At 42.0% G+C, this 243,551-nt stretch overlaps 3 protein-coding genes and 1 long non-coding RNA gene across 6 annotated transcripts; 2 read left to right on the top strand and 2 right to left on the bottom strand.

Moving 5' to 3' along the window:
• Positions 1-18,313: 18,313 nt before the first annotated feature.
• On the top strand, positions 18,314-81,998 carry NUP153 (nucleoporin 153). 3 transcript variants are annotated; one of them, XM_079147056.1, is made up of 22 exons: positions 18,315-18,809; positions 30,994-31,219; positions 33,509-33,757; positions 35,293-35,432; positions 35,513-35,641; positions 40,958-41,074; positions 41,174-41,218; positions 41,308-41,361; positions 43,380-43,526; positions 46,603-46,652; positions 46,946-47,048; positions 55,122-55,259; positions 55,871-55,969; positions 59,846-59,930; positions 61,968-62,090; positions 64,461-65,078; positions 68,082-68,276; positions 69,959-70,837; positions 72,968-73,324; positions 73,843-74,115; positions 76,666-76,834; positions 77,171-81,998. In XM_079147056.1, the coding sequence occupies exons 1-22, from the start codon at positions 18,699-18,701 to the stop codon at positions 77,253-77,255; spliced, it is 4,392 nt and encodes a 1,463-aa protein (XP_079003182.1). In that variant the 5' UTR covers positions 18,315-18,698; the 3' UTR covers positions 77,256-81,998. The 3 variants fall into 3 exon arrangements, with proteins under 3 accessions (XP_079003183.1, XP_079003182.1, XP_079003181.1); XM_079147055.1 differs by having other exon boundaries at positions 18,316-18,809; positions 46,922-47,048; XM_079147057.1 differs by lacking the exon at positions 61,968-62,090 and having other exon boundaries at positions 18,314-18,809; positions 46,922-47,048.
• Positions 81,011-90,756, bottom strand: FAM8A1 (family with sequence similarity 8 member A1). The gene is made up of 5 exons (XM_079147080.1): positions 89,966-90,756; positions 88,860-88,980; positions 86,843-86,966; positions 86,099-86,238; positions 81,011-84,364 (listed from the first exon to the last, which is right to left on the bottom strand). Exons 1-5 carry the CDS (start codon positions 90,669-90,671, stop codon positions 84,220-84,222), a joined length of 1,236 nt encoding a protein of 411 aa, XP_079003206.1. The 5' UTR covers positions 90,672-90,756; the 3' UTR covers positions 81,011-84,219.
• Positions 90,757-96,383: 5,627 nt separating this feature from the next.
• On the top strand, positions 96,384-104,652 carry LOC306665669. The gene is made up of 3 exons (XR_013765106.1): positions 96,384-97,908; positions 98,462-98,625; positions 103,295-104,652. It is a non-coding gene; the product is annotated as an uncharacterized lncRNA (long non-coding RNA).
• A 1,943-nt stretch (positions 104,653-106,595) lies between these two features.
• Positions 106,596-241,224, bottom strand: CAP2 (cyclase associated actin cytoskeleton regulatory protein 2). The gene is made up of 13 exons (XM_079147073.1): positions 241,121-241,224; positions 210,889-211,010; positions 207,102-207,202; positions 183,311-183,388; positions 146,427-146,570; positions 146,021-146,106; positions 140,899-141,004; positions 121,164-121,353; positions 118,834-119,006; positions 117,502-117,625; positions 117,331-117,413; positions 111,007-111,147; positions 106,596-107,974 (listed from the first exon to the last, which is right to left on the bottom strand). The coding sequence occupies exons 2-13, from the start codon at positions 211,007-211,009 to the stop codon at positions 107,891-107,893; spliced, it is 1,431 nt and encodes a 476-aa protein (XP_079003199.1). The 5' UTR covers position 211,010; positions 241,121-241,224; the 3' UTR covers positions 106,596-107,890.
• Positions 241,225-243,551: the final 2,327 nt, after the last annotated feature.

Here is a 243,551-nt window from a genome sequence, read left to right as displayed (position 1 = left end):
CCATGTAGGTTTTAAAACTGGAAAGTGGTGTTTAAAACAGCTGCAAGGGCTGGGGAGATAGCTCAGTTGGTCAAGTGCTTGCTTTGCAAGCACAAGGCCCTGGGTTCGATCCCCAGCACCGCAAAAAAAAAAAAAAAAAAAAAAAAAAAAAACTGTCAGCAGTTATTTGGGGCCTTCAACTGTAACTATCAGCATGAGTCAAATCACAGAGCTGTTCTTAAGTTTCTTTATTATTGTTTGTCTTTTCTTAGTCCAGCAGGAAGTTTGGGGGCTATCACAGCATAGTAGATCAATTTTCCTCAGAGTTTTAGTCAAAGAAAGACACTTTTGAGCAAAAAGCCACAACTTCTTTTGATTGATTAATCACCCTTGTTGAATCAGCATAATCTACCTAGCGTGTGGTTAACCGCAAATAAAACAAGCCTACTTCAAACACCAGAGTTAAAATACTTAGCTGCAGCCACTGCCAAGAAGAGAGCCATGTACTGAGGATGCAGACATGAGGTCTTGCTGGGTACCACGTGCACTCAGGGTGATTTTGGTGGTGGTGGAAGGATGCCAGCATACCTACGTTTTTCATGGTAGGCCTAACATACCAGGGCATATATTTGTAATAAGGGCACATAATAGATTACACTTACACTTGGCAGCTTAAAGCAATAAATATTTATCATCTCACACAATTTCTATGGGTCTAAAATTCAGGCTCGGGCAGGTCTGAGTAATCCTGGCCCTCATCTCTCAGGAGTTTGCAGTCACATGTCAGACAGGGCTGTAGGTGCCTAAGGCTTGATGGACCGGGGAATCCACTCCCAGGAAGCGTGCAGTGTAGACCGCTCTATGCTGCCTGAATGTCCTCACAGCATAGCTGTTGTCTTCCCTGAAGTCAGTGGTTCAAGAGAGAGGACAGAAGCCACTGTGCCTGCCATGACCTGGGCTCAAGCCAACTTCACTTCCACCACACCATATTCATTTAAAGTGGGATACTAAAGCCTGGCCTCCAATGAAGGATGATCAGGTTTTCTGTTTTTTTTTTGTTGTTGTTTTGGTTTGGTTTTTTTTTTTTTTGTTACTGGGGATTGAACCCAGGGGTGCTTTACCACTGAGACACATCCCCAGTCCTTTTATTCTTTATTTTGAGACATGGTCTTGCTGAGTTACGTAGGGCCTCACTAAGTTGCTGAGGCTGGCCTCAAACTTGTTGATCCTCCTACCTAAGCCTCCTGAGCTGCTGGCATTACAGGCATGCACCACCATGCCCAACTAAGCTCTTCTTTTTGAGAAGAGAACTGTAAGCAGATTTTAGACATGCTTCAAAACCACCATAACTAGTTAAATGTTATACAGCTGAAGCCAGGGCTCAAAGCAAAGCTAACTGTAAGTGAATACAGGAATCTAATTCCTGATTTAATGCTCTCATTCATAAAGAGCAGTATGACAAGGAAAGCTGCATCTCATGGGACACAAAGGAGATTGCAATAAAAGGAAAAACTGGGAGGATTACTTGAATATATGAGTTTTAGTCAATAATCGAACTACGAGTATCCCTGGTGGAAGAAAATGATCAGATGCTATTAATTTTGCTTTTACTTTACGATTCTTTTCAGATCTGCTTCATTAGAGGCACAAGTACATAAATATATTTGATGGCTTGTTCAACACAGGAAATCAAAGCACATCTTTACTTATTAAGGCAAGCAATATTAATGGCGACTTTAGGAATAAAACTGCCACCAAAGAGTTTATGAATATAGGATTTTCCCCCCGATGATATGGACAAAGATGGGCTTATTTTATGAATAAAATATGACACTCATCCTTTTGGTCTTAGCTCAAACAAATGCCTTAGAGAAGCCTTTTCTGAATCCCTCAGACTAGGCCGGCTTCCTCCTCTTGCTTGTGGTCACAGTGTGCTGTGGCTTTGGTTCACACCCTTGTACATGGTGTAATCACACAAGTGCATGATTATTTTTTTCTGGTCTCCTCCCTCACTAAAGCATTCTGAAAGCAGGGCTGTGGTATTTTTCAGCCCTGAATTCCAGCTGCATGGTGCAGTGCTGGTACCTACTGGGCTTCCAGCAGCCTACCAAGGGGGAGAGCTACTACATGGTATCAGACCCAGAACGTGCCCTGGAAGAGCCAAGGCTTCATTCCTAACAGGGACCCAGGAGTACGGGCCAGCATTATAGTGTATTGATACGTACAGGATACTCTCCAAGTGATCCACTTCTTTCCATTAAAAACATCATTTAGCGACGCACAGTGACACGTGGCTATAATCCGAGGGACTTGGGAGGCTGAGGCAGGAGCATCACCAAGTTAGAGGCCAGCCTCAGTAACTTAGCCAGGCCCAAAGCAACTCAGCAAGACCTGTCTCAAGATAAAAAGTAAAAAGAGTTGGCTCAGTCGTTCAGCACTGCTGGTTTCAATCCCTGGTACCAAAAAAAATAAACAAACAAACAAAAAAAAGATAGATGTGCATACATACACACATATATGATTGAATTTAATAGTTAGTTTGGATTTCTTCGGTTTCCCTAATTCCCTTTTCTGTTTCAGGATCCCATGCAGGATATTATATTACATTTCGTTGTATTATTTTCTTACTTTTTCTTTTGTACCAAGGATGGAACCCAGGGGTGCTTAACCCCTGAACCGCATCCCCTTTTTATTTTTTTATATTGAGACAGGGTTCTACCAAGTTGCTGGGGCTGGCCTTGAACTTTCAATCCTCCTGCCTCAACCTCCCGAGTAGCCTGGATCACAGGCATGGGCCACTGTCCCTCACTTTGCTGTATCTTCTTTTCTCCTGGGCAGTGCCAGCATCTCAGACTTCTCTTGTTCTTGATGTCTTGGGCAGTTTTGAGTATGTAACGTAGGAGCCCCTACTGGATTTGCTTTTGTTTTTCTCATGTTTAGACTGGAGGTAGTAGGTTTTGGGGAGAAGATCACAGAGATGACATGCCAGTCATCATGTCATGATACATGCTACCAACATGAGCTCACTGTTGGTCTCCATCACCTGAACGAAGGGATAGTTCAGGTTTCTCCACCAGCAAACTGCATTTTCCCCTTTCTCTATTCTTAGGAAGGAAGTCACTATGACGTCCGCACATTCTATTCTCTCAGTCCATCTTGCCTATGCACTGAATCTGTATGAGGGATGCCCAACCCTCAGTCAACACCTGCGGCTCATCTCCTTCGGGCCGGAGATCACTGGATGGAGGAAATATAGAAGGTGATGGATCTGTGTGGACGAAGAGAAAGGCATTTCCCTGCCCACCATTTTCTGTTTTCTGCTGAAAATTCAATGCTGAGAGTCAAGTATAATTGTGGCAGCCAACTATGAGGTTCTCTGACAAGATTTGAGACTAACAGATTCTGAAGATAGTCTCCCTGGGTTTAAGCCCAGACCTTCTGGCCCTTGTGATCTTGACAAATCCTTAGCCTAAGGCTCAGCTTCCCCATCCACAAAATGGGGCTGGCAGCACTATCTACCTCACAGGTTGCTGAAATTGTCTTGGGTCAATGCATGTGAAATCCCTTATACTGAATTAATAACCAGGCAATGGGAGATGTGTTTGTATGAAACAGATAACCTCTTTCCTGCCTGCCAATCATGCTGCTATGTTTCTCCACTCAGTGTGACTGACATACCTTCCTTCATAGGGTTGCTTAGCTTTCAGATATCACCAAAGCAATAAGAACAGGCATGTTGGAAAAAGATCTAAGAATTTGTGGAAATCAAAATCAAATTCATTCAAATTAAAAACTCAGTGAATGTGTTAGCAATAGAAAATATTCTGAGGAAGAAAGTAAGCATGGAAGAGATTTAAAGAAAGTACTCAAAACATTGTACTGTGAGACAGAGATGGAAAGTAAGGAAAAGAGGATAACCAACATGAAGGATAGCAGGATAAGACCAGATACACAGCTAATATGCGCACCAGAGGAAAAGAAACATGAAGAGGGCAGAGGGGTCATTGCTGAAGTTTCCAGAACTGGGTGAAAAGCATGAGTTCTCAGATTCAGGAAGTCCAGTAAGTCCCTCAAGAGAGAAACTAAAAAGTCAACAATTAAACATCTGACATGAAATTGCCAAACATTAAAGATGAAAACATTTTAAAAGTGTTCAGAGAAAACAATTATAAGCTGTAAGTTAATGACAATCTGATTGACAGCAGCCTTCTCAAACGCACCAATAAATAGAAGTCATAAGACAATGGGATAGTTTCAGAATTCTGAAAGTGTCAGCCTATTTGCCATTTACTTTGAAATTCAAGAATGAGGACACTTGCAAGCACAAGGCCCTGGGTTCTAATCCCCAGCACAGAAAAAAAAAAAAAAAAAGAATGAGGACAAATTTTAGTCCAAGGCTGAAAGAATTTAATGCCTATAAACAATTCCACTAAAAGAACTATTTAAGGTATCCTTTGTGGTGCTGGGGATTGAACCCAGGGCCTTGTGCTTGCAAGGCAAGCATTCTAACAACTGAGCTATCTCCCCAGCCCTTAAGGTAGTATTTTAAGAAGGAAACTTGGGCTGGGGTTGTGGCTCAGTGGTAGAGTGCTTGCCCAGCCCTTGTGAGGCACTGGGTTTGATCCTCAGCACTGCATAAATAAATAAATTAAAAGGTATTGTGTCCACCTACATCTAAAAAGAATTTTAAAAAAAGGAAATGAAGGGGTTGAGTTTGTAGCTCAGTGGTAGAGGGCTTGCCTAGCACACGTGAGGCACTGGGTTCGATCCTTGGCACCACATATAAATAAATAAAGGTATTGTGATCATCTACAACTAAAAACATATTTTTTTTAAAAAAGAAGGAAATAAAAAGCTGAGCACACCTGTTATCCTAACCAAGCAGGAGGCTGAGGCTGGAGGATCATAAGTTCCAGGCCAGCCTGGACAACTTAGTGAGACTCTGTTTCAAAATAAAATTTTTCCAATTCCACATACTATATTGATTTATTAAAAATTAAGTTATGTAAATGTAATATTTTAACTGTTAAATTAAATTCCACAAGATGATTATTTTTGAGCCAGTTCTTCTGATTAAATCTCAGTTCTCTTTTGGAAACTCCAACATAGATTTGTTAGTTTTAGTAAAAAATATTTTTTAACATGTGTGAACCTAATAATTTTTTTTTTTTTTTTTTTTTTTTTTTTTTTCAAAAGACAGTTTTAGGGCTGGGGATGTAGCTCAGTTGGTAGAGTGCTTGCCTAGTATTCACAAGACCCGAGGTTCAACCACCAGCACCACCAAAAAAATAAATGAATATCCATTCATCTGTTGAAGGGCATCTAGGTTGTTTCCACGATCTACCTATTGTGAATTGAGCTGCTATAAACATTGATGTGGCTGCATCACTGTAGTTTGCTAATTTTAAGTCTTTTGGGTATAAATCAAGGAGTGGGATAACTGGGTCCAAAGGTGGGTCCATTCCAAGTTTTCTGAGGAATCTCCACACTGCTTTCCAGAGTGGCTGCACCAATTGTAACTCCACCAGCAATGTATGAGTGTGCCTTTTCCCCACATCCACACCAACATCTATTTTTGTTTGTGATGAATGGACAAAGAAACCGTGGCATATATACACAATGGAACACCACTCAGCCCCAAAGAAGAACAACATTATGGCAATAAAATTTTAAAGGGGAGGCAGGTAGAACACAGTGGTACAGCACTTCCCTAGTGTGCATGAGGCTCTGCGTTCAGTCCCCAGTGGTGGGGAAAAATAATTAAATCCAGAAGGAAGATGAAGGCATGAATGGTAAGGGAAAAAATCAGACAACATGTGGATAATCTAAGTGAGCATCAACAAAATAAAACCTGTATGGGAGCAATAAAAATGAAGTGGGACTCAAATCCGGTCAACCGTAAGAGCGGTCAGGGCTGGAGGAAAGCCCTCCAGGATGTCCGGATTGCTTTGGGGGAGATGGAGATGCTGATGCATTTTAGACAATTCATGTCAAAGTGACAAAGTCATCACTAAAAAAGAAAAAAAAAAAAAAAAAAAGTAACTTCCAAACCGACGGAATGGGATGACAAAACAGCCATCTATTAAAAGGCAAGGATGGAGTGAGGAAAGCAGATGGAAAATTTTTCAAGAGAAGACAAAACAAGATGAAAAGGTAAAAAAAAATCCAAATACATCCATATTCACAATACATCTGAACAGTCTGAAGTCATCACTTTTTTTTCCCTTAAGAGTCTCTGCTCCAGGAAGACTCTCCGGGCAGCAGGAGGGTAGGGAAGCACGTCCACGCAGGACTTTGTGATGTTCTAGGCATGGGTAGGGGAGGGGCTGCCCCCCCACAGTCAGTTTGAGGGTGTTCTCACCTCCGTGCCCGCCCACCCTGTCCCAGGTGAATACATCCAACCAGGCCTCCTCTGGGAGTCTCAGTCCCTGGAGAGTGCACCCCTCGACTCTTACGGGGGTGGGAGACAGACTCCCCTTCCTGGCTGCTGTGGTGGGAAAAAGAGCCAGAATCAGTGAACTGATTCTGAACCCAGACCCTGAACCCGCCTTGTGTTCAGCCACGGGCCCTCTGGCTTCCCACCTGCTAGGGGCCTCCTTGAGGGTCTCTCTACATTTTGTCAGAAGTGCCCACTCCAGGTCCTTCGGTTGTCATTTCTCCTGCTCTGCTAAGTGAGTTTCTCTCCCCAAGTTGGAATAAGCTCTTTGTTCCACTGTGGCCATCTGTTTCTTCCTTTTTCCCCGGTAGCTTGACACTTTTTATTAATTAATTTATTGTCCTATATGATGAGTTTAGGGAAGGAGAAGTTACAAAACCATGTGACTAATCTGCCAGCTTTAACCAGAAGTCACAGACCCAACTCTTGCTATGACAAGAAAGATTGACAGCCAGCTGCAAACAAAGCACTGTCATTGGGAAGAGAACGTCAAGTGGTATGTGACCCTCTGTCGAGATCCATGAACGGAAGCTCACAGGGAAAAAAATTAAAATTAGCTTTCATAGCATAGAGTTTGAAACAGATGTACCAGCGGGTCAGAGATCACAGATCACCGAGTAATCTCTCCTCTCCCACTTTTTGTTTTTCTTCAATTATCTTGGGGCTAGGTAATAATACAGGTTACTTGGACAGGAGTATTATTATTATTTTTTTACACAGACTGTTAGCATCTTGGGATCAATGAACAACAGAAAGGCCATTCCTTGAAGTACATGAAAATCAGAGCAGAGATCATTGGAATTAAATGGCATTTATAAATGGCAGTTACTTCTGCTTGGGAAATGGGAAGCAGTATAGTTTATTGGCTTTTGAGTCAGAACAAACTGGGTTCAAAACCCCCTCTTTATCAATTCCCAGCATCCAAACAAAACAAAAAAGAACCAAAAAACCCCACCTCCACTCTAATATTTGACAGCTAGGTGAACTTGGGCAAGTTATTTATCTCTCTGAGCCTCAATTTCCTCATCCATAAAATGGGAACCATGCTACATACTTTGCAGAAGGGTTATAAGAATTAAATGAGATGCTGCATGGAGAGGGTCTGGTACTGATCCTGGTATATGACGCAACTTCAGTGCACGTCCACTCTGTGTCCTCCCCACACCTCTGACATCCTCGTGCTATCAATTTTTTGTTGCCACTAGTGAGAGAGAAATGGGATGTATATTAATAAAAAGGAAGATTGGATTGGGGTTGTAGCTCCGTGGTGGAGTGCTTGCCTCACATGTGTGAGGCACTGGGTTTGATCCTCAGCACCACATAAAAATAAAATAATAAAATCAAGGTATTGTGTCCATCTCCAACTAAAAAAATTTTTTTTCTAAAAAAAAAAAAAAGAGGAAGATTTGTTTTAAATTACTCATTGAAAACCAAATAACACCACACCCCACATGGTGTATAAACACACTGGAATTTTGAGTCAGGAGATGTCCATTCATCACTAAGTCACTACATGTGACGGAGTATACAGCCTGAGCTCTCTGGGCCTCAATTTCCTACAATGAAAGCCCATAATGGCTCAATATCATTATTAAATGAATGAATGAACAAACAACAAAATGGAAATAAAATCCCAACCGGATGAACAACTCCAGCGAACAAGGTCTGTTGTCTAAAGTAGAAATACCTAAAACAAAACAAGGTCTGAGGGAAACTCAGCTTTTCCGCCAAAGGTGCTCCTGGTGAGAGACCTGCGCAGGCAGCCTCCCTGAGGCTCAGGTGCATGGAGGCTGAGACACCAGCGCTCCAGAGCTCACCAAGGAGCAGCCAGAAGCAAACTGTTCCCCGGGTGGCCCTCCCCATCCTGACTCCCACCCAGAAAAACAGCTGTCCCCAGCAGGGACCACTGTGTCTCCCTGAGGGAGCACAGATCTCCATTTCCAGATAGAACAAAGCCCCAGCAGCAAGGGCACTTGTAGGTGAAGTTGGAGAAATAACTCACCAATTAGTGGTGGCAACAGCCTAAGAGAACTTGATAGTTCCTTTTAACACGTGAAGTCTGTGATTTCTTTGGTCCTCTGCATCAAATGTTTAGGGGGGATAAAAAGGACATTCTGCTCAAGAGAATGATTTTCTTTATTTATGACATTTGGCAGAGAGCTCTGCAGGCTGCCTGATCAATCAGGTACTGCTGCTAAGTCTACTTTAAGGGAAAAGATATTACTAACTTAAGCCTGGCGTGAGAGCGTTTTGGAATAAGGAAAGTAATTCTTGGAAGCTGTTCAGTGCCAAGAAGTTCCCTTCTCTACCTCCTGCCAGGCCTGCCCATCCCCCTCATGATTTGCGCCCTGGGCATTGTTATTGAACGTGGAGTAGGATTCTGATGTCATAATAACAATATGTGACTTTTTGTTGAGTCAAGTCAATAAACACAGATGACTTTGATCAATATCAACAACCATTCCAGGGGGTGAGTCTTCCCAATCATTGCTCGTGAATGATTTTCAGTCAGTGTGTCTATCATCGTTCTCTAGGACTTAATCCTTTTTTAGGAGTTCCAATTTAACTCAGCACTCCTAACCTCATTCTGGAATCAAATAGGTCGATATTGCCAGCCTAACATGTCCTACCTAGCCAGATTCACAAAAAAAAAAAAAAAAAAAAGGGGGGGGGGTGAGCTGTTCTCTCCAAATAAATTGAGAGGGGTTAACAAGAAAACAAATCAATGCAAGCCATCTAAAGAAATTTTGTTTTGTAACTTGTTTACTTTGGGAATATGTATTGGTTACATAGGCTCTTTCTTCTAGAAGTATCTCCAAACCTTGGGAAACTGGGAGGCTTCTGTATGCTAAAGATCTTTCCTAAGAATCAAGCAGCATTTAGGTCTCTGGAAAATACTTTTGCACTTAACACAAGTTGGAGACCTGCTGCTGGGATGTTCTTATGGGGTCCATCAGACTCAGATATTCTTCTTGGAACATGGAGAGGAGGTTAAAGATGAGAAAAATGGGATTAAAAACCAGTAAGAGTAGGCAAGACCCGTTTGGCCTCTGCCATTACCTTTGGCCTCTGCCATTACCCTCCCTCTCAAAGATGGATACAGAACTCCACTCCAGATTTTCATTCCATGTAAGGGATCTTTAACCAGATATGAGCCATCCAGGGGTAAGAAAGAAAGATAAAGAAGACAGGATGTGGGAAAGAAAATATCCTGCAGAGAGTTGCACCCGAAAGGAGGTTGGAGGACCAGTGCAACTGAGACTTCTAGGGACTGGGAGTGAAGCTCATGGTAGAGAATATGCTTTACACGCATAAGGCCCTGGGTTCAATCCCCAGTACACACACACACAGAGACAAATTTCCAGGCTTAACCCAGAGATTCTGTAGGTCTGGGACAAGCACTGTTTGAATGCATCTCATGCCGATTTCAAATGTGTGGACCATTGTGAAAAGGATTAAACAATTCAGGACCTAATTTTTGGCTCTAGACTTGATGTTTAAAGTTAGTTGCTAGGATACTTTCCTCTCCATTCTCTTCTCTCCCCACTTTCAAAAAGCTCCACCACTTGTGTTCACCAGGGTGAAAAGGAAATCACCCTTCAGGGTGGTCCACAAATCTGAGATCCGTGGAGGAATGTAAGAGCAGCATCTGAGAGCTGGAGGGTGGGGTGCTGAGGAGGGTGGGGCTTCCCTCCAGTCATTGCTAGAAAAAGATGCTCTAGGCAGAGAAGAATTAGAGAGTGGGACCCCAGAGGACCCAGGTGCCCTTGCACCCTCCCTGGGGTGAAGACATGTTTGTGGGAGTCATTGGCAGAGCAGATCCTGTTTGGGGGCCCCTGCAGACTCCCAGCCAGGTGATAAGAACCTAGCCAGAGTGTGGCTACACAATTGGAGCCTTGGCTTGATACAAGGCTGTGGGCTGCTGCTGCCTCCAAGTAGAAGAGGGAGAGAACGGAAGTCACCAAGACTGAAGGGGCCAGATGGACAAATCATAGTCCTTGGCCTCCTTCTCACTTCTGGGGGATCTCACAATTATTTGCAATTATTTGGGGACAAACTGTGTTCCTTTGCAAACTTGGGTCTATGTATCTCTGTGTCAAGTACATTCTGTAACCTGGTCTTTGGTCCCAAAGAATTTAAATCTAAAGGACTGAATGGCGCCCTCTGCTGAAAAGTTACTGAACTGTCGTCCTCAGGGACAGTCCTGAGCACAGTCCCTGAGCTTGGCAGTGGGAACCAAGATGGTTTATATGAAGTTTTTGTTTGGAAAAAAAAAAAAAGTCAAAGCCATTTGTGCAATATATATTTTCAAAAGGAAATCTATGTGAAAAAGTATTTAATTAAAATACCAGTTCTACGGTCCCTAAATGGTAGGACCTATGCTGTGATCACATTTCTATTTTCAGAATACAAATACATTTATAATATAGTCCACATTTATATTTATAATATATTCCATGGCTGGAATATAGTAAATATTTGTTGAATGTCTCCTTTCCTTCCTTCCCTTCCTTCCTTCCTTCCTTCCTTCCTTCCTTCCTTCCTTCCTTCCTTCCTTCCTTCCTTCCTTCCTTCCTTCTTTCTTTTCTTTCTTTCTTTCTTTCTTTCTTTCTTTCTTTCTTTCTTTCTTTCTTTCTTTCTTTCTTTCTTTCTTTCTTTCTTTCTTTCTTTCTTTCTTTCTTTCTTTCTTTCTTTCTTTCTTTCTTTCTTTCTTTCTTTCTTTCTTTCTTTCTTTCTTTCTTTCTTTCTTTCTTTCTTTCTTTTTTCCATACTGGGGATTGAACCTAGGGACACTCTACCACCGAGCTACATCCCCAGCCCTTTTTAAAGTGTTTAATATTGAGACAGCGTCTCCCTAAGTTGCTGAGGCTGGACTCAAACTTAACGATCCTCTGCCTCAGGCTTCCAGGTCACTGGGACTTTAGGCGGTGTCAGCACACCTAGCAGGATGTCTATTTTTAAAGTACTGTATGCATCTTACTTTCTTTAGTTCACAGTTCCTATTTTGGTACAGTCTCTCAGGGAAAGTGCTGTGTTGATCTGATTACATACAAGTGATGTGACTGGGCTGGGGTTGTAGTTCAGTGGTAGAGTGCACCCCATAATGATAAATAAATAAAATGCAGGTATCGTGTCTGCCTAAAACTTTAAAAATATTTTTTAAAGGTGATATTACTGTTTACCTCTGACACGGCAATTAGTACATGGTCTGAGAAAAATTGTGAGTAAAAGGAAAGGGGAACACTTGCTTTGCATGTGTGAGGCACTGGGTTCGAACCTCAGCACGACATAAAAATAAATACATAAAAAAAGATTTTAAAAAGGAGAAGGGGAAACTAAAAGTGCCTTAACAATGAAAGATAACCTTAATGAATTTTATCTTGAAGTATTTTTCCAAATACACAAAAAAATTGCACAACATAAAAGTTGAAGGAAATAAGGAATTGCAAAACCTTGCCTGAACAAGGGTTCGTCCTTTCAGTAAATAGTTATTCCAGTTGTGCTTGGCACTATGGATACAAAATGTCAGGAAAACATGAAGTGACAATAAGGAGAGGCTTTTCTTTCCCATGTATTATTTATTAGTCCTTCATTATTTACGACACTAGTAAGTGACACTCTGGGCTTCTGTGACACCATTTCTGCAAGGTATCACTCATCTTTCCGTCATTCATTTTACAGCTTTTGAATTTGGGTCAACAAGGAGCCAATCTGGACCCAGAAGAGTGACTCACAGAGGGGAAATACACCGAAGGTGAGTTCAGGCTGGTGGTGATCTGGCAGGGATGCGAGAGTTTTCAGAAGTGGCTGGTGGAGACGCTCTCTCAGAACTTCCAGTCTGCCACCCCTTTCCCCGCTCTGCCTTCCTCTCTTTCCTCTGACACCACTCCTTAAACCTGTCCCCTTGCCTTTCTACGTTGCTGGCGTATACAGGAAGTTCTCAACAGAAAGTTGCCAGAGAAATTTAAACTGATGATCTGACTTGTCTAGCGTAGATCTGATGTAGAACAGGCCGCTGTATTTGTCCATAGCTTGAAACGAAGAAGTTGCTAAGAAGTGTTGCATTTCCCCCTCCATCAGCTGTTAATATTACTCAAAGGACCCTGTGCTAAAGCTAGTGCTGGAGAAAAATGAATTGAAGGTCAAAATCGAACCTTGAGAGAAGGACCATGACCAGTGTCTGAGAAGCTGCAAGGCAGACCCCAGTGCTGAGTTAGGGGAGAGGCATGTTCACTAGCGCTGACGTGGGCAGGGAAGAGTGGGGTTTTCTTCCCATTTGTGTGTTCCCAAGACCCCTCTGTAGACCTGCCTACTCAGTCCCCAAAGCAGACCATTACTGCCTTGCACAGTGACTGCATTCTGCGTGAACTTTAGGATGAGCGGGGCAAGCGACTGTACTGAAGCGTTAGTTAGTAAGGATGTTGCTCCATCCATCATTGGTCTCAGGCCTTCCGTTGAAGGGATGGGCCCACAGGTGCTTCTGATAAGTGCTTCTGAGTTGCTGCTGACTCACTGAAGGGGCAAGATTTTACACCCCAGCAAGTGAAAGAGAGATTTGACTGTTACTAATTTAAAGCAGTTCAAGTGTGGCTTGGGCTTAATTGCGGCTGGTAGAAGCTATTTGTCATTGGCTTTGGGCCTCTGTGGAGATCTTTGACGGGATGGATCACGTGTGTACGCAGTAAACGTAAGCCTTTGTGTGCAGAGATCTTTTCCTTCCTGGCCGGGGTGCGGTATTACCATACCAGATTTTGTTCAGTGCATGCATTGCCTTTGGTTTATCTGGCTGTGTGGCCTGCTTAATACTGAATGTGGAACGACATCTACTTTGGAGAGAATGTTTGAAGAGGTCTTTTTGTTGTTTGCTTTCTGGTTTTGAAGACCCATATTTTTGGTAGCTCATAATATCTTATAATGGACCCAAACAAGGTGAGCCATGTTGTGGCCTCAGGCCAAAACACGAGTTAGAGGTGTTGGCTTCAAATCATTTTTAACTAATCATTATGTGTGGCTAATTGTTCTGTTCAATTAACTGCCACCCATGATAATGAAAATAAGGATATACTAAATCCAGATTTTCGTTTCAGGTAATAGGGTAGCTTCCTTTGGAAAAAGGATCTAATGAAAATAATAATTTAAAATGTTTAATTTCTGCTCACTTCTGCAGTGAAGGTGGTACTCACCAACTGGTAAATATGATGGGAAAAAAATGTACACGTTCCACAAGTTGCCAGTCCATCAACTCTTAATTCTTGGTTGTTGTGGATTCTTGAGGATCAGAAATTCCTAGGTCTGCTCCTTTTGGAGAGTTTGGCTGTGTCATTATCCTGCCTTGATGTATAAGTAGTCATAGGAGCAACCATGGTTCTATTTGGCCTGTATGAGGGGAGATGCATGTGAGCCCTTAAATCATAATTTCCCTTTTTTTTTTTTTTTTTTGTATTGCACAACTTTTCAGGCCTTCTGGTTGTAGGAGTCAAGAACTCTAGATATGTTGTGGGAAGACTACTTTGGATGACCAACTTCAAGGGAATTTTTAGACCCCAGGATCCATTATGTCTTTGTGATTACTTCAAAAAAATCACAGAAATTCTAACCAAGTAGTTTTCTGATATTTCTCTTCAGTTTCTCTCTGCTCATTGTCCCCTGCTCCACTGGGAATTGAACCCAGGGGTGTTTCACCAATTAGCTGTATCCCCAGTTCTTTTCATTTTGAGACAGGATCTTAGGGCCTCGCTCATTTGTGTGGTTGATCATGAACTCGAAATCTTCCTGCCTCAGCCTCCTGAATCACTGGGATTACAGGCATGCACTACAACACCCAGTTGGTCATAGTTTCTTGATTTATGGTTTACTGTACATCTATGTCTTCTTTTTGTTTCTCATGAATTCTAAAAGAAAAGTTGTATAAGAAGGCTATTTGGGAATCAGCAAAGTGTTTTAAAAATATCTCCATTCAAGAATATTTCATAACTAATCTTTGGTTTCAGATTCTTAACACTTCAGATGTGCCTAATAAATTCTGGTGACACAGTTGATTTTTAAAACAGTGCTTTTCAAGTTTAATGTGCATACAAGTCACCTGGTGATCTTGTTAATCTGGAGGTTCTGATTGAGTAGGCCTGGAATGGACAGAGATATTCTAGTCTAACAAGATCCCAGGGGATTCTGCTGCTGCAGTTAGTGAGCAGCAAGGGGCCAAAAGCCACTGTTAGCTTAAACTAGGTAGTTTGGGCTTTTCTGGTACAGGTGGTGGGGTGATGTGTACATTAGAGTTGTTTCCATGCTAATTAGTAGAATGCACTTTAAAAGAATAGCCTTCACAAGTTAGGGTCTGATAAAGTGGAGTATTTTCTACAAATGCTTTTAAAAAATAAAGAAGCTTGGTACTTAGTGTTAGCAATTTGAATTTTGGAACTGTTCATTGTTTTATACTTGCAACCATAACGATGAGTCTAGTTTTCTAGAGTAACTGATGAGTTGTATTTTTTTAAAAACTCTAAAATTGAACAAGGCAATAGATTGCATGTGTTTAGAATTTCTACTGTAGAATTCTGTAGATGAACTATTAGTGTCAAGTGCTAGTGGTCAGTAGAGCATAATGCATTAAACTTTAAGAGAATTCAGTTAAAGGGTACAGTGTGCTCTGTGGATGCAGTTTTATTCAATGACATACCAAGTACTAAGGCAAGAACTCAACATGTATTAGGCTCTCAATAAATACTTGTTTTTTTATTTTTAACTCTTTATATTTTTGGTACTGAGGATTGAACCTGAGGTGCTCTACCACTGAGTATACCACCAGCTCTTTTTATTTTTTGAGACAGGATCTTGCTAGTTGCTGAGGGTCTTGCAGAGGCTGGCCTCGAACTTGTGATGCATTTGCCTCAGCCTCCTCAGTTGCTGGGATTACTGGCATGCACTACTGTGCCTGGCAATATTTTTTGTTAATGATTCATTAGCTGTCTTTAATGTTAGAATGGGAACTGGTCTTCCTGAACTTGGTTATTATTTCATCCGATAAAACTGAATTTCATTCAAGAATGATGAATTTCAAATGTGCTTTGAGTTACATGTATTTATGTTCATTCATTATATACCAAAGCAAATATACATTAATACATGTAGTCAGGAAGAGGAAAAATCTCACGCATGTTGGAATCATGTGATGGATGTAATTAATCAAAACTTGGTTACATTAGTTAATTCATTTAGTCTTAAATATTACTTCATTCCCTAAAGACAGAAAATATGATGAGAGTATAATGATTTACCTCTTTAAAAAAAAAATCTTTCCATTGCCATGGCCCTTCTTCTTAAATACAAATAAGCAAAAACCTCTAATAACTTTCTAGAATCTGAACTCTGCATTGCTATTTTGAGTCTTCCACCTGTGATTATACGTAATAGAATGAAAACCTCACTACTTGCACATTATTTTTCTATCTAATGAAATGCTTGGAAATAATCATCACCTATGTAGAAGATCATGGAGATCTATCTAAAACTACTCTCAACAAAATAGATATTATAGCACATATCTCATTTTTCGTCTACAAAGTAAACCCATAAAACTACCTAACTTCCTTTCATTGCATCTTATTCTGCTTGACAAGTACCTAGCTAAGAATTATGAAAGAAGAGGATTTCTTCTAGGTGTGGTGACATAGGCCAGTAATCCCAGTGACTTGGGAGGTTGAGGCAGGATTGCAAGTTTGAGGTCAGCCTCTGAAACCTAGTGCTACTGTGTCTCAAAATAAATAATAAAAAGGGCTGGGGACAGAGCTCAGTGGTAGAGTTTCCCTGGGTTCAGTATTGGTGATGTGTGTGGGTGGGGGCAGGCGGGGAAGATGCAGTGATTCAGAGGGAAGAAAATACCTGGAGTATATGGGGTAATAGAAAGAACTGGGGAGAAGAGGAAGTAGACTAATTTTGTTTATCATTTTTGGCAACTTGTATTGGTGGGTATAGTCAGAGGTGCCACTGAGAGTCGTTTGCTCTGCAGTCTATGCCTGGTAGCATGATTCCTTTAAGTGTTAAAGGGTATTACAAGTTCAAACAATTAAATTTAGCTTTACAATTTCACTTATATAATTTAAATAGTGACTTGAATTATACAGATTGGAGGTGAGAGGGTATAGAATTCTTGGAGCTTGTTTTCTGTAGCTGATGCCTAGTCAGTATTAGATGCTTTCTGTCTGAAGTTATTATGAGCTAGGTATAAACCCTTTCAGCAGGGCCATCACCCTGTTGAGGTAAATATTCATTCTATTTGCAGATGAGGAAACTGAAGCTTAGAAAGAGGATCAGTAACTTCCCCAAGGCTACACAGCTAGTAAGTGATAGATTTGTCTATTTGACTTCAAAGTTATTATAGATTCAAAAATAATTCTCTCAAATGAAACATTAAGACTATGGGGTTTTTCACAATAGATTTTTCTCCCTAACCATTTGGCTGTCTAAACTTTTTTTTTTTTTTTTTTTTTGGTACCAGGGATTGAACCCAGGGCTGCTTAACCACTGAGACACATCCCCCAGCCATTTTTTAATATTTTATTTTAATTAATTAATTAATTTATTTATTTATTTTTGGGTGCTGGGGATGGACCCCAGGGCCTTGTGCTTGCAAGGCAAGCACTCTACTGACTGAGCTATCTCCCCAGCCCCTTTATATTTTATTTAGAGACAGGGTCTCACTAAGTTGCTTGGGGCCTCCCTAAATTGCTGAAGTTGTCTTTGATCTCTGGATCCTCCTACTTCAGCCTATTGAGCCACTGGGATTACAGGTGTGCACCACTGCATTGGGCTAGCTGTGTCAACTCTTATAGATGGCTTATAATCTTGGTTTTGACTGCCTGGCTCAGTGTCCTTGATGGTGCCAGCTACAATCTTTGGACCTCTATTGTGAAGAATGACAGGGTTGGACCAGTTGACAGTTGATCACCAAATCGTTCTGCCATTTCCTAGAATCTTTACAGGTAGTGAATTCAGTTTTTGAATCTGGCCTATTCACTTTCCTAAATATAATGTTATTTGGAAGAAAATATATGTTTACTTTTATTACTAGGAATATTATTACTTACCGGTAATGTTGGCTGACTACATAGGTTATACTGCAAACATCTGCTGTGCTTCTTGCGTACCAGCAAATACACCCAGTGCTGTACATCGATGATCACAGTTACTCCTCATTAATAGCTTTACAAAGTGGATTTTTAAATTCCCCTTTTATAGAAGAGAAAGCGAAGGTCCACCGCTCTACCTAGCGGTGAAGCCAGAATGCCAGCCCTGCTGTGTTTGACAGCAAAGCCCTGTGTGTCTAAGGAAACACTGGTAAGCTGCATCTGTTTTCTAGTTCTGCTTTAGGCCTCAGGTTCATGGACAGAGTTTTTTCAACCCCAGGTTTGTTTTTTCTTTTTCCGTCTTAATAAAGCATCATCAGCTCATCTGTCTTTGATTTCACGTGCACTTTCTGCCAGCTTAACCATCTGATGGGGAGACGCAGAGTGTGAGGAGGTTACTGTGCTCATCCGGACGCCTCTTCAGAACCTCATTTACAGCCCGCAGCCGCCACAGTACCCGGGCTTTGTGCCTCTACCGGCCCGGCGCCGCTCCTTCCGCGCGCCCGCGGGCTGGCGTTGAACTACATTTCCCAGCGGGCGGCGCGGCGAGAGCGCGGGCTCGACGGCCCTTCCTTCCTCCTCGCCTATCACCCGGTCGCAGCGTGATGATGCAAACGCGTTGGGCGCTGACCAGTGACGGCAACCTGGCTCGCGACCGCGGCGGCGGCCTAAACAGCGGCAATAGGCGCAACAGCGGCGGCGACTGCAGGGACGACGACGACGACGACGGCGGGGCGGGCGCTGCGCGCAGAGGGGAGGGGTCGGCGGGCGGCGCCGGCGGCTTCAACTGCGGCAGCGACAGCCAGGGCGACGGAAGAAGCTGCTCCGCCGGCCGGCGGTCGGGTTAGGCCTCCGCGGCGCCGGGAGCGGCTCGCGCTGTCCTCTGCGGGAGATCTCCATAGAGACCGTGACAAACAGACGCGGGGTCCGCGCGAGCTGCCGTTCTGGAGCCGGGTCCGCGGCCTCACCCTCCGCCCCCCCCGCCGCCGGCGCGCGCGCACCCTCGGTTTCTGCTCGCGACCTCGCGGTTCTCCGTGAGTCTGTGCCTTACTGTGTGGGCAGCGCGGGCCGACTTTTGGGCCGGGGCCGGGCGGGGGAGGCCCTAAGGCCGCCGCCTCTGCCTCTCCCGCCCGGGAGCGGGAAGCCGCCGAGGCTCCACCATGGCCTCGGGAGCCGGAGGAATCGGAGGGGGCGGTGGCGGCAAGATCCGGACGCGGCGCTGCCACCAGGGGCCAATTAAGCCTTACCAGCAGGGGCGACCGCAGCACCAGGTACGGGACCGGCGCTGCGGGGCCGGCGGGCGGCGGGCGGGGCCGCGGCGGGAGGCCCGGGCGCCCCACGTGGAGCGGCCGGGAGGCCCGGGCAGAGGCCCGGGAGGCGGCGACGGGAAGTGGGCTGCGCCAGGCCGGGCCTGGCGGCGCACACGTGGGGTCAGGCCGCCTCTCGCCGTCCCGGGGCCAGGGGCTTTCCCGGGCGGGCGCAGGGCGGGAAAGGAAATTCTGGGCTGGAGGGACGTGGGTTTCTTTTTTGGCGGGTTTCGGGGCCTTGACGGCATTACTCACGTCCTTTCGAGGGGAAAGGAAAGAAGTGGCCGGAGGCCCCGAGGCCCCGAGGCCGGCTGTCTGTATGGAGGCCCTGGGTGCGGGCCGTGGGGAGGGGGCTGCCCCGGAATGGGCCTCCGGGCGCCCCGCGAAGCGGGGGCGCTGTTAGGCGGAAAGTGGAATAACTTGGCCTCCGCCTGCTCAGTGGCTCTGGTCCCCCTGCCCGAGGCCCTCTGCGGTGCCAGAACAGTGGCTTAGATTTTTCCCTTCACCGGGTTATGGTTACCGTGGCACTGGGGCATTTTGAAAGTCCCTCTCCACCCGTACGTCTTTGCTGTACTGCGCGACTCTTCCCTCCCCTCTTCTCTCCTCCCCCTCTTTATTTTGGAGCCTGGGATCGGCCGTTCTCCACAGTTGACCAGGTCTCCAGCTCTGATCTCACGCACCAAGTATTTTAATAATAAGGGGCGTATTCTAGAAGTTTAGGTACTTAGGACCTCCGGGAGTGTTGGTGGTCCTATAACGTAGCCACCGTGTGCGCTCGTGAATGTTTAAAGTTATAAAAAGAAGTTTATCTTGATCGTAAATGGGACGTTAGGTTCTGAGAAAATTTCATTTAACTTCGCTCTTTAGAAGGATTGAGCGGAGAAATGTAACCTTGTTTTGGCAAAGCCACCAAAAAAAACTTCTCAATGGTACTAAGGTAGGAAATGTGTCTTGAATTTGCTAAAAAAAGTATAGCGAAAGGGTCTGAGAACTTGTGTACTATTAAAAAGGTGCACTTCTTCGGTTGCTTGAACGTTGAACACGTCAACGTTTTGTTTGATGATATTGTTAAATTGTATCATTATCAACAGATTTTTTTAAAAGTAAAGATTTGAAGGAGATTTTATGATAGAAAAAGTCGTGGTTTATGTAGTAGTTTTTTTACCAGTGGTTGGAAGTCTTGACATTCTTAATACTCCAAACAACCGCCCGCCCCCCCCCCCCCCGCGCCCCCCGTACATGCAAAAAAGCTTAGTTTTCAGAGTTCTTTGTGAGGAACAGGGGTGTAGTAGACAGATTTAAGATTAGAATTCAGGTCACAAGCCTGACCATTAACCTTACTTAATCCTTTGTAGAATGGAAGTTAGACATACATGCTTTCTGTTTCTCTTAAGAATAAACTCTTTGAGTGTTTTTCCTAGCTCTCTTATGGTGTGTATAGAAAAGTGAATTTAAAAAAAAATTTTTTTTTCAGTTGTAGATGGACACAATACCTTTATTTTATTTATTTATTTTTATGCGGTGCTGGGAGCGAACCCAGTACCTTACCGGTGCTAGGTGAGTGCTCTACCACTGAGCCACAACCCCAGCCCTGAATTTTTTGAATAAAGACTAACGAATGGGTTGGACTGAGTTTAGAAGAGAAATGGTATATTCTCAGTGGCAAAAGTGATAATCACAGCTTATTTTAAAAAGTACTTAGATAAAAATCTAATTTGGGAGGGATGCCTTAATAGCATAACACCAAGTTGTTTTTAGAGCTGCTGTGATTTCAGGCTGTGTGGTTTTGTTTTAAATCTTGATAATTTATCATCACCTCTTATCTAAAATACGTTTGGCTGCTTGTACTAGCCATTTAATTAAAAAAGAAAATATATTTTAGCTTTTGAATTGGGCTCAAAGGTGTTTAGGGGTTTCTTGAAACTACCGAAGTATTTGGCAATATATTAAAGAATATTCTTCTATTATTTATTTTTTTATTTTCATCTTAAAATAAGGAGCTTTATTAGTCCTTACTGGAACTTTGGTGGACCTGCTTGCTCTCAACTGTACTAGACAATCAAGTGGATGTTTTGCAGCAGCTGCTGAGTCATCATGAATAGCAAGGAGCTTCATGACATGGCATGTTTCATACTAATGTTAACTGATGAAGTGTTCAAGGTTTTCTGGGTGAAAATGAAGCCTTCAGTTGTGTAGTAGAAGGTTGGAATAAGAATGAAAGATCTGGCACTGTTAGTTAATGGATGTTTGCCAAAGCCTGCCAGGCCAGCTGACTAGTTGCAGTACCTTTGACTTCTGCATATGTTCAGTTGACTTGTAATCTCCTATTTTGAGTTCTGGTTTAGCTCTGCTGGGAAATGTCTAAAGTTTAACATTTTCTCCTTGTAACTTATGATCTTTAAGATGTCATTGTGCGTGAAGTTGTGGAGACAAATCCATTGTTTTGCTCAACTCACTGAAGGATAGTAACTTTTTTTAAAGAGTTGTAGAAGCAAAAATGAGAATAGCTTTGAACAGTGCAAGTTGATAGTCTTCACTTGCACTCGCCCCCGCCTGTTTACCTTTTAGCTGAGACACTTTTAGGAAAGGAATGGTATCATTTTTCTACTTGGGAGTGAACAGGTCACTAAAGAGAATGTGGTTGGTTCTTGTCACCTGTGTAGTATCCTTTCCCATTTAATTTTTGTGTAGTTCTGTGGAGAGGTCAAACCTCTTCTCTTAATAGTCCCCACAGTTTTGAGCATGAGCCATCCAGAACTGGAAGAAAGGACTTCCTTTAGAAGAAACTACTGCCACCTCCTGGTGAGAGGGAGCCATTTGTTTTTTTTTTTTTTTTTTTTGCCCTAGGATTTTGGGTGTGTGGTTTGTCTTCTGGTTTGAAGCTAAGGGAATCTTCCTTTAATTGTTCTAGATATAGAATTCCTTTTAGATAGAGTTTGTATCTTACAAGTCAACTTCCACATGTAACTTTTAAAAGGGGGGTGGAATCAGTTCACATCAAGCTGGGCATACAGTGGCTCAGGATGCCGAGGCAGGAAGATCACATGTTCAAATTAGCAATTTAGCGAGACTGTAAGCAACCTAGTGAGACCCTGTCTCAAAATAAAAGAATAAAAAGGGCTGGGGATATTACTCAGTGGTTTAATGCCCCTGGGTTCAATCCCTGGTACAAAAAAGAAGTAGTTTACATCAGGGGTTGGTAAACTTTTTCTGTAAAGGAATAGATGGTAAATTTTTAGATTCTTCTATTGCCACTTCTCTATTTTCTTTTTACAACCCTTTTGCAAATATCAGAACCATTCCTATCCTGTGTAAGAACAGGCCAAGGCCTGGATTTAGCCTATAGACCGTAATTTGCTGAGCTGGTTTATATGATAGAGTGGTTTTTGTTTGTTTTGGTATTTTCTTTATGATACTTTGCCCCGGTTAAGTATGTCCTGTGTGATATCTGATGGCTGAAGTGTTCTCAGTTTTGGAAAGGAGGGATATTTAAAGGTTGAATGTTTAACTCATTCTAGAAGTCTCTAAGTAGTTCTGACTTTTGTCTTTATTTGGCTTATCCTAGATGCTTAATACTATCAGTGGATAGAAAAATGGAAATAATGGATTGGAAAAACATCCCCAATGGGATCAACTGAGTTCGAATCCCATTAGATTGCCCTGACTCGGGCAATTTAAATTCTGCTTAATTTCCTCATCCGTAAAGTAAAACTTGTTGTGAGGGTTAAATGAGATAATGTAAGTATAACTTTAGTACAGTACAGGATCTGGCATGTAAGACTCATTTGAAATTGTTATGATGAACTAGACCCTTTGAATTTAAATGTCTTCAAATTGTGTATGATTTTGGGAGCGTTGAATGAGAGGTGCTTTACCACTGAGCCACATTGCCAGCCTTATTTGCTTATTTTATTTTGAGACAGGGTCTGGCTTAGGGCTTGCTAAGTTGTTGAGGCAGGCATGGAACTTGTGATCTTCCTGCCTCAGCCTCCCAAGTCACTGGGATTTCAGATGTGCTCCTGGTGCTTGGCATGAATTGTGTCTAAATTTTGCTACCTATTAGAGGTTCACCCCTTTCCCAAGTTCAATCCTTAATAGGTTTATATTTTGAGATCTTTGTTTACTGAGTGATGAGGTGGTGAGGCCAAATTCTAAACAACTACTACCCTTTTAAGTACTGAGTATTTTCCTCATAGACGTGCCAGTCATTTTAAGTATATGGGGAAAAAAGTCCCAAGTATTATTTAATGAAAGCTAGGGGTTTTTTTGGTTGGTTTGTTTTGTTTTTTTGTTTTGGTACTAGTGATTTAGCCCAGGGATGCTTTACCACTGAGCCACATCCCCAGCCCTTTTTTATTTTTCATTTTGAGATAGGGTCTCCCTAAGTTGATTAGGGCCTTGCTTGCTAAGTTGCAGAGTCTGACCTCAAAACTTGTGATTCTCTAGCCTCCTGGGTTGCTGAGATTACAGGTGTGGGCCACTAGCCTGGCTAGTTACTAATTTTTTTTTATTAAGATGACAAAGCCCAGATGATGTTTTTATTTCCTGAAAAGTTCTCTGATAAGGCAGGTAGCAACTTGATTGAAATAAAATGAAAACTTCGGTCTTTAATGAAACTTGTTTTCTTTAGGTTAAGAGTATTATTAGAAAGATTGATTCCATATTTTAAAACATTTATTTGTAGCTACTTTGTTTATGGTCATGATTGAAATATATTTTTACAAGTTTCTTATTGGGAAGCCTGTTTTCACATCTTGCTGCCAGCTACAGTTTATTGTCAGAAATAGAATAAGATGCTGTTCCTGTCTGTATATATGAGTTTGTCAGTTTGTTTGCTTTTGCTTATCTTTTTCATAGTGTGATTTAAGAAATAAACTTTTACCCCCGTTTTCAAACATCGCAGGTGAGAAAAGTGTGGGTGTATCTTATAGGTAAATTTTAGTGGCTTTAACTGTTGTGGTTTTTTTTTTTTTTAAGCATTTTTATTAGTTGTTGGAGAATCTTTATTTATTTATTTGTATGTGGTTCTGAGAATCGAACCCAGTGCCTCACACGTTAGGCAAGCGCTCTACCACTGAGCCACAATCCCAGCCCCACTACTGTGGGTTTTTAATGGGTCTTATTTCTCCTTAACTGCATTTATGGAAGAAAGTTTTTAAAAAGGTTGAAATCTGTAGCCAATTGTAGGTTTTTTGTTCTTTGATCAGAAAAGTATTTTAAATGGCTAGAGAACTTGGACTGCTTGGATAGAATAAGTCTGGCCACTGAGTGACTTAATCGCTTATAAAATACGGCAGTACCTTAGATTTGGAAGTCAAATTAGGATTATCAAAACTTAATTTGGTATATAACTTCATTAGAATTTAAATACTAATTACTTTTCTCCCTCATGGAAATAATTGTTAACCTAACAAAGAAACTTTATTAAAAAATACCGTAAATTCTGAAAGATTACATTGACTAATGTTTTTACTATTTTGTGTTTGTTTTTGTAATTATTTATTTTTTTTAAGTCAGGCATATTCTCAGGTTGTTCTTCACTTGGGGTTTGAGGGAGCAAAGGGGAAAACCGACTTGGGAAATTATATGAAATAAGACTGAAAAGAGTTTGGGAAGGTGAGTCTAGTGACATGGGTGATAAATGGATCAGGAAGGTGTCTACTGGAAGAAAACTTTCTAAGGGTTGGTGACAGGTCTCTGCAATGCACACATCTAAAATAACAAATCACTACAGCCAAACTTAACACTGGTGATTGTTTTTGATTTTGTCATTACAGATCCAGTGAAATGATTTCAGAAAGGAGATTTTATTTTATTTTATTTATTTATTTATTTTTTTGTGGTGCTGGGGATCGAACCCAGGGCCTTGTGCTTGCAAGGCAAGCACTCTACCAACTGAGCTACCTCCCCAGCCCCAGAAAGGAGATTTAGAATCTGAATACTACTATTTAGTAAAGGTTAATGTGAAGAAAAGGGAGTGGACTCAGGAGGCAGAGGCAGGAGGATCATAAGTTCAAAGCCAGCCTCAGCAACTTGGCAAGACCCTGTCTCTAAATAAAAAATAAAAAAAGGGATAGGGATGTGTTTCAGTGATTAAGCAAATCCCTAGTACAAAACAATAACAACAAACAAACAAACAATCCCCCCCCAAAGGAAACAGAACAAAACAAAACAAACCTCAGAGAAGGAAGGATGTGTAGGAATGATAAGGAACTGTCCATGTTGGAAGATGCTAGTGGTGAAAGATTTTTACAAAAAGAATGGCTTTTTAATTGTAAATGAATTCTGAGTTGGTGTTGTATATAATAACCATTCCCCTTCCCTCACTCTAGTCTTTCTTCTTTAATCCTTGAACTCTGGTTAAATATAATTTGAAAACCTAATATGTCCCACAATGCTTTCTTTACACAGTGAATGTTCTTGATGTATATGTAGTATTGAATTGAATTTCTCTGTGGCCTGCAAATTGGACATTTATTTATTTTAAATCCCAGTTATCCCCATCTTCCACCCCTGGAATTGAACCCAGGGGGGCTTTTCCGCTAAGTAACAGTTACATTCCCAATCCTTTTAAAAATTTCTTTTCCAAATTTATTTTTATATAATAAGCCATACACAGGAATTTTTTAAAATTTTTTCTTTTATTTCGGGACAGGGTCTGGCTAAGTTGCCACGGCTGGCCTTGAATTTGGCAATTCTCCTGCGTCAGCCTCCCTAGTTGTTGGGATTATAGGTTGAGCCACCATGCTCAATCTGGTGATTTATTTGATGTGTTTTGCCAAACGAAGAACTCTCAGTTCATGGGGAGAGAACCCACTAGATGTAAGAAATCCAAGTTTAAAAATTCACTCCTCTCATCCTTGAAATTAACTCATGTTTTTTCTTACTATCTAGTGTAGACTTTGCTTCAGTGCCACAGGGAGTGTTTTTAAGATTTTAATGCCTTTTTTTGTTCTGGTTTTTCCTGAACACATCATTAATTTTGCTTTTTTGAGCTGCCTTTCTGCTCTCATTTAGTTGGCTTTGTTATTTATCATTCCAGAGGATGGTTCAGTTTTTTGTTGCTCTGGGACAGCTTCAGTTGGTTTTTGTGGGCAAGGGATGTTAGCCTGGCAACAAAAATGATAATTGCTGAAAATGAAACATCAAGTAAATGTATTACTTGTTTTTGAGTTTTAGAATTATTGATGTTTTTAGAAACTTGCCCGAGAATATTCTTATGTGGCAATAAGCTGTTATTTGAGCTGTGCCACTGTAGCTTAATTAAACCCGTGCACCAATGAGTCAATGGTCGGTAAGCCCTGATGGCAACTCGCACAGAACTAGTGCTCTAGTGAAGTCCATGGACAGACTAATTACCATGCTGTTTGGCAAATTGCCATCCTGTGGTGGTTAGAGGGCACTATTGGTATTCACATAAGGGAATGACTGTCCAGACCTAGAGGGTCAGAGGTGGTTTTCTTCAGGAAATCTTCCATGGAGTTACAATGGGGGCTGCTAGACTTATTCCTGAAACTGATTTGGTAAAGTAGGATGTAAGTATTCGCTGTACCTTTCAGCGTATTTCTGTTTCTTTCTTGGGTTTTTCCTTTTGTTTGTGGGTGTGTGGGTCTCTCCCCACCCTTGCCCATGTCCTTCAAGGTAGGGGATTGAACCCGAAAGCATTACAAGAGAGTTGCATTTCCAGCCCATTGTATTTTATTTTACTTTATTTTATTTATAATTTATTTATTTTTGGTACCAGGGATTGAACCCAGGGATTTGCCACTGAACTATATCCCCATCCCTTTATATGTGCATTTTGAGATAGGGTCTTGCTAAGTTGCTGAGGCTGGCCTCAAATTGGCAATCCTCCTGCCTCAGACTTGAGTCCCTGAGATTACAGGTGTGTGCTGCCATTACTAGCTATGTTTATTCACTTATGTTTTTTAAATCATAAAGCATTCTTTTTTCATACTGACCAACCCCATTCCTGTAAAGACCTATAGAACTCCTGAAAAGGTAGTTGGGTTATACTGGGCCTTCTTTGGTTGTAAGATCAAAGGAAACCTAACTCCAAAAAGAAACCATTTTCCTCTTTTCCAGTTCCTTTCACTTTCTCAGTTTTCTCTTAATGACTGAAGTATGATTTTGGTTCTTTAAGACTCTTAAAAGTTGCCAGACAAGAAAGTACTTCTTCAGCTCTGTTCGTTAGGTAGAGGTCCCATCTGTACCATTACCCAGTTCTGTGTATAAAGAGGTGTTTTCTCTTCTTGAGGAGTTTTAAATAATCCTGATGTCTTGTATTTGGTTATCTACTATAAGCAAATACATAATCTTTGCAAGTCTAGCAAGTGGAAGTAAAATTAACTCCAGGGTCCATATTTACTTCTGATTGATTTTCAGAGTTGATATTATGATGTAGATGTTTATAAAAATAGGTATAATGGTAGGATGAACTTGTTAATTTTGAAAGTAGGGTGATCTTTTAAGTAAAGTTTTACTTTATATTAGAGTGAAGTTTATACTCAGGGTTATGTTTATCAAGGTCTTATATGGATAATAGGTCACTAAGTTTTTAAATAATTTTAGTAGCATTCTCAGAATTTAATTTGCATAATGATCATTCCAAGAGCTTGTTAAAAATAAATTTGTCTTTCTAACGATCTGGGTGACACTGCTCATCTGAAGACTTTTTGAGGCAGGACCAGGGATTTAACCCATGGGCTTTCAGTCCCTGAGCACATCCCCAACCCTTTTTATTTTTGAGAGTTTTGCTAAATTGCTTTGGGCCTCACTAAATAACAGGCTGGCTCTGAACTTGTGATTCTTCTGCCTCAGCCTTTCGAGTGGATGGGATTACAGGCCTGTGCCACTGCCACCAAGCCCAGCTGAGGACTACACTTTTTGAGAACCACTGTGTTAGTCCTTTTATAATGATTAGATGTGTGACCTACACAATAAAAGATGAGGTGGCTTCTTGACACACGCACAGGCATGTTTCAAGGGGATTTTTGAGGAATTTAAAGTTTATTTTAAGATATACTATAGTTTTGTATTTATTGATAAGATAACCCTAAGTTTGGATAGCCTATGTGAAGGATACTCCTTTATTTGGGTCTTCTCAACCTTTTGTTCCCTCAGTCTCTGAAACTTACACAGTGGCAGTTTGCATGGCTTATTCCTTGATTTTTCTATACTTACATAATGGGACACCCATCCCATTTTTCTTGCTCCTGATTTTTATTCATGACACTCACTCACCATATTATATGGGTATGTGTGATACACTATGTTTTTTTCCCTAATTTTTAAACTCCAAGAGGGCAGAAACTTGTTCACTACTGTATCCCCAGTGTTTAATTCTTGATGCGCAGTGTGCAGTTAGTCAGTATTGATTGAATGAAGAAAAGTGGTGTTTGAATAGCATTGTATTCAGTACAGTCCAAAATGGTTACTTCAGACTTTGTTGTTCTGACTCATTTTAGGATATTTTCATTATATTTTAATTATTGTCTGACTAGTGCTCCACGTGTGTGTTTTACTAGACAACTGAAGTTTGAGTCTTTTAAGTATGCTTGAATTTATTAACCTATTGTAGAGGAGCTTTCCCCCCACAATGTTATAATTTCCGCAATGTTTCTGATTTCCTGATCTCTTTAACTATGATGTTGGTTCTCATACTTTAACGTAACTTTAGAATCACTTGGGAGGACTTGATTAAGAGAGCCCTCTTTAGGAGTGCATTCAGTTCGGTGATTGATGAAGGACCTGAGATAATGCCACAGTAGCTGAAGGAACCACACTTTGAGAACCACTAGTATTATAGTATGTTAAGCTTAATTTAACTTTTTCTTGATGATGTGTGTCATTTAACAAAGGTGTATTTGATTATTGAAGTGCAGGAATGTTCGTTTTGTCATAATGGTTACAGGTCAATTTTATAATATACTTTTTAAAAAGTCCTTTTGCTGTCATTTACTGCGCCACTAGTAACTCCTCTGCCCCACTGAACTTCTCCTGTGCTAAGCTGTTCTCAGCTGAGACTAGTTAAATTGGTTAAATTTTAGTTTATAAAAGAGACAGTCAGGTCAGGCGCTATGGCTCTTGTAATCCCAGGAACTGGGGAGGCTGAGGCAGGGGGATCTCAAGTTCAAAGCCAGCCTCAGCAATAATGAGGCACTGAGCAACTCAATGAGACCGTCTCTAAATAAAAAAAATACAAAATAGGGCTGGGAGTATAGCTCAGTGGTTGAGTGCCTGTGAGTTCAATCCCCACCAAAAAAAAGAAAAAAAGAGAGAGAGAGAGAGAAAGTCTATAAATACAGTTCATGTACTTCAGGGAATAAGTTTTTTTTTATCCATTTGATTATTCAGATTTGTTTTTTGTTGTTCTCCAAGATATTTCATGCTGTCACACAAGTGACTTGATTAAATATGGTGTCATTTTTAAGTTGTTCTGTTTCCTTTAGATGGATAAGGAAAGGGTCATGAGGATCTTTGATGTTTTTATAGCTGAACACTCAGAAGTCCATAACTGACTTTTTCCACCCTAAGTTCTTTTTGTACTGGTTTAAGCTAACCTGTAACCTCATATCATATGTCTTATTTTTTGAAAGGCTGTCTTAAACTGTATTTTAAGCACTTCCATGTCTTTTGAAATATTGGGGAGGGGTAAAGAACTAGTACTGTATGAATGTTATTAAAAATAATAAATCTAGATGGTAGGTATAATATTTTTTTTTCTTAAAGTAACTAATATTATGTATCATAGCATAGAAAAAGAAAACTGGATTTGTGTTTTTCAGTAGTGAATATTCTGAAACCGTTAGCTTCATGAATTTGTCTTGTAGATCTGTTGAAAATCTGTTCATAGAACACATGGGAAAATAATTACATACTTCCAGTTTGTTACTTGTACCTTTTCAAACAGTGAGGAAATGGCTGCTTAGGTGCCTATATCAGACATGTGTTCCATATTTTTCTGTTATCAGGATTTTTAAGACCTCTGTCTTGAGTTTGCTTTCAAAGTAGATTTGTATATTCTGTCTTGACTTTTTTCTTTTTATCTGCTAAAGCTTTTCCCCTCTGTCATTCTGAAACCCAATTAATGCTGCTTAATGAAGGAAATTGTTGCCTACAATTGTTTACTTTACCACAGTTTTTTCTATTAGCTTTTTTCCTAGCTAGTAATAAAATTACCAATGTTTGTTATACCCTATAACTTGAAAGGTACTTTCACATTATTTCATTTGATTTTCATTATAATTCTTTTAGTTAGTAGGAAGGGCTGTTCTTATTTAAGCTAGAATAAATCAAAGGACAGGGAGATATTTAAATTTTATTCTAGGTCATGGTAATCACAAGGCCCATGCTTTTATTCTGTCCTAGATATACTGTAGTAGTTGTGTTTGTGCCTGGGGTATATTACTTTACTTATTGTCTCCATCCCTAAAGTGGGAGTATTAGTTCCAACTTCATAAAGTTATGGTGAGATTAAATGGAATGATATAAATTGATTACAACAGTGCCTGGCTCAATACTAACGTTACAGGAAATGTTAATAATTCTTGTAGTTATTATACCACATTATATTTCTTCCTTTAAAATTTATCAAATTAATTGCTCATATTTTTAGGCAACATTTAATAAGTAAAATTTAACTATCAGAAAAGATATTAGAATATTTCTTGAATTTATGGTGGATTAGTTGTCTTTCTGTTTTAAACACTTCTGTTAGTCTGATTTTTTTTGTTTTGTTAAAAAATGTGCATTAAAATACTTGTTATTGAAGGTATGGTTTGAATTGTTTCTTTTAATACACTGAGATAGAAAAGGATGCCTTTTCTTGGATTAAAACATTTAGTGCATACTTTTGCTGAATCTAAACTAGATTTTGCTTATTTGATGGCTCATTGGGTATTTTAAAGGATTAGAATAATTAGCCACTTGGGACAAATGTTGGTTCATGTATGTTTATAGAACAAACAAAAAGTAAGAATTTCATATATATAAAATATGAAATATTATATCATAACACTTTAGTAACTGAACTAGGTAAAGTTTGTTGGAAATAATTGTGGTTTGCTTGGCATGACTCTCTTTTCTGTAAGTGATTATGTATTTAAAAGATTAATTTCTAAAATTGTCTTGTGTTCTCTCCCAACAGGGCATTCTTAGCAGGGTTACAGAATCTGTTAAGAATATTGTGCCAGGGTGGCTACAAAGATATTTCAACAAGAATGAAGATGCATGTAGCTGCTCAACAGACACGAGTGAGGTTCCACACTGGCCAGAAAATAGAGATGATGATCATGTGATATATGGCCATGAGGAGAGCTCTAATATTAATGATGGGAGAATCACCCCTGAGCCAGCTGTCAGTAATACAGAAGGTAAATAACCTATGGATATATTTTTTATGAATGATAGATTTCCATGCCCTATTTTAAATATCTTAATGTTATGTGGCTGTAGTGAATCTCATTGAGTAGAACATAAACCATGTGTGGGGAGGGTGATGATGAGGTTTAAATTGAATGTCTTTGTTATTTATCAGTTTTTTGTTCATTAAGGAAGTCTGATAAATCAGTCAAAAGTACAAATTCAGACTTTGGGTTTGAATTTCGATATCACCAATATTAGCTATGTAGTGTTTGACAGGGTGGTGTTTCCTCCTCTCTGCCTTCATAAGTTGTTTCAGCAAGAGTAATTGTAAGCTGGGCATGGTGGCGCACTTCTGTAGTCCCAGCTACTGGGGAGGCAGAGGTGGGAAGACCATTTGAGCCCACTTTAGATATTCTTTTTTTTTTTTTTTTTGCGGTACTGGGGATCGAACTCAGGGCCTTGTGCTTGGGAGGCAAGCACTCTACCAGCTGAGCTATCTCCCCAGCCCTGAGCCCACTTTAAAAAAAGAAGAAAAAAGTAATCATGAAGCCCTTAGAATAAACCCTAGCACTAAGGGGTCACTGCACAAACGTTAACTGTTAGAATAAAACTGATGGTGTCTCTCAGAACACTAGTATAACTAGTGGGGTCCTGTTCTCTCTAGAACTCAGTCATTTGGGTCATTCCACTAGTCACAGTTCAGTTACTATGCGTTTTAAAGGCTTGGACTTATTTGAATCAACTTTACAAAATTTTGTCATGTTTACAAGTTTTGACTACATTTAGTATAACCCATAAATAGGCTTTATTTGGAGATACTATTCTTGTCATTTCACTTGATATGCTTTTTTTATAGCTTTATTAAGACATCTCATTGATATATGTTGCATCTCATTACAGCTTCAGTGAGATAGACACCATAAAATTCATCTATTTAAAACGCAGTTTAGTGGTTTTTAGTACATTCACTGGAGTTTGCACCCATCACCACCATTGGTTTTAGAACCTTTGTTGTCACTCAATGGAAACCACATACCTTTTACCAGTCACTCTTCAATCCTTTCTTCCTCACCTCCTGACAACCACTGATCTGCTTTCTATCCCTGTAAATTTGTCTATTCTAGGCATTTCATATGAACGTAATCATAAAATAGGTATTCTTTGTCTCTGATTTTCTTTTGCTTCCCACAGTGTTTTCAGAATTCATTCAGATTATCATGTGTCAGAATGTCATTTGTTTTTATTGAACAATATTCCATTGTATGGATATACTTACTCTTCATTTATTAGCTAATGGGCATTTGAGCTTTCACTTTTTGGATATATGAGTATTGCTGTGAATGTTTGTGTACAAATTTTTGTGTGGAGTAAAATTGCTGGGGCATATAATAAACTATGTTAAGCATTTTGATGAACTGTTAAAGGGTTTTCTAAAGTGGCTATATCATCTTACCTTTCTGCAGTATATGAAAGTTTCATTTTCTTTATGTATCATCACCAAAACAAATTGAATTTATTTTGATTATGGTTATCTTAATAGGTGTAATGATACGTGGTTTGAGTCAAGTTGGTTGTCTTCCCCCCTGTCCCCCGTATCTGGGATTGAACCCAGGACCTCCTCATGCATGCTGCTCACTAGGCAGCCACTCTATTAGTGAACTGTACCCCCCGTCCTTATTTTGGCTTTGATTTGCATTTCCTTGATGACTCATAGTGTTGAGCATCTTTGAAAGTGTTTATTGGCCATTTGTAGATGGTGAAACGATGATTCAGAGCTCTTCATTTTTGGGGGGTGAGTATTGTGTATTTAACTCAGGGGCACTCAACCACTGAGCCACATCCCTAGCCCTATTTTGTATTTTATTTAAAAACAGGATGATAATATGATTATGTTAGGGGACAGCGTGTCTGTATTCATAGAAAATGTCTGAGAGATACATGAAGTTAATAGTGGCTATTTCTGGAGAGACATTTAATTTAACACTTATTGTTTTATGATTTTACGAGCAGATCTTACAGAAACACCTGTTCAAGAAGAATCTGGGACATGCACTTTATGATCACTGAACTATATTTTGATACTAGGTTTGGTAACTTCAAGTTCAGTTAATTACAACCTTGTTTGGTTAAGGAGTGTCTTAAATTCGTCTTATCCCGATTCATCATTCGGGAATCCTCAGTGATTTGTAATTGAAACTATTAATATAGTGTGTTTTCTTAAAGACTATTTGATTATGATATTGTATTAATTTTTTCTAAGTTGCATATTTATAGTATTTATTGCTCTTTTTTTGAAGAACCTTCAACAACTAGTACTGCTTCCAGTTACCCAGATGTATTAACAAGGCCTTCTCTTCATCGGAGTCACCTGAACTTCTCCATGCTGGAATCCCCAGCGTTGCACTGTCAGCCGTCCACGTCCTCGGCATTCCCAATTGGCAGTTCTGGATTTTCCCTTGTAAAGGAAATAAAAGATTCTACCTCTCAGCATGATGATGACAACATCTCAACTACCAGTGGTTTTTCTTCAAGAGCCTCTGATAAAGGTATTTTTTTCATTTGACAATAAGTAATTTTGGTGGTAAAATTAGATTTCATGGGATGAATTTTTTTCTGCACATTTTTTTTTATTGGTGCATTGAGTTGTACATATTGTGGAATTTGTCATTACATATTCATATATGCACACAATATGACAATATAATTTGACCAGTATCATTCCTGAACTCTTTACCTCCCTTCCTCTCCACCTCTTACCCCTTGGTCCCTTTCCTCTACTGATCTTTCTTTGATTTTAGGACATTCACCCTCACCTTTGATTTCCTTTTACCTCTCTGGCTTCCGCATATGAGAGACAACATATGATCTTTGACCTTATGTGTTTGACTTACCTACCATGATGATCACTAGTTTCATCTATTTTCCTGCAAATGACATGATTTCATTTTTCTTTATGGCTCAGTAAAACTCCTTTATGTATATATACCACAGTTTCTTTGTTCATTTGTTGATAGACACCTAGGCTAGTTCCATAGTTTGGCTATTGTGAATTGTGCTGTTATAAACATGGATATGCATGTATCACTGTATAATATGTTGACTTTACTTATTCAGTATGAATACTGAGAAGTGATAAAGCTGAGTCACATGGTGGTTCCTTGCCTTGTCTTTTGAGGAGCTTCCTTCCTGATTTCCATAGTGGTTAGTACTAATTTACAGTCCCACCAAGATCGTAAAAATGTTCCTTTTTTTTTCATCCTCTCCAGCATTTATTATTATTTATGTTCTTGATAACTTCCATTCTGACTGGTATGAGGTGAAATCTCAGTGTAGTTTTGATTTGCATTTCTTAATTGCTAATGATGTTGAAAATTTTTTTATATATTTGTTGGCCATTTGTATTTCTTCTTTTGAGAAGTGTCTTTAATTCATTCACCCATTTATTAATTGTATTATTTGATTTTTGATTTGAAGTTTTTTGAGCTCCTCACATATTTTAGATACTAACCCTCTGTCAGAAGAGTAGGTAGTGAAGATATTCTCCCATTCTGTGAGTTCTTTCTTCATATTCCTAATTATTTCCTTTTTTGTGCAGAAGCTTTTAAATTTGATGGTTTTCCATTTATTAACTCTTGGACTTATCCTGAGCTTTGGGGGTCCTATTGAGAAAGTTGTTGCCTGTGCCTAAAAGCTAGAGTATTGACCCTACATTTTATCCTAGGAGTTGCATATTTTCTGGTCTAATTCTGAGTTCTTAGATCAATTTTGAGTTGGTTTTTGTGCAGGGTGTGAGATAAGGGTCTAGTTTCATTCTACATATGGATCTCCAGTTTTCCCAGCACCATTTGTTAAAAAAGCTGTCTTTTCTCCAGTTTATGATTTTAGCACCTCTGTCAAGGATCAGATGACTTATATTTTTATCTGTGTGGGTTTGTCTTAGTGTCTTCTATTCTGTATAATTGGTCTATGGTTTAGGCCAATTAGTGGCTGTTTGACTTAGCTTTAATTTTTATTTTTCTTTATGAAAATCTAGAGTCTTGTAATTGGTGCTATTAATATAAATTACATATTTTCATTTCAGATATAGCTGTTTCAAAGAACACTTCATTGCCACCTCTGTGGTCTCCAGAGGCTGAACGTTCTCATTCACTCTCACAACATACTGCCACCAGCTCAAAAAAACCAGCATTCAACTTATCTGCCTTTGGAACACTTTCCCCTGTGAGTACTAACTGGATTGGATTTAATCACACTAGTTTTGAGTATTTTTGCTGAAAATTTGTCATTGTGCTTCTGTGCAGTCACTTGGGAATTCTTCAAACCTTAAAACAAGTCAGCTTGGAGATTCTCCTTTTTATCCTGGAAAAACAACATATGGTGGGGCAGCAGCTGCTGCAAGACAGTCTAAGCTACGAAATCCACCTTATCAGGTTGGTTTTGAATTGGAAATGGCTGGTGATTTTTCTTTTCTTTTTGCTTTTAATTAGTCATTTACTCTCTTGACACTCAAAAATGAAAAAATAGACTTTTAGTTATTCTTTGGTAAAATTATAGAACTGTGGAGATGACCCCCCCACCACCACCACTCTTTTTAGGATATGTGATTATTATCTTAGGTCTAAGTGAACATTTTGTGTATTAGATTTGTGTGTGTGTTCTAGGAAGTCTGATTAATATATTTTGTAAATGAGGGATAAATTACACATAGTAAAAATTTGCTCTTATGTATTAGAATTGTAATAAAACATGCAGTTGTGTAACCATTTCTGCAGTTTTGAGCAAACATTCCCATCACCCCAAAACATTACCTTGTGCATCTCCGTAGTCAATCTGTCCTTCCACTACCATCCTCTGGCAACCATTGATATTTTTCTTTCCCTGTAGTTTGCCATTTTCCAGAATGTTGTATAAATTTAGTCATTTTATATGGTTTTTTGAATCACTTATACCATGTTCCATAATGCATTTGAGATCAGTCTGTTTTTGCATTTATTAGTAGTTCCTTTTTATTGCTGAGTTGTAGAATTATAGTTTTTTTGCCAGTAAAAGGGTACTGGATTGCTTCCAGTTTTTGCCTGTTTTGAAAAAAGCTGCTGTGAACCTTTTGTGTGAACATTAATTCATCTCTTGGGTAAATGCCTGGGAGTTGGATTACTGGCTCACATGGTCAGTATATAATAAACTGCCAAACTGTTGCAGAGTGATTAGTACCAGTTTGTATTCTTACCAGTAGTATGAGAGTTCTAGTTGCTCCGTATCCTTCCTAGCACTTGACGTTGCCAACTTTTTGTTTTAGCCATTCAAATAGGCACGCAATGGTAATTTCAATATGTGGTTTTAGTTTACACTTCCCTACTGGCTATTGATTATTAGAAATATTGGGGTACTTGAAGAAATCAGACATGTACTCAAAAGTTACTCAGCCAGGGAAACTACCAGAAAAAATCTGACAAGGAAGCATACTGGATGGGAAGTTTGCCCAGGTTTTTATCCCTTTGCTCTGATAGAAGGAGTTCAAGATTACACTATATGGGATTGACTAATTTAAAAATTGTGGAGGGCAAAAGGAAGGACTATAGTTAGGATTGAATCACCTAGGACACTATAGGCATTATGTTTGGAAGACTGAGAACAAATGAAAATATGTTGGGGGATTCAAAATGGCTACATTTTAACTATTTGGTTAGTAACATAGAAGTAGCTCCACCTAACTACACACTGTGAAATTCAGGTTTTATATTACAGCAAACACATTTTTGTTACATAGTAGGAAGCTCAAACTGCAAGTTTAACTTCGACAGAAAAGACATTAATCTTACGTGATGTTGAACATCTTTTCATATGCTTATTTGCAGTTAGTGTGTCTTTGGTGAAGTGTGTTAATTTTTTCAAGTCCTTTATCAAACGTGTGTTGCAGATATTACATTCTGTGACAAGTCTTAACAGTGTCTTTTGAAGAGAAGTTTTTACTTTTGATGACATCTAGTATATTGTTTTATTTTGCTTTTATGTTTTCATGTTTTTGCTGTTTTATCTAAGACATTTTTGTCTAGCCCAATATCACAGATTTTCTTGTTTTTTTCTCAGAAGCTTAATAGTTTTAGGTTTTAATTTAGACCTGCGATTCATTTTGAGTTAATTTTTTGTATGTGGTATTAGGTATGGGTCAACACTCATTTGTCTTATATGGATGAACCTTTGTTCTAGTACCATATGTTGAAAAGACTGTCCTTTCTGCATTGAATTACTTTTGTACCTTTGTTGAAAATTAGTTCACTACATATTGGCTCTGTTTCTGGACTTCTATTCTTTTCCATTGATCTGCATTTATCCTTGACAGTATTGCCTTGTCTTGATAGCTCTTTTATAGTAAGTCTTAAAATCAGGTAATGTGAGCTCTCAAACTGTTCTGTTCTTTTACAAGCTTGTTTTGGCTTTCCTGGGTTCTTTGCTTTTCCATAAAATTTTAGATTCAGCTTGTTGGTTCCTACAAAGGCTGCTGGGATTTTGATTGGGATTGCATTGAGTCTAAAGATCAATTTGAGAAGAATGGACATCTTAACAAAATTGAGTCTTCCAATCCATGAATACGGTATATTTCTCTCTTTATTTAGGGGTTTTTAAGATTTCTTTCATGAGTGTTTTATAGTATGCAGAATAGAGACCTTGAACACATTTTGTTAGATTCTTAAAAATTTGTTCTAATTAGTTATACATGATGATAGAATGCATTTTGACACATCATAAATAAATGGTTTATTAGATCTGTGCCTAAGTATATCATGTTATTTGGCATAGCATGAGTAAATAGTGTGAATAGTCTATCTGTTCAGTAAGTTGAATTCATAGTTGATGTCTTTCCAGCAAAGAAACCCTTAGGGTCAGTTAGCTTTCCTGATGCATTCTAACATATTTAAGAAAGAAATAATATCAGTTCTACACAGACTCTACCATGTGTTAGAAGAGAACATTATCCAGCCCTTTTTGGGGGATTGGGGGTGTATTGGGTATTTAACCCAAGGGCTTTTTACCACTGAACTACATCCCCAGCCCTATTTTTTATTTGTTTTTGAGATAGGGTCTCACTAAGTTGCTGATTATGGCCTTAAACTTATGATCCTCCTGCCTCAGCCTCCTAAGTTGCTGTGATTATAAGCATATACCATCATGCCTGGTTCTACAACACATTTTTAAAATCAAACAGAGACAATACAAGAAAACCGTGGACCAACATTTCTTGTTAATTACAGATACATGGTTTTTCAACAAAATATTTTGTAAATTGAATTCAACATTTATAAAAAGAAAACCATATCATGATCAGGTGGGGTTTGTCCTGGGAATGCAACGTTCGATCAACATTTGAAAATGCATGTGACCTAAACCTAGGAATAGATAACTGATTCATCCTGATAAAGTATATTTACAGAAAATCATCAGGTAGTACACTTAATGTGAAAGACTGAATACTGTTCTTCTGAAATGGGGAAAAGAGTAGGAATGTCTCTTTATCACTGATACTATTCAGCATCATATTGCAGATGCAGAACAAGTTATTCAGATTGGAAAAGAAGAAGTTAATGTCTGTTCAAAAACTAGGTATTTATTTATTGCTATTACCAAAGGACTACAAAATGCTCTAGAACTAATAGAGTTTGTCAGGGTCACAGGATACAAGGTCAAAATACAGTCATTTGTATTTATGTATGTATATGTTAGTAGCCAAGAATTAGAAATGAGTAACTTTTTAAGAACTACTGATTCAAGATAAATTGCATCCTGTTCTCTGTCCTACTGTTTTCTTGAAGACTGTACAAATTCTGGTTTGTGTTGCTATAGTATTTTTATTTTACATTATAGATTTTGACCTTTTTAAAGATGGAAGAGAATGTAAACATTCAGACTTTTGGAGCAAATCTTATTGAAATGACAATCCATGGTAAACAGGAATCAATAACACTCGAAATTAGTGTATTTGATTTTAATTTTGTCATTAAGTGTAGTCACTTGCTTTCCTGATTTAGAAAATTCTTTCTTGTCTAATTAACAGTAGTAATTATGAGACTTCTTTCTTTTTTCTGTGCTATTGTGAATTGAACCCAGGTGTGCTTTACCATTGAGCTACATCCACAATCCATTTTAATTTTTATTTTGAGATAAGGAATTGCTAAGTTCTTAGGCTGGCCTTGAACTTGTGATCCTTCTCCCTCAGCCTCCCAAGTTACTGGGATAATAGATGTGCAACACCCTACCTGCTGTGAGCCTTATTTCTGAGTGTTTTTATGAGGGACATTTGTTGTAAGAGAAAGCCTTAGTTGGATGTCAGATTTACATAGGAAGCTTTTCTAAAGCTTAAGCTTGATCATACCATTTTAAAACTTTTGTAGTTAAGATAGTTGGCATATTGGAAGATGATGCAGGCCTACGGAGTCATAGAATAGTCTTGAGTGTGTTCCTGTTTCCTTCTCCTTTATTGCTAATATTAAGTTGCGCTGAGGGCTAATGTACCCTTAGAATTTTTAGCAATACAGGCTTCCAAATATTTACAATTGACATTAGATGTTTTTTGTTTTTGCCATACTGGGGATCAAACCTAGGACCTTAAGCTTGTCAGGCAAGTGTTCTGCCACTGAGCTACACCCCCAGCCTTATAATTGACATTTGGAATAGCTAACATCTATTAGGTATTTCATTCCCAGAGTGATGGAGCTAGAAGACATTGTGAAGATCCAATTCAGTTCTGTTTTATTGGTTAGATTGATTAGTGAACTGAGGCCCTGAGAAGCCAGTAGACTTACATGATATCCCGGTGGATATTTTAATGTTCCTCATGTTTGCTAAAGCCTCTTGTCTCTCAACAGCAATCCATAATGGATGTTTTTAATAATACTAATGTAGAATAATGCAGCTACTTTGAAAATAGAATGAATGTATATGATGTATAAGAAAAATTCGTTGAAGTAGTAATTACGGTTCAATTTCTTAGGTAAGGTTGTAAAAGCTAGGTTATGTTTTGGTTGTAATATTATCTTTTCCTTATATTAGTCACTTGGTTTTGTGGTATCTATGTGGTTATTAAAATAGAATGCATTCTTAAGGAAATATTTTTATTGAATTTATAAATATTGCTTTTGTATTAAAGGATACTTACCTAGTCTTTAAGGTATTTTCCTAATTCCAGTTTTAAGAAAGTAAAAAGTCATTTATTAAGAAACAGCTTGAGTATTTAAAAATGTTCTTTTGGTCATATTGACTTTTAAGAAACAAGTTATTAGTATTAAAATGTTAAATTTCCATTTCAGTAGAATCTATAGTATTTTCTTTTTCTCTTGGAATTTAATTAAATGTTAATTAATACTCAGAATAACAGCTGTCTTCATTTGCTTCTCATTAATTTAATATTCTTTGATTTAAATATCAAGAGTAAGAGGAAAGTTGGTAGAACTTTTTACCAATTATCCCATTTCCACCATGTAACATAACTACAGATCATTCTTTAGAGTGGTGCGTACTGTCTTATCCCTTCTGATTATGAAAATACTGTCCCCGGCAGAGAATTGGATTTTCATTAAAGGTATGAAGAAGAAAAAAATTGAACTCTTAATGATACCTCCCAGAGATAAGGTGCTATTAATATTTATTGTGTTTTACTTTGGACATCATTTTATTTTGTAGATATTTCTATTGTATGAAGTGTGTGCCTTAGATTTTATGTTGCAACAAATAATACAGAGTTTACTTTATAGGCACCAGTGAGAAGACAGATGAAAGCTAAGCAACTTAATTCACAATCTTATGGTGTGACCAGTTCAACAGCTCGGCGAATATTGCAGTCTTTAGAGAAGATGTCAAGTCCTCTAGCGGTACATTTTTAAAATCACTATTAAACAAAATTTGAGTTTAGTGAAAAATCTTAATTTTATTATTTCATAAAAAATACATTGTTGTTATAACATTAACAGGATGCGAAAAGAATTCCATCAGTTGTTTCTTCACCTCTAAACTCTGTAAGTTAACTTTTAATGCTGTTGTATTCTTGAGAGTCGTAGTTTTCACAGTTTCTGATGTATTCTAACACTGTTTTATTTTTCTTCAGCCTCTTGATAGAAGTGGGATCGATATCACAGATTTTCAAGCCAAAAGAGAAAAGGTAAGGTAATTATTTGTCAGCAATTTTGTAGCATTTAAAATTGACAGGTACACAAATTAGATTTAGTTAATAGTTGTTAGGGAACATGTTTGGAAAATGAGATTTTTTTTCACTTGGACATTGTAGCCTCTTCTGATAGCATGAAGATGATGCTGCATATGTAGCAGATGCGGATGCAGTAATTTTTGGTGATCTGCCATTTCTATTTTCCAGTTCTGTAGTCTTTATATGACTTGTTCTTATCTTTTGATAAACGAAAGTAGGGATGAACAAAGCTTAAAATGTTTAGTAATTAGAAGGTCAGAAAACTAAAACCTTCATTGAACATATTATGTTGGAAACTTTCCTCATTATCCAACATTATGTCAGATCTATTGTGTATAAATAGAATTTCATTTTGGTACATATTTTGTCAGCCAGCCAAAATACTATTTTAGGACACCAGAGCTATAAAAAATGTAATGTAGATGTTCTTGATACCCTTCCAGTGTGTTTTATGTGGTTCAAATTAGCTTTTGAGCTTACTGTTTGAAAAATAAAATGCTTAATAATTTGAGGCTTTGGGTTAGTTTATTTATGACTGGTTAAATATCCTTCCAGAAATGCAGATTCCCAAATCCACACAGTTGAAAGCATTTATTACACACTGAATTTCCTAAAAGTAACTATTAAATTTATTATAATTGTCTGAATTCATTTTGGGAACTGCATTCAATATTGGTAAATTATAATTATGAAATCAAGGGAGAAAAGAAAGCTAAAATTGAACTTTTCTTGGAAAAGTGTTCTCGTTTTTTACGATTACCTGCTTGTGTGTAATTGGGCAAGAGGAAATCTATTATTAGCTGTCATCATGGTATTAAATTGTTAACTAGATTAATTAAATTTAAATTGTTAACTTTTCTTAGACCCCCATTTATAGAATATTATTTAAAAACAAGTAGAGTTTTAAGCTTATCCCATGTTATTGTTAATAAAGTCTTATTATGTCTTATTATTAATGATTATTATTTAAATAAAAGGTTTTTAATGAATGTTAGGAAATAAAAAGCTGGAAATCAACATGATCATGTTTCACTGATAAGACAGAACAGTCTATAAAGTAAACTGTCTTACTGAGTTATGGGATCACACTTATGAAAAGGATTTAGGGAAAAGTTAGTAACCGTACAGAAACTTTGCCCAGAAAAACCAAGGTTGTTCACAGCTGCTACTGAGTGAAAGGACTCTATTCATAGTATTACAATCTCTGAACAGAGTCAAAACTCTTGGTTTTATAGTGATGTTACACCAACAAGATTTTTACTGTGCTTTGAGAAGCAAAGGACTGTTAATGAAACACTTGTGTACTTAGATGATAAAACCAGTTCATTTCAGAATCTGAAAGCTTTAACAGTGTTGTATCAGTTAGACTTACATTGTAAGGTTTTCAGTTAAGTTTGTTTTTTAATTAACAGTGGAGGAAACAACTTGGGACCTTGCTCATATTTTTAGGAATTAAAATATTTTCATGGCCCGCAAAAAATATACACATACCTTTTTTGAAGTGCTAGGGATCAAAACCACATGCTTAGATAAGACTTTATTACCAAGTTATGTCCCCAGCCCTTATAAAGTATCTTGTTTGCAGATGAAGTAATTTTGGGGGGAAATGTGAGAAAAACCAATTTAGTGATATTTAAAATTCACCCTTTAAGAGCTAGATTTGTTGAACTGTTTTAAATTAAATGGTTCCATTTTATGTATTTGCACATGTGTGCATGTATGTGAAAAAATTATTGAGTTTGGAATAAAATAGTTAATCATCCTTTTTATGAAACTAGAATTTGTGTGTGTGTTATTCATATAAATAGATAATGTACCAATTAACATTCAATTTTATCAGTTTTTCCTACTCGTATTTATTAGTATTTGCTGAGTTTCTTTAGTAGTATTTATGGTTTCTAGGTCAAGTAATTTTTAAATATGTCATTGATACATATGAAAATATTCGTTTTTGATTTCTTTTTACTTATAAGGTGGACGCTCAGTATCCCCCTGTTCAGAGACTTATGACTCCAAAGCCAGTTTCCATTGCAGCAAATCGAACTGTTTATTTTAAACCATCTCTGACCCCATCTGGTGAATTAAGGAAGATTAATCAAAGAATAGATAAAAAGGACAATGTGAGTATTTACTTATTTTCACCCGTCTTTGAATATTGGTTATGAGTAAGGATAAATTATGTTAAAAGCAGGTACAGTCCCATTATAATCCAGCAATTATATAATGAACAAAGTTTGTGTATTAGTGATGATTATGAATATGCCTTTAAGTAGTTTTCACCTTGAGCAAATCCTAAATTAGTGTTTACTGGTAAACATTTAGTATTATACTTATTATCTAAATTAATTGAGCCAGATTTGCCTTTTTGTGTTCTTTTTTTTTTTTTTTTAAGTATTTTTAGTTGTGGATGGACACAATACCTTTGTTTTATTTATTTGTTTTTATGTGGAGCTGTGGATTGAGCCCAGTGCTAGGCTAGTGCTCTACCACTGAGCTATAACCCCAGCCCCCCGATTTGCTTTAATCTATGTATCTTATTTGTATTCTTGGTTAACTATCTGAAAGTGGGTTAAGTACTTTCTCCTATACCTCTCACCTAGGAAAATTAAATGTTAATTCTGTAATACTGTCCAGTACCTATTCCAGTTTTAAATGTTTCTTGTAGTTTTTTGAACCAGGATCCAAGAAGATTCAGACATTTCTTTTGTTTTTGTTTTTCTAGACCTCAAACCCTCACCTTGGCCACATTGAGTTTTTTGTTGTTTGTTTTTTTTGTCAGCACTGATGATTAAACCCAGGGACTCTACCACCCAGCTACATCCCCAGCCGTTCTTATTTTTTTGAGACAAGGTCTTAAAAAGTTGCTGAGGCCAACCTCCAACTTGGATCCTCCTGCCTCAGCCTCCTGAGTTGCTGGGATTACAGTTGGCCACATTGTTTTTTACTTTTTAAGTTAATTCACATAAAGTAAAATTTACCTATTTGAAGTTTACAGTTCAGTTGTTTTAGTGTTTTCACAGTTGTTTAGCTGCCACCACCACAATTTTAGAACATTTTGATCACCACCTACCCCACTCTCTCCAAAATTTAAAATTCTTTTAACTTGTAATATTTGTATAATGTTTTAAGGCTCATCCATATTGTAGCATTATCAGTATTTCACTTCCTTTTTTAAAATTAAGATGGAATAATAATATTTAATAATGTCGTATATCTAACTCTTATATTTTGTTGATCCGTGTAGTTTGGGTGGTTTTCATGTTTTGGTAATAATGAATAATGCTGCTATGAACATTTGTGTAGAAGTGTGTTGGGGTGAGGGGATTTGTAGATTTTTTTCTCCTGGGTCCATGCCTAGGAGTAGAATTGCTGAGCATGATTATTTTGGAAAAGAAAAGATCGGTTGTCTTAAAATGTTCCACATTCTAGATTTTCCTCTTTTCTGGTGTCATTTAACTGAATTGTTTGCTGAGTTTATATATTATCATACTGTTTGTGCTTTTACTCATACTTGATCTTCTAAACCAAATTTCTTGAAAAACTTCAAACTTGTAGTTGGAAGAACAGTACAATGATTACTCATGTAATCTTTGATCTTGATTGACTAGTTAGAATATTTGGTAATAAATGCTTTATTTCTCACACACTTTTTAATTAACATTAAAAAGTTTTAAAAAAGCATTTTGAGTATAATTTTGAACCTATAGATTTGCAAGAGAAAATTGAAGCACTTCACATTTTACTGCATTTTCTTTGTCTGTTTCTCCATGTATTTTACATAGAATTCCCTTACATAATGCATAATGGCAGTCAAGTCCAGAAACTTAATATTGATACATTGTGTTTTTTGGGGAATTGAACCCAGGGGCGCCTCAGCTCTTTTTTATATTCTTTTTACAGTCAGGGTCTCACTGAGTTGCTTAGGGCCTTGCTAAGTTGCTGAGGCTGACTTTGTACTTGTGATGATCCTGCCTCACCGTCCCAAGCCATTGGGATTACAGGCATACACCACTGTGTCCAGCATTGTTTTCTAATCTGCAGATTTATTTAGGTATTGCCAGTTGTCCCAAAAGGACAAAAGCCCAAGATCCATGTGTTCCATTTAGTTGTTATGACTCTGTCTCCTTTGTCTAAAGCGGTTCCTTAATTGTTTGGTTGTGTTTCACAACGCTGACATTTTTGAAGAGTACAACCCAGTTTTGTGTAGAATTACGCATCATGTAGTTTTGAGATTGTCCTTTTAATTAGGTTCCAGTTATGTGCTTTGGGCAGTAATACCACTTTAGGATGCTCAGCTCTTCTCGGTGTTTAGGATACACATACTATCAATTTGTCCCATTCCTGGCAGTGTAATTATTAGTTAAGGTGGTATCTTTGGGGATTCTCTACTGTAATGTTATCATTTTGCCTTTTTAATTAATAATAATCTTGTGAGGAGATAAGTGAAACTATGACTGTCCTTTTTACCCACTAATATTAAGTAGTATTTATTTTGATGCTCATCATCCCATATTTGCCTTTGGGCTTATGTACTTTTAATATGTCCCTATCATTTTTTGAGCATTTTGTTTCTTCTTGATGTTACAAAACAATCCAGGTTCATCGTGTATGTTTCCTCCATTTTTGTAATCAACCATTTCTCCATGTTTCCTTGATTCCTTTTAGTGGAAAAACTTTATGTTGCATTTAAAAAGAAGTATCCTTGAAATTTGCCTTGACATTTAATAGACCCAAAAGAAATAAAAATATTTTAAGTAAATGTATTTTTTATGTCACTAAGTTTATTAACTTTGTCTATGAGTTTGTTAAAAGATAACTTTGTGATCAGTGGTATTTTGTATGTAATAATCATACCAGTTCTTGGTTACCTTTCAGAAGCAAGGTCTAAATTGCAAATTTCAGGATTCATTACTAAAAAAAAAAAAAAATCATCTAATTCTTGACAACAAATATTATGATTTGCCTATAATCCCAGTGACTTGGGAGGCTGAGGCAGGATGATTAAGTTCAAAGCCAACCTCAGCAACTTAGTGAGACCCTGTCTCAAAAAAAAAAAAAAAAAAAAAAATGTCTGAGGATGTGGCTCAGTGAGTAAGCGCCCCTGGATTCAATTCCCTATACAAAAAACAAATACTGTGATTTATAGAAAGAAAAATGGTATTAAGGAAGTAAGCATGTAATTTTTTTTTTTTCTAGACTGGATATGAAAAAAATATGACATCAAGACAAAATAGAGAACAAGAAAGGTAATGTCATTTCACATCAACTAAATTTCTTTATATTTAATTTGTAAGGTCCATATTTGATTTCAGATACCTTTTTGAAGATTAAGAAATTTAATGTAGAAACTTGATGCAAAAAAAAAAAAACAAAAAAACCTGTCAGTTTTAAAAATTACTTTGAGCTTCGCATTTATTTTCTTCCTTGTTTGCAGTTCTGGATTTTAGGTATTTAGTTAACAGGTTATGGACCAGAATAATACATAAATTGTTTTGATTTTCTTTTTATTTGCTAGTGGCTTTTCATATCCAAATTTCAGTATTCCTGCAGCCAATGGTTTATCTTCTGGAGTAGGTGGTGGAGGTGGCAAGATGAGACGAGAGAGAACACGCTTTGTTGCTTCTAAACCTTCAGAGGAGGAGGTAGGGTTATATACTTAAATATTCCTGAGCTTTATTGGAAGCTTTGATGTGATAGTGGTAAGGGAAGACCTGAAGGGGTGGGGTTTGGGGAGACCCAGAGCAGGAATTATCTGCCATTGAAACATTTTCTTCAAACTGTGTGTGTAGTAACCTAACCTTAGTACCTTTAATTTCATGAGAAATAAAGGAACACTAAAAACAAAAACAATCATCTTTCAAATATGGGAATTGCCATCAAAATTTCTTGATCTTGGGGTGTTACCTGTGTAGTTTTTGCCTCTTCTTAGACCATATAAATGGTTAATGCTGTATATATTTTTCTCACTTGTCCTTTTCTTCATTTTTTTCACTTTCGTTGTCACTGACATTGTGAAAAGTAATTTGTTTCATTTCACTGCTATATATTTATCCAATGTGAAACTCTGCCACAATTATTTCATTCTATCAGGATATATTTGGGTTCATTCCCAGTGCATGCTAAGGTGAATAGTCATAACTCTTTTCCCTCTTTATGTGCAATATTTTCTCTAGGATGTTTACCTAGAAATGGAATTGTTGGATTATAGGGGAATGACATAGAAGTTCAAATGTATTAGATATTGCCATATTGCTCTTCCAGGTAGTTTTACAGTTTAACACTTTCACATGGCAGTAGGTAGATATACTTTTTCTTTATCCTTACCAGACCTTGATTTTGTTGGCCTTTGAATTTTTGCCACCATGATGGTTGTGAAATCGTTTATTTGTAGTGTAAGTTGAATACAGGTCTCATTTCAGACTCTTTAAAAATGGTTTCATCCAAGTTAACATCATTTAAAATTTTTTGTTGTTGTAAAGAAGAGGTTTATTTAGCTCATTAGATCATTTAACCTTTGGTACATAGTACTTTTATTTGCCATGTGTTTCTAATTAAAATTTCATACATATCCTCATTGACCCACAAATGTTTTAGGATTCTTTAGTAAATTTAACACTTTAGTTCTGTGAATTAATATTTTTATTGAAGTTGTTAAATATCTTACTGTTAATTTTCTTAATGTCGATTGGTATTTTGATTAGCAGGCTTGTTTGGGGAAGTTGGTTTCTTTTTCACTTTTTCTCTCTCCTTTTCCTAGTTAGCATTTCTGTACTTGTGCGTCTGGCTCATTGGAATCATGATTTCTTTTCTGTTGGACTTTCTGCATGTATCTGTGCCCTGATGTTTGGGTTTATGCTAAGGGCCTTAATTTAGTCACTAGTCTGGACTCCCTCTTTCCCTTGGGTTCTGTCTGTCACTTTGCTGCTGAAGAGATGTGAAGGATAGAGTATATTAGTGTATTTCACTATCTCAAAAGAAAACTTCAGTCTTTAATGCTGTCATACAGTATGTACAATTTTAGCGAATCTTTTGTTATTAAAGCTTTTATGTAGAACTATTAATTATGTTTAAGAAATAGGTTGTTTGGATGGAAAATGTAGCTTAGTGATAGAGCCTGGCCTAGCATGCTTGAGACTTGGGGTTTATTCTTAGTTTGCCCCTGTCTGAACAATAAGTTGTCTTTGTATAAAGAAATTTTGTTAGCATCTGATTAATGTAAGATAACTTGTTTTTCTAGACAAATTTTATATTTTTCATTAATATTGTGACTCTACCTTTTTAAAAGTTTACTTATACCTATATGCGGAAAATATTGGGTTGGTTTGATGTTTGCCAGATGACATACCGTGTACTGTGTAGATTTTGTTCATTTCACTTCGCTTTCAGTCTGTTAAGCCGAAGCTCACGTTGCTATCTGTAGCTTAATTTTAACTGTCTTACAGATATGTGTTAGGTGTGATTTTGTTGTGTAGTAATCGTTTTTTGTCTTTTTTATTTATTTACTTTTATTCTTATTGTCTGGTATGACAGCTGTGAGGAGCTGTAGGAAAACCCCTATCCCATGTCTTTATCACCTTCTCGCAGCTCCTGGGGGCCCCCCCTTCCACTCTGGCCAACTGCCAACTGCCAATTTTACATCCCAGGATGCCTCACCCAACCCTTATCCATCCCTGGTTCTTTTCCACATTGGAGTTGTTCTCTCCACATTTCTGAGGAAAGAGGTACTAATGGGAAAACTGCCCCCTTTTTTCTGCCCATTGTTTTTTATCTGGATAAATAGGTTTAGCTGCACACTTTTATAATTATTTTGAATGCATTGCTTTTTTCAATTGTTGTTCACATGTCAACAATGTTCAGACCAGTAAGGTCTAGTTTCAGTTATAGTTGGAATTTTTGGCTAATACTCAAGATTCATTTTTTTCGGCAGGTATTTTAATTGCCTTTAGGGAAAGGCCAAGTAGGAGAAAATTTTAATGGGACGGATAATGCTGATTCCAGATACCGTTATGACTTAAGCAGAAATTGATATTTTTTGATTCACGAAACATTTAGGTTAATATAAATATATATCTAAAATAACTTAGTTTGCAACATGAGATAGAGTATGTTTTAACTTTTTTTTTTTTTCGGTACTGGGGATTGAATTCAATGATACTTGACCACTGCACCACATCCCCAGCCCTGTTTCATATTTTAATTAGAGACAGAGTCTCACTGAGTTGCTTAACGCCTTGCTTTTGCTGAGGCTGATTTTGAACTTTTGATCCTCCTGCCTCAGCCTCCCAAGCTGCTGCAATTGCAGGCATGCACCACCGTGCCCAGTGTGTTTTAACTTTTACCTTATCTCAGATTCTAAAATTTGTAAGGATTATAGTCACTACACTTACTGACATTTTTGCCTTTATTGTGAATACCAATCTCTGAGTGCTTTTTTAATTAAAAATCTCATTGTTACAAAGTATATAATAAGCAATATCTAATACTGAGTTTGGAGAGATTTAATTGCTTGCTGTTGTCTGGCCACTTACTAGCCAAATACTTTAGGCAGTTTAATCTCTTTGTACCACCTAATTTCACTTTGTTTGCTTCTTTTTTTGGTACTGGGGATTGAACCCAGGGGCTCTTTACCACTTGAGCTACATCCCCAGCCCTTGTTAAGCCTCCCAAGCCCCTGGGATTACAGGTGTCTGCTACCATACCTACTGTATCTCTTTAGTTTCTTATCTGTAAAATGGGAATGAGAATCAATATATTGCTGGGTGCTGTGGCCTGTACCTGTAATCCTAGTGGCTCAGCCTCCTAAGCCAGGAGGATCGAAAGTTCAAGGCCAGCCTTGGCAACTTAGCCAAGATCCTGTCTAAAAAAAAACAACACACACACACACACACACACACACACACACACACACACACACACACACACAGCTAGGGATGTGGCTCGTGTCTTAAGTGCCCCTGGGTTCAATCCCCGGTACATCCTTCCCCCCAAAAAAATCAGTATATTGAATTTAATGTCTGTGATGTATCTGTCAATATTACAGTAGGGCAAGTATTTCCCTGCCCCAGTTTCTTCCTGTATAATATCTGCCTTATGAAAAATAATTCCAGTACATGTACAGATGTTTAAAAGATACTAAATCATCAAACATTTGATGACTGACCCGTTCAGATTGATTAGCATGTTCAACTTGAAGTGAGTGTAACCATCCAGCTAGAAAATTCTTGGCATTTTTTTTCTCCTAGTGAGACCCGCTTATCTTCAAGTCCTTAATTGGGAGAGTAGAAATCAAATTACAGAATTGTTTAAGGTCAATAATATAAAGAATCAATGTGGCCAAGTTTGTGGCTTAATGAATTGGCATAAGATAGTAGATCATACAGTATGTTAATGTATAAAGGCAAGAAAATAGAGGCAGGAGAACAAACTTCCCTTCAAAAATAGCCAGGTGCATCTTTTGTTTGCTCCCCATTTCCCCAAATTTATTATCAAGTTCCAAACATATAAAACATCGAAATAATTTTGCATCAAATACTCATGTAGCACTTAGCTTTTAACATTTTATGTTTGTTGTATCCAATAGCTATCTATTTCCTTCCCCTTTTTTGGGGTGGGGTATATTTCAAATAAGTTGAAGATACCGTATACTTCACCTCCAAATACTTCAAGGTTATATTGTGTTAGAATTAAATATTTGTTGTTTTTTTAACTTAGCAAAAATGTGCATGTAGTGGAATGTAAAATTCTTAGGCATAATGTTTATTGAATTTGACTGATGCTTAACCCAAACCTCTATTGAGGTAGTGAACATTTCCACTATCCTAGAAAGTTTACTTACATTCTTTCCTCAGTCCATTTCTATTACCTCCTACCCTAAAGATAATTACTGTGTTCTTTTTTTTTCCCCCAAATGTTTGGTTTTGCTTTTCCTGGAATTTCATACAAATACAATTATTCAGTAACTATTCTTTGGTTCTGGCTATTGTTACTGAAGCTGCCAATGAATATTCTTGTATAAATCTTTTTGAAATCACATTTATTTCTCTTATAGTAAATACCTAAAAATGGGAGATTGTATACTAAGTGTTTTAACTTTTTAAGAAACTGCCAAATTGTTCCCTAAAGTGGTTTTGGCATGTTACACTCCTACCTAAAAGCTTCTCAGCATTTTACTTACTTCATATCCTTACCATTAGTTGTCATCTTTTTTAGTCCTTCTAGCTTGTGTATGGTGGTATTGTGTTATAATTTTAATTATCCTTTGTCTGACGACTACCAACATTATATTTTTTATGTGCTTTTTGGGGGTGTGTGAGAGAGAGAGAGTTGTTTGCTTAGATCTTTTGCCCTTTTTAAAAATTTGGCTGTTTTATTGTTGAGTACTTTGTCATATACATCTCTAATAATTTTTCCCCCATCTAAGTTACCTTTTATTTATTTTATTTTATTTTTTAATTTTTTTTTTTTTCGTGGTGCTGGGGATCGAACTCAGGGCCTTGTGCTTGTGAGGCAAGCACTCTTACCAGCTGAGCTATCTCCCCAGCCCCTAAGTTACCTTTTTATTTTCTTAAGTGTCTTTTGATCAGCAGTTGCCAAATTTTATAAAAATCTGATGTTTTCCCATTTTACATTTCTTTATATGCTGAGAAACCATTGCCTATCCCCAGGCTGCAAAAAGATACTTTGTTTTCTTCTAGAAGATTTGTGATTGTGCTTTATGGTTTTGGGTTTTGCTTTTGTTTTTTTCCCCTAATTTCTCATTGATTTTTGTATTTAACCCATGAATTACTTAGCAGTGTGTTTAATTTTCAGATATTTGGGTGGGGTGTTGTGGATTTCTAATTAAACTTGTATTGAGATTTGTTTAATATAGTGCAGCAAATGTTTTGTTTGAAGAATATACTGTAATCTGGGGTGTAGTGTTCTTTAAATGTCAACAAGGTGATTGCTACTTCTTAGATCTTCATTCTTATTTTTTTTTTTTTTAATTTAGATTGTCTTTTCCCCTTCATTTTATCAGTTATTATGTGATGTACTTTGAGGCCTTCATTAAGAGCATACACATTAGACTTGTATGATTCCATAATAATTTGATCTTTTAATATCTGTTTTAGTCAGCTCTATCACTGCTGTGACTAAATGATCCAGCCAGCACAATTTTAGAGGAGGAAAGGCTTATTTGAGGGCTCATGGTTTCAGAGGTCTTAGTCCATAGAAGGCCGGCACCATTCTTTGGGGCTTGAGGTGAGGCAGAACATCATGTCAGAAGAGCATGGCAGAGGGAAGCAGCGGGCATCTTGAGGAAGCAGAGAGACTCCACTTCCCAGATATAAATATATACCCAAAAGCCATGCCCAATTCTTGCTACCTTTAGCCATACCCTACTACTTCAGTTACCACTCAATTAATCCCTACCAGAGGATTAAATCACTGATGTAGGTTACAACTTACAACCCAATCATTTCTCCTTTAAACCTTCTTGCATTGTCCCACATTTGAGCTTTTGGGGGACACTTCATATCTCAGCCATAACAATATCAAATGGCCTTTTTAAGAAAGCTCTATAGGAATATTCTTAAAATTTTCTCTAGTATTTATATAGCCACTGACTTCTTACTGGAATACATTTTATGCATAGTACTTACAATTTATATTTTTTCCCATCCATCCATTTACTCTTAAGTTTTTAAGTAGACGCATGTATATACTTAAGTCTTGCTGTTTAATCAGGATGCTTAATTCATTTATAGTTAATGTAATTATTGATATGGTTAGATTCAGGTCTACCATTTTCCCATTTGTTTTTGTTTCTCTTTTAAAAACTGCCTCTTTTGGTGTGAATCAAATGTTTAATAGAAATTCATTTTATTTGTTGTCTTTTTAGCTTTACCTGCTCATCAGTTGGTGGTCCTTTTTGATTATGATATGTGTCGTTTTCCAGGCAATTGTGTTACTATTGTTCCACTTTCTGTAAAATCTTAAGAATCTTGAACTGGGGTCATAGCTCAGTGGTAGAGCGTTTTCCTAACGTGAGGCACTGGGTTCAATTCTCAGCATCACATATAAATGAATGAATGAATATATGTATATATGATGCCTGTCCACTAACAACTAAATAAAAATTAAAAAGAAAAAAAAATCTTAAGAATCTTATGATCAGATAGTTTACATTTGCTACTCCCTTTCATTTTATGCTGCATGTATCGTTTATTTTACATCTAGGCAGACTGTAAACCTAAACTACGTCCTGCTTGTTTTTTATAATTATGTGTGTTTTAAAGAAACTAAAAGAGCTTTATTTTTGCCTGCATATTCTCCGTATCTTTTCCAGTCTTGAGTTTCCATTTCGTATCATTTAACTTCAGCCTAAAGAAATTATGGGAGCAGGTCTTATGGCAATGGATTTGTAAATTCTTAGTTTTATCTGGGGGGAAAAAAAAAAAAAGAAAAAATAGAAGTGTCTATTTTTGCTTTGATTTTTGGATCATTTTTGTTGAGTTGTGATTTATGTGCTATGAACCCCTTCCATTTGAAATATTCAGATCGTTTTAGCTGGCACTGAATTTACCTGAACTAAAACTCTTTCTCTTCTGGTGGGCAGACACAGTTCATTGGTGTCTGCTTTACAACAGCGGAGTTTACAGGTTCAGCAGATTTGAGTGGTTTGTATTCAGACTTTGGGACTCCTTTCTGTGGCTCTTCATTTTGCATCTGCCCTCATTTCTAGCTGTTGCGGTCTTGCCACACTGTCCTCTGATTCATCAAGTAACAGGTTTGCAGTATTCTATCAGTTTTCAATCGCCCAGAGCCACTAACTGAAAGAGAACAGCTTACTCAGTGGCCTTTCCTTCTTCTAAGTGCCCTTTCCTATCTGGTTTTTTCCTTGCTTTTCAGCATTTCCAAATGGTTGGTATTGGGTTTTTTTTTTTTTTTTTTTTTTAAACTTTTTCTCTTATATTATTTATAATTCAGGGCATTGGACACATATAAGGTGCTCCAACATAGTACTAATTAATCTGTTTGTGTGTGTGTTCTTAATCTAAGTCATTGGAGACTTGGGTGCTCTTTGCTCTGTTGATTAGAAACCAAAGCAATTTACTAGACTTCATGGGTTCTGATGAGTTATTAAGTGTTTTTTTTTTTGTTTTTTTTTTTTTAATGCAGAGATCATATATAACTGTGTTTTGCATTATTACCACAATTACGTTTTCAGTAAGAATTCTTTTCCTCTAATTTTTGCCAATTAGAAAAATTGGTGCTCAGGGAAGTTAGGTTCTCAAAGTTATGTGGCAGTTGGTGACATAGCTCAGATTCAAATCTTGTTTTTTAATTCAGGAGCCTACGGGGCTAATGTTATATGGTGCTACCTTCTTTCTGTTCTGAATTTGCCTTTATCAGTTCAACCCGAAATTAAGAGTAGAGGTAAGCCAGACATAGTGATGCATGCCTATAATCCCAGCAGCTTGGTAGGCTGAGACAGGAGGATCTCAAGTTCAAAGCCAGCCTCAGCAAGAGCAAAGCACTAAGAAACTCAGTGTTACCCTGTCTCTGAATATAAAATACAAAATAGGACTGGAGATGTGGCTCAGTGGCTGAGTGCCCCTGAGTTCAGTCCCCAGTAACCCAACCCTTCCCGCCCCCGCCCCCACCCCCCAAAAAGAGGTAAAAGAATGATGTGGAAGATGAAGTTTGTCATTATGAAACATGCTGTGTTTTAGGAAATGGAAGTACCAGTATTACCGAAAATCTCCCTACCAATCACCGGTTCTTCACTGCCTACCTTCAATTTTAGTTCTCCAGCAATTGCAACTTCCTCTCCATCACCCACTGGTCCATCTCAGTCATTAACAAACAAGGTACAGAGCCATTGTATAAATGCGGTGATTTTTTTTTTTTTTTTTTTTTAATCTCTACTTCTGAAAATCTTAGAGCAGTGATTAATTTTCATTATGGAAATAATACTTCAGAGTATGTAGAGAGAAATAAAAATGGTGTTTTACTCTTAAAAATTTAAATATATCTATTATATATTGTAATGGGATTCTTTAACTCTTATGCAAGGCATTGGAGAAAGATGACTTGTTTGTTTCCAAGCAATATTTCCAGTGAGATTTGGGACTGGAGGGTAGGAGTAGATGTATGTCTTTACTTTGCGGTTAGGATTAACATCTTTTAATTTGCTTCTGCTTTTTTTTAAATCTTGTTGTTCCTGACTTTTCACCTTTTCTCAACATATAGTTTATTTTTCTCCTGTAAGCAACTATCCACCTCTAAGATTGTATATGTTCCTCTTTTAAGAAACAGCCAGATTTTATAGAAGAAACTCTACAGTGTTTTTCAGAAGTTGTGATTTTTTAAATCTATAAGGAAAAATAAAAAGCCTTTCAGTTTCTTTGAAATAATTTTCTTAAGGTATGTTTTATTGACGATTTCTTTTTTTGTGTCATTTCTTAATTTGGAAAACCAGGTACAAATGACATCTCCGAGCAGCCCTGGCAGTCCCATGTTTAGATTTTCATCTCCGATTGTAAAATCTACTGAGGCAGATGTACTACCTCCATCCTCTGTAAGTAGCAAGCAAGAAATATTTGATACTTAATAAATATATATTAATTTAATAATTATAACTTAATAAACACATTTTGTATTGTATGAATACTTTTAACCCTGCTATGTTTTATCACATCTGTGATGCCATTTGTAGTAAGAAACATTATTTTTCTTCTAACTTAAAAAAATATTCACAGTTCAGATAAGATAAATGAACAATTGCATATACCATTTAACAGTTAAAATGCAGACATCTTGATTCTTTTCCTTCTCTATCCTCTAAGACAAGGGACATTCCTTTGTATCCTTTCAATACAGTTATCATACCAAGAAATTTTATCATGATGGTATAATACAGTTCATAATCAGACTTCCCATCATCCCTAGACTGTTAGTTGATGTTTTATGTCTCTTGGCCCTAAATCCAGTTAAAGACTAGGACCTAATCAACTAAATCATGCTGCATTTAGTTAATAGGTCTGTTGAGTCACCTTTTTTAAAATTTATTTTATTTTTTTAATTTTAATTTATTTTTATTGTAAACAAATGGGATACATGTTGTTTGTACATGGAGTAACAGCATACCATTTGCATAATCATACATTTACATAGGGTAATGATGTTTGATTCATTCTGTTATTTTTTCCTTCCACCCCACCCCTCCTACTCTATACAGTCCCTCCTTCTTCCATTCTTGCCCACCTCCCATTATGTGTCATCATCTGCTTATCAGTGGGATCATTCGTCCTTTGGTTTTTTGACATTGGCTTATCTCACTTAGCATGATATTCTCTAGTTTCATCCATTTGCCTGCAAATGCCATAATTTCATTATTCTTTATAGCTGAGTAATATTCCATTGTATATGTATACCACAGTTTCTTTATCCATTCATCAATTGAAGGACATCTAGGTTGGTTCCACAATCTGGCTATTGTGAATTGAGCACCTGTGAACATTGATGTGGCTGTATCTCTGTAGTATGCTGATTTTAAGTCCTTTGGGTATAGGCCGAGGAGTGGGATAGCTGGGTCAAATGGTGGTTTCATTCCAAGTTTTCTAAGGAATCTCCACACTGCTTTCCAGAGTTGGCTGCACTAATTTGCAGCCCCACCAGCAATGTATGATGTACCTTTTTCCCCACATCCTCTCCAACACATATTGTTGCTTGTATTCTTGATAATCACCATTCTAATTGGGGTGAGATGGAATCTTAGTGTAGTTTTGATTTGCATTTCTTGTATTACTAAAGATGGTGAACATTTTTTCACATGTTTGTTGATTGCTTGTAGATCTTCTGTGAAGTGTCTGTTCATATCCGTAGCCCATTTGTTGATTGGGTTATTTGTATTCTTTATGTAGAGTTTTTTGAGTTCTTTATATATTCTGGAAATTAGTGCTCTATCTGAAGTATGAGTGGCAAAGATATTCTCCCACTCTGTAAGCACTCTCTTCGCATTGCTGATAGTTTCCTTTGCTGAGAGAAAGCTATTTAGTTTGAATCTATCCCAGTTATTGATTCTTGCTTTTATTTCTTGTGCTATGGGAGTCCTGTTAAGGAAGTCTGATCCTAAGCCAACAAGTTGAACATTTGGACCTACTTTTTTTTCTATAAGATGCAGGGTCTCTGGTCTGATTTCAAGGTTCTTGATTCATTGTGAGTTGATTTTTGTGCAGGGTGAGAGATAGGGGTTTAGTTTCATTCTGTTGCATATAGATTTCCAGTTTTCCCAGCACCATTTGTTTAAGAGGCTATCTTTTCTCCATTGCATATTTTTGGCACCTTTGTCTAGTATGAGAAAATTGTATGTATTTGGGTTTGTGTCCGCTTCCTCTATTCTGTACCATTGATCTACCTGTCTATTTTGATGCCAATATCATTCTGTTTTTGTTATTACTGCTTTGTAGTATAGTTGAAGTTCGGGTATTGTGATACCCGCTGTTTCATTCTTCCTGCTAAGGATTGCTTTAGCTATTCTGGGTTTCTTATTCTTCCAGATGAATTTCATGATTGCTTGCTCTTATTTCTGTAAGGTACATCATTGGAATTTTAATTGGAATTGCATTAAGTCTGTATAGCACTTTTGTTAGTATGACCATTTTGACAATATTAATTCTGCCATCCAAGAACATGGGAGATCTTTCCATCTTCTAAGGTCTTCCTCAGTTTCTTTCTTCAATGTTTTGTAGTTTTCATTGTAGAGATCTTTTACCTCTTTGGTTAAATTGATTCCCAAATATTTAATTTTTTTGAGGCTATTGCAAATGGAGTTGTTTTCCTCATTTCCCTTTCAGATGTTTCATCGCTTGCATATAAAAATGCTTTAGATTTATGCGTGTTGATTTTATAGCCTGCTATTTTGCTGAATTCATTGATGAGGTCTAGAAGTTTTCTGGAGGAGTTTTTTGGATCCTCTAAATATATAGTCATGTCAACAGCAAATAGTGACAGCTTAAATTCCTCTTTTCCTATTTGTATCCCTTTAATTTTTTTAGTCTGTCTAATTGCTCTGGCTAGAGTTTCGAGGACAGTGTTGAATAGAAGTGGTGAAAGAGGACATCCCTGTCGTGTTCCCATTTTTAAAGGGAATGGTTTCAGTTTTTCTCCATTAAATGATGTTGAGGGGGCTGGTGAGATAGCTCAGTTGGAGGCCCTGGGTTGGATCCCTGGTACCGAGAAAAAAAAAAAAAAAAAAAAAAAAAAAAAAAGAATGATGTTGGCCATGGGCTTAGCATAAATAGCCTTTACAATGTTCGGGTATGTTCCTCCTATCCCTATTTTTTTCTAGTGTTTTGAGCATGAAGGGGTGTCGTATTTTGTCGAACGCTTTTTCTGCGTCAATGGAAATAACCATATGATTCTTATCCTTAAGTCTATTGACATGATAGATTACGTTTATTGATTTAGGATGTTAAACCACCCTTGCATTCCAGGGATGAACCCCACTTGATTGAGGTACACGATTTTCTTAATATGTTTTTGGATACCGTTGCCAGTATTTTATTAAGGATCTTTGCATCTGTATTCATCAAGGATATTGTTCTAAAATTTTCTTTCCTTGATGTGTCTTTTCCTGGTTTGGGTATGAGGGTGATATTAGCTTCATAGAATGAGTTTGGTAGGGTACCCTCCTTTTCTATTTCCTGTAATACTTTGAGAAGTATTGGAATGAGTTCTTTGAAGGTCTTGTAGAACTTTGAGTCACCTTTTGATCTAGAAAAGATCTGGGCTTTTTTGGTCATGCAACATATTTGTTCATTATGAAGTAGCATTTTGCATAAGAATAATGCATAAATTTAATTTTTGTTCCAAGTTTGGCATATGTGTATCATTTTTAAAATGTTACAGATCAAGTATAATTTCCTTACTGCATGCCTGAAACCCGTCAGTTATCTCAAAACTCTCATACTTTTTATTAGAAAATGAAGTTCAGAAACTGGGCATTAGGAATGCAGCATTCTTTTTTGGACTGTTTTGAAAGTGGGAAAATAAGGCCTAAGAAATTTAAAATGCTGTCGTACTAGGACATGCTGCTCAATACAAGAATCCTAATATTATTTATTTGCTCATTTTCTTACTTATGTAGCAGTGCTGGTGGTTGAACCCAAGTCTTCCGAGTCTGCGTTACATGCTAGGCAAGTGCGCAATCATTAAGCACACTTTTTTTGGATACAAAGTCTTGCTGTGTTACCCAGACTGGTTTCATGTTCCTAGACTCACATGCTCCTCCTGCCTCAGCTTCCAGTGCTGGTACTTTAGGTATACACCACAGTGCCTGCTTTATGAATCCCAGATTGAGAGATTGTGGAAATTATGTTACATAGATAGAAAAGGTGAAATTTAGTTTATTTGTTTAGAAATAGGTTGACACTTGAGTCCTTTTGCTTTTCAGATTGGATTTACATTTAGTGTGCCTGTTGCAAAAACAGAATTTTCTGGCTCTAGTAGTACTTCAGAACCAAGCATAAGTACTTCAGGTAAGTAAAAATTTTTCACACATTTTTGCAAAAACAATTGTATACATTAGCATAGTATTTCATATTCTTTCACCTTTGGTTATTCTTCTAAATGTTTTCACTTGAATGACGTTAACTCTGAAAAGCAAGAAGTTATTACTTTCTAATAATACTTTCTATTAATTTTTTTGAGAGATATTTAGCTATTTGTTTTTGAGCAGGACAGTCACAATAACAAATTTATTCTCCATCTGTGTTTAGTCAAGATAAGGTAATAGGTTTCTTATAAATTAAGTGTTATTTTAAATTTAAGGGTTGTCTACATTAAAATTATGGTGGATTTCATCTCTGGGTTTACTGGGCAGTTCACAGCATTTTTATTTATAGGGGTTGTGCTGACCTGTGCAGGTGATGTTATGTAGTCTCTGAACTGAAAATTGACATATTTGAGAAAAAGAAATTAGATAACTAAAACAGGATCTTGTTGTAGTAGTGGTTTTCTTTTCATTGTTTGGGAAATGCAGAAACATATGGTCTGTACTATTCAGGGCAAGAATTTGGAATGAGGGCATTTTATCCAAGAAATGAATTCAAGTGGAGGGGTATAAAAGAAAAATCATTACATTCTTTGTAAATATCAAAACATTAGTTGTTGGGTTGGAGAGGTGGCTTTGCCTGATATGTTTATGATTCTGATTGTGGGGGGGCATCGAATAGCCCTGTGTAATAAATAGAAAGTGGCAGGCAATTTCAGTTGTTCTTCTTACCATGAAATTTATGGATTAAACTTTGCATTATGGAGTAAACCTCTCATGACTTGTTATGAGGAAAGGTCGTTTCCAGTTTTTACTAATGCTTTAGTAGTGGTAACTGAATTGGTAACAATTTATTAAAACAGCTTTTCATTTCACTATATTGTGAGAAATCACCCAGATTTTTTTTAGGAGTGATTATGAGTACATTTATGAGTGGCATCAACAAACTTGTGTATTATCACTTTAACACCTTTGGTTCTCACCATTTTTTTTCCTCTTTTTTTTTTTTTTTTTTTGATACTGGGGATTGAACCCAGGGGTGCTCTACCACTGAGCTATATCCCCAGCGCTTTTTATTTTTTATTTTGAGACAGGGTCTCGCTAAATTGCTGAGGCTGGCCTCGAACTTGCGATCTTCCTGCCTCGGCCTCCCGAGTCGCTGGGATTACAGGCGTGTGCCACTGCGCCCGGCTGGTTCTCATCACTTCTATCAGTTAGCAAAGCTGATTGAAAATGTGGAAGTCATGATTAATTATTTTGTGACAGGAGCTAGTTTTCCCATTATCTCCTTTTTGTCTCTTTGAGTGCACTTCAGGTAATCCTAAAATTTTACCTTAAATTTACTAAAAACAATTTAATTTTGATCATAAAAAGTAAAAACAATGAGTATACATTCATTTTACCACTAGCAGCCACCATTAATTTTTAAATAGAAACATTCTAAATTTTCTAGACTTTCTAACCTGCTTTTGCCCACAGCTATGCTTTTTAGCCTTATGCATTTTATCATGCATTATCATTCAGCAAATAGGCATTTTATGTAACCAGATTGAGCATTGTATCATACAGATTTTTAATATAACTGAAGGACATTTTTAATCATAGAAAACTGTCTCTGTTGAGAATTTCTTTTAGTTTTTTTTTTTTTTAATCAGTATTTTAAATTGCTGAGCAGTCAAATATGTTATTTCAAGCAGTGAAGGAGCCTTGCCCCAGTGGCCATATCTTCCCTAGTGTTTCAGTTTAATTTTCTTCTAATGAATTCATTTGCTGACATTTGTAGTTTATACTTCTGTGTCTTTTTGTGGCATGTGGGGTGGTGATGGAATGTGCAAAAATGGAAGGAGTATTTTTATCTCCTTGTAATGACAAATTAATATACTTTGTTCATTATTTTTGAGTTATAGTGACTATTAAAGTTTTAGAAATTAGTCTGAAAAGCTTAGATTTTTAAAATGCATTGAATTCAAGAATCTACTGCTTTCCTTAGTATAATATTTTTTACAATTTAAAAAAATTACAGCTCAAGATATCACTGCGGTGAACAGCACAAGCTGTAAGAAGCGAGATGAAGATTGTGAGGGCCTTTTTAGACCTGTAAAAATCCTGAAAGAAGGAAGCGTTTTAGATGTGCTGAAAAGCCCTGGTAAGATGATCGCAGCCCTTGAGATAATAAAAAATCTTAATTTCACACTCCCTTGATTTAATTTTAATGTTGTGTTATAATGTAGACTCTTTAAAAAAAAAAAAAAAAAACTACCCATAATTTGATAAAATGTTGAATTTTGAATGTAAATGTAGTGAGATCCAATTTTTTATGGGAAATATCTTAGAAATATTACTTCTTTGGAATTCAGGATCTCTGTATTACTAAAGAAATCTCTTTAAGAGACAAGTATAGAAAGAGAATATGAGTTTTCAATTGAGATTGGACAACACTGAGTAAGAGCAAACATCATGATAGCATCTGGTCATGTCTTGAGAGCATTAAACTGCCTTCTCACGTTATTCCCCAGATGAGTGCATATAGAACAAGACCACGTTTGCTGAGTTTTTTATTTATTTGTGGGGTACAGTAGTATAATTCAATACATGTAATAATTTAGTTTTAATTAAAAATGCTTGCTTGTACTAAAATTATTAGCTAATGATAATAAATGACTATATTATGGTCTAAAAAGTAGAATTATCAGTGAACTAGTAGGCAAGCATCAAATATATAGTTTTTTGGGCCTGGGATGTGGCTCAACAATAGAATGCATGTATGAAGCCCTGGGTTCCATCCCTGGCAGGGGTGGGAGGTGTTGTTTTGCCCTATACTTGTACTTAGTATTACACTCTGGTCCTGTGTAACTTTTTAAATAGGAACATTTTTAAAAGTATTTATTTTATTTTGTACTGAAGATTGAACCCAGGGATACTTTACCATTGAACTGCATCCCCAGTCCTTTTGATTGTTTATTTTGAGGTATGGTCTCACTTAAGTTGCCCAGGCTGTCTGTGAAATTGTGATCTTCCTGCCTCAGCCTCCTGAGTCACTGGGATTATAGATGTGTGCCACCAGGTCCACCTTAAATAGGAAAAATTTGATACGAGTATTTGAGTGAAATTAGGAAAATTTGACAAAGGAAAAGAAATTTAATTCTTGAGATGATACTGTCAGTTTTCCTAATCTAGTGTTTCAAGTTAACCATTACAAAATAGTACATTGTTGACGGCTGAGAGTAGCTGAAGGATGGTGATATCATTTTGCCATTATGCTAAAGTAGCTGTAGGCTGATTATTTCTTTTTTTTTTTTTTTTTTTTTTGTGGTGCTGGGGATTGAACCCAGGACCTTGTGCTTGCAAGGCAGGCACTCTACCAACTGAGCCATATCCCCAGCCCTGATTATTTCTTAATACCACTAGAAAACCTGTAAGGACCTTCTATATTGTCTTCCCTTCTAATTCTTTCTTTGGTGCTAAAGGCTAGAGAAATAGATCATTGGTGTTGCTGTGTATAAAATAAAATGAAAGTTTGTTGTCCCCAAGGAAAGGATTGGAAAGTCATTCTCATGAATAAAGTATATCTTGAGTGAATCAGTCCAGTGACTGCTTTGAATATCTTAACTATCTACATATACCTTCCATTTTTACACACACAAAAAGAGATACTTGACAATTATGAAAGACTTCTGGGATTATCTTGGAGATATATTTGAGTTGTGTTTGAGTTACTATATGGGAACTGTGTGTGAGCCTATTTGAGTAGCATGAACTTCTGTTCAATGTGGATTTAAAAACTGGGTCTTAATCATTTTTATATTTCTAGACCTTACCAAAATGTAAGGTACCATCTTTGTTGGGATTTATTATCATATTAGTTATGGGGTTGGGGATATAGCTCAGTTGGTAGAGTGCTTGCCTCGCAAGCACAAGGCCCTGGGTTCAATCCCCAGCACTGCAAAAAAAAAAAAAAAAAAAAAAGACATATTAGTTATCAAGCCACACAGTATTCAGACTTGTGAGTTTAATTAAAAATGTTCCTTAGCACCCTGTTGTACTTTGAAGGGGTATCTATCAAATAATCATGCCTGCTCAGCTTAACTGGTCTTATTGATACTTGAGTTTACTACAAGAATAGATTATGACTGGATAGCATTCAAAGATTGTAGCTATTGAAGTTGCTTGGCATAGCCAAGAAAACATTCAAAAGAAAAGATAGACATGAGGGGACATTAGGACTGTGTTGTAGTTTAATATTTTGGAAAGGCAGACGGCTGCAAACTGTGGATGACAGTAGGTAATGAACATCACTGTACTAGAAATTCCTAGAAGTAGAATTCTGTCTGAATGTTGCTTATTAGTTATGCTTTTCATAAATATGCTTGGGTGAAAAGAACTCTTAGGCAGTCCATCTAGGATTGTAGTACCCTATAAGAAGGTAAGTGTTTTTTTCCCTGTAATAATGTTGCAGTTAATGTTTTGATTATAAAAAGCTTCTTTTTTAAAATACTCTGCTCTTCTTCGATTGTAGGTTTCACATCACCAAAGGTAGATCCCCTTGCTGCTCAGCCTACCACGACAAGCCCAGAAGTTTATACAAGACCAGCAATAAGTACATTTTCTTCTAGTGGAATCGGGTTTGGGGAAAATTTAAAGGGTGGATCATCATGGCAGTGTGATACCTGTCTACTCCAGAACAAAGTTACAGACAACAAGTGCATAGCCTGTCAAGCAGCAAAATTACCATCAAGAGAAACTGCCAAACAGACTGGAATTGGGACACCAACCAAAAGTAGCAAAACAACTCTTTCTGCGTCGGGTACAGGCTTTGGAGACAAATTTAAACCAGCAATAGGAACTTGGGATTGTGACACCTGTTTAGTGCAAAATAAACCAGAAGCAATGAAATGTGTAGCCTGTGAAACACCAAAACCTGGCACTGGTGTGAAGCGAGTGCTCACGTTGTCAGTGGTTTCAGAAAGTGCTGTGACCATGGCTGCAACATCTTCCACCTGCACTGTGGCATCCGGTTCTTTAGGATTTGGAGATAAATTCAGAAGGCCTGTGGGATCTTGGGAGTGTCCAGTTTGCTGTGTTTCTAATAATGCAGAAGACAACAAGTGTGTGTCCTGCATGTCTGAGAAGCCAGGTATGTTTATGGCTATATGGAATAATTTTTACTCATTACATTGAATAGGGTGTTTTCATTTATTCTGCAAAACAGTCTCAGTATTTTAAATGTTTCAAGATGAGCATTTCTTCATACATCTTAAGTTTTTTTAAACCATTTTTGATGTTAAAATGACTGGCTGGGGCTAGATTTTCATGTTTTTTTGGATAGGTTGTGTCCAGTATATACTCTTGACCTCCTTTTTCTGTGTGCTTTTATTAGAAATTTCTTGCTCTTCCTGATAATTTTCAGGGTTGCCTAATGTAGATGTCAAAAACGCTCAGTCTTTCTCAAATCTTTTCACAGAATAAAATGTTATTTTTGTCTTTTTTCCTCTAAGTAGAAATAAGGATAATTTGGTCATCTATAGGACACGTTTCTTTAAGGGGTAAACATAATGTTTTATGAAAAGACTGTAGCTGAACAATGATACCTGTAGTCACATGCTGTCTGCCAAAATGTTGCAGTGACAGTAGACTTTTGAATCATTAATGAAAAAAATTTTAACTTAGCAAAATGGAGTTAGATTTGAGTTTTTTCTGTTTCTCTGTTCAAAATTGAGTTACTGAACATTCACATCCTCATTTGGAAGTGACTCTTTACTGATTTTGTAATACCGTTATATAATTATGATACAGATATAGTGATATGGATACAAATAAACATGAATATCCTGAGAATTATACTTCCCATTTTTATTACATTACTTACAGATATGTCATGTTGTGTTTGTAATGTGAAACTGTTATTAGCCACACTCTTTGCCTGAGCACTTGAGCTATATTTCTAATTTGTGTTGGACATCTCCACAACAATAAGATTTCAGAGTCTTCATTCTAAAATATCTTTTTCTTCCCATCTGACACCATCTCCTCACTAAAGTCTTTGATGTATTCAGGAAACTAGAATTGAGTTGACAAAAGAGCAATGAAACTTTGAGCCAGTAAGTAAACTTTTAACTGTGAACAAAGGAGTGTCATATAAGTACAAAAGAACTTGGACTTTATCCAGAAAATGATGAATCATCATTTTCACCAAAGGAATGACTCAGTCAATTTGTATTTTTTTGATAACTCACTCTGGGTTTTTGGATAATGGATTTGAAGGCAACAATTTTGAGGATTACTTAGTCCTGTGAATAACATAGGGAGTAGATAATGGTGGTGTGTGCTACTGGAATCAAATTAAGGAGGGACATAGAATAATGTACATTGGGAGACATGTTAATCCCAAGTTGCTGAAGTTGATATCAAATACACGTGAGCCCTCTGGATATGCCGATATGGATCATGGACCCTCAGAGCTGGAGATAAGGTCAGGGAGTATTTTGTTATTGGAAGTTATTGAAGTCAGGAATAGAAGTGAGAGAAGACAGTCTACACTAACTGCTAATTTTAGGGAGTGGTAGGAATAAAACTTCTGCACAGTTCATCTTTTAAAGGAGCAGCCAAGAGAGGAAAAGCAAAACTGCATGGTACTAACGGCCTCTGAGGAGAATGGATTTCCGAGATGTCAGTAAGAAGGCTCCTGTGACCCTGCAGAAGAGAGGGACTGAACAGAACAGCAGAAGGGTCAGGGAAAGGTTGAGATAAATGTGAGAAGTGTTGAAGGGAAGAGCCATTTAGACATACCAGCCAAGTGGGCAGTGGAACCACCAGCTAAGGCACTGCAGTGGCAAAGCTCAGAAGAGAAGTGTGGGTAGCAGGCACAGACTAAGAAACTGTCATGTTGGCTTTTAAAACCACTAGATCAGATGACAGACTGTGAGAACAGTGTACCAGAACTGGAACCCAGGGAGCAATCGTATTGGCAAGACAGCAGAACATGCCTGTAAATACGGAAATTGTTAAGTTAACTGGGAGAAACGACAGCAGAGACCATTTGGAGAAGTGGGAATGACAGGAGGAGTGTCCCCGCTCTAGTGCTACGCCTCCATACCGTGTGCCTTGCTGAGCCATCCTTAGCAGGCCCCTCACCCCATAAACACGCTGGTTCTGCTTAAAGATGTAATTATCCGGCTGGGGAGATAGCTCAGTTGGTAGAGTGCTTGTCTAGCATGTACAAGGCCCTGGGTTCAATCCCCAGCACCACGGAAAAAAAAAAAAAAGATGTAATTATCACCTCTGGGAACTCTTCGTGGTGCTTAGTCATTTCTTCCTCCTTTGCACACTAGTTTTAGACCATTTATCACTTGATGATGATGCTACCATGCATTTAATTTTCCCCCTTTTGAACCATGATCTCCTTAGGAATTAAGCATTGTTTTACTCATCTTGATATTCCCAGAACCTAACTATATTCTGCTGTTTAATGAATATCTGTTAAATGGTTAGCATGTAATGGAGTGTAGGGTTGAATTGTAAAGCAGATGATTATTTTCTTTGTAAAAACAATCATTTCAAAGGCAGAGACCTGTGCCTTGAGATCTTGCAGTGAATATGGTGTCTGGCCATGTATTTTTTGTGTTAGCATATTGCCTACAGTTTACATCTTATATCTTAAAAACACTGTGCTCTTGGAAGAAATTTGACCTTTTTTGGTTGACAGTACTAGAGTTTGAACCCAGTAATTGCTGAACTACATCCCTGGTTGTTTTTTAGTTTTTGCTTGTTTTTTAATTTTTAATTTTGTATTTTGGTTTAGGATCGAAATTGCTGAGACTGGCCTTGAACTTGGGATCCTCCTGCCTCAGGCTCCCAAATAGCTGTGATGGCCCAGCTTGACAAACATTCATAAGAACAGTCTAGTCTTTTAGCCTCTAATTCTTGAGATTGATTTTTTTTTTTTTTTTTTTTTTTAACCACAGTAGTTCAGATTTGAGGTTAAGAAGGAATTCACTAAGCAAGGTTAGAGCAAGCTGATTATTTATAGAGTTCACTTTTCTGGCATATTCTGTTTTTACTTAATATGAAAAGTTAATAAAAATTAAGATGTTGACACAACGTAAGTTAAATTTTCATGAGTCACCTCATTACTTTTTAGGAAGTTCAGTACCTGCTTCAGGTAGCAACACTGTACCTGTCTCTCTGTCTTCTGGAGGCTGCCTAGGATTGGACAAGTTCAAAAAACCTGAGGGAAGCTGGGACTGTGAAGTGTGCTTCGTACAGAATAAAGCCGACTCTAGCAAATGTGTTGCATGTGAAAGTGCAAAGCCAGGCACGAAAACTGAGTTTAAAGGTAAGGTGAATGGTAATGCCTCTTTACAAGGCTGTTTGAAGTGCAATATTTGCAAACAGCTAAATCTTTTGAGTTATCCCTTTTCTATTGAATTCATATAAAATGGAATACTGTCCTTAGATCTTTTTAATTCACATATATCTGAATTATTAAGTCAAATTTGGTGTTCAGTAGTGAGGTATCTTCTGCAACTGGGTAGTGACCTGTCTTGTGTTCTTGAGAGTTTGTTGTGTTGCTGTTTTTTTTGTTTTGTTTTGTTTTGTTTTCATTTTTTAAAGTTGGTATATTACAGATGTCCACAATGGTGGGGTTCATTGTTATGTATTCAAACATGCACATGGTTGTTGGTTTTAAATGTTAATCCCCGTAGATGAATTGCCTGGGGATATACAGCCCTAGGACTTTGTTATAGGTAATACAGTCTTGGGCTTTGGTTCCCCAGTATATGACCCAGAAAATGAACTCTTGAATATTTTGTTAATCATATACATGTTTCAGTCAAAATTTTGATAATCCTGGGGTAGAGATTTTTATATTGGAAGGACCAGTCAGGGGAGTCAGAAGGATTTTAATCTATAGGAGAGTAAGTCTACAGGGTGGGAATGTGGAGGAATTAAAGAATACCAAAGTTGGGCATGGTGGTGCATGTCTATAATCCCAGCCATTAGGGAGGCTGAGGCAGGAGGATCACAAGTTCGAGTAATTTAGGAAGGTCTTATCTCAAAATAGAAAATAAAAGGGCTGACAATGTAACTCGATGGTAAAAACACCCCTGGGTTCAATCCCAGTACCCACAAAAACAAAACCAAGCTTTATCTATTTTCTAATTTGCCTTGACTGGTGGCTTTCAAACTCTTCTGACTGAAAATCAAAGTTACACATGAACTTTTATATTTTGACCCATTATACCCACACTATATTTGTCTATATGATTGAAATGATGGTTTTACAAAATGATACTTCCCTCTGCTATGTATGAAGTACCCTGGTATTTTCTGTTCTCTTTAATTTTAAAAGATGAATGCTGATTGTGGCCCACTAAATTAATTGGATTGACTAATGGGATACTCCTGGCAGTTTGAAAACCATTGCATCTGGTTGATTTGGAAGTTCACTGTTTTCCAGGCTGTTTAAGCTCTTTCTTTAGCTTCACACTTCCTTTCCCATATTCTCTACCTGTGGTTCAGGGACCACCATATTTTAAATCTGTCCATAGAGATAAGTACTTAGTTTTTCTTTGGCCCCTTTACTTTTAGCATTCTGTCTAGTATCATTTAATAGTTTAGAGAATAGGTATGTATGGCCACTTGCTCTGAGATTCTCATGTAGTTTTCCATTTAAGTTTCTCCTAGTGAAAGGTGAGGTTGATGGGTAATAATTAAAGGGAGAGATCTGAGGAGGAGGGCTTATAAAAAGTGTGGCTGTGATTTTTCTTTATGATTCATGGGTAAGTAGAGTAATGTATGCATATCTTAGCACATTTTAATGGTTCTTGCTTTGAACCTTGAACTTCATTTTTAGATTCTGCAGCTACAGAAAAGCACCAAGTATTGCCATTGGTAATACTCTTTAAAGTAGACCTTTTCAAAGCTGATTTTATGTCATTTTGGCTTTAAATGTTTACATTTTTAGAGGACGAGTGCATTGATTCAATGTCTTTGTGGTGTTTTATATTTTTGAAGGCTTTGGCACATCTTCCTCATCTTTGAATCCAGCAACTACATCCTTCAAATTTGGTATCCCATCATCATCTGGGCCTTGTCAGACCTTAACAAACACTGGGAATTTTAAGTTTGGTGATCAGGGAGGATTCAAAATAGGTGTATCATCTGACTCCGGATCTCTAAACCCCATCAGTGAAGGCTTTAAATTTTCTAAACCTACTGGAGATTTTAAATTTGGAGTTTCATCAGATTCTAAACTTGAAGAAGTTAAAAAAGACAGTAAAAATGATAATTTTAAGTTTGGACTTTCTTCTAGTTCAAGCAACCCAGCTTCTTCAGCTTCATTTCAGTTTGGAGTATCTAATCTGGGGCAGCAAGAAAAGAAGGAGGAACTGCCAAAATCTTCATCTACAAGCTTCAGCTTTGGTACGGGCATTATTAACCCTACCCCTGCTGCTACTGAAACTGTGGTGACCTCTGAGAGCAAGAGCAGCTTCAGTTTTGGAACCATAGAAACCAAGAGTGTCTCAGTGACTCCTTTCACATGTAAGACAACAGAAGCTAAAAAGGAAGAAATGCCTACGACCAAGGGCGGGTTCACTTTTGGCAATATGGAACCTGCCTCTCTGCCTTCTGCCTCCATGTTTGTTTTGGGAAGGACAGAAGAGAAGCAACAAGAGCCTGTCACTTCTACTTCTCTGGTTTTTGGGAAGAAAGCTGACAATGAAGAGCCGAAGTGTCAACCAGTATTTTCCTTTGGGAATTCAGAGCAAACCAAAGATGAGAGTTCTTCAAAGTCAACATTTAGTTTCAGTATGACAAAACCATCTGAGAAGGAATCTGATCAACCAGCAAAGGCTACATTTGCTTTTGGAGCTCAAACCAATACTACAGCTGGTAATTATTAGAAAATTTTTTCAAGGTGTCTTTGTCTCCATAAATGCAGCAGGTCAAGGAGTGGTTTACACAGCATGGGTGTGATTTTCAATTTTAACTTTTCCAGACCCTCATTATTCTAATGAAGTTAACTACAGGTCTGAGTTTGAGAAATGACAACTGTAATGGAAAGCTCACAATATTGTGTATATCTTTGTCTTTCTCCCTCATATTTGGACCTTCTACTTGGACTTTTGTAATCAGAATTGGTATATACTATCTAGGAAAATAAGTATTCTTAAGCTCATGATATATTGTATAATTTTTATTAAAGGCCTTCATTTACAAATGGTTAACAGATAACCAGTCATCATCAGACATTTAAGGACCACAGACAAGATATATAATTAAATCCTGAGAAAACAGAGACAATTCTTAAATAGCCCTGAAGAAAAAATGAAAGTAGCATTTTTAAAAGTAAAGCATGACTGGCTGTTAAAATAAAACCATTAAATGGATTTAGTGGCAGAAAGAACATAGCTGATAATCAGATTAGTGAAATGGAATTTCCAAGAATACATTGCAAAAATAGAAAGATATTGATATAAGCTAGATCCTGCAGGTAAATTCCATACCAGGGATGTATCAAGTAAGTGACAGAAGATTCTAGATATAAAGAAATACGTCTTAAAAATGGAAAGGCCCACATATTTGACAAAGATGAGTCAATTAGTGTGGGCCTTTCAAAGCCAAAACTTACTGCTTCCAAAGAGTAAAGCTGTTTGCCATAAACAGACAGGTATCAGAGTAGCATTAGAGTTCTGCTTTGCCAGCATCAAACACTGAAATCAAAGGAGCTGTGCTTTCAAAGTGAAAATGTTAATAAACCAAATTTGTCCAAAGTACAAAGTACACCTGTTTTAGACATGCAAGGTATAAGTTACACCTGTTAGTAACACTTTTGAATAATAAATTGGAAATACTCAAAATGAAAAGCTAAATAGCGTGGAATTCATCAAGTAGTTGCAAGCAGTTTTTTCCTATTAAATATTTTCTTTGAAATTTAAAAGCAGCCTACAAAGAAAATTATAACTAAAATTACTTATTTGAAAAGGAACAAAACAGATCTATTGAAATTTGATCATGAAATCACTAGACTGTGGTAAATGCTCTTAACCACACTCCCATTAGCCAGTATTCAAGTGAGCCAATAGGCTCCATTTTGTATAAATCATACTAATGTACCACAGCACATTGTGGCCTGCCTTGTCTAGGGTGTGGTATTGGAACTCAAACATTGGAATAGTAAAACGTCCTCAATTAGGTATTAAAGACCACCATCAGCTTTCCTTTAAATTGGCAATAATAGTTGTATAGCATGTCTCATTTGTATTTTCTAACATTTCTACTTTTGTGTTTTATAGCAGCAGCAGAATTTGTATCATGCAGAATAATTGAAAAATCGTTAAAGTTGTACTTGTTCCTGAGCTGAGTGAGAGTAGCTCCCCCACATCCCTTAACATGAGTTCTTAGAGGAACTTTTATGGAGCTTGACAAGCTATGCTAGTTCTGAAATTTACATGGAAGGGAAAATAAGTAAGAAATTTTGAAGAGAAAGGGCAGGCACACACAGTTGTCCTATTATGAAATCATATGTGACATTAAAATAATGAAAACAGTCATAATGACAATAGCAGAGGAAACAATATACATGAATTAGGAATTTAGTGTGCCATAAAGGTGGCACTGCAATTAGTAAGGAAAGGATAATTAGTGCCAGGAGGATAAATTGAAGTTATCCTGCTACATACTTCCACATAAATTGTAATATCAAATACACAAAAGTACAGCTAATCTGGATTTACTCTCCAAACACAGTATCAATTTATATACGGATTTGAGGGATTTTTTTTTTTTTTAAGTCTGAATGCCAAAAGCCTTCCTATGGGGAAAAAAAATCCATAAACTGAAGAGGAAAAGATGGATATTTTTGACTGTCAAAAGTTAGAATTAATAGATGGTCATTCTCTGAAAAAAATATATAAAAACAGGCTCTTTTCTCCTATTGAATTCTAAGATTGTAGTGCAAGAAATGCTTTTCTGAGATGATTTGTTCTTAAGGGTTAATGTTTCTAAATTTCTGTCTTACAGATCAAGGTGCAGCAAAGCCGATTTTTAGTTTCTTGAACAACAATTCCTCTGGTTCAAGTACCCCAGCCACTTCAGCTGGTGGTGGCATATTTGGTAGTTCCACTTCTTCCTCCAACCCGCCTGTGGCTGCCTTTGTGTTTGGGCAGGTCAGCAATCCTGTGAGCAGCTCCTCCTTTGGTAATTGTGCTGAATCCAGTACGTCGCAGTCTTTGCTGTTTTCTCAGGACAGCAAACCAGCAACCACATCCAGCACAGCTACAGCAGTCACCCCGTTCGTCTTTGGGCCAGGAGCCAGCAGTAATAATACTGCGACCTCTGGTTTCAGCTTTGGAGCTACAACCACGACTAGTGCTGCAGGTATATTTACAGTGGAAATAAATACATGGTGTAGGTAGATTGGCTGGAATATAAAAATATCAGTTCTTAGCAGATAGTGAAGCAGGCTGTCAACATGCTACAGTGGCATGTGTGCCTTTAGTCATCTATGTCTGAGATGCTGTAATTATTCACTGTATGGACTGATAAACAGTTTTTTAGAATCCAGTCCTCTTAAAGGCTGTATACACATGTAAACAAGTAATTGTTTCTGCACATATTGAATTTCTGGTAGGAGATTATCTTTTTAGAATATCCCTTTGCCAAAAACTTGTCTATGAAGGTGGATGAGTTTCATTCATGTTAATTGGAATCTTTGTTTATATGGATTGTTTTACTACATAAGAGTAGAGTTGCAGTCTCAGTCATTATTTATAGCTTGTTTTGATCAAGGTAAGCATCTGAAAAGAAGCTTGAAATTTGCTTGTGGGTTTACAGAAATCTTTTGAGGACTGTCATTGTAACCATCATGGTAAATTACGTATTTACATGGCTTCTAGGATCCTCCTTTGTATTTGGCACTGGACCTTCAGCACCATCTGCCAGTCCAGCATTTGGTTCTAACCAGACCCCAACATTTGGACAGAGTCAAGGTGCCAGCCAGCCTAATCCCCCGAGCTTTGGGTCGATATCATCTTCAACAGCATTATTTTCTGCTGGGTCTCAGCCTGCACCTCCTACTTTTGGAACAGTGTCAAGTAGTAGTCAGCCTCCTGTGTTTGGACAACAGCCTAGTCAGTCTGCATTTGGCTCTGGAGCGGCTCCTAATTCCAGTAAGTTTGTACAGTGATGTGGTTTGTATAACATATTTAAGAGTCTGTATGTCTTTAAAATAATACTTTTTAAACCTTGAATCCACACTTAGGTCTGTTTCTTTGTGTCTCCTGTACTTGGCAGAATATTGTTTAGATTTACCAGTAAACAGCATTCCCAAGTTTCAGTAACAGCACCTTTAAATGTTAAAGTGTGATGTATGGGATTCATTCTGTCTCATTTACCCCGTTTTTTGGGGTTCTCTAGTCTGAATTTGAGCTGTGTGTTCTGATTCTCTTTATGATTGAATTTACTTCAGGAAATCATACCTAAGTTCCAGTCCTCCTTAGATAGGCCTACTGTGTTGTTCATGACACTTTGATAATATTAACCTTTCCATGTGATTTGCATAAACAGAAGTTTCTGTGACTTTTTAAATATGACTGATCACGCTTTTAATGATGTATTTCCTCAGAATTGCACTAAATATTTTTCTTATGAAATATGATCTCATTCAGAAGGGCGTAAAAGAAATAAACAGTAACATTGAGGCAAACACTTGTGTAGCTACCACCTGGAAGCCCTTTAGAGATCCCATTTTGATCATATTCCTTTCCTTTTTGTTCTTGATGTATGCTGTGTGTGTGTGTGTGTGTGAGTGTGAGAGAGAGCAAAAGAGTGAGAGAGTGAATATTGTAATCATTGTTCTTTGGGCTTTTAAAAAAAGTTTATAGATATGATCTTTAGGAAGTATAGTTTTGTCTGATATTTTAGTCTATGTAAATAGATTCTTACCAGGTTTGTAAGGTTCATTCATGTGATTGCGTTTAGTTGGTTCATTATCACTGCTATAGAGTAAATCATTGAATGTATATACCACAGTGTGTGGATGTTTAAGTTGTTTCCAGCTGTTAGGAAGCTGCTCTGCGTGTCCTTAGGTATTGGTGCATTCTTCTCTGGAGCACATAACCGTGGGTGGGATCGCTGAATTAACAGGTCTGTGAATCCTGTACATAAATGATAATAGAAACTTTGTTGGTGGTTTCCACCAGTTCACATTCTGTCACCATTGTATTAGAAAATCGTCAGTTGGATTCTATTTGATGTCATTTTTGAATTCTTCTTGAAGTGATTTTGGATGTTTTTCTGATTGTTTGGCTTTTGCTTATTGGTTTGTAATGGTTCTTTATGTATTCTGGTATTAGTACTTTATCAGTTAAATGTAGTAAATGCCTTCTCAGTATTTTTAAAGCCATCAGTTGTTTATTAAGATATGGAAAAACTTTCTTTTAAAACTGTTCCTTCCACTAGGCTTCCTCACCCAGTTGTTTAAAAGTGATGACTTTGTGATCTCTTCTCCATCATCTTGGGAGTTCTTTTTAGTGTGACTTTTGTCTTTTGGTTGTATTTTCTGAAGAGATTTCTTCACCTTTTTCTGTCCCTTCTTTTGAGATTTTACTGTTAGTGTTACCACTTTTTTACTTTTCGAATTCTTTTTTAATTTGTTTTCTGTTTGTTTCTTTTATTTCTTTGGTTTGCTTCATGGATATAGTGTTTTCTGTTATCCCTTGAGATGTTAACGATGAGTTACTGGTTTTTCTGAAGGTTTCACTTTCCTGTTTATTTCCCCATATTGCTTTTTTCTGTTATTGTTTTGATGTTAATATTTAAAATGCTGTCACCAAATGTCTGGTGCTCCTTAATCTAATAGTTATAAGAGTGTAGTACACCTAAATACCACTCAGGTCCTTTACATGCTGCTGAGGTGTATGACTCTTCAAGTGCATTGTAAGCTCATCTCATTATCTAGCTTTTTCTTTTTTTTTTAAACACCTGGCTGTTAGTATCTACAGGTTTTTCCTCTTCGTCTGTTAAATTTCCCAGAGAAGATCTTTACAGTCGCCTGCTTAGAGGGTAACAGAGATTTCCTGCTTGCCAGTGCTCTGGGAGCTGGGTTAGGGAGGATGGGTGAGAGGTCTCCATATGCATTATAGCAACCTATTCTTAACCCACCCCTATGATGTTCTTGCCATTAGCTTTGTGTCCTGTCCGCTCTTTGAGACCTCTCCAAAGACTAAACCTTGGTTTGGCATTAGACAGGGATTGACCTGGGTATCTGTTTCTAAAAACCATCCATATCCTTTCTGGTGTTTTTCTTTGTTGCTGTCATTGTCCTCATTTGTTTGCTGTCCTTGAACTTGGCAATCCTCCTGCCTCAGCCTCCTAAGTAGCTGAAATTACTGGGCATGCATCACTGTACCTGGTCATTCCCCTTTCCTGTTATTTTAATGTACTTTTCAAAGAAGATAGACCTGTCAAATTCACTGTCTTTAACTTGTTGTGTACTCTGCCCTTTTCTCCTTGGTCAAGGATAAGTTGTTTAACTTGTTAGGGATACCAAGTATGTACTAGGTGTCATCAGAGATAATATTTTAATTTTCTGTAGATTAAATGGTAACCATAAGAGACCTTAACCTTTTACATGTTTTCCTATGGAGAGGATAGAGTCATTACTAAAGAAGAACTATTATTTTTCCCTTAATGAAATATTTCTGCTTCTACTATTATAGGTTCAGTTTTCCAATTTGGCAGCAGCACTACAAATTTCAACTTCACAAACAACAACCCATCAGGAGTGTTCACATTTGGTGCAAATCCTAGTGCACCTGCAGCCTCAGCCCAGCCCTCTGGCTCTGGGGGCTTTGCCTTCAACCAGCCTCCAGCAGCATTCACAGTGGGGTAAGAGGATTTGCTGTTCAAGTGAAGCTCAAGAGTGTATGCATGTGTTTTGCTTCCTGAAGGTCATTAAGATGCAGTATATTTGGGGTGAAATTAATATATTCTCCAACACCAATTTACCTTATTCCAATTTTGGAGAATTACTGCCTGAGGAAAATAGTAGTAGTAATAGGAGTAGTAGTAGTGTGTGAGATAAAGTGAAAATGTGTTTGCTTCACAGTCTTTCCTGGGCTCCTTTCCCTTGTTGCTGGTCATGTGAAAAGTTATTATTTTTCTAACTTTTTTTTTTTTTTTTTTTGAGCATTATGTCACATTATGAAGTGTTATTTTTCACAGGTCAAATGGGAAGAATATGTTCTCCTCTTCTGGAACTTCAGTTTCTGGTCGAAAGATAAAGACTGCTGTTAGACGCAGGAAATAAAGGTCACAATGGTGTTACAACAGTTTTAACGACAGCTGGTGCCCTTCTTTCAGATACTGGATTGTACTCCAGACCAGGCTCGTCTGAAGTCAGATCTGCCTAAGAACTTCTTTAATTTGGGAATTTTCCTCCTCTTTCTTTACGGAAGCTCCGTTCCCATCTCTCCTACCCACCCCCCTTTTTTAAAAAATAATAGCTAGACTGGTGACTGATTCTAAAGCAAAAATATTTTATGATCCAGCACATTATTCACTGATTTGGCATAGTCTGGCTGCCCCAGGAATAGAGCCTGCACGGTGAATGGCTTTGTATAGACCCTCTTCGTCTGCACACAGCGTGCGCTGATAGCGTTTGTGGAACGCGCTGAACTTGTAATTATACCTGAGGAATCCTGTATAGATTAGAGGACGTTGAAATGAATGATCTCTATGCCGAGTTTGTGCTGGTGTACGTGTGAAGTGAGTGAGTTGGGTGTGTTGTGCACTAAGATTTTCCGATAGAGAAAACCTGATTAAAGAATGGTCCATGCCAAGGACTTGTTAGATCTAGTTCATCGTCCATTTAATAATTATATGCTATTTCTACATTTTCATTCTTCTATCACCTGTCTTGCCTTTTCATTATTTTATTATGAAACTTCTGTAAATACAATTTTGTTTCTGTACTTTTTTGGCATAACATAAATCTGTGAACTTGAAATTTTAATTTTGTGTTAGACATTTTTTTGTTGTTTGTTTAGTCTTGTCTCAGATTTTATTATGTAAATCCCATTATTCAAAGTTGCCTAAATCCATTTAGAAATCTTAAAAAAAAAAAAAAAATTGGGGATACTTAAAGTTGAATTTATTGGCTTTTCTGATCCAGTTTTGTTTGGACCAAAAACCAGTATTGTACAAAGTATTAAGCATATATTTTTATATTTACTGAAATGGACTGTGGTGACTTTGGATAATAAGGAAAAGTTTAATATTAAAGCCATGTTTATTACAGTATAATTAACATGTTAAACCATGGGATAAATGCCATCAATAAAAATTTATGAAGCACTTTTTGTTATAGTTTTAACTCATGACGAAGGTACACAGTAGTCATGGAATGGGACTTTTTAAAGAAAAATTTAGCAGTGGTCAGTTGGAATCCCAGAGTGTATTTGAGTAATGTGGCCTGCTCCTAACGAGGGAAGGGTCTGAGGCTGCAGTGTGAAGTCAGCCTGCCTGCCTGTGCTGGGAATCTTGCCCATTTGCACACAGATTCACGTACCTTTTTAAAGTTGAAAATACACAGAGCTGTTTCTGTTTGTACTTGTATCTTCCTTGATTAGGTGATGGGACAGTGTTTATCCATAGAGTTTTGGGGGATACATATCTAAAACAGTTTACAAAAACTCTACTGGTCCTTTTGCATACTTTTTTGTTACTATTATTTTATTGTTACCAGATTTTTTTCCTGTGATCCAAAGAGCTCTTAGAATAGCACTTAGTATTTTTAGCTGCAGTTTGAATGCAGTTATTTTGTATATGCTTTTAATTTGCCAAACTTCTAGTGATTGGAGTTTAAATTCTGAAATTTTGTTAGAAGCATCTTTGTTTCCTGTAAAGGATGTTTTTCTTATCTAAGGTATCTTAACCATCATCCACTGTTGGCTTGGGGGTGGAAATTTTTATTTATAATATCCTCTATTAATAATACGTATTTGATACTTGATCTCTTTAGTGGTCAAATGGTGGTAGTTAATACTACAAGAAGTAGCTGGAAATCTGTGACTACTGGGGAAATAACACCTAATGCTTTCATAGGTTGGGTCTTTGCAATTACTCAGTCCTTATAATTGGGCATGTCAGGCTTTCTACTTCTAAAAATATGTTTAGTATTCCTTTTTTAAGCAAGTTACTGAAAAACCATACTTAAGCTGGTTTACAACAAAAATGGGATCTTTCGGCTTCCCAACCAAGCATCTATAGAACTGTATTTGAACTTGGGACTATTTCAGTCTTTATTTCTTAATACTAGGGATGGAACCCAGGAGTGCTTTGCCACTGAGCTCCAGCTAAAGCCCTCTTTGAGACAGGTCTTGGTAAGTTGCCCAGGTTGGCCTCAAACTTGTGACCCTTCTGCCTCAGCCTCCCAACTTGCTTGGGATTATGGGTATGTGCCACCACACCAGGCTGTTGCCAGTTTTGACTTACGTAATTCTTGGCTGTATCTATCGGCTTCAGCAAAGACTCTGTCCGTCCTCCATCCCAGCAGTGGTATTTCTCTGTTGTACTGCTTAGGCTATAGATCCACTGCTGTCTGTTCCCTGTGAATATAATGGCTATCTTGGGTTGTATATTCCATATACAAGTGAAAATTGAGGGCTGTTTTGTGGAAGAAGGGCAAACTGATGAAGGAAAAATTAGCTCATTTCTCATGCCAGGCCTGTGAGGTTTTTGTTTTTTGCAGTACTGGATATTGCATCTGTACCACTGAGCTACATCTCCAGCCCTTTTCACTGATCTTGGTAAGCTGCCCAGGCTGGCCTCAAACTTGTGATCTTCTTGCCTCAGCCTCCCATGTAGCTAGGATTACAGGTGTGCACCACTGCCCAGCTAGGAATTGTCTTTAATGGAAAAGAATCTCTGGAGGGGAATTGTGTAGGAAGTTTAGAGTGATCAGCTGTTTGGTTGGTCCATGATTTTAAGTGTGCATCAGTATTATTACTTAGTGGAATGTGTCAAAGGTACATTCTAGGGCCTTACCACCAGAGGTTGACCAACTGGGTCTAGACTGGGTCCCAAAATCATTCTGATGCACTGAGGTCTGAGGATGTAATTTCAGGCAGAGTGCTAAGTTTTGAGTCATTACAACCATAGGAATTAAAAGTACAATTCAGACCATTGTAGAGTGTCTTTAAGATGCAAATTACCTCCAGACATTGCTTATGTAATTTACATTTTATTGAAATAAAGTGTTAATTTTAACAATTTGTAACCAGGCTGTTAAAGTTCTAATTTAGCCTGGGAAGAATGTTTCCTTCCATTCTGATGGCACATCCTTTTTTGGGCCTGTTTAAAATTTGAAATTCAATGAAAATTTTATAAAGGTTAGTTTGTGTTTAATGAAAACTGATTGATTCAATGTAGTAACACTGAGGAAAAGGGGGTGTTATGTCCATACACTCAGCAGATGAAGTCAGAGACTTCATCTTATAATATGGAGGCAGCTTTTAACAAAACTTTTCTCAAAAGCCACTGTAGTTCTAAAATGTGCAAATAGTAGCTTCATTGTTGTAGATGGACACAATACCTGTATGTTGTTCATTTTTATATGGTGCTGAGGATTGAACCCAGTGCCTCCCACATGCTAGGCGTGTGCTCTACCACTGAACCACAACCCCAGCCCCTAATGGCTGTTTTTAACAGCACATTGTCTACAGGATCAAACCAGGCTATATTTTTACTATGCACTCATTTGCCTTTCCTGAGGAAACTTTTTTTTCTATCTTGCCTTATCCCCTAAGACTGATTGGGAAGGGTTTTTAAGGCCAGACCTAAGTTGCCCAGCTGTCTCGTAGTCTTGTATGGTGGCCAAGATGGCTAATGTCTCTTAAGAACTGGGTTTAACATTAGGCTTAGTTCATGTACAGGTTAACAGGTATCCCTGGAGGTGGATATTTTCACAGACCTGAAAATGATCCAGTTCACTGGGGTAGCCACTGGAAAGGCTGTTCAGAGGCAAGGTCTCCCTAGCAAACTTTAAATAAAATTACACAAATGCATTGGTGACATAAGTATTTATTGAGAAAAATACAAACTGGTGGCATACAAATTATTAAAAATAGAATGATGGGTTCATTTATTGGTGAGACATCATAAACTGTTTGCAGGTCAAGCCTTACTGTAATATGCACATACTATTTGAAATAAGGAACTTCACTCATGCACACATTGTAATGACTTTGGTACTAGGGATGGGGAATGGCAAGAATTTAAATATGGTACTTGTCATATTTTAGGAATACTGTTATCTAGGTATATTCAAAGAAACAATAGCCTGTTTTAATAGGGTTAAATGTAGAATGAAAACATCCAATACTCATCCCCCTCAAAAAGTCCCTTATATACCAAGTATAAATTTTCGCCCCTTTCTGCCTTCCCACTGATGGAAATAAGTTTATGCATAAGTAAAACACTCAATTCACTGAAGGGAACAAATCTTTTTAATGTATGAATTAAACTTTGCTATCATTTAAGATATTACAACATTAGACAGGTGGCCCTCAGAATGTCTTTTTCCCTCCAATCCTAAACACTTGAGAAAGTGGAAGGTGAACATTTAGGTAGAACTACTGAGCCAGTGCTAGAGGAGTTGGGCCATACTTTTTCATAATACTAGCAAGTGAAGGCTTATCATCCAGACGTGTGGGCTTTATTTCTGAGGACAGAGTGGTCTAAGTCAAGGCCTTGACTCAGCACTTGAGTACCCAGGGCCCAGCTTCTGCTCCAACTGGTCAGCCTGCCGGTGGGATAGCCACTCCAGGATTTTATTTATTTTTTTTTATTTTTTGGGTGGCACTGGGGATTAAACCCAGGGCCTTGTGCATGCAAGGCAAGCACTCTATCAGCTGAGGTATATCCCCAGCCCTGCAGGGTTCTTTTAAAGTGATGAATAATGTTTGTACTAAGAACCCTTTTTTTTTTTCTTTCGCCTTTTGAGGCTAGAGCTTCAACTTGAGAATTACATTTTGACACAGGAAAACCAGTATTTTTATAAGTGAAATATACCAAATATAAAAGTATCTTGAAAAAGAGATCCCCTATAACCCCACGAGAAAAGGGGCACTGGGTCACGTTCCCTTTCCCCATTGTTTTGTCACATTTTTCGACTCTCGTAATCAAAAGTGTTTTCCCTAACCACTGAATTCCTAAATAGAAACAGACTTGGGTTTTGTTGTAAAGGCAAAGTAATACTCATATGTATCTTATGGGAATATGTAGTACAACTTGAGTCCATAGTGGATCTAGACACTACTGATTCATGTATAGCAAATTGTAGTTATCTAACCATAGCTAATTAAACTGGACTACTTGGGTTTTTTGTATAAATAAAAAGCCTTGATGACAACTATTATTTGAGTAGACATTATGTCAAAGATATATTCCACAGTTATGTGATTGAAGGCATTCTGACTTGAATTCCCCAGTGACAAAAGTAGCATTTATCCTGGTAAGTTTGTATAACATTTCCTAATTTTTAATACAATTAAAAGATTTTTTTTTTTTTCTTTTTCCAGTGAAGAGCCATAAAACAATCTTTGCAGAGGCTACAAGTGAACCATCTAGTTAGTACTTGGACACACTTAACTAATACTCTTTCTGTAAAGTTTAATATAAAATTATTTTGAAAAACAAGAATTGTGAAGATTTACAATAAACTCGTATTAATAAGGACATTGCTAAAGTTTCTATACAAATGTTATTTTCACAGTTTTAAGTAGCAAAGAAAAATCCACTTTAAAAACTGGTACAGTGATAACAGACATGTCTTGAGTTTACTATAAATTTAAGACCAAGAACAAAGCCTAGACTGATCCCTTAAGCAGTCTAATTTTAATCTGCAGTACAGTTTAGTGTTTTTTGGAAAATAGTGTCAGAGTTGGATAAAATGAGAAACAAACTATAAATAATTCAGGTTTATCTCAACACAGCTAACTGGGACATACAACAAAAGCACACAAATACATGAACAAAACCCCATGACTTTGCAAGTATTACTTTGCTTAACATTTCCCCCACAACTCCATCCCTAGCAGGCCCAAAATGAGCTTAAAGCAGCTGTAAATATGTCTGGAGATGATGGTCTTCCTTGGTTCAGAGAGAACAGTTCACAATAGGAAAGTTGCTAGCATTTCACAGGCTACTAGCATTTAGAATTATCCATGAGATACTAAGATGATGTATTTAAGTGGACGTTTCGGCAGTCATGGAACATATAAGAGGAAAGGAACTACTATGTGAGTATGCTGTGTATAAATATAAGTTACACTCACATTCACAACACTGAAAAGCATTAACACTTTGTTCATGCTGCACACCCACTGGGTATATTGTTTTATAGTAAATAAGCAACATTTTGATGGAAGTTAAGTTTTCCCCACTTAGTCATAGTTTGATTTTTAGAGCACTGAAAATACTTGCACATGAACTGTATGTTTTAAATTTACAGTGGAAATTTACACCCCCTGCCATTATAAGCAATCACTAACTTAACTTACCTTTTCTCATAAAAAGAAAATCAGTGATAATATAAGACTTAATACTTTTTCATCATTACGAAAAACTTGTCCCCAAATACATGTTTAAGCATTAAGAATAGTGGCAAAGTTACACCTCCACTGCAGAGAACTGCGGCACAGGCGAAACTGGAGGCAAGGAGCTTCTAGGCCTGCCCCGCTTGCCCCTTCCAGGAAGCTTGCCGCTGACTCAATGCCTGCTGGCATGGGAGGTGAGTGAAATGGCCAGTTTGTGCTCTTACTCCCTCCCCACACAAAAACAGAACCATTTCCCCAAGAAGTGTTAACTAAAGATAAACTGTAGGTGTTTACAAAACACAACTGGACATCTTCCATCATTTTGGGATAAACCAAAATAAAATTTTAAAGTTTCATTTGGAGATTTCAAAGCTGAAAATGCTTTCAACAAATCCTAATGCCTTAGATCTTAATATACTGTCCATTGTTGATTATGAAACCATTTGCCTTCTTTTTGATCTACAATTTTTTAACACTTGAATTTAATAGGTTTTTCTTCTGGAAAAGTTCTTTGGCATTCAAGTAAAATCAACACTTTCAGAACAGTCACTTGCATCACACTGAAGTGACTGCTTTAATTTCTACACCAATTTTACCCAGGGATACTGATGGCCTTGACACATAATTTAGTCTTGTCATTATTCCAGAGAGTGGAATTCAGGGCTTTTTGGGACATCATCTGACCCCATTTCTTTTTACCACAATGGTTCCTGCTACAATGTCATAGGCTGTTCGATTATGCTGAAAAAACAGCAGTGTGATGAATGCAGGGAAAAAAGAAGCAATAGAAAAATTCTTGATCAGAGCTCGTATGGTGGACCTAAAAAATTAAAGCAAAAGCATCAAGGTATAGGTGACTACATATAGATGAATGGTATCCTACCCAAGTTCAAATGTGTATGTGAAACAGTATGTAATTAAGAGAATTTTTACCTTTGATAATGTGTTATTTTCAAGTAAATATACCATGATCAAACCACCTGGGCTCTTTCCAAAGACACATTAAAGTCTTCAGAACTTTCATAAGAAAAATATCTCAGAATATGAACTAAGGGTTTACAGTATTTTCTAGTATTTATCTTGAAAAATATTATTCCTGGCTTACCTTTTCCACAGTCATTTTTTTATTTTTGGTAACAGGGATTGAACCAACGGGTACTTAAACAATGAGTTGCATCCCGAGCCCTTTTAATTTTTATTTTTATTATTTATTTTTTGGGGGGTGCTGGGGATCGAACCCAGGGCCTTATGCTTACAAGGCAAGCACTCTACCGACTGAGCTATCTCCTCAGCCCCCCTTTTTTATTTTTTGAGACAAGGTCTCACCCAAGTTGCTGAGGCTGACTTTGAATTTGGATCCTCCTGTTTCAGCCTCCCAAGCCACTGGGATTAAGGTGTGTGCCACCACACTGGGCCCATAGTCCCTTCTTATTAACGTGTTTCCAGTGTCTTCTAAACTGAATGCTGTCACATTCTTTACCTTATATCGTCTTTTTTCATCAGCTCTCCTTGTGGGATTCACTAATTGAGGGGGAAAAGACTTAAAAAGTTTTTAGCAATAGCTCAGAATGGAGAATTATCCAACTAATATTAGATTTCTGCTTTTTGTGCACTGAACTGCTACCAAAAGAAAAAGCAATGGCTAAAAGAGTAGACAATAAATGAAGACTAGTTGTTTCCAAATCCACCTTTTAATTTCTGCTTGTGTTGCACATCTGCAAAAAGTATCTAATAAGGTTCTAAGGATTAGTTAATGCACATGTCATTTAACGGTGCCTGGTATAAAATAACTGTTAAATAAACATTAGCCATTTTTTACTCTCATCCACTCCCTTATATAACAATCCAGCTGTCACTCATTCTGGCAGTAATTACAGCTAGATCCTAATTGGTTCAACTGATTACCACCCACTTACCTTTAACCACTCTACCATTTGAGAGCAACAGGATGTGTGCATGTATGCATAGTTGTCAAACTCAGCCTATTCAAGAGGAAATATAATGTGGGTATCGCCCAGTGGTGACTCAAGACAGAGACAGTAACTGACCCAATATCCCAGACCTAGGGAATAATAAAGCTGGGCCCCGAGCACTGGTACAGCACCAACACCTAACTCATCCTTCTCATTATTGTGACTTATAAAATGAACTTCTTGAATACGGATACCAAAGAGGACTAAAATCATTAACAATCAAAATATGTTCATAAACTATCTGATAATTGCTGTATATGCCATGAAGAAAAGAATATTCTAAATTCAGTATTCTAAAAGTATTATAGTAAGCATTATACCTTAGGACATTATTGAATACAGTCCTGTGTCACATAAGGGACACATTGAGAAATTTATTATGTGTCATTAGGTGATTTTATTACTGTATACAAATCTTAAATGTACCAAAGATTGCCACAAAGTCTTAAGTAATATAATTTTATGAGACCACTATGGTGTATGTAGTCTATTGTTGACCAAAACATTATGCAGTGCAAAAACATACTTAAAATATACATTTCCCCAAGTATAAAGAAGATGAAGCTGAGAAAAGGACTTACGTTGTAATGCTAACATTTGAGGAAGGAATCACTAAAACTCGACTTGGTGCAATAAGCACTGACGTATCACATGTCACAACTCGAAGCCCTAGCAGGAACTTCCCTGGGGTAGCTCCACCTGCTCCCCAAATGCAAATTATCTAAGGAAAGAAGGAAAATTTAAAAATAATTTACTGGCTCAACTATACCAATTTTAAAGATAGATTTCCTGTCATGTTTTAAAATTTTCAACTTGAAAGACAGAATATTCAAAGGTTAGCCATTTATTTCTATGGTCTCTTAATATGTGCAACACTACAAGATGTTTAATATTTCTCTATGACCCATTATATTTTTTAGCAAGTCGTTCCCCAGGAAAAATACCTGGGCAGGGGATATAGCTCAGTTGGTAGAGTGCTTGTCTTAGAAGCACAAGGTCCTGGGGTTTAATCCCAAACATCCTCCCCCCCGGAAAAAACAAAAACAAAAACTCAATATCCTCAAACAACCTACGAGTATATTTTTGGACCACAGTCTGTTTATGAGTGAAATTTTATTTCTTAGACTGAAAAACACTACAAAGAAATTGTAAAATGTCTCCCTCCCAAAAGTCATCTTTTTTTTTTAACCTCGAAAAAAAATTAAAGAGAATTTGGAAAAACCAAAAAAGTAGAAAATACTTGAAAAATATTAGTTATAAATTTTCATTAAGGTTGAGCATCTAAAATTCGATTCTTAAAAAAATTACTTGTTAGAGTAACTTACCTCATAGAAACAAACTAATAATCTATATATAAGTGCGACGACCATCATTTTCTGCAAATCTTCCATTGATGTGTCTTCATCTATTTCTTCTATTATATAATGCATTGCAAACTTAGAGATATCCCTACACAAAATAATAATGTGGGGTTATTCAGAATTAGTTACCAGAACAGTTGCATAGATTTTTTTTTTCTCATTAGTATAAGCTTTTCATTAATGTAAGGTTTGATGTTTTGTTTTGTTCTGTTTTGTTTTGTTTGTGGTACTGGGTATTGAACCCAAGGGTACTTTACCACTGAGCTAGAGCCCCAGTTCTTTTTTTTTTTTTTTTTTAATGTTTGAGATAGGGCATATGTTGCTGAGGCTGGTCTCAAACTTGTAATCCTCCTGCCTCAGTTCCCAAGTCTCTGGGATTATAGGTATAATCATGAATTTTAAATGAAATTCTAAGCTAAACTTTAGGGTCCCAACCATGTAGTTGCACAAAACACTTACCAGCTTATTCAACAAATAGGCAGGGCTGGGTGTAGGCATGTGCTCATCCTGCCATGTGTGCTATCCACTGGGCTGAAGATGGCTCAGTAGTAAAGCACTTGCCTAGTAGGTGCAAGGGCCTGGGTTTAATCACCAGTACCACAAAAAAAAACAAAACAAAAACTGTACCATCATAAGCAGATATTGTGCTAGCCCTGGGGATACAATGGTGAGTGAATTTGAAATGTGTCTGTTTTCATGGAGATTCTAACCCAAAAAGGGAACAATAAGTAACGACAAAGAAGGCGGCCATCTGTAATAGGTAACCACAAATATCAGGGAAACATTCCTTATAAATGACATTTAAGCTAGGGTCTGAAGGATGAAAAGAAGTTAGCCAGACTAAGGGGAAAGAGAGTAAACAGTAGGAGAGAAAGCCTTGGAGCAAGAGTGTGTGTGGTGGAAGTTATAAGCAGTTTGGTTATGGTTCAGATATTCAGTGAGAGGTGACAGTAATTAAGAAATAAGGGCATGTGTTAAATCACATGAAGACATTCAGACTTTATCTTGGTGATGAGAAATAACTAAAGGGTTTTAAGGCAGGAGAGGACAGAATCAGAATTTATGATCACTTTGGTTTTATATAGGAGGTTGAGTTGAGATAAAAAAGGAGACTGAGTTACCACTCAGAAGACTGGCTATGATCCAAGCGAGAGATGACAGTGACTGGACTAGGAAGAAACAACCATGAGGGAAAGCAGCTGGCAGTGAAAAGGCAATGGTCTAGGCTTAAGCTAGTTAGGAGACGGGACATGGAGGAGTTGTCCCTGGGGTGGCTGTGCGAGGAGGAAGCAAAAAGGAGAAAACGCAGTAACACTCAGGTTCACCGCCAGAGCCCCTGAAATATGACAAGTTTGCATCTTGGTGTCACTACCTTCTCAACTAAGTTCTAGGCTTAACTTCTCATCAGCCCAAATTTCAATCTCTATAATCAGTAGATATAAGCCCAGTGCCTCAGCTCTTAGAAAGTGATAACTGCTATTATGATTATTATGAGTAAATGTCTCACTTGGCAGTTCACTTGGGATTTGTCTGACAGTATTAGCAATCCCATCTGGAAATGTCACTAGTTCAATATTAATAGTCACCCTCCAGATGCTCTTTACCCTTTTGTCCTTGGAGACTCCACAGGATAGTAAGAGGAAAATAAGTTCCTGGCATAAGAGAATAGTTGAATAAATGAGATTTGGAAGGGTTTTCTTTTTTTTTTCCGTTTCTTTGTTTTTTAACCTACTTTTGATAAGTGAAATTACCATAAATCTTAAAAAGAATTTATTAAAATATTTTTCTCCTTCATAGCCATTTCTTTAAAACCACCACCATCAACAACAAAAAACAGTCACTCTAACAAAGCTCTTATAAAGAAATCATGACCATGGCATACCTATTACCCACACGGCCAAATGCAGGCTTGAACAGAACAGGATTTAACACAGGAACTTTAAACAGAATTAAAAGCCTTCTACAAATGTCCTTCACTTACTTTATTCCACTGAGGTGCATAATGGTTAAGACAATGGTTGCTTTTATAAAGAAGAGAATAAAGAAATCCACCATCTCTGCCATAAATCTGTGGGCCAAGGATGGAATAACATACTCTCTGCCTGCAAATTAAAAAAAAAAAAAAAAAGTTAGGAAAACTAATCACTTCGTATTGACCTGGGAACACAAGTTAGATAATGAAGGGGGAAAGCACCGTCAGTGTACAACTTAATAATTTCTAAAAAATGTAAAACCTGAAACAATTACCACGTATAGATTCCATAAGAGTACATTATTAAAATATAACTATTTACAGACTATTTATGTAAGACTAGTTAGCTTAAAATTTGCTTTCACCTCCTTAAAATTTGATTTCTCAGATAAATTTGAATACAGTGACCAATACATTTCGCTAGGGACTTATATGAGTAGAATCTAGATGAGCACATCCAGGAAACACAAAATTTAAAACTTACAGTAAAAATCAACGTTAAGAATGGACAATTAGTAATAAATAAAGTCAATCCCTGTATCCCGCATGATTCCTTCATTTAGTTTTGTTTTCTATTAGACAGACACCCAATGATAATCAACCTCTCAACCTAAATTCTGACTGGGATCATATTCTGGCATCAACTAGTATTTGTCCCGTATCGAACTAATTCAGAATACTCCAGTTCCCACAGCGAAGTGCACAACGGCACCGCATATGAGATCAGTAAGGCAGGTCACGGTCCCTGCTCCATTTCTGCCCTGCAGACCTACATCCGCCCAGGTCCACCGTCCGCGGGCCCCGGTCGGCGGTCCTGCACTAGCAGTCAAGCCCCTCCGAACGCGGCTGTGCGGCCGCAGCCGAGCTCCGGGTCTCTCCCCCAGGGCAGGGGCTGGGCCTGGGGAGGGGCGGCCTCCGAGCATAGGTCTCGCCGCACGTGGGGGCCACTCGTCCCGCGGTCAGGGCGCCAGGCATAAAGGCAGCCGGAACGGCCCCGCCGGGCTGCACACTCCAGGCAGCAGCCGGCGACGGCACGCGGCCCATCGCCATCCCAGCGCCGCCGCGGCCCCGCCGCACCACGACCCCGCGCCCCGCCGCCGCCCCGCGCCTCTCACCGGCCTGCCGCGCGGCCTCGCTCGCCGTCCGCGCAGCCACCGCGGGTCCTACTCTCGTCACCGGCGTCGTCCGCACCACCCCGGGCCCTGGAGCAGCCCGCGGCCCCAGGCCCGCAACCGGAGCCGGGGTGGCGATGCCCGCCGCCGCCGCCGCCGCCGCCGCCGCATCGGGCCCGGCGGCCCCGGCGCCCAGAAAGTAGAAGGGGCTGTAGTAGCCGAGCTGCGGCGCGGCGGCCTGGGGGGCGGCGCCGGCCGCGGGGAAGCTGGGCGGCGGCTGCGGGCTGCAGTAGGCGGGGAAGGCGGCCAGGCCGCTGTGCCAGGTCAGGTAGCCGCAGTACGACTGCCACAGCCACTCGTGCACCTGCCGCGAGTACTCGCGGGCGCTCAGCCGCGCCGACCTCTCCCGGGGCGCCGCGGCCTCGGGCGCCTCGCAGCCCGCCGACTCTGGCGGCCCCGCGACCGCCTCCCTGCGCTTCCGGGGCTCCCGCGACGGCTCCAGCTCCTCGGCGGCGGCGGGCGCGGGGTCCGGGATTGGGGGCCGGCCCGGGGCCTGAGGCTCGGCCTGCGGCCCATCCCGGGGGCGGGGGGCGGCGGTTGCAGCAGCGGCGGCGGAGGCGCCACTCGCGGCGGCGACCAGCTCGTGGTCTCCTCCGCCTTCGTCCTGCCCGGGAGGGCGGCCTCGGGCTTCCTCGGGCCCCTCTGCCATCGTCGCCTCAGCAGCACCCTCCGCGGTACCTGTCACTGCGCCTCTCCCTCCCCCACTGGCCCCTCCCCAACGGCGCCGTCGCCACCGCAGCGCCGCAGGCGTCAACAATCCGCCGCCGGAAGCGGAAACCCCGCCCCTCGGAGGCGCGGGGCGGGGAGGCGTGGGGCGGGGTCTTCCCCGTAACTGCGGCGTGGTGGTCGTCCAGGCGTTCGCCCGCTCCGCTTTATCATGTTAACGGCAACAAAGGCGAGGCCTCTCCAGATATTTCTGCGGGGGTGGGCCCAGATCGCCCCGGGGAAACTGCAGGGCGCGGGGAGGGTTTCCCGAGAGGTCCGGGTCGGCGCCGCCTTTCTTCTGCCCGACGTGCGGTCCCCACGCCAGTTAACCATTTAGTGCCTGAGAAGAGACAGGACGTGTTGATGTCTTTAGAAGATGAATCAAAAAGCCAGACCCAACCGGGACGTGTGCAAGATGGAATGTCTCGATGCAGACATGTTCAGCTGAAATAAGGGAAGAAGGGTGTGCTCTTCCCGGAGCCAGCCTGTGTCTGGAGCCGCCGGCCTTGTTTCAGCAGGAACGTGCCTTTCCTCAAACCCGTCATCTCAGCCTTGGGTACCTTTCCCTTGATTGTGCTGGAGAAGGACCCTGGCCCAGAACTTTGGTGCCCTCTCTTAGTACCTTAGCCCATGCACGATTACTCTTATCCACAAAAAGGGGGGTATTTTTCTAGAAGTGCTAGACTTGACATTTTACACGTGTGTGTGTTGCTGTTTGCGGGTGGGGGTTGTTAGGGTAACTGACCCAAGTATCCACAAGAGAAAGCTCTGAGTTAAAGAAAAGGTTTATTGACAGTGTGCCAGGCTGCCCTTCTGCAAGGTGCAGCGGCCTGCAGGAAAAGACTTCTTAACTATATAGTCATGTACAATGGAGTGGTTAAAAATAACCTGTCTGGCCTGTGATTGTTTTTTGGCGTCTTTGCTGTGGTTTGGGTAGTTAGGGATGCTTTGTGGGTGGGCCTAAGGACCTAACTGGAGGGTACTGGTGATTGAACGCATAGGTGCTTTACCACTGAGCTGCAGGTACAGTTCTTTTTATTTTTTGAGACAGGGTCTTAATTTTCAACCTGCAATTCTCGTGCCCCAGCGTCCAGAGTCACTGAGAATACAGGTATGCCCCACTGTGCCTGGCTACATATTTATATTTTAATATACTTTCCTAAGTTCTTAACTTTATAAGCCTCTCAGTGGCAGTAATTCCTAATATGTATCCCTAATACCGTATAGAGGTTTTGTAGGGTCCAGTCATTCTAAACTGAGGAAGGGGAAGCAGGAAGGAAGGAAGATAGATTGTAATGGTGAAATATTGTGATGAATGAAGATTTTATATTGAATACATAGCATCTGGCCCAGGGCTACTGTAAAGATATTAAGAAAATTAAAATGTGGAAAGATAATAAGAAAAACTCGAAGTAATATAATTCAAGAAAGAATTAGAAGTAAAAGAATAGATGATTTTGGAAAATAGGAAAGACCACAAGAGTAAGCAGATATAACACTGCCTGAAGAGAACTACAAGTTGAATGAATTTTTTAAGTAAAAAAGAAAAAGACAAAAAAATCCAACACAGATTGAATCTTTGATTCATAAAACCAGACAGGTAACAATAAATATGATGCAGTATAATTCAAGAAAACTTTTCCTGAGAGGATTTATGTACATACATATATGTAGAGAGAGAAAGAATAAAGGTTTATGGATTTTATATACTATCGTATATTATTATATACAAAGTGTATGCTGTGTACCTGAGAACTTTGAGAATGAACAATATGTATTCTAGTAGAAGTACTAGACTTTATATTTTTTAAAAAGTCATTTTGGGCCAAAAAAAAAAAATCATGGGACTTCCACTTTAACACTTCACTTGAGAAGAAAATGGTGAAATATATTTCAAATATTCAAAGAAAATGTGAATCAAGGTCATTATATCCAGAAAAACTGACGAAAGTATAAAAGCATAGGCTAATTTGTTTTCAGAATGCAAGAACTGGGAGAAGTTTATTTCTGAGCTCTACTAGAGAATGAGTAATGCCTAACAGACAAGGACAGAAGGATGGTTGGTGAACATTAAATATTTAATTTATTGTAAAACTTGGGCTAAATGTAAACTTGCATTAGTCAGGGTCCAATCAAGACATAGAGAGCACATAGTAATTTGAACAGGCAACATTTACTGTAAGAACTAATAAGAGTCTCGGAGTAAATGGGGATTGGATAATAAGAGGCAAAGAGAAGTGTAAACCATATAGGAAAAGCAGATACAGGGAGTAGCCACTGCTTGCAGGACTCAAATGGAGCCACCACGGAAGAGACCTTCAACACCCCCCGGGTCTAAGAGCCAGACCCTGTCCAAGGCAGCATGATAATGGCTCCCTGGTAGGCAAGGAAGGTCACCAAAGGGTGACTTCAGCAGGACTTGTTCAGAAACCCTGAAGGAGCTATCCATTGTGAAATGTCTCATCTCAGAAATCACTGCAAAGTGTCAGGGGAAGCCACTGGCAGGAAGGAGCTTCACCACTAATATACCATGAAGAAACCATCTCAAGGACAGTGTGCCAGGGGAAGCTCTCCCTCCATGAGAAGGTGCTGATCACTGCTAGCCACGGGGCACTACTGAAAGTTCAGAATTAGAAGTCAGGAGTGCTAGAAAGAGAAGCGGCTTTCTTCTCCAGTGACCTCCACTGACAAAGTGTACCCTCAAACCAGCTAGCATGGAGGATGCTTTCACAGTTCAGCTCCATTATTGCAGAGAAAGCAAGGATTGGAGCAAAAAGTCAATAAATTTGACAAAGGATTAAGTGACAAAAGAGTATGAGACGGATTTATGTTCTGAAATACTTATAAAATAACTATAAAAATGGGAAAAGCATTTGTACTCCTTGGGCAATTCTGTGTAGCTGGAGTTCGATGCCAAAGCACACATTGCATTTCTCTAGCTAAGCTCAGCTGGTTCCAACCAGAAAGTGTTGGTGAGTCTGCTCCCACTGAGTTCTTTGTGGCCCTCTGTAGGCCTTCTCCAGCTCCTCTAGCCACAAATTCACTTCTGTACTCTTCCTGAGTGTTTTCAGTGCTGGCTGTGTGCCGGGCATTAGAATACAAAGGGGAACCACCTTTATGGTTTGAGGGGCTGGCAGAACCTAGGGGAGAGATTGGTGAGTCAGTTGGTACAGGGTTCAAGTGTCAATTCAAAGTAGGGAGTGGTCAGTTTGTCTGCAAGGAGACAGAGGGGAGAACGGGGAAGAGCTTTGTAGGAGCCACTCTGAGTTGGGTCCTTATTGCGAGGACCTGGCAGGGCAGGTGATTCCAGGGAGAGGGTGCAACAGGAGCAAAGTTCATGCAGAGAGCCAGCCAACACAGCCTGGGGCAAACCCAAGTAGAGAAGAATCTGGAAGAGGAGGGAGGGATTGAACTTTTTTTTCCATGCGAGGGAGTTTGAACTTTGTCTTACAGACAGCAGAGCTATGGAACAACTGCAATCAGGGAAATAAAGGTAGTCTTTTTTTTTTCTTTTTTTTTTTTTTTTTTAAGAAATATCTGTTGGGCTGGGGTTGTAGCTCAGTGGTAAAGTGCTTGCCTAGCACACGAGAGGCACTGGGTTTGATACTCATCACCACATAAAAATAAATAAAGGTATTGTGTCCATCTGACCAAAAAAAAAAAAAGAAGAAAGAAAAAAGAAATCTCTTTCGCCAGGTGCACACGCCTGTAATCCCACTTGGGGTGCTGAGGCAGGAGGATTGTGAGTTCAAAGCCAGCTCAGCAGGAGTGAGGCACTACAGAATGGGAGAAAATCTTTACCACACGCACCTCGGATAGAGCATAATGTCCAAGCTATAGAAAGAACTAAAACAACAAATTATCCAATCAATAAAAGGGCTAAGGAACTGAACAGACACTTCACAGAAGAAGAAATAACTATTCATCAACAGACATGAAAAAATGTTCATTATCTCTAGCAATTAGAGAAATGCAAATCAAAACTAAGATTTCATCTCTAGTCAGAATGGCAATTATCAAGAATAAAAGCAATAGTGGGTTGGGGTTGTGGCTCAGTGGTAGAGCTTGCCCAGTATGTATGGGGCACTGGGTTCAGTTCTCAGCACCACATATAAATAAATGATTAAAATAAAGGTCCATCAAAAACTAAAAAATTTATTAAAAAAAGAATACAAGCAATAATAAGTGTTGACAAGGATATGGGGGAAACGGTACACTCCTACATTGCTGGTAGGAATGAAGATTGGTGTAACCACTCTGGAAAGCAGTATGGAGATTCCCTCAGAACACATGGAATGGAACCACCATTTGACCCAGCTATCCCACTCCTGGGTTTATACCCAAAGGACTTAAAATCAGCATACTACAGTGACACAGCCACATCAGTGTTGAAAACGACTCAATTCACAATAGCTCAACTACGGAACCAACCTAGATGCCCTTCAACAGAGGAATGAATAAAGAAAATGTGGTAATATACACAATGGAATATTACTTTGCCTTAAAGAAGAATGAAATGATGGCATTTGCAGGTAAATGGATGGAACTAGAGAATATCATGCTAAGTGAAATAAGCCAATCCCAAAAAACCAAAAGCCTAATGTTTTCTCTGATAAGCAGGTACTGATCCATGGTGGGGGTGGGGGGGTTAGGGAAGAATGAAGGACTGTTGGGTTGTGCAGAGGGGAGTGAGGGGGAGGGTGGGGTGGTAGAGATGGGAAGGACAGTAGAATGAAACAGACATTATTACCCTACGTATATGCATGATTACTACTGGTGTGACTCAGCACCATGTACAGCCAGAGGAATGAGTACAATTTGTCAAATTTGTCTCCATTTGTGTACAATGTGTCAAAATTCATTCTATCATGTGTAACCAATTAGAACAAAATGTTTAAGATTAATTTTTAAAAAACAGCAAGGTGCTAAACAACTCAGTGAGAGCCTGTCTCTAAAATAAAATACAAATATAGGGCTGGGGATGTGGCTCCGTGGTTGAATGCCCCTAAATCCAATCCCTGATACCAAAAAAATTCCTGCAGAACTTAGTGACTGAATGGATCTGAGTGAGAGAGAAGCAGGACCCCATAGTGGCTCGGATGACTGAGGGAGTAGATTGTGCTGCTATTCATGGAGACAGAGAAGGAAGGAGGACAAGCAAGATGGTGGAAGGGGCTGCACTGGGATGTCCAAGCCCCCGCCCGGCTGTAAGCACAGCTTATCTGTAAAGTTAAGGCTGAGAGTCACAAGCTGCAGGTGGTCCTGGAAGTGAGGCGTAGGGGGAAATGTTGTGAAACGAGAAGAAAGAGGAGCCGAGAACGGAGACCAAGGGGATAGGGGTGCGGGGAGGAGGAGAAGAGGGATGTGGCTGAGCTGGGAAGGCAAGTCGGTCGGCGTGGGAAGAGGTGGTGTGAACAGAGTTCTCCGGGAAACAGGAGCACGAGGGGCGGACAGGAGGACGTTCATTACAAGAGGCTGGCCCAGGACTGGAGGCCCGGGAGAGCCCGTGACTCCTGCCCGGGTCCAAAGGCCTGAGACCCAGGGAGCCCGCGGTGCGACTCCAGTCCCAGGTGGGGTGCAGTCTGAGGTCCCCACCCAGGCAGGAAACCAAGAGGAGAGCGGGGATTCCTCCTTCCCACCTTGCCACCTTCCGTTCTGTTCAGCCCCAGGCCGCTGGCCCTAGGAGGAGCCTCCGCAGGGGCCACACCTGCAGTCAGACCTGAAGGAAGCCAAGGCTTGGGCGTGAGGCCTGTGGCGGGCGTTTCCTTTTTTGACCGCCTTTCATGTTGCTCCCTCTTTTTCTGGCAGCTCCCCGATGTCTTCCTACCGTCGGGGGTGCGGTGGCAGGACTGCCCGGGAACTCTGCACTGCCACTCCAAGCCACCACCAGGTGGCACGTGACCAGGCTCACCGAGCGACCTCGCCGGGACTCGGAAACTGGAGCCCAGGGATTGATCCTGGGAGGGAGTAACTTGGTCGCCAGCTGCGTCCTTACCTGATGAGACTGCTGATGGACTCTTGCGACTTAGATTTCTTCCTTTAATTTCAGGGGCTGTGATATCCCTTCAGTAACTTCCTCTTAAGCTTAAATTAGTAAGGGCGGGTTTATGATCCTTCCAGCTAATAATGTGGCTGGGAGGTGGTCACAGATGGCATTTGGATAGTTTCATGGGATGAGGGGAGGGAAAAAGAAAGTAGAGAGAATGACTGCATTCTGATCTTAAGGAGTTTGTTTTGGAGGAGAAGCTGCTAGCAGAGTGGCTAAGTATTATTATTATTTTTTAGGGATTTATTGTTATTGTTTTTGTTGTGGGCAGAGAAAGTGGTTGTTTTCAGAGAAGTGATACGTTTGTTTTCAAAATGGCTGATTATTCTTAACTCTGTTTGAATCCATCTTTTGATAGCATTGAAAAGATCTATCTTTCTTTCACTTAATTTTTTTTCCAGTACTGGGGATTGAATCCAGGGGCGCTTTACCACTGAGCCATTTGCCACTATGCACAGCTTGAAAAAAGAGAAGGCTTAACACGTGGGCAGCCAGGAATCTGCCGTTTTATTATGGATTTCTCTGATTTTTAATGAGATAAACAGTTTTAATTTATCATCCTATTTCAACTATTCTAACCAGTAATATGTGGCCAACAGTCCCCACAGCGTCAAACTGGTCTGTAGAATGTTTAGTGGGGATTAGAAGGTTTGCCTGATTTGATACATTACTAGAAAGCAATTTGCAAAAAAGAGTACTACCACCAGAGGCTTATTTGTGAATAAGATGCCCACATGCACTAAATAAAAGGCTAAATTTAAAAATAACTTGATTTCTGTGCTGACTTTTTAGAAATCCACATCGATGAAGGCATTTTCTTCCTTCTCCAACCACTTGGAGTGAATTACTATATAATGCTTTTCTGCCCCCCAGTGGTTGTTAAAAAGCATTAAGAAATTCGTCATCTGCTTTTAAAGATTTTATAATATGACTCTCTTTTTGGGATTCCGCCTTTGGGTCCCCTTCTTCCACCCGGGAGAAGTCTGCGCTTACTTTTCTTTAATGAAGCTCACTCTCTACTCTGCGCTTGCCTCGAGTGCTTCTCTGGCGTTACACTTCAACACCTGAGGAAGCAGGACTCGCCACCAGTAAACGGCGGTGTCAGATTTGGAGGTCCCACCGAGATCTACCCGAGGTAAATAGGCTTCTCTCTCCACGCATCCCACATCTGTTGGAGGTGCATCTTTCTGTCCCTTTCTTTCTGGAGGGCAAAATGGGCACCGGTTGGCTACGTAAATGCAGCTAGCGCAGCCGCCATCCTTCAAGACTCGGGTGAGAGGTTCACCTGCTCTGTGCAGACCAGGCATGTTGGACTCTGCCTAAGCCGTTCCCTACTTTTCTGTCCAGGCCCGGAGCACAATTGCCAACAGTACACAGTGTCCCTAGTCCTGACCTACCCAGGATGTGTGGAGGCGGAGGAAGGGTTGGAACAACTGCAGGGTTCGCTGGCCTGGGTTACTCTCGAGTGGACCCCAAAGGTTCCTTCTCCGGACTCCCCCTCCCGATCACCCTAAGGGGTATCCAGGGTGATCGGTTGACGAATGGCACTGAGGGAAATCGCCAGTTACCTTTGCCTCCCTATGGGCCGTACACACTCCCCCACATCCACTCCCTGCTGGCCTATGCTGTGGCATTTACTGTTGCATTGATCTTATCCCGGTACTCATAACTTCTTGTTTCTCTTATAGACTGCCCATCTCTCAGATGACCCTTCAGCCTATTGCTTCTCAACCAGACTTTTACTGTGGGCTGCTCAATCGACCCGATTTCTACAAGGGAACTCCAAACTGCTTGCCCCACGCTGCCCCCTTCCAGCCCGAAGCAGCTCTAAGCAGCCCCCTTTCTTACAGCAGTAAGGAGTTCCTAAAACTAGTGGGGGGAATGAAGCCAGAGTTGGGGACAGGCAGTTAGCGTAGAAATAGGGAAGCGGGTCAGATGGAGGTAATGGGGGCTATGAAAACCATCTGCCCCTGGAAGTTGGAGACCGCCCTGGGAGAATGGAATGTCAAGGACCTGCAGAGCCCACTGATAACCAAATTTACCTGCCCTTTTCAGGGACTACAGGCAAGGAGATGCTAATTAATGCCCCCTGGGCCCTTACCTGCCTGAATCACCTAGGCCCTCCCTCTGCCCATCGATTCTCACTTTATGCAAAACCGGGCCTAATCACGTAGGCAAGAAAAGAGATAAGGGGGAAAGAACTACAGACTAAAACCTATGAAAAGGACAAGATTTGCTCTGTCGGATGGATTCCGCCTTTGGGTCCCCTTTTTCCACCCGGGAGAAGTCTGCTTTTACTTTTCTTTAATAAGTCTTCTTACTTTCTACTCTTAAAAAGAAAAAAAAAAAAAAAAAAAAAAGACTATATATTCTTTATTCTTGATTTTAGGAATTTGAAGTGATTTATAAATGAATCATCAATCACAAGAGGCACATGTTATTTTAAAAACGGGCTCGACTCAGTCTCAAATAGCCGGGAGCCTCCTTATGTAACGTAAACAGGACTTAGGGCAACCAGTAGGTGGGGGAGTTTCCAAAGCTAAGAGCCCCACACATCCTCCAGGCCCCACAGAACCCCAGGACCTCAAAGATCATCCATTTAGTCTTTATACTAACAAAACGCAAGGACTGTCCATTAGCTCCAAGTTATTTATCTTGTATGTATCTTGCCCATGAGGTTCTGGTAAAAGGAAAGATTATCTCAGGTGAGGACTAGATTTTTACCTTTGAAATATGAGATTGGGGTGAGAGGAGAGCATCGTTTTAGGTATGAACACCACGAGATAAAAAGCTGAAAATAAGTAGGAGGTATTAAGAAAACGACTGTGACCTAAAGGAGGAAAGGGGTCAAAGAGAGGACTGGGTCACATGTTAGAGAGTGTCACATCATGCACCAAGGTCAAGGGAGGGAGCCGAGTTTGGCTTTGATTCAGTTAACAACAAATTATTATTATTTAATAATAATAATTAAATATTATTTAATTATAATTATGATTATATTATCATAATTATTATCATCACTCAGTGATGGAGCATTTGCCTGGCATGTACAAGGCTCTAGGTTCAATTAAAAGAAATTAAGGAAAACTCTTATGAAAGACAAAGGGCAAATATTTATATAACATCCAAAGCATTGGCTTAAAGGGTGTGGGAAACATTGCTTTGCCTCTGCTGCTGCCTGATTGGCACTGAAGCCACCAGGGCGAGGAAACACAGAAGCTCTTGAGCACCCGTCAGCTTAGCCCTTCTGGGTCTGACTCAGATCCTTCTCTTGGAATTCTGCCCTTGCTGGTGGGTGGCCCTGCTCCTGCTCCTGCCAGCGTCTCCCTGACCTCTCTCCAGAGTGGATGTCCCCAGTCCGAATGCTGCTCTTTCCCTCCCCATTATGATTTACTTTTCACATGATCCTATCAGTATGATAAATTGGACCCACTGCCTGGCCAACCTGGCGTTGCACACCAGCAGGGCACGCACCGAAACCTCAGCTTAACTCCATCAGCGTGTTCTTGGCTCTTCTTGCTTTGGCCATCAAATGAACAACAAGTTTGCACAACTTCTTTGAAGACTCATTTGGCAGCATCCACTGAAATTCAAAATTTGTGAGGCCTGCCACTCACGAATCCCCCTTTTAGGAATGTGCATTACGGAAATAAGAGCACTAGGGTACAAAGATGCACGTCAAGCATATTACATTTATAAAAGCAAAACAGTAAAAATACATGGGGTAGGTCACTGAAAATTCAATGATTAGAAAACATAGAAAACGTCTTTAAAGTAATGTCTTTGGACTGGGGATGTAGCTCAGCTGGTGGAGTGCTTTGCAAGCACCAGGCCCTGCGTTCAATCCCCAGCACCGCAAAAATAAATAAATAATATAATATAAATCTTTGACTTTTATTAAATTGAAATCACTAGGTTCTTAGCAATTAAATTGGTAATTGGCTTTTACTATCTTTTGTGTTCAAATAAGCATTTAAAAACAGTACTTGATTTTTCCTTTGGTTTATGTATTTTTCATGTTGATTGTTATTTAAAATTTTTTTTTAGTTGTAGGTGGACACAATACCTTTATTTTATTTATGTGGTGCTGAGGATCAAACCCAGGATCACACACATGAGAGGCGAACACTCCACCACTGAGCAACCCTCGCCCTCATGTTGATTAACTAAATACTTTCTTCATGGTATTGTTTTGAAACAGGACTTGTAGTCTGAAATGGACAAAAAAAATTGATGTACTAGAAGATAGTTATCTACTGAATGCATTTTTAAATTATTGTATGTTTGAAAATCACAAAAATTATTATGGAAATTTTCATAATAAAATGCATGTTCAGACAATATTCAAATAAATGAAGAGAGTAGACAGCAAAAAGTTACTTCCCTCTAAACTGTATTCCAAAGAGAGTCATTATTACCATTTTAGTGTGTGTGTATTTCCATATTTTCCGTATGCTCTAATGATAATGTTAGTTAATGCTGTATAACATTTATTGTGCGCTTCACATGTATGAATTAATTTAGACTTCACAACAACTCAATGGGATAGATCTATTATTATCCTCTCTAGAATAAACTAAAATACAGAGAAGTTAAATACTTTTTTCAAAAGTTGTACAGCTTGTAAGTGATAAAACTAGGATTCTTGCTCTCAAGCCCTGTACTACATTGTCATCAAATATGCATCTTTAGATACAAATGTGGTATTGTTCTTTTAATTAACTCGCATTATAGTAAAAATGTTCTTACACTGTTTTTCTGATACACGCTCATTTTGTTTACGAGCCTATCCGTACTCCTCTTTGCTTACGAGCCTATCCGTACACCTCTTTCCAAGTCCTTCGAATATAACTCTTCCGACTGAGCCAGCAGACCAAAGCTCCTTAGGTGGCACATTTGTTTGCTGTTGTCTTGGTCTACCTCTGCTACTCTAACAGAATACTAAGCAGCCTACTCCTCCTCACTCACTCCTGTGACAGTGGCATTAATCCATTTATGAAGGCAGAACCCTCATGATCTCATTGCCTCTCAGTGGTGTCTCAATGTTGGGAATTTAGTTTTCAACCGTGCACTTTGGGGGATACATCCCATCCACTGGACGCTATGCAAGTTTATTTCTCATGTAACTAAGGCAGGTTCAGGTCTGTGAGTGTCTATCTTCCGTCTTGTGACTCAGGCAGGAGTCACAGGCTCTTTGTGTCATCTGCATGATTGAGTCTGGTTGCCATGCCCAGGATCTGGTTGATGGAAGGAAAGGGAATATGGAGAAACATGCTGTCTTTTAAAGGTGCTTCTACAGTGAGACTTCCCACATAATTACCCAGCACTCACATCTGGTCCGGTGTTCAGGGAACTGCTAGGGAAGCCAGGAGCAGAGTCTATTAAGGAGAGGATAGATTGTGGTGGACAGCAAAAAACGGCCTTTTGTTATAGGCCGTTTTATCGTGTATTTGTTAATTTTATATTTGAAAATAACTTTAACACGTTGATCTCTTTTTAAATGATTATATCTTAAAAGGTATTACAGACATCTTTATTTAAAGGCATTACAGGCACACCTTTAGTGGCTCCAGAATGGAAACCATATCTCCTGACTCCATGCCAAGCTCCTTCCAATGAATGCAAGAGCTACTTTACTTTTTTGAAGCCTTAATGAAGTACGCCTTTTTCCCCCATTGACAATAAACCCTATTGGAATTATCTTTATCTGGTGAGACGTTGAAGCCTTTTTGAGCCAGAGACTTATTTCTGTAAACTATAGAGTAGGAGGTTAATTTAATTAGAGAAAATGGCTGTCTAGCCAGTTGGTAAAAGCAGTCTGCAGAATGTAGACCATATTGCTGGCGTGATTATTTTAGATGCTAACAAATGAGAGAACATTTTGATAACTCTATGAACCAGATTTCGGTTGTTAACAATGGAGCATCGTTCCCTGAATTCCACATTCCCTGAATGGGCTTCCATTAAAATGTTCCGTCTGTATTCTTCAGAGGCTTGTACATTAGCTGCGACTGAGCGTATAGGGAAAATGCCCACCAACTTATTCAGTGGATCTAGACAGGCAATTTGGATAACTTAGTTTTTCAAGTACAATTTTTTTCAGTAGACCGATGCAGTTAGCTTCTTTCTGCTTAATGAGCCAAACAAATGCCAAAATGTATGTTTCAGTTTACCATGGTCAGAGGTAAAGAAATGCAATTCGTAATAGTAAACTACTGATTATTTCATCCAACTTTTATCTCTCTCTCAGAACATAAAGACCAGGACTACTAACTACTTCTTTACTGACTACTTCTTTAAAAACATATGGCCATGAATCTTACCCTTTTTCTGAAGATGCATATTTTACAGAGTTCTTAAAAACTCTTTCTTCAGCTCTGCATGTCTCTCAGTAATACTGCAGGACAGTGTCTTTAAATGTCTATAAGGATCATAGATTTTACGAAGCTTGGTTGCAGGAGGCAATCACTCTCCTGGAACTGACAGACTGCACCCGCCTAACTCAGATATTCTCTCTACAGTTTTTAAACTGAAGAGAAATGCCTGAAGCAAGGGCTGTCATAATATCAGCTGAATGCGGGACAGGCGGCCAGAGGACATGTGTCATTAGCATCAGCCTTCTGGGGGATGCCTGCTGTTCATTATGTGTGGACACGATTAGGCTCCACAGGGACCATGCGCAGGAAAGAGCAATCACAGGCTTCCCAAGCGAATCTGTCTTCCCAAACAAATCTACAGAATTGCTCTGTTCACAGGAAGACTTCCATTATAGGTTTATTGACTTTTGGGTGGAAGCAATGAGTTCGAGGAATGATTACTAAAAATTTACCCCAAAAATTTTAAGATGCAGTTTCTGATTAGCTGCCAGGATGAATTATTGATTAGAGGAAAGTATTAACTGATTTTAAAAAGAACAAACCTTTGTGATGTTGGAGAATGGAATTTACGAATTGGTTTTGCCGTTTATTAAGTCATGTATTCCTTTCATCCGGATCTTCACGTTATTATGGGATATCGTTTTTTTTGACAGTGAAAGGTCCCAAAAAGTAATGTGTTGAAATAAAGTGGACTTAGAACGCACATGTGCAAAATCATAGTTTTAGGCAAAAATTACCTTCAAATGTAAAATGATTCTTTGTATTGGAGGGAAACCTGAACAAAAATTCTCCCATAGGCAAACATTACCCTTTGTTAGTTGCATATTCATGCCAACTTACTAAGCAAACAATAGAGGAAACAAACCATTTGGAGAAATCAATGGATTATCACTGGGTAACTTGAGGTGGTTTCCTTTTCCCTTGTAACACAGAATCTTCCTCATGTATAGCAACAACGGAATGGTTAAAAGCACACAAGAAATCTGTGATACCATAAAATCGGCTTGTCTCTTGTGAAGCAATTAAAGCCCTGGAGATTACTTCTGTATCTGAACTGGTCCAGAAAGTGCCAATGGTTTAAAATAAATTCTTTTGAAATGAGTATGCTTAATGAAATTCATTTCTGGAATATTAAACTCATGAAATAATTCCTAGTATTTGGTTTCAGAGACAAGGACTCTAGATTCATAGATCTAACTGTTCACTCTCCCTTTCCAGTTAAACATCAGGCATATTCAAGATGGAACCCTGGTTTCCCCCATCCCTGGTCTCAATGTTTCCCACAGGAAGTGGATGATTTTAAATCTACCATGGAAAGTCTAAGGGACCTTGACTGAAATTGGAGAGGCAGATGAGGACAGGGACGTGTGGAAAATGCACACTGACTTTAGCCATGTTGAATGAAGCTGGGGCAGGCAGGCAGACACACTCCGCAGACGCAAGGAATTGGGAATCCCAGAGATGAATTTGGGAGTCATCTGCATATAGGTGATGAAATTAAGGCAGACAAATGAGCTTTTTTTTTTTTTTTTTTTTTTTTTTTTTTTTTTTTTTTTTGTGGTGCTGGGGATCAAACCCAGGGCCTTGTGCTTTTTGCAAGCACTCTACTGAATGAGCTATCTCCCCAGCCCACAAATGAGCTTTTGAGAGGGGAAACAAAAGGGTAGAAGGGGAAGGAGGCAGAGAGGCCTGCGGCCCATCACAAAACCAAGGGAGTTCAGTAAGAAAAGGGCAGTGTCAAGAATTGCAATGGATGAGGACTGAGATGAACACACTGGCTTGGATCAACATTCAGTTTCAGAAATAGCAGACCATAGCCCACATGCTTCATGCTCAGGTTCACCTGCTGCTTCTACTAATGTAAGACGTGAATGTCACTGGATCTCAGTCGTCTAGTCTTTGAAATGAGAGGATCCCGACATGCACTCACCTGGATTCTAAGAAGTCAAAGTAGACCTTTTCAAGGAGTGAAAGAATAAATGAATAAAACTATACATATTTCCTGTGGGCTCCATGGATAAGTGGTTAGAATCAACTATCCACATCAAAACATTTTGCTGTGTAAGGAAAACTGTCAGCAATGCATTATCTAAGAGAACAATATTATCAAGGACAGAATTTGGAAGACAAGACCTCATTTTTTTTTTTTTTTTTGGTAGCAGGAATTGAACCCAGAGGCACTTAACCATTGAGCCACATCCCCAGTCCTTTTAAAATTTTTCACTGGGACACAGGGTCTCACTAAGTTACTCAGGGCCTCGCTAAGTTGCTGATGCTGGCTTCAAATTTGCAATACTTCTGTCTCAGCCTCCCAAGCTGCTGGAACTCCTAAGTCACTGGGGTCACAGGCATGCACCACCTTGCCAGTTTTGTTTTTTCATTTTATCCTATAATTCCACAAAGTAAAGGGGTATAGGAGACCCTTGGCACTTACTTTTGATACAGATTCTTATTCTGACTTCTTGTGATACTGGGTATCAAACTCAGGGCCTTGTGCATGCAAGGCAAGCACTCTACCAGCTGAGCTATCTCCCCAGCTCTTGTTTTGACTTCTTATGAATGGATGTGTTATGTGATTCTGCTAAGTATGGATTTCTGATTCAGTAGGTATAACATTGGAAATCAACAAGGTACAAGAAACAAATCATATTGGAAATACAGCATTTTCTTTTTGAATTTTAATGCACCATCAAAAAATTTTTAACAAATTTAACCTTCTGGGTAACAAGTCTGGCAGGTGGAAGGTGACTTAAGGCATATAGAACTGGTAAATAATTATTTGAATCCTAACTCCAGATTTGAATTTCATTGGTGAAGCATTTTGAAAGACTGATGTTAAGTTCAAGGTTGACTGACAAACCTAAGAATTTTAAGTGGACTTGTTTCTCTATAGAAAGCTATTACTATATAATGGGTGTGTAATATGTCCTTGTAAGAGTCATTTCTTCTCATTTAATTATTTTCCTCTAGAAGTTTATTTGAAAATTTATCATAAGTCATTCATGTTATAGTTTATAACATATAGTATGTAGTATATATTTATAAAATCACTTATTTTGGCATCTATACATCAACAAAGGCCTGAAGTAGGTGTTTTCTCTGTGAAGAGGACTTGATTTATAAAACTGAATTCTAGAATTTTCTGACAGTCATTCCAACTACATTGGCTTCATCTGCTCTCCATCTTGAAGAACCATGGTTGAGGAAAGCTGATCCCATGCTGAATATACTCTCTAATTTCAACCAGAAGGACTCAGCTGTCTTTTTTTTTTTTTTTTTTTTTTTTGGGGTGCTGGGGATCGAACCCAAGGCCTTGTGCTTACAAGGCAAGCACTCTACCGACTGAGCTATCTCCCTAGCCCCTCAGCTGCTTTTCTAAGTTTGATATACGAGCAAGGAGAAAAATCAAAGTGAAAAAAAAAAAAAAAAATCTGAACACCCAGAATTCATCACAGTATTTAAACAATTAGAATTTTACTCTTTTGGAATAAGTTTACAGTTCAAAAATGATATTTACTAAAGCCACAACAATATTCATACAGACAAAACTTTTTTTGTAGCAAAACCTTGGTACATGAGCATTAGTAATTTGAATACTATATGGATATAGAAGATATTTAAAAATCGGAAATGATATGTTCCAAAGGCTATCGTAGGCACAAGATATATGCTCGTGTTGCTTCTGCAAGCACAGAATGACACTTTATCACACGTGATCCAAGAAGTTGCGGTTCAGCACTATGTACCAAAAAGATACAAAGGAATATCATAGTTACTCGTTTTTAAAAAGCAGGTACTATCAAGACTACAAAATAGGAGCAGCAAGTCAAACCAACAAATAATTTCTTAGGTTTTAGAATAAGTAACACACCTATGGCTTTTTTCATGGTCAGTTTTGAGACTGGTTAGCGTCTGGCAAGTGGGAAAGAAGAAATGATTCTACAATAAAACACTAAAGACACCGTTTACAGGCATCTGATATTTAACAGGTTCAAAACTGGAAAACAAAAATTGAGCTGTTCTCAGAGCAAAATTGTGAGATACCACGTAGCAGAAACATTGCTTCCTCTTATGCCAAATTGGCATAAGAGTATGCGGAAAAGTGAGTTTTCACGTGACATGAATAAAAAATACTTAAGATGAATAATTAGAATTTACTTTTGTTTTTTACTAACTATTCAGGATATAGGCCCTCTGGGGACCAAGAAACCAAATTTGGTCCTTACATGGAGATTTCTTACTTTTTTTTTAAACATGGACTGAAATATGTATTCATGCTGACAGTGTATCCACACTGAGAAAGATGAACATGTAGTAAGAATCAGAAAAAAATCGTGTATTTTTCTGGGCACACTACTACTACTACATCATATTGAAATAGTCTAAAAGGTAAAAAGTACGTTGATTCTCAAAGGTTTTCTTTCTACTAGCAATTAAACCTAAGTGTAAAAGTGAATCATGCAGTATTTTTACCTATCCGTGATTGTGTTAATGATACAAGGGGAAGAGAATTCTTTCTTCTTTTCCTTTCAATCAGCAGTGCTCATAAGTTATCATATGGAACTAAAATCACACACAAAGGTAAGTCATAAAGAAATGTTAAATATCTCAAAATGCCCACAAAGGCTCAGATCTGTTGGAGGCTTAACCTAAAGCAGTAGGTGCCAGAGCTCTTGAATGCTGCTTGCTTTTGCTTGTTTGATAGGGGGGCCAAGGTCAGGGGCCCAGGCTCTCTGGAGATTAGGCCATAATTTCTGCAGGTTCAGTGACCAACTTGGATCCATCCCATACTGTCTTGAACTGTTCAGGAACAGGAAATTCTCTCTGGAAAAAGGCAAGAAGAACAGAGCTTTTATTTTTTATTTGTTATTTTTGGACCAGGGTTTGTACCCGGGGGCACTTGAGCACTGAGCCACATCCCCAGCCTGATTTTGTATTTGGTTTAGAGATAGGGTCTCACTGAGTTGCTTAGCTCCTTGCTGTTGCTGAGGCTGGCTTTGAACTCCTGATCCTCCTGCCTCAGCCTCCTGAGCCGCTGGGATAATAGGCGTGTGCCCCTGCGCCCAGCTAGAACACAGCTTTTTACATTCAGGCCTCCTTAGGACTGGTGAATGTCATGCCATGGACAAAGCAGTTCCACTGAACCCGAATCTGCATCATGGAGAGGTCTTTGTCACAGAGACTCCCACGGGTGTCTGTTTGTGCCTGCAAGTCATAGAACTAGCATTCACAGAGGACCAGGCATCAGACATAGGTGATCTCAGCTGCTCTCCAATGATCCCATGAGCTGGGTGTTTTGTGATGCCATCTATAGGAAGCAGATGCCTGAGGGGGGAAGCAACTGGCCCAAGGTGAGGGCTAGAAAGCAGACACCAGAATCCACACCAAGGCATCCTTCTTTTTGGTTTTTTAATTTTATTAAAAAAAAAAAAAAAATATATATATATATATATATGTTGTAGGTGGACACAATACCTTTATTTATTATTTATTATTTTTTTAAGATGCAAAGGATCGAATCCAGGGCCTCACCCGTGCCAGGCAGGTGCTCTACCCCTGACCCTCAGCCCCAGCCTGAGGTCTCTCTTATCCACTCCTTTCCCCACCACCTACGTGAATAAATGGGTGGTGGTAGTGTTTTATTAAGATGGAGACTGATTCAGTAGATCTGGAGAGGGCAATGAGAATCAAATTTCCAGAAAGCCCTCAAGGCTGCTGGCCCCCCGTCACGTGGAGCGGAAGTTTTTTCAAAGTTACCTGTCTGCTCTTGGAGAAACGGCAAAACTGTGTGCAGGGTTGAGTGTACTTTTGCTATTCTGCCAGTGTACTCTTTCCAGTGGAAAGCACGCACTCCACACGTGCCTGTCCCCCTCCCCCACGCACACAAACACAAAGAAACACAGACTGGTTCAAAGAGGAGGCTCCTCCTTCCCTCATGATTCTCCAGACATTTAAGAAGAGGATGGAAGGGGAGGCCGAGGAGCGGTCCCCCCTTGGCCCTGCCTTCTGGAGCCTTCCTGGACTTCCTGTGCGCCAGGTGCTCTGAAACCCCATGTGCGGGATAAGCTGATGTCTCTGCTCACGAGATGTGACAGTTCGCTGGAACACACATGACCCCTATCTTCCTACACGGAGAGGCCAACTGTTTCTTTCGAAAGAAGTGAATTATTTATTTATTTGCTGTAAAAAGCAATGAATTCTCCTTGAGTGAAATCTGAAATGGAAAGACCCTGAAGTCTTGATAATCCAGTGTGTCCCAGTGTGTGTGTGTGTGTGTGTGTGTGTGTGTGTGTGTCTGGAGCCCTTCTTGATACATAAATGAAACTTTGCCCGATAGCTGTTCCAAACTCTTTGTTGGCAGAGAGAAGATCGTAATGTGACGAGGGGCCTGCTCTGGGAGATTGATTTCCTTCTGGACGAATCATCCCACCATCCACCTCTACATGGTAATGTCCATGGCGGGCCCTCGGTGTGGCTCCCTCCGGCTCCATCTTAACAATGTGTGAAGAGGGCCAAGGGCTGCAGGCACAGGGTGATTCACCTGCACAGGCAAGACTACACTTTGAGCACAGAAGCTCAGGCGCTGCTCACAGTCATTCTTTTGGCCAGCAGATCTCAATCTTAGCCCCACACTGGAACCACCTGGAAAGCTTTAACCACCACAGCTGCCCGGGTGGCGTGCCCAGAGAGTCCAGCTGACTTAGTCTGCAGCGCTCAGCCAACCCTGCTGCTTTCCTTAGCAGATCCAGTTCCCATGCAGCTGAGCCTTCTGCTTAAACAGCTGCGAAGGCCAGGGATCATATGATTTATGGCTTTCCAGTTCTGGAGAATTCTTCGACTCTGAAGCTCTTCGGAATTGGCTTGCGCTCTTCCATAGTCTTTTAGGGTGAGAGCCCAAGAGGGAGTCTTGCTCAGGGTTGGGTGTCCACCTATGCAGTGGTGAAGCACCGTCTGACGCCTGCAGAGTTTTGTGTTGTCAACTGACAGGATGGATTCTAGGCTGCTCTACGTGGCACGAGCCTGTGGAGTTGAAGAACTTCCTGGAGCATGTGGCCGCAGCCACGTCTGCCCAAGGAGCTCAACCTGCCTGTTGACTGCCATGGGGACAGCTGGAGACTGACCTGTCAGGCTGACATGGCCCCTCTTCTGAAGGTGTGCCTGCTAAGTTACCTTTTCTCCTGTCCCGTCCTGGTTTACTAGTCCCCTCTGCTTAGACCCAGAGAGAATGATCTCTGTATTTATTCTCCTACTTCTAAGTAATGACAACTAGCAGATCCAAGACACTCCATAATCCAGAAATGTTATTTATTCACTTAAATGCTCTTTTCTGTGTATAGAGTACCTGCATGCTTCTTTTAGAAGTGCTGTGCTGGAGAGAAGGAGCCAAGGAAAGAAATGCTGGCAAAATCACTTAAGCTCGAGTTTCTCAGAAGGGCCACTGGGTGGCCTGATGGCCTTAGAATCTCCTGGGGTGAGATTAGGAATTCAGATGCCCAGGCCCCACCACATGCCTCCGAATCCACCTCTGGGTGCAGGGTTGACACCAATGGGTCTACTTAACTGTATCCTCTCCTCCCTCCCATTCCCCATAAAGCTCTTCTCCTTTCCTGTTCCCCTCCGTTAGAGCACAGGAAAAATATTGAGTCCTACACAATATGAACTCGGATGCATGCTGTGCAATTGAATGACAGCTGGCCCATTAAATGGAGTGGGCAGTGGGCAGAGTCGAGGGGCTGAGTGAGGGTGCTGGAAGGTAGCTCCCTGAACTCATTCCCGCCTGCGATCCAGCCTTGAGGCTGGTGGTTTGTCGTTTAATCAATCATTACTAAAATGATAGCCTTCTGGAAAGTACTTACATAATCACCATCCTGAGGGACGAGGACATTCATTTCCGATGACTTGGCGCTTACCAGCTCACAGTCCAAGGCATCTTCACTGAGGTACACGTGGCAACCTTCTGTCTTGTTAATGGAAATTGTTGGCACTCTTCCCATTACCTGAAATGAGGGGGTGTGGAAATCTGGGGTCAAAGCAAGCAAATGGAAATGACAAAGTTCCCCAATAAATCCATCTAGAATCTTCTTGATCTTAGCTTTGGCTTAGCCAAGCATTAGGAAGTGCTGGGTTGAAGCTGGGAAGACTGGTTAATGGGTTCCAGGCTGAAGAAGGGAGGTGTCATTTGGGGACACAATGAAAGGACCACACAAGGGGATTCTCAAACCTCAGCACCTCTTTCCCAAGACAAAATTAAGGGATTAATTTAGAAACAGCAGCTAAATGTTTAGAAAAAGACTTGCAACACCTGTAAGTGGATCTGAACCATGTATTTGATTTCATGATAAAAGAAACGAGATGCATTTGCTTTCATTTGCTAAAAATTTTAGTTTTGACAAATATCTACGAAACTGGAATTTAAACAAGTACCAATGCTGACACTTAAGAATAGGATTATTCTTGAGCAGAATCTGAGTAGATTGTTCCTGAATTTAAGAATAAGTAAGAAACACTACAAGTCTTTTCACGTAAGTCCTTTGCTGGATAAAAATCTCAGTGGATGAATGCAAAGTTTAAATGAGATGAGTGTCCAGGTACTTAGGAGTGTATTCATTTTAGGAGCCAAAAGTGGGGGCTTAGCTCGGGACACTCCTTATATAGATAAACAGGACTGTACACAAGAGGAGGCAATTCCTGGTATTGTTTACAAGTAGTAAATGCTGTAAAAATTCTAATCGGTTTTAAATTTCTCTTCGAACAATCAATTTTCAGAAATGACCCCAAATCACACACAAAGACTACATTACAACTCTATAATTTTCCTCCTTGTAATGGTAATTACAGCGATAAAGGCATCTCCTCTTTCACCTCGAAGAAAAGGCTGGATTGCACACCAAAGGAGCAAGTCCTGCTCATGGTGCAGGTGATGTAAAGAATTCCTTGGGGTGCGTCTGGTCAGATTGCCGAACTTCTCTGTTTTCTCCCCTCTCCATAGAAACTGGACACTGAGTTGGAACTGAACCTCAGTGATAAAATAAAGGCAGAGGTAGTTCAAGGTCAGGTAAGCACAGGACTCAGCCACAAATAAAAGAATAATAATACATATGTGTGAATTTCAACAATGTGTCAGCAACAATGTTTTCATAATATTGAGATTTGCTTATTTTATAATGATGTAGAGCATTTACATTCTGACCAGAGCTTGTGAATACCAGGCCGGCAGAGGAAAGCGATAACTTGTCACTGTCTCTTAGAGGGTTTGCTTATGGTTGGGGGACACAGGAAGTGCATCATGCAGATACATTGTATTTATATTTATATGTGCTAGAGTATGCCAAAATCCTAAAAACGTCCTGGGTATGGGAAAAAGCAATAGGAAAAATTTAAAAATAGCCCTGGTATGTTAAGAACTGTAATGTCCACAGCATTTTGGTTAATGACGTATTTGAACGCATTGTATACATGTCTTTCCCTGGTAGTCTGTGAATACCTTAAGAACAGAGAGTGTTTCTTATCAGGAGAGCGGGGCCAAGGAGCTCCTCTGCTGAGTGACAGGTGACATGTGAGCTTGCCCAGGCAACTACTCTGGCTCTACCACTGAGTTACTCTTCTAGTCTAAGGTAGTTTTTCACAAACCCATTTCTCCATAATATTTTTAAAAATTTCCCCTGACTTACTTGGGTCTCTTTTCTTTCCCATAATTTGTATATTTTCCTATGATGGTTTGCCAAAAATAGGATTTTTGGGTCAAATCATGTGAACTTTAGTCCAGGCCTAGTTATTCCTTTCAATCTTTTAATAGCATTATTGAGGTTAAACCTGCAAACATAAAATTCACCCATTCTGAGTGCACAGCTCCGTGATATTTAATAAATTCACGGAGTTGCGCAATCACCACTTCCGTCCAGTCTTAGAACATTTCCGTCATCCGCAAAATATCTCTAATGGCCACTCACAGGCAACCCCATACCACCCCCAGGCAACCACTAATTTGCTCTGTTTCTATTGTGTGCAGGTCCTTTTAAAACAATTCATTAAGTGCTTTAAATAGGTAATGACTTCCCTGGGTTGGAACATCCAAAAGTTCAAAAACGTATTTAGCAACATGTATTTCTCTCATTTCTGAATTGCACTGCTGAATTTCTATCATTCCTATATAGGGAAACATGGCTTATTCTTAATAATATTATAATATATTTCAAACATAGAAATGTATAAAGAATAATGTAATAAATATAACAGTATATAAATGCCCACCAATGGCTTCATCCAAGTGATACATTTTGGCTTACTTCCTATTTTTTTTTTTTAAGAGACTAAAATCTTCTAACATCTTTGAAGCCCCTTCATAATATAAACCACCTCGATCGTCTCTCCTTCCTTCTGTAACTACTCTTCTGGATTTTGTGTTTATGATTCACTAGGTCTGTCTGTTGGCTAAGGCGACTGACATGGCTTCCTTGGGCTCTCAAAGTGTATCTGATATGTGCTATTGTTTTGCACGTCTTCGATCTTTTTATAAACCGGTACAGTGCACAACGCCTGCCTATCTGTAACTTGCTTTATTGCTCAATGCCATTTCTGAGATTGACCTGTTTTTATACATGTGGCTGGAGTTCATTTGGTTTCACTACTGTGCTGTGTTCTGCTGGGACCATGTATTCATTTGCCAGTTGGTGGACTTTTAAGCTGAATCTGTTTTTATTGGCATTCTGAATGATACTTCAGAGAACACGTTTCAAGTCTCCCTGGCATATGAACTAGTGCTCTTTTAGTGTGTATTCCTAAGAGCAAATTAGTCACAGGCTATGGGTGGGACTTTATTCGATGTACCAATTTGCCCAGTAGAGAGTGTAACAGATCACTTGCCCAACACTGATGAGCCAGGGTCCTCGTGTTCTTTTAACACAGAGGCAAGTCCTTAACTTATATGTATGAGATTCAGTTCAAGGCACCCTGCAGAGGGCATTCTGAATCCAAACCTGGTAAGCGTGAAGATATATTTCTAATTGTGGTAGACCTATACACGTATGTATATATAGAGACCTATGTACATACGTACATATGTATATACATGTTTATATACCTATACATACGTATACATGGAGATATCTATACATACAGATATACATATATAGATATACATATATCTCTCTCTATATATGCATTTATCTATACGTATGCATACAATCACTTCAGTTTTCCTTCTCTGAATTGCTGTAATAATCTTTGCCCATTTTTCCATTAGATTGTTAGTTTTTTTCTTATTGATTCATGGTCCATTCTTTATATATTCTGGATATAAATCCTTCTTGGAAAAAAAAAAAAAAAAAGGCAATGTTTGAGAGGTTTCAGATGAAGGAAAATCAACAATTACTCCTCTGACCTACATTTAAATCATTAGCCCATGCTTTATTTAAAAACATTGAAATGACAGATTTAATTTTGAAAAATGATGAAATACTTTATTTCCCCAAATACAAGGTTAAGTCAGTCAAAATAAACTCTTTATTCGGACTATAACTAACGTTGCTAGAACTCTTTACTCCTAAGAGAAAACAAGCATTATTTTATGAATTCAATGTATTTTCAAGTTGGACTTTAGCCATAGGCCAACAAAATAAGTGAATGGACTCTCAAAAAAAAATTCTTTTCGATTATCTGCATTGCAAGTGTTTTCCCCAATTCATGGCTATCTTTCAGCTTTGTATATCATGTTTTCTGTTGACCATATCGTTTTATTTTTATTTTTTATTTCCTCTTTTTAGTTATACAAGACAGTAGAATGTATTTCAACATATCATACACACATGGAGTATAACTTCCCATTCTTGTGGTTGAACATGATGTGGAGTTTCACTGGTCGTGTAGTCATATACAAGCACAGGAAAGTTTCTACTGTCTTTCTTATCCCTATCCCCTCTCCTTCCTTTTGTCTAATCCACTGAACTTCTATTCTTGTCTTTGCCCCTTTTTAATTGGAATGATATTCAGCAATTTTAGATTAACTGGTTCTTCTCTTTATAGAGTGTGTGTGTGTGTGTGTGTATGTGTGTGCGTGTGCGTGCGTGTTTCAGGTGGGTACCAGGGTTGAATTATTTAGGGCCTTGCTAAATTGCTAAGGCTGGCTTTGAACTCACAATCCTCCTGCCTCAGCCTTCTGAGCCACTGGGATTGCAGGTGTGTGCTACCACGCCCAGCTGGCTTGTGCTTTTTGATCCAATTAATTTCTTTCTTACTCTGAGGTCACAATGATGTTCTGCGTGTTATTCTCAAAGTTCAAAAGTATTTCTTTGCATAATCAGAGCTTTACTTTCATGTTTGGTGGGAATTTAGTACATATTTTTCCTGAATAGATAATCAATTGTCCTAAAACACATTTTATGAATGTATCTATTCCAGGGCTTGCTAGTCTGTTTTATTAGTCTATTTTCCTATAATTCCAACAATATAACATTTTCAGTGACTCAGTATCAGGTATGCAAATCCATTCACCTTGCTCATCATACTTCAAATTGTCTCAGTTATTCTTGTCCACTAGTTTCCCAAATGAATTTTAAAACCATTTGTCATCAAAAAACCTGTTGAGATGTTTGAGCTGAGTTTCACTGAACTTATGGGTTAAATAAATGGAGACCACTGATATTTATTTATATCTCTTTTTTGTTCCTTACCAGTACCTTCCATTTTGGTTGTTATTTTTTTCCCTAAGTACCCTACAGTTCAGTTGTGATTTTAAATATTATTTTGTATTACATTTTCTAATACTTATCTGTATTGTAAAGATAGGCTGCTGAATTTTGCATGCTGATATTGTGTCCAACCATCTTGCTGAACGTTTCTTTAGTTTTATAGTGTGTTAAATCTCTTGGATTTTATGTAAAGGCAATCATTTTGTTGGTAAATAAGGACATCTTTGTTCTTCCTTTTCCAGCTTTATATCCCTAAATTATTTTTCTCATCTTATTGCACAGATTAGACTTATAACAAATCACTAAATACAAGTGATGATAGAAGGAATTATCTTCTTTTTTCTGACTTTTATGACAATTCTAAAATTTCAAATAAAGTACTATTTTTGCTGTAGCATTTTGCAAGATATCCTGAATTTGCTGACAGAATGTAGTATAGCTTTTCTGACTTTTTCCTAGTACTATCAGCTACAGATACAGAGCTGGCATTAGTGCCCAGGTGTTCTGATGCCCAGTCAGGAATATTTTCATTTGACAGACACATGCAGAACTAACTTCTAAAATGACCATCAGTGAAGTGTAAATGTGCACACAGTAGACTCTCACTAAAGGTTTCAGTGGTGACCAGCAACTTGGGGGGGCTGAGGCAAGGAGGATTATAATTTTGAGGTGAGACCCTGCCTCAAAATAAAACAAAAAGGGCTGGGGATGTGGCTCAATGGTAGAGCATCCCTGGCTTAATCCTCAGTACTATTAAAAAGAAAAGAAAAGAAAAAAGTGTCAGTCAGCAAAAAGAAAAAGATTTGTGCAACCAAAACTAATTTGAACATTCTTGGGAGGCATCAGATGGTGAAGGATAATTAACAATAGGGAAAAGTGTAGCCAAAGACAGAAGTCATAGCTGGCCAAAGGTGAGATGTCCTCTAGATTTTGGTACACTGTAAAATCCCACTTGGATAAACCAAAATCACTAAAGGAGTACAGGTTTTCTTCTGTTTTTGAAAATTCAATTTCAATTTGATTTCCCAGGGTGTTTTTCTGATTACCTCACTGGGTCTTAAGAGGAAATTTTTCTTTTAAGACCAATTTTCCCAGCAGGGGTTGGGAAGAGCGTCATAATTTTCCCTGGGATGATGCTGAGAAACTGCTTAGTATTTTTACACATGCAGTAGTTGCTTCATTCCAATCAGCAGTCACCAAACATTTATTCATTAGACATCTACTGTGTGCAGGTCCTGTGCAAGTCTCCAGAGCTGTAAAGATTAGTTAGCTGTCCTTGAAATAAGATAGTAAACCAGTAGTGGGATGTGTTCAGAGGCTGAAGAGGAGGAACGAATGCTAAGAAGAAAGGATGCCCCAGGAGAGACGATGACAGAGCTATGTTTGGAAAGCACAGGAACAGGAGTTTTCTGGGTGGACATGGAGAAGCAGGCAGAGTGGGCAGTGTATGCAAGGCCATGGCTAGGGTGGAGCAGGGCTGGAAGGGCCGCTTACCTGGATCTGAATGTCCTTGGAGTTGATCACTTCCACAATTCCCACCACGTTGTCAAACACAAGGCCAAACTTCTTACAGTTATCTAGAAGGGGAAAGAAAACCCCACTACTCAAACTGCATGCCTATACACAACCCATTAGAGTAACCACAGGGCCGCCATTTTGCCCTACCAATGGTAATGGAATTTATTTTCCCGTTTATCTGGAGTGTAGATTTGTCACATTTGAAGATGTAAGCCACTTGTTTCAGTTCGGTCTCTGAAATCACGAGGTCATTCCTGTCCTCTTGGTACTCCTAAAATTAAAACAGATACAAATATTAAGTATGAGGATACGTAGGTAAATGGAATCCACTGTATACTGAGATGGCCATGGAGCAAGGATGATGGCTTTTCAATATGTTCCCCGTCCAGACAAGTGCCCAGGCCTTCCCTCGTCATTGTAATGACGAAAATGGATGAAACTGCTTGGAAGGGGGTCAGGGTCAGTTTGCAAACATCGGGTGTTGGCACCCTGGCTAGTGGACGGGGCTGGAGCCAGGGTGTGAGGGCTGTGGAGACACCGATGTCAATGTCTTGATCCTGCAGCAAAATCTGCTGCGCCAGACAGGAGACGGGCAGAGAGGCTGCTGAGGGTCACACAGGGTTCCACGCCCCAGTGTGTTTTCAGGCCGTGACAACCTTGCCAAGGATTTGGTCCTTACATGTTCTCTGGATCGGCAGAGGACACGAGCTTTCCCCACTTTCAACGTGTGTTTGTCCTCTCACAGAGTGAGCCCAGAAGGTGGGGGTGTCGGTGGTAGGGCACGGCTGTCTCAAAGCCTCCATCAGCGGCACCAAGGCAACACTACCACAGACCAGAATGGGCACAGCTCCCCAGGCCACAAGTTAGTGGCTTCTCACTGCCTAGCGAGAAGCTCACGGAAATGAGTAGCCGAATTCACAGAGACAGACAGCGGGGCAGCGAGGCCAGGGGCTGGGGCAGGAGGACAGGGCAGGAGGACGGGACGTCACTGAACACCGGGCACCGCAGGGTTTTAGTTTTGCAAGATGCAAAGAGTTCTCTGGGTGGATGGTGGTAATGGTGGCACAACAGTTTCACTGCCCTTAAGGCCACCAAAATGTGCTCTTAAATTGCTTCACAGTAAATGTTATGCGTATGTTACCAAAATTATAAAAGGCTCTAAGAATGTTGAAGGAAAGAATGCACGAGGGGCTGGGGTCGTGGCTCAGCGCTAGAGCGCTTGCCTGGCACGTGTGAGGCCCTGGGTCCGATCCCCGCACCACATAAAAAGACTAAATAAACATAATAAAGGTATTGTGTCCATCTACAACTAAAAAAAAAAAAAAAAAAAAAAAAACCAAAACCAAAACCAAAACAAAAAACCAGAAAAAGGATTACAGAAGCAATTGGGAATGCCGGAGCCCACGCCGGCCAGTGGCGTTTCACCGAGACCCTGGGAAATGGGTGGGGCCTTCGCACAGGTCAAAGGTCCTCACTCACCACCCTCCACTTCTTTCCTTCCAACTCGAACACGGGAGCGTGCTTCTGGGGGGAAAAGGATTTGGGCGACGTGGGACTCGGAGTGTGGGATTTGGCTGGAGATCGAGCTTGTCCTTGGGCCCGCAGGCTGGGATTCTTGTACGTCTTCTGGTCGTCTGTGACATGCCGGAGCCCTAGGGAGGCGGCACACATGGGCACATTTCTTTATGTCATATGCAAAGGGAAATATCCGTGATGTAAACAACCAGAACTTCTGGCGGTGCTATTTTCGTTCCAGTCTAGTCCTGAGCATGTTAATGGTGTCTCTCGCTGCCTAGTTAAAAGTTTATGGAAATGAGTAGCGGAATTCGTAGACAAAGCGGGAAGGGTGGCTGCCAGGGGCTGGGGGAAGGGGAATCGGGACCCTATGTAAGTTTACACCCATAGAAGCTCTGAGGGTCCTTTTGAACTTGAGGAACTCTGTCTTCATGGAGATAGGATGGTAAAAATTCTGCAATAGACAGACTAAAAAACCAAACCAAACCAGAAAACAACTCCCCATATCATTACCACAAAACAACTCATGGTTTGTTTCTTTTTTCATGGCTAAATCATTCACCAGAACTGGCCTAAAAAGCTAGGGCATTCGGCTGAGTATATATCAGAGTATAGTATCAACTTTAGGTTATAAGCCCATTCCTTCATTTTGCCAATGAGTTTCAGAAGAGAGAGCAGAGCCAGTCTGAACCAGTGCTACACTTAAAATTTCATATTCTTAGCCCATCCCAGCGTAGAGGGGCATTTACACCCTAAGTTCTATTTATTACTTGTGCAAAGTAAAAATAAATTTGCATGCAGGTTTTGGCAACACGACCTTATTGTTTAGAATGCATGTGCTTTTGATCCTGACGTATCTTAACTCCTGTATTGTTCACCGTGAGGACAGAGGTCGTCAGTGACAGCTCTTCTGCAAGCCAGTGCACTGTGCCAGGGCAGAGGTGCTGCCAGCTGCCACTTTCATCTCACCTGACCTTGATGCTTTGGTTTTAGAGGAGGCTGCTGGCAGGGGTGGACTGAGAACCCAGAGTCTGAGTTCTTCTTTCTGCTCTACCTAGATCCTGCCCAGATCTGAACCCTGCAGGCACCTTCCCAGCTGTGGCACCGCCCCCTCTGTGTTGGGATGGGGGTGGCATGACTCATCCATCCCTGGTCTTGGGGGATCCTTACGGTTTGGATCTGGACTGTCCCCACAAAAGCCCATGTGTGGAAATCTCTAGAAGATGAATTTGCTAGAGATGAAAATGTGTGACTGTTTATCAATATAAATAAGCATACACTATACAGGTACATAAATATGACCATGTACACCTTCAGGCACACAGATGCGAATGTGTACGTGTATATGAATGAGCACGTACATGTATGTAAACAGGAACATGAACATGTGCATGCAAATGAATATGTACATGTACAGGAAAATGAATAAGAATATGTGCTGAATATGAATGTGTACACGTACATGTGTATGACTGTGCAAATACACTGGTATGATATAAAATCTACATATATGAATGTGTACATGTGTATGTGCCTAAAGATGCATGTATGCAGAATATGTATATGTACATGGACATGAAAAAGAATGTGTTCATGTACATTAAATTGAATATGTGTATGAATATGCATATGTACATGTACCTTAAAAAGTACATGAATAGGAACGTGAATGTCCACATTCATGTGAATGATTGTGAATATGTGCATGAATGTGTAAGTGAATCTGTGCATGCATACCCTTCGCCTGACGAGATCCCACTGCAAAATGCAGCAAGGTTTGGAGGTGGGACTGCCTCATTCTCCCAAGCCACTAGGATTACAGGTGTGCACCACTGTACCTGACTGTTTTTGAACCAATGACTGGGGCTCTGACCTCATCACCTGATTAATCCATTTGCTGGATTAATCTACTGAGAGTGCTATGGATTACTGGTGGAAACTGTAGACAGATGGGGCACAGCTGGAGAAGGTGGGGCACCCGGGGCCTGGCCTTGGACTATACCTGGCCCTGGTCCCTTCCTTTCTCTCTGACTCTCTGCTTACTGACTGCCTTGAGGCGAGCGGTCTTCCTCTGCCATGCCTTCCGCCATGATGTTCTGCCTCATCTTGGCTCAAGCCACGGAGTTGTCCAACAATGACCTGAACTTCTGAAACTCTGAGTCAGAGTAAACTTTTCCTGTGCTAAGTTGTTCCAGTCAGGTGTTTTGTCACAGTGACAACAAGCTGACTGACACAGGATGGTGTTCCCGGAGGCGGAGGGAAAGGCGCACAGCTTCGTGGTCTCATTGGCTCACCTTTGGTGATGGCTTCTCCCTGGTTAAGCTGGGCAAACAAAGCCGAGCGCGAAGGAGAGGGCTCCTCTTTCCTGCCTTCATTCTCAAAAAGTGGAGGTGGTCCTGGAGGGGGTGGTGGAGGAGGCGGTGGTGGGAGGCCAGGCCCAGAAGAGAGAACAGAAAGTGCCAATGCTGTGGAGGCCACAGGACCCTGTGGAAGGTGGGAGAGGGGAGCTGCGCTGAGATGGGGCCCTGCTGGGTATCGCCAGGACTCCCCAGAACCCACTGCCAGGGAGGGGGTGGGGTTGAGGACTCCCCAGGGGCCCCACACGTGCGGTGGTGCTGCACGGGTCTGTTCAGGAGCCTGGATCACGGCAGAACCCGCCTTGGGGACATGACTGTCAGTAGAATCTTCATGTCCAGGAGCCCCACTGCCAACTCAGGCAAACAAGGCCATATTCACAAGTTCACGTCCAAGGCTCAGGATAGGAAAAGAACTGGGCCTTGGCCAACTCAGAATCCTAAGGGAAAAAGTGGTCCAGCTGATAAAATTAGCTTTACATGGACACTGGAAACTGCAACCCCCAAGGAGAGAGAAGACAAGAGGGAGGGGAGGTGAAAAACAACCAATGGTTCCTGATGTTTTTGAACTTTTTCTTGAGTATTAGAGCTTGAACCCAGAGGTGCTTAACCACTGAGCCACATCCCCAACCCTTTCTATTTTTTGTTTTGAGACAGGGTCTTGCTGAGTTCTTGGGGACTTGCTAAGTTGCTGAGGCTGGCTTTGAACTTGTGATCCTCCTGCCTCAGCCTCCCAAGCCACTAGGATTATAGGTGTGCACCACTGTACCTGACTGATTTTGAACCTATTGGAGCAGCTCAAGAGAGAAATATCAGAATTGTTTCGGAATCCTTTTCCAAATACGCATGCCTCAAACTGACCCCCAAACAAAGACCATATGGGATCTGGGTGACTGTCAGACCTGGAGGTCATCCTTAGGTAATAAACCTAAAGACTAGCAAAGGGCGCATGGAAGGCAGACTGTTAAGACACCAGTGGAAAACCAGATCCTTGTTGAGAAAGGGCTGGACTCATTCTTATCTTTTTTGCTATGTGAAGTGTAACCTTTGTTTCCGATAGGAAGGTTCTTGTTTAGTGTTCACGAAGGATCCTATAAAAAATGTTCTCAAAGTGCTTAAAACTATAGGATAGACAAAGGAGTTAAAATCAGCATACTACAGTGACACAGTCACATCAATGTTCACAGCAGCTCAATTCACAACACCAAGCTGAAGCCAGCCGAGGTGCCTTTCAACAGATGAATGGATAGAGAAAATGTCGTATATATACACAATGGAATATTGCTCAACAATAAAGAAGAAAGACATTATGGCATTTGCTGTTAAATGGATGGAACTGGAGACTATCATGCTAAGTGAAATAAGCCAATCCCAAAAAGTCAAAGGTCCAATGTTTTCTCTGTTATGCAGAAGCTAACCCAAAGCGGGTGGTGATGCCGGGGAGGATTTAAAAAAAAAGGGAAGATCAATGAAGTAGACAAAGGGGAATGATGGGAAGGGAGGAGGGCTGGGATAGGGAACTACAGTGGAATGAATCTGACGTAACATTCCTGTGTACATATGTGAATATACCAGAGTGAGTCTCTCCATCGAGCACATCCACAAAACACTTTGAAAAAAAATATAACTGTAAGCAAATAGCAGAGAGACCAGTAGAATAGAGGAAAGGGAACAGAGAGGAAGAGGAGGGGAAAGAAAGGGGAAATGCTGGGGACTGAATCAGAAATGACTGTATTCCATGTTTTTGTAATTATGTCAAAAGGAATCCTCTTGTCATGCATAAAAAGGACCAATAAAAACTACATATACACAATATACACACATACACATGTATAAACTGTAGACAATAAAAAACATATATAACAAATAATATGTGTGTATATATATATATATATACACACACACAAATACATACACATATATTTTATTATTTTTTAAACCCTAAAGTAGAACTGTATATCTATGATAAGAAATTGTAAGCCAATTCAACTTTATAAAGTCAGGAAACTTGGGCTGGGGTTGTGGCTCAGTGGTAGAGTGCTTGCCCAGCACGTGTGAGGCACTGGGTTTGATCCCCGGCACCCCATACAAATAAATAAATTAATAAAATAAAGTTAAGGGAAAAAGAAAAAGAAATACTTAAGAAAGTCAGAAAACTTAAGAAATTGGGAGTGATGGAAGTGTAGCCTAGATTCATATACTTTCCATACAAAATATAAAAGGTAAAATATTACATAAGGGCTAAACATTCATGAACAAGCACAACCCTACTTGACAAATAACTCGGTATTACCAGGTGCCCAAATCAGGAAGTTTTAGCCTTTAGTAGTTTTCTAAAACAAGCTCTTTTCAAAGTACTTATGAAATCTCTATTCAGTGTAGAATTACTCTGAAAAGATTCATCTCTTATTCAGAAAGGGAATTTTAAAACTCAGCAGGCCGGAAGTCTCATCTCCTGAAGAAGTCATTGGCAGTAGGTTTTTGTTTCTAAGGAAGCAGTCTGTCTCCATCAGGATTCTGGGGTCGAGTAGAAAATGATTTCAAGTTCTTAAGACCAACCAATCTTTTTTCCCCCCTGCATCTAAATGTTTTCTATCATATCAACTGGGGTGCAATTTGAGAATTTGCTTCGAATCATAAAGAGCATATAATTCAAGCTTTATGCATCAAAGGCTATTCGAATCCTCAGTTAGGGACACTGAGAAGCCACTTTTGCTCATAGACCTGTAGTGATTTATATAGCTCGCGAGGGAGCAGACCTCGACGCCACACATCTGTAACTCTGCAGCTTTATTATTCTACTATTTTGTGGACAGGGGAGATGATACTGGCTCCTAAATTTGAGAATGATTTAGATGGTTCCTTCGCTCTCAGAATTGAGCTTCTCTCCCCAGGTCAGTAAAGGACTTGGAAACTGTTAAACCATGGATTCAGCTCTTTGGAATACTATTTGATGCCTTTACACGATGGACCCAGGGCAGCAGACAGATGATTTACTGTGACAAATGTTGAAAATAAAAGCCGAAGAAATCGTGGCCCTCGGCATCTGGTGAGACCGCCTTGGACGTGCCTGTGTTACCCTGCCCACACCCGCCTCGTGGCTGTGTGTGCCGCTGAGTGAGCACAATGCCAGGCTCTGGTTTCCAAGGTAACTTTTCAAATGGCACTCAGGGGCTTTACTGAATGGGGACTGGACATCAAACTGATCAGACACTCCCTTCCTGGGTCTGGGGGCTGCCCCCCGCAGGACCTTATCTTCACTTTTTTCCTTTCTTCTTCACGTAGGATATCACAGCGCATGACACCAGAGCTTTTCTATATGGTCACAGGGGACTGGCCATGAGTGGCGGCCACGCCAACTGGAATCCCAGACTTGACACTAAGTCTCGAGGCGTCCTAATGAGAAGAGGGGGCCATGGTCCCGGAAGGGATGGTCTGAGAATTATGGGAAGTCTAGTATGTGCGAAGCACTGATCCTTTTCCTTTGTTTTGTAAGTATTTAATGCTCAGGGATGACAGTCTTGGTGCCAGGGGTTCCCAAGCTTGTCTGAATATTGCAAGCATCTGGGATGTGCCAACATCTCCCTAGCCCAGACCCCTGTGCAGAGACACTCTCTGGGGGCTGAAGTTGAGGGGCACCTGTACTCTGAAGCTCCCTCGGTGATTCCCAAGTGCAGCTTAGGGACAACCACTCTGTCCTATGCGCTGAGATTAACCTTAACCACAACATTATCACCAGGACTGTATTGAAATCCTTCAAACATAAAATAAAGCAGAACACTGAAAGGCTGTCGAAATTCAATAAGAAACCACCAGCCAATGGCAGAGACATAATTCATGCACCTATCTGCTTGATTCCAAAGCCTTTTGAGAAATCCTTTATGCTGTATTCAGATTTTTAAAAAGTCACTAGTCAAATGAAGACCAGTAGAACGCCGTGCCTTGACATGTATGTAGCGTTGCTCTTGGGCCTCTGGTTAGAGGACTGGGGTACTGGGAGGTACTGGGAACCTCAGCTGGGTTTTCATCTCCACCACCTACTCTGTCGCTCTCATACCTTAGCAGCTGACCAAATCCCTACAACTGATTCTGGAACTGGCCTCCAACATACAACAAGATCCCTTGGGTTGGACACAGACATATCAGCATAAAGTCAGCCTTGATGCTGGTTCTGCTGTGACGTGGTGCCTAGTTCTAGAAACTAGCCTCTTGCCTTAATTCATGTTTCCTGAATACCCACTGGTTCCAGTAGTGGGGTGCCCGTGCCCAAGTCCTGGCTGTCTAACAGGTACTCACATTGCTCTGGATGGGGTCTTGAACCTCTCCTGATTGAAGAGCACTGTCCTTAGCGAGAGGTGACAGACCTGGTTGTCTAGACTGGATGAGACTCAGTGCATCAGGTTAGGGCCTGGAGGATCCATCCCTATTGAGGGATCCACTGCTTCTCATTCTCAGAGGTCACAGAGGGTTTTGAATGAGCAGGAGAATGGAGCTCAAGGAGAGAGGGCAGAGTTTGGATCCTTCAGTTGGAGTTAGGTCCATCCAGAGATGTAGGAGGATAATGCCTGGTGGGCAAATCTAAGGAGTGTCTCCGAGCCAACAGCACCTGAGAGGGTGACTCCTTGACAGGGTCCTTCCCTGCTGTGCACACGGAGGTCCTGAGAAACCACGACATTAGCCTTCATTCATTACTTTAAAAAAAATTTTTTTTTAATATTTAAAAAAATATTTTATTGGATTTTTAGTTATGGATGACAGTAGAATCCATTTTGATATAATTATACAAGCATGGAATATACCTTATTCTAATTAGGACCCTATTCTTGTATGTAATAGTGGGATTCATTGTGGTGTTTTCATTTATGTACAGAAGAAAATTGTCAGAATCATTCCATCGTCTCTTCTTCTCCTCCTTTTCCTTCATTCCCCTTTGTCTAATCAACTGCACTTCTAACCCTCCCTGCCCTTATTGTGGGTTAGCTTCCACACATCAGTGAAAGCATTTGACCCTTGGGATTGGCTTATTTCACTTAGCATGATAGTCTCCAGATCCATCCATTTATTGGCAAATGTCATAAAGTCATTCTTTTTCATAGCAGAGTAATATTCCACTGTGTGTATACACCACATTTTCTTTAACCATATTCATCTCTTGAAGTTCCTAGGTGAACTGAGCTGCTATAAACATTGATGTGGTCCCTCACTGTAGTATGATAATTTTAAATCCTTAGGATATATACCAAGTAGTGGGACAGCTGAGTCATAGGGTGGTTCCATTCCTAGTTTTTTGAGGAATCTCCATATTGCTTTCCAGAGTGGTTGTGCCAATTTGCCCGCATTCATTTCTCTCAATGAAGGCTACAGGTTAGATCTGCACGTGCAGAATAAACAAGAGTTTTTAACTACAGAAGTTGTTTAATTGCAAATTATTTGAATATTCCCAGTTCTTCTCAAAGAAGGCTTTCTTTAATTCTTCTTTTACAATATGTCTTAGTCTTACAATTACTTTCATTTTATGGCTGCAGAGTAGCCATAAAATGGAACCTAGGATAATGATGTCACGTGACTTGCACAAGGTCACAGGGCTGGGAAAGCCAGGCTGAGAGCTGAACGGAGTATCCTGGCATAGGAACTCGAGGGAGAGGACTCAGCTTTAGTTAAGCAGCAAGGACCCCCACACAAACGCTTTTTTAAAAACTTCTTTATAATGTTGATAAAATGAGTCTCTTAAGTATCTTTGGGACATAGACTGGGGACAATTGAAAAAGACATTCTATGAAAGTCTAGTAACAATGGCTTACAAGTTAAAAACAGAAAGAAAAGAAAAGCAGCACACTTAGGGTCTCAATGGCCATATTCACAGTGCAAAAGTTCACTTATGTTGGCAGAACACAGCACAAAACCTAAAAATGCTGCTTTTAAGGCCTATTAAGATTAATCTTGAGAGCAGATGTTTGATTATATACTTTTTTTTTTGGCACAAAGACTTTTTAAAAAGTTAATGTATTGCAAATCCCCTTCTGTAAATTAATTTCATTGTCCCGGGAACAGCTGCTGCTTCTGTTTTTAAATATATGAACTGTAAAATAACGAAGCCATTGTAAGCAGCACACATGGAAAGTTTATAATTTTTGGTGACATGGACTATATATAATACAGTGGTACACAGACGTGCACTGTAATTTGTTTTCATTAAATGCTTCTTCTTGAAATAATTACTAATCATTTTATTACTTTAGAATGTAGATTTTATTATGAAGGAAAAATGGCTTCCAGTTTGTAAATGGAATCTCCATATTGCTTTGCTGGTGGCAACTGCATATATAATTCACAATCCACTTTTATTCCTTCTTCTCTGCAACATAAACACTGTCTTAGTTATCCAGTTAATTCAGGTACGGTCTAAATTTGAATTTAAACAAGCTGTAAAAATTGCTCCGATTACCCCTGCTGTTGAGCTTGTGGGAAGGAGAAGTACAAGGGCACTTCTCAGGGGGTCCGGGGTCAGAGGAGGGCCGCTGGGTGCTTTGAAGAGCTCTTTAGCCTGCAAGAAGGGACGGAGGGGACTTCAGCAGGGGAGAAACAGATATATAAATAGCTTTCATCTCCAACTTTAAGAATAGGCCAGGCCACCCATGTCTCGATTGGTATTTTTATGAATTTTTAAAAAGCAAGACCAAGAAAGTAAAAGCATCATGGAATGATTTCCTGGAACAGGTGGATTATGTTGCTTATGACAGAGCCTTTGTTAGGATCTTTTCTATGAAACTAGCCTAGTGAGGCACTATTTTAAAGGCACCTGTCCTGAAGAATCTGTGAAGGTCGTAGATAAAGCCACAGAAATCAAACAGCTGGGGTGCGGTGGTGTTTGTGGGTCTTCACCCGCCCCTCGCCCTGCCTTCCGGGACACATACTCGGCTCTCTCAGTTTCTGGGTCAGGCTCTCCGTTTGTCCACTGCTGAACCATCCGGACTCACCAGTCACCTCGCTTACCATTAATGACCTCAGAGGTGACAGTGACCACTGATCCGTGCCCAATCACTGAAAGTTTAACAGTCAGAAGGCCCTTTCGATCACAAATTCACTTACATCTTCACACTATGACCGTAGGAACTCACCATGCTTTACAACAGCGTTTTAACAAAATGCCATTAATTCATTTTTCCAAAGGCAAAGAATCCCAAATGACCCAGCACAACATGACACATGAAACATGACGGCGATGACCCTCTCATGTCTAACAGGAGCAATGATGAACAGAAAGGACCATCAGTTTCAGAAACAATGGCCACCACTTCATACACATAAATAAGAAACCTGCAGCAAAATAAATAAATAAAATAAAATTCTCCACGTGGGATTTGGGGCTCATGTTCTGGATGTCAAAACTAATTTCTATTTTCTGCAAGAGGTACTTTGGTCAGTAACTCAGCAAAATGGACACATTTCCAAGTGTGTCAGCTTCTGTAAGAACTCGCAGACTCTCCATTCACATCTATGTTACACTTCCCCTGCGAGACCACTGTAATCAAGAGAGACGGCAAAAACTGGCAGAGGATCCTCCTGAACAACTGTTAGCCCCAGTGAATTTGACTTGAAGTCTCTATTTTTCTTATTTCCATCACTTATTAGAATTTTGAGACTTCTTCTGCCAATGAAAACAAAGTTCCTGGGAACCTTTCCAAGCCAACAGAATTGTTCATCATACCATAATGAAGTACTGGGTTACATTTGAAGAGTATGCTTATTAATAATTTTAAGAATGTCACTTTCAGGACCACTTCCTATTTCATCTATGGAAAGGGAACGCTGTTGAATTGCAGGTTTCCATAGAAGTACCAAGGGTATTTTATATGCATCCAACATAAAAAAAGATGGTCCCACAATTACGGAGGCATGTGGGCCTGTTACCTTTAGTTTGCCTCTGAGGCAAAACTCCAAATACCCTTACCCCAAGGTGGAAAAGTGAAGGTCATTAAAATCCCAAACCCCAAGGTTTCAGTGATGATTTCTGAACGTCTCCCCCCTCCTCCTGCCCTTCTGTGGTCTCTGAAAGCAGTTCCTTTGATAAGTGGGAAGGAGCAGGCTTTGACAGCAGATGAAGGAATGAAACGAAAGAAGAAACAAATTCACCCCAGAGAAGTAACAACAGCTTTCAACTGGAATACAGCCTGGGGGAGACAAAGAGCCCACATGAGTGTGTCTAACCCACTCCCTGGGTGTTTCTGTGCTTGTTGCCCTTAATTGATATATACAGATGTGTCCTTTCCAAAAATGTAGGTGGTGACTTCTGTTTGACATGCCCAAAGTAGAAATTTTCGACACAAGCAGACCAAGCCCTCACAACAGAGGCCAGAAGAATACATGGAACACAGTGTGATTAGCTGGAGTGATCCAGATGTAGCCTTAATGATTAGTTTGGCCTTGCTTTGCTACTGATATCTGGACCAAATCTGGAATTTCCAGATTGTCTTTTTTTCTTGTCTGCCAGCATCGGCAACTTGAAAATACAATTTCTCATAAGGAAAAAAAAAAAGAGATAAAATTAAATTTTCCATGGGAAAACTCTGCAGTTAAAGATAGCAGAGTCCACCCATCAAAGAGACAAACTGTAGAGAGCCAACAGTTATATAAAGACAGAGAGTGACATGTGGCTTGAATTAGCTGGACAACTACTTCATATGGACAGAAGAGCTTAAATCTGAACACCCTGAATTCAAGTTTTTGTTTTTCTTTTGCTTTTAGGGTCATAAAGAAATCGTTGTACTTTCTCGAATTATCCATGGTTGGTAAATAGTCGGGGTGAAGGCAAAGGAAAATAGCTGCTGTTGGAAAGATTATTTTCACTAGGTTCTGTATTACATAATGTACTTTATTTACCCAAGAAAATTTTTTAAAAATGAAAATATCCAGAAGAACCAAGTTCCTGAGCTTCATCACTGTGGCACACTAAGTCATAAAATCTGTTGTCTCAATTTCAGTTCCAAAGTTCACAGGAGAAGGTCAGTTGGTGCTGACCTAGGGAAGGGACTGCAATCAGCTTCGTTTACACCAAAGGAGCAATCCGTGAACTATGGCCAGGGCTCACCTCTGTGTTCTGTTTTATTCCATTTTATTTTGTGGAACCAGGGATTGAACTCAGGGGCACTCAACCACTGAGCCACATCCCCCCCAGCTCTATTTTGTACTTTATTTAGACACAGGGTCTCACTGAGTTGCTTAGCTCCTTGCTTTTGCTGAGGCTGGCTTCGAACTCGAGATCCTCCTGCCTCAGCCTCCAAAGCTCTGGGATTACAGTCGTGGACCACGGCGTCTGGCTATGTGTTCTGTTTTTCTTTTCTTCCTGCCCTTTCTTAAGAAACCCTTTTTGCTTAATCTAATACCTGTTTGTTTTCCCTTTGTTAACAGCATCAAGATGGGAGTCATCTGTGACCAGGGGAAGCAAGAGGGGAGGTGTTCTTGACCTGCAAGAAAAGGCACTGTCCACGCCATTACCATCGCTGGGTAGAAGACGAAAAGGCCTGGTTTTTCCGTGGTTCTCAAATAATGGACATGGAATAACATTCTGCAAGTTTTGTTGTTAAGAAATGTGATCACGGGGCTGGGGCTATAGCTCAGTTTGTAGAGTGCTGGGTTCAATTCCCAGCACCACACACACACACACACACACACACACACACACACACACAAAACAAAACAAAACAAACAAAAAAGACAGAAGAAAGAAGTGTGATCACATTGGCTGGGGTTGTGGCTCAGTGGCAGAGCACTTGCCTGGCATGTGTGAGGCACTGGGTTCGATCCTCGGCACCACACATAAACAAAATAAAGGTATATAAAAAGATGAAGCTTGTCTTTAAAATAAATAAAAAAGAAATGTGACCACAAATGAATGCTTTCGATTCAGCACACGCGTGCGGATGTCATCTATTTCTCGGGGCCCGGGGCAGTCACTGCAGCAGATCCCAGGCTGAGCAACACGGGCCCTGTGCTCCTAGCCTCAGAGGGCAGAGGCGGAAGTTCTGTGGTCCCAGGGCTGCTGGCACCTGGCCCTCTGTCTTCCAGGCTCACCAAGACGGTGGCTTAGTTGGGAGGCTCTTCCCCCGTTCAGTCTGGGAGGCTCTTGGCCCCTTCAAGGTTCAACTCAGATGCGTCTGCGTTTCGTGGGCTTCATAGAGCTCTTCCAGAGGAAGTCCCCTGCTCCTCTGGACCGGGCCATCGGAACCCTCCCAGGACACTCTCCTGTATCACTGGTCTGCCTGCGAATCACAGTTCAGTCATGTCTGGAGCCTGTGCTCTGAAGAGCTTCCTGTCACTCCTTATTTGGTGCCGGGGACAGAACCCAGGGACTGAAGCCCTGGGCCACATCCCCAGCCGTTTTTGCATTTTATTTAGAGACAGGATCTCACAGGTTGCTGAGGCTGGCCTTGAACTGGTGATCCTCCTGCCCGTAATCCGCTGGGATAATCGGCAGGCGCCACCACCCCCGGCTTGGTTACTGATCTTAATGTCGCCAGTGATGGGCACGGCACCTGAAACCCGGCACTGCCTCGTGCCTGATGTGAAGAAGTGACTGCTTTATAAGGGAGAAAGTAATAGGGGGAGTACGAACTTTAAGAAGTGCTAGGAGCTTCCAAGGACAAAAAAGGCCTTCTGTGGCTTGGGGCAGGGCATGATGTGGAGCCCAGCTCAGAGAGCTTGAAGGATGGCAGCGTCTGACACGAGGAGGCTGAGGAAGGGGATGCCAGGAGCAGGGGACGTGAGCGCCGTCATCGCAAGAGATGGACGAAGCAGCTGTTGATCACATCAAGCGGGGCGCCACGCGGCCCGTCTCTCAGAACCCCTCCCGACGCTGCACACATTCATGAAACCACCGCCACCCCCGGAAACGTTTAGAGGGGCCTTCGGACCCGGGCAGAAATGCGTGTGTCCAAGCACGCGGGCGTTCGCACTCTGTCCCTTGGGGCAGCAAAGGGTATCATTTGAATCGGTTCCTCTCCAAAGGGGTCCTGGATGGACCTGGGCCATTTGAAAAGATAAAATTCATTGTTACAGGAGGCTGATCTCCCACCCCTCGGTGTCCTGAAAAGGATGGGCCGCTGGCTTTATCTGCCAGGGCCCTTCCTCACCCAGTGGTGGGAGAGAGAAAGTCATGCGGCCACGGCAGAGTCCCGGGAGGCCAGCCTTCAGCAGTGGGGCTCCTGGGGAGCCAAAGTCAAGGGGATGGACTGGAGGGTGGAGCATCATGATGAGAGACAACCAGGATGCCCAGAGCCACGTGCGCGAGCCTGCCCACCAGCTCCAGCATGGACAGGTTGAGTGTGTCCCCAAGGGCCATGTGCTGGAAGCTGGGTCCCCAGCACGGTGATGTGGAGAGATGGCGGCAGTTTTAAGAGGTGGGGCTTAGTGAGAGGCAATGAGGTCACTGGGGGCACTTGGAGGGGTTAATTAATGTAGTCTTTAGAACTGAGTCAGATTCCACAAGAATGGGGGTTATAAAGAGTGAGCCTGACCCCTGAATCCCTCTGACTTTCTGTTTTACCATGTAATTTCTCCCTCTTGTATGTACTCTCTCCATGATGACATCTGCCACGCTGTGATACAACCAAGGAGGCCCCTTCCAGAGGCCAGACAGAGGGGACTGCTGGATCTTAAGTCTTTTAGCCTTCGAACTGTGAGACCAATAAGCTTCTTTGCTTTATAAAGTACCCAGTCTCAAGTGTTTCATTATAGCAACAGAAACTGGATCAAAACACACCTTTAGCTCTGCTGTGGGGAGCTCCACTGTCTGTCTACTTACCTCTTGATAATCCTAGGTGAAGGAGAGAATGGGCAAGAGGACATCCTCAGTTACACTGTGGACTTCAACATTACGAATTAGAAAATTTTAAGTGAACCCATTTTATATTAAAATATTCTCAGGTAATCGTTTAAATAGATTAGAAATGTGTATTAACTTCCTAGCCCTTAGGTCTAGAGAGTTTGAGTTCATAGTTATTAAAAAAACAACTCACCAATAAAATAACCTTGACTATTAGATTAGGCAGTTTTAAAAACTTCTCTTGTTTTGATTTATGGAGAGAGAGGCTTACATACTCTAAAAATACTCACACATTCTTATCAACAAGCAGTAAAACTCAAAGTTATTTATGTGATAATAGAAACAGTTATAAATACAAAACATTTACTTAGAGTTTATAGTACTGCTAACGCTAAAAAATCATTTATAAAAATCGTAGTTTTTGACTGTTTTTGACCTATACATACAGATTGAAATAGAAATCCACAAATAATTCCAAAACTTTTGAGCAGAAATTGGAGCTATAATCGTCCCTCAAATTAGGTAACTGACCTGTAAATAATCAAGAGATCATTATGTGAAAAGTCGTTACTCCTTCATTTTCTAAAACTGGATCCACCTCTAAGCCTGCAGAAGGCCCTCTCCGAAGGTCACCACTAACAAGGCAGTCGAGGACGATGACGGTCCTTTCAAACCTGTTCTCCGAGGTCACAGAGTTTACAGCAGTGGCCACACCCTCTTTCCTTCTGCTTTGGAACCTACTCCTCTCTTCCCGATCTCTTCCCGTCTCCTTGACAGGGTTGCCCCAACCTCTAAATCACGGGTTCCCAACGTTTTCTTCTTTCCCTTGGCTCTTTCTCTGCCCTCTCCTCTAGTTACCTGCCATCTGGAGGCAGATGATTTCCAGCACGTACATCCGGGCCTCCCCCAGTGGGTTCCAGGCCTGCCCGCTCCACCTCTGCCTCTGGATAGACGTCTCACCTGCCCCCAGACACAGCAGAGCTTGGAGGTTCTTCTCCGTCCTCTACTAGCGGCTCCTCATGACTGTCCCTGTTTCTACCGAGGCTACCATAATTCTTCCAGAACTCCAGGTTGGCAGTGTGTCCAGACCTGATCTCTTCCCCACCCTCCCCAAACGATCCCCACCTGTGTCCTTCTCTGTCACTGCCGTGGTCACACTTTAGGACGTATGCTAATTACCTCTAGCATGTGCAGGGCCTCCAGTCTCTTCCCCTTCCTATTTCACACAGTTGCTAAATCTTTGGAACTTTCTTCTTCAGTGCCTGGGGAGAAGGAAGCGACCTGCCTGCCACACACGTCCAGCTTCTCAGCACTCAAGGATTTCTTCATCAGGCTTCAGCCCACCTCCCTGGCCTCCTCTCTCATCCTGCTCAGCTCTGCGAAGCCTTTCAGCTCCATCTCAGAGTTCTTTGTTCATGCCCCCTGTGTACATGCCAAATGCTCTGCCAGGAACTGCCCTTTCCTGTGCTGTGCCCGGGGCACTCCCATTTATCCAATACCCCAATCAAGGGCCTGTTCCTTTGTGTTGTTGTTATTTATTTATGTACTGCAAGAATTTTCAGAGGTGAAATGATTAGATTATGAGAGGCATAACCTAACTGGTGGATTAATCCACACATGGATTAACTGGGAAGTAACTGTAGACAGGCAGGGTATGGCTGCAGGAGGTGGGTCTCTGGGGGCCTGCCTTTGGGGATATATTTTGTCGCTGGTGAACAGAGCTCTCTCTGCTTCCTGGTGGCCTTGTCCTGAGCTCCTTCCTCCGCCCCACCCTTCTGCCCTCTGCCCTGATGCTCTGCCTCACCTTGGGCCTCAGCAATGGAGTTGGACAACTGTGGGCTTACCCTCTGAAACTGTGGGCCAAAATAAATTTTTCTCATCTTTTAAATTGTTCTTGTCAGGTATTTTGGTCACAGTGACGCAAAGCTGCCAAAAACATGCACTGTAATAGAAAAATGCTGCTGATTAATGGCAGAAATTGCAAAACGAGGCCTGACACGTGCTTCGTACCTGGTAGGTAGCCAATAAATGGTTATGACGTAAACGAATTGCTAAATAAATGAATTAGTAAGAGTGAATGATCTCCCTGTAACAGCTCCTTTGGCGCCACTGAAATACCAGGCAGGACTTTTCAACCTTTCCTCTACGTATAAACCACCTGGGGATCTTGTAAAGTGGCAGGGTCCGATTCAGGAGGGCTGGGTGGGGCTGAGGTATGCTTGCCTAACAAGTGCCCAGCTTGCTGCTGGGCAGCAACCACCCTGCCTAGAGGACAGGCAGACCTAGACCATGCCAGCACCCAGCCTGTGCTGACCCTGTTCTAGCCTGCTGTTTCTGTTCCGCAGCTAGAAGAAAGTGACAGTGGACAAGAACTATGTCCCCAGTGTCACATACCCGTCTTTGTATCCTCAGTGCCCTGTCCCAACTCAGTGCACAGCACTGCTGGCCTAGTTAGGTGGTCCCATTTCCAACCTCATGTTATTGTCTGTGCACTCTGGGGCTCCGTTGTTAGTTGGTGATACCCTGACCCGCCACTGAGCAACATGGCCTCTTCCTGTGGAGAACGCGTGTACAGACGCTGCTTGATCTACCCTGGGCTACGTCCTGGCGAAGCCACTGTGAGTTGAACATGCATTAATATCCCCAGCTTAGCCATGCAGTGCCCTGTAGAGCTCTGGTCCTTTCCCCTTGGGACCAGTGGCTGAGTGGGAGCCACGCGGCTGCTGCTTCCTGGCATCTCAAGAGAGGGCCCTGGAGCTCATTGCTACCCAGGAGAGAATCCACATTCCAGAGGCCAAGTGCGGTCTCTACCGCTGCCTATTGCTTCTGTACCATGAGAGTGTTAGAAAATCACAAGGCAGGGCCTTGTAAGTCGAGGAACTGTTTGTAATTGGTTACCTGAAGCTCCATAAAGGAGGTAGCAGGAACACTTAAGTCAGCTGTGAGCAGGGACGCTGGAGAGAGAGCCGCTCGGGGAAGATCCGAAGAGGATAGCAGTGAGCTTTGTGAACCAGACAAACGACGCACCACTGGGCAGTCTGCTCATTCATGTTGGTTAACAAACCAAGGCACAGGTTTAGCACAGGTGCTAAATGAAAACTTTGATATAAAGGGTTGAGGAAGAGTTTTCTCTTGTAAATAGCAAGGGGGAGCCAGAGAGACCAGACGACGTGAAAATTTACAAGACACACATATTTAATGACATGCTACAGCATCTACATTATTTATAAGAAGTCAGGATACCCTCTGGCTGAGTTTTAATTTGATCAAAAGCAAACTGTTAAACTTTTGCTTTGTTAATGGACATTTAGTTCCTACGTTGAGAAATAAGCTGAAGAACATCTCCCTGGAAGAAAAGAAATGATGGTGTGTCTTGTTTTGGGAAAAATATTATTTTTTCTCTATTATTTGAAGCAGCCCAGTAATTTCCATTTGCCTGGATGTTAAGTTAGGGTAGATTGCAATTAGCATACAGGATAGATTTTTAAAACTCACATTACTAACCCTAAGCACTATATCACCATTATGTAAGACCTTACATACATTCATCCATGGATAGTTTTATTCTACAGATAATAATACCCTAATTGTTCCCAAAGTTAAGTAATTCAGAAATACTTGAAAGGACAGACATATGTCAACAGATTTAACCCCAGAAAGTTAATAAATAATCCTATTATTTATTTATTAATCCTATTAATAATATCCTATTTGTGGAATTCTTTTCTGGTCTGATCCACAAAGAACAGAATAGTTTGAATACCATTCAGACAATTCATCAAAACACAAAAATCAATTCTTTTGGTAACTGTAAGAACTAGGACTTCATCTTTCAGCGTCAGTCAACTGACTTGAAAGAACTGCCAAGGAATATTACAAATCGGACCAAATCTGGGTGATAAATACCAGCATCTCTATGGGGTTGGTGCCAAAAGATCGATTTATTCAATAAAGGGTGTTTGAACCTCAGCACTGAGGAAACGGCACCCACTGGTATGAAAAGGCATCTGCAGGAAAGAAAGTGTGACTGGGGGTCATTTCTGGTGGGGAGTCCTTCCCCATCACAGTTGGCCTCAGGCTGAAAAGAAGCCACAGAAAGGACAGGTTCTGCTTGCCCCAGCAGATGCATCCAGAAATTCCGGAGGGATTACCCCACAGCTGCTGCCGCCCCCCACACCGCCACCCCACCCAGCACACTTGTGCGCCCTCACGGATTCTCCAATCGTGGCCCCCAGATCTCTGGCTTCGAGCTTTGCATTTCACTCTGACAAGTGGTGGGAGCAGCAGTTGCCTGGCGCAGCTGCAGCCTGCAGGCGAAGGTGAGGAGGCGGAAGGGGCAGGCTCCGCTCCAGCTGGCCACCCAGGCCTGCCCAGGGGCATTTCGTAATGCCAGGCACCCTTGGAAGCCCCGGGTCTCAAGCAGCCAATGGCACTGCATGGAGTGCGGATCTCAAACTAGGACTTGGAAACAGAAGAAAGCAATGGCTGCGCATGCTTGCCAAGTTAGGTCACCTCAGCTCCCTGTGGCACGGGCAGGAGCACAGCAAGGGGCTGCGTCCTGAGAGGGGACCTGTTTCTAAGCCCTCCAAGTCCTGAGGTGTCTGTGGACATAACGTCTTCCTGCCTTCTTTCCTAAACCTTATCATCTTCTCAACACATAGTTTTTACATAGTCTTGATCAGTGGATGAATAAATTTTAAAGATCTAGTTTATTTTTTCTTCCCAAGTCCAGTTGATCAGATCGTTCAAATGCCTCTTTTCCTCTTCTTTGCAAGAATGCTGTGACTCTGGCTTTGTATTGTCATTGGCTGTGCTGGTATGTTGACGGAATGTGGCAGGTGAGGAGACATTAGTTTGCTTTATGCAATGGATTATGCTTAGAATCTTTAAATAGTTTTTAGTAGAATAGTTTTAATTTGAAGTAGAAATACATTTTTAAAGTCAAAAGCATATTGTTTAGTAGCTTCTCACCAAATCTTAGAAGACAAAAATATTAGGAAATGCATGTCTTAAAAGCAGGTCAAAAGATTTTGTATACATGGTGTTATTTCTTTTTTTTGGTACCAGGGATTATATATACCCTAGGAATGCTTAACCATGAGCCACATCCCCAGCTGTTTTTATTTTTCATTTTGAGATGGATCTCACTGAGTTGCTGAGGCTGGCCTCAAACCTGGGATCCTCCTGCCTCAGCCTCCTTAGTCGCTGGGATTGCAGGCGTGTACCACCACACCTGGCATGGTGTGAGGTTTTGAACCAACACTATTCATCGTCATCACTTCCGATGTTAAACATTGGACCAACACTTTATCATTCCACTCTTAAAAAAGTGAAGTAGGGCTGGCGGCGGAGCCCAAGGTAGGGTGCACACTCAGCACACACTGAGGCCCTGGGTTCAATCTCCAGCACCCGGGCTTTGGGGAAAGAAGTGGAATAGAAGCTCCACTTCTACCTTTCTGAATAGAATTTTCCCACGGTATATTAAGTGCTCAATAAACAATAGCTGTCATTATTTTAGCGATCTGTGACACCCTGTGGATGTTCTGGGAATCATTTGCATTTTGCATAAGCATGACTCGTATGTTTGGTAACAATTTTTCAAAATGTGGGCTGTGACCCACTGAAAGGTCATGAAACCAATTTAGTGAGTCTCAACCAGAATTTTACTAAAAAAGACATAAAATAAAGAAAATACCTGAATGCACATCGTACGTGTAAAACTCGTTTTAGTATTATGTAGGTAGGGTGTGTGTGTAAAATGTATTTCTTTTTATAATTTGCCTTAAAATGAAATTTACTGCTACCAAGCATGTATTTCTTATGAACATAATAAAATAAGTATTCACTCTAGAACAAACGAAAACAGCTACATTTACTTTTTCCTACAATTAATAATCAATGCTTCTCTTTTATATCCATAAACATAATTACTCAGCTTTGTACATTGCACTAAAGGTATTCAAGTCATTTAAAAATAATTTTCTATTCATTTTCCATGGGCACCATTAGAGAAGTAATAGACTAGCATTTGCTGACATTATTTTCCACAAATGGATTCTCGCTTCTCTTCCATTTATCTACCATCGAATAACAGATCTGAGGTTTTTATTTTTTTATTTTGCAGTGCTGGGGATCGAACCCAGGGCCCTGTACTTGCAAGGCAAGCACTTTACCAACTGAGCTATCTCCCCAGCCCTAGATCCAAGGTCTCTTGATTTTTCAGTTTCTTATTTTCTAATGATGGGCTATCTCCATGGCAGAGTTGAGACAATGTCCCTTTATGACATATTGATCAAACAAACAGTATCTCATTTGAATTGGATGAAAAGTCATCCTGATTAGCCAGCATGAACACCCACCCCCGTCCACACACACCCTTTCTTATTAAAAACCCTCCAAATGTTTATGAGCTCTCTCCTCAAAAGTCATAATGTTGTGGGCAGAAGAAAAATAATTGGTCAAGTTGGTTTATTTTGCGTGGTGCATTTCTACACAATGGAGGATAAAGACAAAGGGGAAAATAAAAAGAGACATCAGTGTAGAGGAGGCCATGTTATCAGTGCCTACCAGCTGGGGGGCAAACGTAGCAATGCCATACTTTCCTAGCCTCAGGGCTCCTGAACTGACATCGGCAGCCAGAACAGAGGGGTAGGTGCTGGGGCACAGCTTCAGGAGAGGGACAGTTCATTTAGAATGGATTCACCAATGCTGCTTCATTTTCTCAATACTTACTGTGGTTAGATCATCCCCTAGAAAGGAGTTCCTGGGAAGCAAGTGTAAAGACGCCAAAGGACAAGGGAGATTCCCCTAACTTGTCATATCACTCAAACCATTAGTTGGGAACTTACTCTATGCCAGGTACTAGGTGAGGGGCTGGGATACAGATGAGTTTCCAGGCAAGTAGGAGAGTCTCCAAAGCACACAAAAAATTACAATTACATATTGTAATTGGGCGGCCACTAAGACATACTCAAGACACCATGGAGGTACAGAAGAGAGCCACCCAACCCAAGGGGAGCTGGTGAAGGTCCATGAACTCTCTTAAAGAGGCGAAGTTTGGGCTATACCATGGAAAAGAGACAAGGGTGCTTCCCCTGAGGAACTCAGGTTATTCAGCAGGACATATGATCAGGACATTGTAAATGCGGTCAAACCATATGAATTTGGCAAATTTGGAAACAACAACTTCATTTGGTCCAACCTAAGCATTGCTCACGCCCGGACACCACAAGTAGCTGGGGGTCGCTGGAACACTCAACGAGGCGAGGATGACATGGGAGGCTAAGCCCCAGGGGAGGCAAAGGCCAGATACAGGTCAGACACTGGCCGGGGGGATTGCATCCTCCTGCTAGGCACCCTCAAAGGACCAGGATCACCCAGCTACTAAAAAATATTGTTCAGTAAACTTTAACACATCGAAAAGGAAATTAAGAACACTGAAAAGATTCTACTCATCAGTTTACCTCTTTAAAATTATAGCCATTCTCAAAGCTTCCTGTTCCCTTTTATTCTCATCAGTTTCTTAACACACGCGCCATCTTGGGTCTCACAAACATTTGCACTCGACCTTACCACTTAACGTCAATGGTGAAGCACCTTCCATGTAATCACCACGTGTTAATTTTAGTGGCTGGAGTTACCATAGATGACATCACATTTTCTTTCTGTAGTCACATGTTCCTAGATTTTCCTATGACCACCCATCCTTCCCCACATGGCTTCTCATGCACATTTTATCCTATCTTTCCTTGGGATAAAGTTGAAGGTCATCTTGGGCTGTGAGGCCATAGGGGATATGTTTCCATAAAGAGTTTCACGCCTTGTTGCTCAGGCGGGAGGGGGCCTGGTACTCACTGTTTTGCTCCAGGTGAGACCCGTGGTGTGGTGCTCCTTGATGTAGGCTTGAAGCTCACTCCAGATGTTCAGATAGGACTTCACCCAGTCCACATGCCGTAAGTCGCTTTGTTACAAAAGAGAGTGGAGGAGAGTGGAGTCAGGATCTCAAATAAATTTAAAATAGAGTTGAGAGTGGGCACCATGGTTATCTAGTAACCAGGAACCACATGACCCTGAAGTAACTGTCCTCCTAGCCAGAAGAGAACCGGAAAGGAAGATGGCCCAGGACTCTCCTGAGGGAGGTGGGATGGCCTGTGTCCTGAGCCCCAGGTGTGGACAGAAAGACCACAGACGGGGGACCTGCCCCAACAGGGCCAACATGGACCACGTGTCCTCCAACGGTCTCTGGCAGTCCTAATTGAGGAGACTGTGGTGGGGAGACCACTTCTTTCAGTATGGCTTCTGATGCAGAATGAAGAACAACATGTTCTCAGAAATGAGAATGGTACTTAAGAGAAAAAAATCCCTTGGCTTGATTTCTAATAATTCAGTTGAATTATTTGGTTAAAAGTCTAACTAGAAAGCTTTACTTATTATGACTGATAAGCAAGTCAGTATCTAAGAAAAATATTTCCTCACAAGTAGGTCACCACCCCATAAGGCTAAGGGGACGGTCACTTAAATGACCTTGATTTGATACTCTTGGTAACTCATATAAGGTGGGGCACAACCAGTATATTTATCTCTATTTTATTGAACCAAGTGCTAGTAAAATGCTTACCTTTTATGACAGGATTAACATACAGGACTGAGAGAGCTGTTAGGAGCATGACCCTTATAGATGGATGAAAATAATCATATTTCCTTCTCATAATTTTCATCATATATGTGTGTGTGTGTGTGTGTGTGTGTGTGTGTGTGTGTGTGTGTGTGTTTCCTTTTTGGTACTGGGGATTGAACCCAGGGGGTACTCTACCACTAAGCTACATCCCTGGCCCTTTTATTTTCATTTTGAGACAGGGTCTGCCTAAGTTGCTTAGCTATTGAGGCTGGCCTTGAACTTGTGATCCTCCTGCATCAGCCTCCCTAATTGCTGGGATTATAGGCAGGCACCACCACATCCTGCCCAATGTTCTTCTTCCCACTTGGGATGAAGTGGTGGTAAACAATAAGACGACGATATTTGAGCTAATGAAAATTTAATTATACACCTGAGTCATTAATCTGCCGAGAATCAACAAAGGAAATGTCTATTATTAAAGCTCCTGCCAATAACAATATGTCTCTAGGCACATTTCATTTGTTTTCCTCGAAACACTCCAAGTCCAACCAGCATGTTTGCTTGAGGCAGGAGCGAGGTGGGGACTCCCACCCTTATCAATTGCTCCTTGGGAGGAGACACATGAGTGGAGTTTTGTTCTACATTCCTCAATTAATTGATTTTGCATATATATTATACATAGTACATATGTATCAATATACACATAACCAAATCTATAAAGAAACTCACTACTGCTTTGTCTCATGAGACACTTTGTCTCATTCCCTGAAGGCTAAGTGCAGCTACATAGGTGCCTCTTACTAGTCTCCTGGTCCCCCAGGTTTGGTGAGGGACTTAGTACAGTGCCTTGCACGGGAAGCAGTCCACACAACAGCTGTGATGAGAGCACAAAAATCACTTTAACACAAGTGCACACCCATGCTTACGTATACGGTCATTTGACACATAGACATGTGTATGAAACACACGTCTGCAGGCATTATGGAGATTCATGGTGCACACTCAACAAACTTTATTAGAACATTTCACAACCAATGGAGTCCAAACCTGTACAGGCAGAGTTACCTTTCCTTTTAATCTGTGTAGTATTATTACTACGGTGCAGTAATATTAATACATTCTAGTATTATTTTGACTAGAAGAAAGTTCCAGAGAAACTTGTAGTAAGGACTAACAGTATGGTGACTTTGACTTGAAGTCCCTAAGAGATAAATGGAGCAGGATTCAAAAGCACAGGGAGAGCTGCACATGCTGCTTGGCTTTCCTTGACCTTGGAGGGAGCCGGGTTAGGGAACAGGAGTGGCGACTGAGGAGACCACACCACGAGGAGGCCAGTCCACCTGCCCTGCTCAGACACTGAATGAAGGGTCCCCACTCCACCTCTCTCCCCTCCACCTCTCTCCCCTCCACCTCTCACCCCTCCACCCGGGGCCTGTCCCTGCGGGCTGGGGTCCACCACAAGCAGTGTCGAGGCTGTGGCATACTCTGCTGTCATCAGGTGACCAGCCGTAGGAGCTCGAGGGTGACAGGGACCAGTGTGACTGCTTCTGGAAGTGGAAGGAATGCACCTGAACCTGTCTGCATCTCCCTGGCTTCCGGAACAGTCCCCGAGGTCCACTGGACTGGACTGTGTCAACCCTGAGGCTGCTGGAAGCACGTTTTCTACTTAGTGGCTGACACGAGGGGCGAAGGCTGGATCCTCTGAGTACATATGCAAAGTGTGGAAACCCCGGCCACCTCGGCCAAGGTGCCACGTGGGGAGAAAGACACTCCCCTGGCCCAACATGGACTCGGTGAGGGGCTGGGAGAAGCACAGGTGTCTCCAACTGAGATGCAAATAAAAACGGTCTCCAAGGGTGATCTTCTCAAAGGCAGAAGCCCAAGTAGAGCTGAAGCTGTCCTGAACTGGCAGGTACAAGCGTCTGTACATCCCGAAAAAAGAGGTCACTTCGGGTGTGTTCATGCCGACACATCAGGACGTCCAGGTCTGGTAACACATTCCGCTGAATGAACTGAAATGGCACTGCACGTGAGAAGAGCAAGCTTCTTGCATGCATGAGGCCTCTTCTTGGGCACCCTGCACGTCCTGTGGCCTCTAACTCCACACAGGAACATTTGGCATCAAATTCTTGGGCACGGTGGCCTCAATACAGGGCTCTGGTCACAGGAAGTCTGCCACTGAGCCCAACTGCTTTAATCAAAGCTCTCTCAGGAACGAGGCCCCTAATGTCCCTGGGACAAGTTAGTAGTTCCATCTGCTAATGGTGCTGTTCCTAAAAGTTACCAGACCTGCTTTGCTAACAAAGAATGAAAAAACTATGGCCGTTTATTTTTTTAAATAACAGTTTTATTAAGACAATTAATAAATTAATTTAAATTGTATTAATACAATTTAAAGTATGCAATTCAATAGTTTTGCTCAACAGAGGTGAGCAGTCAGCCCCACAATTGATTATAGAATGTTTTCTTTGCCCCAGAAATAATCCCTGCATTTGTTTGAAGTTACTCTCTGTCTTCCCCCTAAACTTCTCAGCCCTGGGGAGCGGCTAGTCTACTTTCTGTCTCTATAGACCTGCCTGTTTTGAATGTCACATAACTAGAACCAACCAATGTGTGCTTTTTTGTGTCTGGCTTCACGGTGTTTTCAAGGTCCATCCATGTAGCCATCCGTATCCATTCTTCATTTTTATTTTATTTTATTTTTTAATGGCTAAATGATGTTCCATGGCACGGAGACAGCACATCTTATTCAAATCATTGACTGAAGGGCCTCTGGGTTGTTCCAACCTCTGGCTCCTCACCTGTGCTTCCAACAGCCCTCTGAGTAACTGCTGTTGTCACCGATGTCTCCCGGTCACCCCGTTTGTATTTCATTTGAACTCCATCGGTTTCCCTCTCAGTCTGGTTTACGGCCTCATCTCACCTCTGGTCTTGATTTATACTTTTCTTCTGGATTCTTCCTTTCTCTTTGGATATATACTTAGGAGCAGAATTGTAGGATGTTTCTGTTTCTGATAGTAAAAATTATTCCCAGCTATTTCTTAAAATGAGTAGTGGAAGTATGGGTATTCTTTGCACTGTGATTCCTTACACCTTATGTCTACTTTGAAAGTATTCTTTTGTATCTACACACTGTTTATTAAAACAAAATAACCTCTAGAAGAAAGAGTGGTGCACATCTGGAGTATGGACTAAATTGGCCAAGGACTTAGCATGACAGCAGGTCTTTATTTATGCATTCTATGCATTTTTCTATATTCCATATAATATTTGTTATATTGTAGATTCTTTTCTTCTGGTTCTATTTTCAGGTCTGTGTTAGTAAAATAAAGAGGCCAATTGGGGTGATAATCCAGGCGAGGCAGGTCCTCGAATTTCCTTCCAGCAGGACAGTCTGGACCAATGCTGAGATGTCCCCAGGAGCTCTGCATTAGCTGACTGACACCCAGCTCTGTGGCTGGTACTGAAGGGCTCAGGTGGGGATGCACTGTGGGCCCAGAGCCAAGGCAGATGGCACGGTTGCTCTTAATTTTGCTCCAACTCTTCCCTTAGTTACGAGACATCAGCACAGAACATTCGGCCAGCTGTGTACAGGGCAAAGCATGACCTTATCGCAGGGCGACCCTCAGGATGCTCCCTACGTCCTTGAGGGGCACCTTCCTGGATGCTTCCTCGACTCCGGCATGTCTCCATGTGCTCTCGTTTCCCCCCCAATCCCAGTTCTAGTTTCTGTCGGATCTATTATTTGGGCCATAGAATGCAAGGTCCTTTCACAGGTTCTCTAGACAAAGCCCTTGGTTTGGACTCACCTGTACCTTCTTCTCTTTTAATTATTTTTTTTATTGGTGCTTTATAAGTATACATAATAGTGGGAGTGTCACCGATGTCTCCCCGTCACCCCACTTTAACTCCATCCGTTTTCTGGCTCTCTGTCTAACTGGCCCATCTCACCTGTGTTCTTGACTTACACTGCACTTCTGGATCCCTCCTTTCCTCTATCTGCTCACCCAGCAACTCTAGTTCCATCAATGTAAAAGTTCTGTGACCCTACCGGGCTGTCCTTCACAAAGCTCTCTCAGGACTACAGAAATACATGATGTAGTGACGAGCATTCAAGAGGAGACAACTGATCCATTAAAAGAGAACGGAGGCAGACTTTCTAAAACACACTCCCTAGCTGCATAATCGATTCCACTTTCCACTTGGCTTTACTTGCAAAGTTGGGATTTTTCTTTAGCGTTTGTAGGACATCAGTGCAGTGCACTGGAAAGGGATCCATAATTAGTTACATTAAATTTGAGGAACAAATATCTAACAAGTGACCAACTGAAAACCCGGCTAGTAAGAGAAGGCACATACCTGTGTTTGTAGTCCTTTAAGACCCTGTTAGTGTAAAAGGTGGCAGCATCGTTCATCTCCTTGACATAAGGACCAGGTTTGGGGGACTGAGAAAACAGGACCATCACCCAAGCATAGAAGGGAAAAAAAATAGGATAAAAAGAAAATGCCTTGAGGGAGAAGAACAGCAATGGTTGAAAGCAATGGTTGAATGTTGTGTTCTAGAAAGACTGGTGAAACTCTTTCCATGTCTCGGAATAGAAAGCCTTGAACTTTAAACAGGACAGGGAAGAGCCTAGTCTGAGTCTACACTCAGACTAGAAGGGACCCTCCTTGGGTGCATCAGGCTGTGGAGGAGGGAGAAGGTGGCTACGAGTCTAAATACCACACAAACTCAGCCAGGGGAAGGGGCAGCAGGTGGACTCACCACAGCTATCCACCCCAGGGCAGGGATGCTCTCGCTGACAGCCGAGAGATGGTTGAACATGCTGCTCCCTCGGTTTCTCTCCCTGAACGTCTGGATTTCCTGAATCTTTTCCGATATGGGTTTCAGTAGGGCAGCTACCTCGTTCTGGAAGCAAATGTTGAGAGATGTTATTACGGATCGGATGGAAACTCAGCACCTCCAGCCGTGCTGGCCTAAGCAGGGTACTTGGGACTTTCCATCTGTCCAGGGGTCCAAAAGAAACAGACGACTGTCTCAGAAGAGGATGGACCTTTCCTCTGTGATGATAATACGGTCGGCCCTCGCCCAACATGAGTCCCACATCTGTGCATTGAACCAACTGCAGATCAAATGTTTAAAAAATTGCATCTGCACCTATAACGTACACTTTTTGTCATTATTCCTGGAACAATACAGTATTAACAACGTTTACATTGTATGAAGACTCCTAAGTAATCCAGAGATGATTTATAGCATATGGGAAGATGTGTGTTGGTCATATGCAGACATTATGCCACGGACCCGAGGGACTTGAACATCTGTGGATGTCGAAGTCCACGAGAGGTCCCGGAACCAGCTCTCCTCAGATACCCAGGGACAACTGTTTTGTATTTTCATTCTCTGAAGGATGAAAGTGGCCGATATTTTTGACATTATTAATGCTGTCTCCTGAGACATGGAAAAACCCAGAGGGTGATATGGTCCTGTTTTGAAGACAACTGCACAGAACACAGTGAAAAGGAATGTCATTGGAACCAAAGGGATCCACTGTCACACCCTGCAGTGGCACAGGGGTAAGTCAGGTGTGGGGTGTTTGGTGAGAGGACAGTTCCCTAGAGGCTGTGGGACCGCATCCCGAACTTGGCTGCAGTTCCCACCTTCCACGTGAAAACAGGAGAACGTTCCCTGAGGCTCCTCGAAGAAAACACGATGGCTTATCATGCATGTTATATTCACAGTGACCTTACTGCTTTGGCTTTCTACATTGTCCCCAGTCCCACTAGGCCTCTGACTCCTGGTCAGGCTCCGTTCTGATTAATTCAACACCCGACTTCTCTCAGTTATATTAAACATGACTTTCAAAATTATGTGAGCCGAGTGAAGAGGTATTTATGAGGTTGACACTTCATAACACCACGGCTGCTTTAAATGCCCCCCACCCCAGCCGTCCATGCCTACAGCATCCTTGGCTTCCTTTAGGTGTTGAAGAGCAGACGCAGGGTTGTTCATCTGGGGTGTGTGTGCGTGTGTGTGCGTGTGCGCGTGCAAAGGTCCTAAACTTCCCAGCTTTAAAAGAAAAGTTGAAAAGCCTTGAGCAGTATTTTAATAAATCTGGTTTGCAGGACATAAATGGGAAAGTTCCTTACAGCTCTTTAATTTCTTTAACCAAGATTTCAGAGCAACGGTTTCTAACCTTGGCTACACACTGGAACCACCTGGGGGGCTTTAAAAGGCACTGAAGCCCGGGTCCCACGCCCAGAGACTCCGATTTAACTGGTCTGGAGGTGGCCAGGCCAGGGGCAGGTAGATTGGAAAAGCTCCTTGGGAGATTTTAATCAGTCCTAAGGCGCTGGCTTCACACCCCAAGGGACAGTCGTTTCTGCCAGGGACAGCAGGTCATTAGGGAAGGAATTCTGTTCAGCTGCAGCGGCTTCCAGAGGCCTTGAAACCCCCCGAGATGCCCGCACATAAGGGCTGTGGAATGACCTTAGCTGAAATCTCAGCTCTGCCCCTTACTCCCTCTAAGGCCTGGAGCAAATGATCTGATCCTTGGACTCCTCAAGTATAAATCAGAGATAAAGACCTATAAACCAACAGGCTACAGGAGCTATGTCTGTGGATGGATTGCCATCACTACGAGGAGTTAGCGCATACCAGAGGATGCTGTCCCCAGAAATATTCAAAGTCCATCTGCCTCAAATAAATGTATTTAAGTTAAGAAAGGCTCCACACATCCATCCTTGTGGGTTAACAGGACTTTAGGATCACTGGAGTCTAAACTGGGTCGCAGAGTTCAGCCTCCAGACAGACCCAATTGAGTAGGTCACAGTGAGTATTTTAAAAAGTAAATAGATTGGAACAGAATGGAAAGGATTCACGTGTAGTAAGGGCGGGTATTTTAGGAAACATGTGTTTCAGTCAGGCACCTGTGGGGTGTATGTGGACTGAGCTGCAGGGTAAAATGTATTTCTTAATACGAACCTCGGTTCAAGTTTGAGAAACACGGACATGACCCATTTCACACACGGGCACACGAGCTCACAGAGATCCATTTGCTAAGTTAGGATCAACTGGCAGAGTTGCTCCTAGGTATTCCAGGAGGCGCTGAGCCCACTCTTCATGTAACACTGGGTTCTGAGGAGGATACAGTCGGCTGTGTGCACACAGGCTTCTCTGCCAACAAGACCAAGAAAGGCAGCATGCAGAGAGCTAAGAGCTCAGGTTCTGGACAAGACTGTTGGGTCAAGTGCTTGTTCGAGTGGAGTAGCAATGTAGTGGCAGTGGGGATTTACACAAACGACCCGACTTGTGCAAGAGTTCCTTCCCCCATTTGCAAGATGGGGTTGACAGTGGCACTCACTTCACAGGGGTGTTACGAGGCACAAATGAGGGCTCTCAATGGATTTTTAACTCCTTCCATATTGAAGGATGGAAAAGTCAAACAGACTGCTGCAGAAGCGGGCCGGTTCTTGTGGAAAATTCATGAATACCTTTCTGCCTTCTTTCTTTCTCTTCTGGTCATTATAAAGCAAAGGTCTTACAGATTTGGCGTGAAGATCCTGAATTGCAGCTTTTCTGGGCTGAAGTGTCTCCCTCAGATCCATGTTGAAGCCCTTAACTCCTAGTACCTCAGAATGTTATGCAGCACTGGAGATAGGGGTCCTCAAAGACTAAGTTACGATGAGTCATTAGGGTGGGCTTCAATCCAAGGTAACTGATGTCCTTGAAAGATGAGCCCATTTGGACATGGACACCCCCAGAGGGAAGGTGACGTGGGGGCACAAGGAGAAAGTGGACAGCTACAAGCCAAGGAGGGAGCCCCCAGGAGAGACAGACCCTGTGACGCCCTGCTCTCTGACTTCCAGTCTCCAAAAAACCACAGGGTCTATGATCCTATGTCATGGCAGCCCAAGCGTATAACACAGGGGTCCAACAGTAGTCCAGGAAAAGGAAGCAAGTATCTTCAACTCCTCCCCTCCCCAACTGTCAATAATAAAACAGACAAAAACCCCTCCAGCCACTCCAGCCCCAAACACGACTACTCCACATTGGCCCATTAATGGCGGCCAAAAAAGTCAGTTTTAAATATTGTCCCTGAAATTTCATTCTGTAGAAAGAGAATGTTTCCCTCTTCGAGGGATTCTTTGCGGTCCAAATTCCATGCTGATCAAAAGGGTGGCATTGGTTTCTGCAGAAGGCCACTGATTTTTCAATTCGGTAGAACTGTTAAGAAACATCCTATCTCCAAAAGTTGGCTAAGCCGTAACATTTTTGATACAACGATATCTTTAAGAAAGGCCAGAAGATCTGAATTGTTGGTGATATCTGGCACAGTGTCCCAAGGGGAAAAGAACCAGAAACCGTGTACTCACAAGGTTGATTTATAAAGACCATCTTTTTCTTTTTTATCTCTAACTTCCCAAGAACAAACTCTAAAGTCGGAGGAGACACAGTATTCTGGAAGATATTTTAAACTGGTTATCTGATGAAAGCATGATAAAGATTGAGAAAGTTTCCCTTTGCCTTAGCGTGGCAGTTGTGTGAAGAACTGCCATCGTTAAAAAACAAGAAAGCATGCTGAGAGAGCCAAGTAGGACGCTAGTTGCACCATGCTGATAAACAGGACAGCTTTTATTCTGTGCCAGTAGATTTCGCCTGTACTTTACAGTGAAAAGTAAAGTACAGTTCATCCTGAACTTTCGCAGCTGGAATCGAGAGAGGAGAGGACACTAGGATGAATGGTGTGACCTCCACCCAAGCTTGCTGGGTGGGATGTCAGAGCAGAGGCCAGAGAAAGATGCTAGTCAGGTCCTTCTGCCTGCTCAGCAAGATGCATCTACTCGGAGTCCTCAACACATCCGAGCTGAATTGTGCAGATGTCAATTAAAATTACAAAAGGGCTTTCCACTAAGGAAGAGATGACTTAAGAACTGTCCTGGCTTTCTGTTTTTTTGTTTTTTAGTTTTTCCAATAAGAGTGCATTGGTGGCAGTCTCCAGACATGGCTAACAGTCTTTTGAATGACTTTACATCACTCACTTTTACAAAGGAGTTGCTCAGAGTATATATATATATATACACACATTTTTACATGTTTACATGTATGTGTGTATATATATATATATTTTACACATTTTTAACTTTCCACTCTGGTTTCTTTTAGTAGGAGACATTTCCCTGAAACAAAATCAATTTTCAAGGTTCACGGGAAGAATGACCAAAAGCCTTCCCTGCCTCTTCCCAGGTTTCTGTGGCTGTTACAGAAGGTTCAGATGGTCCAACGGAAGAGACGTGAGCATGCTGCGCATTTTCAGCAAACATTTCCAAGGGCGGACCTCTGAGCTCGAGAGTGTTTTAGGGCTCCATGTCTTTATGATCCTAGCTTCTGCTTTAAACTCGAAGAATCAAGCCCATTATCAGCTACATCTGTTAGCTCCAGAAGTAACTGAATTGTTTTGCAGAAAGTAAAATAAGAGTTTTATCAGCAAGCTTTGTAGAAACTTTACCCAAAAAGGAAAACCGAATTCCCACTCCGTTTTGTAAGACATGGAACAAACACCGGGAGTTTGACCTTAAAGATGTGTCACTGAGTCAAATAAAATTGGCCTGTTATTTCTGGAATCCAGGGTTCTCATGTAGTTATGTATCAGGTAGAAAATGTTTCAGTCATTGCTACTTTTTAAAAAATGATGTCTCTATCTCTCTCTCAGTTATAAAATTAATATGTGCTCTTTGGAAAGCACTGGAAAATACAGATGAGAAAATCCAAGTAAATAAAAAATATTCTTAATTCCACCACATGGAGAAAAGCCTTTGAATACAAGTATTACAGATATTTTCAAAAACAACAATAATTACTTTTAAAATAATGGTTACTTAACCCATAAACAATAAATCTAAAAGTTGAATTCAAGCAGTCCAATTAAAACAAGCAAGTGTGGCTCCAAATAAAACCCCATCAGTATATGCTTGGTCAGTACTGGGGTGTCCTGTCATCCTAGGAAGGCTGTTTTAAGGCAAACGCATTACTCTCACAATTCATTAAAGTAAAATTTGGACTTTGTAATCTTTGAATTCCACTTACATTTAAAATTGTGAGAAAGCTTGTAGCAAGCACTATTTCTCAGCAAATCAAGCTACCAAATGCCAATCATTATTACCATGTCTTATACGTTTACCTGTGTTTCTTTGGTGCTGGGGATGGACCCCTGGGCCTCAGGTGTGCTGGGAAGTGCCCCACCATGGGGCAATGGCCCCGGCCCTCACTTAGGTATTTTTGTGCAAAGTTTTACCAGCTGATTCAAGGGGTGAGTGAGCGTATAGCATGAAAAACATATCAAAAGATATACATTACAGTGCTAATACAGAATTTTCATGTAATTTTCTGACTTACTCATATTTTAAATTTTCTAATATGTACATATATATTTCTTTTCTAATTAAAGGAAAAGTTTTTAAGCATGTTAAACAGTTTTATATTCTCCAGGGTAGAAAAAAAATTGCACCTAGGTGCTATTAATTATGCATATATCAAAAAATAGTAAGGCTACATCTTCTAATGAGGGAAGACGCTTCAGGAAAACACATTCAGAAACTGCTGGAATAGCCAGGCACAGTGGTGGGTGCCTGTGATACGAGTCACTCAGGAGGCTGAGGCAGGAATTGCAAGTTCAAGGCCAGCCTCAGCCACTTACCAAGGCCTTGTTTCAAAACAAAAAAGAGGACTGGGGGTGCAGCTCAGAGGTAGAGCACCCTGGGTTGGATTCACACACACACACACACACACACACACACACACACACACACACACAGTGAAACCTGGTGGACTTGGTCTCTGGGGGAGTGGATTGCTTTGGACAATTGTATTGTCGTGACACCTGCTTTTAACAGGTACAAACTCCAACTCAGACTTCTAATGTAAATCTTTCAACTACCCCTTATAGTCATATGCACATTTAAAATTTTTTCAGCAATAGCTTTTGTTTCTGTTTATAAAACAAACTATTTTGGACATAAAAAGCAAAGAAAATACGAAGGACAAGCTTGCATACATGGGAGATACAATTCCACGGGGGCCCAGGATCATGGCTACCATGTCCCCTTGCTGACTTTTGCTGAAGAACACCTCGAAATGCAGAGATCTGGGGCCAGGGCCAAGGCACTACAGAGAGAAGACCTCAGGGGTGGCGACAAAGCTTGACATTCAATTGTTTTATTCTTCTCAGGAAGGCAGAACGGAGTACTTTCAGAACAAAGTAGGCATTTTTAATGTATAGTGTTTTCTACCAAAGCGTTCAGTAAAGACCAGGCTGATGAGCCTTCTCTGAAGTCATCTTACTCTTCAGACGCTGATCTACACTTACTATCAATGTATTTTAACTTGTTGGAATCATTCAAAGATGTCCCTGAATTTGGGGGCCACTGATACAGTGAGCCACAGACCTTTCTCTCCGTTCCCGTTTCAGGCGTAAGTCCTCTCTCTCATTTCTAGGTCTTGTGTTGTAGTATGGGCCGGGGGCGGTGCTTACCCTAAAACCTACAATGGAGTCAGAACAAGAACACAGTTCTGTCAACATCACAGGGGGACTACAATTTCCTCTAAGCCCTCAGTGTCTGACTATTTAATTTAATTTATTTTTTTGGTGGTACATGGGAGGCAGGCACGTTACCAACTGAGCTATATCCCCAGCCCTGTCTATTTTAAGTGGGTAGGTATTTGATAGAAAAAGGTCAAGTTCGGTGGAAATCTTTTTTTTTTTTTTCTGGTTTCATTTTTTAACTTGTTCTTTTTAGATTCACCCGGCAGTAGAGTGTATTTCGACATATCACACGCATGGAGTAGAACTTATTCCGGTTAGGATCCTGGGTGCACACTTATTCCGGGTGTGCAGGATGTGCGGTTGCACCGATCGTGTGTTCACGTATGAACACGGGAAAGTGATGTCCGATTCATTCCACGGTCCATCGCAGTCCTACCACCCCGCCGCCCTTCTCGAGAAAGTCTACCGGTTAGCACCTCACGATATCTCCTGTCCTGAATCTCTAGAAACAACGGGGATTGGAAGACATTCAACACAGAACAAAGGGACAGGTAGAAGTCCGTTCATGAGAACACCCCGTCAGGTTGAGATCGGGAGCTTTCTTCACGGCCGGTTCTGCACGTTCACTGTAGTGCACAAGGTGAACAGATCACCCAGGCAGAGAAACCCCCCTTTCCACACAGGCACGGGTGTGGGGCTAACAGCGAGGACAGCATCCATGTGAAGTCCCAGCATCCGGCTCTGAGACAGTGGGCTGGACAGAGGGTTCCTGGAAAATGCGGGGTTCAGCTGGGATGTACGGAGAGAGAGATTATTAGAGTCACAGGAAGGATGTAGTCAGGAATGAGCCAGGACAAATGAAGCCATCCAAATTCACCGCAGAGGGAACCCAGGAATTCTGGGGAAAATTAAGTTGTAAATCACACCCTGACCTGGTTATCTCACAAGAAGTGCAAGAGAACAGACGGGGGGTGGGGGGGGCTGAGAAGAATCTCATCCTGCATTTCATTGCAGTTTCCATGATTTTTATTGGTTCAGTTGAGAAAATATCAACTCTCGCCCTATCAGGGATGTACCATCTGGCTTCTGACAGTGAAGAATTTTATAATCGCCTACAGTTTTACTTTACGAGATTCTGCATGTTGTGGCTGAAGAGCGGTGGATCTCGCTGTGCTTTCCTTAAACCCACGAGGACTCCTCTAGTCATCCCTAATGTCATCAACTGGAGAAAACTGCCCAAACCATTCAAATGCGCCAACCTTATGAAACTTAAGACACTAAATAGTGATCACAAATGAGTTCCTTCAAATACCAAAAGTAATAAAGAACTTGCAAGCAGCAATTTATTTTTTATTTTACCAACACTTGATGAGTGTTGACTGCATGCCAATTGTTTTTCACCAGCTGTGTCTACTCTCTGATGACATATCTTGGTTTAAACTACAGAAACCATCATCTGAAAGATCCCAATACAGTCCACTCCAGCTACAGGGTCCTTGTCTCTCCCCTAGATAAGTGGCCTGTCATAGAGGCACGGCCAGATCTTCTCTCTGAGCTTCATTTTGCAGAAAGTAGCTGAGATGATGTAAATCCATAGTTTCTAACTCAGGAGGTGCAGGGAATTTTAACAACTACCCCATGAGCCTTAAGATGTCCTGCAGGGTCCATTATTGTACAAAGCAGCTGAAGCTTAGCTAGCTTAGCTCCAATCATCCTTAATCAGAAATCTGCTTTCTCATTTAAGGTGAGCACAGTCTTTAGAGATCCCATCGTTTGATTTTCTTACGAGCAGAGCATCCAACAGAATGCCAGCCCCAGTCTAGTGAGCAGCTCCACACACGGTGCTTGCCGGCCAGCAGAACGGGCGGGGGGCACTCACAGTGCATCTTAGAAAGCTACCTGGGCCAGTAAAGAAACTGACCCCTTGGCTTCACCAGACATTCTCAACTCCCCCACCCTGGGGAATTTTAACCCCTGCCTCCAGTTTCCTAAGGAGCTGAGAGTCCATGGAATAGACCCAGGCAGACGCTGCTGGAGGAGGGAGGGCTGGGGGGCTTGGCTGGGCTGCGTGATCACTGCTCCAGTTCCTCTCCAGTCAGTCTCCCTCATTGCCATGGAGATGCTCTCAAGGGCTTCTAATGGGTGTAGAGAACTGTTCTCTCTGGTGTTTATCACAAGTGTGCGTGTGCGCGGGCACACACACACACACACACACACACACAAAGCTGTTTCAAAAGCTGTCCTCCTCTCTGGGGTCTGCTGGTGTGACCGTCCCCAGTGCACTGTGCTCCACCCTCTGTCACCAGCCAGTGCTGGCTCCTGCTGCCCCGAACTACTCCTACCACCTGCGATTTCAGCCCTTCCCGCCCCTGCCTCCTAGTTTCCTTTCTTTCTCTTGCTTCCTCTCTCAGGTATCTAAACCTTTCATGGGAAGGCAGACTGGACTCTTTTTCATCCGCAGGAGAGATGAAGGGCTGGTGCCCTTTGACTTTGGGCTTCAGGAGGAGCCAGTTGCTTCCGTTACCCTGGACCTGGCTGTCTCTAGCTCTGAGGAGTACTGTAGCTCTTCTTGACTTGAGATTCCCTTACCCACAGATCACAGGGACCCCGAGTCTTACCAGTGCTGGTGGACTGCCTGGTTTATGACCTGGACCCCAGAGAGAGAGGGTGGCCAGCAGGTGTGCGAACCTCACCTGGAACGGGAGCGTATCTGGAACTACTCCAGTGAAGCCCGTGCAGGAAGACCCTTCTCTGAACTTTGACTCAGTTATTAGATATAGAGCTGAGAGCCCTTGACCATACAACAAAAGGGAGACAACGGCACTCGGCGTGTCTTCAAAGAGCTTATGTTGTTCCCTGTTGGTTCATTGGTTTGCTCATTTATTCAGTAAATAGAGACAGGTGCCCCGTGCGTGCCCGGATTGGGTGTATGTGTCAGGTTTCTCCAGAGAAACAGGACGGATGGGACGCTCATTTACTTTTTACTCTTACGAATTGGCTCCTGTCCTTATGGAGGTTGCAGGCGGCTAGCTGGAGGCATGGAAGAGCTGACACAGCTCCCTCCAGCCTAAAGGCCAGCAGGCCGGAGGTCCAGGAAAAGCCAGGGATGGTTCAGCTCACATCCAACACAGGGAAAAACCATAGTCCCAGCTCACAGGCTGTCGGGCGGCAGACCTCGCCTTCTGAGAGGATCAGGTCTTATTCTATTCAAGTTCTCAAAGGATTCGTCGAGGCCCAACCACACTAGAAAGTGCAATCTGCTTCTCTCGGTTGATTCAAAGGTGAATCTCCTCCAGAAACACACTCACAAAACACCCAGGATGGTACCTGTCCAAACGTCTGGACATACTGTAGACTAGTCAAGCTGACATATAAAATCAACCATCACAGGGGGCCAAAGATGAAGAACAGTGATCGTAGTGTTTAACTAAATTATACCCAGCCTGTTACGTGTTCAAAGCCCTGGGGCAGCAGAGTTCACTGACGCCATTTGCAGTACAGCTGTCAATGTCCTTAATGTTCCCTGCACCCCTCCCTGCTCCACCCACTCCCTTTCTGGTCTCCACTTTTCATCTCGCCTCTGCTTGGGAGCATCACATGCTAATCAGTGTGCCCAGCATAGACCTGGGCTGTGTGTCCCCGTGCTCAGACCATCCGGTTCCCATTCAGAACAGCATGGTGCGTAAATGGACTGCTCTGCATATTCAGGGACGGTGCTCCTGGCCTCCATCAGCCAGGGCTCTGTGCTGCTCCTCTTCTGGCCTGGCTGTGCAGGGTCCCTCCCTCTGGCCAGCAGCACAAGCTTGGGAGATGACTCTCCTGGATTAGGGCTAGAGTTTGAGGGTGGCAGTCAAATTATTTTTGTTAATTTCTCAGATCAATTACTCACTATATCCAGGATTCTAAGGAGACGACATCTTTGGACTTGGCGTCAACTGTACAGTATTTTAACTAACTCAGGTAACAGGCAGAAGTGCATATTTAAGATGGTTGATTTGTTTTAGACCCAGTTACATTATATGAGTAGTCTGGGGTGGTCCAGCTTGCATTCCAAACACAGGGTCATGTAACAGGTGACAGAACAAACAGATGAATGAATCCACACTAACGCTGAGGTGATAAAAATGAAGCTTCTCAAAGTCAGAGATGGCTGGGCGTGGTGGTACACACCTGTCGTCCCAGCAACTCGGGAGGTTGAGGCAGGCGGATGGTAAGTATAAGGCCAGGGAGACCCTGTCTCAAAATCAAAAAAAAAAGGGGGGGTGGGGATATGTCTCAGTGGCAAAGTGTCCCTGGGTTTAATCTCCAGTACCATAAGTCAGATATGACCTAGCAAAAATAAATATGCCTATCAAATATTCTAATAGCTTACCTTATTTTGATTTATATTTTAAAAAATCCATAAATGAGCAAAATGATCAGATATCTTCTTTTACATGCTCCTATCTTCCTTGCTAACCTGTTTTTTCTTTCTGATGTTTAATCATTGGTACTTTGTTTTCTGTCTCTTTTGCCTATTAAAATATTTATTGAGCACTTATTACATGTCAGGGTTTGTCCTAAGAATTTGGAATACATTAGTAAGAAAAAAAAAAAAAAGAGCTCCCCATAGGATTTACAAGCAATAGCTGAACAGAGGGTAAGTAACAGACTTATTAAATATATCATGCTGGTGCAGTGGTGCTTGCCTGCAATCCCAGCGACTCAGGAGGTTGAGGCAGGAGGATTACAAGTTGGAGGCTAGCCTCAGCAACTTTGTGAGGCCCTAAGCAAGTTAGTGAGACCCTGTCTCAAAATAAAAAATAAAAAGGACTGGGGATGTGGCTCAGTGGTAAAGTACCCCTGAGTTCAATAGCTGGTACAAAAATACACACACATACACACAAAAAAACCCAACAAACAAATAAAATTTATACTATGGGAAAAAAAAAAAAAAAAAAAAAGGAGAACAACACAAAGGGTCAGAGGTGCCGAGGAATTGTTTGCAATGTTGTGTAGAAAGCCTTAGGCGAAGACTGGGGTGTGGCTCCGTGGTAGAGCTCTTGCCGAGCATGTGCGGGCCACTGAGTTCCATTTTCAGCACCATATATAAATGAATAAATAAAATAAAGGTCCATCGACAACTAAAAAAAATTTAGAAAAAGAAGGCCTAGGCGAGACTGGCTGACTACAACATGTGAGGGACTGTCTGGTGGGTGCCATTTGATGTGGCCCACCTGTCACCCGCAGCAGCTGCTCAGAGCAAGGAGCAAACCGGAAGAGGAAGGGGACGGATGAAGCTGCTCCTTCCCTAGACTGGCCATCTGCAGTCCAGCCACGGGGCCACCGTTCACGTCCACCCCACACGCCCTCAGCCTTGGCACAGATGACCTGCTCACTGCGAATCAGACTCTCAGAACAAAACCCAGCTGCTACAGTTCCATGTGCCGAGACCCCTCACTATATCATGATCTTGTTTTTCTCTTTTAGGTTCCTTTTAGCAACGCTGGTCCTTTTTGCTTCCAGTGACAGAATTACTTTATTAAACAGACTTGGTTTCTTTATTATTATTATTTTTTTTGGTGAGACTCCCTTACCCCCCAAAATTAAAATACCAATCCATGCACCCTTCTGCTGGTCAATGTCCCATGAAGTAGGTGAGATGATAGAGAGAAGAAATATGCAGCCATCCGGCCATTTCCCAGCATTGGCTTTAGACCATTTCTCTGAAATTTCTAGGATGCGCCTTTGCAATATCACACAGTAACACTGCGAAGGATGAGACGCAATTCTTGCAAACGATGAACAGGAAGGTGTAACCCTTTCCTTCCTTCTGGCACATCAAGTGCTCCTTCCAGAATAAACATAGGAACAGGTCAGGGCAGGGGAGGTGACCAGGGTGGCCCACGGCCTCCTTGGCTCCTCATCAGCACGCTGTGCCAGGGAGCCCACATAGAGCTGCAAGAGTCCTTTGGGATGAGCATCCTCAGGAGAACAGTTTGAAGGGAGGAAGTGAACACTTACTGACTGCCTGCTATAAATCAGGCACTGGAATTTGTCTTCTGTGTATTATACAAACATCACAAACATTTTGAGATGTGTTTTATGAATGAGGAACAAGTCTGAGAAATATTAGCATAAGATCGGCTCGCTAGGATGGGGATTTGGACCGAGATACGTCTGGGGCCCACAGCGCAGACTCAGACATAACGAGAAGAGCATTGTATTATTATTGTAATTATGCGAGCTGTTTTACTGACCTCTGGTACTGAAGAAAAGTATGTCTTTGATGGTTGGTCAAAATGCAATGACTGGTCATTTAAATACTGCCGTTGATGACCACACTGAAGGTACAGTGCCCACCGGGATGTGCCATCAGAAGGGCCCGCAGGGACCCTGGATGTGGTGGAACCTGGCTTACGTCTATCTGAGTCTGTCCCCTGGAGCACACGGAAGGGCACCCTGACAATCTCTGGTGGAGCCAGCCTATCAGAGGCGATGCGAATGTGGACACTGAGGGAAACGGAACAGCAGAGAGTAACGTAGACTGCTCACACCGCGGAGAGGACTGCACAGGCAGGGGTCGCCAGCTCCTCTGGAAGCATCCAGTGCGGCGATGGTACGATCTGCAGCTCTCACTTGCTGGAGACAGACACATGGAGGACGGGCTCTGCTCTGAGCTGACATTCAGCCTAAGGGAACCAGGGCAGCCATGCCAGGGCTAGGGTATCAATCTGGTGGTTGGTAAATGTCACTGGCTGAGCCAGCCCCTGCTGCTCCAGCTGCCCAGCACTTCTTCCAGGATTCCTGCAAGTCCCCACAGTCCAGCACCCAAAGGATAATGCCTGGTCTCGCAGGGCCTCCCTGAACCTGCTGCAGGGCTACGTTCCGTGTGTTCATGTGTGATCTGACCTATGGAAAACCCCCGGGGCTACCACCTAAAACTCACAGGCAGGACTCTGCCCACCCACAGTGCTGTCGAGATGGCAGGAACTTTGTGATCTGCACCCTGCCGAACTCAGTGCCCTATTTTTTCAATCTCAAGTACAGATGGTCCCCAACACACAATGGTTTGACTTAGATTTTCTGATCTCCTGCGGGGGCAAAAGTGACAAGCATTCAGTAGAAAATGTGCCTGGAATTTTGAATTTTGATCTTCTCCCTGGCCAGTGATACATGGTCCAATCCATGTGTGTGATGCTGGGTAGTGCAGTAAGCCACGGTTCCCGGACAGCGCTGTGATCAGGAGCGGGGACAACTGATGCTCTACAGAGCCCTGAGCTGCTAAGCCCGGATGTCCGTAGCTTAGGTGCATTAGGTGCACTCTCAGTGAATCATATTTTTCAACTTACAATGAGTTCATTGGGACACAACCTCATGGTATGTCAGACCTCCCTGTCCTGAAAGGAATTCACGAGTAATATAAGCTACATACACACATGGTTCAAAAGATCAATATGGTGCCTAATTATATAAACAAGGGGGGAAACAGAGGGAAAGTCACTTCAGTAAGTAAATGCTTGGCCACGATGACACAAGGAAGATAGCAATTAGTCTTGAACTTGCAACTATCCATCAGTCATGGGGAATGAGAGGTGGACTGACAGGTGAGAGTGTTAGCAACTCAAATGCGAGAACCCACACACCAGAGATAACTGGAGAAATGACCTGCTGAAATGGAGACCAGCAGATGGTCAAGTTCAGAACAAAACAGAGTCACCTCCCTCCTGGAGCTGCATTCCAGGGTAATTCAGAGCATGCTAAACCTGAACGCAACTATTATTCCTACCTACGTGGAACATGGGGTGGAATTCAGTTCTGTGTTTTTCACCTACATGCACATTTGGTGAGCCACTGAAATTCACGATGAGGGATTGGTGAACAGTGCTGTATGCTGCAGGCTTTTCACATCTTCCTGCACCTGACAACCAAAAAGGACCCTCACAAATTTCCAAAGTGCTCTGTTGTGAAGAACTCCAGGTCTGGCTAAATAAATGAAGCCTCTGCTACTAGACTGTGAATGCCCTGAAGATATATATATATATATATATATATATATATATATATATATGTCTGTTTTGCTCACTACGGTTTTCCACTAGCCCAGGATCTGGTGAACAATAGAATCTCAACTAATGTTGGGTAAATAAGAGAAAGAGTGCAAAATCCCTGTAGTTATCAAGAGCCTTCTGCAGGATCAATGGAAATCAGCCCAGAGCAATAGAAAGGGGTGAGCAGAAGGCAGGCACCCAGGTGACCAAGGTGCTTCCATGGGTGCTAGAGGGTGAGGTCCAAAGCCCCCATCTCACCATTGGCTACTATGGCCTTAGACCTAATCCTTGCAACCCAGCCCTCTTGCTATCTCTGGCTGGGAAGACACTGGTCACTAAAGCTGGCTGGGGGAAGACGGGTGGTACCAGCAACCAGAGGCTGTGCCTTGGCTGGAAGAAGCCCAGCTGATCACTGCAGGTCTCTGGCAAGTTCTGCAGCTGAACATCTGTGGGCTTTGATCTCTCCATCTGTACATGGAATGTAACATTACTACCCATGAGCGTGACGCTGAAAATGGACTAACAGGTGATAAGAGAATTCTGAGATCCTTGAATTTAAAAAGTCCCTCATAAATATTCACATAAAATGCCATCAGTACTTATATTCTTTATTTTGTTTATTTATTTTTTGTGGTGCTGGGAATTGAACCCAGGGCCTCGTGCATTCGGGGTAAGCACTCAACCAACTGAGCCCCTTAACAAACCTTCAGGACTGTTTTATTTTTCTTTTCTTTTCTATTTCTATTTCTATTTTACTATTTCTATTTGCCTTTCTGCTTATCTCAAATTCTTTTCTGGCTGAGTAGAGCAATCAGACAATAGAGTGTGAATGTTGCATTTTGACTTAATTTCAGAAAATATTGATATTGTACCATCAAAGAATGATTTCCAAAGATAATGAAGGAACACCACCTTTGGTTGGGAGCAGTTTAAGCCCAGAGATGCAAGAGGATATGGATCCCGAGACAATGGTACAACTCATCCCTCATCTGTGATAGAAATAGCTCCAGGTGTCCGCGGGCAGGTGCTCTCGAAACCATTTCCTCTGTTACCCAAGACAGATCTGCCACTGTTGGATTTCCTGGTCAGTTCCAAGCACACTTAGAGTCTGCCTCTAGTCACCACGGACCTGACACGCATGCGCAGCCCCATCTGTATTCCACTTGGGTTTTCAATTTGTAAACCACCCAGGAAATGTGTTAGAGAGAGATGAAAGGCAAGGTGTTTACAAACTGGCAATGAAATATGATATTTATCCTGTCAGCTGAAATGAGCCTGACAGATGTATTTTTTGTTAAAATTAAAATTGTGAACCATATCACATTACCCCTGGCGATACCGCCAGATGCACAGCGTATGCCTGACAAAGAGGCACCCTGTGGTCATTTGAGCCAGGCTGTGGCTTACAGCAATTCATTACCTGGGAGCACCTTACAGGGCCTCGCCTGGGAGGGCCCCTCCCCGTTTGAACACACGGAAGTAGGCTGGAGAAACTGGTAAAGAAGTTCTTCCTTTTCAGTCTTTCCTTGCCACAGACATCCTTGCTATCAGAGAAGAGCCTGGGGGAAATGAAGGGAGTCTGCCATCTTTGATTTTGGTCTGTGATGATGGTGCTCGTGTGAGGCTAGCAGGGTGGATGGGTTCCCTGGGCCACAGGCTGGGGAAAGTGGCTTTCCTCCACGGGGCTCTCCGGGACCTCTCTTTCCACTGGACTTTCCCGACTCCAAACAGCAGTGGCCAGGAGACAGACCAGAGGCACAGTGGAGAGAACCGAAGGGCTATTTTCTAGGACAAGCTCTTCTGGTTTTTGTTTCGCCCTCCCACCCGACCCCAGGGGCTCTCGTCCACTTTGCTTGTCACTGAGCCGTGGGCTGGTGTTACCTGAGAACTATCCTGCCAGCGACATCAGGGAGAGAAAGCCCTGAACTGCCTTCATGGTGGAGCTTCCTGCGGGCCCCGTGGTCCTGTGCCAAAAGCAGGGTACTTGAGAATGCTAAATCAAGGGTCCTGGGGTTCTGTGACGGTGGGCATTCCCATCGTTCATACTTACACTTTATAGACTTGTATTCTGTTGTTTTGCAGGGGCCTACGCCCAACCCTGTCTTCTAACAGTGAATCTCAGTCCAACACCATCTCTTCATCACCTGATCTGCAGAGCCAGCCCCTCTGGCTGTGTCTCCCTGTGTGTGACCAAGGGCACACCATCGATGTCTCTCCTTCCCCTTTACACGTGATTCATGTGTACATGACATCTCAGGAAGTCATGAAGATTTTCATGAGCACAGTGGCACACACCTATAATCCCAGCAACTCGGGAGGCTGAGGCAGGAGGACCTCAGGTTCTAGGCCAGTCTCAGCAACCTAGCAACCTAGCAGGGCCCTGAGCAATTCAGTGAGACTCTTTCTTGAAATAAAAAGTAAAAAGGGTGGGGTTGTGGCTCAGAAGTAAAGCACCCTAAATCCAATCCACAGTACAAAAACAAAAAACAGGTTTCATGAGATTGTCCATCAGCCTGAGAAATGAAACAACTGAGAGAAAAAGAGAAAAAGAAAGAACAGCCTTGAATTGGGTGCCATGAGCCCCTGTGATCCCAGTGACTTTGGAGGCTGAAGCAGGAGGATGGCAAGTTCAAGGCCAGCTTGGGCAACTTTGCCAAACCCTGTCTCAAAATAACAAAAATGTAAAAAGGGTTGGGGATGTGGCTCAGTGGTAGAGCACCCCTGGGTTCAATCCCCAGCACTAGAAAAACAATAACAAAACAGAACAGTACTGGGTGCTATGTACTCTGGACTTATGAGAAGGAATTTCAGGTGGCTAATACCTCCCTGCATTATCTGTAAAATTATCTGAAATAAAGAAACAACACACACAATATGATCGGGTTCATGAACAGTTAACTAATCACACAGATAGAATTCCACCAGTCGACAGCCCGAGTCCGTAACAGGGGATGGGTGAGTGAGCCTGGGCACCCCACTTGCACAGGTGTGAGGAGCTCGGGACAACAGCTTCCAAACACAGAGAGAATGGACACTTACTGCCGCAGAGGGACAGGTAGCTCTGTGAGCTGCAACACGCTGGAACGGCTGGCCCCAACTGTGGCTGCTAAACGCAGTTCACGGCGTTAGAACACGGCCCGTCAAACCTGGTCTTACAGGTGGAATGGTTGCCCCCCTCCTCAAATTCATAAGCTGAAGTCCTGAGCCCACGTTCCTCGGAATGTGACCTTAGTTGGAAACAGGGTCATTGCAGATGTGATTAGTTAAGACGAGGTCGTACTGCAACAGGGCGGGCCCTAATCTTATGACTGGTGCTATGGTTTGAATGTCTGTCCCCTTCCAAATTCATGTGGAAATTTGATTGCCATGGTAACAACAGCAGTAGTAGGCGAGACCTTTAAAAGGTAATTAAGCACCTTCATGAAAGGGTTTTGCCATTACCGTAGGTGGCCTCCTTAGGAAGGGATGAGTTTGGCCTCCTTTTGCCCCTCTTGAGCTCATACAAAGTCTCCCGCCATGCAGAGGGGAAATTTAGATGCAGAGACACTCACTCAGAAGGGAATGCCGCGTAAACATGAAGGCGGAGATCAGGGTGACAGGTTGACAAGCCAAGGAACACGAGTTGCCAGTGAACCACCAGAAGCTAGGAGAGAGGCTGGGACAGAGCCTGCCCTGGCCCCTCTAGAGGGAGCGGGGCCCTGTCCACCCCTGGATCTCAGGTTTCCTGTCCCAGAACAGAGGGACAATAAACTCCCCTTATGTGAGCCACTCAGTTGACAGTGCTTTATTACAGCAGCCCTGCAACCTAACCCCCTGGAGAGGGAATGGGGAACCTCAGCCTTCGAAAGCCAGGATGCCAATAGTGTCAGGGCAGGATCGTGATGAGCACAACTTCGGGACCAAGGTGACAGAGCATGTGCTGAGCTGGAGTAGAAGTCTGGCCGGGACACTATGGGAATCCAGAGAAGTCTGCTCCGAGGTGGACGTGCCCCCGTGTGCCTTCCCTAAGCTGTCTTTCATCTTAAAAATAGAACGAAAAATAGATTTAACGATATCAAAAGGAAAGTTGACTGGAGGACAAGTTAATTATATTTCTCTGCTAAGAATCTGGAGTAGAAAAAGACTGGGTGGAGAAACTGACAAGGCCAAGAGACAGTACTTGACCATGGTCGCTCTGCTCTTTGAAGGCAGGAGACAATTTTAAGACTTAAAACAACTGGCCAAGTAGAAAGACAGTGAGCCACAGAGACTCATACTCATTATGTCACTGGAAGGGACAATTAATTATTAGACTAGGCAGAAATTTAAGGACACCTTAGAGGAACAAATAAGTATTAAACAAGGATCAATGAACTATAATGAACACGGTTGGTAAACTCATGAAAAACAATTTGAAACTATCACATATTAGCAGATCCACAAGAGGAAGAACAAAAGACTCCTTTTGTTTCCTAGAAGGAATCAAGATTTATGTAGTTAAATATAAATAAGTAGAAGCAATTAAAACTTTTTCTGAAATACATCAATGTGAAAATGTTAACATGAGACCACTTATGGTTATCTTTCAGCCTAGCTCGAAAAGCAAGAATTTAACATCCACTACAGAAACTACAGAAATGAAAAGAGAAAGCAAGAAACGATTACAATAAAGATAAACGAACTTGGACTTATGGACAAATAAGGCATCAAAAAGTCAATGTGAACAACCTAACCTTGCTTATGAAAAAGAAAAGTAATTGATTGGATGAAAAAATAAAATTCAACCATTTGCTATTTAAAAGAGATATATTTAGCACCAAGTCATTTGTGTAGATGTGGGTGGGGGTGGGAGGTCTGGGATTTAACCCACTTGTATGGACACAGAGAACAAAAAAAGGCTGCAGGCTCTTTCATATATGAAGCACGATTTTCCATGCACAAATCCTGCCTACCTTGCAGGACCAGGCCTGGGGGCCACCTGCCCCTGAGCCCTTCTCCAACCCCCCTGGCCCCACCAGTTCAGCTTTTATCGCAACACATATTACAGTGAACCACGTTTAGGTTCGTCTTCTGCTTTCGTTAGACCTTGAACTCCTGGAGAAAACAGGAGCTCTTGGTGTCTCCAAGCACAGCTGATAAAATTATGGCGTACAAGTCTATTAACATAAAACTTTTATGATTAGGAAGATGGATATTCCAGGCCCGTCATTCCTCCGCACGAGCGAGGCACTCAGGCCTCCAGGCCCGCGTGTTCAGAGAACTCTGGCTGCTCAGTGTGGCTGGGAGGTCGGATTTATTTGGGGGAGGAGTTTGGGGGAGAGGATTCGGACGCTGAAGCATTAAGTCGCACTGGGGGTGGCACGCCACGCTCCGCAGTCTGGGGAAGACTGCCAGGAGTCCTAATTAATTTTGTTTTCTGCTTGTTTGCTTTGTTTTGTAACAATAGCTACTAGGAGAAAATTGAGGAACAGTCTGGAGGAGAGCGAGCCTTGAAGCAGAGACTGTCTCCAAGAGGCCACCCTACAGCGTTTGTCAATGGGTGGAGGAAGGGTTTCCTTCTTCTTCTTTTATGGGACCATGGATTGAACCCAAGGGCGCTTAACCACTGAGCCACATCCCCAGTCCTTTTTAGATTTTTATTTAGAGACAGGCCCTGGCTAAGCTGCTTAAGACCTCGCCAAGTTGCTGAGGCTGGCCTTGAACTTGCGATCTTCCTGCCTCAGCCTCCCAAGCTGCTGGGTTTACAGGTGTGCGCCACTGCACTCAGCTGGAAAGATTTTCTTCTTAGGTCCTTTCTTTACTCCACAGGTTTTGAAGACAAAGCTTGCTGTAATACCCTTTATATGAAAAATTTAAAAAGAGCATGACCTCTTTCCCTTCCTTGCCCTTTCACTCTTCTCTCTGCTCCTTCCTCCTTTTCTCCCTTCCTCCTCCTTTCCTTCAATTTTCCCCCTCTTCCTACTTTCACTTTTACTTCCTTCTCCCTTCCTTCCTCAGATCCTTCCTTCTGTTTGGAATCAGGGAAAACAGGAGCAGAGGAAAGGTTTCGGGTCCCACGGAGTCTACTGGCCAGGCATCGCCAGGACACTGGCTGCACGTGAGGGGTGAGGGATAGGAGGTCATCGGGCGTAGGCACTTCCAGTGCAGTGACAGGACAGGTTGGAGCCATCACTTGGAACAAAAACCCAGGAGGGAGCACCATGTTTGGTGGAGGCGTGTGTGCGGTTCTGGACCAACTGCATCTGAAGCTCGCAGGGGACACCTGAGCCCAGGGGCATGGAGCGTCTCAGTCGGAGGCGCACAGCTGGCACCATGGACAGAACGGATCAGAGAGGACCAGGGCTGATGAGGTCTTCTTCCGATGAAAAAGAATGAAATTTTAAAGGAATGTGTATACCGAAGGGGTAGAGGAAGGACGAGGCGTCAGAGGAAGACATTCAGCCACACAGGCAACTGGAAAGAGCGCAGGCCTGGGACGCAGGAGGCCCTCGGTTCCACACCCCCGCCCCCCCCGCACTGAAAAACAAAGTTTTATTGTGCAAGAGGGGAACTCGGAGGAAGCTGACAGTGCATGGTGGAAATTATTCCAGGTGGTCAATTAGGACGAGGGCAGAGCGCTGGGAAAATCTTTTTTGGTAAAATGATAAGGAAGGTGTGAGACTGAGACGTGCCAGGGACGTGAGGACGTGAAATTCTTATGGCAGATTCTCCAGAGGTCTGGCAGGGAAGGGGGACAGAAACCGGGCAGCCATCTAGGAACTCGCTCTGGGTTTTTTTTTTTTTTGGATAGAGAAACCCGATTTGGTTTGTAGACTAAACAGAAGGAGCCAGTGGGGACAGAGAGAAGAGAAGGACTGATTAGATAAGGTTCTACCAAAGGTAGAGGAGCTCACCTCGACAACACAAATAGGGACACTTGTGTTATCAGGTTAGAAGAAAGAGCAATGAGGGCCATCTAAGGTACAGCCTGAAAGAGTAAATGTTTTTATTCCAAGCTGTGTGTGTGTGTGTGTGTGTGTGTGTGTGTGCAAGAAGAAGTACATTCATAATTACCTAACTTAAAATTCCATGTTGGATCAAAATATGGAGACAGTTGAACATTTCAACAATTAAGGAAAAAAATGAACAGATGCATAAAGCCGCCTCAATGACTGTGTTAAAACTTACTCTGTTTCTTTTTAAGAAAAACACAGGTCTTTTCCCAAAATTTATCAGGAGAAAAAGGAGAAAAAGCCCAATCAAAGAGATAGTGACACGATACATTCATGGTCACCAGTTACAGAGCTGGAAAACTTCAGCTTTCAATTCTTCTGGCTCTTATGGAGTGATGTCAGTCAAGCGATCTTTCCTGTCTGTACGGGAGTAATATTTTTTCACCAACAATCCATAGGTCAGGAGATCATGGACTGAGGCCTCCAGTCATGGGCTTGTTGGCAGTGAATCTCCTTTTTGCAACTCGTGATTATCTTACTATCAAAAATGATTGGAGGGCTGGGGAGATAGCTCAGCTGGCAGAGTGCTTGCCTTGCAAGTACAAGGCCCTGAGTTTGATCCCCAGTACCACAAAAAAAAAAAAAAAAAAAAAAAAAAAAAAAAAAAGATCGGAGCCTGATGAGGGAGCGCATACCTGTCATCCCAGCAGCTTGGGAGGCTGAGGCAGGAGGATCTCAACTTCAAAGCCAGCTTCAGCTATTTAGCGAGGTGCTAAGCAACTCAGCGAGACCCTGTCTCTAAACAAAATACAAAAGAGGGCTGGGGATGTGGCTCAGTGGTTAAGTGCCCCTGGGTTCAATTTCTGATACCAAAATAAATACATAAATAAAAATAAAGATTGGGTTTGACTTTGCATGCATATTTTGCATATTTGTTTCAAAAGAAAGGAGGGTCTCAGAGACCCACTGAATAAGTGATCTTGGGGGAAAGTCTTAATTGTTCTGAACATCAGCGAGTCTGTTTTGTTTGGATGACTTATTCCTCCTGTTTCTGAACACCTGCCTCAGTGCTGGACACAGGGTGGGCACTCATTGCTCAGAAGTACTGAATCATCACATTCTATTCTAGCAGCCCCTCCCTGGCACTTACTGGTTGTCACTTGAGTGATGACTCATTGCCTAAGTCAACAGTTCCACTGATTTGATGCCAGGGCCACCACAAGAGGATAAAGAATAATGTCGGGGAAACAACTTGGTTGAGAAGTCAAGGAAATTAAAGTGGATGGCAGGCAGAAGCCAGTGCACAGGCCCCGTGTCCCCCGTTCGCTCCTGTCTTTGCCTTTGTGATGAGAACACCGGCAATTTGTTTTCCCCACCTCGGAGTCTGCACAGGACGAAGAAAGACACTCAGAAGGAGAGCACAGGGGCCCAGTGAGGTCACAGCCACGTGATGGGCTCCCAACGCCCTTCCTCCCTCCTTGCTGGTGAGTGGCAGGGCTGTGATGGTCCATCCCCACCCTCTCTCCTCACTGGCCTCTCAGGGCTCCAGTCTGATGCCTTTTCCATTGAAGCCTCGGGAGAAGGAAGAGCAAAGAAAAGTTGCTTGAGAAGATCAGAGTCCAGAGAAGCCTCCAGAAGGCTCTGCTGGGTGTAGCCTCCGAATGTTGAGATTCTGCAGCTGCTATTTTGAAAAGGATGATCGAACCATCTTAAGAACAGTAGTAGAGAATTAAGTTTGAAGTGTTGGTCCAGGCCAGAGAAAAGTTATCAGGAGACCAAAGGAGGGCTGAAGATATAGCTCAGTGGAAGAACGCTTGCCTAACATCTGCAAGACCCTGGGTTTGACCCCTACCACCAAAAAAAAAAAAAAAAAAAAAAAAAAAAAAAAAGAGAGAGGACAAAACAAAAAGAACTTTCAAGATACAGGTGATCCAGGATATCATTATAAAAAGACATTTCAAATTCTAAAGAGTTGTGAAGTTATTACCGCTGGATATTTATGACAGCCCTCATCAGTTTCGGATAAGTAAGTTATGATAGACTTCTGCTGAGCTATGTATGTGGTTAGAATTGATCAGCAACTCTTATAATCACCACAAACAGAATTTTATAGGACCAGGAACCACAGTTTTCCATTTTAAATAATTATAAAGTCTTTAGTTTGTATCTTAGTTTTTATGATGTAAAAATTGGTTTGGTCCTTATTTCCTGTCTGCTGGTACAATATGAAGTTTCAAATTATAACCCTGTCCCAGTGGGAAAAGATGATCCAATTTGTGACTTTCCAAGAGGAATCCTGTACACATCAACTGTACAATATTGAGGCAAAGAAAAGGAGCGAACTCCTGTCGTCCCAGGCACGTAAATCCAATCTGTGTGATAGGCTGGCCGTTACTCCATGTGGACAAGCCATCTGCACAGAGATGGGGTAAACCTGAGGTTCTGCACTGTGTGGTTATCAGCTTCAGAGGACGGATATTGGACACTCACAACAATTTCACTGCCTCGAGAAAGCACCGCTTTCCACAATTTACATGAAAACTCTGCACAGGGAAGAATCCCTCTAATTGGAACATTTTTCAACAGCGTTTAAATATCAGGCCAGCTGGATCTCTGCCGCCCATGTGAATTTAATCAGTACACTCTTCCCAGAACCTATATTCTATAATCACTGAATGCTTGAGCTACATCTGTCACCCAAATCTGGTTGTGATCATCTCTCATCGTTAGCTCTACGCATCTAGAAATGAGCCATCCGGGGTGCCCTCAAAAGCATTTATTTTGTAAAAGGGTGCATAAGAGATGGTGTCTTTGAAATGAAATGCCTGAATAGCACCACGAGTCTTGTTCTGCCTCTGATTTCCCCTCTTCCTATGCCTGTAAGGAATATTCGCTCTAGGCTAAGTCTGCGTGATGGATCCATGATTTACATTTTACCATTTGCACCCTCACTTGATGAGACTGAGGTCTTTACCAAATACACCTCCAAACACTGACTTCTTTTTGGTAAAAGATACTAGTGTGATACTAAATAAAAATGTCCTTTCTTTCCCTCTGTCTCACCATAATCCATTAGCCCACCTTCTACTCCTCAAGCCAACCAAAGGTGCTCAGGAGCCGGAGTCTGTCTTCTTATCAAATTTGGTATCAAATTAAGTATCGTTAAGACCACAGTGGGGCAGAAAGCAGAGACACATCAACTTTAAAAAAAGATCCTTGAGACTCGATGGAGACTACCTACAAGACAACGGTGGAATGTTCCAGAAGAGCATGTGAGCAAGAGACGACTACCCCGTGGGGAAGCCGAAGCAGTGAGAGAGCATCAGAAGGCAGACGGCGGGCTCCTTAATGGAAGAGCAGGTGGTGGCAGATGGTGAGATGTCAGGGATGGAGCCGGGCACATCTAATACAAGGGCAAAGCACAGGGCCATAGGAACCATGACAAATAGCGTCATCCAGGCCCCATTTCCCAAAGCACGATGCCATAGAGATGAAGCAGTAATAGAGACGGAAGTGCTAAGCATCAGGCTGCTGTAGACTGGGCATCCAAGAACCAGTTGGTTTAAAAAAAAAAAAAAAAGCCCTGAGAAATAAATTAACGGAGTTGAGGAAATGAAAGAGGACTGGACTGGAGCACGTCAGGTGAACAGGGCCTTCCAAAGATCCAGAGCAGTTACTTACAGGCAAATTTATCTCCCCAACGATTCCAGATATGGAAACACCAGTTCACAGCAGCTAATCCACCCAAGCCTGACAGGAACATTTTCTTCTTGTTTCGTTTATGAAGAGGAATAATCATCAGAGAAGAAGTACATTCTCTAGGTGATTGCCACTGGAAAACCTGAACACTAAGTTGCCCTGGGGCAATGGGGTGGAGAGGACAGAAGGAAAGAAGCAACCTGCAGTGTGTTTTCTTCTCTCTTGGTTAGTTTGAGAAATGTCTCTCTTTTCAAATAAACGGACACCAGGATTATCTCATCTCCAAGTCAGGAGAGGAGCCAAAAAAATGTAAAATAGTGAATTTTGGTCTTTATTATTCTGGCAATGTTGACTCACTCATGTTCAAAATGTATGTGTTAAAAATCTCTGGAAGGCACCGTGCATTTCAATGAGGTGGGTGTACAGCAGTTTGTCCCCTCCCAAAGACAATTATATAAAATTTATTCCGGATTATTTGAAATTTTAGTAGTTAGAGAAGTGACTGCATTTTCAATGAAGAGCTAAACACGCAAGTTCAAAGTACTGCACGGCGAAGCTTCCATGGAGCCTCCCTGGTCGGTGCACATCAACACTAATATCAAGTGATGGTCTCATCATGTGATCCCTCCCCCAGCACATACAAATATAGAACATGACCATAAAAAGTAAGGGACTGTGCCCTCTGCTAAGTAATTTATGACAGCAGATCCAGACTGGAATGCCAGCTGGGACTACCCTCTGCCTGGCGGCAGCTTTCACATACACAGCTCTGGACAAAAGACGGCATCTAGGTCCCACGAAGAAGACCTAAGCTGGGGCCCTCAAATGAAGATGGGGAGCAGCTCTGAGCAGCTCTGAACCCAGACAGGCTCATCCCCGGCAACGAGTGACTCGTTGACTCCTTTTAAAACCAATTTTTGATTCAGGTTGTAAGAGGAAATCTTGTAACCCTTCCAACGCTTTCTATCAGATTTACGGTGGCTAGCAAGCAACTATTTAGCTTCACGGTGGAGAATGGTAAGCAGTCGATAGTAATTTTATTAAAAATACAAAGTGATTCCAAATTGTAAACTAAACGGAGAATGAAAAATGCCCTCGTCAAATAAATACACAGCTGTGTTGTTTATGTAGCATGTGGTCATCAAGGCCGGCAGGAATTCTAACAAACTTAGTATGAAATGGTTGATAAAACAAAGGGGATTATCTTTCTTTATTAACCTTTACCCCTCAGATAATCGCCCAAATCCCCAGTGTGTGATAACCACCTAACTTCCTTTGGGCAGCCATTCATTATCTAATTCATGTCTTACACAAAGAGAGATGAGCTAATGTGCTTTATCAGATTTAGAAAAAAAGAAAAAATAAAAAAGGTCACCACCAGCGAGAGTCCCACAGCACAGGATCTTAGCAAATCCTTTCTGCCTCCACCGTCCTGAGTTTCTAAATACCTATAAAGCTACGGACCATAGTTCCAGCTCGCAGGCTCACCCCAGCTTTATGTTGCTAAAGCAAACAGTCTGGGCAGAAGAATGACAGGATGACTCTCCTCTCTGATTACCTTCCTCTCTGCATCCTGATAAACGAGTGATTAGCTTTCCTGTTGGGATTCAGCCCTGGCTGGGTAGCTTCAGGCTGTCAACTCCAGCAGACCCTGATGACATTACAGAATAGGAGGCCTCTCCTTTCCCTGGTGATTTATTCTGTGTTAAGCGGCAGCCTCACCCGGCTCACTAGGGCAGCAGCCTTCACACGCTAGCCGGGCTGTAATTACTGGGGTAATTTTCCTGCCATCAGTGGAAAAACTCCCATGGAAAGCAAGGCTTCCTTGGCCCCACATCCCCATCCCCTCGGGAAGCTGCTGGTTTACAAAAGACCAACCAGCAAAGTATCAGCAATGGCTCATTTTCATTCCCCCTATATTGACTGCATTTGAGCAGGTATTTCTGGGAGCTTCTCCAAAATTAAAAGTGCATGTCACCTTGGGTGCTTCTGAGCTGGTAGTGAAGAGAACCACCCTACTTAGCAATATGGGGAAGAACATATTTATGAAGTGATAATATTGAGTTAATTTGGGGGGAAAAAAAAAAAAACACAAAGTGAGCCACTGGTTAGATTCTAAGGTGCTGTTCCTTCCGCAAACCATCCACGACGACCACTAATACTAGAATACTAGTACTATAATACTAGTACTAAATGAGAACATACCAGCCTGACACAAAAGATGAAAATTTCACTTTTTCCCATGGAGTTTTTTTTTTTTTTTTTTTTCCTGTTTTCTGAAAAATGTAGAAATGATGTATTTTAGAAGCCATTAAAGTGGATTTAAAATTTTAATTTTTATATTTAAAAATCCATTAACATACTTGCTCTGCCCATATAATTAACAGTTGTGATTACACAGATAATTTTCTTGATGCCTTTGTATTAAGAAAAAGTTCCAATTTTAGAGCAACAGTTCAAAGTAGGTATTTCATTTTACATTAGGGCCAAAGTTACTTTGTCACATAATGTTCCCTGTCACACGGCCCCTGACAACAGCCCTAATCATGGCTCCATCTTTTGAGAAGACTCGGCAGCCTGGACTGAGCAATGCTGAGACATTTTCTGGGCAGAGACTAAAGAAACACTTGGGAGTTTGGCTTTGCTCATTGGTTTGCTTTCCCTTTACAATTTCCAGACCTTCTACCAGCACCGAGTAATCTATCCAAGGCATGTGCTGAGATCAAAGTCACAGGAATACTTTGTCATTTTAAAACATTGGACAATAACTTGACACCTTACAGTTTTGGTATATGTTACCTAGGTAAAAAGGATGAACTCACTCTGATTAAAAGAAACTGTGAGCTACTCGTTTAGCTATACCTATATTTACTTTATTTTAATCTTGGTACTGGGGACCGAACCTAGGGGTGCTTTACTACTGAGCTACATCCCCAGTCCTTTTTATTTTTTTATTTTGAGACAGGTTCTCCCTAAGTTTCTTAGGGTCTCACTAAATTGCTGAGGTTGGCCTCAAAACTGTCATCCTGTCTCCACCTCCAGATCACTGAGATTACAGGTCTGCACCACCATGCCCAGCCTAGTCTAATACCTTTTATCGATTTATGCACAAATGTAATAAAAAACATTCAGTTGTCAGAGTTGAAAGACTTTGCTGTCTTTCTCTGGCTAGGCAGAGAAATGGGGTATTAACCTGGAAAACCCAGGTGAGTTTTTGGAACGACAGACAATACGTTTCTGCAGAGACCTCACCGTGGCCACGCCGAGTGGCCCACTTGGTGCAGGGGTCAGATGTCCACTGTGTATGTGGATTACTCCTCACAGGCATTGGAGTTTGTTAGATTTCTGACCCTCCCTTGTGGTGAGGGTGGCTGATTTGACTGAGAGAAGGTGAAGGTGACATCCCACTTCTGGGCCTGGCCCAACAAAACCTCTCTGGAAGTGACCCTGCATTCTCTGTCCTAAGTCCAGGGCTGAGGACCTAGAGGAGGCGGGGAGGGGAGCCCCAACTTGGAAGAAGCCTGTTCCCTGAATGACCACAGAGACTGTCAACCCAAAACACCAGAGCAGACCTCAAGGGAGCCAGGAAAGAGAGTTCTACTGTGGTGAGTCTTTGAGATTTGGGGACTTTGAGCTAGAAGACTGGGACACAGTGAGGAATACCAAACTCCTCTCTCAGCCACCGGATCCTTGAGTGCTTTGTGCCATTTAGTGCTCACAATAACTCAGTGAAGTAGGGACTGTTATCCCTATGCCCAAGGTAAGGAAACACCAGCAACTTGGATTGCTTTGCCCCAAGGGGGCCTCTTAAAAAGTTAGCAGCTTGGTGGGATTGTACTGCGGGCACTGCTAGGTCACTTCTCCAATGCCACCCAGAAAAAGAAAGAAAATTCTCCACATTGAGAGACGCAGACAAATTTGTTTTCTTGCATTTGGATCAGCAGAGCTAACGTGTAAAAGACCTCCGATTCAAATCCCAGTAGACTCAACTCCGAAGTTTCAGCTCTGGGCCACTCTTGAAAATTTACGTTTTTTTTGTTTTTTAATTAAAACAATTTTTTTTTTTTATCATCCTGGGGATTTAAGCCAGGGGCACTCTCCCACTGAGCTACATCCCTAGCCCTTTTTATTTTTAGTTGAGACAGGGTATGGCTAAATTTCCAAGGCTGGCCTGTAACTTGTGATCCTCCTGCTTCAGCTTCCTCAGTCGCGGGGGGGGTTATAGGCATGTGCCCCTGTGCTATTCCTAAACTTATTTCTTTAACTGATACACAAGAACATAAACATTGTACATCATTGGAGGGGTACCACAGTGATGTTTCAATATGTATATACATTGTACAATGTTTACGTAAGGGGAAACAGATCTATTTCCTCAAACCGTTATCATTTACTATTAATTTTATTAAAATCCCAAACATACTGTTGCCCCCTGGTAATCTGGATCCTCAGGTACTTAACTAATTTGCTGAACTCCTAAGGTTACTGCCAAGAGTCTTTCTTCCTCAGCTGAAGATTAACAAATTACTAGCACACTGATTACTGCTCCAAACAGGAGAACATCCTGACCAAGTGAGAGCCGGCCCAGCGGAGGCCTGCACTGCGGGCTGCAGGGGCCTCCGAGATGGAGGAATGACCAGCAGGAGTCTCCAGCCCTCCTCTCCCCTCTCAGCTTTCAGACTACACGCGGAGAGAGTGGAAGGAAAGGATCAGAGCTACAGCTCAGCTCTGTGCACAGGAACCATTTCCTTTCAAGTGCACATTCAGGGGCCATAACATGGCTCGGTGGTGGAGCCATTGCCCAGCATGTGCAAGTCCAGATAAAGCCTAGGAGGGGGAGGGTAGAAGGAACGCTCACCTCGGGAGGGACACTAAACTCAGGCTTCCCAGTCTTTTCTTTTGGGGGGGGATATACTGGGGATTGAACTCAGGCACTTGATCACTGAGCCACATCCCCAGCCCTATTTTGTATTTTATTTAGAGAGAGGGTCTCACTGAGTTGCTTAGTGCCTCGCTTTTGCTGAGGCTGGCTTTGAACTTGCCATCCTCCTGCCTCAGCCTCCCAAAGCTGGGATTACAGGCATGCACCACCTCCTGGCTTCCTGGCCTTTTTGACAGAATAAAATCTGCAGAGCAGTGCTATGGTTTGAATATGGGTAGTGCCCACTGCAGGTCCATAGGCAAAGGCTTGGTTTCCAGGGTGGCAATATTAGAAGGTGCTGTGACCCTTTAGGAGGAGGGGGGCCTGGCAAGAGGTCCTTAGGCCACAGGGGGCCTGCCCTTGAGAGGCATCATGGGATCCCTCCCCTCCCTGCTGTCCAGTTCCTGGTGGGAATGGTTTGCCCTGACACAGGCTCCCCTCCATTGCCATCCAGCTTCCTCACCGGGCGTCAAACCAACAGGGCCACTTAATCTTGGACTAGAACCTCTAGAACCATGAGGGAAAATAGACCTGTTTATTTCCTAAGTAGCCTGTGTCAGGCATTTCATTATAGTGACTCAAGGCTGGTTAGTATGGGTGGTCGATGACTAATCAGCATCTTCCCCGAGGTTGGAACACTTAGGGTTAATATTTTTTTCTCTGTGTGACTATGCACATTAATTCCGTGCACACACACACACACACACACACACACACACACACACACACAGAGATCACTTTACTGACAGGTCTCAGCAGCATTAAGAAATGCTGGAGAAAATATGGAAAGTGAGTGGGCAGGAAGGAGGAGTCTGTTGTGCTTATGGACAGCAGCTGCGTTTCTCCGCATCCAGGTGCTTCCCATCTGCTCCTGCAGAAAACTAGAGCTGGACTGGCAAAGCCGAGTGGGAGCCCTTCCTGGACTCTCTGGTTTCAGTCCTCCTCGGGGTGGCTCCCATCCACGGGTCCAAGGCTGTGTCCTCTAGAGGTTGCACTTTTAGTTCAGGCCAGAGTTGGGGTTGCACACGGCACAGATGATTAAGGATCCTGCTTCCCATCTCTTCCGGGTGATGGGAGATGTCTTGAGGACCCCCACTCCCTACTGATCTGACTACAGTTTTATTTTGACATAACACTCCTATAAATGACAGTGCAGTGAAGCTCGTATGTGTATTGTCTGTGGAAAGGACATTGGATGGGGCTATGGTTTGTGTGTGGTTCGAAAGTGTCCCCCAAGAGGCTCAGTCCTCAGTGTGGCCATGTGAGAGGGGGTGAACCTTCAAGAGTGGCTCACTGGGGTGCTGACTCAGAAGGGGCTGAGGAAGTTCTGGTGGGATCCTGGCTGGTTCTTTCGAGGGGCTTGTTATAGAAGAGCAAGTCTTTCATAACACGCTTATAATCCCAGTGGCTTGGGAGGCTGAGGCAGGAGGACTGAGAGACCCTGTCTCAAAATAAAATATAAAAAGGAGCTGAGATGTGGCTCAGTGGTTAAGCACCCCTGGGTTCAATCCCTGGTACCGAAAAGAAGAGCAAGTTCAACTGCTCCCTGATGTCTGGCTTCCTGACTCACCATGTGATCACTTCCTCTCACACACACTCTCACTGTGACGCCAGCTGCCATGATGTGACACAGCTTAGGGAGGCTCTTGCTAGAGCCAGGGCCATGCTGTTTGGACTTTCTACCTCCAAACTGAGCTAAATAAATCTGCTCTTTAAAAAAATACCCAGACTCAGGAATTTTGTTATAGTAACAGAAAACAGAATAACACAGATGGTGAATAAAAGAGTAGGCCCAGGTCTGATCTGGTGGCCAGGTCATTAATGCATTGCTGCATATTGCTTTTTCTGTTTGTGAACTAGAAGGACATACTGTCTTTATGTCCACCTGTTTATAGATGTATCTGAATGGTTGAGCATGCCAGGTTTGGGCTTCTTGGAAATTTTCCATGTAAGAATCCTTCTTTCAACTGGAAGAAGACAGGTTTCATAAATTGTCACTAAAATTCCTAGATGATGATACTGTAAGGACTGGACCATTCTTTTGCCCAAAGATTAATTTTATAAATTACAACAAGGGAGACAAGCAAAGTATGAGATGTTCTGCAAATGTTTTGTAATGTGTTTTATGTCATGAGTATTATAATATATCAATGAGAGAGAGGTGCTTTGGAACTGCAGAGGGTGATCCATTAGTACATCGTGAAATTGATTCAGTGGGTCATGGCCAGTCTTAAAAAAAAAAGAACAGCAAGAGGATGAACCAAAAGGAACAATATCAAAATGCTATGCATGTGGTAAGAATAACTGTTGTTTTGTGAAACTAGGTGGTAAAGGAATTTTTTTTTTTTTTTTTTTGAGGGTCATGGTTGCAAAATTTGAAAGCCCTTATTTTAGAGAATGTGAGAGACTCATTGCTCAGTGCCAAAATAAGAATGGAAATTTGGAATTGGATGTCACCCTTGTCAATCAAGGCTGTAGATAAACCCCTTCTGTTCCTTCTAGGAGAGATGGAGGGGTGTGAGTCAAGGAAATAGAGGGCCCGTTTCACTTTGGTTTGCAACTCATAGCCTTCTTTTTTCTTTTCTTTTTGTACCAGGGATTGAACCCAGGGGTGCTCCACCACTGTGGTACCCCAGTCCTTTTTATTTATTTTTTTGAAATGGGGTCTCATTAAGTCACTGAGGGTCTTGCTAGGCTGCTAAGACTGGTTTCAAACTTTGGATCCTCCTGCTTCAGTCTCCCAAGTCATTAGGATTACTGGCATGTGCTACCATGCCTGGCACCATATCTGTTAAGGTTTAGATGTGGTGTCCCCTAAAAGCTCACGTGAGACAATGCAAGAAGGTTTGGAGGAAAAATGATTGGATTATAGTCTTAACCTAATCACTGAATGGGATTAAGTGAGTGGTAACTGGAGGCAGGTGGGGTGTGGCTGGAGGAGGTGGTTCATTGGGGTGGGCCTATGGGGGTATATTTTGTATCTAGAGAGTGGATTCTCTCTCTCTCTGCTTTTTGATCATCATGTGAGCTGCTTCTATCCATCACACTTTTCTGCCATGATGTTCAGCCTCACCTCGAGCCCTGAGGAATGGAGCTGGCCTTCTATGGACTAAGACCTCTGAAACCATGAGCCCTCAAATAAACTTTACTCCTCTATAATTGTTCTGGCTGGGTCATTTAGTCACAGCAGCATCAATTGAGAATTTGTTAGAATGACAGACTTGTGGGCCCAGCTGAAACCTATCAAGCCAGACCCTGTACTCGAACAAGATCTCTAGGTGGAGAGTGAAATTTGAGAAGTGGTGGTCTAGGGACAGTTGGAAGTGAAATTCTGAAGCCCCTGAAATACATCTGAGCTGAAGGTCTGATGGGGAGGGTGATCCACACACTGCAGCTTCTCAAAGTGTGGTCCCTGGACCAGCAGCATCTCCATCACTGGAGACTCCTTAGTACTACAGATACCTGGGGCTCAACCAAGACCTACTAAATTGGAATCTCTGCAAGTGGGATCCAGTGTTCTGTGATTCAACCATCCCAGGAATTCTCATGCACACTATAGCTTGAGAAACACCACTGGATGTCAGTGGGAGTTAAGATTATAGCAAATTCTTTCCCTTCTGAAAGAAGACAAAAACAATGACATGGACCAATATTTTGCTCCCATGAAAAAATACCATCTGTTTTATGATACTACTCTTTACGGTGTATCTTCTAGGATGACATGGGGCAGACCAAAGTCTGGCCAAGGATGGTCTTCACCACTGGTGGAGACCTCTCTAACCTGCTTTTCTTCCTGGTGCAGGTTGCAGGACAGTGCTCTGGGTAAAGAAGAAAGGGAAATGGGGTGGGGGTCAGAAAGGGAAGTGGGTGCTAAAAGACCACCATGCATTTGCCTCCCTAGTCCTGCTGGGCCTTAGCACACAGATAGCGCTGTGTAAGTGCCACTGGGGACAGTTCCGTGCATGCCTCCTTGGAACCAGCCTCTCTCCCTTCTATCAAGAATGTAGCAGAATAAGAGGGGGAAGCTGTAGATACTAAACCCAAGACTCTGCACAGCCATGTGCTAAGCCACAGGCAGCCCCCTTACCATGGCTCACCGGGGCACCTCAGTTCCAGTGCATCAGCTCACCCAACACTAGCTTACGTCCTCATTCAGGGTTTAGCGAGTGACTTTCACGTGAGGCCTGTAAGGGACTGCCAGGATCACCAGTGAGGAAAAGTCACAGTTCTTCATCCACCGAGACACAACTGAAACCACCTCTTCTCCCTCAACCAGAAGAGGCGGGCTAAGGCGGAACCCAGAGGTATTACACTGCAATTTCCTAGTTCCATTTTTGTTTTGCAAAGCAGGGTCAGAGAAGGCCAAGGAGGAAGATGCTCCTGCCGTGGAAGATGGACTCTTTTCATCCCGCAGACCCACCTGCCCGCCTCACGCGGAGGGAACTGATACACCTCCCTCAGTGAGGGACGGCAGCACTGGTTACAGTCAGAATTTCCTTTGGGGCTGTAGCCAAGGGACTGAGTCCAGCACCAGCGAGAAAAGTCAAGCCAAGGTCACTCTTCAGACCAATTAAGTCAGAACCCCTCAGGATGGCACTGCTATTTATTTTTTTATATTCTTATTTTTATTTTTTTGCTCTGGGAAATGAATCCTGGGACACTTTGCCCCTGAGCCACACCCCCAGCCCTTTATATTTTTTCTTTTGAGACAGGTTCTCACTAAGTTGCTTAGGGCCTTCCTAAGTTGCTGAGGCTGACCTTGAACTTGTAATCCTCCTGTCTCAGCCTCCTGAGTTGCTGGGATTACAGGTGTGCATCACTGTGCCTAGCTCGTGGCACTGGTATTGGAAACAGAACAGAACAGAACTTTCCAGGTGATTCCACAGCACTGGCAAGGCTGGGAATGGTTGTTCCAGGGAGGATATGAAGTCTCAGGGGTTGTTTCTTTCTGGAGCTGAGTGTCACCTCCTAAAGGCCAGAGCTCTGTATTTCCTGAATCTCAGCTGAACGTTTTTAATTCCAGGAGGTGTTTTAGAATTTAAAGTAAGTCACTACATTTAAGCTGTTGGGTCATCACACATGATCAAGTTATCCTTTTTATTTATATTATTTTGATCAGCTTTAGATGCAAAATATTTAGTTAAAAGAGCAATTTTTACTTCTTTCTTATCTAACAAGATATGCTGGCAGTAGATTGGTCTTTTAATGAATAATTTCATTAATTGCCCAAATGGCATGATAGAAACATTATGAATGTGTGTTAAAGGGAACGTGACCATCTGTGTGATACAGTGTCAGTGGTTTGGGCTTGTGGGTGGAACTGGCTTTAGAGAATGGGCAGTTTTACGGTGGCCTGGGAGGTGGGAAGGACCCATACCCACCACCACTTTGCTTTTACCATTTTTTCACCCTCAATCCTGGGGACGGAACCCAGGGACACTCTACTACTGAGCTTCCTCCCCAGCCCTTTTTTGGAAATTTTGACACAGGGACTCACTAAGTTGCCAAGGCTGGCCTTGAACTTGTGACCTCAGCCTCCAGAGTAGCTAGGGTAAGAGGTGTGTACCACCACACCCAACCTCTCTTAAATTTTCACTCTGGGCCCTACCTGGCAATGTAGGATCAGTTAAAGGTTATTAAGATGATAATATTGACAATATTGTCGCAATTAACAGCAAATCCTCTAACATCTCTAAATATCTTTAAGAAATGTTAATCCGTATTCCTCATGGCAGAGAAAGGAGAGGTGGAACAGGCCTGCGCACTTACAGATTCATAAGAGTTCTCTCCAATTTTGGTGTTTTTGCTTTTTAATAAGCTCCTAAGTGATGCTCAAGCTGCTCATCCTCATTCTTAAAACACCCAAATTGGAGAGGATCTTTGAATGAGAATGAGGATCAGCAGTTTGGGAATCACTTAGGAGCTGATTAACAAGAACATCTCGGGCCACATTCCAGACCCAGTGAATCAAAAACTGCAACAAAGCTCCCAAGGTCACCCAGAAACAGAAGACACACCAACTCTGCCTAGCCACGCTGCTTACGATCCAGGAGCTAATCAAACCCAGACAAAAAATTGATGGCTTATCATAGAGGTGCATAGTCATCAACAACAAAGTAGCACAAAAATCAGAACTAAAAGTTCGTGGTGAACATTTCCTCATTAGGAAAACATTGTAAGGCCTGTAAAAAGATCAGAATGTGGAGGACATTAAAAAAATGGACCTTTTGGCTTAGTGATGTCCATTGTCAGGCTGTGGATTTAGCCATAATGACATCGGTAGAAAGAAGACACACATACTGCTTTTTTTTTTTTTTTTTTTTTTTTTTTTTTTGTAATTGGCACATATATTCTTAAAAACTTGTCTACTAAGATCATGAAGATAGAAGAAATGTTCACACCATGACTGGATCAGAGGCAGAACCTACAAGTGCTAGGAGTCTCATTCTGGATTTCTCTCACAGGAAATGGTCCTGCTGGTTTCCTGTCCCACGTCTCACTCAAGTGCCCACTTCCTGGGCAGCCTGACTCACAACCATCCTTACCTCCTGGGGTTGTTGGTACTGCGAGGCCATCAGAAGGAACGCCCGCTGGGCCTGGAAAGCACCATGCACCATTTCTGCCTGAAAATAGAGGAAGAATGGCAGCTTCAGTGTTTGGGTTCCTAGACCAAAAGTCATGACAGGACCCAGTAATTCCACCCCCAGGAATATACCCAAGAAGGAAGGAACTAGATGTTCATACGAAAACTCATCAATGAATATTCCTGGCAATATTATGCATAGTAGCCCCAAAATGGAAACAACCCGAATGTCCATTAGCAGATAAATCAATGGATGAATACCATGGGATGTATCTACACAACAGTGCATTATTCAGCCTTAAAAAAAGAAAGTTCCATCACATGCTACCACATAGGTGACTCTTGAAAACATTATGCTGAGCGACTGAAGTCACTCACAAAAGAGCACGTTCGTATGACCCCGTTTATATGGAATGTTCAGAATAAGCAAATCTGTAGAGACAGAAACTGGATCCATGGTTGCCAGGGGCTTCAGGAAGGGCCACGGGGAGGGAGCTGCTGATGGGCATGGGGTCCTTTTGGGAGTTTTGGATCAGATCAGGTGGTGGTGGTTTCACAACTTGTGAATGTGCTAAAAACCAGGGACTCATATACTTTGAAAGGGTGGATGTGAGGATATGTAAATTCTATCCCAACAAACCTTTAAGAAGTCCCAGCCCCAATGTGCTCTGGTTTCCACAGGGTGTCTCCCTCCTGTACGCTTTCCATGTGCCCCAAATCTGTTCAACCCCTTCTAGTGGACAGAGAATCACCCCCTAAGCCGTCCCCACAAAGACACGCTCACCCAGAGCTGTGGCTTCTGTGACTCCCATTAAGGTGGGCCTGGAAAAGATTTTTCAATGCCATTTTGGGCCTTGGCCAGGGGGCACCTGAACCTTACCTCCAACAAAAGGAGGCGTGCAGGTGGGAATACCTTCTTTACTCACTCTGACTCACACTTCACTGATTAATTCAATTAGGTCAGTGGACAAGAAAAAATCCTTTCAAATGTCTATGCCACCCAGAATTAATCATTTCAAGCATATTCCCTAGTTTTTAAGACAATTTATTTCATCAGATAAAGCACACCAATTCAAAATAATCATTAGGAATGCAGAATGTTTCAAAGATGGAAGTTTTAAAAACAATGCTTGACAACCTAGAAATAATCAGTATCAACATTAGCTAAACATAATTCCTACATTTTAAGAATTTATGCAGAGAGGGCTGGGGACGTGGCTCAGTTAGAGGGCCTTCCTTGCATGCACAGGCCCTGAGTTCTTTCCCCAACATCACCGACCGAAAAAAAAAAAGGAAAAAATGTGGAGAAACTTACAAAATGGGACCACACCTAGCACTATTTTTTAAAAAAAATTAAAGGCATATATTTTAATATATGCTTTCAATATACTATTGAAATATACTATTGAATAGTAGAGATTAAAAAAGAAAAGTAACTGTTAAACTTCCAGGAAAAGTTTCTGCACTATAATAGTTATTATTACCTAAGTGATCATTCTAAGGTTAAAAAATCAGAAAATACTAGCAGACTGGAATCATTATCTCCATAGCTTTTAGATTCTGTTTTGAACTTACTTATCTGAAATCTGTGTTCATTGTGATCGAATGAATATTTTTTCTACCGTTAGTAAACATTTCAACAGGTCTCACAGGTTAATGTGTCTAACTTATGGTTTCTGTATTAATGTTGTTCTGAGCTCTTGATTGACTAGACTTTCCTCTTTTCATTTACTATCATTTTCTCACCTTGTCTTTAAGCTATTTTAAAATTATTTTCATTCTTTTGTCAAAATTTGAAGAGTATGAGTTCTATCCTTATTAAGCCATTGTAGGATTCTGTTTCTGTTATTTAAGTTTATCTTCTTCGAGGGTATTAGAGTTCGGATCTGCCTGTGCCCCAAAAGTCCATGTGTTAAAGGCTTGGTTCCCAACTGGTACTGTTGGGAGGTAGTGGAACCTTTAAGAGGTGGGGCCTAGAGGGAGGTCTTTAGGTTACTGAGGGAAAGAAACGTCCTTGAAGGAGATTGTGGAGTCCTGGTCTAGCTTTTCTCCCTTTCATTTCCAGCTGTGAGGTGACACTTCCTCTACCATGCACTCCCTCCATGATGTACAGTCTCACCACAGGCTCAAATGACTTAGACTGAACCTTCTCAAACTGTGAGACAAAACAACCTTTTCTCTTTTTAACTTGATTATCTCTGGTATTCGGTTCGATTAATGGAAAGCTGACTAACACAAAGGGTGAGCCCGAGTCTCTCTACTTCATGTGCCTTGTTCTATTTTCACAGCTGCCATGCTGGTTCTTTTCATCTTATTCATGCTTGATCCTCCCTGTCCAGATACTTAAAATTTTCTGATAAAAACACAAGTGATTCCTCGAGTCTCTTGCTTCCATAGTGGAGTTCAGTGTCTTCCCTCTCAAGCCAAAAAATTTGAGGGTGAAATGCTTTGTGCTCTCTCTCTTCTTCTAGGACCTAATGGAACAGGATATAGGGAAAGAGCGAGCTCAGAGGAGGTGATATCCAGTCTTTATTTTTGGGTGCTGCTCATTCTGTGAGTTTGTTACATGACCTAAAACAGAACTCACTCCAGCTAATTGCAACATCTGCCATCCTTACGGAGTAGTCCCCTCAGGTTTTAGACGATTTCTCTGATTTACCACCCAGACGTGAAGCCTCCCCTCCACCGGGAGACGCCCTCCATGGCTCTTTCATTGCTTTACGTTCTCCTTCCCTTATTTAATTTCCTCTAAGGTCTTTAAGGGCTGGGGAGGTGGACCAGGGTTAGGAACCAAAATCACTCAGCCACCAGTTACTGACATGTATTGCTTTAGGTGACGGCTTTTGTTTGGTGACTATAAGAGAGTTTTTTTTTTGTTTTTTGTTTTTCTTTGTTTGTTTGCTTGAACCCTCACTCTTGCTTTCCTCCACTCATTTGTGAGAAGGGAAGATTTTTCCCAGAACAATTCAGTTGAATTTGGCCATGAGTACATTCCTTTTGGCTACTGATGTCTTCTTAATCTCCTCCTTGTTGGCTTCATATCTCTTTGGGGTCAGGTTCCAAATCTACCATCTTGGATATGATATAACTCTGCAATCGACAATGGGAAGTACCAGCTTAATACATTTTCAAAAATAGGCTCCTGGAACAGCACAAGAGGGTTGGGTTAAATTCACCCCAGTATCAATATCAGACCATTTTCTGGGATGGAAGGGCATGCGATGCCAACTAAATGGGAAATGACTAGTTTTTATCCTTCCACTTATCATGTTTTGGCACCTCACACATTTCCCAAAACATTTACTGGAATGAACACCTTAATTTTGACTCTAACTTCCTCATTAATTCCCATCTAAGGATTTTATTTTCTCTCAAAGAAGATGTTTGAAATCAAACCAAGACGTGTAGACCATTTACCCTTAAACCATAAATGCAAATCATCATCGATGTAATGAAGTCTTGCAGATGTTTAAATGAGCATATATTTCTCGCAAAACCATTTTTGAAGGACATCATCTTCCTTCTTCTTTGTTCTGGTTGTCTGATTGCTGGGACTGTATTGCTCAAAAATCTCAAATTTCAGATATTGCTTAGGGAAGAATAGAGTTTTCAAATTTTACTGACTTGGATGCCATTATGACCTTATAAACGTGAAGCTCAGCTGCATGTTTTCTTACCTATCAACACGTATACTATCAGTGATTCAGAAGGACCTTTGTTGGTCTCTAATGACCACATTTCCAAAGACCACAAGATATAACTTCCCACGGCACGGCTGGAAATAAAATAACTGCACTTCTCCCAGCAACGATGATACTGAGGTAGCGTCCGCGTCCATGACCAGCCTTGCAGACTCGCCTGGATTATAGTTGCCATGGGAACAGTGAATCCGGATGGTCCGACTTCTATAGTTAAAATTGTAGCTCAGAGGTAAGCATTAACAACGTTTTCGTGGTTATCCCAAGATGCACACTGTCGTTAGCATTTTTCACTTTCCCTAGTAACGACATTCAGCCTGTTGCTAATAGAGCAATTTTCTGGTAGGGCTGATTAGTGAAGATGGGCAATTTCATTAATTAGTCTCTTCCTCCAAATGGCCTTTCACTGTACAGTCGGGGTTGAGGCTGGGGCGGAGAATGGCAGGATACCTAGAGAGCTGCTGCAAAACCTTTCTGAGGATTTGCCTGTGCCTTCTTTCAGCTCCCTGGAACTTTGGGTGGAATTAGTAAACTAAACCCCACCCCTTTTGAAACTCATCAGCCCACATGTCAAAGGACTTTCATTCCACCTTTGAGATATGCCAAGCCACTTGCTTCTTACTTCTGGAAAGTTCTGTGAGTTGTCCAAACCTATTGAGGAGCAAGTTCACTGAACCTGCTGAGTCTGGTGACTGGAAAGGGAGAATCTGGCTCACTCAGGCAATTTGAAACACTGTGAAAGAAAAAGCCAAACGCAGGGGTTTTCAGGAACCACAGATAACTGAGGGTTTCTGCTGAGTTTGTCTATCACATGTGTGCAGGGATCTGGGGCCCCAGTGACCTCTACCTGCCTCTGACACGTGTGTGCGCAGAGGAGAAGACCATTTTGGTAAAGATCCAGGCTCTCCACTTCATGTGAAGTCTTTCATTAGCACTTGGGTTCTCACGCAAGTTGTGAGACACCTGTAGTTTTGGGGTCCTAGAGTAGGAAAATGAACTTCAGAAACAGTTTAAAGCAAGTCCTGGGGGAAGCAAGCAGACACCAGCTAAACATGACTTATTTTTATGTAATCCTCCCGGGAGCGAGAGCTGGCGCCTTCCCCCGGGGAAGCGCAACTGACCTCTCAATACTCATCAAAGCTGTTTGCAGCGTTTCGTTGGAAAGGCACAGGCTGCAAAGTCCCACGAGGATGGCAAAATAAACAGGCACTGCTGGGGTAAGAGGAGGAAGCTGGGAAAGCATCCCGCCCGGTGCCCGTGCCAAAGGCACCTGAGATGGTTCTGGAAGTGCATTGGCCTCCTCCTGGGAACCGGAGGGCTGAAGGGAAGGGGCCCATCCTCTGACCGAGGGCAAGTGGGAGCGTGGGTATCTGTGTTCTCAGTGCCACTTGCAGGTCTTGGGTAGTCACTCTCAAAGCCACCCCCACCGCAGTCCCCAGGTGGCCTGCCAACACCTTTCACTGCATAGTTAGAGATGCTGTGTTTTCAGATTTGTTCTTTAGGGGGTCTCTGCTCGACCCTAAAGAAGTCCCTGGAGTTTTGACCAATGAAGAAGTAAAGAGGGATCTCAGAGGAAAGCAAGAGAAGAAAATGGGCCAAAAAATGAGTGGAAGGATGCCTAAGACTCGTTTCACCCACTTCATGGTTTTTTTGTGTAAAACAAGATGGCCGATGCCTCATTTTCTTTGTGAAGGTGAGCACCAACCCCATAAAGCTGGGTTGTAACAGACACCTGAGCTGACGTGTCAGGAACCTCTCGGAAGGCTTAAGCCAGTGGTTCTCTGTCCTGCACATGCTTCCGAATGCACTGGAAGGTTTGCTCAGACAGGTGGCTGAGACTCGCCCCCAGAATTCCTGACTGGACAGATTTGGCGGGGGCCTAAGAACTGGCATGCTTCAAGTCTGGACACCATGCGTGGAACACTACCGGTGTTCATATCTCCTGTGCTTTGTCTGCCGTTTCTCTCTCATTTCCATTAGCAGCTGAATTAGAAAACAGCTCACCCGGCTCCACTCTGGAACCGTGCACTCAAGACCATCCAGAGGAGCTCCCTCCAGTCAACCCTGGCAGTTTTTTCAAGTGAAGGGATGAAGTTCTAGAAAAAATGTTCTTTGCCCAAGGTCACATAGCCAGTGGTGAGTGGCCAAGTGGAGGCGAGAATTCCCAACCCCCATTTCCTTTCTAGGGAGCACAGAATACAGGTTAGTTTGGCAAAAAGTGAGTGAGAACAATCCAGATCCTGAGAACTGGATGTGACTGCATCAGGCCGACGTTGCTTTGAAAAGTTTCAGCAGGACTGTGTGGCTATAACCACCTGCCTAGTGGGGGGGTGACAAGTGGCATGAGCGGAGCTGTTGTGGGAACCGCACCACCCCCAAAATATTTATAAAACGGCCGCATGGGCACGGAGGACAGGGCTGATGTGGTAATGGGAGAGGACCAAAGAAGCGCGAGAGGAAAGAGCACGAGCCCCTGGTGGAAGTGTGCCAGTGCTGCTCGGGAGCAGGTGCTGCGGGCCACGGAGAGGACCCGCTCACCCTGAGCCCTTCCAGGGCGCTCACTTCTTACAAAGGGTTTGACGAAGCCCAGAATCGCCACGGGGCCCTGCGCGATTGCACACTCACCCTTGGCATTGTGGCGGCCACTCCGCCTGCGCTCCAGTGGGGTGGCCTCCCAAGCACCCCAGGACTCTGCCTGAAAGAGCCCCGGACAAGAAATGCAGTTATACACCCAGAGCCTGCCTCCGGCTGCTCAATTTCCTCTTAGGAAAAATGAAAAAAACAAGACCAGGAAAGGGCAGCGGCTTCCCAAGGTTGGAGACCGTGAAGGCTCAGAGTCAGGTCTGGTGAGGCGAGGCCACGTCACCTCTTCGCTCCCAGGGTTCACCACCCACCCGCTCCCTCCTAACGTCCTCATGACATCAGAAGCCCCAAGAGCCACGCTTCCCGGTGCTATTCCTCCATCTCCTCTGCTGAGACTGGCGTGAGGTTTTGTGTACGGCAGGTGCTTAAGCTTATCTACTGCTCAGCAAGGGTTCCACTTGCTATGGTTCAGGCCATCTGCCAGAAAATTAAGTCCAGTAGCTGATGAGGAGTGTCCGAAGAACCATAAACTGGGTGTGGCCGCTCAAGAGCAGGGTCGAGATGCATCCCTTAGGTGTCTTTTTCTCCCTGACGCCAATCAAGCTTTGAATCAATCACGGAAGGGAGGATGCGGTTCCTCACACCATACCAATGCACCTGAACAGACAAGCTCTCCCAAGTTGCCACAGGTTCTCCTGTCCTGTGTGATACAGTCCTGGTTGGCTCCCTCTATCAACCTCCCAAGTGTCTACTTCAAAGTCCCACCTCCTTCAAATCTCTGTCTCCACCCTTCCTGGGGCCTGGCACGTCACAGGTGCTTGGAGCTGCTGAGCAGATGCCCAGTGACGAGGAGAGCAGGGGCAGGGTCTGAACCCAGTGTAAACTGTTCAGTGTTGATTTGTGAGCAGCGGATGGAAAGCTGCAGTCCTTCCAAATTCAGCTACCAGGCCTGAGAGTGTTAGCGAGAAGAAACATTGTTTCAATTTTCGAGCAGCATTATTGAACTTCCACCCCAACTTCATCCACTGGGTGATAAAACATTGATGGGGGGCACTTTGGATGTTATGAACACCACACAGGTGGTGATGTGGGGGGTCACTGAGCAACTCTGCAGTGAGCATTGTTTCATTTTAACTGTTAAAAAAAAGCAAAGTTCTCTAAAGATGTTCTCACCTTCACTACGTAAGATTGTTATTGCTTGTGCCTCTTGTTGTTATTCCTATCATATTTATCTAGGGTGCCTGGTGGTGCTGGTGGAGACCGGGAGGAGGCTAACCTGACACCCCACCTGCCCCTGCCTGCTGTCACAGCCAAGAATGAAGCAGGCAAGGGCAGAAATTTCTCCAACTATGACTTCTTTGGTTCCCGGGGACCGCACCTATTTTTGCATGGAAAGTGTGGGGGGATCACTCTCTCCCTTTCCAGTGCCAGGAGGAAAGGGCATAAAGAAAGCAAGCCAGAATTATTCCCAACTTGTACCTATGCTTGTGCTAAAACTTGTTCTGAGGGCAAATTTGGTAGCATGATGTAAAGTGAAGACCTGAGAAATCAGATTGACTGCTGACATTGCCACAGTGAGACCAGCAAGGCCAAGCTGTGCACAGACTATGACTGGACTACCATGTCCATTAGCACCCTCATGTGCCACCTGGACTCTCTATACCTGCCAGTGCTTGGCATGTGTCGCCTGTTCCTATACAAAGGGTCATCCCAGATTTCGGTATGATTCAGGAAGAAACAGGGTTGTACAATGAATGGTGTTTAGGATTTTGAAAAATGTCCTTTAGAAATAAATACCCCATGATATCCACAGGAGTTATCTCTGGATATGAAAGTGGGATATGAGTGGTTTTGTTCTCTTCTCCATACACCGATTGCCAGATTTTCCTACATCAGAAAAGATTTTTTAATTTTTCCAAAAAGACACATGAGTAAAATAGAAACTCGTTATTTAATTTTACAATCAAAAGTATATTCTGAGCACGTACTGTGCACCCATGAGCTAGATCAGCTACGAATCTGTGGGACGGGATGGGATGGGACGGGACTAGAGAGGATAATCAGTGCATGTGAGTACCAATCGGCGAGCGCCCATGGAGAGAACACAGCATCGCCGTCCCATCCAGAAGGGACAGACTGCTGGTATCATCAGCCCCTGGCTGCACAGAAGACATTCCCAGGAAGCACTCTCATAAAATAGAGTGAAAGGGGAATGCAGAAAAGGTCCCTTTAGAACCCAGGAAGCACAGGGCTCGGTGCTTGGTCATTCCCAACCCTGGCAGCCTCTGGCCTCTTCAGGACAGAAGGGACTTCAGCAAACGCAACTCCCCTCGGCTGTCTTCTTGAAGTATCCAGTGAACATAAAATGGAGGCTAAATTTACAGGCTGACTAGGGGAAGGAAGCTGTAATGTCACACTCTACTTACTTAAAAAATACGTTGGCAATATTCCATTAAATCATAAAGACAAGCTAATTTAAAGACTCTGGCCGGCTCAAATACCAACCAAGCACAGTTGATTTCAGGTTCTGCCTTAGCCAAAGCATATATCAAAAGGCCAATAATTTTATATTAGGTAATTGTTATAAATTAATGTTTTTACTGCCCTTAAAGTTTACCGATTTTTTTTAAACCTTCACTTCTACTCTCATTGGCAGAGAAAGGAGGCATGTTTATTGAATAGGGCTAAATAGTTTTGCAATCTAGAAAGGACAGATGAGTAGGTAGATGGAGAATGTCAATGTTAGACTACGAGGTATACTTATTTAAAAAAAAAAAAGATCATTCAGGCACTGATAATAAATGAGGCTTATTCTTCATTAATAGGACTGTTGCCATGGCAACTTCCAGCTCACAAAAGTATTTACATCAGCCGCCCCACACAGTTCTGAGACTCCAACCTGCCTCTTCTCCATCCATGCCTGGAATCTTCTGTTATTATCTCAGGCACATAGCTGGTCTCAGTTAAGATGACCTCAACAGTCAGCAACCCCAGAGAGGCAACTGAAACAAATTTCTTGGTACATCAAATAGATCAGAGGCAAACAGAATGGTTTTCTTTTGCCAAAAGGATAATCTATATGAGTTGTTTTTATTTTCCTGCTCATCCAAGTGTGTGTATGTGGGGCGGGGGATGGTGAGGATAATTTGGCAATAAGTAGTAGCAATCACCTGCAATTGGCCTAACACTTCTACCTATAGGGATTTTCCTTGAGAAAATAATTGCATGTTTATAATATAATGTTAGTACAGGGATATCCACTGCAATGTGGTGAATAATAGGGTGGGAAAAAATCAAAGCAAGTCAAATGTCACAAATTTCTAAAATGATTATAAATAATACTAGATGCCCCTCCTTGCAGGGAGTGGACCAGGGGAGGCTAGCTGCTCCCACTGGGTCATGTTCTGCACTCTCATAAGGACCTTATTGTATCTACATATAGTTGTGACTGTCAATTATGGCGTAACCATGCAACAAAATACTATGTAGTCATTACAAATGATAATGCAGACCTCAGCTGCGTGACCTGGAGGGAGGCCTGGAACATATGGTCTAAATTAAATAAACAGATTACAAAAACAGTATGTGTAGAAAAATCTGCGGGACCTATAACATAAACCAATCACTAAAAGTCTAACGTGGAACTCATCTAAATAATCAATGATTGCAATTTATATGAAAAAAAATCAAAGATTTGAAAGAGTTAAAAGCAGTATTTCTCAGGGCATGGGAATAGAAAAAGAAAGCAAACACTACTGTATGTTTAGATCTGTTTGCTTTTCTGACAGGCATGAAGATCGCTACGAGTCTGAATTCTGAACAAAACCATTCTCCTAAATTAACTTCATTTTCAGATTCAATCATTGTGTAGCTACAAAATTCTTGGCAGATTGGCTCCTTTCCAAATTCTCTAATTTGTTTTTTCTAACACTTAAGGAATTTAAAATACTTGACCAACATGTTTTGGTGAAATCTTTGGATGCAGGAAGCCAATCATGGCTTCCTGGTCAATGACTCTCTTGGGCCTACACAGGTGAAAGGCACCCAGGCTGCCTTAAGACCACTGAGAACAGTCAGACAACAAAGCACTCCTGATTCTAGAATGTACTACAAGGCTGTTCTTTCATTTTGTGCTGTTTAAGGCATATACATATATTTTTTCTGGTACAAGCGATTTAACCCAAGGGTGCTTTACTGTGGAGCTACATCCTCAGCCCTTTTGATTTTTTATTTCAAGACAGGGTCTCATTAGGTTGCTAAAGCTGGCCTGAAACCTGCAATCCTCCTGCCTCAGCCCCCTGAGTCGCTGGGACAATCAGCATGTGCCAAAATGCCTGGTGTTTAAGCCATATTCTTAATTCAACTTTTCATGCATGTATATATGTGTTGTGTCCCAGAGAACTAAAACACAGAAAAAAGAGTCTGTATTACAGCAGAAGCTCATTAGCTACTGCTTAATAATGAACAATGGAAATTACTAGAAAGCAGTGTGGTGTAGGAGGGACATCGTGAGCTTTAGTTCAGAGAGGTCGTGGTGCATGGCCACAGTAAGTTACCAGCGTTCCTGAGTCTTGGTTCCTTCACCTTGAACGCTACCTTCCTTAGAAGGTTCTCTTAACGATCACGTGGAATAACACTTGTCAGGAGCCACGCACAGTACCTGACACACCGCAGGTCCTCAACAAACCCTAGTTCTCTCTCCTCTTCTTACAGTTACCTCTCTGACCAGTATGAACATCAGACACCAGGCGGGGAGATAAAGTTTGTCTCTAGGGGTTGTGAAATTTGGCTAAGAATGAGATTCTGTTCATTCACCAACCTCGTCTACCCAGCACCAACCCATCTAGACTGGATCTCACTACGAACACCTGACCATGAATGGTCCTTGCTAACCTCTGGTTGCCCAAGCGCTGTGGATTCCCAGGCCAGGGTGTCCTGGCACCAGGCTGGGCAGGATAGGTGACATTTCTTGGTGCTCATGACTTCTCTTTGTCTTTTGTTGCCCAGTAAACTCCCTTTCAGGCAATACCTTGATTCCAAGATTTTTTCTTCTAGCACTAAATCTTCCTTTCCTCCCTCTTCTGATGGTAACAGCTGCACACGCTTGTCATTAAAAATTCAAAAGATAAGGACGTTCAGGAAGTCAAAGCCTGCAGTCATCTGGCCCCTGAGGATGACCATGGTCAGCGATCCTTCCAGACTTTATTTTTAATAAGGCAAATCCTTCTTAAGAGCACATTTCACCTCCATACCCTCTCTTCTTTCATTTCCTGTTCAGTCATCCCAAGAAAATCTCTTTTCCCAGCTTCCTTGTCCCATTTGTGAGTTCCGAGGTTACCCTTAACAATGGTTGCTAAGCATCAAAGGAGAGTAACTATAACACTCATAAGGAGGAGAAGGAAAATCCTGTTTGGTAGCAAAAGTAGAAAGAACTTAGGCTTAGCTGCAGCTGAGAGTGTGCAGAACCTGCACAGGATTCCCTCCCGGTTTCCCGGCTCCCTAATTAAACTCACATACCCCCATGTATCAGCAATCATAATAAACGACTATTTTTCATTTAATGTTATTGGTTCCCTATTTCATTTAACTAAAAGCATGGCAGGTAGATTTTTCCTCTAGCATTTTGCATTGCATGAGTGCTGATTTTTCTTTTTAATGTCTTGAAACTTTTGAAATATAAATAAAAATACATTCAAGAAAATGAAATAAAAAAATTCCAATTTTTTTTTTTTTTTGTGGAGCTGGGGATTGAACCCAGGGCCTTGTGCTCGCAAGGCAAGCACTCTACCACCTGAGCTATATCCCCAGCCCCCTAAATATTTTTTTAAATCAGAGTATAAGTCCCAGGGTTCTTCAAATACTAGCTTTTGGAGACTTGAAATTCCCCTGTTGGATTGCTATAAAAGTCTTCCAAGTCTTACTCACAATCTCTGTACTTAGTAGTTTCTGCACAGTAGACACCTGTATGCTATGACAGAGGAGTGCTCATTTGTAGCGTATCATCCCCGGCTTACCCTGGGTCTTGGGGAAGTGACTCCCAAGTTTCTAGGAACCAACTGACAATGAATTTGAAGCAAGGAAGTGGGTGTCATTTTCAAGTTGAAGACTGTCTGCCTTTGGATAGATTGAGACAATGTACTGGACTTTTCACTTTCCAGCTGGATGTCTACAATTATATAAATACAGTAAGAGGCTGAAAATAGGGAGGTTTGATTATCGGAAAGAGTCAAGTCCCAGGCGAAACTTTGATCTCCCAGCTTGCCCTCTCAGAGCTATTTCTTGCCTGACCGCTAGCCCTTGGAAACTTCAAGATGGAGGGAAAGCAACACGCCAAACCAATCCCAATAGAAACAGACAAAATTCTATTCTTTTTTAACTCTGACCTTCAGCTTAAAATACTCATCGTAAGGTTCACAAAAATATCCTGTCTCAGGCAGAGCTCCGGATTTCCACTGGCAGGGACTACAAGTCGATCCACTGGCAGATTCACTCGCTGCTTAGGAATTCTTGTCTTGCTTCCTCAGGCTGCTCGAGAGTCCTCGTTTTCAATGGCTCGCTTTCCCAGCTACAGAACAGGAATGAGAATGAAGAGAACGAGGAGGGGCCAGATGAACTGTCAGGGCCTCGATCAATTCAGGAAGTGCGCATCTGTGCGGCACGTGTGTGGGGGAGAAATGAAAATCCACAGAGACGCGGAAATCTCACACCCCGGGTTTCTTACTATCTGACTTGCTAATTTATGACTTCAAACCTAGCTTTGATGATTTCAACTGCCAGTGGAGATTTGCTTGATTCGAATTGTCAGTCACGGTACTTCATCCGTCCATGAATGCAATTATACATTAATAATTTAATTCATTTATCTAAATATTCATTTGCATTCATTTATTTGGCAAACATTTGTTAACCACTCACTCTAGGCACAGTGCTAGACACCAGGAGGGCTGGAAGAAAACAGCAGACGTGTAGAATCTTGTAATGAACCACAAGCCAACTCAGGTGGGCTACGGCATTATGTCTTAACTATCTTACCCAGACAATAAACTGTTTTAACCAAAGTAGTTGAAAGCCACACATTCCAAGTCCCTTATGATTGAAATTATTTCTTTAAATAGGGCTTTCTAAAAGGAAAAGGATTTGTATAGCAAATATATCTGAGTGATAATTAGTTCATTGAATACTGTGTTCTCTTATATCACCAAAACATTTTGTGTTTGATATATTAAAAAGTCTAGACTGGTAATGTGTTACACATAGATACATATAAACTGTCATGTTTAAAAAGTTTTTTTGTTTTGCTTTGTTTCTGGGCGATTGAACTCAGGGGCACTTTATCACTGAACTATATCTTCAGTCCTTTTTTACTTTATTTATTTATTTTTAAATTTTGAGACTGGGTCTCACTAAGTTGCTGAGGGGCTGGCTCCCTCAATTGCTGAGTCTGGACTGGAACCTACGGTCCAAACCACTGGGGCTCCAGGCATGTGCCACCGGCACCCGGCTTAAATGGTCGTGTCTTAAAGAGATCAGCATTAAAACACAATTGAGATAAAACTGATAAGGGGAAAAAATATGCTCGAGGTGGGAAAGCATATTTTGCTCTTGCTGTGTGCAGAGTAACAAATCTGCAAACCCATACACCTAGAATCAGAGTGATTTGTGGGACAGAGTACCCATACTGTTGACGGGTACTGTTTTTTGCTCCATGTAGCTAACACAATATAATGAGGACTTCTTAGGCAAATGTTTTGCGTGTGTGTGTGTGTGGGGGGCATGTTTTGTGAGGATGGGTGTGTGGGTAGATGAGATGATCTAAATGAAATCAGAATGTTAAGAGGTCACTACTGTGGACAAAGTACTAGTGCTAAAGTAGCCTCCAGGCAAGCAATTAAGGATCCTGAAATCTAGATAGAGAAGAATATCCATTGCGATCACTGACATCATTTTAGAAAGAAGGAAAGCGGGAGAAAAGAAAAAGGCAAGAAAACAGACAAGGAAAGGGCACGTATTTTGCAGCATTAGGTAGCATGGTTCATTTCTGATGTGGGAAATAATCCAATGAAGAGTATGTTCAAGGAGAGAATTTGCTGGTTACCTGCAGGAACTTCTGCAATAGACTGAACGGCACACACACGCTGTGCTTTTCCACCAGGCAATGCCACTCGCGTGCCACACAGCCCTCTGATCTCTTTCCCAGGCAGGTGAAGTGGCACTAAGTGGGATGTGTTCACACCCAGCCAGCCGGGCTTGCTCGGCCTTTGCCACCCGGCACTGGCAGTTCCATCTCGCTCATGCCAGTGAACACAGAGCAGAAAGGCTGAACCAGGGCTGTCACTCTATGGGTTTCCCATGGCAAACACCAGCCGTGGAGAGGTACAATGATGGGAAGGTGCAGAGAAGTCAGAGCCTCAGCCACAGCTCATGGCCAACTTGGAAGGGTGCTGCAGGCTTCCTGCACCCAATGCACCAACACCAACATCTGAAGAACAGGAATGTCCTTCAGATTCAGCAACCTGGCGAGGATTTGACTTTGTCCCACTTACAATCAAAGAACTCAATTGCCCCTAAAGACTCTGTTACTGATAACAGGCCAGGAAAGGACAGTTCCATTGTGAAGGTCCTTCCTTTTCCTGATTGATTTGTTGGTGTAAGCAGTAAAGGGTTGTCGAGGAAGAGAAAGAAGCAGGGTTCCTTCCAATGCTGGGCACACTGGTGTTCCTGTTTACTTCTTTAATTTCAAATTTGAAAATTTTAGATAAGTCCATAATAGAAAAATGTAATTGCTATTTTAAAGTTAACTTGAACTTTTCTTCTTAACAGTGACATACTTCAAATCTTAACAGTGACCCATTTAGCCATGAGTCTATGATAGAAATTTTGTTTTTATTTGGACAGAAGATCTGACCTAACAATGCACTGTACATAAATGATCTTAAGCATACAAAGATATTTAAAATGCCTTTGGCATTTAATAATATAGTAATAATAAAGCTTAAAAGGACATAAGGATTTCTCAAAGACTGCATATCTTTCTTGAACAAATTAGGTCTCATATGATTAAGAAAAGTTCACATTTTCCTTTCTCTCATTTGAAAATTTTTAAACATTTTGAAAGAAACAGAAGAAAGTTTAGAGTGGTCAACTCAATATAATTGGTCTTCTGACATACAAGAATGATTCGACATTAGGGGAGATATTAATATAGTTAATCATAGTAAAGATCTTAAGGAGAAAAAGTTACATGCTTGTCTCCATAGATGCTGAAAAAGACCCTTGACAAAACAATTTCCTGGCTTAGATGAAGACCCAGAATTGGGTACTAGAAATGATTACACACACACACACACACACACACACACACACTATTTTTTCAGTACCAAATAAGCATCATACTCAATGGATTAGCATTACCATTGAAAGATGAGCCATTATCGATATTTTATTAACACTACCTTAAAGGTACCAGAAGAGAAAAAAGACATTGCAGATCTAATAACTGAAAAGGAAGAGGTACATCAATAACTGTGTGCAAATAATTAAACACCTCGAAAATCCTGGACCATTAAATGAAAAACTACTATAAACTACCAGAAAAGGACAGAAGTAAAGGAAACAAGGTACAGAATGAACAGAGACATCAGTGGCCTGCCTGTGTATGAACAACCAGTTAGAAAATAGGTAGATGAAGTCATTCTGTTTACTAGCATCCCCTCCAAAATAAACCCCAGAATTGTACAAACCTCTATGAGGAAAATTCTAGCTCACTCCTGAAGGACACAGGAGTATGAGAACCAATGGAAGCCAGCCTGTTCCTGGATGGTCAAGGGCCCACAGGTGCAAATCTGTAATACTCATTTATAATACATTTATAATAATACTCATTTATACTACATTTAATTTGATCCCAATAAAAACATCAACATTTTTCTTCTGGAAATGGGCAGATTGACTTTACATGAAAAACAAATGGGCAGTAACATCCAGGAACACTGGATAGAAAGGGCCCCAAGGGGAATGAACCCCACAACATGCCTAACGTTCTCTAAATCCTCTGATCGAGACAGTGGGGTCCCGAGACACGAAGAGAATGAGGCACAGTGGGACAACTGGACCCAAAGGACACGGGTTCTGAGCGCCTGGGAAAGGCGCACTCAGCCAGTGGGGAATGGGCTGGTGAGAAGATGGTGAAGCGTGATGGAGCCATCTGAGAAGAGCCCTTGGATCCAAACCCAGCACGTGCCAGGAGAAACTCAATGTGGATCCGATTTCCTTGAGAAAAATAAAGCCACACCAATGTCAGATGGAAGAGGCTTTTAACTGACAACTCGAAATCCAGAAGTCACAAAAGAAAAAGTATTGATAGCTTCACAATAAATGCTGCTACATTTAAAAAAAATCTTCTGCATGGTAAAAAAATAGTCCTAAAACATGTCAAAAGACAATACTAAATGTGGGAAAAGTATCTGCACTTCTCACTACATACAGAAGGCTACACTCCCAAATACACAGAGATCTCTAAAAATGGGTAATAAACAAACCAACAACCTTTCTTTTGTGACTCAAATCTACAGACAAAAGATATGAGTAGATCACTCACAGCAAAAGACAACAGCAAAAGACCACTCACAGCAAAAGAAATGTAAGCGACCCTAAACATATGAAAAGATGCCCAACCCACTCTTCATAAGAGAAGCAAAGATTAAAACCTCACAGAAGTACCATCTCACACCCAGCAGACTGGCAAAATAACCGCAGGCGTTGCTCTCTGCAGGTGAACGTGGGAAGCTGCAACAGCCCCCAGGGACGGCAACTCACAACACATCTCAAGCAAAGTGCCCCCACCCTTCACCCAGGGTGCTGGCATCTCCCTTCTGCTGTCCTAGATCCCTCTCCATCCCCGACCCTGCTCTGTGCTCCAGGATGACCACTCAGCTCCTGGCTTCTGGCTGGCTTTGGCTTATGGAAGGCCTGGCAAGAAGTGGACACAGCAGGCAGGAGAGCAGAGGGGGCTCCATCCCCCTGACTCTTCCCTGCTGGCGTCCAAGGCTTGGCTGTGTCTCCACTGACGGTTCCCATTCCCACTCCCCACTCCTGCTTGGCTTTGCAAGCACTGCTTCCTGCTGGCACAGTTCAGGGTGCTGCATGTCAACAGACTCTTCATTAAACTCTCCGTAAACTCCCTGGTTTGATCTATGGCACCTCGTCCTTCTGGGACCCAGCAGTCCCACCTGGGGGAACCGATCTTTAGACATCTTGGACAGATTGGAAATTATGCGCACACAAGGTTATGCCCTGCAGTGAAAGACGGAAGCAACTCCATTCAGCAACAGGGGTCTGGGCAGATAAACTATAACATATCTGCATAGAGGACTGTTATAAAGCTGTAACAAACAAGAATGCTCTACCTGTGTGGACAGAACGGATCTCTCAAATACACCATTAAGTGAAGAAAACAAGGCGTAAAGCTGTATCTGTAACGAGGCACCTTTTAGTAAGAAAGAGAAAAGTAAGAATACATAAGAAACACGCCTTCAGGGGCAGGGGGATGCTTAAGTTTGTTCTCTATCTCTCTAATAGCGTACCTGAGACTGGGTAGATGGTTGGTTCCTGCCTGGAGGCTGGGAAGCCCAAAGCATGGTACCAGTAAGGCCCTGGTCTGCTTTCAGCTCATGGCAGAAGTGGAAGGGTAAGTGGGTGCCTAAAGAAGAGGAAGATGTGGGCTGGGGAGATAACTCAGTTGGTAAGTGCTTGCCTTGCAAGCACAAGGCCCTGGGTTCGATCCCCAGCACCAGCAAAAGGAAAAAAATAAAAAAAGATCTGGCCAGCAGCCTGGCTTCATAACCACCCACCACTGTGGTGAGTAACTTATTCCTGAGAGAGCAAGGAATCACTCCAGGAGATGGCCTTAATCCCCTCATGAGGGCTCTGTCCCAGGACCCAGACCTTTCCCCCAGCCCCACCTCCCAACATGCAGCTCACTGGAGGAATTAGGGTTCCCACACATCAACTCCTGGGGGACACACACCACAGCAGTAAAGCGGTATACTTCTAAACACATAGCTTCTCCTGGGTGAAATTCTTTAACCCAGCAAACATTTTGTTTATCTAAAAAACTAAACTAAATTAAATTTAAAAAGCAGAAAGAAAAGCACTCAGCAAGCATTTGGAAAAAGCATATTTGCTATCCAGGAAGAAAGAAAAGAGCAAGTAACACCTTAGCCTTAGAGACTCACGGGACCCAGTTCATTATCTTAGCAAGTATTTGGTGTTGACTTCAACAGGGCGATTCTCTGGTCAGTGATGCCTGGTGGTCCTTCAAAGACCTTCTGATCCCAAGTCCAGTTTCTTATCAGCCAGTCCCCTAAGCTCTAGTTGGACTTTAAATTAGGACACCCAATGAGAGGTGGGGATTACGTACTCTAAAGACAGACTTCCTTAAATGAAAAGCTGGTCACCACACTGCCCAGCTAAGGACAATAGCTCTGCAGGACATGGACTGTGTCAGAACAGTTTGGTAGCAAAGTATGTGTTCAATGCTCAAGAAGAATCTTTCATGCTCTTGGGAAGAAATGATAACCAAAGTCCATCTATCTGAGACCTTTCTGAATTCTGCAAATTTAGCACCAGCTGCGCTTGAATAATGGCCAGGCTGAGAACATGCCAGTGTGATGGGGCAGGAGTAAAGGACCATGGGGGACAAAGTCCTGTCCTGGAGGTCAGAGTTCGCTTAGTCCCCTCACTCAGCACCACGCTGGAGACATGCATCAGTCACTGGGCATGTCCGCCTTCCACCCTGTCCTCAGCCCTGCACCTCCTTCCTCATACCACCGAGAGAGTGGGTGCAGAGGGAGCCAGGTCAGTGCCATCTTGTTGCCCCCAAGAGACCCAGTTACCCACAAAGGTGGTGGGAGACACAGTTGCCCAGTGGGTCAAGTTGGCACTGGGCAACGTCATGGGTGGAATCTCTGGAGACCAGATTCCTGGCTCTGCCACTGAATCTCTGAGGTCCTTCAACCATCACCTCTATCACCTACCCACTCCAGTTGCCAGCTTCCTCTCTGTAGGAGACAAAAAGACAGACTGACTACTGAAAGGAAGGGAGAGAGGAATGGGGGAAGAAGGCAGGTGGTGGGCAGGTGAGGGGAGAGAGGGAGGGAACCAGTGTCTGACAGGTGGACAATTTCTAAGGGCTTCCTTCCCTGAAAACCTGGACGGTCACAAAGGGCTAAGGCCATGAGAGCCAGAGGCCCGTGCTGGTGCCATCGTCTTCTTGCTAAGAAGCAGGTGAAGGCACTTGGTTAAAATCTTGCTGTAGGAGTCGGGCTAGCTGGAGAATCCGGCGTGGACAGGCCAGTGCTGGTCAGAGGGACACACACTGCTCACTCTGCCAGTCCATAATTCGTCACCCAACCAGCACAGCATAAAAAGAACAAAACACGTTGTAGATGATTTAAATAGCTGGTACAGACCAGGAACATCCAGAGTGACTGTGAGCCATCAGAAGGGGGCTAGCAACCACTTGAGAATGTGCATCCTTTGTTCAAGTCGGGGTACACAAGGACGTACTATCATACGGTGTGTCATGTACTCACGTGCTTAATGTGTGTTCTGCTTAGGTGAGTTTTATTGTCCTTTTGTTAAATGGTAGCTCTCTCATTCTACTAAGCAATTAATAAGGATTTTCTTTTTTAAAATCCATTTTAATCAAGAACAGGAAATAAACATCCCGAACCCCTAGAAACATTCCAAATGTAAAGTCCACAAATCTTCCAAAAGGACTCAGGTTAGGAAGAGCTATGATTTGCAGTTGCTTCATAACTGTCACATCACTTAGAAACAGAACTAAGATCAGTTCAATACACCGGGAATAACAATAGGAGAGCTTTGTTAAAAAAAAAAAAATCACATCAGTCCATTTGTGGATGAACAGTGTCCAGCCAAGATCCATTTTTAGAGGATCTTTTCTTCTAATATTGAGGACTGTATTTACCCTAAACATCTATTACAAAATCATGCATTAAAAGAGGTGTAAGTGCGTGGGGGTTGCCAGGTTGAGGAGTAATTTAAATAAGCCCTTTGGTTTATGCTGCATACAAGAAAGCGTCACAAGATCTAATCTTTTCTAAACCTGCTATGCCCCTCAGTGCAGTCGAGCTTCCTAATTGTAGCTATTAGTTCCCCTTTTCTTGTGGTCCATTGTCAAAAGACTATAGCGTGTTGGGTAAATGAAGCCGGACCAGGAGACAACGCATGGAGACAGACATTAAATCATAGCCCGGCTGCCCTCTTCATTATGAGTGTCTGTGAAACAGCTTCTGAGCCCAGGGACAGGATTTGTTTGAGATGATGCACATTTGTGTCTCTCTCAGATTTCCATACAGTACAATCAGGTATGTAAGAGGTTTTTTTTTTTTTCTGGGCAACAGGTGTGTTCCTGAAACAAAGTTCAGCCCCCACTTCTGGCTTATGTGAGAGGCAGCAGCTGCAGGCTTAATGCCCGTGACACATGGTTCTGCAAGAGAGAAAAAAATAAACTACTCGTTCAAAGTATGAAAGCAACAGGCAGATGGACGGTGGCCGTCTGGGCTTTTCTTTGTGTGGTGGAGCCGCGATCTCAGCTTGGAGATGACCATGTTTCTCCTCCTTTCCTTCCTGTCTGCCTTCCCTCCTATCTTCTGTTTTTCAAAAACCAGTTAAAAACATAAATTTCTTTACACATTATATTTTCTCTATGCTTCCACTGGAGACACTGTTTACAGGCTGATGAGTGAGGAGAAGAAAAAATAGAAGTCAGGTTGTAGTTTGCAACACACTTTGTTCTAAAAAAAGAATTTCAAGGAACTGTTCATGACACCATTTCAAGTGTGCACATCTACTTTTTCTTTTTTACAATGCAAAGAACTACTTATTTATTTATTTTATTACTGGGGATTGAACCCAGGGCACTCAGTCCCTTTTTTATATTTTATTCAGAGACAAGGTCTCGATGAGTTATTTGGGGCCTCACTAAGTTGCTGAGGCTGGCTTTGAACTTGCCTCCAGCCTCCTGAGATGCTGGGATTACAGACATGCAGTACTGAAGAACTACTTATTTATAGGCCTCATTATTCTCTAGGGAAAAGTTTCCACCTAGAATGTTGTGAGATATTACTGGTAAGAATTACCATCCCTGGGGACCCTGGAAGCATACTGTCAGCATTAACTAATGGTAGCAATAACAGTGTGTTCAAGAATGTGTGTGTTCACTGACCACTCCGGCCTGGCTTTTACTGTTCCGGGGACATGTGTGCATATTGGCTGTCTGGTGTGGTCATACCTCAGCATACAAGAAGCTTCTGCTCTATCTTGCTGCACACAGGTTTCTTGTAAATAAAAATGCTGACGAGGACAGACCAGCGTGACAGTGGAGCTATGAAGCACCTTTGGCGTGGACAGGTCTCAGTACAGTCTTTTCTGGAACTCAAGTGTGACAAAGCTACCCAACCTACACCAAAAGGTATTTCAACAGAAATATCAATAAAAAATGTCTTTGCTTTTCTGAGATATGATAAACAACTCTAATGGAATACAATGTCACGAGATGAGCTATCATTTCATTGCAACCTTGGTATCTCTGGTAAAACTGAGCCCCTGAAATCCCTGCGAGACCAGAGTTGGGCTCATGGAAGTTGGCAATTGGGGAAGGAGCAAAGAGAGAACCCTTTTTTACCTTTTGTTCCTAAACCCCAAACCACAACTTCATTCCAGAAACAGATTTTCTGTGAATCTCCACTGAAAATGGTTTCACCCCCTTGTCTCATTGGTAAGAAACCTAAAAGCAGACGGATTTGGAATTCAATCCTCTGCAACCAACAAAGGTCAGTGGAAAAAAAAGAACCTGGTGATAAGTTTGTTCTTAAGTTTTTAATTGGTTTGGCTATTTAGATTTTCAACTAAATGCACGCAAATAATGACCAACCTTAGGAAAAATGCTAACATTTTAAAGAGTGTCAATGTCAAGCGTGTATAACCAGGAGGGTAGGAGGTTAGCCTAGACATCGTTAAAGGTCTCTTCCAATCCAGGGATTCTCAGATTTTCTGATTTTACTTTTACTCAGGCTGTACTTTAAAAAAAGGTGGTAAGAAACACACAGCACAATTTACCATCTTAACCCTTTAAGTACACGATTCAGTAGTGGTAAGGATACCCGTGGTGGTGTGCCTCTCCGAAACTTTCTCATTATGCAAAACTAAGAGTGTACCCATTAAACAGCGTCCCACTCTCCCTCCTCCCTCAGCCTCTGAGCACACCCTTCTGTTTCTGTCTCTGTGCATTTGACTCCTCGGGGTACTTCGGATAAATGAAATCACAGACCGGTCTTTTTGTGTCTGGCTTATTTCCCTTAGTAGAAAGTTCTCAGAACTCACCACTTTAGAGCATGTAATAGAATTTTCTTTCTTGTTAAGGCTGAATAATATTCAGTTGTAGGTCTGTACCACATTTACTTGATCTGTTCATCTGTCAATGGACACTTAGATTGCTCCCCCGTGTTGGTCCCTAGGAACAGCCGCTGTGATCATGGGTGTATGATGTCTCTTCGAAACCATGGGTTATTCTCTTTTCTGTTTTTTGAGGACCTTCAAACCGTTTGCCACAGCAGCTGACCATTCTGCACTCTCACCAATATCCTCACGTCCTTGCCAACACTTACTGCTTTCTGGGTTTTTCTGAGAGTGGTCACCCTAACGGATGTGAGGGAGATCCTCAGGCTACACTTTAAGGAAAGAAGAGGGGTGCCTGGTGACTGAGTCAGTGCAGCCAAAGTATCTTTTTTAATGTGCAAGCCAAGTGGCCCCCAGTTCTCTGCCCAGTGACCTTGGCCTCTTCCCACTTGGAATAAGACCAAATTCCCTTACTGTGACTGACAGGCCCCACTGGGGTCTGGTTTCCTGTGATCTCTCCCTAACTCCCTTCTCCCGGGCCTTCTGCTCCCTGAGAACATGCCAGCTGGCTGCATCCTCTTCCTGAGAGTCTCTTCCCTGCATCACTATAGGGCTCACTTCCTCTCCATGCACATCACATCTCTGCTCAATGTCACCTCCCCAGACACACCTTCTATAGCAACGTCCCTGCTCCCAGCACCTTCTAGAGCATTACACTGCCTTCTTACTTTTTTGGTCACACCTGTCCTTTCTGAATTAGGTTATATGTTCATATGCTGCCTTCTTCCCGTAGTAAAGTGAAAGTTCTGTGCAGCTAAGGCTTGGCTTCTCTTGTCCATTCCTGACCTCCCAGCTTCTAGCCTGGCAACGCCCCATCATGATAGGCACTGAGAAATGAGTGAGCCAGGGACTGCACTAATGGCTGTTTTGGCTACCGCCAAGCTAGCCAGAGAGAAAAATAGATAAGTAAGATCTCCTCATGCCACCAAGGTTGTCAGAGCTGGGCTGGCCACTCTGGATTCTCCACGGAGAACGGGAGGAAGTACTCACATGAGCGTCCACGTCACCAGCAAGGATCCTACTGTTCTTTATGAACTCAGCCACCACGCTGTCCATCAGTTTATCGAAGGCTTCTACGGAGGGTGCCACACCTGAAGAGGGACATTTTGTTATTCCCTGGTAGCCAGGACTGCCTTGCACAAGGTAACATGGAAGCTTAATATCAACGTCCTTGCTGCTAATCTGTTCACGAAGTCATGCCCTCGCTCAGTGCCTGTCTACCGAGCACCTCTCAAGGGCTCAGGAAACACTGCTTTCCGCCTTCCCGAGGAAGGACTTTGGCCACAGCATTTCATTTCCTTCTCGACCACGCTCAAGGAGGCGGGCAGCGGCATGGCACTCCAGAGGAGGTAATGGAGATGCAGACAGGGCGCGGGCCTGCCTTTCTCTTCTAGAGACTAAATAAAAGGCAAATCCAAAAACCAAACTGAGCCAGATTCATCCAAAGCCACTGGGCTTTCTTCTACAAGGACCTGTCCAGGTGCTAGGCCATCCTTACAGATAGCTGCCGAGAGTCCCCCAGGACATAGATAAGGGCAGGACGGACCTGGGCGGGGAGACAAAGAACGCTGACTTCGCTTTTCCTGTTCCCAGAGGGAGGAGAGGTGGCCACATGCAATGACAGCGAGTACGGACAGTCCCCCAGGTTTTCAGTGCCTGGTGACCCTCGAGTGCAAGTGACAACAGACCAGCCAGTATGCTCTGTGTTCTTTCCCTACTTTTTTAAATTAAATGAAGAAAACCTAAGTTTCTGACTTCCTGCCCCTAAAATTGAGAAACATCATATTGAGAAACTTAGAATTACAGGCTATTAAAATCCAATCCCCAATCTAGCATTTCCTTTCTTCTGTTGTATAAATACATCATCCTCACTCATAAAACTAGAGGATAAAGCTTCCTTCCTTTTCTCTTCTCCCTCATTGCCCACTTTTACCCACCCCCAAGGGGATGGAAACAGTTATTAACAGCTCTCTACACCTACAAAGTTTCAAGCAGACTGTTGAAACTCAGTTGTCTTAAATTAAAAATTCTTGAACCTGGGCTGGGGAGATAGCTCAGCTGATAGAGTGCTTGCCTCACAAGCACAAGGCCCTGAGTTCGATCCCCAGTACTGCAAAAAAAAAAAAAAAAAAAAAAAAATTCTTGAACCTAAGAGGACACAAGCCCCAGACGCCTAACAGGTTCAGTTGGAAATGGATAAACCTGTTTGCTGCTGTGGAAGAGGCCCAAGGTCTCTGGTGAGTATTTGAAGCGGGAGAAAGTTTCGGAAAGGTGACAGAGGCCTCTACCTAGCAGAAGGTTCGGTGATGAAAGGGAATATTTTCTAATTTCCTTTCACGGCTTCCCTATGCTCACACCTCCTCCGGGCAGCCTTTAATGGTCTGCCTTTGCACCAGTCTGTATCCTTTGAGCATCTCTTAATCAAAGCATTTGCAGTTCTGAATACTAATGCACGGAAACCCAAGGTTCCGAGGACTAGACTCTATATAATTTATCTGCGATGTCCTTACACCTAGCACGGTGCCTGTCACCTGGCGGGAATGCAAAAGTACCTCTCTTCAGGTTGTTGAGCTGGACTTATCTAATTATGGGGGTGGGGCGGGAGGGGGGAGGCCCATCTCATAAAACATCACAGCACTAACATCATAGCAGACCTTTGCACTGTGTGCGCTATGTATTTGTAATGGATTATGCTCTTTCTAGACATTTCTTTTAAGGTAAAATATAGCAAAACAAAATCTTTTGGGGACTGGGGATCAAATCCCAGGCTTTGTGCACACTAGGCAAGTACTCTACTACTCAGCCACCCTCCAGGTCCTAAATAATTTTTTTTAAATTTGACTTTAGTTAAACCATAGTAATGATGATGTTTATATTTACAGTAAAAGGTTGTTCCAAAGAATTTTTTAAGAATAGAATTTAGGAAATTATTAACACATAGTAATGAAGAAAGAAAAAATGGAAATGATGTTGTTTAGGACTTGTAAGATGTTTTAAGGGATGGGCCTCATCCAGACATTTTACTAATTATCTTCCTTATTAATTACCCTACTTCATTTCAAGTAGGATACTAAATTGCTAAGTTGTTTTAGAAGATCTTTGCTTTAATAAATGGTTTGAAATGATGTGCTGTATTAGAAAACATTGTTTAAACACCAGCTAATTTAATTAGATGTCCTCCAATTTTACTAGCCTATTAATTTTCCCAGAAAAATTATTTTAATAAAGAACGCACAAAGTTCAATCTACTACTCCTCTAGATACATAAAGTTCCAAAGGTCGAGCTGATTTTTCTTTATTTAACAACATGGTTCGATCTCCATGGTTAAGATCTTGGCTTGTTTTTTATCACTCACAGACTTTACATTTGTGGTCAGCAATCTAGAGAAAGGTCTGTCATCAGCCAGAGGCCAGGGCAGAATGAAACAAAGTTACTGAAGAACTGGAAAATATTTTCTTACAAACAAGGTTTAGGAGTCTCTGTACCAACTGTACAGCTAACAAAGACTTAACAGCGAAATCATGAATGTGTTTCAGTTGTTGTGAAAAAACTCACAGGCCCCTGGCAGCCGTCCTCCAAGCCACGCCCCTTTCAATCCATTCAGGGCATAATTTTCATTGTGTTCTGGGGGAAAAGACAGCCAGCACATTTGGGCTCACACAGTCATTTCTGTCCCATGGCATGGAATGCAAGGCACAGCTCCAATACGCCCGAGATTCTAGAAGCACCAATGTAGGTCTTTCCTGGGGAAGTCGATTTGAAGCCTCCTCTTCCACAAGACCCCCAGAGCCGACAGCATTCAAAACGGGTCAGATAAGAAGGAGGTGCACATGGGACAAGAATAGAACTGCCAAGCTAAATACAGATTGCCCAGTCAAATTTGAATTTCAGATAAGCAATGAATAAATTTCTAGTATAAATATGTACCGTGCAGTATGCCCATGCAGTATTTGGGACACATTTACACCAAAAAAAAAAAAAAAAAAAAAAAATTCTTTATCTGAAATTCAAATTTAACTCGTGCCCTGTATTTTCATTTGTTAAACTGCAGCCTTAGACAAGAAGGAACTGGAGAAATTATTAGAGATAACTTGAAGAGTTTGCCATATAGGGTCCCATCCTAGAGAAAGAACTTTTTTTTTTTTTAATTGAACCTACAATTTTTAGGAATCTTTTTTTGTTTAAATGTTTGGCCTATAGTTTTCAAAGTGTGATCGGGCAAAGGTGACCTTGTGAGGTGGCCCTGTCACATCACTCTTATGTCCCTTCACATCAGACTGGCTTCCCTCAAAGCTGCAATTCCTAAACACAAGGACTTGTTCTCCTTAAAATCATCATCGTCGACAGAATAATTCCTTCCAGTTCATGCTGCGATTGAGAACATTTGTTTCTTTTTTTGATAATGACTTAGATAATACAGCCATTGAGGGCTGGAACAGCCATATAAACACTAACGTGGATGAATAATGACATTTGGCACATGGGCTCCGCTCTTAAGAGGCACAGATGTTAGTGAATTTTTTGGGGACTCAGATTGAAACTTTTAAAATTTTGTCATTTTTGATCATTGGTGTGTAAAATATGTTCATCCTTATGGGGACAGAAAATGGATTTTTTTTTCCTCCTCTCTTTCAGGGACTCCTCACGGAGCCCTCACAGAAAGGCAGGAGGAGGGAATGTGGCCGGAAGCAGGCGGACATATTTCTGGACAGTGGAAGGAGGAGCACCAAGTTAAGCGACCCGCGCGGAGCCCACGTGATGCCGGCGCAGCCCTACCTCCGTGGACACCGTTAACTTCCCCACAGTCCCCAGGAGGCCCGTGTGACTCTGCAGATAGCTGCTCCAGCCGGCTGACAGCGCGCTCCAGTCTCTCCACCAGGCTCTGCATGGCTTCCATTCTAGAAGGACACACACACAAAGGGAGGCCACGTGAGCACAGGGTGACACCCTCACACCCCAGTGGGAGGAAAAGGAAGAGCCCTCAAAGCGGGGCTGATGACCTCAGGACCATCTCCACACGTCCAGAAAGTGCCTGAGATTCAACACAAAACTTGGAACAAAAAAAAAAAAAAAAAAAAAAAAAGCCAACTACATTAAACTTATTTTCTACTCAATTCAGTGCTTTTTACGTAACATACAAATGAGGATGAAAGACACACATCCACTCTTCTACATCATTCCCCAGTGCCGCCTCTCAACTTCCTTGTTACAAGACACAATTCGGACATGGTACCTGCTTAAGTGCCTGCAAACATGTACCCCAAAAGCAATACTGCATACTCTTGCTCTGCCGAATGGTGGGGAATATTTTAACAATTTTCCACAACTCTTCCTGGTAAAGCATAATTCCCCAGGGGACTCTAAACCCATGGATAATCCTTGTTTACTGAGTAGTGAGAAAACCAAACAGCCCAGCACAGAACTGAATTTCTGAAACTGTGCCCCATGTAGCTGGGAGGAGAGTCTCCACGCCCCAGGGCCAGTTGGTTCCTGTGTTTCTGTTGCTGAATTAGCTTAAATGAAAATGATTCTGAATGGTGGGTTAGATTTTAGTGTAAAATATTAGAAATGGTTATTTTCCTTTTGTAAGGCTGCTGGCTATGTCTGGGCAAAATTTTGTGTTAGGCTTGGTGGATTTTAGAGGCAGGATCTTCGGTTACTCTGTATTCTTGCTGGAATAAATAGGAATTTAAGTTAAGGGACTGGGGATAAAAGTGGGGTTGGCTAGCCATCCTTCCCACTTCTGAACAAATATATATGTGTGTGTGTATATTTATAAATAAATATATATTTATAAATTCATGTATTTATGTATGTATATATATATTTATAAATTCATGTATTTATGTATGTATGTTTGGTACCAGGAACACTTATCCACTGAGCCACATCACCAGTCCTTTTTATTTCTTATTTTGAGACAGGGTCTCCCTAAATTGCTGAGGCTGGCGATCCTCCTACCTCAGCCTCCCAGGCCACTGGGATTATAGGCGTGCACCACCTCAGCCGGCCCAAACAAATATTTAAATGACTGTATATGGGGCAAGGACCTTAAAATGATGGGTCTTAGAATTTGCATTTACATTCCTCTGAGGAATGGAACCCAATCTAATGTGGCCACCCCGAAGCACCGTAAACCTCACCACACCTACTTATGACCACCTTTGGCAGAACAGGGCTGCTTCCCCAGAGAGAATCAAACATGCCTCCTCTAAACCAGTGCCTGGGGTCTTCTCACTCTGAAGACCTTTCCGAGCATCATTCTGAGCAAAAGAGGAGCCACGTGCTTCTTTACCAGAGACACTGCTGCCCCTGGGCATGGGAAGCAGGCACTGCTTGGAGATGGGTACACAGTTCGTTTCTCCTGGGAACCAGGCTAATGCAATCCTCTTTTGTTCCGTTTTCCATTCGTGCGGAGTTTCAATACAATGCTGGTGCGCCGCCGTGTTTTTCAGAGGCGAGGTAATGCTTCTCCAAATGTACCTCCAAATGTGAGTACATCTCTGTGATTCTGCCTCCCGATGTCAGTCACCAGATACGGAGGCAGGGCTCACTGTCTATTTTGGAAAGTCATCTCTCTGAAACTGCCAGCAGCGACTCTTTCAAAATATGGAGCAGCGTTCTCTGCACAACTGAAATCAGCATCAAATCCTAGGGGGATTCAAAATTAGAAATTTCTCATCTATTCTTTTCCTCTTCACGTCAGAGCTTTTGATTCCATTGCAATTGAAGAGAGAGAGGGGGGAAGAAAGGAAGAAATTTAATTGAACCCTTTACGTAATCTTCTTGCAAGGGAACTGGGTATCTTGTAGGTGGGTGAAGGCCATTTGAAAAAGGATGAAAGCCCCTCAAATCTTTTAATAGCTGCCCATCTGTTCACAGTTATCTCTGTTCCCTGTTAACCAACTTGCCAAATGTTGCCACCATGGACTTAGTCCCGATAGGAACAAAAATGTGCTTGCTTTGTTAGCAAGCTCCGCGCCCCACAGGAAAGCACCCGCCGCCTCCAGCAGCTCACAGATCAAGATGCTCTGGAAAGGCCTGTTACATTTCACACTTAAGACTGCCATCTCTGAGTGCCGCGTAATCAGACCCCCCTGACAAGACTCACACTCTCACCGTCCCATAGGGCTCCATACGCTGAGAGACAACAGGAGTTAGTCCCTAAACTGCCAGGCTGGGCAGAGTGCTATGGAATGCAGTCTAACAGAGACTCAGATGTCACTTCGTGTAAAATCACCATGAGCAAGACCTAAGTCTTGCCATAGCTTCTAAAGAGATCAAAACGTGGCTCATACAAAGGAGCTCGAAAGGGTTTAAAATTTTAGAACAGGTTCTAAGAGAAACTGAAGAATAAAAGAAAGAATATCCCAGGGTGCGTGTTAACATCTCCAGGGAGACAGCTGAGGTCCAAGCCCTCTCCTTCCTCCCTCTCTCTCTCTCTCTCTCTCTCTCTCTCTCTCTCTCACACACACACACACACACACACCCTCAGCTGCTGTCTTGGCCCTCGAGTATAAGGATAAAAAGCAAGCTGCAGATTTTCCAAATTCTTCCCAGCACTTCCATTTGCCCTGGCTTTTCAAAGTGCATTTAGCCAGGTTTTGACAGGAGCCAGGATTCAAGAAAGAGGCTGAAGAAGCACATAAGGTAGTCGAAGTAAATGCAGGCAGCAGAGGCAGGACAGGTGGACAGGGAGTTTGGACCAGGACCAGTGGAGCAGGGGCCGTGGGAGGTGAGACAGTCTAAGGGTCAGAGGAGCCGGAAGCCAGACTGGCAGGTGGACAGCCCAGAGAGGCAGACCGCCTCTTCAGAGCTTCGGCCACCCTGTTCAAGCACCAACCGGTGGCTATTCCAGAGCCCGAGTGTGTGGAGGAGCAAAAGAGGGAGGAGCCTGGCACTTGCTGGCATTAGCTTTTGAAGGTCCGTTTTAAGAAACACTGCTTGAGGTTCATCTTAAGGCTTCCTTTTGTGCCCATTTCTTAGTGTTCTGAGTGTCACTATAATGAGAAGTCCACCCACCCATGGTTTTTTTTTTTCTTATTTGTGTTTTCCTCGCTTTTCCTTTTCTATTCTATTTTTCTTTTAATTGGCACATACCATTTAGACGTGCTTAAGGGACACGGTGTGATAACTTAGTACATGTGCACAGCGTGTAATGATCACATCAGGGTGGTTAGCATTTCCATCTCCTTATGCATTTAGCATTTCTTTGTGCTTGGAGACTTTGGGCTCCTCTCTTCCAGTTCTTCATTAAATATGTAATAATTGGCTGTCAATTATGGTCACCCTACTGTACTGTAGAAAACAAGAACTTATTCCACCGATATAACCACATTTTGGTGCCCATTATCCAACCTCTCCCTTCCCACCCTCCCTTCCCCGTCTTTACTATAGTCATTATCCTGTCCTCTTCTTTGAGATCAACATTTTTAGCTTCCCCACATGTAAGTGAGAACACACAGTACTTGTCTGTGCGTCTGGCCTACTTCACTATTTAGCATGAAGTTCTCCAATGCCACCCATTTTGCCACAAACAACAGGATCTCACTTTTTTTATGGCTGAATGATATTCTATCGTGTATGTGTGCCTTATCTTCTTTATCCATTCCTCTGCTGACATATCCTGTCCTTTTTCTAAAGTTTAATTTTTATTTTCATCAGAACTAGGCATGAACAGAATTGAGTCAACAGTTCTACATAACTTCTTTTTTTAAAACGGATACATAAAAACATTAATATATTAATGGGGTACTGTGTGATATTTCGACATGTGGATTCACTGCACAAGGCGTAAATCAGGTGGAACATGTCAGTCTCCTCAAATATCTCTAATTTCTTCACGGTGGCAACATTAAATATCCTTGCCTGTAGCTTTTCATGATATACCGCACATGATTTTTATGCAAAACCAAGAGTCCCCTGCCCACTCCTTTTCTTTTCTACTTCTTCTTTTTTTTTTTTTTTTTGTCTCAAGAGTCAACCCTCTTCAATTATTTTAGCTGTGTCTTTCGGTAATTACCTCCTTATCTCTAAATGATAAGCTTTAGTCGCTGCGTCTGGCTCATTTTTCCCTCGAGTTCCCACCCAAAACACGGGGGCTACCTATTTCTTGCCGATCCCCACCACTGCCCCTCTGCAGGAGGAATCTCCAGTCCTCCTGGTTGTGCGGCCTCGGTTTCCCGGGACCGCCATCCGGCATGAACACAACGGTGCGGGTGCGCGCTCAGCCACGGGGCGCACACAGCGGTGGTTTTCCATATTTTGCGCCTCCTGTTTCCTCAGTGCTTACAGCTTCTGGGTCCGCTGTGGGCCTAACAGTGGCTCACCCCTCGCTCTTCCTCTGACACAGGCGACTGCTCCCGAAGCTGCTGCCCAGGTGACCCGGCTCGCTGCCCGGTCCCCAGGGGGTCCCCTCTCCTCTCTTACACTGCTTCACCTTTTCCCTGGACTCGGTGACCTCCTCTTTGCTGGGGGGAAAAAGGTACAGGAAAGGTCTATTTTTGACCTGCAAGTTTGAAAAAATATCTTTTTGACACTTGATTGGCCGAGGACAGAATCCGGCTGGAAGTTTCCCTGGGAATTGCAGAGGGCGAGACGCGCGGCTGCAGGGTTCCTGGGCCCTGCCGGGAAGTCCAAAGCCATTCTGACTCGATCCTTTCACCTCGCCTTGCCTTTTCTTTCTGAAGGAAGATTTGGGATCTTCTTTGTCCGGAGTGTAGTGAACGCTATGATTATATGCTTCGTAGTCGATATATTTTTCTTTATAAACGATTTTCAAGAGGTCCAGAAAATGTTGGAAGATGGATCTTGCATATTGTCTGTCTCTGGGTGAGTTTAGAAACCAAGTTGTTTGTTTCCAAATTCTCCATCCCTTCAGAATAGAGCCAGTCAGTATTGGCTAATCTACTATCCTGGTATAATAAGGTTTCCTAAGAGAAAATACGGCTCTTAGTTTTTAAATGTTCTGCCTCATTGATCATTTTACAAAGTGTGTCCTCAAAGTTCAGAAACTCGGTTCCCGACACCGTCTGATTTCATGGCTGATGTCCAATGTCACAAACCCCAGTGCAATGGCCAGGCAGAAGGCACTCAGCGAACCGGGGTTTCTGTCCTTCTCCATCACGGTTCCAGAAGCAGAGAGTCCCCCACACCTTCAAACACTTCACGACCCCTCAATGGTTTCACTCATCCCCAACTGGGCAGTACAGAGGCCATGACTTTGGAGTCCGACACACCAGGCTTGTCTTCTGGCTCTTGTCAAGCAGAAGATTATGGGGAAAGAGCGTAATTTTCCTTTGCTTCTGTTACTACCACACACAGATGTGCTCTGAAGCCTAAGGATGCACGTTAGCTAATGCTGTAAGACATCCCGTCCCGCCTCCGCCTCCGGGGCAACAGGGACAGTATCTGAAATGTTAAGTGGTCCTCAAGAAAGCCTGATCCATAGAAAACATTTATTTTTAACCCTTCATTTTTTGCCCTGTCCATTTACTTATTCTTCCAACATGTCTGAGATTTTTTTTTTCAAGGTTCTGTGTAATGCTTACTGTAAAGGGATCACTTTGGTATGTAATTCGTGTTTTGTAATTTCCTCATATTTTTCCGACTGTCTTCCTTTCCCATCATCCTCTGAAAAGCACACTCAGTCTCTGTGGAACTAGTTTTGGAAACGAAGACTCCGTCATCCTCCATATCTCACCCAAACCATCTTACACTCAGTGGTGAAGGGTCTACACAGCTTTTACCCAACTGGCTCTGATCCGTTATAAAGGTAGCTTTGTAGCTGCTCTGAACGCTCACCCCTCGTGCCCAGAATAAGCCTATTTGTCTGGATTACATCCTCAGCATCTGTAAGACATACTGTCCAATTAAAATACCCCCTGTGCTTCCTTTTCTATTAGCACATGGACACCTTCCTCCCCACTCCAAGGAGCCTGGTCTCGAGCTTTCCATGAGCTGAGGTCATGGCTCGCTCTTCTCTGACCCTCCCCCTGGATCCAGCATGGTGCCGCATACCTAGCGAATTCTATAGATGTTTTTTGATTGACTGACTAATTGGCTACCATTCACTGGCACAACCCCAGACGGGGCTGCAAGCCAGATTTTCATAGGAGAAATTTCCATTTAAAAGTAGGCATTAGATTAGTTTTTCCCACTTGGCACCACGATGGCTTCCTCCCGTGACTGAGAGAATACACTTGCTCCCTCCAGAGAGAAACCTTAAAGTCGGCCATGGCTCCTTTGGCTTTAGGATTTCCATTTTTAAAACAAACTCCACGTTGTTCAAAGAGCTTTGTCAAGTCCTCACAGTGAGTTTGTGAAATAAGTAAAGGAGAAAACATTTTCACATTAATGAAAAGACCATGAGTTCAGAATCCTGCTCCCAAGGTCCAAGATGGAGAAGTGATGGGGCAAAGGAGACCAGAGGCAGCGGTTCTAAAGGCCACGCGTCTGAGGTCAAATAGGAAATGCACTGGAAGAAACCGGAAATTGAAGACTCTCAAACCTTTTCTCATGGTGAGTTCAGGTAACTGGTTTATAGGAGAACTCTGCAAAAAACAGTCACAATAGACCAGTTTCCCTGTAAGTGCCCTAAAGTTCAAACATATTTGTTAAGCTACCATCAAGTCAGACTCCCCCGGATTGTTGGACACTCTCTGTCAGGGATCTATCAACGACTTCCTTTCTTTCCCAGGAATATACCACTCGCTGTGGGGCGTAATCTTGGGACTCACTGTTCTCACTAGGGTTGGGGTATGTCTGGGAGGACCGTCTCGGTATTTACTCACTCATCCCCTGGCCAGCTCAGTGACCGCGTTCGCCTCACTCATTCATCAGCGCCCACTCTCTGCTGGCACGATGCTCACGTTTAAAAGGCTGCGGCTGGTTAACACACCTCTCTGCCCAGCTGTAGTGAGAGGGAAGCAGACCCTGCTCGCCCAAGCTGGGCTGTTTCACCAAGAACTTGTTCACGAACGGTTTTCACTTACTCTCCTCTAGAGCCGTTCGGGAGCCAGCTTCTCAGCAAACTCAGCTGCTGCTTTAGTTAGGATCTGAAATGCCCCCCAAGGCCCACGTGTGGAAGGCCTGATTCCTAGCCTGCGCACCAGTGGGAGGGAGGTGGTGACGCCGTTAGGAGGTGAGGCCTACTGGAAGGAAGTAAGGTCACTGGGGTGTGCCCTTGAAGGGGATGTGGGGACCTGTCCCATCTCTTCTCTTTATCTTCCCTGCTGCCATGACATGAGCAGCCTCCCTTGCCATTGCTCCTGCCATGAGGTACTACCACAGGCCCAAAAGCAATAGGACAAAGCAATCACAGATTGATACCTCTGAGACCATGAGCCAAAATAAACCACTCCTCCTCTAAGCCGTCTACCTCACGTATTCTGAGACAGGGATGCAGCGCTACCTAGCACTGCTACCACTTTCTTTTTTATTGTGAAGAAATTTCAAGACTCCATCTTTAGGGCTGGGGATATAGCTCAGTTGGTAGAGTGCTTGCCTTACAAGCACATGGCCCTGGGTTCAAATCCCCAGCACCACAAAAAAAAAAAAAAAAAAAAAAAAAAAGACTCCATCTTTAGGCAGTGTGCTCAGAATAGGAGAGACCAGAAGATCACACGAGTTTAAAAGAATCCTCTAAACTTTCACAAAACTAGAGAAAACATCCACAAGGTGTTAGCCACTTGCTTCCGCTAATGCCTCTACTAATGTCTCACTGCAAAGGAAGAGAGCAAACTCCTCAGTCTGATTTCCCAAGTGTTTCACCCTGTTCTCAGGACAACTCGCCAAGCCCCAGAGATAAGCCCAACACACCTCGACTCATCCCAAACACCTACCCTGTCCCTCTCCATGGTGCCTCTGTTTTCATGGCCTCAAGGTCCTTCCTAACACTGCTGACCCATCCTTCAAATCCCAAGTCCTCTCGGAAGACTTCCAGAGTCCGACAGATCTGTGGAAATCCTCCTGCGGCGTTTACTTCCCTCCGTCCCCATCAGCAGAGTAGCATATAGGAAGGCAAAATGAACACGAAGAAATGGCCTCTCCACCACGTGAGCTCTCCACCCTGGGGGATCACCCCTCAGAAGCATGCCTGACTGGTCCTGTAGTATGAATAATTCTGCTCTGACTTTAAATCTCTGAAGATACAAGACGAGGACTTGCAACTTGATGAAATGGGAAAAGCATTTTTGAGATCAAAGAATCCTCACCCATGCCCTTCAGTGACAGCCCACGCAGCCCTGGGTGGATTATCTCACCTGCCGAGTCTCAATTATCCTGTTTCCAATCAGTGAATTTCTTTCTTCTTCTTCACTAAGTTAAGACAATTATATATGGACATGTATGTGGACATGTTTTGAGCCAGGGCTTGAGCCCCTGAGGCTACACATGGGGTGGGACCCAGACGGCATCCTCAGGCGCCCAGACCTCCTTGACGAGGAGACAGCTCAGCCAATGGGGTCAAGCCAGCTCGTCAGGACACCAGATCACAGGGAACTGAGACCAGTGGGAGCTGAGGCGGGGGGAGAAGCCCACATATGTCCAGAGGCTGGTTCTGGTTACTTGGTGTGGTGGAGCTGAGTAAGGCTGAAGTCATAAAATCACGATTCATCCCCATTCCTCTACCATGGGGTAGGGCTCTCTTAGCTAAATGGGGATAGGGACCCTTTGAAAAACGAGCTCTCTCTTCACCCCTCTCGATGGCCCTTTCTAAGAGCCATGCTATTAGGGAAGTCATTCTATTCCTGTTCACACTCTGTCCTTATGCCCTGGAGGAGGTAGAGGTCAAAGAGCTGCTTCTAGGAGGCCCCCAAGGGCCACATCCTGGCACTGAGAAGAGTCATAGAGATCCTGTTGGCTGGGCTACTCTGTACAGCCTGAGCAGGATTTTCATAGTCCTTTTGTCCTTCCATCAAATCATTCTAATGCTCCCTTGTATTCAGAATATATAAAGAGCTCTTGCAACTCAATAACGAGACAGCTAGAATGCCCACAACCCAAAGACACATAGTGAGAGGTGCTGGTGAGAATGTGAAGAGAACGGAACCCTCGTGTACCACTGGGAACGTAAAATGGTGCCGTTGCTTAAAACTGGCAGTTTCTTATAAAGTTAAGTATGTATTTGTCATTCAAATCAGCTATTCTATTCTTAAGAATCTACTCAAGAGAAATGAGAACATATGTTCCCAGGTGGGTTTGCAAACAAATAGCAGCATTATTCACAATGGCCAAAAAGCAAAAACCCAGAAACAACCCAAATGTCCATCAATAGAAGAATGGATAAACAAAATGCAGTGTATCCAGTCAGTGGAATATTATTCAGTCATAAAAAGGAAGGACACACAGTACAGGCCACAGGTAGATGCACCTCAAAGACTCTGTGCTAAGTGAAGGGCCGGACACAGAAGACCATGCATCCGATACTTCCCTTCATATAAAACATCCAGAGAAGGCTGATTTACAGAAACAGAAAGTAGATTATGGTTGCCCAGGGGTGAGGATAGGAAAGGGGAGGGATTACAGACGTGCACAAAGTTTCTATGTGAAGTGGCAGGAATGGCTTTAAAGAGGATCGTGGTGGTGGCTGAACCAATGCTGTAAATATAACAATAAGCATCAGGTTGCGCACTTAGAGTGGGCGAATTTTACGTCGTATAAAGCCACACCCTCCAAAATGTTTTAAAATACAAACGGAAAACACCGTTCCTTTTTGTAAAAATAAAGGTTAAAACCAGTTGAATCCGAGGCACTTCTGATCTCGCCTCCCAGCGCCACAGGTGGCAGTTAAATCTCGCCAGCGACTTGCTCAGGACCCTCACTCTGGAACCGACCTTGGAGGGGCCCCGAGAGGCGACCTTACAGGCAGCCGTCTCCACGGGCCCTCTTGCTGCTGCACCCCGGCTCTCCCTGAAGGCGGCGCCTGGCCCGTCCTCAGCAGTACTGACCTGTCCTGGGCTGCCCTGGACCCAGCCTTTTTGAGGAGCACTCTTACCAGGACCCCGGGCCGTGTGGGGTCAGGAGTCCCGGGCAGGAGGAAGCTACCAAACCAACCCTGAAGGACTCGGAGGGGCTGTGCACAAGAAAAAGGAGGACAGGCATTCCGAGCCGCTGCCTGCACGGAGAAGACGTGAGGCAGGCGTCACTGGCCAGAAAATAGTTCTTGAACGTTCTCTCTGAGCTGGGGCTTCTAACAGAGCAGGGGCTTGGAAGGGGGCGCTGGGTTGGGAGACACTGGGACAGGCAAGAGGTGAGGAGGGCTTCAGTGGAGGGGCTGGAGGCGAGCAGAAGCCAGGTGTGGGGGGGTGCCAAGAAACACAGGGGGGCAACGAAGAGGGCAGGTCGGCAGGGTGAGGGTGGCGTGCCCACCGCGGCATTTGGGTGCCAGGCGGCAGCTCAGGGGCCTTCTGCGGGTCCCTCTGGAAGGCAGCCATCATGGCAAGGCGCACCTCAGGCTCTCGGGAAGGTGGAAGGAGACGGAGACGCGACCTTTGTGACCCAGTCATCATCCTGATTCTGTCTGCAGGCTCCCCAGCGCTGGCTCTGCACCAGGGAGCGCTCGGCCCTGAGCTGCGGCTGCAGCCCGCGGGCCGCATCCCCACGCTCACCCCGCGCCGCGGGACCCTGGGGGAGCAGAGCCACGGCAGGGTGCCGCCCGGAGCTCGGGAGTTCTCATTCTGTGTGGCCAGTCGCTTCTCCCAACAGGACTCAGAATCCTTTAATTTATTAAACCCTGCCACTCAGTGTTAAGAATGCCCTGTCTCTCTGGAATAATGAATAATCAGGCTTGCTGAAAGTCCTTCTAATCCCATAATTCATGGGCATTCATAAGATTAACATATAATTGAATAACAGTTTCAACGACTTTTTTATAAGAAAAGGCAAAACCTACGGATCAGCCCTCAGGGGCTGGGCCAGTTTTATGCGGAGATTTCCAACCAGAGCGAGTGTGCTCCCTGGGTGAGAAGCAGCCAGGTGATCAAGCTCCCCTCCTCCAGTCCCTCCTGCTAGGTGAGTCCAGCCTCCTGGGTCTACTTTTGTACTTGATTTCAAGTGATTACTTTAAACAGTGCTGGGAATGACCAAAAAGACTAGAGGCTCTGCTTTAGCTCTACGGACCAAAGTCACAGGGGAAAGAGAGAAAGAGGGTAAAAGGGAACGAGCCACAAAAATGGAAGGTGTGGAAGAAACAGAAGGGGGAAGGGAATAAAGGAAGGCATCAAAAGAGGAGGGGGCCATGAGGGGAGATCACGAAGGGGTAGGCCCACATCAGCCTGCTCTGAACTGCATTCAGGGTGCAAAAGCAACCGCTTGACAATGAAAGATGAGCAGCAGTAGAGGAACGAAGGAGAAGAAGCCAAACCCGAAAAAGGGACCCAGTAGGGAGGGAGGGTCTCAGCTTTCCATTACTGTAACAAAATACCTAAGATAATCAACTTAAAAAAGAAGAAAGGTTTATTTTGGCTCACAGTTGGGAAGTTTCATTCCACAGTGGGTTGGCCCTATTGTTTTAGGGCTTAGGGAGGCAGCACATCATGGCGGGAAGCTGGTGAGGGTGCCCATCCACCTCCTGACCAGGAAGAAAGAGGAAGAGGAGGGGCCAGGTTCCTGTATCCCCTTCAAGGGCACACCCCCAGTGATCAGACGACTTCTCACCAGGCCCCACTTCCTAAACAGCCCCAAGCTGCGGAGTTAGCCTTTAACACATGGGCCTTTGTGGGACAGTAAGAGCTAAACTGTAGAGGAAGCTGGGCATGATGACCTACGCTGGTAGTCCCAGCTACTCAGGAGGCTGAGGCAGGAGGATCAGCCAGCTGAGCAACTGATCACAGCCAGCCTCAGCAATTTAGTCAGACCATGTCTCAAAATAAAAAATAAAAAGTGCTGGGGATGTAGTTCAGTGGTAAAATAACCCTGGGTTCAATCCCAGTTGAAAAAAAAAAAAGACAGACAGACAAATTACATACATGATGAGCTAAATATTGAATCTCCAACATCTAACAGAAAAGGCAGAAAGGGAGGGGAAAAAAAAGGAATTTTTATCATAAAATCTCATCTAAATAGAAACCCTGTGAATTAGTCAGCTTTTTTGCTGCTGTGACTAAAACATTTCACCAGACCAACTTGGAGGAGGAAAAGTTTATTTGAGGGCTCACGGTTTCAGTCCCTAGGAGGCTGGCTCCATTCCTCGAGGCTCCATGTGAGGCAGAACATCAAGGTGGAAGCGTGAGGCAGAGGGCAGTGGCTCACAAGGTGATCAGGAAGCAGAGAGAGAGAGAGAGATCTCCATTGCCAGATACGAATGTATGCCCAATGCCACCTCCTCCAGCCACACCCCACCTGCCTTCAGTTACCACTCGGTTAATCCCATCAGGGGATTCATTCACTGACTGTCTTGAGCTCTCATGACCCAATCTCATGACCCTTTGAACCTTCTTGCACTGTCTCGCACGTGAGCTTTTGGGGGACACCTCATAGCTAAACAAACCATAACACCCTGTCTCAAAATAAAAAGAACTGGGATGAGCTCCAGGGTACAGGGCCCTGGGTTCAATCCCCAGTACAAAAAAAAAGGAAGAAGAAAAGAAAGAAAAACAAAAAGTACAGTTGAGAGGTGGAGCCTTTGGGAGGACGCAGGTGGTCAGCAAGGGTTAAAGCGAGTCCCCACCCCACTGTCTCTGCCCTGCTCATCCACCTGCCCCCTGGCCTGCGGCCATGTTGTGAGGAAGCGGCCATGTTGTGAGGAAGCTGGAAGGCCCTCGCCGGACCTGCCATGGTGCCCTGGACTTTCAGCATTCAGAAACATTCTGATTTCGTTTCCTTTTTTCTCCCCAGGGTTAACCTGGAACTGTGCAAGGGGTGCAGGAAGCAGATAACTCTGAGAACCCCCTCACTTTGGACAGAGGACCTGGTAAAGGGGGCCCTGCAAAGCGAAGAGCTCAGGGGAGTGCGGGGTTTTGTGCTTTGCTCTCTGATTGCATTTTCTCCCTTGAGGGTGGCCACTTACTGAATTGTGAGGTCAAGTGGCAAGCTGCTGCAAGCGGCTAGAAGATTTTCTAAACAAAATCTGTTCTATTGCCAGGAGTAGGGAAGCGAGGCCTTGTGGCCCGGAGCATGGGGACAATCCCTGCTGTTTTTTCTGACTGCTTTGCCCTGAGGATGGATGGTCCTCAACTTGCCATAACTACACTGAAGCAGAGTGACAAACTAACACATCAAGAAAAATCCAATTTTTTTCTGGCCAGAAGAATAGGAAAAAGGGCTCACAGGGTGGGGGAGGAGAGTGGGGGAGAATCCCAGAGAGCAGCCTGGAGAAGGGGCTTCCCTGATTCTGCGTATGTCCCAGGCACATCCCTCAGCTGTGCCTGTGTGAGACCAAAGTATGATATGAACCCCAGCTAGGCCCCAGACCAACCCGAAATAGTGCAAAGCCACACAGCAAAGCTCTGGAAGTGGCACTGATGTTGGATCTATTGCCCACAGATTGCAAAAAAACCGCAGTGAGGCCATTTGCCTGCCTCTCGCCTGTGCATCGCCTGCCTTACACCTATCCATCACCCAATGCACGAGGTTCACCTCCCGATCGTCCAACGACAGTCAGCAAACTGATCACCGACCGCCCGTGGAACACCAGCTGCTTGCTGTTGCCTGGAAGTCCACTGTCACAGTACCTGCAGGTTTGATTACACGTGGCTGCCGCCATTTTGAGACAACAGCCAGGCCCCCGTAGGACCTCCGGCTAGACTAAATGAGCCCCCTTTCCAGGATCCCTCAGCTCGACTGATCACTCCCTGCCTCTGGGGCCCTCACATCGACTGACTGCTCCCTGCCGACAGGACCCCCAGACCAAATGACTGCACCCTATCACCAGGACCCCAGACCAACTGATTGCACCCGGCCTCCAGGATCCCACAACCACACCAAACACACCCGACCTCCAGGACCTCCAGCTGACCACGTCCACACCCTGAGCTGCAGCTCCCCATTTGCCAACACATTTGGAAGCCAGAGCAGCCATCTTGGATAATCCTGGAAGCCAGAGCTCAGATCTTTAGGTGGGGCAAATCCCATCCTGAGACGCCTGCTGGAGGCTTGAAGCTCATTGTCAGGTACTTCTCTTGCATCAGGCTACTGAAGACTGGGAGGTTTCATTACTATATGACTGTTATACTGTAGATTTTCTTTTTTCTCCTTATTGAAAAAATTTAAGTTTTTATTTCTTTACTTTTCTTGCTCTCTTTTCCTTTTGTTTACCTGTTCCCTCAGTCTCTTTCTCCCTTTTTTGCATGCTAACATCCAATTTCTTTTGATTACACTCTCACCCTTTCTATTATCTAGAACTTCTGTATATTCTTTTCTTATCCCATTAACAGCCACATTCTACATCCCTCTGCATCCTCTTTGTCCTCCATTAGAAACTGCAGACCTTATTGCAAATCTGTTTGTTTTACTGAAGATAATATTTGAACTCATTCTGTTTATTATGACAATTTTGTTATTGTCCTCATAGGGGCTATTTGGTCTAGGATTGCATAGTGTCTGAATTGGACACTGCTAATATTGATCTCCCCTTAAAGAAAACATTTTGGAAACCTATAGGGCCACTATAAGTCTATAGGGGGAAGTCTGCACTGCTAGAGGGGAAGATACATGAACAACATGAAAAAACAAGGGAAGAAAATGATCCAAACAAATCTGGATTCTATAGTAATAGAATCCAAGACAGTATGTTAGAAGAAAAGGACTTCAGATTATACATGATTAAGATGGTTCACGAAGCAAAGGATGAGATAAAAGAGCAAATGCAGGCAATGAATGATAATACCAATAAGTTGAAAGAGCAAGTGCAGGAAGCAAGAGATCATTTCAACAAAGAGATAGATATTCTCAAAAAAAACAAAAAACAAACAAACAAAAAAAAAAAAACGGAAATCCTTGAAATGAAGGAAACAATAAGGCAAATAAAAAACTCAATGGAAAGCATTACCAAAAGACTAGACCACTTGGAAGACAGAACCTCAGACAATGAAGACAAAATATTTAATCTTGAAAATAAAGTTGCACAAACAGAGAAAATGGTAAGAAATCATGAACAGAATCTCCAAGAACTATGGGACATCATGAAAAGACCAAATTTAAGAATTACTGGGATTGAGGAAGGCACAGAGATACAAACCAAAGGAATGAACAACCTATTCAATGAAATAATGTCAGAAATTTTCCCAAACCTGAAGAATGAAATGGAAAATCAAATACAAGAGGCTTACAGAACACCAAATGCACAAAATCACAACAGATCCACACCAAGGCACATTATAATGAAAATGCCTAACATTCAAAATAAAGATAGGATTTTGAAGGCCGAGAGAGAAAAGCATCAGGTTACATATAGGGGGAGACCAATATGGATAGCAGCTGACTTCTCAACCCAGACTCTATAAGCTAGAAGGGCCTGGAACAACATATTTCAAGCTCTGAAAGAACATGGCGGCCAACCAAGAATCCTATACCCAGCAAAACTAACCTTCAGATTTGAAGATGAAATAAAATCCTTCCATGATAAACAAAAGTTAAAAGAATTTACAAATAGAAAGGCTGTGCTACAGAATGTTCTCAACAAAATATTCCATGAGGAGGAAATGAAAAACAACAATGTAGGTCAGCAAAGGGAGGAACTACCTTAGAGAAAAACCACTCAAAGGAGAAACCAAGCCAACTTAAAAACCAAAAATAAGCCAAATGACTGGGAATACAAATTATATCTCAATAATAACCCTGAATGTTAATGGCCTAAACTCATCAATCAAAAGACATAGACTGGCAGAATGGATTAAAAAGAAAGACCCAATAACATGCTGCCTGCAAGAGACTCATCTCATAGAAAAAGACATCCATAGACTAAAGGTGAAAGGATGGGAAAAAACCTACCACGCACAGGGACTCAGTAAAAAAGTGGGGGTTTCCATCCTTCAGATAAAGTGGACTTCAAGCAAAAGTTAGTCAGAAGGGATAAAGAAGGACATTTCATACTGCTTAAGGGAACCATAAATCAGGAAGACATAATGATAGTAAATATTTTGCCCCAAACAATGGTGCATCCCTGTACATCAAACAAATCCTTAACAATTTCACATAGACCACAACACATAATTCTGGGTAGCTTTAACGCACCGCTGTCACCACTAGATAGCTCTTCCAAACAAAAACCAACCAAGGAAACCATAGAACTCAATAACGCAATCAATAACCTAGACTTAATAGACATATATAGAATATTCCATCCATCAACGAGCGGATTCACTTTCTTCTCAGCAGCACATGGAACCTTCTCGAAAACAGACCATATGTTATGCCACAAAGCAGCCCTTAGAAAATACAAAAAAAATAGAGATACTGCCTTGTGTTCTATAAGATCATAATGGACTGAGAGTAGAAATCAATAACAAAATAAAAACCAGAAATTACTCCAACACCTGGAGACTAAATAATATGCTATTGAATGAAACATGGATAACAGAAAACATCAGGGAGGAGATAAAAAAAATTCTTAGAGGTCAATGAGAGCAACGATACAACATATCAAAATCTCTGGGACACTATGAAAGCGGTACTAAGAGGAAAATTCATTGCATGGAGTGCATTCCAGAAAAGAATGAAAAGTCAACAACTAAATGACCTAACATTACAGCTCAAAGTTCTAGAAAAAGAAGAACAGAATAACAGCAAAAGTAGTGGAAGACAGGAAATAATTAAAATCAGAGCTGAAATCAATGAAATTGAAACAAAAGAAACAATTCAAAAAATTGACAAAACAAAAAGTTTTCCTTGAAAACCAACCCTTAGCCACACTAACAAAGGGAAGGAGAGAGAAAACTCAAATTACTAAAATTCGTGATGAAAAAGGAAATATCATGACAGACACCACTGAGATACATAACATAATGAGAAGCTACTTTGAAAATCTGTATTCGAACAAAATAGAAACTACCGAAGACATTGACAAATTTCTAGAGACATGTGCTCCTCTCAAACTGAACCAGGAGGACATACACAATTTAAACAGATCAACATCAAGCAATGAAATAGAAGAAGTCATTAAAAACCTATCATCCAAGAAAAGTCCAGGACCAGACGGATTCTCAGCTGAGTTCTACAAGACCTTCGAAGAAGAACTCATTCCAATACTTCTCAAAGTATTCCAGGAAATAGAAAAGGAGGGTACCCTACCAAACTCATTCTATGAAGCTAATATCACCCTCATACCCAAACCAGGAAAAGACACAGCAAGGAAAGAAAATTTTAGACCAATATCCTTGATGAATATAGATGCAAAGATCCTTAACAAAATATTGACAAACCATATCCAAAAACATATTAAGAAAATCGTGCACCATGATCAAGTGGGGTTCATCCCTGGAATGCAAGGATGGTTTAACATCCGTAAATCAATAAACGTAATCCATCATGTCAATAGACTTAAGGATAAGAATCATATAGTTATTTCAATTGACACAGAAAAAGCATTCGACAAAATATAACACCCTTTCATGCTCAAAACACTAGAAAAAATAGAGATAGTAGGAACTTACCTGAACATTGTAAAGGCTATTTATGCTAAGCCCATGGCCAACATCATTCTTAATGGAGAAAAACTGAAAGCATTCCCTTTAAAAATGGGAACAAGACAGGGATGTCCTCTTTCACCACTTCTATTCAACATTGTCCTCGAAACTCTAGCCAGAGCAATTAGGCAGACTAAAGAAATTAAAGGGATACAAATAGGAAAAGAGGAACTTAAGCTGTCACTATTTGCTGATGACATGAATCTATATTTAGAGGATCCAAAAACCTCCTCCAGAAAACTTCTAGACCTCATCAATGAATTCAGCAAAAGAGCAGGCTATAAAATCAACACGCATAAATATAAAGCATTTTTATACGCAAATGACAAAACATCTGAAAGGGAAATGAGGAAAACAATTCCATTTGCAATAGCCTTAAAAAAATAAAATAAAATAAAATACTTGGGAATCAATCTAACCAAAGAGGTAAAAGATCTCTACAATGAAAACTTCAAAACATTGAAGAAAGAAATCGAGGAAGACCTTAGAAGATGGAAAGATCTCCCATGTTCTTGGATAGGCAGAACTGATATTGTCAAAATGGCCATACTACCAAAAGTGCTATACAGATTCAATGCAATTCCAATTAAAATCTCAACGATGTGCCTTACAGAAATAGAGCAAGCAATCATGAAATTCATCTGGAAGAATAAGAAACTCAGAATAGCTAAAGCAATCCTTAGCAGGCAGAATGAAACAGGGGGTATCGCAATACCAGAACTTCAACTATACTACAAAGCAATAGTAACAAAAACGGCATGGTATTGGGACCAAAACAGACAGGTAGATCAATGGTACAGAATAGAGGACACAGACATAAACCTAAATACATACAATTTTCTCATACTAGACAAAGGTGCCAAAAATATGCAATGGAGAAAAGATAGCCTCTTCAACAAATGGTGCTGGGAGAATTGGAAATCCATATGCAACAGAATGAAACTAAACCCCTATCTCTCACCCTGCACAAAAATCAACTCACAATGGATCAAGGACCTGGAAATCAGACCAGAGACCCTGCATCTTATAGAAGAAAAAGTAGGTCCAAATCTTCAACATGTTGGCTTAGGATCAGACTTCCTTAACAGGACTCCCATAGCACAAGAAATAAAAGCAAGAATCAATAACTGGGATAGAGTCAAACTAAATAGCTTTCTCTTAGCAAAGGAGACTATCAGCAATGCGAAGAGAGAGCCTACAGAGAGGGAGAATATCTTTGCCACTCATACTTCAGATAGAGCACTAATTTCCAGAATATATAAAGAACTCAAAAAACTCTACATAAAGAATACAAATAACCCAATCAACAAATGGGCTAAGGATATGAACAGACACCTCACAGAAGAAGATCTACAAGCAGTCAACAAACATGAAAAGATGTTCACCATCTTTAGTAATAAGAGAAATGCAAATCAAAACTACACTAAGATTCCATCTCACCCCAATTAGAATGGCGATTATCAAGAATACAAGCAACAATAGGTGTTGGAGAGGATGTGGGGAAAAGGTACATTCATACATTGCTGGTGGGGCTGCAAATTAGTGCAGCCACTCTGGAAAGCAGCGTGGAGATTCCTTAGAAAACTTGGAATGGACCCACCATTTGACCCAGCTGTCCCACTCCTTGGCCTATACCCAAAGGACTTCAAATCAGCATACTACATAGATATAGCCACATCAATGTTCATAGTTGCTCAATTCACAATAGCCAGATTGTGGAACCAACCTAGGTGTCCTTCAATTGATGAATGGGTAAAGAAACTGTGGTATATATATACAATGGAATATTACTCAGCTATAAAGAATAATAAAATCATGGCATTTGTAGGCAAATGGATGAAATTGGAGAATATCATGCTAAGTGAGATAAGCCCATCTCAAAAAACCAAAGGACAAATCAAATCATCTCGCTGATAAGCGGATGATGACACATAATGGGGGGTAGGAGGGGGGAAGAATGGAGGAAGGAGGGACTGTATAGAGGGAAAAGAGGGGTGGGAGGGGTGGGGAGGGAAGGAAAAAATAACAGAATGAATCAAACATCATTACCCTATGTAAATGTATGATTACGCAAAGGGTATGCTGTTACTCCATGTACAAACAGAAACAACATGTATCCCATTTGTTTACAATAAAAATAAATTAAAATTAAAAAAAACTGCAATGAGAAGCCAATGAAACAAAAAAATCAAGCATTTTCCAAAGGACCCGGAATCTCACAACATAATGCTCAAGGCTCAACATTCAGTCCAAGAATATCTGACATGCATGGGTTAGAGACATATGACCAATTCTCAAGAAAGTAGATAATCAATAAATGTCAGTCCCAAGATGACACAGGCATCAGGATTATCAGACAGATTTACAGAAACTATTGTAACTGTGACTGACAAAATGAAGACAAACACTCTTGAAATAAATGCAAAGACAGAAGTTCTTAGTAGAAACATAGAAACCACAAGAAAGACACAAGTGAAAATTCTAGAATAGCAGAATACAATAACTGAAATCAAAGTATACTGGGTGGGCTCAATAACATCAATAAGGAGATGTCAGAGGAAAGTGTCCATGAGCTTGAAGATAATACTACTTTCATCTTAGGATCAGAGAAAAAAAAATATTAAAAAAATTAACAGTGTCTGAAAGGCCTGTGGGACCTCATTAAAGTTCCAATATTAATGTTACTGGACTCTTAGGAGAAGAAAAAGAAATCAAGGTAGAAGACATATTTGAGGAAGCAATAGTCAAAGACTTCCTAAATTTGGTGAAAGCCATACATTTATAGATCCAAACAGAGCTGTCTGGTTCTTTCTTTCTGGAGACTCTTTCTCTCACTCCCCCACCCCCCACACACACACACACACACACACACACACACACACACACACACACACACACAGCCTTATGATGAGTGTATCCAAAAGTCAAGTAAGGATTTAACTGCCAAAAATAAATAAATAAAATGCAACGGGCCATCATCCTCTTTGGGGAAGTGTTGTAAGTACCTTTTGTTTTTAAATGTCCTTCCTAAGTCTAGCAGAACAGGGAGTCAGTAAGCTGATCCATTTAATATTACATTCATTCTAGGCCCAAGCTAAAAAGGTAGACAAAGGCACCAAAAACATACATTGGAGAAAAGATGGCCTCTTCAACAAATGGTGCTGGGAAAACTGGAAATCCATATGCAGCAAAATGAAATTAAATCCCTATCTCTCACCCTGCACAAAAATCAACTTAAAGTAGATCAAGGACTTAGGCACCGAAACAGAAACCCTGCACCTAACAGAAGAAAAAGTAGACCCAAATCTCCACCGTGTCACCTAAGGACCTGACGTCCTTAAGACTCCCAAAGCATAAGAAGTAAAATCAAGAATCAATAAATGGGATGGAATCAAACTAAAAAGCTTCTTCTCAGCAAAAGAAACAATCAATAACATGAAGATAAAGCCTACAGAATGGGAGAAAATCTTTACCACATGCACCTCAGATAGAGCATTAATCTCCAGGATTTATAAAGAACTCAAAAAACTCAACACCAAAAAAACAAATAACCCAATCAATAAATGGGCTAAGGAACTGAACAGACACTTCACAGAAGAAGAAATACAGTTGATCAACAAATATATGAAAAACTGTTCAACATCTCTAGCAATTAGAGAAATGCAAATAAGAAAAATACTCTAAGATTTCATTTCACCCCAGTCAGAATGTCTATTATCAAGAATATATGCAACCATACATGTTGGTGAGGATGTGGGGGAAGAAGGCACACTCATACATTTCTGGTGGGACTGCAAATTGGCACAACCACTCTGGAAAGCAGTATGGGGATTCCTCAGAATACTTGGAATGGAACCACCATTTGACCCAGTTATCCCACTCCTTGGTTTATAAAGGACATAAAATCAGCAAACCACAGTGATACAGCCACATCAATGTTTATAGCGCTCAACTCACAATAGCTAAGGTATGGAACCAACGTAGGTGCCCTTCAACAGATGAATGGACAAAGAAAATGTGGTATATATACACAATGGGATATTACTCAGCCTTAAAGAAGGATGAAATCATGGCATTTGCTGGTAAATGGATGGAGCTGCAGAATATCCTGCTAAGCAAAATAAGCCAATCCCAAAGAACCAAAGGCTGAATGTTTTCTCTGACATGTGGATGCTAATCCACAATAATGCAGGGAGCTAGGGAAGAATAGAGGTACTTTGGATTGGACAGAGGGGAGTGAAGGGAGGGGAGGGAGTATGGGGATAGGAATGATAGTGAAATGACTTGGACATTATTACCCTATGTACATATATGATTACACGACCAGTGTGATTCTACATCATGTACAATGGGAATTTATACTCCATTTATGTAATGATGTGTCAAAATGCATTCTACTGTCATGTGTAACTAATTAGAACAAGTAACAAATAAACAAATAATACATAAATACATTTCCACATTTATGGATCCTTGATTTTTGCTCAGAAAACAGGCAGGGCAATCCACAAGAGTTGTCAAATTTTTACTTGCATCAAGCCTAAAGAATTTTATAAAACCCTGTTGCACATTTTTAGATTGACACATAATTTTTTTTTGCCAAAACATGAATCGTTGCAAAGGATATAACTGCCAGCACCCTGTAAATATTGACATGTAATAGTGAGATGATTTTACCACTCATCGAAATACTTCCGATGAAATCATCATTATTCATTTAAAAGAATACATGGGCAAGTTGCTCTTTAATGGTCACAAACTGTGCATGATTCTACTTTCTCCTTGAACTTCCATGTTCTTTCTCCTTGCCTTATAGAAGTTCATCCTAATTTTATTCATTTTATGGTTTCAGATTCTTTACTCACAGCCCAATTATGCTTTTCTGTATCAAAAACACCTATTTAAATTTTAATTTTAATTCATGGTAAAAACATGAATTTTGAAGTTCTCCTGATACCATTGTTCCTATTCTTAGAATTCAGCTTATCAAAACACAAATCATGAATTTTGACAAATAGTTAGTAAATATAAACAAAAAGTCATCTTCACTGGGATCACATGGATCCCTTTCGTCTCTCCGTGACCTTGTGCCGAGGTGGGTAAGCACACTTATTAGGAGACGGAGCCAAGGTTGGGCCCCAATTTGATTCATATCATTTAAAAAAAAAAAAATCAGTGTAAAGGTGGGAAGCATAAATGCCGATGGAAACGGAGGGAAAAATATCATTATAAAAACGTCATTTGGTTCTTTGAACGCCTCCTGAGTTACATGCTAAACATCACGTGATGGTAAATATCAAACATTCTTTTAATTACCAGCCTAAGGATAAATCGGGAAAGACACAGGTGAGGAGCACCCTGCCTGCTCATCCATCTGGGTTATCCCAGGCCTTGGTGCCTTGGACGAGGCTGTTTCACATCTCCACGGACAGAAGTCAACTTGTAAAAACCTGTCAGGGAGGCCGGGAGCTGCAGTCTGCGCACGCAAAACCCAAACCAAATGCAAACCTCCCTGCGCTGGAGACCGTGGCCTTCAGCCTCCCAGGAAGAGGCCAGTTTCCACGTATTAAGCAAATGCACTGCGGTATTGTTATAATGGGCTCCTCGAACCGACCGGTGGGGGCTCTCATTTCAAAATGTTCATTTTTATCTGCGTGAGTCATGATTTTGTCCTGCTGTCGCCAGTTTACAACCTGTCTAGATCGACCACCCCTTTTGCTTTGTTTTTTAGAAGATTCAGAAAACCTGTGATTTGCAAAAGGATTTCTGTTAAGCATTAGAAGCAGCCACTTCCTCACCCCTAAAACTCAGCTAATGTTCTGAAATGTCCCCCGTTTCTTTGCTACCCAGGTTACCAGCCTGGGTTAGAGACGGAACTTTCTGCAGGGAGAGGGACGGGCTATGGAGAGGAAGAGAAAGGAGAGTCTGGGGAAGGTGAGCCGCTGTCCCCGCTGTGGCCCACTCGGGAGGGTCAGTAGGGAAAAGTGCTTGCGGGAGACGAGGAAGCGGACAGTTTCTCAAAACACGTGTCAGCTAAGGTTCTGAGATGATCCGTCCTTGATGCCACCCACTTGAAGCTTAAGGTCAGCAGTCACTGCCGTGGGCGGTGACTGGTCATGGCAGCACCAGGCATGAATGGATTAACGCCTTTACTGGGAGGGAAGAAGCAGGTGAGAGGCCTGGTTGGTGTTGCTATAACCAGGGCTGCCCACACCCTGGCCCCTCATGCACGTGGTCATCTCCTGACCACTTCCCCATCATGAGGTGACACATCACTGCCAGGCAGTGGGCAGTCATGAGCAGTGGAATGCCAACTGGGAAGACAGCAGGGCCCCGGGGTTCTTTGAATGGCCTCTAATGAACAATCAAGTAACTGGTAGAAAAACAACAATCAAGTAACTCGTACAAAAACAACAGGCGAACTAACACTGAGAAGAAGCAGATGGTAACAAAGGGAGCCGATTAAGAATCATGTCAAGAAGGAACCATCTGGGGGGCTAACTCCTGACACGGCCGACTGGGATTACTGTACAGTTAGGATCTAAGGTCACGGGTTTCTCAATGTATTTCTGGGGGAAATTTCATTTGTAGGGCAGGTGCACTAAGGTCAAGTTTGCTGGTTCACTGCCTCCAGCACCCACATTAACACAGGACTGGCTTGTAGGTGAAGCTCCCCTGAAAGGGATGGTCTCCATGACAGTTCTAGAGAGGACCAACGAGGGCCAAGAGCTCCCTGCCCGATGTGCAGGAGGGTTCACACATCGGACGGCTGAGGGCTGCAGAAGGTGGGCCTCGGTTCCCCTGGAGAACATCAAACGGTCATAAATTTGGAAGCAGCATAAAAGCAAGACTGCACTTAACCTGCACCTCTTGGAAGCCTACGTAACCTGCTTCTGGAAAACCTGACTGGCCGGTTTCCTTGACCACTTCTTATGGCCACAGAGTAAAATGATAAACTTATCTCAAAAGAACCTAGTGAGTCTTCTGCAAACAAAACTAAATGGAAAGAAGACGGACACAAGGAAGATAGTGGCTGGCGTCCTTCCTGTGGGAGTGAGGGTCCACTCGGACAGCACTGCATCCTGCTTCGCTGATACGCATTTTTGCGTCCCCAGTGACAGATACTGGGCACAAGAGTGCTCACTCGACATGAAGGCCATGAATAAGTAATCAATGGGTCCCAGAATTTCCATGGATTTGCACATGGGAGGACACCAGGTTGAACAGAGTAATTTTCCCATTAAACTGTGTGCCAGTTCAGACACAAGACACCAGTGCCGTCTAGGTACCAAAAGGTCTGCCTTTGGTGTCTTTGGCTTTTAACTTCTCCAGGGGTCATTCTCCTGGTTGCCTGCCACTCAGACCACCTCACCTCCATTTTCAGCCCCCCAGATCTCTCCTCCTTTAATTTCCAATCCCATCAAAGCAAATTCTAAAACAGACTTTCATATTGCAGAATGGCCTTCGGATTCTGAGAATCGGGGACTAAGGGGACCCTCAAAGTTTACCCAGTGCATCCATTCATCAGAGCGTGACACTGTAGGAAGCAGGGACTACTGTACCCTCTTCACTTGGCAAAGAGGCCAATGAGCAGCCAGGACAATTAGACAGATGTCCAGTTACTAGACAGGGCAGGCGAAGACCCCATTCATTAGTCAGATGTTCTGCTTTTAGACTTCCTGTGTCTCTTCTTATGTAGGGCTGTAGGTTTTAAAGAGGGGGAAAAACTATCAAATAATTTCTCACTAGAAGTCAGGTTTTCCTTGAGTAGAAGAATCTATGAAGAGAAAAATAAAACAAGACAGAATTCCCTTGGACAGAAAAACTCACATAATGAAAGGTCAGATATGATCTCACTTACACGAGGTACCCAGAATAGGCAAATTCAGGAGGGCAGAGTGGAACGGTCTGGGGGAAGGGGGAGGGGGGCTGCCACTTAATGGGCACAGAGCTTCGGTTTGGGATGATGAAAGGTTCTGGAGGCGGATAGTATTGATGGCTGCACAATGTGAATGTACTTAATGTCACTGAACTGTATACTTAAAAACGATTAAATGGTGAATTTTGTTATGTGTCTCTTACCACAACAAAAACAAAAATTTTTAAATGCCTTATAATGGCCTGTTCTGGTCTTTAGGTGCTTCCCTCCTTCCTGGGTCTTAAAATCTGAATGAACTGCAAAAAGCTCAGAATCAGAAGCTGCCCAGAGAATTGATTGGCTTGATGTTATCAGAACAGCCAAACTAAATCACATTAGAGACACTGGACCACAGCAGGGTTCACACTCCGTGGAGAGTTTTAGTGAACCTTAGTGACCATTCATCTACCTTGCTTGAATGCCCCTTTGATTTAATAAGGTTGTCTGTCCTAAACCCAGGTGGTCTTAAGAGGAGGAGGATGCTCATGAGTGACTGGGTAACAAGGTCATAGTGTGACACTCAGTTGTGAATTTTAGATTAGTGTTTTTCCACATTTATTAAGATATCAGAAAACATATTAGAGCCAGGTGCTATGGCACATGCCTGTAATCCCAGCGGCTCAGGAGGCTAAGGCAGGAGGATACTGAGTTCAAAGCCAGCCTCAGTGACTTAGCAAGGCCCTAAGCAATTCGGTAAGAACCTGTCTCTAAATAAAATATTAAAAAAGGTCTGGGGATGTGGTTCAGTGGTTAAGCACCCCCGAGTTCAATCTCCAGTACAAAAAAATAAATAAATAAATAAACATATTAGATTTGGAATTTAAATAGATCTAAAGTCAGACTCTCAGAATCTAGTCATTTCTTCAACGTGTAAGATGACAGAGAAAGAGCTTTTGGGTTTTTGCCAATAAAATATATGGCACCTTCATGTTCACACAGATCTCTTGCCCAGGCACATGAGAAAGAGCTTTGAAACAGCAAATCGCACAGGCAACTCAGATGCCAGTCAACAGGCAACGGCTCAATAAATGATGGAATATTTGTCAAACTTTATTAAATAACTTCAAATAACAACCTGGGTGACCTCAAAAGCTTAGCATTGAGTTTAAAGAAAGTGAGATTATCCGGGTGTGGTAGTGCATGCTTGTAATCCCAGAGACTCAGGAGGCTGAGGCAGGAGGATCCAAAGTTTGAGGCCAGCCTGGACAAGGTAGCAAGACCCTGCCTCCAAATTTAAAAGATAATAAAAAGGGCTGGGAATGTAGCTCAGGGGTAAGGCACTTGGGTTTCAATCTCTAGGACCGAAATGAAAAAAAGGTAAAGAAAAAAGGTGGTGAGATTATATAACTCTTTTATAAATCAAAAGCAAGTAAGACTTAATACGTTGTTTAGAATTCATACGAGCCATAAAACTGTTTCACAATTAGAGCAGGGAATGACTGACAGAATGCAGGGGGCAGGGACCTGGGGAAGGGCACGGGGGAGGAACACAGGTGCAGCCAGGTGGGCCGGTCCAGCTCTTCCTCCTCCAGGCCTCTATTCTCCTAAACAGCCTCAAGGACATGTATTTCACATGCCGCACAATCCACCCACCTACACTGTACAATTCAATTATTTTTAGTACATTCACAGATCCCTGCAACCATCGCCACAGTCAATTTTAGAACATTTTCATCAGCCTCAGAAAGAAATCCTGTCAACTTTATCACTCCCTAACCAAAGCCCACCTCCAACACCAGCCCCCAGGGATAACTAATCTATTCTCCACCTCTGAGGATGTCCTTGCTCTGGACATTTTCACATGAATGGATCACACAGAATGTGGCCTTTTTGACTGGCTTCTTTCGCTAAGCCTGATGTTTTCAAGGTTCATCCCTTCACTCCTTTTCATGGCTGAATAATATGCCACTGTATGGAGAGACCCCATTTTATGGAACCATTCATCAGTTGATGGACATGCAGGTGGCCTCTGCCTTTTGGTTATTACAATCGGTGCCACTATAAGCATCTATGTATAGATTTTTGTGGGGGACCTGTTTTCATTTCTCTTGAACACCTCCTTACAGTGGAATTGGCAGCTCATACAACCCTGTTTAACTTCAACGGTTAAACTGGTTTCCAAAGTGAAGGCCAAAGTTTATATTCCCCTGAGCAAAGCGTGAGGCCCCCAATGCCTCCATCCTCACCCACCCTTGTAACTACCATGCTCTTTTATGACTGTGCTCCGCCAGCATTAGGAGGTTATACATGGTGGTTTTGATTTGTGTTTTCCTGATGAATGATGATGTGGGGCATTTTCCTTCAAGCACTTATTGGTCATTTGTGTACCTCTGGAGAAATATCTATTCAGATCCTTTGTCACTTTTAACTTGGGCTACTTATCTTTTTATTATTGAGTTATAAGAGATCTTTATATATTGTAGCTACACATCTCTCATCAGATATGATTTTAAAATTTTTTCCCACTCAGTGAGCTCTTTTTTCACAATGATCTAGTTATTAAGCCCTAGTTTTAAACTGGTGAAGGGTGGTGATGGGCTCGTGGGTGTTCATTTGAATATAATGTTCTTAAGTTAAATAGACTTATGAACATATTATTTTTATGTATAAAATATTATATAACTGATGAACTAAAAACAAAACAAAACTTCATGCATAAATATTCAAAACAAAACAGAAGACCATAATGCCCGAAACAAGTTAATGCTCTTCTTGAGCAGGTTTAACTTAATTTTCTGGGTATAATTTCAGCACTTAAAAATCTAGCCCTTAATCCTTTCAAAAGGTTCCTCTCTAACTCAGGGTGGGCAGGACAGCAGGCTACTGCCTCAGGACCAATCTACTCCCTTCTCCTCTCCTGTGTTTGTATTCTCCCTCCTCCCCTAAGCTAAGAATAGTATTTTTACATTTTTTTAAAGCCTGGGAAAAAAAGAATATTTTGTTACTGGTGAAATTACATGACCTTCAAACTTCAATATCCACAAATTACCAATCCTCCATATGTTGTCTTTGGCTGCTTTCAACCTATGAGAGCAAAACTGAGTCATTACTAAGGAATACACACGGCCAGCAAAGCCTACATATTTACTCTGTTTTTTTTTTTCTTTTCTTTTCTTTTTCTCAATAAGTTAAATCACTTCTTGTTTCAATGAAAAACAGCAAACATCTACTTCCTATTAGCAAAGACCACCTTGGTTATTATCTTCATGATTTCTCAAAGTTGACAACTTTTTACTTTTATCCTTACTAAATAATTACATGACCCTTTGGTTCTAATTTTATTATGAATTTTTAAATGTGGGAATTCATGGAGAAATAGGCATTTCTTGCAACTATACAGTCTCATCAGGTTATGCCCTGGTCACACTAATTCTAGTTATTCTCACAAACTTTTATTGCCTATTCACAGTATACTGAGTGGATCACACTCTACTGCTGCATCACCCCAATACCCTCCTTGTCCTCAATATGCTTACAGTCTAATTAGACTCTTAAAAACATAATTTCCCCAAAGATCATGCTTAAGATGCATTCTTACTGGAAGTGGAGTTATGGAGTTAGACGTTTTACCAAGCAGAAGAGACACAATTCTGGTAAATAGTGGTGCCTAAGTTCCAGAGGAGGGTCTAAGTTCCATAGGTCGTGACTACACAGCTACAGGCCCTTGACCTTCTTGCCAAGGGTTCATCTCCAGCTTGGCTGTCTGGACCTGAGCCAGCCCCACTCTCCTACATGCAGTCCCCTCAGTCACCTATATTTACTCATTTTAAAGAACGCATCAGCTCAAATATTGCTAAAACTTGCAGCATATTTGTGGTGCTGATGAGAATAAAGATTCTCATCTGCACGCCCGGTTATTGGCCCTCCAAGTGATGACGAGGCGGCTACTTTTACCAAGAACCCTCTACCCAGAGCAGAGAGCCGGCTGCGGGCACGCTTCTCGGAGCGGTCCCTCGATGCCTCAGTTGCCTTTGCATTTTTCAGAAGTGACTCATGGCCTCAAGTCAGGTTCTGCGGAGAGGCCAGGTCGGTTTCTTTCCAGCACTTTCTGATCGGGGTGGCTCTGGGCACTCCATCTCAAGGACACCACCCCTGCACCCCCACAGCGCCAGAGCCGAGAGGGCGAGACCCCTCAAAGTTGGACCGGCCTGGGCAGCGGCGCTCCGGGGCGGGCAGGCCGCGGCCGGCAGCTCCCCGGCCGCCTCCGCCCGCAGCCCGCCTTCGGAGCCGCGGGACCCGGGGCCGGGAGGCGGCGCGGGCGGAGCGCGCCGCTGCGCTGACCCAGATGGGGCCGTCCGCCCGCGCCCCGCGCCCCGCGCCCCGCGCCCGGGCCGGGAAGGCGCAGCCCGGAGCCCGCAGCCCGCGCCGCCTTTATTCCGCGCGCGCCGCGGCCACGGGCAGCTTCCCTCCGCGGCCCGGCCCGGCACCTGCACCTGCGCCCGCCCTGCCCGCGCGGCGCCCGCGTTACCTGCTCCGGCGCCCGGGTCCGGTCCTCGCGGTGCACCGCCGTGCGCGGCCGCCGGCGCCCTCCGCCCGCCCGCCCGCCTCCCCGCCCGCGCCCGCTGCCTCCTCCCCCTGGATGGGAGTCCGTCACGCTGCTCCCGGGGAGAGTCGCCGGCTTCCGGGAGCTCCAAATACAGACGCGCAGGAGAGGGGGAGGGAGGCGAAGCCACGAGGGCGAGGAGTGGAAATAAAGGGGAGCAGCGGGGAGAGCGGAGGAGGCAGGGAGGGGCAGATGGGCCGTGGGAGAAAAGAGGGAGCCGGGGAGGCAGCGGCGAGGGAGAGAGCGCCTGCCCAACGCGTCTGGAGAGCCTGGGAGCCACTGCATCCGAGTGTTGCAAAGAGGTCTGGAAAGATCTGGAGGCTGCGGGCTGAAGGAGGCACAGCTAGGCTGGGTCCCCAGTGGGTAACGGGTCCTTAGGAAGCAGGAGACTGGCCTGGGTTCCCCCAAGCCGCGATGTAGGGACAAAGGCTGTGGGTGGGGGCAGACATCAACCTTTTACTTCTAGTTAGGCATCAGGGTCGGATGCACCTATTATCTTGGAACGACATTTTTTAAAGTACTAGATATGCAGCAACTTTGAAAAGTTGCCTGATTATTTAAAAACAGCCTACTTCTTAAGATGGATATTTTAGCCATTTCCCTTTTTATATATGGATTATAATTACAAAACCGGACGTGTTCCTTTTTGTTGTTGTTGACGTTATTAGATGGAGTGCATTGATTTTCAGTTTTCACTGGTGTTTATTTCAATCTGAAAAAGTGGACTTGAGCCTCTTGATTGAATGAATCCCAGAAACATAATTGCGGGGTAGGGCAGCAGGAATGTAATTGATATCCTCTTAAGGAAAATCTCCAAACATGAAGACGAACCTCTGAAATGCAAGCTTTCTCTGTCAATGTTAAAACCACATCTTACTCAGTTCTATGCATTAGGAGGCTTATTCTGATCTGAGAGGTCCCAATTTAAGTGAAGGTCATTCCTATTACATATTGCTCTTGGCCAGTAATGGTGATATGCAGTGCCTCTTTGCTCTCCTTTCTTTGGAAAAAAGGGAAACAAAATGACATAAACATTGATCAATGAATGTGTACACTGCATAAAGTCAGAACCAGCTCCTTCCCTATCATGCACATACTTTGCCTATAGTAGATATTCAAGGGCTGGGGAGATAGCTCAGTTGGTAGAGTGCTTGCCGCGCAAGCACAAGGCCCTGAGTTCAAATCCCTGGCACCACAAAAAAAAAAAAAAGAAAAGAAATACAGGAGATATTCAATAAGTTATACTGAATAACACAGGGATGAATGGATGGATGGACAAATAAATATATATGTATATTTGTATGTATATAAATATATATATTTAGAACATTTATGTTTGGGAATGCAAAAAGTAATATATCAATAGCAATCAACTTGTTCAGGACCATAGGAAACTTCCAAACATCCATTCTAACATGACTAAAAATTTAAAGCATCAGCTTCAATAAACACTGATAGAGCATTTCCTTTAGCTATATAGAGTCATCACTCTGTATCCATGTCAGGGACTAGTATATGAAATGGTGCAATATTTGCATATCATTCATCTAGTTCTCCCATATACTTTAAATCATCTCTTGACTACTTACAATACCTAACACAATGTAAATGTTCTGCCAATTGTTGTAACAGTGTATTGTTTGGTGAATAATGACAAGAAAAAAGTCATTATGCCTTTAGTACAGCCACAATTTTTTTCCAAATATTTTCAATCCACCATTCATCGAATTCACAGATGCAAAACCCTCAGAAATAGGAGGCTGACTGTATATTTTGATCTGGAGTATGAAGTATTATGGAGAATAAGCTTGAATGAGGCAAAATTCTGTCTTTGAGTCTGTGATATAATAGGAAGATGTGGAGAGTATTAAAATAAGCACAGTGCAAGGAAGACTGCAAAGCATATCCTAAGTGAGAGCGGTGCTTATGGCTGTGCAGGAGAGGGAGGTCGCTCACGCTACTGGGGATCAGAGAATGCTTCCAACAGAGGTAAGAGGCTGAGTCTTCAAGCAGACATGAGACATTAAGAGCAAATGGTGTGAGAACACTTGAGATGAAAGGAACAAGCCAGGCGTGGTGGAGCAAGCCTGTAATTCCAGCAGCTTGGGAGGCTGAGGCAGGAGTATTGCAAGTTTGAGGCCAGCCTCAGCAACTTAGTGAGATGTTTCTCAAAACAAAATGTGCTGGGGATGTGACTCAGGTTAAGCACCCCGGGGTTCAATCCCTGGTACCAAAAAAAAAAAAAAAAAAAGGAGCAGCAGGGACAAAAGTAAGATGATGGATGAGACCTGACTGAGAAGGATAGTCTGCGAGTGTAGCTGGGCTGGACACGTATGAGTGCCTCGCATGGCGAAAG

The sequence above is a fragment of the Sciurus vulgaris genome (assembly GCF_902686455.1).
Source record: "Sciurus vulgaris genome assembly, chromosome: 7".
Lineage (NCBI taxonomy): Eukaryota > Metazoa > Chordata > Mammalia > Rodentia > Sciuridae > Sciurus > Sciurus vulgaris.
Note: the sequence above shows the minus strand (reverse complement) of the source record. Positions and strands in the feature narration are given on the sequence as shown.

Bases quoted from the DNA above. Each gene is read 5' to 3' on its own strand.
- NUP153 (XM_079147055.1), top strand. From the start codon at position 18,699: ATGGCCTCGGGAGCCGGAGGAATCGGAGGGGGCGGTGGCGGCAAGATC. The intron at 33,758-35,292 runs GTATTTTTTTCA...TTTTCATTTCAG, and splicing joins TTCAAGAGCCTCTGATAAAG to ATATAGCTGTTTCAAAGAAC. The intron at 59,931-61,967 runs GTAAGTAAAAAT...AAAAAATTACAG, and splicing joins ACCAAGCATAAGTACTTCAG to CTCAAGATATCACTGCGGTG.
- FAM8A1 (XM_079147080.1), bottom strand. From the start codon at position 90,671: ATGGCAGAGGGGCCCGAGGAAGCCCGAGGCCGCCCTCCCGGGCAGGAC. The intron at 86,967-88,859 runs GTAAGTGAAGGA...TATTTTGTGTAG, and splicing joins ATGCACCTCAGTGGAATAAA to GGATATCTCTAAGTTTGCAA. The intron at 84,365-86,098 runs GTAAGTCCTTTT...TTAATTTTTTAG, and splicing joins TCAAATGTTAGCATTACAAC to GTCCACCATACGAGCTCTGA.
- CAP2 (XM_079147073.1), bottom strand. From the start codon at position 211,009: ATGGAAGCCATGCAGAGCCTGGTGGAGAGACTGGAGCGCGCTGTCAGC. The intron at 183,389-207,101 runs GTGAGTACTTCC...CTCTATTTTCAG, and splicing joins CTGGTGACGTGGACGCTCAT to GCAGAAATGGTGCATGGTGC. The intron at 146,571-183,310 runs GTAAGGATGGTT...ATTTGCTTCCAG, and splicing joins AGTACCAACAACCCCAGGAG to AACGAGGTAGCTGCCCTACT.